The sequence below is a fragment of the Panthera tigris genome, chromosome C1 (assembly GCF_018350195.1).
Source record: "Panthera tigris isolate Pti1 chromosome C1, P.tigris_Pti1_mat1.1, whole genome shotgun sequence".
Classification (NCBI taxonomy): domain Eukaryota; kingdom Metazoa; phylum Chordata; class Mammalia; order Carnivora; family Felidae; genus Panthera; species Panthera tigris.
In genome coordinates, this window is record NC_056667.1 from 201650777 (window position 1) to 201926396 (window position 275620).

General features: G+C 53.6%; 11 protein-coding genes and 1 pseudogene across 28 annotated transcripts in view; 9 read left to right on the forward strand and 3 right to left on the reverse strand.

The window, feature by feature from the left end:
- The window catches only part of DES (desmin), a 7260-nt gene extending 2204 nt beyond the window's left edge, over positions 1-5056 (forward strand). The window contains exons 4-9 of the mRNA XM_007086222.2: positions 1-90; positions 262-387; positions 805-1025; positions 2565-2608; positions 4049-4131; positions 4347-5056. The exon at positions 1-90 is cut by the window's left edge and continues 72 nt beyond it. Of these exons, the coding sequence (XP_007086284.2) occupies positions 1-90; positions 262-387; positions 805-1025; positions 2565-2608; positions 4049-4131; positions 4347-4388 (606 nt within the window). The 3' untranslated portion in view covers positions 4389-5056. The remainder of the gene's footprint in view (positions 91-261; positions 388-804; positions 1026-2564; positions 2609-4048; positions 4132-4346) is intronic.
- Positions 5057-18589: 13533 nt separating this feature from the next.
- Positions 18590-68208, forward strand: SPEG (striated muscle enriched protein kinase). Of its 4 annotated transcripts, XM_042995388.1 has the most exons (43): positions 18590-18633; positions 19689-19731; positions 20643-20672; positions 21259-21348; positions 21432-21768; positions 24611-25914; positions 27743-27886; positions 28194-28376; positions 37619-37794; positions 38029-38117; positions 39014-39189; positions 41710-41970; positions 42998-43156; positions 43263-43452; positions 43556-43779; positions 46272-46391; positions 46611-46715; positions 47316-47522; positions 47925-48048; positions 48166-48341; positions 50668-50780; positions 51225-51393; positions 51644-51740; positions 51866-52066; positions 53600-53657; positions 54241-54318; positions 54425-54603; positions 55115-55141; positions 55832-55984; positions 56170-56212; positions 57160-57228; positions 57496-59470; positions 59755-59886; positions 62449-62565; positions 62706-62873; positions 62986-63108; positions 63264-63431; positions 63519-64134; positions 64592-64831; positions 64914-65137; positions 66203-66278; positions 66481-66630; positions 66961-68208. In XM_042995388.1, the coding sequence occupies exons 1-43, from the start codon at positions 18601-18603 to the stop codon at positions 67151-67153; spliced, it is 9540 nt and encodes a 3179-aa protein (XP_042851322.1). In that variant the 5' UTR covers positions 18590-18600; the 3' UTR covers positions 67154-68208. The 4 variants fall into 4 exon arrangements, with proteins under 4 accessions (XP_042851322.1, XP_042851323.1, XP_042851324.1 ...); XM_042995389.1 differs by lacking the exons at positions 42998-43156; positions 43263-43452; positions 43556-43779; ... (26 more) ...; positions 66481-66630; positions 66961-68208 and having other exon boundaries at positions 41754-41861; XM_042995390.1 differs by lacking the exons at positions 41710-41970; positions 42998-43156; positions 43263-43452; ... (27 more) ...; positions 66481-66630; positions 66961-68208 and adding an exon at positions 40551-41372.
- A 2285-nt stretch (positions 68209-70493) lies between these two features.
- On the forward strand, positions 70494-72558 carry SPEGNB (SPEG neighbor). The gene is made up of 4 exons (XM_007086181.3): positions 70494-70621; positions 70946-71253; positions 71816-71957; positions 72127-72558. Exons 1-4 carry the CDS (start codon positions 70494-70496, stop codon positions 72263-72265), a joined length of 717 nt encoding a protein of 238 aa, XP_007086243.1. The 3' UTR covers positions 72266-72558.
- Positions 72559-72954: 396 nt separating this feature from the next.
- GMPPA (GDP-mannose pyrophosphorylase A) lies at positions 72955-80333 on the forward strand. 6 transcript variants are annotated; one of them, XM_042995392.1, is made up of 13 exons: positions 72955-73040; positions 73928-73988; positions 74099-74196; positions 75120-75223; positions 75479-75665; positions 76017-76076; positions 77375-77505; positions 78593-78727; positions 78834-78931; positions 79099-79145; positions 79340-79432; positions 79554-79722; positions 80033-80333. In XM_042995392.1, the coding sequence occupies exons 2-13, from the start codon at positions 73949-73951 to the stop codon at positions 80131-80133; spliced, it is 1263 nt and encodes a 420-aa protein (XP_042851326.1). In that variant the 5' UTR covers positions 72955-73040; positions 73928-73948; the 3' UTR covers positions 80134-80333. The 6 variants fall into 6 exon arrangements, with proteins under 6 accessions (XP_042851326.1, XP_042851328.1, XP_042851331.1 ...); XM_042995394.1 differs by having other exon boundaries at positions 72989-73040; positions 73934-73988; XM_042995397.1 differs by having other exon boundaries at positions 72997-73003; positions 73934-73988.
- Positions 80334-88091: 7758 nt separating this feature from the next.
- Positions 88092-110141, forward strand: ASIC4 (acid sensing ion channel subunit family member 4). Of its 2 annotated transcripts, XM_042997657.1 has the most exons (10): positions 88107-88688; positions 104227-104371; positions 104467-104594; positions 104785-104947; positions 105480-105536; positions 107551-107704; positions 109059-109150; positions 109232-109311; positions 109638-109742; positions 109959-110141. In XM_042997657.1, exons 1-10 carry the CDS (start codon positions 88107-88109, stop codon positions 110070-110072), a joined length of 1620 nt encoding a protein of 539 aa, XP_042853591.1. In that variant the 3' UTR covers positions 110073-110141. The 2 variants fall into 2 exon arrangements, with proteins under 2 accessions (XP_042853590.1, XP_042853591.1); XM_042997656.1 differs by lacking the exon at positions 105480-105536 and having other exon boundaries at positions 88092-88688.
- A 1036-nt stretch (positions 110142-111177) lies between these two features.
- On the reverse strand, positions 111178-115624 carry CHPF (chondroitin polymerizing factor). The gene is made up of 4 exons (XM_015539292.2): positions 115300-115624; positions 113688-114261; positions 112994-113173; positions 111178-112675 (listed from the first exon to the last, which is right to left on the reverse strand). The coding sequence occupies exons 1-4, from the start codon at positions 115611-115613 to the stop codon at positions 111416-111418; spliced, it is 2328 nt and encodes a 775-aa protein (XP_015394778.2). The 5' UTR covers positions 115614-115624; the 3' UTR covers positions 111178-111415.
- A 216-nt stretch (positions 115625-115840) lies between these two features.
- Positions 115841-142581, reverse strand: OBSL1 (obscurin like cytoskeletal adaptor 1). Of its 4 annotated transcripts, none has more exons than XM_042995399.1 (21): positions 141547-142581; positions 139113-139382; positions 138777-139028; positions 138305-138607; positions 137831-138127; positions 136552-136824; positions 135103-135375; positions 134109-134381; positions 130966-131238; positions 129932-130207; positions 129571-129858; positions 129122-129397; positions 128256-128525; positions 127816-128088; positions 126551-126817; positions 125587-125699; positions 124881-125037; positions 124549-124710; positions 124130-124234; positions 123557-123826; positions 115841-115901 (listed from the first exon to the last, which is right to left on the reverse strand). In XM_042995399.1, the coding sequence occupies exons 1-21, from the start codon at positions 142556-142558 to the stop codon at positions 115858-115860; spliced, it is 5727 nt and encodes a 1908-aa protein (XP_042851333.1). In that variant the 5' UTR covers positions 142559-142581; the 3' UTR covers positions 115841-115857. The 4 variants fall into 4 exon arrangements, with proteins under 4 accessions (XP_042851333.1, XP_042851336.1, XP_042851334.1 ...); XM_042995402.1 differs by lacking the exon at positions 115841-115901 and adding an exon at positions 122711-122855; XM_042995400.1 differs by lacking the exon at positions 115841-115901 and adding an exon at positions 122711-122859.
- TMEM198 (transmembrane protein 198) lies at positions 116062-122065 on the forward strand. The gene is made up of 5 exons (XM_007086182.3): positions 116062-116432; positions 116739-116943; positions 119451-120026; positions 121102-121304; positions 121689-122065. The coding sequence occupies exons 2-5, from the start codon at positions 116778-116780 to the stop codon at positions 121824-121826; spliced, it is 1083 nt and encodes a 360-aa protein (XP_007086244.1). The 5' UTR covers positions 116062-116432; positions 116739-116777; the 3' UTR covers positions 121827-122065.
- Positions 142582-143613: 1032 nt separating the features above from the next.
- INHA (inhibin subunit alpha) lies at positions 143614-147394 on the forward strand. Its single transcript, XM_007086183.3, is given in 3 exon segments — positions 143614-143868; positions 143871-143948; positions 146384-147394. Coding segments are annotated over 3 exon segments (1104 nt in total). The 5' UTR covers positions 143614-143675; the 3' UTR covers positions 147217-147394.
- Positions 147395-156242: 8848 nt separating this feature from the next.
- Positions 156243-164645, reverse strand: LOC102959955 (annotated as a pseudogene).
- LOC102968973 (serine/threonine kinase 11 interacting protein) lies at positions 163561-180111 on the forward strand. Of its 4 annotated transcripts, none has more exons than XM_042995404.1 (25): positions 163561-163722; positions 164619-164704; positions 167187-167392; positions 167591-167665; positions 167962-168057; positions 168440-168547; positions 168665-168736; positions 169818-169944; positions 170178-170281; positions 170416-170511; positions 170747-170788; positions 170964-171104; positions 171303-171387; positions 171961-172299; positions 172705-172910; positions 173634-173750; positions 173852-174029; positions 175788-176018; positions 176132-176235; positions 177202-177299; positions 177393-177571; positions 177792-177873; positions 178088-178158; positions 178710-178957; positions 179705-180111. In XM_042995404.1, the coding sequence occupies exons 2-25, from the start codon at positions 164644-164646 to the stop codon at positions 179852-179854; spliced, it is 3216 nt and encodes a 1071-aa protein (XP_042851338.1). In that variant the 5' UTR covers positions 163561-163722; positions 164619-164643; the 3' UTR covers positions 179855-180111. The 4 variants fall into 4 exon arrangements, with proteins under 4 accessions (XP_042851338.1, XP_007086246.2, XP_007086247.2 ...); XM_007086184.3 differs by lacking the exon at positions 163561-163722 and adding an exon at positions 164032-164116; XM_007086185.3 differs by lacking the exon at positions 163561-163722 and adding an exon at positions 164391-164451.
- A 13831-nt stretch (positions 180112-193942) lies between these two features.
- On the forward strand, positions 193943-207739 carry SLC4A3 (solute carrier family 4 member 3). Of its 3 annotated transcripts, none has more exons than XM_042995406.1 (23): positions 193943-194022; positions 194187-194328; positions 194672-194837; positions 195423-195703; positions 195907-196022; positions 196402-196628; positions 198192-198340; positions 198480-198660; positions 199130-199265; positions 199873-200056; positions 200490-200589; positions 201054-201238; positions 201923-202148; positions 202326-202544; positions 202833-202981; positions 203162-203356; positions 203806-204024; positions 204373-204462; positions 204972-205138; positions 205630-205883; positions 206211-206380; positions 206578-206751; positions 207416-207739. In XM_042995406.1, exons 2-23 carry the CDS (start codon positions 194278-194280, stop codon positions 207491-207493), a joined length of 3717 nt encoding a protein of 1238 aa, XP_042851340.1. In that variant the 5' UTR covers positions 193943-194022; positions 194187-194277; the 3' UTR covers positions 207494-207739. The 3 variants fall into 3 exon arrangements, with proteins under 3 accessions (XP_042851340.1, XP_042851341.1, XP_042851342.1); XM_042995407.1 differs by having other exon boundaries at positions 196429-196628; XM_042995408.1 differs by lacking the exons at positions 193943-194022; positions 194187-194328; positions 194672-194837; ... (1 more) ...; positions 195907-196022; positions 196402-196628 and adding an exon at positions 197495-197711.
- The last annotated feature ends 67881 nt before the right edge of the window (positions 207740-275620 follow it).

Consider the following 275620-nt stretch of genomic DNA (forward strand, 5'->3'; position numbering starts at 1 on the left):
CTCACTGCTGCCCTCAGGGACATCCGGGCTCAGTATGAGACCATTGCAGCTAAGAACATCTCAGAAGCTGAGGAATGGTACAAGTCAAAGGTGGGTAACCTAGCCCAGGCGCCCTGGCTCTTCTGTCCCCCTCCATCCCTGTTTAGAGATGCTTCCTCTGCTCTATCCATGGGGAGGAGGGTGAGCCAGGTCTCCGTGCTCCCTTGTCCCTTGCCGTCCCTACCTGCATCCTCCTTTTCTCATGCCCCTCCCTACCCTTAGGTGTCCGACCTGACCCAGGCAGCCAACAAGAATAACGATGCGCTGCGCCAGGCCAAGCAGGAGATGATGGAGTACCGACACCAGATCCAGTCCTACACCTGCGAAATCGATGCCCTCAAGGGCACTGTGAGTCCCTGCCCACCTTGCCCAGCCCGATCCTTCAGGCCTACAGCTCACACTCTCCCTCTGTGACCTTGGTTCCTTCCCATCACATACCCTCTTTGGGCTTCTGTCTCCTTATATCTACCACAGGGATGAAAACAGATGGGTGGATTCTCAGTTGGACTCTCAGGAATTATGGGGCTCCTAGGTGGGGGTGGAGAGGGTGAACATTGATGCTTCCTTTTATCACTTCTGTTCTCTGGGTTTCTACATAAGACTTCACTTGAGTTCAGGGTCCCCTAGCTCAGAAGAGTTTTCCAGCTCCTGGACCTGACCATCTGGGGTTGCCTCCTAGCTCTGAGGCTGTGTCTCTCCCCATCCCGGGTCACTAGTGCCCACCCCTCCATGCCTGTTCTTGACCTGGGTGTCCCTCTCCTGCAGAACGATTCCCTAATGAGGCAGATGCGGGAGCTGGAAGACCGCTTTGCTAGTGAGGCCAGTGGCTACCAGGACAACATTGCACGTCTGGAAGAAGAGATCAGACACCTCAAGGATGAGATGGCCCGCCACCTGCGCGAGTACCAGGACCTGCTCAATGTCAAGATGGCCCTAGATGTGGAGATCGCCACCTACCGGAAGCTGCTGGAGGGCGAGGAAAGCCGGTGAGAGGCGAGGCCGGGGCTGGTGGTGGGGTTCTGGGGAGTGCTGAGGCGCCCATTCCTGCCCTGGGAGGGGGGCTCAGGATCACCTTAGCAAGATCTGGAAATAATTTTGTACACGAGGCCACCACACCACTAATTGTGGAGAATTAACTAAGGCCACCTGGGTAAAGGTGATTTAATTAATAGCTTTTATAAAAAGAGAAACATAAGTATTCCCTCATCCACCTTCAGAATTAAGAACCAGCAGCATAAAACCATGTTCAGCAACGAGTAATAAAATATTACTGCCAGTCAAGGGGGAGTTGAAAGCAGAGTAGGGGATGATGAGGAAGGTAAAGGAGGGGCCAATAGAGACAAGTAGAGAGCCTTGGACACAGGCTAAGGAGAGTGCAAGACTCGTGCACTGAGGGTGTACAAGTGCACACACACACACGCACACACACACATACACATGCTCGGAGGATAAGACAGCATGACATGCTCAGAGCAACTTAACCTCTAGATACCGAAAATGACATGTGACTAGAAGACAATGTGAGGGAAATTTCTGGGGTGATGGAAATGCCATACATCTTTTTTTAATGTTTGTTTATTTATTCATTTTTGAGAGAGAGAGAGAGAGGGGGAGAGAGGGCATACGTGGGAGAGGGGCAGAGAGGGCAGGAGAGAGAGAATCCCGAGTGGGCTCACAGAGCTCGATGTCATGAACCATGAGATCGTGACCTGAGCTGAAATGACGAGTTGGGTGCTTAACCGACTGAGCCACCCAGGCGCCCTAGAAATGCTGTATATCTTGATTTAGACTGGTAGTTACATGGATGTAGACATTGATCAAAACTTGCTGACTTGTATACTAAGCAACTGTGCATTTCCCTGCATGTAAACCTAACCTCAATTTAAAACAGGTCAATTGCTCAAAAAAAAAAAAAAAAAGACACCTATTGATACTCATAAGAATGATAATATCTAAGGTTTTAAAAAATCAGCAGACATGTTTAGATAGACTGCACATAGAGAGATTTCAGATTTCATAGAATTACATGTACATATAATGACCTTTTAAGGTGGCTCAAGTTGCATTCTCAATGTTGCATTCTCCCAGCACTAGGCATAAATGGGGATGGCATTTACGCTGGCACTTGCCCTCCCATGGGTGGGCTGGAGGTTCCCAGCCTGGCTGGAGGGTGGGCATACATGATGGATGTTGCCCACAGCTGCTATCGATACACCCTGCAGTGCCTGAAGAAGGAAATCCTGGTGAACTGGAAAGGGCAGAGGGGTTGGGAGTACTGATGTGAGGCCAGCAAGTCAGGGATGGAATGAGTGATCCTTCCAGAAGGAACAGTTCCTGGGATAGCTGCAGTTGACCTTTGACCCCATGCCCTTAGTGGCATGAAGGTGGGAGTGTTAAGGTCAATGGGACAGGGACAGCTGACAATGGTCTTTAGAGGGGGCCTGGGCAAGCTTTGGTGGGGGGGCGGGTCACAGGGAGAGATGGAGGGCCCTAACCCTTTGGGGGCTTGGTCTCTCCCCTTTCAGGATCAACATCCCCATCCAGACCTTCTCTGCTCTCAACTTCCGAGGTGAGTGCCTGTTGGTCAGTGGATGCTGGGTGGCAGGGGCAGGCGTCCGGCATGGGCACTGCCCGAGGCCAGCCAGGAAGGGAAGATGGAGCCGTGGGGACAGGGCTGAGGTCTGGGAAAGAGAAAGGGGGCTGCTGCAGGTGGGTGAGGGAAGTTAGGGAGAGGCACCGTCTGACAGCAAGATGTTCCCAATATACCCAAACTCTGAAGGTACCAGGGGTGTCCTTGGGGGTCTGGCAGCAGAAGCATCTAGAACCATACACCCTGGGCTACAAGGCACCCACCAGCCAGTGTCTGTTTGGCAAATTGCCAAGCATCCCCTACCACTCCCACTCCCACCCCCAGCTCCTTGTTGAACACCTCCAGTTTGCTGGAGCAAGATGTTGGATGCATGTTTTAAAAAAATGGAGCCAAACCTTAGCAAAGCCAAACAATTAAAAGAACGAGCTCCTAGGGCATTCTGCCATTCTGACATTAGTAATATGCAGATCGAGTGGCTTTCCAGCCCCAGAGAGCAGAAAAACACGCTATAATGATACATTAGGAAAGCAAGTCGGAGTCCTTGGCAGGATCGCCTTTCCTAGATCAAACCTTTTATATCTTCGACGTTCATTTCCATCGGGAAAAATACATGCCGTGCCCCACCGAGTTACAACGTTCATCACAGGCTGGTTGCTCGCTAAGGAGATTCATGAACACCAAAGTCAGAATACTCAGGACCTAAATTTGACCTGCCCTGTAAAACTCAGAACCTCTTTTTTCAGTTGGTAGTTTATGCAGACACCCGAGCGTAAGCCTTGCAACTGAAACTGCTTAATGCTTTTTCAAACCAATGGTTCTGTGGCCATGACAGTGCAAGTATCATTGTTCCTGTTTCACAGTGAAGACACTGGGGCGTAGAGGGGCAAGTGACTGGCCACCAGCACGATGAATCAGTAGCTGACTTCTCTGTCTGTCTGTCTTTCATTAAGACACAGTTTACTCATCTGGAGTCTGAAAGGGGGCTGGGTGCCATGAGGTCCTCCAAAAGAGTGTCTTGACGCTGGGGTTGGGGTTCTTTCCGGGTACAAATTCATGCAGGGCTGTGTTGGAGCCCAGTGGTAGAGAGGGAGCAAAGAGGTGTGTGAAGAATGGGAATGTTGAGTGGTCTGGGGCCTCAGGGGTCCCCCACCATTCTAAATCAGCCCATAGCTGGAGCACATCTGTTGGCTTCTGAGCCCTTCTCGGCCATGGGATTGGCCCCAGTGTCTGCAGAGCCCGCTGCTGGATGCTGGGCTCAAGGACAGGTTATGAAGTCTTGCTGAAGAAGTAACAGGCCCATCTTGAAGGGGGAGGAGACTTCTGGGCTCCATCCCATGGAACCAGGGATGAACTTCTAGTCCCTGGAGTGGCCCAGGCCTGGACTTGGTCAGGCTGATTATGTGGTTGGATCTATTACAGAAACAAGCCCTGAGCAAAGGGGTTCTGAGGTCCATACCAAGAAGACAGTGATGATCAAGACCATCGAGACCCGGGATGGGGAGGTGAGCCATCTGCCTGGTCCCCTTACCCTTGGAGGGGGGGCTATGGGGTGTGTCTGAGAGGCTGTCAGCCAGGTGCCTTCCACCAACTGTGCTGGTTCAAGCCTCTACCTGGAAGGAGAGGGGGTCCTGCTGCCCTGGAGTTGGGGGGCAACCCAGGATTGGGGCTCCATTCTCCTGCCAACACTGGTTTGCACTGGGCTTCTCTTCTCCCCCAGGTCGTCAGTGAGGCCACACAGCAGCAACATGAGGTGCTCTAAAGCCAGAGACCCCTCTGCCATCAGAGACCATCCTCGCCCCTGTCCTCACTGCCTCCTGAAGCCAGCCTCCTTCCATCCCAGGTCACCACACCCAGCCACAGTGCTCCCCTCACAGCCTCTGACCCCTGCTCACCGACCACTGCTCATGGCCCCTACAGGGGACATGGCTCACCCCTGCCCAGGCACAGGCAGCCCCAGCTGTGTGAGTCCTGGATGTTGGAGATGAGTGAGCCTGGTTCCTGGCTGCCCTCAGGGTGTGCTGGGCAGGGCCAGGATGGAGCCAAGGCAGAGCAGTGCCCCTGCCCCTCCTACCTCTGTGACCTCAGGCTCTAGCCTCTGGCTTTGGAGAGGGCTCCAGAGCAGGGTGTTGAGACCCCATGTGATCAGGATGGAACCTATGGACGTGCCTACTCCCTACTCCCTAGCCTGGGTCAGAGAGAAAGGGCAGCCTCCCCAACACGCCGGGCAGGTGACTGGGAGACTAGCCCCTGTGGGAATGGGGGCTTGAAACTGACCCCATGGCCCCTTCCTTTCCCACAGTGGGCTTAGAAAGCAGGGGCTGCAAGAGGGAACCCCCGAAGGTGCCAGATGTGGGAGCAGGAGATTCAGAAAGAGAGAGGGTGGGCGAGATGCTGGAGAGGAGAGGAGAGGAGAGAGGCAGAGAGCGGTCTCAGGCAGGGGGAGGGGTGCCCCCCTCCATGCCTGCCCCTCCCCTGCAGCAGGGGCTCTGAACAGAAACAATAAAAAGGAAGCACAAGCCTAGCATGTCCTGGCTGTGTTGACTGCCTGGTTGCCTCTGGGGGCCCCCAGGGCCCTGTCGCACGCCCCTTGAGATGGATTGTGCGCTGCCCTCCTGCCCAGTCAGACTGTCCCCCAGGGCCTGTCACCCCTACTGTTCCCAGAACTTCCCAGCCTTGCTGTGTGCATGTAGTGAGTGGTGGAGGGGGGTTGGGCAGGAGACTTTTTAAAGGGACCCTTGAATACCTCCTGTTAGGCGCCAATTCCTGAGCTGCTGCCTTTGGGCCCCCTACCCCACTTCGAGATGATCAGGGCCCCAGGGACACCACCAGCTGCTCTTTCTGAAGGACACAGACTGGCCCTGAAGTAGAACTCCCCTATTCCCTTCCCCAAAGAAGTTCACAGCCTCCTCCCATTAAACCTGCCTGAGCACCTCCGATGAACAAGGGCTGATTCAGGAACAAAAACAATGTTAAGAAAAATGGAAAGCTTTATCTTGTTCTTGGAGAAGAAGTCTCAACATTCTAAAGATGTCAATTCATCCTACATTAATCTATAATTTCAATGCAATGCGATCTCAGTGAAAATACCGAAGGGAAATTTGGGGACAATTTGGTAAGCATAGGAGAGGGGCGTGTAGGACATATGAAAAAGCATTAGGAAGTCCTAGAATAAAATATTAACACATGTGTTAAAGGTTTCTGTGGGAGAATATATAGGCTTAGGGGTCATTGGGCAGCCATTGGGGCAGGAGTGAAGCCTGTCTCTTTTTACTCCTTCCAAAAAATTCCAGATGGACCCAAGATTTAGGAAGCCTGATGGATCCGTATAGGCCTCAACCTTCAAGTTAGTCCTCACAGATTTAAGAGATTATTCTTTATAAGAGAGGAGAAGAGAGTAGAGATCACAAATGTGGTCAACTCAGGCACAGTCTGTAAGGAAAAAAAAAAAAAACTAATAGGGTTTTAGTCTTAAGGTCTCTAGGCTGACGCTCCTAACTGGCTTTTGCTAGAAACTTCCAGAGCCTTTCTGGTGTCTCTATCATTCTTCTTCTCCTTGGATGCCACCCTCCCTCATGAGTTGCCCCTTCCCTCTGGGTTGTGTAGCCCCTCCCTATAAGAAGGCTCCATTCTCTGTCTTTGCCCTGGGAGCACCGTGGGCACACCCAGGTCCCCACCCTCTGTCACTGGCAACTCATGGTCATTTCTTTCCCCCCAGTGATCTAGTGGGATGAACCCTGCGGGCCCCAGAACTACCCCAATCAACCCTTAGTGAAATTCCAAATGAAATCAGGAGTAGCGTTTACAGTGTCCCCTTCCTGGGATACAGGAGGAGGGACAGGTGAGGGGCTTCTCATCCCTGAGCCTGGTGGGGGCCCTGGAGTCTGAATTAGTTTCTCTGTGAGAGACATGCTTGGGTGAGGCTAGGCTCAGGTGGATAAGAGGTAGTGTGTGTATCTGTGAGTGATTTCAGGAGCCTCTCAGCAATTTCTTCTTTCCCCTAAATGAGTATGTTCACTCATCTACCCCACAAAGGCTAAAGGGACACGTAGGTCAGGGGAGGTCTTAGAGGCATCCCTACCCTCCAAAAAAAGGGTAGGTGTAGACTAGTCACTAAAGTGGAGAGAATCTAGGCATCTTCGACTCTCATAGTCAGACCCCAAGTCCCTGAGGCAGTGACTCCCACAATACAGGAGTCCCCTCCCCAGCCTCGCCCCAACACCTTGGTGAGCGGTCGTCAAGCTCTGCTTGAATATCTCTGGTGTCAGAGAACATACTACCTGCATGGTGACCCCTTCTAGCTGGGATAGCTCTGCAAGTCAGAAAGTCCTCCTCCTTGGCACACTTCTGTCTCCGGTAACTACTACCCACTTGTCCTCAGAGAAGAGAGAAGTCCAGACCCACCCTGTGTCCCCAGCGGGGAAGCATTCTCTGAGCAGAGCCTTCCTGGGCCTAGAAGTCCTCTGGTTCAGGGCGCCTGCCTGGCTCAGTCGGGAGATCGTCTGACTCTTGATCTTGGGGTTGTGAGTTCGAGTCTCACGTTGGGTGTAGAGATTACTTAAAAATAAAATCTTTAAAAACAGCAAAAAACCTAAATAGAAATCCTCTGGTTCTAAGTCCTCTGCTTTGCCTATCTCTTTGGGAGGTGGACAGTGATACAGGGACTCTAGGGCAGGGGACACGGATGTGGTGCTCCCAAAGAATGGACAAAATGAGCCAAAAAAAAAGATCTGGGTTCCATGTGGTCATATATATGCACCCCATCACCTCCATGGCAAAAACTCTCCCTTTTCCTTGGGACACTCTGGTATCTTCTCCTGTAAGACTCTGAACATCATGAAATAAGAGAGCCCATGGAGGGCTGACTAGCTTCACATTAGACCCAGGGGACCTGTTCTAGACCAACTCAGACGCCACCTGAGGGGTGAGGTAGGAAGGACTATAAAGACAAATATGTCCCTGGGCCAGGAACTGAGGGCTCAGCGGACACTGTCCTGCCCTCTCTGTCCATTCTGACTACCCTCCTCCTCCCCCTGCCCCTGAGACAGCACCTTCTACCCAATTACGCCTCCCTCTCCCTCCTCTCACCTGGTGGCCCAGGACACTTATGCAAATACATCAATGGCCTCCGGTCCAGCACCTGAATGTCAGCTAACCAAGGTTGGGGGGGTGGTTCATCATTTTACTCACCACTGTTCCCCTGGTGCCTGGGAGAGTGCTTGCTTGCTCCATAGAAGGTGTTCGTTAAATATTTAAGTACTTGTTGAATGAATACCCACCGAGCACTTTTATTTACGTTTCTCTAAATTAAATATTTACTGGGAAGGCTGATGGCCCCCACTTCGTTCAGTGATCCAACCAACATTTATTGACCTTTTTCTGTGTGCCAGGCACACGGTGCATCCTTATGTTCCAGAGGAAACTCCCCACGGCCCAGAGAGGTGGGGTGAACTGGCAAGGTCACACAGCATCTCCACGGCACAGGAGGACCAGGCTCCAGGCTCCTTGGCCTCCGGAGTCCAGATCTCTTTCCATGACACCATAGGCTTGTGATCGCAAGGCAGGGCAGACTGGCAGCACACACCCAGCCCGGCGCCAGGCCGCAGAGCACTATGGGGCCCATTCTGAGGGACAGATGAGCGCCTTGTAGCCAGCTGCCCCGGGTGGTGGGCCTGGCCAGAACCTGCTGGCTTCCGACCGGCACGGCTAGTACGGGCTCCTCCAGGAGAGGGCACCAGTGACTCACATGGGCCTGTGCCCTCCCTACAGGGCCCACACACCCCTGAGCACACATCAATGAATGGCCCCCCTTATGGACCTTCTGCCAGGAGATACACAAGCCATGTCCCAGGCCCTGCGCCAGGCCCTGTTAAATAGTTAATATTCATTTTAATATTTAATATAATAATTTAAAGCCATCACAACAACCTAAGTCAGATCATGTAATTCCTCAGCTCAAAATCCTCCGAAATGACTTCCCGTTTTCACTAAGAATAAAAGTGCCATGGCCTATGAGATGCTTGCTGTCTGGCCCCTGCTACCCAACTGACCTCATGTCCCTCTACCCTCCCTACCACTCCCTCCAGCCCCACTGGCCCCTGGCTCTGCTTGGAGCCTACCAGGCACGCTCCCCCCTCTGCCAGAAGCAGTCCTCTCCAGATATCCACACCTTTTGTTCCCTCACTCCTTTAAGATTGGCTCAATTATTCCCAGTGAGCCTCCAACCACCCTATTCGAAAGTTCAAGCCCCACCACGCTCCCATCTCCCTTGCCCTGCTCCATTTCCCCCGCAGGGCAGGAATCCTTGTCTTTTTTGTCCACTGCTATATCCCTACTGCCTAGGACAGTGCCAAGCACAGAATAGGAACTCAAGAATGTTTGTTGAATGAACGAATAAATCCTGAGTTGGGCTACCCCATTTTATAGATGAAGAAACTGAACCTCTATGACATTAAGTGACTTACTCAAGACCACACAGTTCATTTATTCAACCAACTGACCAACCAACCAACCACCCAGTCAACATTTACAGACCACCTAACTGCATGCTTTCTGAGCGAGTTGTTGAGGTCTAGTGGTAGGTGGCTTTGGATTACTGGGTTTTGTTCTTCTTTTTTTTTTTTTTTTTAATGTTTATTTTTGAGAGAGAGAGAGGGAGAGAGCACTCCAGATGGGGAGCAGCAGAGAGAGAGAGGGAGGCTCCAGGCTCTGAGCTGGCAGCACAGAGCCCGACGCAGGGCTCGAACTATGAACCGTGAGATCATGACCTGAGCCGAAGTGGGACGCTTAACCGACTGAGCCAGCCAGGCGCCCCTCTAGTTCTTTGTTCTTGATGTTCCATCTGCTTGTGAAGCCTCCTGCCCCGCCCCCCGCCACTTTTATCTTTTTAGAATTACATTCATGTTTAATACTTCATTATCAATGGCTTCCAGGGATCGGCAGAGGGGATGTGGTTGTGCACAAAAGGGATATTCAGGCAAATATTTAAGGTGATGTTCTGTATGGTCCTGAGGTAGAGGATGCACAATTCTGTGCTTTCGTCAAAACCCAAAGAACTGAACAGCACAAAGAGTAAGCTCTAATGCATGCAAACAACAAAGAAATTTCATTCGTCAAGGCTCTTAATCCCTGTGGACATAATTCAGTGCTTAAATTGTCTCTTCTGTACCCTCTGCATTCACATGCACAAGCACACTTTGACTTTGGTCTTCCCGAGTGAGGGTGGGGGGTGAGGTGACATTGAGAGTAACTTTCTGCATCTCAGAATGACTCAGGGCTCCTCCTCGGGCTCCTCTCTGCCCTCCCAGGCTTCACTCCTTGAGGCTCAAGTTCAGGCCTGGGTCTGTCACCTGAACTTTTGTTTAACTTTTTATTTGGAGATAACTGTAGATTCACATGAGATTCTAAGAAACAATACAGAAAGATACTTCACTTGGCGATCCCCAATGGCTCCGTGTTGCATAACTATAGTACAATGTCACAACCAGGAAATTGCCACCCACTTTCTTGACATTTTACCAGTGTTCCATGCACTCATTAGTGTGTGTGTGTGTGTGTATGTGTGTGTGCACGCAATTTTATCACATATGTAGATTCATGTGGCTACCACCAGTCAGCGTATGAACTGTTCTGTTGCATAAGTCTCACTCGAACTTTTAAGACCAGTAATGTCCCATCTTGATGTTTGTCAAAGTGCAACCCTTAGATGCATCTGAGTCACCTGGGCCACTTGTTAAATGTGCAGATTCCTGGACCCTCCCAGCACCCCCGATGCACCTTGGTCTCTGGGGGTGGGGACTGAGAGTCTGTACTTTCAACAGGTGCCATACTTTGAGAACCACGCTGTAACTGACCTCCAGCTCTCCCATCAACTCCGACTCACCCTGAGCACCATGGCTGCCAAGAGGGATGCTTCTAAAACACAGCTCTGACCATGTTATCCTGCTGTGTAACTCCCTGTAGCAGCGCCCCACTGCCATCAGGATACAGACCTTGCAAGCAAAACCTCCACTCACCCCACCCCACTGCAGTTCAATGTCTCCAAACTCCTCTGACTCTTAGAACATGTCATCTACTTTCAGCTTGCTCTGATTTAGGTCATGCTGTTCCCTCTGCCTGGAACGTCCTTCCACCCTTCTCTGCCTGTTGCAACCCCTATTCAACTACCCATTTTTAACAGATGAGGACTTGGGGGTTGAGAGAGCTTCAGTACCACCCCGCAAGTTAGGGCAGGACCAGCTGGGAGCCTGAATCCACTGACTCCCTGTTCCTGGGCTTACTGTTCACCAGGCTGGCATGGAGGCTGGGGGTGGCCACTGGTCCTTCTTCCTGGCTGTCTACTCACCTCCGCTGCGGCCTGCTTCCCCATCTGTCTCTTAGACATGTCATCCAGGACCTCCTCGCCCTCTCCCCCAGCTGGGAATCAGCAGCACCAGGGGAGGGTGGAAGGAAGGGCAATGTGATGAGCCCAGGGGTAATCTGACTCCAGACTCCTGAGTGGGCCGGGGGCGGTGCACCATGGGGGATGGGGCCTGGAACCAGTCCTCAGGGCCCCCATTTAAGCCGGTGTTGGAGATAGGGGCTCCTGGAGAGAGGGAAGGGGCAGTCTGGAGTCCAAGTCCCCTCCTCTGCTGCCCCCTCCCTCCACTGCTCCCTCGCAACCCGAGCCGGGGGGCCTAAAAATAGCCCCCGAGGCGCAACCGGCCGGCCGCCCTGGTGACCTTCTGGGTAACACAGGCCGAAGGCGGGCGGGCGGCAGGAAGGCAGGGCGCCGGCCCCCCAGGACTCGTCTCCCAGGGCACCATCCCCCGGGTGCCCCCCGTGGCCGTCCGGTTCCAGCGTTTCCCCCAGCCCAGCTCGCAGAGGCCATGCAGAAAGCCCGGGGCACGCGAGGCGGGGACGCGGGCATGAGGGCACCCCCCAGCCCCGGGGTGCCCCCGAAGCGAGCCAAGGTGGGGGCCGGCGGAGGGGCGGCGGCCGGGGCGCCGGTCTTCCTGCGGCCCCTGAAGGACGCGGCGGTGTTGGCGGGCAGCGACGTGCGGCTGCGGGTGGCGGTGAGCGGGACGCCCCAGCCCAGCCTCAGCTGGTTCCGGGACGGGCAGCCCCTGCCCCCACAGGCCCCTGAGCCCAGCTGCCTGTGGCTGCGGAGCTGCGGGGCGCAGGACGCCGGCGTGTACAGCTGCAGGGCCCAGAACGAGCGGGGCCAGGCCTCCTGTGAGGCTGTCCTCACGGTGCTGGAGGTCGGAGGTAATGGGGAGGCGGGGGTGCCCGGTGGGGAGGGGTGCTCGGAGCCGGACAAGGACTGCCAGGCCACGTGGGGAGGTCCCGGTGCATCCAGGTCTCTTCCCAGGTGCTCGGGCTTCTTAGCTGCGCTGACCCAGAAGTGCCCATAAGAGGAAAGTGTGTGCTGGGGGGAAAGGGGTGTCAGAGTAGAGAGGCTTCCCCCACAGGAAGGTCAGAGGTCAAGGGTCAGCATTTGGTAAGCAAAACCTGAGCCCCACTCAGGCCTCTCTGGGACTTCCATAGTGAAAGCCCTCCTAGTTTCCGGTAAAGAGAGTCCTCCTGGGGAAAAATCCTCTTCATCAGCTCAGATAACTTAGACTTGGGACCCCTGACAGGTGTGCACATGTCTGAAAGAGGGGCGGGCTCCCCAGGTCCCACTGCGATGTGAAGGGATGGGTCAGAGCTCCTCACAGTCCGTTGCTGGGGAGGGTTGGTGTAATGGGCACCAGGCTAGTTAGAAGAAGCTAGTGGGTAGACAATTATGAACAGAGTGCAGAGCATCAGAGAGTGAAGCTAGGTCTGGGGGCTCCCTGGTGTGCAGGGAGGAGGGTGCTTGAGAATCCACGTGCAAGGGTGTGCACGTGCATGTGCGTGTGTACCTATGCGGGCCGTGGAGGGGTCTGGTGGCACAAGCAGTTGAGGGATAGGGGTTTGTGGAATTGGGATGGAAAGACAATCGGCCATGTATGTCTACCTGAGGTTCAGAGGGCGTGGAAAGAGGATGCTCAGGCCTGTGCTTGGGCCCCTGCCCGTGTGGGGGTAGAGTGCCAGGCTCGTGTGTGAAGGGACAGATGTCGATCTGAGGCAGAAGGGAGGGGACCGAGATTGGGCCTGGTCCTCAGGGTCCTGCTGGGGCTGGTGTGGGGGCCCAGGCCAGGGCGGACTCTCCCGGGGTCAGTGTCTGGGTTTCCTTAACTTTCTCAGCCCCTAAGCCAGCCAGTTCTTCTCTGCAGACAGAACCAGAATCCTGGGGAAGTAGGCTGGAGTTGGGGAGATGGCAAAGAGCGTGGGGATCACTGATCACTGAGTGTGTCCCGGGCGTCTTCAACAGGGAATTCTCATTCCAGCTGGGTGGTGTTGTGTAGGGGTGCACCCTTGGGTAGACACAAGGAGGAGGCACAAGGATGGGGGACCTCGGTAGCTGACTCTGAGTTACAGCGTGTCGGAAGATGGAGCAGGGGCTCAACCTCCCTCTGTCAGCATCCCCCCTCTCTCCTGCGTGCCACCCTGCTCACCCCCACAGTCTTCAACAACTGGTTCCTCGGACTTCCTGTGGCCAAGCCTGGGACGGAGAGGGTCAAGGCTGGCTTCTCTTGATTAGCCTTGTACTTGGCCAGGCGCAGGAGTCGGGGAAGAAGACCCATCCTGGTAGTGCTCTGAACTGGGGGAGGATCGGAGTCCTTGGGGATCTGGTCCCCTTGGGGCAAAGGGGACCGAAAACAGAACATAAACCGAAGTGCATGATAGATAGGTTGGTGAGAATACAGTCTGGGGGAGAGAGATTTTAGGGAGGGGAAAGGAAGCACTGAGGGGTGCCATATTTGTTTCAAGTTGAAATGACCACAGAGAACAGTAGCTCCAAATACTTCCTTTTGTAGGCGAGGACACTGCAGTCCAGAGTGGAGAAAGATCTGCCAGAAAAATATTGCTAGTTATGGCCACCCCAGAATTAAGAGCCCATTCCTCCTGGTTTCCACCTTGGGGGCTTTTTACCACTCAAGGAGTTCTGGAGGTAGGAGAGAGAAAGAGAAAGGGAGGGAGGGCAGCTGTCCATTGTATGGGGAGTAGCCCAGACCTTCTCTTTCAGAGGAGAGCCTTCTAGCCTGCTCTGGTTCCTCAAAGTGGGGAGAATGACAGGGTGCTAGAGCCCTCCTGCAAGATGTGTTTCCTCAGTCCCTCTGTAAACTGGGTAGCATGGTTGGCAGGGCTGAATGCTGGCGGGGCGTATCTAGATAGAGGCCAGGAGGATGGTCTCCAGGCTGCGCTGGTGGAACAGAGGCGTGGGGTAGGAAAGGACCCTAGGTGCCCCGGGGACTGGACTTGGGGCCTTTTGGCAGTTATGTTAAAACAGAAAGAGGAGTGGGCTGCAGCAAGTCATAAGTCGCATTTGAGAGCTTTTTCCTACGGGCAAAATCTCTACCCCAAGACCAGTCTTATTATTTATTTATTTATTTATTTATTTGTTTGTTTGTTTGTTTATGAGAGAGAGGCAGAGGGAGAGAGAGAGAATCTTAAGCCGGCTCCCTGCTCAGCACGGAGCTCCATGCAGGGCTCGACCTCACAACCCTGAGATCGTGACCTGAGCCGAAATCAAGAGTCAGATCCTCAACCTACTGAGCCACCCAGGCGCCCCTACCCCAAGACCAGTCTTATAATTATTATCAGTAGGTAATAATTCTTGGTAGTAATCTGTAATGTTATGACGAGCTCCACAGTACTGCATGGCAGATGACACATTATCATATCTGTTGATATATAATTGAAGTCCCATAGCAATCCTGGGGGAGCTGGTGGAGAGGATTAAATGTCATGTCTTATACAGATAGAAGGTGGCTCAGCTGGATTTGGGGGGGGGGATCTGATTCGCCGCAAAGAACTAGGTGCTTAACTACTACGCCCCTTTCACATGATTTGGGGGAGGGCAGGGCTTTGCTTGGTGGTGGTGGGGGACTGACTGCATGAGTCTGGCTTCCTCCTCCTCCTATTGCCCAGTCCCCTCCACCCCACACCCGCCCCCCGCCCCCACTGCCAGTCCCTGCAGTTACAGGTCTTGGTCAGAGGCAGCTGGGCCAGCAGCTCAGCATTGCTCAGACTTACTCATGGAAAACTTTTCTTGGTGGGGATCGACAGCAGGAGGACTTCAGGGTTCTCGAGGAAGCCAAGCCAGGACCTGGCTGCAGAAGAAGGAGGCAGTTTCCTGGCTGGGATTGCTGTCTGGCTCCGGAAGACAGGGTGATGCTAAGGCTCCTGGCACTCCTCCTGAGATGTTAGCTCAAGGATGGAGGCATATTGGCATGGCTTGGGGAGACTGAGGCCTTAAGAAGACAAGTGGGCCACAGGCTGGAGAGTTTGGAGGATGGGACACAAGAGAGTGGGGTTTGGGGTGTAGAAATGAGGAAAGACTAGGAATAGTGAACATGGCAGACATGTAGGCTACCTGTAGAATCCTTAGCATGTGTACAGAACCCTCTATCATTCCATTATTTAATCTTCTAAGCCTAGATTACTGTTGTGATGGTTACACATACAAGAAAACTGGCGTTCCAAGAGGGAATTGACTCAAGGTCACATGCCTACAAGAGGTGTCAGAGCCAGATCTGAAAGCCAGGTCTTTGGGTTCAGGTCCACGTTGCCTGTCCTCAGGAAGAGAAGCATGGGAAGACTAAAGGCAAGGATCTATCATCATTAACCATCCTTCTCCCAACCATATCCCCAAAGCCATCTTCTGGCCCGTAGCTGGTCCAAGATAGGCGGGGGCATTCTCTTTCATGACTGGGTTGTGGAGCGATGTGCAAATCAAGTGACCAGAACAAGCACCACCCTCAAAGCTTGGGACATGTGTGGTTGGAGGTGGAGGCTTAAAGGGCAAGGGGTAAGGAGGACAAGGCACAGCCGAGAGAAGGGGCAAGCTGACAGTGCTTACCCTGTTAGTTGTGTGTTGTGTAGCTGGAGTCTGGAAGACTCTGGTTTCAATCAGAAGGGCCAAAGGTCAACAGAGAGGAGTGGGCCATGCTGGGGACTTGAGAGCATGGAGAGGAGAGGTTAGAGACAGGGAGAGAGGGCTTGTTCAGCAAGGAAAAGGTGGGAATACACCAGAACCTGTGTTGAGGAATATTCTGCAGTTCTCTTTTTCACCAGGAATTCGGAGTGTCTGGATGAAAAGCCAGGAGGAGACTAGTATGGAGTTGGGAATGGGTGGGGAGAGTGTCGCCATCCATTCATGCCCAGGCCTCATCAGGTAGGGGAGGAGGAGCCAGAGTGGCAGCAGTGAGGAGCCCTGGGATAAAAGAGAGACAGGAGCCGAGAAGCCCCAAAAGAGCCAAAGCCCATGCAGGAGAACTTTCCTGAAGCCAGGGAAGGCTCTCCTGGGAAGATCCTGAGTGGAACTTGAAATGACCATTTCTCCAGCTATTTCTTAGGAAAGGGTCTGGGTCTGGACAGAGGAGGGAGGAGGGCTCAGTGAATGAGCTGTTCCAGGAAGATTTACCATCCCTATCCCCGCCATCCCCAGCTCTGCCCTCCCCTCTCATTTTATCGAGTGTCTACTGTGGGCCAGGCACTGTTTCAGGTGCTTGGGCTACATGAGAGGAGGGGAAACCCCCAAGTTCCTGTCCTAGAGATTACATCCCAGTGAGGGGAGACAGACAATATGCAATCAACACAATAAATAAGTAAAAATATTATGGTATGTCCGAAATGCAGAGCAGGGTAAGCAAAAGGAGGGAAGGGGGAAACTGGACCTTCCAGGAAGGAAAGAGAAGAGGCAAGGAGGAGGGGAGTGGGTGCATCTGGCTCTGAGGAGGGTCCGTGTGAGAGATCGGGCATGGCATGATGAGTTGGGCTTTCTTTGGAAGGGGAAATGCTAGCAGTGTGGGAACTGGAAGTCTGGGTTTGGGGAAATGACAAAGGGGCACACCTGTCCAGCCATGGAGGGGAAAATGGGGCAATCTAGGGCCAGCTGGGGGTGGCCCACCCTGCAAGCCTATCGCAGGCCAGCCCTGTGGGGGTGAGCAGTGCAGACCCAGAACAGGAACACAGAATCCCACAGGCCTGTCCTCGGCCCAGCTGTCCCGTCACTCACGCCCGCTGCCCATTGGTTATTTTTGCTATGGAATGTGCCAGCCCCTCGGATTCTCCTGGGGAACAGGGGCTCAAGTTACCCCCTCTCCTCACTCAGCTTCCCCATCTGTGAGTGGGTGTGTTTGGGGGTGGGCAGGGAAAGCGCCTGTGGGTGTCCAGGGTCCTCTGACTGGAACCGATATGGACGCACACGTGTATGCTCTGAGTGTACATCCCCATGCACATACCTGTACATGCGACATTTGCCTTTGGGGTTCTGGGAAACAGGACCACCTGTGTGCACCCAGAATGTACAAGACATGACTTTAAACTTAGAAAAAGGTCCATAAATTCAAATAACTTCAGAAGCCCAGTAGAAATTGATAACAGAGAGGTATTGTCGTCAGGGGCTGAACTTGAAGGTCCATGCCCCACCTAAAATAGAGTGCAGGCTAAACAAAACTCATCAGTTGGCTGCGTATTTATCTTGGACCCCTGTTTTAAAGAAACAAAGTTAGGGAACATACTGACTTATTAGCATGTGAGGCTTTATTGCATAGTGGTCAATAACTCGGTCACAGTGCTTGGGTTAGAATCCTGGCTCCCCCAGTGATTGGCTGTGTGACCTTGGGCAGATAACCTCTCTCTGCCTCAGTCCTGCCTCTCATTGTAAAGCTTAAATGAATTGATTCATGTAAAAGTGCTTAGCACAATGCTCAGTACATACTAAGCATGCAGTAATTGTTAATGAAGATGACTTTGTAGTCACAGCTCAGAAACCAGGAATGGCACTACTTGTGTATGCTGGGGTGGGGATTTGGATCTAGAGGACAGGGTGACACAGAACCTGTATGGCTTTGGCTAAGTGATAGGACTTCTCTGAGCCTTAGTCACTTGTCAGTTAAATGGAGCCTGTTAAATGTCCATAAGGGGTTGTTGTCAATGAGGTAACATTTATAAAGTGCCTGGCACTTAGTAAATGCTTAAGAAACTTAGTTATAATGATTGCTGGGTGGGGGGAAGGAAGGGTTGAGTTTTGTGTAGGCAGAGTGTGTGTGGTTCTGAATGGGAGAGGGACAAAGGAAGTCTGGGAGTACACTCACCTATGAATGAGAAAATGGGTCCTATTTATGAATAATAGTATCTCTGGGCACCTTAGCTGGTGTGTGTGTGTGTGTGTGTGTGTGTGTATGCCCCACGGGGTAGGGACAGAGTACCTACCATCAAGAAACTCTAGGGCCCTCTCTGGCTCTCCTGAGGAGCCAGAGGGTTTTTAGTCTCGGTCCATGGCAGCACGGAGCCCCCACCCACCAGGACTTTTACCCCGTGTGTGACCTAGACGCCCCCGCCCGGCGCTGTGGCCCTGCGGCGTGTTCCCGCGGTGACGAGTTCGGTACTGCCTGGCACAGTGGAGTGTGCGCATGTTTGTGGAGTGAGCGAGTCGAGATGCGGCTGACCTTCCAGAGCGGCCCCGCGGGACTCGAGTGGGGGTGGCGTGGAGACCGCGTCGGGCTGCCAATGAGAGGGTGGCCCGAACTCTCATAGGGGCCACTGCACCCCATTCTGTGCCTCAGTTTCCCCATGTGCCCAGGGCCCGGGAGGCAGGTGCGGGGCGGGGGTGACCGGAGGCAGGTGAGCGCCGCCCCGGAGGTCGCAGGGGAGCAGGCCTGGGAAGGGGCGCCAGGTGGGGTGCAGGCTGGCGGGGGAGGGGCGGGCTCTGGACGCCGCCGCCGCCGCCGCGGCCGCCGCCGCCGCCTTCCCCCCGCCCGGGCTCCAGCGGCCCCGCGGCTCCTTCCGCCACCGGCGCCGGCTCCCGCCCGCTCCCCCGCTCGCCCCCGGCCCCGCCTCCGACTCCGCCCCGCCCCCGCCCGTCCCCTCCTCGCCCGGCCGCCGGCGCGGCCCCCTCCCCCGCCATGAAGAAGCTGTGGGTGAAGAAGCGTTTCCAGGTGAGGGCTCCGGGGGCGGGCGGCGCCGGGAGGGGGCGGGCAGGGCTGGGCGCCCCAAGGGAGGGCGGGTCACCGCGGCCGGGCCCCGGGGGAGGGGGCGCCGGGGCCGCGCCCGCCCCACCCAGCGGCCCAGGGCCGCGGCCGGGCGCGCTGTGGGGGGCTCCCCAGACTGCGTGCCGCGCGCGCCGTCCCCTCCCCGTGCCGAAGGGCAGACCCCCAGTTGCCCGCAATCCCCGCGACCCCCCGGGAAGGCCCCCGCCGCAGTTCGGCGTGGAGCACCCACTGGCTTCTTTGCCACCCCGTCCCCTCTCGCCTCGGTCCAACCCCGGCCCCCCGCCCCGGCTTTCCCCAGCCCCCCCACTCTGGAGCCTTCCATCTTCCCGAGCTCCTGGAAGCAACGCACAGGGATCCGCGCCGAGCCGAGCGCAATAAATTCCCTAAGCCCTGCCCTGTCCTCCGCGTACCCGGGCCTCCTTCCTGCATTCGTGAGGCTCCGGCCCTTGGGGGACCTTGCCTTCTGCTCCCCCATCACCCTCCCCGCCCGCTTGACACCTATTTCAGGTATCTGTCCTCACCCACCTACCCCCCCCCCCCCAAGCAGGAATCTGTGCCCTCGTCCCTCCATCTCCCAGTCATCCAAGCACCCCACCCCCCACCCCCCCTCTATTCCTTCACGTCAGTCAGCTTCCTATTTTATCCCCTAGCTTCTATCTCGGGGGGTGTCGCTCAGGTCTCCAGTCCTGTGAGCCTCTGTCAGAGTCCCAGCATTTGACCCACAGCTTTGCTGTCCTCTCTCTCCTTCCTCCTCTGCTCCTCCCCAGAGCCAAGCTGGGTAGCCAGCCTGGAGCTCCTGCTGGAAGGGCTGAAAGGCAGGGAAGAGTGGAAACATTCCCTACTGGGGAAGCTGGCTGCCCTACGTCTCTGTGCATTAACCCCCCCGCCCCACCCCAGCCCCTGGAACGAGTTTCTGTTTAATATAGAGGTTTCGATGGGAAGTAAGGGACATCAGGAGTGAGCCTTCCCCTCAACAATTCATTCTGGCTTTTCTCTTTCAGAAAACCGGCCACTCCCGCCGGGCCTTTGGCCGACTCACCCATGGTGCGTGGACCATGGGCTCCTTGCTCTAGCCCATGCCCACTCCTTTTCTTGGTCCATGTCCCTTCATGAGGCACCCAGGCCCGGAAGACAGCCCATGAGATGTGGGATCCCCCAGTATACATCCATACCTACTCAAGGAGGTGCCCCGTACCCTCTGAGAGAGAACCTAACAATGGCGGGGGAGGGGGGGACTCACTAGCACACCCCAACATGGGCCTGGGCTCAGGGTTCTCCATCTGTGGGGCCAAGTGGTGATGAGCTCACTGCCATGCTTTGACAACCAGCACGTGGCTGCTGCTTGTCATAGCACTCATAGAGAAACTGAGGCACAGAACCTGATAGAACCTGGGAAAGTTAAAAATATGCCCAGGAAACTGCTTCTCGCCTAACCACTGGGCATTGTTGAGGACCACTCAGAAGTAGAAGAGAGGGATCAGGAAGAGGGTAGCTGTCACATCATGATGCAGGACAGGTGGGGAGATTGGTTTGCAAGGAAGGGTCAAAGCACAGCGCAAGTATTTTAAGGAGGGTGGGCCTAACCCCTAATGGGGGGCCTGGGTCTGTGACTGGGCTCAACACAAGCAGATGTATGTGTGTACATGTGTGTGCGTGGCCAGTGGCAGCACAAGTGAGAGTGCCAAGGGTACAGACTTGCTGGGGTAGTTGGAATAACCAGTCTAAACAGGTGTGCTCCCCAGCTGGGCACAGTGGGAGCCTGTAGGCAGTCAGGATGAGAGATGCTTTGCCCATTCCAGGTGCCTCCCTCCCCCTCCCCCATCCCCACAGGGCATTTCTGGGCACTGGGTACCCTCATGCCCCCTCTGTCCTGCCTACCCACCACGCCCTGCACCACAAACGCTCTGATAACAGTCTGTCCATGTCTCTCTCCTGCTGCTCCTATGGAAGCGAAGTTTTCCGCTCCTGCAGAAAGCAAAGTTACGGTAGGAAACTGGCTCCTGCCCTAGCCCTCCACTCCCCTCTCCCTGCCCGGTCCTGGCCTCTCCTCACCCTGCCTCAGCTGCACCCTGATGTGTTCCGGCTGGCTTGGGGTGGAGGACAGGCTGGCCCTGCGGTTGGTCAAGTGCCCTGACAGTACGACTCTGAGGTGACTCCCCTTTGTTCCTGGAGTATTGGAACCCACACTTTAAAGCCTTGGAACCTAGGATCTTGTTATTTGGGGGCTGCACAGGAACCGAAGCTATCACTGACCAGGGAGGAGGGGGAGGGCTGAGACCCTGGTAATCTATTAAGTGGCTGGGAGGGGGGATGGTAGGTGGCTCTGAGAGCACTACCCGGGAGGCAGGGGTGAGTAGCCAGGGGCGCAGAGGTGAAGCCACGGGACTGGCCTGAGCAGCCCAGGAAGGGCAGGGGGACGTGGGGGAGCAAAAGAGGGGAGAAGATAGGTGTGGAAGCTGTGCTGGTGGTAAGATGGAGCCTGCTGGGTGGGGGGGAGGCGGGAGGAGACACAGGGAAGAGTTGGAGTCAGAGGGAGGAGGGCCCTGCCCACACAGACCCCTTCTTCTCCAGACTCGGAGACGGGCGAGGATGACATCAGCGATGTGCAGGGGACCCAGCGCCTGGAGCTTCGGGATGACGGGGACTTCAGCACCCCCACGGGTGAGCTATCTGGGCTGCTCTAAGAGCAGGCAGGCGGGCTTCCTACAAGAGGTGCCCGGGCTTCACCGTGCTCCTTTCTCTAGGGGGCTCCGACACCCTGGTGGGCACCTCCCTGGACACACCCCCGACCTCCGTGACAGGCACCTCAGAGGAGCAAGTGAGCTGGTGGGGCAGCGGGCAGACGGTCTTGGAGCAGGAAGCGGGCAGCAGGGGTGGCACCCGCCGCCTCCCGGGCAGCCCAAGGCAAGCACAGGCAACCGGGGCCGGGCCACGGCACCTGGGGGTGGAGCCGCTGGTACGGGCGTCTCGAGCTAATCTGGTGGGCGCAAGCTGGGGGTCAGAGGATAGCCTTTCGGTGGCCAGTGACCTGTATGGCAGCGCATTCAGTCTATACAGAGGACGGGCGCTCTCGATTCACGTGTAAGTAATGGCCTCACCCAGGCCTGCACTGTTCCACCTCACCATGCTGTCCTGCACTGCCCCTCACCACCCCGTCAGCCTTCATCCCCACCTCCCCTGCACCATCCATCCCTCTGTGCACTTCTCCACCGCCCCTGCTTCCACCCTGGCCCCAGCTACCTACTCTGTCCTCCCACACTTTCCGTCTCCCTCCTGTGCCGTCACCACCCACAGCCTCCTGTTCCCACCGGCCCTGGCTTCCCCCTGCCATCGCCATGGTCTCGTGGACCCCTCTGTCCCTTCCTCGTCCCCTCCAAGATCTCCACTTTCCCAGGGGCCCTCTCTCACCTCGCCCATTCAGGCTCCAGTTGTCCCCCAGATTCCCCCCCCCCCCAGGGCCCCCTCCGTGCCTGCTGTCTCAGCAGCTGCTGCCTTTTCTTCTCTCTGCACATTCCTGTTCCCATGTGGGCCTTTTTCTGGGAGGAACGGAACCTTTCCGCAAGGCAGCTCCCGAGAGAGCAGGAGAGCAAGGGAGCAAGAGCGCAGCCGGGAGAGAGAAGAGAGTGAGGTGGTCAGGGAGTAGATGGGGCCAGGGGCCCGGGAAGGCAGGAGGATGTGGGGTGTGTGGGAGGCAGGGGTGGGCAGGGAGGGATGGAGTCAGGGGGCTGGGGTGGAGGTAGAGGGCTGAGTGATGGAGGCTAGGAGCATGTGATGACCTGGTGGGAAATGCCTGTGGGGAGGGGGGGCGTGGGAGGGATGAAGGTTGTCGTGGCAGGGGGTGGCAAGGAGCGGAGGTGTTTGGAGTGAGGCATTGGAGCCATTTTTAGAGATTTGGGGGCTGGCAGATACAGGAGGGAGTGCTATAGTAGAAGAGGGGAGTGGCTGATGGCAGAGGTATTGGGGGACATTTGGGGAGCTGAGAGGGGCCTAACTTGTGATGGGTATGAGTGTGTGGGGGAGGGACCATCATGGAGGAGGATGAAGGAGTCTGGTGGAGGGAGGCTGTTTTGAAGGTGGTTGGAATGGCTAGCAGTAGGCAGGGGAGAGGTCTGGGGCAGGGGAGGCTCCCTTGCTTTATCTGGTTGGCATTAACCAGGCACTCCTGGGCCCTGGACTCGCTTTTTCCTTCCCTGCCTTCCTTTGCCAGGCCTCAGCCTAAGCCTGGAGTTGCTATGGCAACTTCAGAGGAACCCATTTCCTTAGCGGTGTCTGTGGTACAGAGGCTGGCCTGGAGCTCAGAACTGCCAGCAAGAGGCCTCCTCTGCTGTCCCCGTTTTCTTTCCAACGCCTTACCCAGTTCCCAGAGGCCATTCATCAGGGACTCTGCTCTCTGCTGTCCCTTCCCCATAGTAAACTCTGCCTCCCTGCAGGTGGCTGGCTGAGATTCTGTTCCCTCAGGACACTGTGGATTGCTCTTCCACCCATCATCCTCCCCTCCCCCCCCCCCACCTTGCAGTCGGAGGTGGGGTCTGCAGTGTGGGTGGCTGACCCAGGTAGGCTGAAACATCCGTACACTCAGGCACCTGCTAGAACTTCTGCTTGTGGCTGGTACCCTATTTCTCCTCCCTTCTGTGCCCTCAGAATCCTAGACATTTGCAGGGAATAAGGGCTCAGGAGTCAGACCACCTGGGTTTCAGTCCTGATACCAGCCATTTCCTAGCTGTGTGACCTTGGTAAGGCACTTTTCCTCTTTAAGCCTCAATTTGTTCATCTGTAAATGGAAGCAGTAACGCTTCCTATCTCGGAGGATTGTTGTAAGGATTAAGCGGCTCAGTGCACCTTAAGCATATTTAGTCCACGCTTTGGCACACAGTGAGTACTCAATGAGCCATTTTCTAAGTTTTTAGTAAGCTCTCTCCAGTGAGTCAGGTATGATGTTAATATCTCCGATTCCTTTCCTTGCCAATCCTTCTGTTTGATGTGTTCCCCAAGAATCCAGATAGGGGAAACTGAGGCCCAGCTCTTGGGCATCAAAAGCTCTGTGGGTGAGAGGGGTACTCTGAGCTGACCAGCTTATTCCCTCTTCCTCTTCTCCCACACCCCCCTCTTCAGGCCCACGCAGTAGTTATTTCTGAGCTGAGTTATTTCGGAGCATACCCCTTTGGGGAGCTTCTGTGCTGGGTGGGAGGAAGGTGGCGGAGGTGGGTGAGGGGGTTCAAAGGATTCAAGGTAATTTTCCCAGAGGCAGGAGGAAGTCAAAGGCCTGTAATGGGGGCAGATTGATCAAAGAGAGTGGGAACCTGGGTATTCTAGTCTCCCACCCCAGGGACTTCAGCTGCCACCTGCTGCGTTGTGTCAGCACTGGCAAGGGGCTTAGGTCTGAGTAGGTGCTAGGTAGTCCCTGGGATAGGGGTGTTGCCCCCCGAAGGCTAGTGCCTATTCTTCTAGAGGCCACTGTGAAAGGGGTATGTCCTGCTAAGGATGGGCAGGGCTGCGGGGGCCAGCTGGGGGCAGGAATGAGTGGGAGGCTGCATTCCTGAGAGGGCCCCTCCCCATCCAACCCTCCTGCCTTTCTTCACCATCCTTTGGGTCCTAAGCTCATTCTTTTCTCTCCCACCGCTCCGTTCTGTTTTTGCTGTTTCCCAGCTTCCGGGGCTGGGGGGAGGGGACTGGCCAGAGCCCGGGATGCTGAGTCTGTACTTGGGCCCAGCCACCAGACCAGTCTTCTGGTGCCAGGGCAGCCAGCCTCTCCCCAGCACCTGCTATGGCTGTGCCTTCCTCTTGGGGGGAGGGGGCAGAGGGTCTGACCCATGTCACCCCCAAGCCTTCCCAGCATGCCCCACCGTCCAATTCCTATGACGAGCTGAAGGTCTAGGAGGGGAGATCCCTAAATCTTCCACCCCTCTTCCTCTTGGTTCTGCAGCAGCGTCCCTCAGAGCGGATTGCACAGGGAGGAGCCTGATCTTCAGCCTCAGCCGGCCAGTGAGGCCCCGCGTCGCCCCGCCCTACCGCCTCCCTCCAAATCCGCGCTGCTGCCCCCACCGTCCCCTCGGGTGGGTAAGCGGCCCCCGCCGGGACCCAGCGCCCAGCCCCCCGCCACCCCCACATCGCCCCACCGGCGCACGCAGGAGCCTGTGCTGCCGGAGGACGCCACCGCAGAAGAGAAGCGAGGGAAAAAGTCCAAGTCGTCGGGGCCCTCGCTGGCGGGCACGGCAGAGTCCCGGCCCCAGACACCACTGAGCGAGGCCTCTGGCCGCCTGTCGGCGCTGGGCCGCTCGCCCAGGCTGGTACGTGCCGGCTCCCGCATCCTGGACAAGCTGCAGTTCTTCGAGGAGCGACGGCGCAGCCTGGAGCGCAGCGACTCGCCGCCGGCGCCCCTGCGGCCATGGGTACCCCTGCGCAAGGCCCGCTCGCTGGAGCAGCCCAAATCCGACGGCGGAGCGCCCTGGGGCACACCCGGGACCTCGCAGGAGGAGCTTCGGGCGCCGGGGGGCAGCGTGGCCGAGCGCCGCCGCCTGTTCCAGCAGAAGGCGGCCTCGCTGGACGAGCGCACGCGGCAGCGCAGCCCGGCCTGTGACCTTGAGCTGCGCTTTGCCCAGGAGCTGGGCCGCATCCGCCGCTCCACGTCGCGGGAGGAGCTGGTGCGCTCTCACGAGTCCCTGCGCGCCACGCTGCAGCGGGCCCCGTCCCCCCGAGAGCCTGGCGAGCCCCCGCTCTTCTCCCGGCCCTCCACTCCCAAGACCCCTCGGGCCGAGAGTCCCGCCACCGCCCAGCCACCCCCTCCGAGCGTCACGGGGAAGCTCGGGGACGAACAGGGGAGGCCCAGGAGCCGCGGGCCGGCGGGCAGGACAGAGCCGGGGGAAGGCCCGCAGCAGGAAGTCAGGCGCCGGGACCAGTTCCCGCTGACTCGGAGCAGAGCCATCCAGGAGTGCCGAAGTCCCGTGCCGCCCCCCGCCGCCACCGATCCCCCCGAAGCCAGGACGAGAGCGCCCCCGGGTCGGAAGCGGGAGCCCCCAACGCAAGCCGTGCGCTTCCTGCCCTGGGCCACGCCGGGCCAGGAGGGCACTGCTGTGCCCCAGACCTTGGAGAAGAACAGGGCGGGGCCTGAGGCCGAGAAGAGGCTCCGCAGAGGACCGGAGGAGGACGGTCCTTGGGGGCCCTGGGACCGCCGAGGGGCCCGCAGCCAGGGCAGAGGTCGCCGTGCCCGGCCCACCTCACCTGAGCTCGGTAAGGCCTCGGGGAGGGCTGAGAAGGTGCTGAGTGAGACCTGGGTGGGAGGACGTTTGGGGAGAGCGACGCTGCTGGGCAGTTGAGAGGGCGGGCTTCACAGGGAAAGCACCAGGTTCGAGTTTGAGTGAAGGTCTGTGAAGGTCCTTGTGCTGGAACCTGCCTGCTGGTGAGGCGGAGTGCGAGTGTGTTTTGGTGGAGGCTGGGGGAAGCCCGAAGAAAGAAGGGTGCCCAGATGCCTGCCACAGGTGCCCTGGGTCCAATGGCCAGCTGGGTCAAGGACCTAACCATGGTGGGAGGCATTGCTGGGAATCTAAGGAGCCCCTCCAAACCCCACTCCTCTGTGGGGGAAGAGATGGAAAGCCGTCTCAATAAATAATGTGTCAGGCCCCTGTTCCAGGCGAGCTTTGGGCCAGCCACCTCTCATCTGTGCCCTTTCATCCCAGCGCCATCCCCTGACCCACCTGTGGCCACTGAGATCTGACCCAGTCGATCACCTCGCTGCCTCTCTCCCATCCTTGAGTCCTTGTGTGGCTGTGCTGACCGTAGATACATGCCAGCCTGTGTGTTGTCTCCCAGTCGTCCTGTGGATGGTGTCCCTGCTCCTAATTCTGCTCACCCTGAACATCAACTCGGGGTCCACTCCTGGATGGAGGCCTAGGAAGCCATCCTTGACTCACTCGCACCCCCTGCTGCTTCCCCAGGCCAGATGCCTGTGTTCACTGCTCCCAGGACCCTCGTCAGAGTTGCTTTCGTTTCACTTACCACCTTGTATTTTTCTTCATCAAAGTTAATTTATTTTTAATTTAAGTATTACCATCTCAAAGTTTTAAAAAATAATTAGGTACCTGTCCATTTCCCTATTGGCCACATTATTGCGTACCGCAATACAGGTGTCGTATTAACTGGGAGCTTAGGGATGTTGCTTTATTTTAATTTGTATGTCAGCTGTGTAAGATGTTGAGTGTTACTAATCAGGTCCACCTTGCAGATAACAGAGCTGAGGCGCAGAGTGGTTATATCATTTGTCCAAGGTTATGGAGCTGGAAAACAGTGTGATTGGGAGTCTCGCTGCTCTCTTGGCTACCTACGCTGTGCTTTGTTTGCTTAAAGAATGTCAGAGTTGGGCCATTCTGGTAGAGGGATCCACTGCAGTGGGGTTGGAGGATATATTCGTGCGTACAAGCTTCCTGGAAGCAGGGAGTGCTTCTTCTTTCTTGTTGTATTCCTGGTACTCATACAGAGCTTAGTGCACTGTAGGTACAGTATTACTGTTTGGTGGATGGTCAGAATCAAAGCTGATTGTGAGGCGTCTCAGACGGCTGCTGGACCCACGTGCTGCTCCCTCTTGAATCCGGTGGCATCACTAATTTGGCAACTTACCACATGTTGTCCTGTGACAGCGGTATTACTGCTTAAGGCTTGGGTTGCTGTTAGCTTGTACTCGGTCTCCTTGGCAGCTGGGAACACCTTGTGCACTCAGAGCACTTCCTAAAACAGGGCCTGATCTACCACCCTTGATGACTGATTTGTGGAAAGACGTGCAAGACTTCTTCCAGAAACCACAGTCGCTGTGGCTGAAGTTGAGAAGTCAAGCTAATGTGGAGTCCTGGCTGCCCTGTCCTGTTTGAGAACCTCTCTTCTGTCTTTTCCTCCCTGTTTCAGGACATTCAGGAGTGAGAACCCTTGTTCCCCAAACCCCACCTTCCGGAAGCCCTTCTCTCTGGGTTTGGCTTTCTAAGATACAAGGCTGTCACGATCCCCTGTCCCCCTGAGTCACCCCCACAGGGACCATGTCCCCTTACCTCGTCACCCATGTCTCCGGCAGAGTCTTCAGATGACTCATATGTGTCCGCTGGAGAAGAGCCCCTGGAGGCCCCTGTGTTTGAGATCCCTCTGCAGAATGTGGTAGCGGCTCCAGGGGCAGATGTACTGCTCAAGTGTATCATCACTGCCAACCCCCCGCCCCAAGGTGAGCTCCAGGGCTGGGGCCAGGCTAAGGTTGAGACAGGGAGCGGGAGGTCCCCCGTCAGTCCTCGGAGGGAGGGGAAGGGGAGGAGGCACATCTGCCCCATGGGGCTGGCTGGACTCCTGTGTGTGTGTTAGGGGAGTTTTCCCAGAATCCCCTGGGAGGAGAGAGGGCAGGCCTGGGCTTCTGTGAGTGAGGGGGCAGTCCTCAGGATTCCCTAGGGTTTGGGCTCTGTGTGGGGTGAGGGGAGATTTGCTCCAGTGGACTACTGTGGGCCATGGCATCCAGTCACTCCGCTCCTTCCTCACAGTGTCCTGGCAGAAGGATGGGTCTGCGTTGCGCAGCGATGGCCGCCTTCTCATCCGGGCTGAAGGAGAGCGGCATACCTTGCTGCTCCGGGAGGCCCGGGCGGCCGATGCCGGGAGTTACACAGCCACCGCCACCAACGAGCTGGGTCAGGCCCGCTGTGCTGCCGCGCTGGCCGTGAGACCTGGTAGGGAGCCTGTGGGGCCCCGGGCGGGATGAGCCGTGACCCTTCCCACTCCCAGCCCAGAGCTCAGGTTCTCGACCAGCGTGCACAGTCTGTTCTTAGATGTCACCTGCTCTGGTGGAAGCATTCTAAGTGGCCCAGCCTCAGAGCGGGGGCCGCGTTCCCAAAGGCACACACCAGGCCGGCCAATTCATGAAGTCACTGAAATTTGTCTTTACGTATCCTCTAAAAGCCATCCTCCGGTGGCATTTCCCTGAAAATGGTCCTGTGGGGAAAGCAACTTATCCTTGAGTCTCAGAGAAGAAGAACCTCCCAGGTCAGAGGGCTTAAAAGCCATCAGGAGCCTTCTGAGGTCTGAAGTAAAAAGAGACCCTTCCCCACTCCCTCGCTCCTGTTGAACCCAAAGCCCTAAAGAGGGGGCAGCTGAGAGCACTGCTCTGGAGATGGCTGTGGCTCTGGCTGCTTTGTTTTCTATATTTACAAAAGCCCTCACTTGGTGTTGGACTACTTCCTTTGGGTGTAAGCCCGGTTTTTTTCAGGTTCGGGGCAGGGCCAGCCTGGCGTCAGTGTGTGTGGTTAGTTCTACTCATTCAGGTTGATGGGCCCAACAGTGTGCTGATCCTGGGCAGTGGGGGAGGGGTAGGTGAGGCTGGGTAGAAAGGAAAGACACAGACTCCATCCTCAAGGATGTTACCATTGGGTCACCAAGCTTGATCAGAGGACCTAGGTTGGAGGACACTGCAGGGCAGAGGAACCCAGGTCCTAGAACACGGAGCAGAGCAGTCAGTCAGTGTTATGGGATGCTGGATTGAGAGGCAGATTTACAGCGGCAGCGGGAGGGGCTGGGCATGCCTGGAGGGGGAACAGCACATGCTGTTCTGTCCCTTTCTTTCACTCAGCTCGACAGGAGACAGGATTACAGAGCCTGTCTTGCTGTGGTCCCGGGGCTCCCGCACTTTTCACCATAACGGTGATTTTGGTGGGATCTGCCCTGAACCCCAGTCCTGCATTAGATCCTTTTGTTTGCACCTGTCTGGCTTTGCAGACCAGCAGGTCTTCGTCTGCCTTAGCATACACACCCCTCCCAGGAGCCCGTGTTTAATCTCTCTCCTCACCCCTCCCACCACGCTGAATCATGCCCGGCCCTCCATGGCACGTTTCCGGCCTTCCATCACCTCTGGGATCTGGCTTCTGACTCAGCTCCCAACTCTCCTCAGGGGGCCTGGGGCTGGCTCCAGGACTCTGGTCAATACCTGGCTTGGGCTGGGATCTGGTAAGGGGGTGGGGGGTGCCCCGCTGCTGGCTTGTGGCCATTTGGGAGCCTTTTAAGGTTGGGAAAGAGGCTTGGGGCAAGGCAGCTGTCAGCACTTGACTGGGAGCTCTGTGTTTGTTGCACTGAACCTCCCTGTGCTTTGGTTTCCTCATTTGTAAACCAGAGATAATTATACCATCTTCACGAACAAAAGTAAATGTGTGAATGAGCTTTATGAACTGTAAAGCTGTAGACAAACATTAACTGTTAGCGTTATTAAGGGGTGCCGTTGTGCACAGGAGCTCAGGTCTCCACGAGCCTCCAGAAAGCTGCCTTTTCCTTTTCTGACCATTCTCCAGACTATCTGTGCCCTGGGGCCTCCTTCCCTGCTCTTGCCAGGCCCGCAGCCCCAGCCCCTCTATATTTCCCAGTGTTTGGGTCCTCAGCCTATGGTGGCATCTGTCTGCCCACCTCCCGCCATGGGGAGTCAGAAAAGCTTCATCTCATTAGTCAGCCACTAGTCAGTGTCTTTGTCCCCGGAGAGCAGCCCCCGTAAGTCATGCTGACTCGGCCCCAGGACTCCCTTGGCAGAAGCAGACTTTCTTCCCCTACAAGGCACTGTTTGGTCCAGAGTGGTTGGACAAGGGCCAGTGGACCTGGAGAGCAACAGAGTGGCTGGAACGATGGGGTGGCACGACGTTTGGCCAGGGCGGGGTCCCGGGCCTGGACTGTGTGCGGTGAGGGGGCGGGGCTAAGGAAGAGTGTCAGGCAGCGTGGCAGTGTGGCTGCCTGCAGGGCGGTGGGAGCCCGCCCAGGGAGGGGGTGCGTAGTGTCTGGTAGGAAGCGGCCTCCTGGAACCATCTCCCTTTCTCGTTCCTTAACCACCCACCCCAGGACCCTGGCAACCAGGGCTGACTGTGCAGTGCCCTCTTGGCATGCCCACCCCAAAAGGGCCTGTTTTGGAGAGCCCACAGATCTCAGTTCCCGGTTGGGAACCATGGGAATTAGGGAATGGGTAACTGGGCAATGTAGTTGCTCGAGTGCTGTGGTTTGAGGGGCAGGGTCTGGTTCTCTTCCACTCCGGCAGCCCCACCCCGGCCCCATGTCCCTTCCAGCCTGCCCCAGCCCACTGGGTACTGCTGAGACCACAGTCGTTCTCCCGGAGGGCGTGTGTGTATTGCAGCGGGTGGTTGGGGAGTGTGAGAAGTATGCTTACCTGAAGTGAAGCATTCTCAGCTGCCTGCATCTGTCACACAAGCATCTATTGAGTACCAGCTGGGTGCCAAGTTCTACATCTCTCTGAACAGTTTTTTGTGTGTTTGGAGAGTGTCCTTTCACATCTCCTCTCTTACTTGAGCTACACTGCACCGTATATACCCCTTGGAGAGGTACATGATAGGTGGCGATGTTCCCATTTGACAGATAGGAAGACAGAAACAAGGAGAACGAAGTGACGTAGAGCCAGCGCTAGGCCAGCAGCCTTTACTGAGTACCTGCAATCTACCTAGGAATGTTGTAAGCAATAGGTGATCTGGGGTGATGGAAATAAGCTTAGGTGGATAGCAAATGAAAAGAACAAGGAGTTAGCTTCTAGTCAGTGCTTCATATGTACCAGGGCCTGTGTTGATTGGCTTATCACATTTACTCTTGTCCCGGGAGGTAGGTTCTATTATTATGCCCACATTACACATGAGGAAGCTGAGACTTGGAAAACTTGAGCAAATTGCTCTGGAGAAATGCTGATCAATAGAACTTTCTGTGGTGATGGAAATGTTTTATATGTGCACCATCCAGTATGGTGGCCACTAGCCACATGTGGCTGTTGAGCCCTTGAAATGTGTCTAGTGTGACCAAGGAAGTGATTTTTCTTTTCATTTAAATTAATATACGTATAAGGAGTCTCAGGTGGCTAGTGCCCTCCCTGTTGGGGTGCTCAGCTCTAGGAGCAGATGGTCAGTTGGGGGCTGGTCATGCTTTGAAGCCCTGTCCCTGGATCTCCCAAGCCTACACTCCTTACCATCACCTTCCCTGCTACTCTGAACAGGTTCAAGGTGAAGGTAGAATTGTGCTCGTGAGCTCACACCGGGTTGGGGTGGGGTGGTCAGAGACTGCTGATGCCCTCTGTGGGTGGGTCAGATGGGGGGGTTCTCTCCTTCCTCTCTTGACTCCCCATCTCTGCTGTGGCTGTGGTCCAGCACCTCAGGCTCTGACAGGAGGCCCTTTGGGTGCTAGTCAGGACAAAAGGGGACATGGGGGCTCCATTCTGCTTCCTTCCGTCCTCCCTCAAGCACAGGTCTTGTGTATTTGAGCCCAAGGTTCTAGCATTTTCCAGCTGAGGCCTTGGCCTCTTCATGTTTCCTTGTCTGCCCACAGCTTCCTCATCTGTAAGGTGAGGGTCCTTATATCTACTGGGCTATTTACTTGGTAAGATTTATGAGGCTCTGTGGGGATGAGAATGTAGACAAGGACATTTGGGCCAGAGGATATGGCTTTTCAGGGCTCATTCTGGTCCTACCATATGATTGTCACTGTCGCAACAGAATAGAGTTTGGCTATAGCGGGTCATGAGGACAAAAGGAAAGGCAAGAGTGTCTGCTCCTGCCCCTTCTCCTGGCCAGGGCTGCTGCAGAGTTACGGCGTCTCCCCTGTGAAGGCAGAGGCTGCCGAAGGAGGGGATCTTGGAATGCCGTGTGACCCCATTGTCCATCTTTGAAGGGGGGTTGGATAGCATCTAAAAAAGCAGTGTGGTCCCTTGGCCAGACTCAGCCCTTCCTCCCCACTCCTGTCTACCAGGAGCAGGTTGGCCGTGATGGGTGTCTGCCCAAGGCTGCTTCCTCAGAGTGGGGGCTGTCACACTCAGCCCATGAGAAGAATGGGGACTTAGTCTAACATGAGTGCCAACCCTCTGTCTAACACAGAGCAACCCCAAATAGTCACATGTAGGGAATTAACTGTTTCTATGGTGAGGTCAGGCCGACCGTGTGAAATTCTCTCTGCCCCCCTTTTTTTTTAAAAAAAAATTTTTAACATTTATTTATTTTTGAGAGAGAGAAGAGCATGAGCGGGGAAGGGGTAGAGAGAAAGGGAGACACAGAATCCGAAGCAGGCTCCAGGCTCAGGGCTGTCAGCACAGAGCCTGACACGGAGCTCGAACTCACAAACTACAAGATCATGACGTGAGCCGAAGTCAGATGCTTAGCCAACTGAGCCACCCAGGCGCCCCAGTTCTCTCTGCTCCTTGTCCCTTGGAAACCAAAACAGAAACCTCAGTGCTGCTCTTCTGCTTTGGAAGGGGCGGTACCCATGACAGCACCTGTGCCTTCCCAGCCACAGGCTGGCCTGTATCCTCCTTTTCCCTCAGCCTCTCTGTCTTCCATGGTGGCCTGACCACAGCAGACATTTAAAGGCATCACCTCTGGAGGAGCCCACTGAGACAGTGCCCGTGGAGAACGGACTACGAATAATGGCTGGGCCATGTTTGAGTGTTTGTTAAGTCCCACATGTCATGCCCTCCCTCGGAAACCTCGAGGGAGCTGCCCTTTGCCTTGAGAGTGAAGGCCACTCCCCGGAAGCTGGCCTCCGCCATCTGGCCCCGAGGATGACCCCAAGGTGGCTGGAGGCCGCTGAGAGGCTGAGAGAGGCACCTACTCTAACGTGGTCAGGTCTCACTCCTTTCACTTTTACCCAGTTTTGTAAGCAAGTTGAGCTGCAGTGGTCTGCATGTCCTTTTTTTCTCCGAATATTTGCTCACACAGTTTCCTCCTCAGGAAAGACTTTCCCCCTTTTCCTTCTTCAACCAAAATTTTTTTTTAATGTTTATTTATTTTTGAGAAAGCGACTGAGGAAGGGGCAGAGAGAGAAGGACAGAGGATCCAAAACAGGCTCTGTGCCGACAGCAGAGTCCAATGCAGGGCTAGAACTCGTGAACCGTGAGATCGTGATCTGAGCCAAAGTCGGATGCTTAACTGACTGAGCCACCCCAGCACCCCTCAACCAAATTCATAATTCCAATAATACCCCTTCCCTCAGTTACCCTGTCTTCCCTGAGTCCAGAGTAATCTGCTCTCTGCACTCCCGTGGCTCTGATCTGCCCTTTTCTTGCCACCTTATTCGTGCTCACTAGACTAGTTGTGTATGTGTCTCAGTTGTCACCCTTATCAGGCAGAAGGCTCCTAAAATCATGACCATGCTTTGTCCACTTCTCAGCTATCGTAGCCACACCTGGAGGCCCTCCTGGCTAGTCTGGGGCTATGTGGACCGCAGGGATTGCATGTGAGGTAGCAGTGTGGGGGGAATCAAAATCCATGTGACTGTCTCAGTCCCTGGAACAGCCTGGGTGACACGCAGAGGCTGGGCGGGACATGCATCTGCAAAGGGTACTAACGAAGATCTGCCTAAGCATGGAGGTTGGGATGGCAGAAGAAACCATGGGGCAGCGGTCTTTACAGTGTGGTCCCCAGACCAGCAGCATCCGCATCACCCTGGGAATATGGTAGAGATGCACATTAACATACCCCCCCCCCTCAGAAACTCTGGGGGTGGGGCACCTGGGTGGCTCAGTCAGTTAAGCGTCAGACTCTTGATTTCAGCTCAGGTCACGATCTCACAGTGTGTGAGTTTGAGCCCCGCATCGAGCTCTGTGCTGACAGCAAAGAGCCTGCTTGGGATTTTCTCTCTCTCTCTCTGCTTTCCCTGGCTGGCATGCACATGCACATGCCATGCATGCTCTCTCTCTCCAAATAAATAAATAAACTTAAAAAAAAAAAAAGAAAAGAAACTCTGGGGGTGGGGCTCAGCTATCTGTGGTTTAAGCTCCATCCTGATGCACTGTGAACTTTGAGAACCACTGCTGTAGAGTCAGGAACCTTGCTCAAGGTGGGAGGCCAGGTGGTCCTGTGGGAAGCACTTGGGCTATTCAGATCCCTGCCCTGATAAGTGGCCAAGTAAGGTGAGCTCACCTCTCAGGGTTGTTCTTCCATGAAGATCACAGGGGTCCCTAAACTTTCATGTGCATAAGAATCACCTGGTGTGCTTTTTTTAAAATGTATTTTCCTGACCCCCATTTTAGGACATCTAATTCTTCAGAGTAAGACCCAGGAATTTATAGATTAAACAGGCTCCCAGGTGGTCCTGATGTGGGTGGCTGAAAAGCCCTGGTGTAGAAGGCCTTTCATGTAGGTGACTGTGACTATATTTATCCTTAGAACATCTCAAGGGATGTTGGGACCAGTATTGAGCTGGATGCACGGGTCTGGGGAGGCTCCCTCACAGTGGTATTTTCATCAAGTGAGTCTGACCTGGGAGCAGTGTTGAAAGGCCACACGTGTGCACAGAGTCGGCATGTTTTGGGGTGGTGGGGTGTGTAGGGGCAGCACTCATGTGGCAGCACCTAACCAATATGTGCATATTAGGTTATACCCACTTCCTGGCTGGTATAAGAATGTTTCCCACCGTGAGAGCCAGGCTTATGGGTGGAGCAGGACTGGCTACAAAGATGGTTTGGGTGGTGGGATCAGTAAGAAGTGGGGTGGCACCAGAGCCTGATGTGGAACCCCAGAGGTTCTGGGAGCTGGAGACAAATCCTTGCTCAGTGTCTCCGGGCAGCCTCAGGACCTTGATTCACCTGGTCGCTGGATGCCCTCAGGGTGCAGTTCCTCGAAGCCACCACCAGGGGTCTCTGAGGCTCCCTGCAAACCTTGCCAATCTGCTTTAAGGCTCTGCTCTCCCTTCCTGGGCCCCTGAGCGCCTGCAGCGCCATCCAATCTCGAGGTGACCTTGGAGGTCACCAGGCACCACAGAGAGGAGGGGGCTCCCGCTTTCAGGGCCCATGCCTGTGGTCTCAGCATCAGCTGGTGGCCAGGGCCCGGGCAGATGTTCTCCAAATGCCATTCCGACTTGCCTCCCCACCCCCACCTCAAGGCAGCCAACCTGAATGGTGGGCGCCCCTCCTCTGCCAGTCCCCTCCTCCTTCTTCACTGGCAGTGCTGGGAAACACAGGTCATGGCTTGGGAATGTGGCCCTGGGTTGTGGGGGGGGGGGGGGTGGTGATAGGAGGAAGGAAAAGGACATGTGACTTCTCCTCAACAGCTCCCCTGTTCTGCTGCTGATCTCCAAGCCCTTTCCCCAGCCCTGGTACAGAAGGATGCTAGTTGTGGGGCATTACGGGGAAGCAGCCCCTGCCTTGTGACTGTTGGTCCTGGTAGAGCTGACAGGGTGAGGGACAGTTGCCAACAGGTGCCCCTGATAGAGCCTGAAGGAGGAGGGGTGAGTGCAGGCCCGGTGCCCCTGGGTGGTACAGGGCCAAACCTGCCATGGCAATAGTGGGGAGGCAGAGGTGGTATTCTGGGCCCCCTCAGATTGAGGAGGGTATTTCTGGGAAGAGGCTGAAGGTCCTGACAGTTCCCTGATTCTCAGCACCAGAAAAAACAGGGTATGGCCTGGCTCCAGGATTTGAAGCTTGTCAGCACATTCCCACGTGGGGAACAAGGGGCATCATAGGGGCCATTTGCCATCGGCCCCTCATCTGGTGGGTATGTCAAAGTGAACGGGTCAGGGCAAGCATCTTAGGTGCTGCAGTGAAGATAGCACCCCCATCTTTCCCTGGGGACTGAGGCCCCCGCACTTTGAGTCAAGGTACCACCGAGGGGGCTTTGCTCTTGTCAGGGTCTAGAAACTGTAAAGAGAGAAAAGGCAGGTCCTGCTGCTTGGGAATGAGCAGGGTGGCTAAATCCAGCCTGGCTGCGCTCTGCCCCTCCCCTCTCCTCCCCCTCTACTCCAGGGCCTGCACTGCTTGTGGTCTTAGCAGGCACCACCTTCCCAGCCAGCTGCCTGCCTGCCACCGAGCCTGTCCCTGCCCTGCCAGCCCCCACCTCCTCCTTCCCCTCCTTGGGCTCCTTCCCCTCCCCCAGGCCCTCGGGTGTAGAGCCTCCGAGTGAGTGGGGCTGGGCAGGCTGGGATCTTGCTCCCTGGGGAGCTGGGTGGGGTGGGCAGTGGGCAGGCAGCAGGAGGGCCTGGTGCCAGGGCAGAGCCTTCAGGACAGGCACAGCCTGGGGTCTGTGTGCAGAGTCTCGGGTGAGTTGGGGTGCGGCCCTGTGGGGGGGCTGGGCCACAGGGGCTTGGGGTGGGGGAACCAGGAGGAGGGGCCAGGGGGCTGTGGTGGATTCATGTCTGTATTTGGTAGTCGGATAGGAGCCAGCTCAGTGAGGCTGGGCCCCTGGCCAGTTGCAGGAGAGGGCGTCAGGGCCCTGGGGACACCCCTCCCCCAAAGCAGACACTCGTGCCCCCCTCCTCTCCCAGTCTCAGCTGCCCTTCTCTGTGGATCACTCAAACTGCTTTTCCATCCCCTGAGAGTTTTGGGGTCCGTGCTCTAGGGCTGGGGCCAACAGGTGCCCCTGGGGTATTTGGGGCAGGAAGCTGAGAAGGGAGAGGGGGAAGGGCAGGCTGGACAGTGCCGCCTCATTGGCCCTGGCACTGTCCCGATGGGGCTTGTCTGAGGTGTGTGTTCCTCTGCACCAGGCCCAGCTCACCCAAGAAACGGGTCCCTGGCTGTACCACTCTGGGGACCATCTGCATTAGGAACCTGCAGTTCCATGCCAGGAATGTGGGTTCCCTGCTCCAGTGGAATTCTAAGCCTCCTTTCGGGCCCAGACGGCAGCCCCTCTGGTGCCTGAATGCCTTGTCCCAGGCCATTGCCTATGGTTCTCCCCTCCGGGAGGGTCAGCAGCGTCAGTGTTAGGAGAGTCTGTGGCAGAGCAGGATTCATGGGCTCAGGGACAGGAAACACCTGAGCAAGGTCATGCAGCAAGCAAGTAGGAACCCCATGAAGTGAAATCAGGGCAGGGCTGGCCTATGTCCTGGGCTTTGCGGGACATTCCAGGCCTTATCAGGCCCTTGATCTGGGGCTGATCTAGCCAGCTCTGTCATTCTCTCTGGCCCTTCTTCCCCCGCTGGTGTCTCTTTCTGTGCCACTGTCTCTCTTCTGTCTCTTTTCCAGGAGGGTCCACATCACCTTTCAGCAGCCCCATCACCTCTGATGAGGAATACCTGAGTCCCCCAGAGGAGTTTCCAGAGCCTGGGGAGACTTGGCCCCGAACCCCCACTATGAAGCTCAGTCCCAGCCAGAACCGCCGTTCCTCTGACACTGGCTCCAAGGCACCCCCCACTTTCAAGGTCAGACCGCTGAGGCCAGCCCCCGGGCAACCTCATTCCTTCATGTGTGCCTTTGTTCTTGGGGCCACACCAGGTTTTAGCAAGGCCTAGAGCTTGGCCCCATTAACCCTTCTTACCTGGAGCCAGCCTCTGTCAGCCTAGTGTGGAAGAGGTTTCTGTCCCAGAATCCTCTGGCCCCCAGGCCACATCTGGGTCCTGAATGTCTCCCCTGACACTTTGGGGTCCCCCCTTCAGGTCTCACTTATGGACCAGTCAGTAAGAGAAGGCCAAGATGTCACCATGAGCATCCGTGTCCAGGGGGAGCCCAAGCCGGTGGTTTCCTGGTGAGTAGCAGCCACTGGCCACCACGGGCCAGCTTCCCCCATTCCAGCCTTGGCCCTGGGAGGCCTGGCTTTGGGTTGAGGGGAGTGGACCCTTTGTGGACTTCCCTGTGATCTGCCCAGGGGTCTATCCCGGGTCCAGTGGTGCCACTCCCTTAACATGCCTTTGTTCAGGCTCATTCAGGGCTTCTTCTGGGGTAGGGTTTGGGTAACAAAAGGTCTCCTGTCTGTCCAGTTGGGGATGAATGGACAGGAGTCATCTCTTGGAGAAGGCTGCCCATGCTCACCCCTATCAGGTGACAGCGGGGTGATTTTCAAGGCCTGCTCTGTTCCCAGACCTGTGCTAGGCCTGGGCATAACAATTTGTATCTGAGCTGGCAGAGCCCAGGGTTAAATGTGGGCCTCAGCTGCACTGCTTCCTCCTGGGTGCATAGAACTTTGATTACTCAGGTCGCTTAGATTCTTATTATTTGGATTCTAGTTTTCATCTGTAATTGATTGTCTGGTCCCCTGTGATTTTTTAACATCGTAAGTTATTTCTTAGCCCTTTTGGGAAGTGAGAAAGCTATCCGTTGGTTATAAATAATAAAAAAAATAAGACACGAAGACATTTCAGAGCTACCAAGAACTGAAGAGTGTAGTTAGGTTCCAAGGAAGGTTAAGATTCAGGTGGGCAGAGGAGTTCTGGAAGTTCCTGGGGGTGGGGGAGGATCTCAGAGTCAGGGTGAAAACTTGGCCCTGTTAACCCAAGGGTGCTCATGGTCAGTGAGACAGATCTGACAAGTAGACCAAAGACGGGGTGGGGGGGGGGAGGAGCCTGCTTGGCTCTGCGGCCCCACTTCCTGGTGCAGGCAAGTCAGGACCTGGGCCCCTAGACTGAGTTCCTGTCCTTCTGACAGGCTGAGAAACCGGCAGCCGGTGCGCCCAGACCAGCGGCGCTTCGCGGAGGAGGCAGAGGGCGGGCTGTGCCGGCTGCGGATCCTGGCGGCTGAGCGGGCCGACGCTGGCTTCTACACTTGCAAAGCGGTTAATGAGTATGGAGCCCGGCAGTGTGAGGCCCGCCTGGAGGTCAGAGGTGAGTGCCTCACGCTCTCCATAAAACCCACCCTGCCCGCCGGCCCTGGCCCCCCCATCCCCAGCCTCTTCCCTGCTCAGATGCCAACTTTCACGCAACCTCAGTTAGAGGACGCCAGAACAGAAAGGGCCTTATAAAATCCTGTAATTTGTTGCTTATATTGCAGTTGAATAAACTGAGGCCCAGAGAGGGGAAGTGACTTGCTCAAGGCCACCTGGCAAGTTGTTCAGTGCTTAGTCTACTACGCAGTACTGCCTTCCCTATGCTTAGTCGCACCTGCTCCCTGATATTAGCCAGAGAGAGACCCTACTTCCTGCCACCAGCTGTCCTCTCCACACACTCTTCCAAGCTTTGGTCACCTTGCCCTTTCCAGGCCTCTCCCTCACAAACCCCCTCCCTGCCCCTTTGCCCTCCTACCCATCCCATTGCTGTGCAGAAGCTATTGTGGCTGGAGGTTGCAGTGGGGAGAGTCTGATAGCTGGACCCGTTCCGAGGGGCCCTTGGGGTGACTTGGGCTTGAAGCCTTGCCAGGGACCCCAGGGCTGTGAGGGTGAGCAGGGCCATGGAATGTGGAGAGGCCTGGGCCCCCGGAGTTGGGGCATGAGGGCAGGGGGCCTTTCAGGCAATGGGGATAGCAGGCAGGCCTTAGCCAGGCTGCCCTTGGGGGGCTGGTGGTGTTCCTCCCGAGGGCTGGCTGTCAACCTTGCCTTCTACTCACCTTTCTCTGTGGGCAGCTCTTGACTGGGAACCCTTCCTTAGTTCTGCACTCAGCCATCATCCCTCCCTTCCTGGTAGAGGCGAGCTTCTGGATACCACCAGCCCCTGCTGGAGCTTAGACCCTAACAGTCACGGTCACCTTCGCGGGGCTCTCCCTATCTCAGTTACCTGCCCTATGCCTCTTGTTCTTGGAGCTGCCACTCCTTGGTCTCTGAATTCTTCAGCTCTCCCTGCTCCCATTCCCTGGCCTGTTCCTTCCCCTCCAGGGTCTGGCTCTGCCTTGCTTCTCTGTCTTAACCCATGTCTCAGTGCTTCTCTCTCTTTGGGATTCCTCCTGACATCCCCTGGGCTTTGGGTACCCCTGATGCCTTTTCCCTAGTTGCCCACAGCTTCTGCCCACCCAGGAACCCCAGAGACCTCTGCGGTCTCTGCCCGGCCTCTGGCTGGCTGCCAGTCCCCCCATCCCAAGGCTGATCTTGGAGGGAACTGAAAGTGGCAGTGTGCCCTGGCAGTTTTAGAGGCAGGTCTCCACGTAGAGGGGCCCTAGCCAGGTCTGCGTGGTGTGCGTGCCCGTGCGTGCGTGCGTGTGTGCGTGTGCTGCACTAACCTGCCGCTTGCTGACTGAGGTTTTTGTCTGTACACAGGCGAGTGAGCTCAGGGGGCCGACTGCGCTCCCCCCGCTACCCTCCGAGCCGCGCCCCTGTCTCAGGCACCTCTCGGACCTCGCTGTGTTTCACTGCCTCCTGCCCACAGACCCTGCCGGCCCGCCGGCCTGGACCCTGTCCCAGCTTCCCATTCCCTCCCCTCTCCACCTTATGCAGCATCCTGGGATAGCCCATGGGCCCCTAGGGACCCTTCTTCCCCAAGTGGACATATGGCTGGGCAGCCCCCACATGGACTGAGTGCCAGGAAGGGGCAGCCATGAGGGGTATCAAGACACCCCCCCCCACCAACTTCTCCCTGCAGGGGAGCACCCAGCGAGCGCATGTGCTACCGCTGCTACAGGCCCTGTCTGTCTCTCTGTTTGTCTGTCTGTGTGTCTGTGACAGTCAGGGAAGGATGCCTCTGAGCTGGTGTGGGGTGAGGCAGAGCGGGACAGGCCAGGGCATAGCCTCTGCAGGATGGAGGGGCCTAGGAGGGCAGGAGGCTGTTGACAAGAGGCTCATGAAGTGGGGGGCAGTGCACTGACCATTCCAGAAGTGGGTTTCAAATGGCACAACACTTTCTATTTCACAAGAGACTAAAAGCCAGAGGCCTCAGGCCCTATGCTGATGAGGAGGCCTGACCAAGTCCTGCACTGGGCAGGTTTAGGGCTCATTTGGGGCTCCCCTTTTCACTGTCAGGGCCTGGGACGCTCTGTCTGGAAATGAGGGTGTTAGCCAGGCTTGGCCAAAGAGTGAGGGCCTGCTGTAATGGGTGTGGAGGTATTTGGAAAAAGTTGTTTCTTAGCTCAAATAAAGTCCAGTTTGTACCCAGCTGGTGTGCTGTGTTTTTTTTTTTTTTTTCCGCCGCCGTCTCTGCCCCTACGTGGCCCTCTCAGTTTCCCTGCCCTTGATTCCTTCCCGCTTCCCCTGAGTCCACCTTCCCTGGCCCAGCTTGCCATCCTGAAGGCAGGCCCTGGAGTTCCTTGCTGTCCTGGCCGGGTGGGCGGGCTTTCCCTGTCTCCAAAGGAACAAAATGCATCTCTCTCTCTGTATCTGTCTGTCTCTTTGTGTGTGCGTGTGTGTGTGTGTGTGTGTGTGTCTCCCTCACCCCGTGTGTCTCTATTCCTCGCGTGCCCCCCTGTGGCCGCTTTCCCCCCAGCACATCCTGAAAGCCGGTCCTTGGCCGTGCTGGCCCCCCTGCAGGACGTGGACGTGGGGGCCGGGGAGATGGCGCTGTTTGAGTGCCTGGTGGCAGGTCCTGCTGACGTGGAGGTAGACTGGCTCTGCCGAGGCCGCCTGCTGCAGCCCGCACTGCTCAAATGCAAGATGCATTTCGATGGCCGGAAATGCAAGCTGCTGCTCACGTCTGTGCACGAGGACGACAGTGGTGTCTACACCTGCAAGCTCAGCACGGCCAAAGGTAACTGCCCGCTCAGACCCGAGGGCTGCCATGGGCACCCCAGAGCTGGGGGGAGGGGACCGGAAGTGTAGGAGCTGGGCGCAAAGTAAGATAATGCGGTACACCTGCCTCAACACGCGGAGTAGCGCCTGGCACGGAGGGCCTTCTGTGTCAGTGTCAGCTGCTGTTCCCATAGAGAACCAGTCTGCTGAGGTGTAGCAGAACCCACCCGGACTTGGGTTCCAATTCTGGCCCTGCCACGCACTGCCACGTGACTTCAGACAAGTTACTACATCTCTCTGAGCTTTAGACTATCTGTAAAACGAGATCACGAGACTCGCTATCTTGTAGGGGAATTGGTCAGATTAATGAGATAACATGTGTAAAGAACAAAGTACAGCACAAGACTGGCAAAGGGTGGCACCTGATAAATGTCACCCATTATTATTATTAATGACATCTCTGACCTGGTCTCTGTCCTCATTGGAAGAGCAGAGATGACGCCTCACCAGCTTGTGGTAATGAGCCCCTTAGGTGACACTGGAAGTCTTTGTAAGCAGGAAAGGATCCGGTTGGCATAAGGGGCTGTTCTTTCCCCCAGAAGATTCCTTGTGGGCTAGCTTCACGGGGTCTGGGGTGGGTGGGAGGAGTGGAGGCACAGCCCAGGCCCAGAGGACAGTTCCGAGGGGAGGTGAAAGGTGTGGGGGAGGATCGGGGTTTGGCTTCCAGGCCCCTCTCCTGGAGCTGAGCGGAGCTTCGTCCTGAGTGGGCAGGGGCAGTGACGAGGGGCTCCTGCTGCTTCCCCAACCACCGTGGCAGCCTGCCGCCCACCGTCGCCAACCTCCACCCTCCTGAGAAGGCCAGGTCTTTGGGTCTTGCCTACTACCTCATTCTGGCGTCTGGGGACCTTGCTGGGCTCTGCCCAGGCTCCAGCTCCTGGCCCAGCTCCCCTCTCCTGCCTGGCATATGAGGGCAGGACCTGTGGGTTGGGGTTCCTGGGACTCCGTGGCCTTCGCTGCCCCAGTGCTGACCTCCCCCCGGCCACTAGATGAGCTGACCTGCAGTGCCCGGCTGACGGTGCGGCCCTCATTGGCGCCCCTGTTCACTCGGCTGCTGGAGGACGTGGAGGTGCTGGAGGGCCGGGCGGCCCGCTTCGACTGCAAGATCAGCGGCACTCCGCCCCCTGCCGTTACCTGGACTCATTTTGGTATGGCCCTCCACCCTGCAGATGTTGGGCGCCTCCTGAGGGCCAGAGGGCCGGCTGGGGGGCCCCCACTGAGCCTGCTCTGCATGCCCGCCCCTCCCTCCCCCAGGCCACCAGGTGGAGGAGAGCGAGAACTTGCGGCTGCGGCAGGAAGGAGGTCTGCACTCTCTGCACATCGCTCATGTGGGCAGTGAGGACGAGGGGCTGTACGCAGTCAGCGCTACCAACGCCCACGGCCAGGCCCAGTGCTCGGCCCAGCTCTACGTGGAGGAGCCTCGGACGGCTGCCACCGGCCCCAGGTACCGCGGCGCGCCCGGGGCTCCCAGGGCTGCCTCTGTGTGGCCTCGGCCGGTGGTGGGAGGGGCTGCTCTGGGCATCTGGGCAGCTATGTTGTTCTTACAGCTCAAAGCTGGAGAAGATGCCCTCTATCCCCGAGGAGCCAGAGCAGGGCGAGCTGGAGCGGCTGTCTATGCCCGACTTCCTGCGGCCACTGCAGGACCTGGAGGTGGGACTGGCCAAGGAGGCCATGCTGGAGTGCCAGGTGACCGGCCTGCCCTACCCCACCATCAGCTGGTTCCACAATGGCCACCGCATCCAGAGCAGTGATGACCGGCGCATGACACAGTGTATGTGTCTAGGGAGGGACCCTGGGGAGTGTCCCCTCTGGCACCCTCTGCACACACAGTACCTTCACCTTCTCCCTGCCCTTGAGCCTTCCCTTTCTAGCCTGCCCAGGGATGGGGCGCTGCCGGGGAGGGGAGTGCGCAGGCGCTAGGAGGTCATGGCCTCCTTCCTTGAGTTGCACGGCGCCACCTGCTGGATCACCGCTCTGAGCCTGGGGTGGCCCCCTTAACACTTGCTCGACAGGCCCTACAACTTGCTGCTGACCAGCTGCAGGACTGTGGGCAAGGTTACGGAACCTCTCTGTGCCTCAGTTTCCTTATCTATAAAAGCTTGTTATGAGCTTTAAATAAGTTAATACATATAAAGCACTCAGAGCGGGGCCTGGCAAATAGCCAGTGGTCAGTAAATGTTAAAAATATTATCATTGCTATTGTTTTTGTCATTGCCATTATTATCCTTGTTCATAAAGCAGTGTTGCTCACACATTCCTGGAGAAATTTCAGTGAAAAGGCCAGTGTGGGCAGCGTCTGGCTCCAAAAGGATGCTTGGCCAGGGTTGTTAACAATACCAAATAAAGAAAAGGAGCCAGGGGAGAAATACAGAGGAACGTATCTGGGACCGTGTCCTTTCCACCTCAGATATTTCTCTCGGCGGTATCTCATTTCCATCCTGGAAGGGATCTGAGTCTCATGGGAAAAGATTTATCTAACCCCATCAGACAGCCCATGCTGCGACCGTGATGGGTGCCTCTTACCGCTGCGACATGACAGAACTTATCTTTCTTGAGCACTCTGTGAGTCCCAGACCCTGAGTGCTGAAGGCCTGACATCATCAAGGGCCTATAAGGCAGGTACTATTATCCCGGTCTGCAGGCAGGGAAACTGAGGCTTACAGAAGGACAGGGACTTGCCCAAAGGCAGAAAAACACCATCTGACCCTGGCACCCACCTCCTAACCAGGATGCCCTCTGTCACCTGTGCCCCACTCCCCTACCCCACTGTCCAGTGCCATCACTGTGGCTGTGACTCTTCTCCTCACAGCCCCCTCCTCGGGCTGTCTGTTCAGCCCACGGGCTTCCTGTCTCTCATTCTGCTTGAGGCCCCCGGTGGGTGTCTCTTGGGATCTGAGCTGGCATCTCAGCCTCTGTCTGTATCTGGGGTCAGCGGCAGCCCTTGGTCTCTCTTCCTTTATAAATAGTGTCAGCAGAGATAAATGAATGGGTGAGTGTTTCACGTGGCGATAACCACTAAGAGAGGGGAGGGGTGTTTGGGGATGGCCTTGACGTGAAGGAGGACAGTGCAGGCCTCTTCCCTTTCACACCCCCGCCTGAGATGGCCTCCCTATCATCATTCAGGGATCACAGTGTAGAAAAGGAGGATCAGAATCAGAGGGAAGCAACTTCAAGCCATGGTTCCATCACTCATTAGCTGGGTCACCTTGGACAAGTCCATTAATGTCTCTGATCTCATTGGTAAAATGAGGATCATCTTGCAGGGTTGTTGAAAGGATTATGGAAGAAAGTACATGTCAAGTAGCTGGCATAGACTGGGCACAGAACAGACAACTCTTATTATAATTTATAATCTAACATCTTTGGCACTTACTATGTGTAAGGCGTCGGGTACTGGGCCTGACAGGACAAGTTAGCCCTGTCTTTAAGGAGCCACGACACATGTAAGTAAAGGGGAAGAATTACCCACAGCAGTGCGGGCCTGGTGCCGGGCACCCCGGGGAGGGAGTCAGGGGTGGGGGTACAGAGAAGGCTTCCCAGGCTGGCATTCACGTGATCTGTGTCTTGAAGGAGAAGGCGTTAAGTAAGGGAAGAGTATTCCAGAAGGGAGGAATTTCGTGAGCAAAAACCTGGAGATGGAACTCCTGGGGCTTGTTCAGGGACCTGATGGCTTGTCAGGGTTGGAGGAAGAGAGGGAGACGTGGCCGGGTGGGTGTTTGGGCTGAGGGCTTTGGATGCTAGTAGGTACGTCGAGTGCGGTAGGTGCCGTCAAGGTTTCCAGGTCGGGAGGTAGCATGCAATGCCATTGGCAGAGTGTGGACTGTGCCAGTGGAGGGCTTTTTTTGGGTGCCGTGCTGCAGACGGGACCAGCAGTGGCCATGCGGGATGAAGAGGGGACTGAGGGAGGGGCCTTAGGAATGAAACCTGTCAGCACTTTGATGCCCAGGTGTGACCGCCAGAGGTGCAGAAATGAGGGGTAGTTAGCGGGGTAGGAACTCACAGAGGGTGAATCAGTGTGGGAGAAAGATGAGAAGTCACTGGAGGGACAGCCAAGAGGGGCTAGGGCTGCAGGTGTAGGCTTGGCAGCCTGGACTTTGGGTTTGCTGCAGGGTGGACGTGCTTCTTGCTGTCCGCCCCCCTCTTGCCCCCTCGCTGCTCCCTCAGCGGGTGAGGGTAAAGGGCCAGGCCTGTGGTGGCATGGGTCCAGCCCTCCAAACCTCCTCACTCAGGCTCGGTGTCATTGTCTCCCTGCCCACCCCCCAGACAGGGATGTCCACCGCTTGGTGTTCCCTGCTGTGGGACCTCAACATGCCGGCGTCTACAAGAGTGTCATCGCCAACAAGCTGGGCAAAGCTGCGTGCTATGCCCACCTCTATGTCACAGGTAAGGCAGGCACTTTCTCGGTCAGCTGGCTTCTGCCTACACAGAGGCCTAGGTGAGGGAGAGGCCTCCCTTCCCCTTATGCCCTTTGGAGCCACTTGGCCTTGCCCTTGGCCCTGTGGCTGTGCCTCTGGTCTCCATCCCACTGTCCTGAGGCTTGGTGATCCTGCGGAGCCATTGGGCCCTAAAAGACCCAGCAGACCTCTGACCTCTGGCTTTCAGATGTGGTTCCAGGCCCCCCAGATGGCGCCCCGCAGGTGGTGGCTGTGACTGGGAAGATGATCACACTCACATGGAACCCCCCCAGGAGTCTGGACATGGCTATTGGTGGGTCAGGCTGCACAGGGCTGTGGGGTGGGGATGGAATGTGGGCAGGGACACCCAGGCAGGGGCACCCAGGGAGCCAGGATGGGGAGGCAGGACCCAGAGAGGTGTACCAGTGGAGGGTAGGACAGAGCAGGGGACTCGGAACATGGCCAGGAGCTGCTATGCCTGTCTCCTCTCCAAGGTGGATAAAGCCCTGGGTCCACATCAGGGGAGGCCACAAAGGGGCCTCCACGTTCCCTTTCTCAGAGGGACTGGGTGTTTGGGTCATGATCCTGGGAATACCCTCCCCTTCCCTGTGCATATGACTTCTCCCTGCTCTGTACCTCAGTTTCTCCATCTCAGGTTGTAGCAAGAAATTGGGATATGAGTTAAACTCCCTCCATGCCTACAACTGGACCCCATGCCTGGCACCTGGTTGGCCCTGAGCATGGCTGGCCAGGTTGGAAAGAGCAGATGGGAGGTAGGCAGAAGCAACAGGAGAAACTGAGGCAGGTCCTTAGAGCAGACTAATGATGAGTGTCTGGGTCCTGAGCCAGCTGAATGGGGGGGGACAGGGGGTGTCCCAGCAATGCCCACCTCTAGCAGCTACTTCCCCACTAGACCCAGACGCCCTGACCTACACCGTGCAGCACCAGGTTCTGGGCTCAGACCAGTGGACAGCGCTGGCCACGGGCCTGCGGGAGCCCGGGTGGGCAGCCCTGGGGCTGCGTAAGGGGGTCCAGCACATCTTCCGGGTCCTCAGCACCACCATCAAGAGCAGCAGCAAGCCCTCACCCCCCTCTGAGCCTGTGCAGCTGCTGGAGCACGGTGAGCCTGGGTTCTTCTATGGGGGTGGGGGTGGTTGGGGCTGCTGGGCCAGGGAACTGGGTCTTCGTGGTGGAGGCTCAAGGGCTGATCTAGACATTCTAGCTATGGGGGGAATAGCACGGCTGGGGGCAACCTTGACCAGTCCGAGCACGTTTTCCTCCTGAAAGCTGCATGCACAGTGGGCAAGGCTGAGGCTCTGGAGTCGGACAAGCTCGGGGCAAAGTCCCCGCTCTGCTACTTCCTGGCTATGCGCCCTAGACAGATAGCTGAACCTCTCTGAACCTCAGCTTCCTCATCTGTAAACACGGAGCTCCCATGGTGGTTGGCGGGTGGTTAAGAGCATACAGGACACTAACGACCTGGTATTAAGCCCAGCACCAGCTCGTGCTCTTCTCCATCCAGGCCCACCACTCGAGGAGGCGCCCGCTGTGTTGGACAAGCCGGACATCGTGTATGTGGTGGAGGGACAGCCCACCAGTGTCACGGTCACCTTCAACCACGTGGAGGCCCAGGTCGTCTGGAGAAGGTGGGTCCCTGCCTTGCATGCCTCATTCCCCACATGTGGCCGTCCAGCTCTGGCCGTCCTGGCCTGACCCCCACCCTGTGCCCGGATGCTGGGTGACCTCCCTGTCGTGTCTCTTAGCTGCCGAGGGGCTCTGCTAGAGGCACGGGCAGGTGTGTACGAGCTGAGCCAGCCGGATGATGACCAGTACTGTCTTCGCATCTGCCGGGTGAGCCGCCGAGACGTGGGGCCCCTCACCTGCACTGCCCGCAACCGCCACGGCACACAGGCCTGCTCAGTCACCCTGGAGCTGGCAGGTGGGTGGCAGGACGCTTCCTTCCCTCTCCTCCCTGTCAGGCCCACGGTCCTTGCCTTATCCCCCCGGGTGCATACACCCTCCTGTCAGGCCTGGCCATCTAATGGCTGTAATAATACGAATGCTAGCAGAAATAACAGTGATAGTGTGAATAAGATATTTATTGAGCACCTAGTATGTGCCAGGCTCAGTGCCAGATACCTTCCGTGTATCACCTCATGGAATATTTACGTTAGCCCTGTGATATGGGACTGGTTATTATCCTCATTTGACAGATGGGAAAACTGAGGCTTGGAGAGTATGCTAAGTAACAGGCCCAAGGTCACACAACTTGATAAGGACAGGAGCTGGGATTCAAGCCTGGATGCCCAACGCCAGGGCCAACTCCTGGCTCCTGTGTTAAACACAACAGGAAATAGCACCTCAAATGTAACAAGTGTAAGGGGACCAAGTTTAATTTCAAAAAGAAAAAAGCCCAAGCGAGCACATTTGATTAGCAGACTCTCAGCTCTGGGGACCCTGGCTGCCCTTTTGCACTGGTCTATTTGACAGACCCTGCCAGCCTTTGCAGTGAGGACCCTTTTTATAATTTCTCCTTTAAAGATGTAGGCTCTCAACCGGTGGCATGCGTTAAGTAGTAATTGTCTTGTTTTCCGGTTTGTTAATTAACTCTAGGCATATGTACCCGCCACTCAGAACTTCAGATCAGCATGAGCTAAACAGTGTTACCTGCTGAGTAGATACAATTCCAACCAAAGGCAAAGAAAGTGACATTTTAGTTAGCACAGGCAATCATATCTGGATAAATGTACATTTGCTGGTGCTTTTAAAAAATTGTTCAAGTTCACTTGAAACCTTCCAGTCCTTTGACCTTCACGGAGTAACCCCCCCACCACCTCTGGACGAGAAACCAGATTCCCCGAGGGGTGGGAAGGGATCTTTAGCGTGGAAGAGAAGTGGCCGTAGGGTGTGTGAGGAAGAGGTGAGGGAGCCCTGCTGGCCCTGATATGGATGGGGGGTGGGCACCGATCATCTGGGTCCCTGTCTCCCTTTTGTGTGTTTCCTCCCTTGCCCAGCTTCTCCACCCGTCCCCCACCCCCCGACACTTCCTACCCAGCTGCCACTTTGCTCCTCGTTTTTCTTCCCAGATAGAGGAAGAGCCTTAGGGTTTGGGAAGCCCTGGCCACTGAGAGCCCTGCAGCCCAGCCAGGCTGGGACAGTGACTGAGAGAGAGAGAGAGACACTGTGTTCCAGTTAGCCGGGACTAGAACAGGCCTGGGGCTTGGATCTTCATGCCCCTCCCACTGTGCCCACCACCCCCCAGCCCCCAGGCAGGGCAAGTGGAATTGCCTCCTTCCTCCATATCTGCCCCACGGTAGGGTCTTCTTCACTCCCAGGGAGCCCCCCTTTTATCTCTACAAAGTCAGACTGGGTGCCTGTGATGGGTGGTGGTCCCTGCCCTGTGCCCCTGTTCTTCCCTCAGGGCCTGCTCACTCCCATTCCTCTTAAAGCTGAGACCCTCAAACATGCTCAGGAGGTGGGGCACTGGGAAGTCACAGGTTCCTCTGTGAAGCACGCTAGAATAGGTATTTAATTCCATTCCGAGAATTAGAAGCCACTCTGCCAGGAAATAACATGACCGCATGATATGCGTAGAGAATGAAATCACTGTCACATGTGGGAGAGCAAAGCTGAGGATTGGTATCTGTTTGTTCATCTTGTCATCTCCCAGATGGCAAAAGGCGCCTTTAAACATTTAAACAAGATTCAGAGAGAAAACGTCAAGATACAGGCAATGCCATCCGCGAATTTAATTCAGGGTCACAGCCTGAGCTGCCTTCCGGGGCCCAGGACAGTAAAGCCCGAGGTAGGGCTGTGCAGAAGGGCGGTCACCCACAGGGGGCAGCATCAAGCCACTCTGCGCCAGCCCATTAATGCAGTGAGGGAAGAGGCTCACTCAGCATGGCCAATCCTGATTTTTTCAAGAGAGGCAGGAAATCCAGATTTCTTTTGTGTGTGAAAATCTCCTAGTTTCAGAGCTGGCAAATGAACACTGAGGGTCCAGCAAAGCAAGGCTGCACCCTCTGGCTTAGGTTTTCTGGGATTTGGAGAACATCACATATGGATTTACAGGCAAGGAACTCTGGTGTTCCCAGGGGCCGAGTTTGAGACCCCGGTGGTTGGGGTGCTGGGGTGTAGGGGCTTCTGGTGTTCTGCCTGAGCCTATTGCTGAGGGAGGGAGGGCTTGGAGAGGGACTGAAAAGGCACGCCCTCATGACCTCAGTGTTGTCACCTTCCCTTCCTCACCCCACCCCTGTGTATTTCAGAGGCCCCTCGATTTGAGTCCATCATGGAGGACGTGGAGGTCGGGGCTGGGGAAACCGCACGCTTTGCTGTAGTGGTGGAGGGGAAACCACTGCCAGACATCATGTGGTACAAGGTCAGAGGGTGACAAAGGCCTCAGGGAGTCCTAGCATGGGGCTGGCTGGGAGCCTGAGGGTAAGGGAGGAGGGATTTCTGGACAGGAGGGGTCTTGGCAACCTTAGGAGGAGGGGAGCCTGGACAGAGAAGAACAAAGGTGCTGCCAGAGGTGTGGCTAGGAGAAGAAAACGGGACCCAGGGTGCCGTGTGACACTCGTGGGTATTTCAGGAACCAGGGGACTAACTGGGTGGTGCAGGGCTATTACTGGGAAATAAAGTGGAGCCAGTTTCGGGTGCTGAAGGGAGCAAGGCCCCTGGGGCAGCGATAATATCGAGCCGTGGGGTAGGAGTGTTCCTGGCCCTTGAGGTAGGGCTGAGACTGGGTCTCAGTCATGGAGATAAAGGTGGGTCCCAGGTAGAGGTCAAGCCAGGCCTGGGCTGGAGGTGACGGCCAACTCTGCAGGACGAGGTGCTGCTGACCGAGAGTAGCCATGTGAGCTTCGTGTATGAAGAGAGCGAGTGCTCCCTGGTGGTGCTCAGCACAGGGACCCAGGATGGAGGCGTCTATACCTGCACTGCACGGAACCTGGCTGGCGAAGTCTCCTGCAAAGCAGAGTTGGCTGTGCGTTCAGGTGGGCTGGAATGCGAAGGGAGAAAGGCAGAATGCTTATTCTTGGGAATGCCATGTGAGCCCCCAGCCAGGAACCACTCACCAGGCCCTTCCCTCTTAAACCACCACTGTCTTCCAGCCCCGGCACCCCACGTCGGGCCCCCAACATTCCTGGTCCTCTTTTGTCTCCTTCATCTGCCTTGCCTGTCCCGGTCTCTGCCCTCGTTACTCTCTTGCCTTCCCCCACCTAACACCGGGCATCTCTTCCCCAGCCCAGACAGCCATGGAAGTAGAGGGGGCCGGGGAGGCCGAGGAACAGCGAGGAAGGAGACTCAGCGACTTCTATGACATCCATCAAGAGATTGGCAGGTGTGGGGCTGGGAGAGAGTGCCGAGCCTGGGAGCCAAGGGCGCCTGGGTCTGAGGCTAGGAGGCCTTGGAGAGCCAGGGCTACCTTGATGACGGAGCCCCTCACCTCCCTGTGTCGTCACCCAGGGGTGCCTTCTCCTACCTGCGGCGCGTGGTGGAGCGAAGCTCCGGCCTGGAGTTTGCAGCCAAGTTCATCCCCAGCCAGGCCAAGCCAAAGGCATCAGCATGGCGGGAAGCCCGGCTGCTGGCCCGGCTTCAGCACGACTGCGTCCTCTACTTCCATGAGGCCTTTGAGAGGCGTCGGGGACTGGTCATTGTCACCGAGCTGTATCCTGGGATAGGTTGGGCGGGTAGGGGACACGTGGCCAATTAGCAACATGTTTTATACTTCACAAAGTGGTCCCATTGACCTTTAGGAGGTACTGACCACCTATTAGGAAATGTTCCCATCGATGATTGGGAGTTCTGAAGACATCTTGTCAGAACTTTACAGAGTAGAGTCTGGAGACTTCTGCAAAAAACAACACTTTTTAGCTCCCCCCCACCCCTGTCTTTTAAATTTTTTTTTTTTAATGTTTATTCTTGAGAGAGAGAGACAGAGACAGAGACAGAGACAGAGGATGAGCGGGGGAGGGGCAGAGAGAGAGAGGGGCACAGAATCTGAAGTAGGCTCCAGGCTCTGAGCTATCAGCACACAGCCTGATGCGGGGCTTGAACTCTTGAACTGCGAGATCATGACCTGTGCTGAAGTCAGACTCTCAACCATCCAAGCCACCCAGGCACCCCTTTTAGCTTAAACTTACATAGCATTTAGTGGGTGCCCGGCAGTGCTCCTAAGTTTTGCCAATATTAACCTATTTAATCCTCGTATGTACCTATGTCATGGAATTTTTTTATCCCCATTTTACAGATGATAATACTGAAGTATAGAGAGATTAAGTAAGTCATCCAAGGTCACATGGCTAACAAAAGGCGTGTACACGAAATACAGTACAATATATTCAAACTTTCGAAGTGACCCCATTTCAGATGAGCATCAGGACTGGTTTTATTTGAAAGGTTGTTTTCATGAAGAATAGATTTTGCCCTTCCATGAGAGCTCTGTTTAAACAGAGGCACACTGTGATAAGGTGGTCAGCTTGTCTCTCCCACTAGCAGGGTGACCATATCCTTCACACCAGCCTTCCAGTCTGCACTATAAGAGCCCAAACCTCAGAAAAATGACCATTTGTTAAATGTCACGGGTCATTCTCAAAAAGAGGCAAGAAGTTCCATCCGTGGTCCACAAAATTCTGCTCTAACTTGGCCTTTTTAATTTTTTTTTTTTAACGTTTATTTATTTTTGAGACAGAGAGAGACACAGCATGAACGGGGGAGGGGCAGAAAGAGAGGGAGACACAGAATCGGAAGCAGGCTCCAGGCTCCGAGCCATCAGCCCAGAGCCCGACGCGGGGCTCGAACTCGCGGACCGCAAGATCATGACCTGAGCTGAAGTCGGACGCTTAACCGACTGAGCCACCCAGGCGCCCCTCTAACTTGGCCTTTTTAAATAGCTAACAGAGGGGTATGAGTGAAGATGTCATCCCCATTCTCCACCTGAGGGAACCTAGGCTCAGAGAGGTTGGGTGACTTGCCTGAGACCCCACAGCAAATGAGAGTTCAAGCAGGGTGGTCCCATCTATGCACCCAGATGATAGGGAAAGGGTGGAAACACAGAACTGGTATTACATATGCTTTAAGGGGAAAGAGAACTCTGCGCAGAGCCGGGATCTGACTTGAGCTCTAGGGGTAGAGGGCACTGCCCGGGGAGGGCCCAGGAGTTGGCCCTGCTGTCACTGTTCTCCTTGATCTGGGACATAGATGCACAGAGGAGCTGCTGGAGCGAATGGCCAGGAAACCCACCGTGTGTGAGTCTGAGGTGAGGGCAGTGGGTGGTAGGGGTCAGGTTGGGCACCCGTGGTTACCCACCTGAGCTCTGAGAATTGAGGGGTGGGTCCTGGGCATGCCGTCCATGCCCATGAATAGGCCAGGGGTGGTGGTGGAGAGGACTGTTAGGCAGGCAGGACCAGACTTCCCATGCTGGGACTTGCACAGTCCTCTGTAAATCTCAGTAGGCCCACTGGCCCCTACCTGTGTTGTTTCCCAGTCTTCCCCCCATAAACATGCCTCAGATATTTCCCTCGGGAGGCGCCCCACCTCGACTCCATTTAGTCTCACTGCTGTCCCGCCATGGAGGGCTGTACAAATTGTACACTGCACAGTTCTACTTATTATAATGTAAATGGCTCCCTCCTATATTTGTGCTGTGCCCAACCTATACAGTTGTACTTGGAGACCTCAGATCTCAGGAACCCCAAACCTATGTTTCAGCTACCTCCACCAGCCGGCCATCTGAAGGCCACTTCTCAGGCATGGCCTGATCTCTTGCCACAGCTCTGGTGGTGAGCAGACCTAATACCCCACCCTTGCCCCCGCGGACTTTGGGCCTCCTGTTTCCACAGATCCGGGCCTACATGCAACAAGTGCTCGAGGGAATATGCTACCTGCACCAGAACCATGTGCTGCACTTGGATGTCAAGGTGAGGTGCAGGCGGGGGTGGGGAGCAGGCAGCCCCCGTGGGAGGCAGGCAGTGGGGCATCCCCCCCTCTTCACTCAGCTCCCATGCCTTCCCTTGTGTTCTGCAGCCTGAGAACCTGATGGTGTGGGATGGCGCAGAGGGTGAGGAGCAGGTGAGGATCTGTGACTTTGGGAATGCCCAGGAGCTGACTCCGGGAGAGCCCCAGTACTGCCAATACGGCACACCTGAGTTCGTGGCACCTGAGATTGTCAATCAGACCCCCGTGTCTGGAGTCACTGACATCTGGTAATGCTGGCATACTGGGCCGCGGGTGGGCCAGGGCCTCTTCCCTCAGTGCCGTGCTGGGGCCTTGCTCGCTGGCAGAGAGGAGCCTCACTAAGCCCAGATTCCTCCTCTGACAGTAGGTCTATTGACCATGTTTCTACCTGCCCCTCATCAGTCAGAGTTGGCCCAGTCACTCAAGGCCTTAGCCCTCCCTGTCCGTCCTTGGCTCCTGATCTCCCCTAGGTGCGGCGACTTCCCCCTTTGTGGCCATCTTGCCTCCCCGCAGTGAGGGAGGCCAGCTCTTTGGCTCCCAGACTCCTCTGTGCTTCCTGGGCTGGCCCTGCCGTGACCCTTGACTCCTCCAGGGACCTTGAGACCTCTGGGTTGAGAGGCCTCCTGGAAGGAGGCATCCCTGTGCCCATTTGTCCCAGTGAGGACACTCCTCACTAGATTAGCGGTTGCAGAAAACCGCTCACTGCTAGTGGGAGGCGGGCTGTCCACTTACCCCTCGATTACTCTCTTTTCCCCACAGGCCTGTGGGCGTTGTTGCCTTCCTCTGGTAAGGACCCCTCTACACTACGGACCCCAGTTTCCAATGGTCTCCTAGCAGGCCCACCCCTAACATTTGCAGAGCCTGGGGCAGGAGAGCAGTTTAGGGCCTGCAGCTCACCCCTTCTCTTTCTCACCCCTGCACTGTCAGGGGCCTCACGTGCATGAACGTGGATGCCTCGGGCTGCGAGTCTAAGCTCTGTCTGCCACCACGCTCCTCCGTGAGGGGCGGTCATGCTAGCAGCATGCTTGGGAGGCTGGACAGAGAGAGGCCCGTGCAGGCTCAGTGCCATCTAGGCAGGGTATTATAAGGCCCTGAGTGTTCAGAACAGGCAGTAGAAGAAAGAGGCTCAGGCTCAGGGCGCATATCCCCTGGGCACAGACTCTTCACCTCAGGAACAGGCCGTGGCTGGAGGAGGGACAAAACAGGTCCTCTAAAGTATGGGTGCAGGGCCCACCTGGGTGCTCAGGTCTCAAAGCAGTACTGCCTCCTCACCTATTTGGCAGTGGGGGGTGGCGGCAGGACAGGCAAGAGTCTGAAAGACTGCCCTCTGTTCGGATTCACCCTGCCTCTGCCTTCCCCAGAGCCCCAGGGCCTCCACCTGTCCCCAGCCCCATGTCCCCACTGGCATCCCTCATAGTCTCTGCCTCAGCCCAGGGCCCCACCCACCTCTCATGCTGGCCCTCTCTGCCTCTGCAGTCTGACAGGAATCTCCCCATTTGTTGGGGAAAACGATCGGACGACATTGATGAACATTCGAAACTACAACGTGGCCTTCGAGGAGACCACATTTCTGAGCCTGAGCAGGGAGGCCCGGGGCTTCCTCATCAAAGTGCTGGTGCAGGACCGGCTGTGAGTACAGGGTCCTGAGGAGCCCCCCACCCCTCAGAGTCCCCTCATGCCTGTCCCCCACTCCTGACCCAGCCTCTGCCCTTAGATGTTCAGTCTCTCAACTCCTTACAGGCCCTGTTTGCCCATGTGTTGACTGGCTCTCTGAATGAGTGATGGAGCCCTTCTTAACCTTCATTCCTTTACAGGAGGCCTACCGCAGAGGAGACCCTAGAACATCCTTGGTTCAAAGTGAGTCTCTTGCAAAGTTGTGGTAGAAGAGGTGGGGGGAGAGAACATTATTAACAGCTCCATTTACTGAGTACCTACTGTGTGCAGTATAGTCTGCGAGAGGCAATTTATAACCATATGGTCTGTTAGCCTCACAATAGCTCTGCATGGAAAGACATTATTACTCCTGTTTTGCTAATAAGCAAAGTCATCAGGGTTTTCCCTGGCTCTCAAGACCAGCCCTGGTCCTCCTCACTCCTGTGTGTCTGCCTCTGTCCCGCCCTGCGGTTGGTGGGTGGCCCGGCTAGACCGGTCTCTTGGTTTTGAGCTCTGTGTGGCCAGAACTCTCACTCATTGATCTTCAAACCCCAGCACCACAGGGCAGAGGGGTGGAGTTCAGCATATGACCCAGAAAGAGTGACTGAATAAACCATCCATTGAGTGTTATGCTGGGTCAACTGAAGGTTGAGGTCATTCTGGTATCCGTCCTTGGATTATGAGCCTTGTCTCTCAGATCATAAATGAGCTCTTTTCAGACACCTGGGTGGGAGACTGAGGGAAATATCTGTCTCCGCCTGGCCCACCAAAGCTCCAGATGTCTGGGACGCCAGCTCTGCGTGAGACAGGTGGTGAGCTGGGGAGTGGAGCCCAGGCCAGGGGCCCAAGTGCAGGCTCCTGAGGGCAGCCAATGTGCCAAGACGGTGTAAGAGCCCTGGCGTAAGCCCCAAACCCACACGAAGAGCCACTGACTTTCTGCCCTTCCACTTAGGTTCAGGGATTTTGTCATACGTAGGCACCTTGGCTGTGGGAGCCGTGACAGATCTAAGGGGAAGGGACCCCTAGGAACCCAGACTCAATGCTGCCCAGTCCACTGTCCCCTGCTGTGGACTTTGCCTCTCTGTTGCCAAACCTTGAGGGTCTAGGTTGACAGAGGACTTTTCCTCAGGCCCTCTTTCCTGGGTTTGCAGACACAGGCCAAGGGCGCAGAGGTGAGCACGGATCACTTAAAGCTGTTCCTCTCCAGGCGGAGGTGGCAGGTGAGTTTGCCTGGGCCCTGCCTCTGTGCCTTCCACCTTTTCGCTCCGCAGTTTTTCTCCTGAACCCTGCCTTGTTTCTATCACGTGCCCTCGCTCCCCACTCGTCTGTCTTCATCTACTTTTTATTCTCTCAACCCCCAGTTTCACTCCTGTTCCCCAACCCTCCGCCTGCCTGGGGTCTTCTCCCCTGGGGCTGAGGTGGGCTTGAGTGGGTCAGTCTGGCCCCGGGGGCCCCTCTCAGGTCTGACTCTAGTACCTTGTCTCCAGCGCTCCCAGATCAGCTACAAGTGCCACCTGGTGCTGCGCCCCATCCCTGAGCTGCTGCGGGCACCCCCAGAGCGGGTGTGGGTAGCCATACCCAGAAGACCGCCCCCCAGTGGGGGGCTCTCGTCTTCCTCTGACTCTGAGGAGGAAGAGCTGGAGGAGCTGCCCTCAGTGCCCCGGCCACTGCAGCCTGAGTTCTCGGGTTCCCGGGTGTCCCTCACCGACATTCCCACTGAGGATGAGGCCCTGGGCGCCCCAGAGGCTGGCACGGCCACCCCCATGGACTGGCAGGAGGAGGGAAGGGCCCCCTCTCAGGACCAGGAGGCCCCCAGCCCTCAGGCCCTCCCCTCCCCAGGCCAGGAGCCCCAAGCTGGGTCCAGCCCCCAGCGGAAAGAGCTCCGGAGGGGCACCTCTGCCGAGAGTGCCCTGCCCCGGGCCGGGCCGAGGGAGCCGGGCCGGGGCCTGCACAAGGCAGCCTCTGTGGAGCTGCCACAGCGCCGAAGCCCCAGCCCGGGCGCCACCCGCCTGACCCGGGGAGGCCTGGGTGAGGGTGAGTATGCCCAGAGGCTGCAGGCCCTGCGCCAGCGGCTGTTGCGGGGAGGCCCTGAGGATGGCAAGGTCAGTGGCCTCAGGGGCCCCCTGCTAGAGAGCCTGGGGGACCGTGCCCGGGATCCCCGGCTGGCACGGGCTGCCTCCAGCGAGGCAGCCCCTCGACACCAGCCCCCACCTGAGACCCGGGGCCTGCAGAAGAGTAGCAGCTTCTCACAGGGAGAGGCGGAGCCCCGGGGCAGGCACCGCCGTGCTGGGGCGCCCCTCGAGATCCCCGTGGCCAGGCTTGGGGCCCGCAGGCTACAGGAGTCTCCCTCCTTGTCTGCCCTCAGTGAGGCCCAACCACCCAGCCCTGCGAGGCCCAGCGCCCCCAAATCCAGTGTCCCCAAGTCTTTGAAACCTCCTACCACCACACCCAGTGATGCCCCGCAGCCCTTGGCACCCCAGCCTGCCCAAGAGAAGGCCCCAGAGTCCACGCCGGAGCCGGTCCCAGCCCCCAAGCCCACACAGCCCTCTGTGACTCCGCAAACCCCAGTGGCCCCCCTCACACCTTATGCCCAGATCATGCAGTCGCTCCAGCTGTCAGGTCACACGACGGGCCCCCTGCAGAGCCCTGGGGCATCTCCATCAGAGCCCAGACCCCACCCTGCTGTGTTTGCCCGGGTGGCCTCCCCACCTCCGGGAGCCTCCGAGAAGCGCGTGCCTTCAGCCGGGGCGCCCCCAGTGCTAGCCGAGAAAGCCCGGGTGCCCACAGTGCCCCGCAGGCCAGGTAGCAGTCTCAGTAGCAGCATCGAGAACCTAGAGTCAGAGGCTGTATTCGAGGCCAAGTTCAAGCGCAGCCGTGAGTCGCCCTTGTCGCGGGGGCTGCGATTGCTGAGCCGCTCGCGCTCAGAGGAACGCGGCCCCTTTCGCGGGGCCCAGGAGGAGGACGGCATGTACCGGCCCAGCCCGGCAGGAACGCCACTGGAGCTGGTGCGACGGCCGGAGCGTTCCCGCTCCGTGCAAGACCTCAGGGCGGTCGGGGAGCCGGGCCTCGTCCGCCGCCTCTCGCTGTCGCTGTCCCAGCGTCTGCGGCGGACCCCGCCCGCGCAGCGCCACCCAGCCTGGGAGGCCCGCGGTGGGGACGGGGAGAGCTCGGAGGGCGGCAGCTCGGCGCGGGGCTCCCCGGTGCTGGCCGTGCGCAGGAGGCTCAGCTCCACGCTCGAGCGGCTGTCCAGCCGGTTGCAGCGCAGCGGCAGCAGCGAGGACTCAGGGGGCGCATCGGGTCGCAGCACGCCGCTGTTTGGACGGCTGCGCAGGGCCACGTCGGAGGGCGAGAGTCTGCGGCGCTTCGGCCTCGCACACAACCAGCTGGCGGCCCAGGCCGGCGCCAGCACGCCTTCCGCAGAGTCCCTGGGCTCCGAGGCCAGCGCTACGTCCGGCTCCTCGGGTGAGGGACAGGGGCAGAGTGGCCGGTAAATGTGTGAACACGTGCGGGTGGGGGGTGGGGTGGAGCTGTGATGACAGGTGCAGAGCCCGGAAGAGGGTGGGAGGGCTGGAGGGAGGCTCTGGGAGGAGGAGCTGGAGGTCCTGGAGAGGGGGCTGAGGCTGGTTTGGGAGCAGGCTGCGGTGGGGGCTAGAAGTTCTCTACTTCCCTGGGCTGAGGGCCTCAGGGAGGTGGGAGCTTTCTGGCACTGGTTGGGCCAGGGCTTACGGTGGCCTGGGTCTTCACAGCTCCTGGGGAAAGCCGGAGGCGGCTTCGCTGGGGCTTCTCTCGGCTGCGAAAGGACAAGGGGTTATCACAGCCAAACCTCTCTGCCAGTGCCCAGGAGGATTTGGGTCACCAGTATGTGCGCAGTGAGTCAGGTAATAGAGGCCTGCTGGGTGAGTAGCCCCCTCCCTGCCTCAGGAGCGGTCATAGCTGGGTGGAGCCCACCTTGAGGACGCTGGGCAGTAGTGGAAGGGACCCAGAGTCGGGAGAACAACAATAATAATAGCATTAACTGATCCTGTTGACTAGTAATGCTGAATGTCCTAGTAAGTGCTTTACAAGCGCTGCCTCATCTAACCTTCCCACGTTGTTTAGGAACTGTTCTTATCATCATCCCTATTTTATGGGTGAGGAAACAGGTTTAGCCATGCTAGCCGAGAGTTGGACTGCACGGTCCTCTGTAGCCAGAACCCAGAGGTGGCTTTGGGACACCGTACTTATGCCTCTCTTTGGCTAGCCTCCCCCTCCAAATGTGTGTATGTACAAAGACATTCTTTTTCTCCCAGCCCAGTGGCCCACAATCTGGACTGTGCCCCCAATTCTCTACTCCTCCAGAGCCCTGAACACCCTCGCTGCCCCTTCCTGTCCTCCCTGCCCCCACAGAAGGCACTTGTGTGGGGACAAGCAGTCTTCAGGGCTCTTTGCTGAGGGGTGGGGGACTTGGCATATGCCCTGGTCTGTTTCTCTGCCCAAGTATCCTGGGGCTGCAGGGAGAGAGGTATTTTCCACCTGGGGTCACCCCAGTTCCCCACCAGAAAAGGGCTCGTTCCTCAAGGACCCCAGACAAAGGCTTTTGGGGGGAGGGCAGCTTTTCCAGACCAGCACGCAGAAAAGAGCAGGCCCACCAAACCCTGCTGTGTGCGGGATCTGTATCAGTCACCGCTCCGATCTTCCCCAGTTTCCTGATAAAACTCCTCAGCACCGTTCCAGCCGTGCCTCCGCTGGGCGCAGGGTGACTGTGTCCATCTTTGGCCAGGGGAGCTGGGGTGTCTTTCTTAAGGCAGCAGGGCCTATAGTGAGCAAAGGGGAGGGAAGGAGGCCAGCCGGTGGGGGCAGGGGTGGAAGAGGCAGGGAAAGAGAGATAAGCCAGCACTGAGGCCCAGGGACAGCTGATTCCTTCCCACTGGGGCTTCTCTCCCAGCTGCATTTTGCTTGTGCAGCTGATTTTCTGCCGAGGCAGTGTCCCCTTACCTCATCCTCTGCCCCCTCCCTGCAGGAAGAAGGCTATCCCCCGTCCACTTTACCAACTAGGGCTGGCCTCTGCGGGAATGGAGGTGGGGCTGGCAGGGCTGAGCTGGGGTCACCTTTCACGTCTCCTCCTGGCCCCCCTCCCTCTCCCCTCTCCCCAGTACCCTCACTTGGCCTGGAGGTGGCCACTGATGAAACTATATTTACTTTGCATTGTTGGCGCCTCGGTGTGGGACCCCTCCTAGGGAATACTGGGGTATAGTGTGAAAGGAGGGGTCATGCTGGCTCTCCTGATATCCACTCTGGCTGATCATCCCTCCCCTACGCAGCTCATCCCCACCTCTGCTCCCTCCTGGTTCTTTAGACAGGCAGCAGCTGGGGCTCCCAGGGGTATCGACCCGTCAGCTCTCTTCCCACATGAAAAATGTGCCCCATACCCCACCCCGCATTGGTCTCGACCAGATTGGGATTTTTCTAAAGAGACTTTCCAGGGAGCAGGAATGCAAATCCTCAGGACACCAAGGAGCCACAGGCAGGCTGTACAGCGGCAAAGACCTTGACCCATCCACAGCCCAGGCTTGGACACACTCACCAGCCAGCTATGAAGCCAGCTTTGCTGAAACAGCCTATTTCTCTGGGGGTCTGGCCTTAGCTCCTCTACTGGGCATGTCAACGGGATAGTAATCCTGACAACAATAAAAACTAACATTTGTGAGCACTTATTACATGTTAGATACATGCTAAGCACTTTCCATACCTCTTTTAATTCTCACAGCCTAGGAGCTTTGTGTTAGGATTTTCCTCGATTTACAGACAAAACATGGTCCAAGGTCATACAGATACTGTCTCTTGTCCCTGAAGAAGCTCTCGCTACTTAGCTGACCCGAAGGAATATATACGAGGTCTGGGACCGTGTGCCCAGACCCCAGGTGGGGTAAGGGGCCGGGGAGGCTGACACACTTCCGGGGTTTGCCCCGTTTGCCTTGACTTTGGATCTTTCGAGATGATGCGTTTTGATTGAACGTAATGTTCAATCTCAGCAGTCTGTGCCCAAGTCACTGGCTCCTCTCACTTTACTGTGGTGCCCCACAGGAGTGGGTATTTCAAAATCTTAATCAGCATAGTGTTCCAATATTTGTTTTTCCTTTATTTAACAGATGCTTACAGAACACTTACTTAGTTCCAGGCCCCACTCCAAGCGCTTTACAAACATTATGAGGTAGCTCCCAAGCATCTTCAATAGTCAACGAAAGAAAAAGCTAGTTCTACACCCAGAGGAGGTGATACCCTAAAGAAAATTCTCAAAGGCATGGTGTTGGGGTTCTCCTTCCCACATCTGACTGGGAAGGGACAACTTTTCACTCTGCTTCCTGCTGGCAGCCCCCGCTCTCACACACATCTTCCCTTCCCTCCTTTGTAAGTGAGCTGGGGTTCCTGCAGACCCATGGCTGTCTTTGTCCTCCCTGCAGATTTCCCTCCGGTCTTCCACATCAAACTCAAGGACCAGGTGCTGCTGGAGGGAGAGGCAGCCACCCTGCTCTGTCTGCCAGCGGCCTGCCCTGCACCCCACATCTCCTGGATGAAAGGTAAGGAGAACACTCCTGTCACAGACAGCGGGCAGGCAAGTGGTCCCACAGCCAGGGGATGCTCAGGGGAGGTGGTAACTGGGGAGGGGGGCCTGGAGCCGTCTCACTCAGCAGCCCCCTCTGCTCTTCCCGGCCCGCAGACAAACAGTCCCTGCGATCAGAGCCCTCAGTGATCATCGTGTCCTGTAAAGATGGACGGCAGCTGCTAAGCATCCCCCGGGTGGGCAAGCGACATGCTGGGCTCTATGAGTGCTCGGCCACCAATGTCCTGGGCAGCATCACCAGCTCCTGTACCGTGGCTGTGGCCCGTGAGCTAGGGGCAGGGACTGAGGGGGGCAGCGATGGCACGTGGTGGGCTAGGGTTTGAGGGTCCCTAAGCTGGGGCACAGGGGCTCACTGGGGCTCCCTTCCTCTTGCCAGGCATCCCAGGAAAGTTAGCTCCTCCTGAGGTGCCCCAGACCTACCAGGACACGGCACTGGTGCTCTGGAAGCCAGGAGATAGCCGGGCACCTTGCACATACACGCTGGAGCGGCGGGTGGATGGTGAGGGACGGGGCAGGCTGGCGGAAGAGGGGGTGGGAGCTGGGAGGTGCACGGGTCCCGGGAGACAGTTGCCCTCCCTGGCTCCTCACAGATAGCCCTGGGAGCTTGGGCCACCCCTTCTGTGGCCTCAGCCCCTCCCCCATGCTGCCCTACAGGGGAGTCTGCCTGGCACCCTGTGAGCTCAGGCATCCCTGACTGTTACTACAACGTGACCCACCTGCCAATCGGTGTGACCGTGAGATTCCGTGTGGCCTGTGCCAACCGTGCTGGGCAAGGGCCTTTCAGCAACCCTTCCGAGAAGGTCATCGTCAGGGGCACACAAGGTCAGTGGGACAGGACGGGGGGTGGCCAGAGAACTATGGTTTTGCCCCAGGGGTACCATGGTGATGATTTTCTTTCTCTCCACTTAGATTCCTCAGTTCTGCCATCTGCTGCTCACCAAGACGCCCCTGTTACCTCAGGGCCAGCCAGGGCCCCGCCTCCTCACTCTCCTACCTCACTGGCCCCATCCCAGACTCCCACCCCAGCTCCTGCTCCCCCAGCCCCTCAGTCAGCCGCTCTCAGCCCCTCATGTCCCCCAACACCCCCCAGTCAGGCCTTGTCCTCCCTCAAGGCCGTGGGTCCACCACCCCAAACCCCCCCACGAAAGCACAGAGGCCTGCAGGCTGCCCAGCAAGCAGAGCCCGCCCCACCCAGTGCCCAGGCCACCCCAAGTGAGCCCAAGTCTTCCATCCCTGACACTGGGACCCCAACCCCAGCCTCCACCCCTCAAGGGGTTAAACCAGCGTCTTCCTCTACTCCCCTGTATATGGTAACCTCCTTTGTGTCTGCACCCCCAGCCCCTGAGCCCCCAGCCCCCGAGCCCCCTCCCGAGCCCACCAAGGTGACTGTGCGAAGCCTCAGCCCGGCCAAGGAGGTGGTCACCTCCCCTGTGGGTGGTCCCCCCAGCTCTCCTGGGCCAGAGGGCACCGCTCTTCGACAGGGGCCCCCTCAGAAACCCTACACCTTCCTAGAGGAGAAGGCCAGGCAAGTGGGTCTGGGGAAGGGACAGAGGACGGAGTGGGGAGTGGATGGGATGTAGGGAACAGCAATTCAGAGAGAAGATCAGGTTGCCCTGGGCAGGGTTGGGGAGGGACTGAGATCTGGGTGCCTGGCATATTAAATTCAGATTTTCTCTGCCAGGCACTGTGCTAAGCTCTTTAATCATATGATACCATTTGATCTTCACAACCCTGAGAGACAGACAGAGACTGCATTATTATCATCAGCCGTTTCACAGATAGGAAAACTGAGGTTGGACAGGTTATGGGATTTGCCTGAGGCACAGAGCCAGTAAGTGGCAGAGCTGAGACTCCCATCCAGGCTCCTAGGATTGAACTTGAGAGGCCACGCTCAGAACCATTGCATACTTGCTGCTGGGGGTCCCTGCTTCCCCGACCTCGTCTTCTCTGATCGTGTGGTGTCCCCCCGCATACACACGTAGGGGCCGCTTCGGTGTAGTGCGTGCATGCCGGGAGAACGCCACCGGGCGGACGTTCGTGGCCAAGATCGTGCCCTACGCGGCTGAGGGCAAGCGGCGCGTCCTGCAGGAGTACGAAGTGCTGCGGGCATTGCACCACGAACGGCTCATGTCCCTGCACGAGGCCTACATCACCCCGCGTTACCTCGTGCTCATCGCTGAGAGCTGCGGGAACCGGGAGCTCCTCTGTGGGCTCAGCGACAGGTAACCCGGCGACCCGGGGGAGCAGGGAGCAAGTGGGGGCAGCTGAGCTGGGATGTCACCTGCTCCGCCCGGGCCCCCCCAGGTTCCGGTATTCAGAGGACGATGTGGCCACCTATGTGGTGCAGCTGCTACAAGGCCTGGACTACCTCCACGGCCGCCACGTGCTGCACCTGGACATCAAGCCTGACAACCTGCTGCTGGCCCCTGACAACGCCCTCAAGATTGTGGACTTCGGCAGTGCCCAGCCCTACAACCCCCGGGCCCTGCGGCCCCTTGGCCACCGCACAGGCACGCTGGAGTTCATGGGTGAGGGCGTCATGCCAGCCGGGGGTTGGGGTGCTACCAGAGGGGTGGAAGCCGGGGCTCACTCTGCTTCACTCACGTATGTGCCATTTATTGAGTGCTTATTATATGCGAGCAACGAATTCGGTTCTTTCCATGCATTTTCTCTCCTCTCTTTTCTTAAGTTTATTTTTTCTGAGAGAGAGAGAGAACACGAGAGCATGGGTTGGGGAGGGGCAGAGAGAGGGGGAGAGAGAGAATCCCAAGCAAGCCCCACACTGTCAGCACAGAGCCTGATGCGGGGTTTGAACTCACGAATCATGAGATCATGACCTGAGTGAAATCAACAGTCAGCCGCTTAACTGACTGAGCCACCCAGACACCCGCCATGGATGATATTTTCAGTAGCCCTAGAGATTGGCATAACATTACCCCCATTTTACAGACGAAACAGAGGTGCAGTGAGGTTAAGTATTTGTCCAATATCAGACAGTTTATAAATGGTAGAGCCAGGATTTGATAAAATTGGACAGAGAGGAGATCAATCATTAATCTATATACATAAGGTAAACCAGCTACCGTTTAGCTACCTACTGAATACTTTATGCTCATCATCTCTATTCCTTGGAGTTATTCTACAAGCCACACTTTACAGATGAGGAAATGGAGAGCCAGACAAGTTTAGTACATTGCCAACATCCCACGGCTAGAAGGACAGGCCTGGGATTAGAGCCAGCCAGGCTGATTTCAAAGGCTCTTAACCTTGGTGTTGGCCACGCTTTTTGTGAATGGGTGCCCTACCTCAGGGCTGATCCGAGGGAGCTAATGGCCCTGGTTCCCAGTACCTCTGCAGTTCTGGGGACCCCACCATTCAGTACCTGGGCCAATTCCTCAGGCAGCCCACATCTCCGCTGGGGGCCACCCAACTCCCATTCGACCTGCTGGATCCAGGGCCTGTTGCTCTGGTTGCGCCCATGGTCTTGTGACCTGGGCACTGTCCTGCTCCCCCAGCCCCCAGGGGCCTCCCTTGTCTCTCCCGCTCCCCTGCCATCAGGAAGCTGGTTCAACTTGGCCTCTGTCTCCCGTCAGCTCCTGAGATGGTGAAGGGAGAGCCCATCGGTTCCGCCACGGACATCTGGGGAGCGGGTGTGCTCACTTACATCATGTGAGTGCCCCTAGGACCCACCTTCCGCCTACATCCCTCTCCCCGCTCACAGCCTCCCCAGCACACAATGCACACGCCCAGCTCAGGCTCAGTAGACTTATCTCTGAGCACTGTGCCCTTCTGAACCCCCACACTAACGTCCCCCTGGGGCTGTGAGCTGACCTTCGGTCCGCATGCATCAACTGAACCGTCTCCACAACAGGCTCAGTGGACGCTCCCCGTTCTATGAGCCAGACCCCCAGGAAACAGAGGCTCGGATTGTGGGGGGCCGCTTTGATGCCTTCCAGCTGTACCCTAACACCTCCCAAAGCGCCACACTCTTCTTGCGGAAGGTCCTCTCGGTACACCCCTGGTGAGTAGGCCCCACACTTGCCAACCCATCTGGCATTGCCTGCCCGCGGCCTCAGACCACCCTGGCCAAGCCTGAGCCGAAGCCCCCCCCCCCCACCCCAATTCCTCCCCGGCCACCACTAATACACCACTACTTTTAAATGGTTGTTCTCTCCACCACTGATGCCTTTAAGCCCCGTGAGGCGGGCAGAGTCACCGCCCCTGCTCCAGAGATGGGGAAACCGAGCCCCAGAGTTGGCTCGCTGAGGGAGGGATGTGAATCCAGGACCGGGACTTGGATCCGTGGGAGGGCGGAGCCTTCCAGGCTCACTGTCCCTGGCCGGCCTGGCAGGAGCCGGCCCTCCCTGCAGGACTGCCTGGCCCACCCCTGGCTGCAGGATGCCTACCTGATGAAGCTGCGTCGCCAGACGCTCACCTTCACCACCAACCGGCTCAAGGAGTTTCTGGGCGAGCAGCGGCGCCGCCGGGCTGAGGCTGCCACCCGTCACAAGGTGCTGCTCCGCTCCTACCCAGGCAGCCCCTAGCGGCTCGGACCACAGCCTGGCCTCGGGCTTCAACTCGGGGCTCCACTGAGGCCACGGGACATTCCAGGGCCCCTACTGAGCCGGGTGGGCCCAGGGCTTCGGACACCACCAGCAGCAACATCCAGCCGGGCTGTTACCTCATGGACCTGCAGGGACAGAGGCCCTGGGCTTTGCCGATGCCACCCCGGCCAGAGCCAGAGGGGGAGACCCATGGGCCAGGCTGGGTGGGGGTGGGGGCACGGGAGCAGGGAAGCAGGAAGAGGGGCAAGAAGCGAATGGGTAAGAGACAAGGAAAAGAAGCCACGGGATAGGGAGAGGAGACTCTAGGAAGGTTCTGGGGGGGAGAGACAATGTATCTGGGGGGAGACCAACTTAGCAGGGTATGAATAGCTGGAGAGGAGGAAGAGGAAGGAGCCCAGCGTGTCAGGGCCATGGGCTGGAAGTGAGTGTTGGTGGAGCGGGGACAGGACGTGGAGACAGCGCTAGGGAGCCAGAGCCAGCACGTGAGGGAGGGCAGCAAAGTGGGGGAGGGAGAGGAGAGGACTCAGGTGGGGTGGGGTGAGGTGGGCCAGCTGCCAGCATCCCAGAAGGAGAACCTGGAGCACTGGGGCCTGGAAGCAGTGATTACAGGAGCCAGTGCTCTCCTGTCCCAGTGGATGCAGCTGTGAGCACTCTGCTGGCCCAAGGATGTCCCCGCTGCCCCTCTGTGGCCTTCACCCTTCTTCCCATTCATGTTTATTTATTTATTGACTTTTATGAAATTTCCCTTCCATCCAGTTCCTATTGCCCGTGTTGTCCTGACCATCCCCCCAGCCATCCAGCTGTCTGTGCAGCTGTCTGTCTGTCTGTCACAAGGAAAATAAAAACGGCAAGCAGCAGGACCTATGTGTGGTCAATGGGGAGGGATGATGGGGGGGAGGAGAACAGGGTGCTGGGGGTGCTGGGACAGGGGCATTTCGGCCCGCTCTTGGCCAGTGAGAGCTGAGGTGTAACAGCTAGCATCTTAGGACCATGGCTCCTGACCCTGACCCTCCTGGCCCCTCACCTTTCCCTTATTCTGCCCCTCCTTCTGAAGTTTTCTGGAATCCTGGCAGGACCACTGACTCCTCACCACTACCATGTAACCAGACTCTGGTGGCCCCCATCTTGTCTCACATATTACCTCGTTGCAACTTGGAGGATACTGGGCTCTGGAACGTACCAGTCCACACCCCAAGGCTGGAGCGGCCAGCGTGTCTGCCCAGGAGACAGGCCAGCTCTGGTCCCGACCCCTGGAACAGAAGGGCTTTCATCATGATAATTGGCAAGATGGTGATGATGTCACGAAAGGGCCGCAGAGGAAACCAGGACACGTTCTCGCTCCATGCTTTTGTGTTAGAGCACCAATCAGGCACCTGGGGCGCCAGCTGCACAAGGCTGTGGCCGGCGTGTCGGCTGAGATGGGGCCACCGACGAGCATCTTCCTAGAGCTAAGGGGCACGCCAAGCTGGATCTTCTTGTCCCCATGGCACGCTAGGGAGTCTGATGGGTGCCGAGGCTCCTTGACTCTAGATGCTCCCTGCAGCACCACAGAATGGTCGCTGGGGTCCTAGAACTGAGCTGCCCTGCCCAGAGGTGAAGGGGAGGAGGGAGCCAGTTCTCCTTGTGTCCAGTGGGGGCTGTTTCCTACCTCCTCCTCACCTTGCAAACTCTGTTCTTGGCAAAGTGAGAGGAATTAAAGTCTCCTCCCACCATGAGCAGAGAGAGGTAGCACTGGTGTGTTGCCGATCGTGGTTGAGGGCCCCTTGGCTGTGCCCCCAAACAACCTTCGCCCAGCCTCACCCAGCCCAGCCTCCCTGGCTTCTCAGGAACCCCAGGGAAGAGGCAAGCCCCACCATCATAAAATAACAGGATGTTCAAGCCAGCTGGAAGGAACTACAGAGACGTCTTGCCCACCTGTCATTTTAGCGATGAAGATATACAGTTTGCCTGTGAGAATCTTTAATCCCCTACTCACTGCAAGTGTTTTCATATAAAAATGAGGTGCCTGAACTCATATCTTGATAAATGGTAAAATTCCTCTCCCGTCCCCACTCTGATCTTGAGCTCCCTTCCCATCTCCATTGAAAATGGCATGTGAACTGCTTGTTCCAAACCCGGAGGAGCAAAGGTAATTTATGTCAGCAGAGCTGTGTCAAAATTGCTCTGATCAAAAGGTGACAGTGCTCCACACCTGGGCGGGCAGTTACAAAGAGTGGAAGCCATGCTCTTCCTGGTGCCCTGGCCTGGGTAGGCTGGACTCCAGGCAAGTCCCAGCAGGGTTAACGGAACCCCTTCATCCAAGCTGTCTGGTGCCCCTATGCACTAGTTTACGACCCCAAAGGGGCTTGGGCAGACCTAGAATTGGGGAATTGGTAAATCCCCAAATCCCCAAATCTCCTGGGACAGTGCAGCCCAGCCAGACCCTACCATGTCACATGGAGGGAAGAGAGTGGGACTGGGGTGGTAGAAGGGGGTGCTGTTCTCAAAAATCTTTACCGTCCCCTCTAGGTTTATCTCAGTTGACCGCCAGGGGGCACAGTGCGGAAATGACAACCCTAGGCTTCCAGGGCCAGGGGAGTAACTGCTTCCAGATTGGTCCTGAGAGCCACACTGCCCTCTCATAATTGGCTGGATGGACAGCGAAGTACCCCGCTACTCTAGCGTCATTCAGGGACGCCCCCACAAACACTTGTGCCCCTTAATGGACAGTGTCCTGGGAAGCGCATGTTGTCTGACGGTCTGGGGACTGACCAGAGCGTAAAGCTGCCCCAGCTGGGAGCTGAATCTCTTGTCAGCCTGGGCCCTTGTCTGGTCCTCCCAGGAGTGGGATGGTTACCCCCTGCCCTGGGAGGGGGTGGGGCCGCATCCAGCTGCCCAGCTGTCCAGGTGCTGACATGAAGTGCACCCCAGAGCTGCTCGGGTTTCCTCCCCCGGGCCTGCCCCAGAGGCTGAGCCAGCATCCCAACACATCCTCAGGCTAAATAAGGAGCCCGCTTGGGTCAGTGGGCGGGGCTGGGGTCCCCGGGGGGCTTGGGGCAACCACGCCAAACAAGGCAAGGAGGGGAGTGATGTATAAAACTGGGGCCCTGGGCTGAGCACCTGCTCGTGCCCCTACTGTGCCTTCCAGGAGGGCTCTGTCCCACCTCCCACCCAGCTAGTCGACCCAAGTCCCGAAGTCGACCCGCCCGCGGTGAGTCCCCATCCTCAGACCAGCCCCAGACACTCCCATCCCCCAAGATGTTCTGAATTGACAGGGAAAAGGCTGAAAGTCAAAGTCTCTGTGTGAGCCTAGACCCCATGTTTGTTTTGCGCTCCCCAGATGTCCAAAGCAGCTCCCGCCAAAAAACCAGCGGCTGCGGCCCCGCCTCCGGGATGTACCCTGGATATCAACGACCCCCAGGTCCAGAAAGCAGCCATTCGCATCCAGGCCTCTTACCGGGGCCACAGGTGAGGGGGAGCCCGGAGCCCTCAGGAGGAGGGGAGCTGGAGCTGCAGAAAGCGCCCTGCTGCGTGGGGGGTGGAAGCTGAGCACAGTGTTATGGACCGCTGGGGTCCCTGCACTTAGGGGAAAGCCGTTAGTGAGGTGTGGCACAGTGGCCGACAAGAATAAATCATTTCATCAGGGTAACAATTCAAGAGCAGGCTCCCTCCGAACCCATCCCCACATTTAAAGTTCTAGTGGACCGAATGGGGGAGGGGGCGAGGAATTTGGTGCCGGCGGTCCAGAGCCGTGTCGTAGGACCTCCGGGCCCTGAGCCGGCTCTCTGATAGGTCCCGGAAGGAGCTTCGCGAGAAGGGGCCACCGCGAGTGCTGGAGCCCCTGAAGGACGTGGTGCTGATCGAGGGCAGCGCGGCCAAGCTGACTTGCCGCATTTCGGCTTTCCCGGACCCATTCATCCGCTGGAGCAAGGACGGCAAGGAGCTGCGTGACGGGCCCAAGTATCGTTACGTCTTCGAGGACCCTGACGTGGTCGCCCTGGTGGTGCGCGACGGCGAGCTGGCAGACCTGGGCCAGTACAGCATCAACGTAACCAACCCCTTCGGCCAGTGCTCTGACTCGGCGCGCATCCTGGTGGAAGGTACGCGCGCCCCGGGTGCCACCACGCAGAGCGGCACCACCTCCAGGTGCCGCAACTGGGTCCAGCCGCGCGCGATCCGCTGGGCCTAGCCGAGTCCCGATGGGGCTGGGGGCACCGCCTGCCTCAGGAGCCCTTCCCACCCAGACTGAGAAGTCCGCAGTGGGCTTCTATCACTCCACACCAGGGCCCCAAGGTCACATTGAACCAGAGGCATTACCAGCGTTAGGGCCCAGGTCTTCGGACTCCAACCCGGGGCAATTTCCACTACGTGGAGCTGTCTCCAGGGCACCGAGGTGTGTAAACATTCCCGGGCTTGCACTCGTAGTACCTCTTTTGATCCTCCGTCCCCCCCTCTCCCCCGTGGGAAGTTGGAACGGCAGCTGCTAGCCCGGCTTAACAGCTGAGGAGATGAAGCCACAGAGAGGCTACAGGCTTGCCCAGCGTCACACCGCGAGTTTAAATCCATCTCGTATTTAGCGCTGGGTATTATCTGGGGAGGTGATGCCCCTGCCCCGCCTCACCCCTAGGACCTTCACTAGGTCGCATGCCCTTTCTCTTCTAGTCCCTGCGAAGATTCAAAAGGGACCGGATAACACTAAGGCGCGCAAAGGCGCCACGGTGACGCTGACTGCGGAGATCATGGGCGAGCCTGCACCCGACGTGGGCTGGACCAAGGACGGGGAGGACATCGAGGAGGATGACAGGCGAGGGCGGGGACCTGCCGCTGGGGCGGAACGGGGCCCAGAAAACTGGCGGGAGTGGGCCGGGGGGCGGGGAACGGGAGGCGAGCACCAGAGCTGGCTAACCAGCCGGGCCCCGGGCGCCTGTAACCTGACCGCGGCCCGCCCTCCCCTCTCCCGCTCTCCCCGCCAGGGTGTTCTTCGAGATCGGCAGTACCACCACGACGCTGACCATCCGCCGGGCCACGCCCGAGGACAGCGGCAAGTACGAGGTGTACGTGGAGAACAGCCTGGGCATGGACCAGAGCTTCGCTCGAGTGGACGTGGCCTGAAAGGAACGCTCGGACCTTTCACCCTGGCTCCAAGCCCCGGGGTGGGTGGGACCGACAGCCCTCCTCCATCTTGCTTAATAAAGCTGCTCTCTCTGACCCTCCGCCTGTTCTGTTCTTTGGAGACGCCGTTTCTTTTCCCCTGCACTCCAATCCCACGCTTACTCCAGACCCACACACCACGGTCACAGAATGTTGGGATCAGAATGTTTGGAGACTGACTGGTCCGGTGCTTTATTTTACAGACTGTAAATCCGACACAAGGTTTCTCTCACCGACCGAAGCTCCTTCCCTTGCCAGCCGGACGGTCAGAGGATCTTATGACTCCGCCTTCTCTTTTTCTGAGTCCCTCAAGCCCCACCCACTCGCGGTAGGAGGCTCTCGCCACGCCCATCTCAAGACTAGCCACACCCCCTTTCGTCTCTAGCCCCGCCTCTCCGTGTCCCTGTTCTTTACTTTGACTGCTACTCCTGGGCCCGTTCCTGGACAGTTCGGGGTCCTAATTTTAGCTTCCAGCCTCGCCTCTTAGGCCCCACCCCTCTCTTTAGCCACTCCCCTCGATCCCTAGGCCGCGCCCCATTCTTCTCCGTTTAGTCCCACCTCCCTCCTCTTTTGTAGTTGGAAGGAGGGGTAGCGAGGAGGGCTACGGAAAACAAGAGCTTAAGAACTACTATTCCCGGCATACTCCGCGAAGGAGTTCTCGCGAGTCGCGAGAAGACACGTGCGCGGAAGGAGCAAGCGGTAGCTGGCCGCAGAGCTGGAATAAAGGGACCTAGTGGTAAACGGAGCCAAAGGAGGGGTGGCGAAAGGGGTAGGAGGGAGGGGACCGCCCCTAGACCGGTGGCTGCTCGGAGGTCTCGGCTGGCCCTTCGGAGGTCTGCTCTTGTGTTAGCCCCGCAACCTCTGTCTAAGCAAGGCTAGGGTTTGTTAGACGGAGTCAGTTGTAGGGTTCAGAGGGTCAGCAATCCATCCTCCGAATGCAGAGTTTTAGCACTCGTCGCCAGTATTGGGACTCAGGGGCTAGTAGATTCCGTGTTTGAGATGCCAAGGGAATCTGTCTTTTGATTCACGGTTCATCACTTAGAGGTTAGTTTTAGGATTCAAGTTCGGCATATAGAGGGTTTTTGCTCGGACTTGGGATTCATGAGATGCGGATCAGTGTTACCTTATTTCTAGAGATTCACTCTTAGGATGGTGGTTAAATATCTAGGGCATACTCAGGATTTGAGATTCAGTATTCAGGGTTCACTCTTGGGATTCGGGGCTTAACATCTACAGCATAAGAATGTAACAATTGGAAATCATTGGGTTTGGGGTTTTGGTTTTGAGGTTTGGGGTCTAAGAGGTCTATTACTGAGTTTTTGAGTTAGCTAGATTTGTTTATGGCCACAGGGAAGTCTGTTGGATAAAATTGCAAGGTGTGAATTTCAGGATTTAGGAGAAACCACTGTGGGGTTTAAGGTCAGTTGGAATCTGGGATGGGATTTCAGATGTGTGGGATTTGTGAGGTGTTGTGTCCAGGGAGGGACTACACTGAATTTTGGATTTACATCCTGTGAGAGGGCTAAGTGTTTCTATTTGGGGTTTGGGGTTTGCTTGGGATGTGAGGGGGGTTCTTGGATTGGGGTGTGAAATCTGAGCCTGATTTCTCTGTTGGGATTTGAGATTTAGGTCGCAATTGCCATCATGCTGAAAGCTGTGATCCTGATTGGAGGCCCTCAAAAGGGTGAGGAGCCCCGGGGAAAGGAGCAGGGAGGTTGGGCTGGAGCGGATGGTGGAGCGGAGGCAGAGGGAGGGAGGCAAGAAGCTGTAATGGGCTTCTCTCTCCTGTCTCAGGGACTCGCTTCAGGCCTTTGTCTTTTGAGGTGCCCAAACCCCTGTTTCCAGTGGCAGGGGTCCCTATGATCCAGCACCACATTGAGGCTTGTGCCCAGGTAACCCCGTAGGCTGCCCACTCCCACCTCACTTCCTGCTTATCTTCTTCATGCTGTACGTCCCCCTTTCCAACCGTGTCTTGTTCCCACCAGGCATAACTCCAAGGATTCCCATTTACAAATGACAGTGTGAATGGTGTCCCTTAGAGTTATGCAGTGCAACTGCCCTGCTGTCCTTACTAATCTGGTCTCTCATCTGGCCTCTTCTTGGTTAGATTTCACTCCTATTTTTAAAGCACGGAATGTGCGAGCAGGCAGGAATCTTAGAGACCATTTAAAGCTGTAGCATGAGGAACCTTAATGATAGCAAAGCACAGAACTCAAACCGTTGCTCACTATGGAGCTAATTTCTGTCTTGCTTTTATCATTGGGACAGGTAGAGTTTTATCTGAATCCAGTCTCTGCCTGCTATAAGGACTTGAGTACATTTCTCCCTGCTTTGTGAGCCTTAGTTTCCTTATTTGTCAAATGGGGTGATTAAACCTACTTTGTGGGCTGACAGAGCTTAGAGATGAGGTTGGTAAAGTGCCTAGTACAAAGTAGGCACTTGATAAATGGTACCCATATCTCGTGCTGATCTCAAGCTCAGATTGACAGATAATAAATATGGGGGGAAATGAAAGGATTATCTTTTCATGCAGCTTGGTGGGCAGAATCTTTCCTAGGGTGATCTTCAGATGTGGGGGATGGGGGGGGGGGTAGTAAAATAATAAAAGATTGAAAGACCAGGGACAGACTTCCTCTAACTTCCTTTTTGTCTGGAGGAGAAATCAGGCCAGAGTGGTAAAGTAAGTGCCCAGGGGCCCCACAGCTGAGACCAAAACTGTGGTCTCTGGACTCCTGGGACTGTTCCAGGGGTTCCCCGAACATTCCCTCCTATCAGATATTTTCTTTTTCCTCCCAACCTCTTCCCTTGTTCTCAGGTCCCTGGGATGCAGGAGATTCTGCTCATTGGCTTCTACCAACCTGACGAGCCCCTTACCCGGTTTCTAGAGGCTGCCCAGCAGGAGTTTAACCTTCCAGTCAGGTGTTTGTGCACACGTGCAGTATAGGGGTGTGGGACGGTGACCTAGGCCTCAGGGTTCTCGTGAGTGGGTTGAGTTGGTGCTTGCCAGACTTTACCCTTCTATACTGGGAGGATTCTTGTTTGGGCCTCTCTGAATCCCTGAGTATATTGGCCTTAGGCAGATGTACTCCTGGGAGCAGGAGGGGTCAGATGCCAGGCTCAGGATATCTGCCTCCTTTGATCTCACTGAGCTGGCTCTGGGGTCCCTGGGGACAGGTACCTGCAGGAATTTGCGCCCCTGGGCACAGGGGGTGGTCTCTACCATTTCCGGGACCAGATCCTGGCTGGGGGCCCTGAAGCCTTCTTCGTGCTCAACGCTGATGTCTGTTCTGACTTCCCCTTGAGTGCTATGTTGGATGCCTACAGACACCAGCCTCACCCTTTCTTGCTCCTTGGCACCACGGTGAGGGGGCTGGGAAGGCGGGAGGGTGTAAAGGGGGTGAGCCAGAGAAGTTCCTGGAATGCAGGGTGTCGGGGAGGCAGGGGCAGCCCAGGGAGCTGGAGTGGGAACCGACATCAAGAGGGAAATGTGCCAGAAATCCCAGCAGTAGCTGAGGTGGCGGTGGAGACCCTGAGCCCTGTGGCTGCTTGGAAAGAAGGGAGGGGGAGGGCAGCTGTCAGTTCTCCCCCTGCTGAAGGCCTGTCAGTGGCAGAAATACGTGTCAGGTGCTGCAGAGGAGAGAAAGAAAGCAAGAAAACAGACCTTGCTGCCCTGGAGCAGGCGGGTCATTGTTTTGGTGTGTCTGTCTTTCAGGCTAACAGGACACAATCCCTCAACTACGGCTGCATTGTAGAGAATCCACAGACACACGAGGTGAGAGCAGAGAGGGGGCTGGCTGGGTTCTTACTCTGTGTCATGATTCCCCCACCCCTCTGCTTCTAGAGAATGCTAGAATGCTGTTTTTTTTAAAGCACTTTAGTTATTTTGAGAGAGACAGAGAGAGTGCATGCATGCACACACGTGTGTGGAGGAGGGGCAGAGAGAGAGGGAGAGAGAGAAAGAATCCCAAGCAGGTTCCATGCTGTCAGTGCAGAGCCCGGTATGGGGCTCGATCCCTCAAACCGTGAGATCATGACCTGAGCTGAAATAAGAGTTGGATGTTCAACCGACTGAGCCGCCCAGGTGCCCTGAGAATGCTGGAATGCTACTGGGGGGGCCCCAGTGCTGTCAGACTGGTGGGGCATACCCTTGGTTGTTCATCTTCTATCCGTTCTAGAGAGATTGGCAAAAAGCAAAGGGGTAACAGTTAATTTCCATGGGTTCAGCGCCCCAATAGATGTATGCACAGGGTGCTATGGGAACACAAAAGGAGGCCCACCCCAGCCTTGCCTGGGTGGGGGCTGGGAGAGCTCCCTGGAAGAAGCAAGTTCTGAGCCCAGTTAAATTCACATAGAGGAAGGAGACTGGAAGGCATTGCAGGTAGGGGCCCTGCAGGGCAAAGCAGAGGTTCTCTGTCCTTGTTTGTGAAACTCCCGGCCCTTGAGCCTAATTGACTTTCACACCGACCTTTTATTTGCTCAAGCTTTCGTATTAAAAATACATCTAAACAGGCACACGCAGGTAGACATACACACATACACATAAATATGTGTGATTTCGGGTGTTTTTAAGTTTTATGCGAGGCACTAGCTAGATGTTAGAGAGACAGAGCCAAAGAAATACAATCCCTGCCTCTCAGGAACCCCCTGTCCGTGGGAAAGACAGGCAAAAATCAAACGTTGCAAATGACACAGGTGCCACAGTGGGGTGTGGCCAGAGGCCACGGGTGCCCAGACCTGAGAAGCCACCTGTGGGGCAGAACAGAGGCACTCACAGAGGCAGTGGCAGAGCCGACCGGGTTTTGAAAGCTGGGTTTTCCAGATGAAGAGCGGAGAAAGGGCATTCCAGGCACAGGCAGGCGCGACGGCATTGAATTGTGCTCCAGGGCTGCTGGGAGGTGGGGAGGATTGGGAGGGAAAAGGCGAGGAGTTGGGACTTCTCTTGAAGGTGAAGGGCAGTGACTGCAGTTAGGAAGACCACCCTGGCGGCGGGGAGTACCTGGAGATCAGAAGGTCTTAGGGGATGGTGGCAGCGGCCCCTCCTCTACCAGACTCAGCCTGCTGTGTCCCCAGGTCCTGCACTATGTGGAGAAACCCAGCACTTTTGTTAGTGACATCATCAACTGCGGCATCTACCTCTTTTCCCCCGAAGCCCTGAAGCCCCTTCGGGACGTCTTCCAGCGTAACCAGCAGGATGGGCAACTGTGAGGCGGTCCCCATGGCCCTGTAACCCAAGTACCACTCCGTCCCAGACCACCCGTAACCCCCCCCACCCCCCTCACCCCAGTCTCTGCAGGCTCCATCTCTACCCGCTCACCTTCCTCCTTCCTTTTCCTTTCCTCTTGTCATCCCCAGCTGAGCCTTCCCAGTCCCTCCCCTTCTAACCTCATTCTGTCCCTCTTCCTTATCCATCCCGGTTCCTCCTCTGTCACTGCCTGCCCACTCCCCTTCTGGTCCATTTCTCTCAAGCCCTAAGTGTCCCAGAGATGTCTTTCAGAACAGAAGGCAACACACACACTTGGGCGCACACACGCTTGGGTGTAGAGACATGCAGAGAGAGAGGGAGAGACACACACACACACACACACACACACACACACACACACTCTGTCAGGCTGACGCTCCCCTCAGAGCATAGTGCCCAGAGTCGTCCTGCTGAGCACAGTCCCCTCCCCAGGTCATCCTTGGAGGCCCCGGACGTGTTTCCCCCACCCCCGAGGGTCCTGCCCTTCACCCCCTCCTCCCCGCTGGCTCCCCATCTCGTGCCTCACTCTCTCACTCTCATCCATCTCTGCTTCTCTCTCCATCTCTCCTGGCCTCTGTCTGTTTCTGCTGAGCTGGCACCTCTACCATCTCTCTCTCCCCCTCTCTTTCTGTGAATGTCTCTGCCCTCACCAGCTGTCTTCCTCTGGGGTGAGTGTCTGTGTTTCCTTCCATCCTGTGAGAGGGAGGGTAGCCGGAGGTGGGATTGGGAGGAGTGGACGGGGAGGAGAATAGGAAAATGGGGGGAAGCTATGTCTGGGTCAGCTCCTCGGACAGGGGGCCGAGATGGGGTGTGGGTCCATGCCTGGGGATCCCCCGGGATAGCACCCTAGCTAGGGGTGGAGGGTGATGTGGGTAAGGGCAGTGGGAGAGTCTCCGGGGACAGAAGCCTCCCCTTGGAGAGGATCTGACCCGACCTGGAGAGGGGGTGGGATTCCCTCAGATTCCTATCCTCTGAGAGGCTGTGTGGGTCTCCCAGGCCAGCTCAGCCGGGGGGCACTGATGCCCACGTCTTCTCCTCTCTGCCAGGGAGGACTCTTCAGGCCTATGGCCAGGGGCAGGCACCATCCGCTTGGAACAGGATGTGTTCTCAGCCCTGGCTGGACAGGGCCAGATCTATGTACACCTCACTGATGGTATCTGGAGCCAGATCAAGTCTGCAGGGTACGTATGCCTCTGGGAGGTGAGCGGGGCACCTGGGGGTTGAGACTTTCGGGTGCTAGGCACCTGCTGGCCCCTGAACCCCTGTTCCACTTTGTGGCCCCTCCAGCTCAGCCCTCTATGCCTCCCGCCTCTACCTGGGCCAGTACCAGCTCACTCACCCAGAACGCCTGGCCAAGCACACCCCAGGGGGTCCACGAATCCGAGGTACCCGCCCTGCCCCCTTCCTAATTTTTGCCCCCCACCCCAGCCTCCTGTACCCTCTGAGCCATGACTCCCAACCTCAGATTCAGAGGTGAAGACTCAATCCCTGCCCTCCCTGAACCAGATATGGTTTAGGGTATTTGCTCCCAGGTCTTCTCTTCTGCTTCTAGGAAACGTTTACATCCACCCAACGGCCAAGGTGGCCCCGTCGGCTGTGGTAAGCAGTGGGCCAGGCTGTCCGGATGGGTGGGGCGGTGCAGATAACTCCTGAGCTCAGAGTGCTGGGCTCTGCGTTGTCAGCCCATTGTGTGGCCACAAGCAGATCCCTTCCCTTTATCTGTTCTATGAAGGGTTTGGATTTGGGTTTCTCCAAGGCCCTCCAGGGGTCATAGTATGTGTTCCTCTCCACAGCTGGGCCCCAATGTCTCCATTGGGGAGGGGGTGACCGTGGGCGAGGGTGTGCGGCTCCGAGAGAGCATTGTCCTCCATGGAGCCACGCTGCAGGTAGGTGCCCAGGCACATGCGGCAGGGCATGGGACCCCGAGGCTGCAGGGGAGGGGGGAACCCCGCGGGCTCTGCATCTGGCACCTTCTACTCCCTCACTTCACACTGTCGTGTTTGGCAGGAGCACACGTGTGTTCTGCACACCATTGTGGGCTGGGGGAGCACTGTGGGGCGCTGGGCCCGTGTGGAGGGTACCCCCAATGACCCCAATCCCAACGACCCGCGAGCGCACATGGACAGTGAGAGCCTCTTCAAGGATGGGAAGCTGCTGCCTGCCATCACCATCCTAGGTATGGCTTCCTAGGGGACAGACGGCTGTGGAAAACCTCCACAGGTGATGGCTTTGCCCTGTGGGGAGCATGCGTGCACGTGTTTGTGTGTGTGTGTTTGCGTGCACACATACACGTGCGTGTTTACTCCCTTAGCAAACATTTACCAAGTGCTTGCTGTGTGCCAGGCCCTGATTTGAGTCACTGGGGGCAAGAGGCCAGGGCACAGATGGGCAGGGAGGGATCCCTCCCGGATGGCAGTGGCCCCAGCTCCTGGCCTCTGGTCTCCCCTCCCCATGGCTTCCTCCTGGTGCCCTCGTCCCCCCTGCAGGCTGCCGCGTCCGGATCCCTGCTGAGGTGCTCATCCTGAACTCGATTGTTCTGCCACACAAGGAGCTGAGCCGCAGCTTTACCAACCAGATCATCCTCTGAGGGGGACTGCCAGAAGGCACCCCTCCAACTCCTGCCCACCCCCCTCAAGGCTGCTGCCTGCATGGCCAGCCTCTGTCCAAAAAGACCGGAGGAAGCCAGGCAGGATCTTCACATGTCGGGGAGCAACGTGGGTGGCCGGGTGGCTGGGGAGACTCCAGGCCTCCCTCTCCGCTCCCTAATAAACCCCCGTGAACCTTGGAGCCAGCACGGACTCCCGTTTGTGCCTGGGCTGGGGGTGGGGGTGGAAGGGGGGCAGCTGAGTCAGGCCCCCCCACATTAGCATTTAAATTGGAGTCATCGCTGCCGGCTCATGAATAATGAATCTGGAGCCCTGGTAAATCTCCCCCTCCCAGTGCCTTTAGCCTCTCTCGCTGCTAGGGAGGAAGGCCCCCAAGGCTCCCAGCCTGCCTGGCCCCTGCCTTCACCCCCACCCCAGCATGGCCAGCTTGCCAGCCTTCCTGTTCCTCTTCGTTGGTCCTGGCTCCGGCTCTGAGTGTAAGGATTCTGAAGGGAAGGGTGAAGGATTTCGGTTGGGCCGTGGGGTGCTGGCCGTGGGCTCACGGACTGAGAGCCACAGGCCTGAGATTGGATCAGCCGGTGGTTGCTTTCCTCAGTTCTGCCCGGCCCGGCCCCAGCCTGTTTTCCACTTTGCCAGCTCCATCTGTTCCTCGCCTGGCTTTTGGCGGGGTGGGGGTTTCTCCCCTCCCGAGGCCTGGTTGGTGTCTGTCTTCTACTCCCCTGGCAGGCGGGACAGACCTAACTAAGCTGGTACCTGCAGCATAGTGGGGGCCCCTGGTGCTGGGAGGGGAGGGGCCCTGGCCACCTCCCGCCACCAACTCTGCCCTTTGGGAGGTCTTAGTCCTCTCCACATTCCTGAAGCCCCAGAGAAACCCAACCATCTATCATGTTTGCCCGTGACCCCCGTGTGCCCCTCTTGGTGCCCCCCCCCCTTTCCCCAGCTGTGGGTGCGGAGCTTAGTTGCGAGATGAGCTGGTAATGATCGTAATCTGCTAATTGAGAGGAATCTAATTACCCAAAGAGAATGGGGGGGCAGGGTGTGGGTGGGAGGGAGGAGGGGGTCCTGGCAGCAAGCAGGGGTGGCAGGCGGCAGGGTGCCGGGGCCTTGTTATCGGCACCAGGGTCTGGGACAGAGCCCAGGATTTCAGAGCTGAGCAGCTAGGAAGATGTGCTTTCTCTGGAGCTGGGCTGAGGGTAATGTGGGAATTGGGCTAGATGTGACCTCCCAGCCCCCTCAGGCCCTGCAGGCTGTATGGGAGCGTGTGTGAAAGGAGCCGGGTTTTAGCAGTCCCGACCTACGACCTGCCTTGACTCAGCCTCTTTCCCATTTCCTGTCCCTGCCTCCAGCCCAGACCTTCCATTATCAGCATGGGGTTGGAGGGAACAGCAGATGCTTACTCTGGGCCTGGGGTCAACTCCCTGAGGAGGGAGCTGGGAGAGAGATGGGCTATGGGGCCAGAGACTGGGTCCCTTCCCTGCCCTCCCCCCAAGTCCTGACCCTTCTGTTCCAAGTGGTTGGCAGAGGCCATGGCAGCTCCATCATAAATATGATAATTTAATTATTTTCTCAGCAAAACACCGTGAAATCCAATAAGTCTGTGTCAGGCCCTGGCCCCCGGGACCCCCCTCCTAGGCCCAGTGGGGGTGGGGAGAGGCACTGGAAGGGGAAAGGGTCAGTGTTTGAAGTGGGGGGTGGCCAGTGTAGCGGAGATCCTTGTAACATGCCCCCTCCCACCAGGCTGCCCTAGTCACTGCTGCGTGTGTGCTCAGGCAGAGGTGGGGGTCTAGGAAGGAGCTGTGATGCCCTCCACTCCCCTCCAGCCCTTGTCCGCCCCAGGAGGGACTCAGCACCCAGTCTGCCTCTGAGGGCACAGCTCAGGGCCCAGGATGTGGGAGCCCCCTTCTCCACCACCTCTAGGTCTTCATTGGCCCTGTAGGAGTAGGAGGGTGCTGGCCCCCAAAGGGTTTGAGAAGGGAGAACGGAGGGAGCTGGGGTGGGAAGTGGGGGTGAGCGGAGGGAAGGGATGCGGGGGAGGGGTGCGCTCCTGCCATTAGTGCTTTTTTAGGTTTCCATAAAAAGATGATTCTGTAAAATCCACGAGGGGGAGCAAGCTGGGGGCTGGGGAGGGGGGCAGGTCCCTGGCACCGAGCTGGATGGGGCAATGGGAGGAGAGCTGGGGACCGACCGGGACCGAGCTTGGACGGAAATTTGGATGGGCTTCAGGAGCCAGCGAGGGGGAGAGGCCGAGCCAAGAACACTGACTGGGGGGAGGTTGGCCGGGGTGGGGTGGGGGCAGGGCCCTCATCTCCCTCCTGTCCCTTTGGCGGGGCTGACCGGGGCCCCAGTCCCACCCCCATCTCCATCCCCTCCCCCTGGCGCTGAGCAGCCATTATCGGGGGAGCAGATTGCAGCCCCCTCCCCCTCTCCGGGAAGCAGGCACAGCTGGGGCCCCGCCACATCTGCCGCATCAGCACGGAGCACAGCTGGGTGTGCCCAGAGCTGCGCTCCCCAAAACACAAAGGGGAGGGCGGGGGCCAAGGAGAGCCCAGACCCCTGAGACAGACACACTGACACTTCTGCCAACAGACACACACTCCTCGAGGCGAAGCTACACCCACCACCACACACGCTCCCTCCTGTGCAGACAGGAGAACTGACAAACACGCAATTACTCTGCCCCGCCTGCCACCCCCGCTCCCCTCCCCCCCGCCCCTTCTTCCTCCTCCCCTTCCTTCCCTCCAGGCTCCCCCTTCCGCCGCCTCGGCCACCTCGGCTCCTCTGGAGGGAGCAGGGGCCTCACCCTGCCTGAGCACACCTTTCTGGGAGGCACGGAGAACCGGAGGGCAGGAGGTGGTAAGGGGCCGCCCGGTCTGAGCAGGAGCCTGGGCAAGCCACGGCCCACCCTCCGGGCCCATACTCCTCCCTACAAAGAAGTGCCCCTTGAGACATTAGTTCTTGCCACCCTGGGCGTGATGGGGCTGGCGCTCCATCCCGGGGCGGGTGGGCTGAGCACCCTTGACTGTTGCTCCCCGTGGCAGAGTTCCATTGGTCACCTCAAGGAGGCGCTGCGTTGCCCTGGGTTCTCCAGCCAGGAGCTCAGAGGCTCCCAGGGCCGGCACCTGCCATTCCCACCCAATCTACCCTGCTCACCCCTGCTTAGCTCTGCCACCCTTGGTACTCGCGGGGTATGGGGCCTCGCCAATAGTGGCAGAGTCCCCATGCCCAGAAGAGATGATCAGGAACTCCTTCTTTCCTCTCTGCCAGGCAGTAGTCATCTCCTGGCCCCTGATTTAATCTTGCCCCCTTCACAGCCCTTGTTTCTCCTGCTCATCTCCTTGGCCCTGATGTCCTGCCCTCAGCCCTTTCCTTCCTACCCCTCACCCCACGCCACCCCCCCCCACCCCCATCCTGCGTCGCGCCCCCGCCCCTGCCCCTCAGAGCTTTAATCCCTCCTGCTGCTGTGCCGCCTTATCTGCTCCCAGCAGCTTTCGCTGCTGCAAAGCCCTCTCCCCCTCCTTCTCTGGATCTTCTCCCCCTCCTTCCCTGGCTCCCTCTTCTCTCTGACCAGCACCCCCACTCCCAGCCGGTCTGTCTCTCAGGCCTCCATGACGACTCCTGGCTGACCCCAAATTTGCCCTCCAGTGCCCCTTGCCCTCTCTCCAGCCTCAGTTCAGAGGTTGCCTGATGCCCACCCACTCCCACACTGGTCTCTTCCTACCCCGCCCCACCCCCTCAGGCCCCGCAGACTTGGTCAGTTTCTGACTAGCCAAGATTTTTCATCTTTCTTCTTCCCTGCTCTCCCTTTCCTGGTCCTCTCTTCAGTTCCTCCGGTTGCCTGCCCCTCGATCTTGGACCTGGTGTCCTTCGGCCCCGGTGATCCATTGCCTTGGCTTGGCCATCCTCAAAAGGGGATGGGGGTGCTGTTAGTGTGAGCCACAGGAGAGGGATCAGGCTGGGTTGGCCCTAGGACAGGGAAGGGGGTGCAGAATGCTGGCGGGCAGTGGGGGCAGGGCCTGGCGGTGGGACGCTAACCCTCTTCAGTCGCCTCAGATCACGTCCGGGCCTCCCCACCCCCCTTCACTGGAACTCTCATTAACCGCTTCTCCTGCCTCGTCCGCGGCATAAATAACCCAGATAAATCAGCCGCCGTCCGCCCCCCGCCCCTCGGCCCCCGCACAGCCCGTTTGTCACCGCTGCTCGCTCACCAGCCAGGCCTGGCCCAGTCCCGGCCTCCACCCCCCCATCCTTGTCCCTTCCCGCCCACGTCTGTCCCACACTAGCTGATCCCTTGGTCCGCACCAGAGCCAGGCCTGGGACAGGTGTCTGGGCTCGGAAGGATGGCAAGGTGTCCACTGGGAGGAGGGGGAGGCTGGGGACTCTCTCTAGGAGAGAGTTTGGGGGTCATGTCATTTATGTGTGGGCCACCCAGGAAGGGAGTCTGAGGCTGACACAAAGGTGAGAAGGGGCAGATGCAGCTCAGCATGGGGCGGGGGGGGTCCCTCTGCTGGGAAAAGAGGTGAAGCCCCAAAAGCCTGGGTATAGGAAGGACCTTGGAGGATCCCTTAGGAGCCCCCCAAGCTGGATCATGAGAGGTGTCTGGATCTGCCTTTGAGGCATTTTGCCCAAATAAAACCTGCACCTTCTCAGGTGCTCTGTAAGAACCTTCTGCCCTCCCTGTCATCTCCCTCACCCTCTGTCCCCCATTCCCATGCCCTGCCTTATCTGGCTGTACAGATGCCACTCTAATCTCTGCCTCTCAGTCTACCCACTGCCATCAGGAAACCTAGTTCACCCTCTGGGGGATGGAGATGGGTGGAGATTGGACTAGGAACAAATCTGGGAAATGGGGACAACTGGAGAGCAGAGGAAATCTGGCTCTGAAGCCCCCTTACCCCTGTGCCCCACACCTACTCGGGAACCAGGTCCCTGACAGACCCTCTCCCTCTGCTCACACCCAGCTCAGGTCCTGGCCAACCACACTTTGGCCCTGATGCTCACTGCAGGGGGCAGGTGGTCCCTGGGCAGTGGGTGGGGGAAGTCAGGAGGGGATGGGGGAGCTTGGGCGCAGGGCTGGGGGTGGGGGTGGGGAAGAAGCTGGGCCAGGCCCCAGGGACCAGCTGGGCAATGAGCCGGGGAAGCAGCCGGGAGGCTAAATGAGGGAGATTATCACCCAACTGCAGCCGGGCAGAGAGGGAGGCAAGCAGGGAAGCGGGGAGAGGGAAGTGGGGGGGGGGGGAGGACGGGGGCCAGAGGGGAAGGGGGTGTAGGGGGGGCAGGAGAGACGGAAGAGACTGGAGGGGAGGCACAGGATGGGCTGCAGGGATATGGAAGGGGGACTCTCGCCAAGCGTAACCAGATTCCTAGGGGTCTGGGAGACGGGGTGATGGGGACCTGGGGACAATTGGAGACAGCTGGCTGTGGGGCACTGGCGGGGAGTGAATGCAGTTCTACTTCCCCGTGGCCTGAACTCTCCTCTCCACCCACCCCCCAACTTTGTGCCCTCCAGAGGAGTGTGATTTGGGCTGATGATGACGGAGGCCAGTATGTTAAAAGAGTATGACCCCATGATCTCAGTGGATGGCAGGGCAATTTAGGCATTGAGTACAGGGTAGCAACGAGTGCTGGGGAGAGCTTGGGGAGTAGCTCCCTGATTTCTTGGCAGAGCCCCAGACTGAAGTAACCTTAAAAAAGCAATTAAATCACCTTAAAAAAAAAAAAAACCAGTAAAGAAAAATCAATACTAGGAGAAAGGGGAAGAGAGGCTGGGGGAGGAAGAGGTGGGGTGGAAGCACTAGAAGGGTCTAGGAGTCTAGCCGGGAGGGCAGAGCATGGCAGGGGGCTGCCTGGGTAGGGGGTAGAGAAAGGGGGACTGTCTGTGGTCACTTGGAGACTCGGAGTGCTAACTCGGCAGCTGCTTCCAGTGCCATCCCCACTTTCCCCTCTGGGAGGCCGCCAGACGCAGCCCTGACCCCAGGGGTCTCATCTTCCCAGCTTGGGGGAGCTGGCTTGTGGGGAAGCCCAGCCGCAGTCCCCCACCCTGCCCCCAGGAAGCTACTTTGATGAGAGGCTGGGGACAACACCGCAGGGTGCCAAGGGTGGCCAGGGCAGGGGGCTGGTGGGCTCTGTGCTGGGGCGACGGTGACTGATGGGGCCTGATTTGGTCTCACAGCCAGGGTGGCCCCCGTGGTTCCCTACCCCCACCCCCGGGGTAGCCGCCCGTGGGCCCCTCCTCTGGGCCCAGGCGGGGGCTGCGACTGGCAGGGCAGGCCTGACGCAGGGGAGGGGTGGCCTCTGGGCAGCGGGTGGACCTCGGGCTCTAATCCCCAGCAGCTGCCGTTTCCCTCAGATCGATTCCCTTCTCACTTTTTTTTCAGCTGCTGGTTCCGCGGCTCGGATCGATGGAGCCGCCTCCCCCGCCCCTCTGAGCTTCCTCTCCCTGCTGCTCATTAGTGCCCCGATTAATCAGCCCCCCCTTTCCTCTGGGGGACAAGTGCTTCCTCCCCCATGAGGGCTCACGTTCTCACGCGGGCCCCCCAGAACACAAGCTGCTCCCTGTGACCACCCCAGCCTGGGAGCACCAAGGCACCTGGGCTGCCCACTGGGGCCCCACCCCTGCCTGCCATACCAACCCACATGCCTGTTCCCCTCGGCAAGACAGCAGCCTCACCAGGGCGCCCCTGCCCTATTCTGCCGTCCACCCCCTGCTTCCGCTTCTGAGATAGTACTCCCCATCCAAGCCCGCACATTTCTCCTCCCTCCCAAATCCCCATTTGGGCTCTTCCTCTCCCTCCATTCCACACCCTCTCCTCCACCCATCACACCTCCTCCCTGCTCCTTGGCCCGTTCACCCAACACCCTCCCCCACCCACCAGACAGGTGTGGCAAGGGATTTGGGAAGCGTTTGGGGAAGAAAAATGTGGCCACGGATGTTCAAGTCAGCCAGGGTGCCCTCTGTCCCAGACACAGGAATGACTGAGTTTGGGGGCGGGGGAGGGGGCGGCCAGCATCCCAGGAGGGGGTGGGGGGGGATGGTGGATGTTGAGCCCAGGAGCAAAGGTCCAGGCCAGTCACGAATCTTGGTGGAGTCACCTATGTCCCCTTGTCTGCCTTGCCTGCCCTCCTCTGCCCTCCCCTCCCTCATTCAAACAAGTGGCTCTCCCAAGGAGTTTCTGGAAGCCGCTGTGAGTGGGGTAGTTGGGGGCAGGTGGTGGCCAGGTGCTGGGATCAGGAGTCAGGAGTCAAGAGTCAGGGAGGTGAGGGGGGGGGGTGGTGAAGTCGGCTGAGCCTGGGTGTGGTCCCCCAAAAGTGGCAGAATGAGCTGAGGACTCTGGGTGCAGATCTCTTCCCTGGGTGGCCTGGGAGTGGGGCCATCTGGGGACCCCGTGAGTGCCTAGGGTGTGACAAGAGTTTGGGCGGGGGGCAGCCCGACAAGGTTGTTGAAGGCGGGGGCCGGGGATCCCAGTCCTGGGCTGGGGGCTGCCCCCGCCCCTGGCCTGGCTCCTGCCGCCAGTGCCGCCGGTGAAGCGCTGTTGACATGTCCTGAATTATTAAGCACGGGGTGGGCTCCGGAGCACATGCTGAGCGGAGCGGCTGGGGCTGCGCGGCGTGGCGGAGCAGCGCTCACTCCCTCGCTCGCTCGCTCGCAGGGACACACGCAGGGGCTGACAGCTGTGCTGGTGCTGATAAGGGAAGCCACAAGGAGACGATCGAGGAGAGAGACAAGCAGCAGCAGAGGCAGCAGCAGCAGAGGCAGCACGAGGGCTGCGGAGCTGCTGGGAGTGGGAGTGACTCCCCCACCTCGGGCCCCCACCCTGTCCCTGTCCTCCTCCCGCTTGCCCTGAGTTGAGGAGAGCGGCCGCTGCCACCACCGCCACTCCGGAGGGCACCGGGGGGCTGCCGGCCAGGGAGGGACAGGGGCAGGGAGGCTCTGGCCAGTCCCAGCAGCCGGGGACAGATGCCGATCGAGATTGTGTGCAAAATCAAATTTGCAGAGGAGGATGCGAAACCCAAGGAGAAGGAGGCAGGGGATGAGCAAAGCCTCCTGGGGGCTGCACGGGGGGCAGCAGCCCCCCGGGACCTGGCCACCTTTGCGAGCACCAGCACTCTGCACGGGCTGGGCCGGGCCTGTGGCCCAGGCCCCCATGGACTGCGCAGAACCCTGTGGGCACTGGCCCTACTCACCTCGCTGGCTGCCTTCCTGTACCAGGCGGCTGGCCTGGCCCGGGGCTACCTGACCCGGCCTCACCTGGTGGCAATGGACCCTGCTGCCCCAGCCCCGGTGGCTGGCTTCCCGGCCGTCACCCTCTGCAACATCAACCGCTTCCGGCACTCGGCGCTCAGCGACGCCGACATCTTCCACCTGGCCAATCTGACGGGGCTGCCCCCCAAAGACCGGGACGGGCACCGAGCCGCCGGCCTGCGCTACCCGGAGCCCGACATGGTAGACATCCTCAACCGCACTGGCCACCAGCTTGCCGACATGCTCAAGAGCTGCAACTTCAGTGGGCACCACTGTTCCGCCAGCAACTTCTCTGTGGTGAGTCCTGCCAGCTGGCCTGCCCGGCCTGGGGTGGCCGGAGGCCGGTGGGGGGGTCGGGGGGGGGGAGGTGGCGCGCAGGGGCATCCTCAACAGGGCTCTACAGGGCTTCCCTTCCTTCCGCCACCAGAGGCTGGCCTCGTGTCTCCCCCAAGCCCGGTGTTTCCCTCTAGCTCCCCAGCCGCGGAGCAGGGGACACTCCTAGGGGCTCACCCTGGTGCTGCTGCGGCCGCTCCTCTTCTCGGCTCTGTTGCTGCTGCAGGGCCCAGGTCTGGGCCCGGGGGGCCCGGAGTGGGCCCGGGGTCCCCGAAGCCGGGCAGCTTGCAGGGAAGGAAGGGATGCACCGTGCCAAGGCCGGGCCGACTGACCCCCACTCATCTCTTGTTCCCTTTTTCCTCTGGATTCTTCTCCCCACTGAATGAGGGTGTTGGGGATGGGGTGTCTGGGGGGCTCCAGCAAGAGAGGGACTCAGGGCTGCCTCCTGGGGAGCTGGCCCGACCGGCAGGCTGGATACAGACGATCTTGATCTTCGTGTACACTGGGTGCCAGTGTCTCTTCTCTGTCTCTGTGTCTCTCATACACACCCCCTTTCACAGACTCCCTCACACATCCCTCTTTCATGCTGCCCCTCCAGCCTCTCTCCCTTTCCCTCCCTCCGTTTCCTGGTTCTTGCTGTTCCCTTGCCCGGCTCTGGCTCTTACACTGAGAATCACTTATTCACTCCTATGTGCATGGCTCACCCTCACTGCAACCCAGCAACACACACACACACACACACACACACACACACACACACCTACTGCTCAGGGACAGTTTTCTGCACTCCCTCTCTCATACTCAGTGTCCCTGTCACCACACTCACATGCACACCTGCACACCCACACACCGAGAGCTACCCATTTCTATGCCCAGATCCCAGCTCTTACTTAGCTGCTGAGGATGAGGACAGGGTCACACTGTGGATGCCATCCCCTTTGTGATGCCCCCCGCCCATCTATCTTGATCCCTGCGCCCCATGCGGGGACTGCTGGTGCCATCTCTTACATGTGTGTGGACACAGACACACACACACACACACACACTCTCTCATTGAGATCTGGAGTGTCGGCTTGGGCTGCCCTCCCATGCACACCTCCCACAGTCAGGTGTGAGCTCAGGGGGCGTGTCTTGTGTGCTGTCTGTCTGTCTGTCAGTCAGTGCTCCATTCACCCACACTCACAGGGTATCTATTATCCCTGGTGCTAGAGATCCCCGGTGCACGGTTGACTCCCAGCATTGTGTACATGTGTGTTTACATCCTTGTTACCACTGCCCAGTGCATATGCAAATACGTGGCGCCAACATGGTGCCCACTCCAGCCAGCCTCCAGTGGCCTGCCCCAGGGATGGGGAGGGCGCTTTCCTTCCTCTGGCCCAGGTTCCCATTCGCTCACTCACTGCCTCAGTACAGCAGGAAACGTGCCCCTACTAGGTTCCTCTCACCGCTACCCGTGCCTGCAGCCTCTGGGTCCTCCTGCCACTGGGTGTGGGGGCAGTTGTGTAGAAATGGAGGAAGGGGCAGGAAGGAGGGGTCGTCCTGGGTGGGGGGCACTGGGCTTTTGTGTGGCCACACACCCCTCTTCTAGGAAAAATCACTGCTCCCAAATCCGGGACTGCGAGAGTCCTCAAGAAGGAGGTGAGGTGTAGAGAGTGTGCATGTGGACTTCTGGGTCCATGGAGCCCCTCTGTCTGACATCCTCACCCCTCAGAGTTGGGGGGAGGGAGACACAGCCCAGTCCCAGCAGGTGTTGTTGGGGCAGAAATCAATGGGAGCTTTGTGTCCCTGTGCAGGGAATGGGGGGGGGGGGGTGTGGGTAGAAAGGAAAGGGGAAGTGTGTTGAAACCTCAGTGGGAAGGAGGGTGGCGGGGAGGGAGAGATGGGGAAGGGGGGAGTAAGGTGAGGGAAGCAGGGTGGTGAGGGAAGCAGGGTTTCCTGCCTCGCTCTAGGAAAAGGAGGTGCCCGGAGGATCTGGGAACAGGGAGTCTCTGGGAATCCTGAGGATGGCTAAAGGGGAGGATGGGTGTCCAGCGGGCCCTTTCATACCCTGGGGCTGCAGACAGGAGGGCGACAGAAGTTTGTGGGTCTCAGCTTTGGGGCTGCGGCAGGCCCAAGAAGGGTGGAGGGGCAAAGCAAGCACTGGGGGACAGGAATTCCCCGTTAGAGCCTGCGTTCCCTGTCTCCCACCCAGTCTAGACCCCATATCCTTCTGCCCATCCCCCATCTGCTGAGCGTAACTCTCCCTTGGACCTGGCCTTCGAGGGCTGAGTCTGCTGCAGATTCACCAGGGTCTGGGAGTGCGGGCTGGGATGGCGGTTCATGCCGCAGGGCCGTGGGGCAGATGAGGGTGTACCGCAGGGTGAGATCAGAGAAGGGGCAGGAGATGAACACAAGGGGTCTCTCAGGAGGACACGAGGTCCACAACAGACCCTGCGGTAAGAACACGGAGCTCCTGGTGGGATCGATGGTGGGGAGACGGGTACGGGGATCCGCTGGCAGGGGACCTGCCAGGGTGTGAGTGGTGAGATGGTCAGTGACAAAGACAGGCTTTGGGGAAGGGGCTGGGACGTGTGTTCTGTGGCTTTCCCTGTTTCCTCCTTCCCACTCCCCACTCTGCTGTGACCTTTCCTCCAGAATCCAAGTTAATAAATGTCACATTTTCCAGCCTATTTTTACTCCGGGTAATGTGCCCTCCCCCAGTCCCCTAAGCTGCTGTTCTTGCTTCTGTTACCACTGCAGTCGCTTTCACCCCCACGCTCCCTAATACCCCCTCACCGACTCCCAGTCACTCGCCCAATCAACAGGAGCTCTGAGTGCCTACTGTGTACCTGCTCGGTGGTGCGGGGGGAGAACAAAGAAGGGAAGCCCCAGTCCCCGGTCCCTGTCCTCAGGCAGCCTACACTCTCCTGCTGGAGCAGAGACAGGGACACTCAGAAGCTTAACCAACCATGCAAGAGTTAACCAGCCATGCAGGTGGGTGTCCTGAGCTGCCAGGATCAACTGCCAAAAGAGGCCCATGGGTAGTAAGAGCCCAGACAGAGAGGCCACTCTGGGCGGAAGAGGGCTGGGAAGGTTCACGGGGTGAGGCAGACCTGGGAGGTTTGGAGAGGAGGGGAGAGAGAGAGAGGAAAGAGCTCCTGGGCAGTGGGGGACACTCACCGCTCCACCCATGCGTCCTTCCACCTAGCTTACCCCGTCCGTTCTCCTCTTCCCTTCCGGCTCCTTACTCAGTCTCGTACCCACCCACCCACTCCCACCTCGCCTCCTGCTCTCACCACCTATATGTTCTCTCCCTTCCTCCGATTCCCACCACCATCTGCTCCCCCCACCCTGGTGCTCCGAGCCCCATCCATACTTTCCCCATTGCGGCTTGCTCTCAGCCTGCCCACTTACTCGAAGGCAGAAATCACTCTCTCTCCCTGGGCTTCATCTCTTTAGCTGTAAAATGCAAGGGTGGCTCTAAAATTCAGCTTCTCCTCTCAGCTGGGGAATGTATGGCGGAGCAGTCAAGTGTGTGGTTTCTGGAGCCGGACCGTCTGGATCTGAACCTCGGCTCTCCCCTCTAAGCTGTGTGGCCTTGGAGAAGTCAAAACGCTTCCGTGAGCTTTCGTTTGTTTCTACATCCAGTAAATGCAATATTAGAACCTTAACAAGGCGGGCAGTTGAGAGGATTAAAAAGATGGCCGAGAAGAACTCAGCACACTGCCTGGCGTGCACATAGTGTGTCCTCTGGAAGAGTCCACAATTGCAAGTGCCACTGCCCCAGCTTCCTGCTCTCTTACCTGTCGATTCCCAGCACCACCCGCGGTTGCCGACCCACATGCAGGCATCTTTGCTATTTGCCGTCTCCTGTCTTTCCCCCGGTCTTGATCCTCAGGCCCAGCCCCTCCCCTCCCCTGTTACAGCATTCCCGTGTTACCCACCCCTTCCAAATATTCACGCATGTGTGCGTGCGTGCATGCGTGTGCACAGACTCTCTCCAGATCGGTGCTCTCCCACAGAACATCTCTGGGATGATAGAAATGTATCCGTGCTGTCCAACATGGGAGTCACCAGCCATACTGGCCATTGAGCATCTGACATGTGATTCGTGTGACAGAGAAAATGAATTGTTCAATTCAGAGAGCCGCACGCGGGTAGTGGCAACCGTGGTGGACAGCACAGTTCTCAGTGGACCCAGGAACTAGGTTCAGACTGCAGGACTGGGCAGGGCTAGGAATTCCAGCCGGGGCCAGAGGATATGGGTGGCAGGTGTGGGCTCTGGTTGGAAGCTCTGGCGTCTACGATCTGGGCTGAGGTCCCAGGTTGAGCTGAGGATAGGGCCTGGGTCTGGAGACACGGAGGTGTCTGTTGACATCACATGAACCGATGCACCTTTCTTCCCAGGTGCAGGACATGACCTCAGTCTTTTCTCTTCCATTCTATTGTCTGGAAAATTGAGGCGTGGGGGAGGTGGAAAATCCTGGAGGAGGCAGGGGTAGGATGCAGCCCCTCTCTGTGGGTCGTCAGGGGTCCAGCCACTCCCTGGAGGGGCAGGTGACCAGGGACGTGTGGGCACTTCACTGTCCCCATTCCCTCTTGGCTCTCAGACCTCCCTCCCCCTCCCAACCCTCCTTCCCCACTCGCTGGTGACTGCCGTGACTATTAATCACTCGCCCTGTTCTCTTCCTCTCTACTAATCAGGCACAATTAGACAAGGCCTCTTCCAGCTGGGCAGTCCCCCTCCCTGCCCTCCTCCCTCCTCTCCCAGCCCCACCCCGGCTGCCAGCCAGGACAGCTCAGAGGCAGGGGGGCAGCATGCATTCGGCCCTCTAGCCCTCCCTGGCTCCCCCATGCCAGATCCTGGCAATCCCCTGCCTTCGATCCCAGCTTCCTCCGAAGCTCACGGCTTCCTCCTAAGCCCGTTCCCTTCCCTGGTGTGGTCAGGGCGGTACTGATCAGCTCTGCCCTGCCTCCTCGGTTGTGGGAAGGCTACCCCATGAGCGTGACAACTCCATACCTTGGCTACTGGCTCCTGAGGGCCTGAGGGTTGCCCCCTGCCCCCTCGACTCAGGAACGGACAGGCTTCCCTCTGAGGTTGGCGCAGGCCTCTTACCTACCAGACAAGCTTACCTCTTACCCTCACCCTCTGTCCAGCCCCTCTGCCCTGTCCTCTCTTAAGGCATGAATCTTGAGAACATTTAGTTCAACATCTAGTTCAGGGTTGTCCTGCCTTCAGGAGCCAGGCAGGTCAGGTAGGGGAGGGCACACGTTAGGGAAGGGTGGGGTCTGAGCAGAAGGGAAGATCACTTATCCCCAGGGGAGCCGCTGTCCCTCAGCCCCAGCTAACTCACGACCGGGTCGGGGATGCCCAGTGTTTGGGGGTGGGGGCAGGGTCTTCCAATTTGTCCAGGGAAGCCCAAGTCTTGATGATTTGAATAAAAATTTTCCTGACTTTAAGAAATATTTTGAGGGCTACCTACAAGTCACAGCTTGCAGAACCCAGTGTTTGCTCTCCCCACCGCCTGCCCCAGAGCTGGCTGCTGGCCCTCCTGGTGGTGGTGCCCTCAGTCTGGCTGCTTCCCATTGGCCACAAGTGGAATTGGTGGTGGGGGATTCAAATGGTGTGGCCAAGCACCCAAGGGCGGGGGCTGTTATTGTTGCAGAGGACTGGTCTTCCAGGGCAGCGGGGAGGGCCAGGAGGGACCTGCCCCACCCGGCCCCACTCAGCAGCCCTGTGGCCTCTTCATTAATCAGGAATCAGCCCCGAGCTGGGCTCATTATCAGCTCAGCTTCTTGTGGCACTGCCGGAAGATGCTGATTAGCATTTGAAGAAATGGCCCCAGTATCCCCCTCCTGTCCTCCCTCTGTCTCCCCTACCCATGCTCCTTGCAGGATTCCCACCCTTGCCCTTTGGATTCCAGGGAGAAATCTTCTCCCTCTTGTGGCTGGCGGCAGGGCTGCCCCTGCCAGTCCCAGGCTAGGGGGCAGAAAGGAACAGGAATGGGTGGCAGGGAGGCAGGGGCATCCCAGGGGGCACTAGGAGGGCTGAGTTTCAGCGCTGCTCAGGTTGAGGCCCCTGAGTCAGTGGGTTCCACTGGGCGGGAGTGAGTGCAGGGTGGAGACAGCGTGGTCAAGGAGAAATGGACAGTCACCCTGGAGAGGGGAGGAGGGCAGCCTCAGGCTGGTGGGTTATCAGCGTTGCCCTGTCCTTCCATGCTCTCGGCAATGCCACCTCTGTCTCGTGCCGGGAGGTCGGGGGGGGGGGGGTGGACAGCCAGAACCTTGGTCAGGAGACCTGAGGGTTAGGGTCTTGGAGCCATCCAGATGAATCCAGATGAATGGGGGTGGGAAGGTGGGAGGAGGACAGAGACAAGGAGGGTGGAGAGGAGAAGGTTCAGAGTGCTGTGTGTGTTTCCAGAAAGGGGTTGGTGGGGGGAGTGTTTGCACTTCTTCCCCTGGCTCCCAAGCTGGGGACCCGCAGCGTTGGAAATCCAACCCCGGGCCCCCTCTAACGTTCACCATGCCCTTGGGACACCCGTTTGGGGTTGGAGGGGGAGCAGTTCCAGAGAGACAGGCATGGGCTGCAGCAGCCGAGGCGGCAGCGAGAGTTCAGAGAGGAGCCACGGGATGATTAAGGGGAAATGGAGGACTGATTTAGGAGGAAAGATTAAAGGAGCTAAATCCGTGGCGCTTGGCTCAGCGGTGACTAAGCGTGGACAGGATAATAGCTTACAAATGTGTGAAAGGTGTAAATACCAAATGGGGGGAGGGGAGGCGGCTCGGCAGGCCAGGGGAGCGGGGACAGGCACTGGTCAGGCCCCACGGGGGGAACTGGGGACTCCTGGGAGACTGCCCGGTAGGGCTGGCCCCTCTCCAGTGGGGGTGCAGGGGAGGGAAACGGGGTTGGGGCTCCCCAGGTTCCAAGCGGGTTGTCGGGGCGCAGCTTCGCGGGCCCGGTGCTGACCTCCACGTTCCACTCCCGCAACACAGAGGACCTGAGGTTCAAATCCCATCGGAGTCCGTCTGCGCCCCTCGGCCCCAGGCCTTTCCCGCCGCTCCCGGGCCCTCCAGCTGCCCCCAGAGAACTGTTCCCCCGGGCCCCCGCCCTGCCGTCCGGGCTTGCGCCCCCTCGGCCCTCCCCGGCCGCGGCGGGCGGCGGGAGGCGGTGTCTCCCTCCGCGGTGGAAGCCTCTGGCTTCTGCTGTGTGCGGAGGTCACTTTGCCGAGGAGCCGGGAGCCGGGGGAATGCAAATGAGGCAAACCCAGGGAGGAGAGCCGAGGCGCCCGGAGGAGACGGGAGGGAGGGCGCTCGGGCGCGGTGATGGATGCTTGCCCCGCGGGAGGGAGGAGGGGGCGGCGGGGAGCGCGCGGCGGTGGGTGCGGCCCTCGGGGTGCGGGTGGGCCCGGCCCGGATGCCCGGGTGCGTGTGCTGGGGTGGGGGGCGCACACCCACACACCCACCGCCACCTGCTCAGTCTTGGCCCGGGAACTCCCGCCCGGCCGTGGGTGTGTGCCGCACTGTGTCAACAAAACTCTCTAACGAATAACTTTGCGTCCAGGGGCGGCAATGTCAGGCAAGGGCTTCGTTACAAATTAAAAATATTCTCGCCTGGAAAACTGCCTTTCTAGGGTTTAAGGCCTAAGTGGTAGCTACCTGGGAGCAGGTTTACGGGTTTACCTGCGTGCTGGACACCCTGCGCGCTCCTCTCCCGTGGAAACGCGGCGCACTCCTGGAGTCACCGCATTCTTCTACGGCCCCAAGCTCTCCTGGCTCCCAGAGCGACCTCGGCCTGGAGTCACGCGGCCTTGACCGCCCCCTACTTCTCTTCCACCGCAGCTCACACATTTACATTTGAACAAACACTGCTCCCATTTCCTCCCGGACCTGGGAGCGGGCGCGCTTCGACCCTGGGGAGGAGGTTGCTCTGAAAAGCACCTGGCTGGCTGTGGGGGTGTGGTAGGGGAGGAGGCCAGGCCTGCTTGGGGGTGGGGGGTGGGGGGGTGGGCATTCTCCGGTCTGGACCGTGTGGCGGGAACCCAAGCCCTTCCGGTGCGGGTGAGTGAGCTTGCTCCGGGAAGCTCTACCCTCCAACCCCAATCCCCCTGCCGGAGGACTTGTGGGATTCCCGTCACAGCAATAGTCCCAGGCAGTAATGATCTGCCTATACGTGTGATTGTTCTATTTTGTTCCCGGCTGCTGTGCACCTGCCTCATAGTGTAGGTGGCTCGATAAACACGTTTTGAATGAATGAATCCCTTTGCAGCCAGACAGCAAACGCCTTCAGGGCAGAGACTGTCTGTTTTGTTCTCTGAACAATCCCCGGCACCAAGCACAGTGCCTGACACAGTGCACAGCCTCAAAGAATAGTGACGGGCACATAAATGCTGTTTTAACACCTGCCATTTCTTGAGCACCTACTATTTGCCAGTGCTGTGACAGGTGTGTATCATCACACAGTGGATATGAGCACAGGCTTGGGCATCGGACTGCCTGGTACCCTGCTGTGCCATGATATGCGACCCTGGCAGGTTCCCTACCCTCTTTGGGCTTCTAGTATTTTGTCTCTACAATGGGGTTAAGAGACCTCTAGTGCAGGGTTTTTGTGGGAATTAAGGAGTGAATTTATATAAAGTGCCCAGGGCCATGCCTGACACAGAGTAAGCACTAAATAAATGTTAGATGTTGCTATGATTTATGTATATCATCTCTTACCTCATAACACAGATCCGAGAGGTTCAGTGACTGAATCCGAATCCCACAGACAATATAGGCAGGCCTCAGATGTGAACCAGGCTGGACTGCAGGCCTGTTCATTCAGTGCTGCTTCTCATCCGGTAGGAGAGCCGTATCCCTGTTCCCGGGGCGGGTGGTTCACTCTGACAGAGCCCCATCCCCTAAGAAACACAGTCTCTCCCAAATTGCTGGGAGAGCCTTTACCAAGGTGCACGGTGCCCTGAGAATGGGACCAGTGGGAATCCAAGATCAAAATGCTACACCAATGTCAAGTATACTTCAATGAGGAAGAAAGAAAGAAAGAAAGAAAGAAAGAGAAAGAAAGAAAGAAAGAAAAAGAAAGAAAGAAAGAGAAAAAGAAAGAGCTGCACCATTTGGCAAGAAGTCCCATTCACAAATCTATACCCCATACCATACCCCTTCCCTTATCTTTCTTGAACACCCTACCACACCCCACTCTGAATTTATCTCTAATCCTCATAACTAACTTCAGGAGAAGTTACCACTTCCCTTTCACAGATGCGCAATCCTAGGCTCAGAGAGATTAAATCATGCATCCTTACCCAAGGTTACTTGTCAACGGTTGGTGGCATAGCCAGGATTTGAACCCTGTTCTGTAGGATTCCAAAACACGTGCCCCTTTCCCCATGTTATGAAGCTATGATATGTGTATCCATTTCCAGCACCCCCTCCAGTGGTCGATCTCTGCCCCAGGTTTTATTGGTCTCTATGACACTCTTGTTACTAATATTGAGGACTCATGTATATTATTTCACTCTGCAGATGCCTCTTTCATACACTTACAACCGCCCTATGAAATAAGTCAGGCAAGAATTTCTATTTCCACTTGACCGATGAGGAAACTGAGGTCCAGAGAAGTCAATAAATCACTTTACTAGCCAAGGTTACACAAGGCTGTCAGTGGTAGAGCTAAAGCTGACACCAGGGTCTGCTGACCCCTCAGGGGGGGTTAGAGGACAGTGTTGGGGCCAGTGGAGGAGAGGGACTGGACTCTGAATTTGCCCCGTCTTCCTATGTGTCCTTGGATACGTACCTTGCCACCCCTCTGTTGTGGCCTTTGCACGATGATGCCCTCTTCCTTCCCCATCGAGGAGGATAGAGAGGCAGGAGCCTTTGAACTTGGACACTTGGGCCACCCCTGAGTGTTGTTTCAAGAGCTGTTCGGCCTGGGGTGTTACTCACAGTCCAGAACGGATGAAGATGCACCCCCTTCCACTGGCCACCCCCACGGACTCCAGGGCACCACAGGGTTAAAGGGAATTCATTCCAGAGGCCTGAGTGAGAGGCCCAGGCCTGGACCACATCAGGGGAGGGCTGACGGAATGTGGGGCAGGAGGAAGCTCTTATGGAAAAGTTGGGGGGGAGGCGCCAGGGCCTTAGCAGAGGCAGGGTGCCCAGAAGGCAGTGGAGATAAAAGCCTAGGCTGCAGATTAGCTCTGGGATTAGCCCAGCCTTGGCTGCTTGGCTTCTTATCTCCTGGAGGCCCCTGGCCCTCTCCCCCCACAGCTCTGAGCCCTGGCCCCGCTAATTGCCTGTTAACCCCGTGGGCTCCGTGACTGCAGGGAGGATGAGGGGTGGGGAGGGCTGGGGGTGCATGCAAGCCAGCCAAGGAGAGCTTTCCTGGGGGAAATGGGAGCTGTGGGTAGATGGAACCCAAGAGGCTGTGAGGAGCCAAGGCTCAGAGTAGGGAGCTCAGAGAGGACAGATCCCTCCCAACCTCTGATGTTGTCCGGGGCAGACCTGGAGGAGGGGGCAGGGAGAAGGAAAGGGGGGCATGCCCGGGGAAGGGTTCTTGGCTTGGCAGCAGCAGTCTCAGGCCCAGGGGAGAGTCTAGTAGGAAGATAAGAGATGGGGACTGGACACCTCGGCTAGGATAAACAGGCTGCAGATGCAGAGGGCAAAGGAAAGGAAAGGACAGGGCGCAGCCAGGCCAATGGGAGAGGAAGACAGAGGCCAGGGGGATGGGCTGGCTGACAGAGGGCAAGGGACCGAGAAACAGAGGCCAGATGGGATAATTTATCAGATGCTGAGGACAGGCAGGCCAGGAGAATAGAGAAGGGCCGTGAGACACAGAGATCAGAGGGACAGAGACTAGGGAGTCAGACTCAAGTCAGGGTCCAGGCCAAGAAAGGGTGGGCTGGTCTGAGAGGGACAGGCGGAGGGCTGGCCAAAAGGAAAAGAAAGGACCCTTGGAAGGGTCCAAGGGTCCACACGCAGCACAGACAGATTCCCGTCTAGAAGCTTATTCAGCCCGGGGCCAGAGGGATTCTGGGAGGCCATGTGCTCAGCCTAGGGTCAGGAGGGCGGACCCAGGAGCTAAGGCAGAAAGCGAGGCGGGGGGGGGGGGGGGGGGGGGCGGGTTGTGCAGACCAAAGGCAGAGGTAGGGGTCTGAGATGGGAGGGGTCTGAGATGGGAGATACAGAGGTAGGGGTCTGAGCCTCTAAGGCTGAGGGCTGGTAGTGGGTCATTTGGAGACAGACCCTCGGCCCACTCCGGCACATCCTAGCCTAGCACCTGCCCCTTTCCGCTGCGGGGCCCTGGACTCTCCTGTATGCATTCCCTCCTTCTGGGCCAGTCCATGGGGAAGAAAGCAGTGACCAGCCTGGGGGACCTTGAGGCAGAGCGGCCGTGCCGTCTCCATGGAAGAGGCTGTGGGCTGTGCCGCCACCAGGGTTCTGCCACTTAGGAGCTGGCAGTTCCACCCGCCGCTGCCTGCCTGGCCCGGGGACCGTCTCCGGGGCAACGCTCTGCTCTGCCCAGCGGTCGGGCCTGACCTGGGCTGTGCAAGTGGCCCGGCCCTGCCAGTCTGGCCTGTCCCTTCCCTGCAGAGTATCTCCATCAGACCCGGAGCACGTCCACCCACCGTCACCCCCACTCTGCACAACCCCCTCGAGGGCAGGGGTGCCAGGTAACCACCCCCCCTCCAAAGCCATTGTAGTCAAAGTCTTCCTGGTTACCCCTGCCCTACACAGGGCCGGGCTCAGTGTCATGCAGAATGGTCTGTGTGTACTTACTGGAGGTATTGAAAGGGAGGCTGCCCAAGGCCCGCCCAGGGTCAGGAGCCTACCAGAGTCATTTAGTCACCGGATACGCACCCGCCAGGTGTTTTATAAGCACTAATTCTGCTTTGGCACTGGGCTCAGTTCCGTTCGGATCTCTTGTCGTTTACTGGCTGTGTGCCTTTAGTCAACTCACTTTCCCTCCCTGGGCTTCCTCACCATTAAATGGGGGCAACGATACTTTCCTCATGTGGTTTTCCAGAAGGCAAAGGAGAGCCCTTCTCAAAGGAGAAAATAAATCAAAAGCACCATAGTGTAAGACCTTTGGTAGGGTTCACCTGGCACTCCTTCCCTCCACCTCACGCCTTCTACGAGTTGTACTGGGGTCTGCGCAGGCCGAAATGGGCTCTGAGCCTCTCAGCTGCGGGGAGTCCACAGTCCTTCGGGCTGGGTCAGGCTGAGCTGTGGAGAGGCCGCGACGGTTCCTGGTGATCAGGGGGAGCCACCGGGGCGGTGCTGCACAACGGGGGTGGGGGGTAGCTCACTAAACCTAAACGGGTCCCCCATACAGTCCACGCCTTGTTTGGCCTCTCAGCTGGAGCATTCACTCAAACCAGCGGCATCAGCAAGAGCTGATTCCAGCATCTTCTTGGCCCGAAGTAGGAAGAGGGCGGCCGCCTTGAGATTTGAGTCAAATACTTATGTATTCTTCCCATCTACCCTTCCCACCCCCCCTGGGGACCCAGGAATCTTGCACCAAGCCCCTCTCCGGGTTCCCCTCCTTCCAGTAACACGTTGTCAGAGCGCAGACCTAAAGTGGAGCTGTCCTACGGGACTCTCACCCGTTCATTTTGGGCCTTTCTACTTGAAGTACGGTCCACGTGCCAGCGGTTGTTAGAAATGCAGAATCTCCGTCTTGTCCGCCTCCCCTTGCCAACACACACGACTGAACCAGAAACTGCATTTTAACAAGGTCCCCAGGTGCTTTGTGTACAATACAGTTTGAGAAGCAATGATCTTGGAGACCTTGGTAAATCAACCCATCTCTCTGAGCCTCAATTTCCTCATCTGATAGAGGGGGATGTGAGGATTCCATTGGAAAGAGCACGTTAAGCATTTAGTCAGTGCCTGGGCACAGCGAATGCTCTGGGACTGTCAGCCATGCCTACTCTTGCCCCACAGATAGACGTGCAGCATGGAGTGGGCAAGGCTGATACAGACAGGGTCAAGGACTGGAACCCAGAAATTGGTCAGGGGGAGAAGCAGGAGGGAGGGACAATGAACTGAGGGGCAGCAGATCTGGGGAACAAAGAATGAGGAAGGTGTGGGGCGCCTGGGTGGCTCAGCCTCTTGATTTCAGCTCAGGTCATGATTTCATGGTTCGTGAGTTGGAGCCCCACCTTGGGCTCTGCACTTACAGTGCAGAGACTGCTTGGGATTCTCTGTCTCCCTCTGTCTCTGCCCCTGCTCATGCCCCACCCTTCACTCACTCAAAATAAATAAACGTTAAAAAAAAATGAAAGGCTTAGAAACAGGTACTCCCTGACCCCTTATCCCAAAAGAGAGGGTTAGCTTTCCAAAAAAAAAAAAAAAAAGCGCGAGGAAGATGTACGGAAGTGGAATGGAAGGGAAGGAGGAAGTGGTGGGGGAGGGGACAGACGGGTGTTAAATCACTCACCTCTCTCATTTCTCACCTGCCTCATTTCAGCTGGTGGGACTGAGAGGGAGCTGGGGTTTGGGATGGCAGGTGGCAGCTGTGGGTTGTGGGAACAGCTCAAGTCTTGCATCCAGATGAATTCCGCCTCTCCTACCGACTAGTTGACTGGTTGTGTGGCCTTGAGCAAGTCACATCACCTCTCTGAGCTGCAGTTTCCTGGTCTATAAAAGCCAAGTAATTTAAATCTATCCATATCGGAGTTGCTGAGTGCATGAAATGGGGGTGGGGGGGTGGGGGTGGATGTAGCCATGATTTGTAAATTGCAAGGTGCTTGTTAGACACGTGTTTGTTTGAGGATCTGCAGGCAGGATATTTGGGTGACAGAAGACTTGACCCTGCTCCCCAGACAACGGTGCCCCAGGCCCCCAGTTCTTAGAAATCATCCTTCCTGCTGCCCACAACCCAGCCCCTCTCCCTTCTACACCCTTTCTCTGAAGCTAGGCATTTAGGATATCTTTTCCCCAACACCGCCCAAGCCTTTTCTCCCAGCTTTTACCAGCTGGAAATGTTTCCAAGGAGAGGGGAGAGGGAGCACGAGAGTGATTGAGGGCACTGACCCCTTGCCCCCAGGGAAGGTGCTGCCTGTGATGGGTTTGACCCGGGGGCTCGTCTCTGTGGGGTGAGCCTGGCAGCGGGGCACCTGCCTCCGCCTCTCTCTTGACCCCCGCTCCCCAGCTGCTGCGCAACGACCCCATCGCAGCTCCTGGCCGGCGGGCCTTCGGCATCCATCTCCGGGACGCCAGCGCCATCTGGTGTCCATTCTTGGGAACCCTCCGTAGTGGAAAAGAGCTTCGTTTGGTGTGTCAGTAACTGCTTATAAGCTTTCCTCCTGCCGGCCGCTGGGCCAGTGCTGGGGACACCAAACCCACTGCTCCTGTGCAGCATAAACCTCAGTGGGGGAGATGTTGACACTGAACAAGGACAACCAGATAAACAAGATAATCTCAGGTCTTGGTATACAATGAGCAAACCGATGAACACCTGCGGAGGATCACCCTAAGTGTGTGTGTGGTATATGTGCGTGTGTCTGAAGACGGGACACTTGGGGCGCCTGGGTGGCTCAGTCGGTTAAGCGTCCGATCTCGTCTCAGGTCATGCTCTCACAGTTCGTGGGTTCGAGCCCCGCGTCCGCTCCGTGCTGAAAGCTCAGAGCCTGGAGCCTGTTTCAGATTCTATGTCTCCCTCTCTCTCCCTGCCCCTCCCCTGTTCACGCTCTGTCTCTGTCTCAAAAGTAAATAAACATTTAAAAAAAATGAAGAGGGGGGCACTTAAGCTGAGACTTAAAAGACAGCTAACCATGCCAAAGGTGGGGGGAGGTGGCATTCCAGGAGGGAGAAATAAATGAACAAAGACCAGAGGAAGGAAAGGTGCTCCATGGGTTTGAATTTGTCAGAGATCTGGGGGTAGAGTGGCAGGAGAGGTCATGACACATGGCGATTTTTCAGGCTAGGGAAGGAGTTTGGCTTTATCCTCTGGGGAACGTTGGGCTCCAAGCCAGCAAGGGACTCAATTGGATCCCTGTACTTTACAATGGGCACTCTGGCTGCTGTGTGTGGGGGGGTGCCAGGAGCGAGAGGCAAGGATGGCTGAAGGCAGACCAGTTAGGAGCCCGGAGCGAGGTGGGAGATGCTGGTGAAAGAGGGGACACAAGATGGAATGAAAGTGCTTGGATTCCAAATAGATTTCAGGAGTAGAGTTGCCCAGCTCATATTCTGGATTGAATGTAGGAGTGAAGGAGAGGGGGAAAAGTCAGAGATTCTGACTTGAGAAATGGGGTAGATGGTGGGGCCCTTAAATCAGAGGGACGGAGCACAGAAGATCGCAAGAGTTCTGCTATTGATACTCTAAGCTGGAGATGTCTTTTAATCAGCTAAGAGAGGATGTCAGTAGAAAATATAGAGCTTAGGGAAGAGGCTGGGCTGTAGAGTGGTTGCTGTTGGACAGCGATGTCCAGGCAGGTGGGCCCTCTCACAGGACAGGGAGCCTTGAGCTGCAGGAATTGTCTTAGCTTCACCTCCTCTCTTCCTCTCTCTCACCCCCCTGCCCCAGGTGTATACTCGCTATGGGAAGTGTTATACCTTTAACGCGGATCCACAGAGTTCACTGCCCAGTCGGGCTGGGGGCATGGGCAGTGGCCTGGAGATCATGTTGGACATCCAGCAGGAGGAATACCTGCCCATCTGGAGAGAGACAAGTATGCAGGGAAAGGGACAGGGACCGATTTGGGGGCTCCAGCCTGGGCCCTCTGCCTGGGAGGGGTTTCCAACGGTCCGCATCTCCACTGTGCAGATGAGACATCGTTTGAGGCCGGCATCCGAGTGCAGATCCATAGCCAAGAGGAGCCACCCTACATCCACCAGTTGGGCTTTGGCGTGTCCCCAGGCTTCCAAACCTTCGTGTCCTGCCAGGAACAGCGGGTGAGCACCTCCAGCTGGGCCCTGGATTGGACACTGGGCAGGGTCTTTGGGCCCAGAGGGGATGCTGACCAGACCTACCCTCCAGAAGCTCACAGGCCACCAGGCCACTCATGGACTTTGCTGAGGTTGTGGGCAATGGAGGGCCAGGTGGGCCTTTTGGGCATGACCCCATTATGCACCCCCTCTGCAGCTGACCTATCTGCCCCAGCCCTGGGGCAACTGCCGGGCAGAGAGCGGGCTCAGGGAGCCTGAGCTTCAGGGCTACTCAGCCTACAGTGTGTCTGCCTGCCGGCTGCGCTGTGAAAAGGAGGCCGTGCTTCAGCGCTGCCACTGCCGGATGGTGCACATGCCAGGTGGGCACCCTCCCCTCCCGCCAGCCCTCCGTGCCCCCCTGCCAGGCTCCAGAACCTCCAGGGGCAGAACACTGCTCATGTGCACGAGCAAGTGCATGTGTACAACAACATGTGTGCGTGTCTACACTCACGTGAGTGTATGCGTATGTGTTTGGGACTTTATAAATGTTTTCACGTGTGCGTATGGCAATGCACGCATGCATGTTTGTGGGCCTGTTGATGCGCACTTCTGCATACGTGGGCTTACGTACATTTGGGCTTGTGTATTTGAGGCGGTTGTGTGCATGTGCTGGTACACATGCGTACAGATGTGTGTGCATGTGTGCATGCAGGCAATGTGCATTCGTTTGATGCACATATGCATGTGTACATTTTCGGGCGTACATGCACGAGCATGTGTACGCTCATGCATGTACAGGGATGTGCAAACATGTACGTCTGTGCGCGCGCATGTGCGTGCCCGCATTTGGGAGCGTGGTGGGGGAGAGGGGGTGGAACCATAGACTCCAGGAATAATCTTCTCTCCTTTCAGGCAATGAGACCATCTGCCCGCCAAATATCTACATCGAGTGTGCCGACCACACACTGGGTCCGTGCTGCCTTCTCCCCTCCCCTGCCTCTCCATCGCCTCCCTCTTCACCCCCCCTGTCTGCTGTTCTCCTCATTGCCTTGGCCCCCTTCCTCCTATTCTCTCCCTGGACACTCCCTCCAGGGTTGAGCCTTATCCCATACCTCCAGGGGGTCTGAGGACTTTGCAGGTGTGGACACTTGGGTAAGTGGAGGCAGCAGGGTAGGGGTTGCAGAAAAACCAGGACTGGGAGTGAAGGGTTGGGTTTCTGTGGTGGCTCCACCAACGAGCTCACCCTCTCTGGGGAAGCGAAATGACTTCTCTCTTGGTCTGAGGAAACATGCGCTGCTATCAGTGTGGGTAAGGCAAACCCCATCTGGCCATAGGTCTCACCTGGGGTGCGATTCACTCATTCTTTCCTCCATCCATCCATCCATCCATCCATTCATTCCTCTGCAGATGGTGGCAGCCTGGGCTGGTGCTGGAGGTGAGAGTGGGAACGAGAGGCCGCCCTCGTGGAGCAGGGCTGTGAGCAGGCACCGTGCTGGCACAGGCACAGCCTTGGTCCTTGGATAGGGGGAAACACAGGGGTGCTACAAGGCCCCAGGGATGGGCGTGCAGCTCCACCTGGGAAGGCAGGACGATCCTTGGAGGAGGTGATAGATTGATTAGCTGAGATTTGAAGGGTGTGGAAGAGTCAGCCTGGTGAAAAGGGGGGGACATGTTCTACGCAGTGGGAACAGTTCAGTGCTAAACACCTGTAGCCGGAAAGAGAGTTGGGAGGGGAATCACGGAAAGGTCAGTGTGGCTCGAGGGCAGAGAACACAGGAGGTGGGGAGGGGGGAGGCAAGACTGGAAGAGGCTCTGGGAAGCCAACAATGGCTTAAGGCAAGGCAAGAATGCCATCTGATGTTATCAAGGTGACTCCGATTAGCTGTGGAGAAGGGATGGTGGAAGTTAAGACCAGAAGCAGAGCAACCAGTCAGGTGAACACTGCAGTAATCCAGATGATGGGGCCCCCAGGGAGGGAGAGACATGACAGGAAGTGGAACTGAGACCTTCTCTGTCCCGCATTCCAACTGCGTCGGCCAAAGGGGCAGTGGGAGAGTGTTTAATGAAGGGGCAGATGTGTGAGCAGGGACTTTAGTTGTCCAGAATTTTGGGGTGTACTGTTAGGCAATGGGGAGCCACTGAAAGTTCTAGAGAGGTATTGGGATGATAAGGAGTGAATGCCATTTGCTGCTTTACAGGGTAAAGGAAGGGAGCGCCTCTGGGGCCCAGGCAGAGACGTGTGGCTGTCCCAGAGGACGGGAACTCCGGCCACAAGAGGGGGAAGCAGTCTCAGCCAACCAATGGCCTGGTGGTGAGGAAGCTGGGGAAAGAAATATCCTGGCATCTCTCCCCTCCTTGCTCTCTGACCCTGCTGGGGTCTCCCACTGGCCAAACCCAACTCAAAGCCAGAAGACAAGGGAGTCTAGGTAATGCATTTGGCAGAGAGACCTGCCTCCTAGACACAGAGAAAAGTGGAGGAGAGTGAAGAGTGGATCTGAAGGGGGGAACAAAGAAAATCCAGCATATGAAACATAGCATCTGTCCTTCTGCCCATCTGTCCACCCATCCACCCACTCATCCATCTGCATATGTGAAAACATGCATATAATCCCATTCATCCGGCATCCTCTCCAAGCCCCGTGTGTGTCTGAGATCTCGTGTGAATGGCTCTGACGGATGGGCTGTGTCCTCCGTCTGCACCATGAGGACTCCTCAGCCCCAAAGGGCTAGGACACAGAAAGATAAGCCTGTAGGAGGGTGCTGGGGGGTTCTGCCCTCACCCACTTTCTTAGGTGGTCTGAAGCTGGTCCAGGAAGGAACTCCCAGCCAGTCCCCCTTAGGCAGTGCCAGGGTGGCCAGTAGAGGCCCTCAGTGAGGACCTGCCTGCCTCAGGACAGCCCCTATGCCTTCTCCCTGCAGCCAGTGGGCCTCTGGGCCACCTGCCCCCCCCCCCACCACTGCAGTTGGTACCTCTGTGTTGCAGACTCCTTGGGTGGGGGCACCGAGGGCCCGTGTTTCTGCCCTACTCCCTGCAACCTGACCCGCTACGGGAAAGAAATCTCCATGGTCAGGATCCCCAACAGGGGCTCAGCCCGGTACCTGGCAAGGAAGTACAACCGCAACGAAACCTACATACGGTATGTGTGTGTGTGTGTGTGTGTGTGTGTGTGTGTGTCTTTAGTAGAGGCCACCTGCAACAGGCCTGGTCCATGATGGAGACTGGGAGTGGGCGTATCTTTCTTACTAATGAGTCTTCTGCCAGGAATGCCTTTCATGATCCCTTTCTTCTAATTAATCCCTACCCATCCCCCAAGTCACATCCTGTGTCCCCACCTCCAGGGATGCCCTTCTTGATCCAAACACCTTTCTTCTGAGCCCCCACAGCACTCTGTACCTCTCTCGGTCATTGCACTTAATGGTTGTTTTACAGCCCTCTGCTTGTGTCTCCCCAACCCCCCCCCACCCAAGCAACCTGGGAGCCATTAAATGCACATTGAGAGAATGCTGTGCCAAGGGAGAGGGACAAGGTGGCCTTCAGAAGAGGCCTCATTGAGTCTTGGGTCTGGTCCCCTGCAGTCAATCTACAAAGGGAACATCCTGTGGGTGCCAGGGTACCAGGGTGTGGGTCCTGTGGGGACAGAGGTGATTACACCACAAAGCTCCTGCCACAATTTGTGGGTGAGGCCACGTTTGATAGTGAGGTGCTGATCGTCAGGCCTCCGCTGAGATTAATGGGCGGGGCAGGTGAAGCAGGGAAGGCATGTGTGGGGCCTCTGAGGACCCTGGGTGTGTGACAGGAGGAGACAGGGTGGGGGAGAGGCATCCCAACTAGAGAACTGTGGGATCATATACAGACCAGCCTGAGCAGTGGGGAGGCTGTGTGGAGAGAAGCAGATAAGAAAGAAGTCTGGATAAGAAGGTGCAGATCACAGGCAGTCTTGGAAGTCTGGAAAAAGAATTTTGGGGTGTACTGTTAGGCAAAGGGGAGCCACTGAAAGTTCTAGAGAGGTATTGGGATGATACAGAGTGAATGCCATTTGCTGCCTTACAGAAGGCAGGAGGGGCTCCTTCAGGCCCAGGAGGTTTCTGTTTGTTTGTTTTTATTTTTGTGTTCGTTGTTTTAATGTTTATTTTTGAGAGAGTGCACGAGAGGGGGAGGTGCAGAGAGGGGGTGGGGGCGGCGGATCCAAAGCGGTCTCCACACTGATAGCAGACAGCCCTATGTGGGGCTCAAACTCATGAACTGTGAGATCATGACCTGAGCTGAAGCCAGACACTCGACCGACTGAGCCACCCAGGTGCCCCCAGGCCCAGGAGTTTCGTTTTGCTCTCCCAGGCCCTTGGCTAACCCTCAAAATATGAAACAGACATGCATCTGGGACTGTCTTCCCTCACAGCCTTTGGGAGTCTGAGGGTGGTCACCAGCTTCTTGGTGCAGGGGACTCAGATCAGGATGGCCCCACAGGGACACCCTGCTTCCTGTCTCCACAGGGAGAACTTCTTGGTCCTTGATGTCTTTTTTGAAGCCCTGACCTCTGAGGCCATGGAGCAGCGAGCGGCCTACGGCCTGTCAGCCCTACTGGGTGAGACGAGGCCCTGACCCAGATTCCATGGGGGCAGATGAGCCCAGCCTGTGCCTCTGACCCTGCTCTTGTGCGCCCCAGGAGACCTCGGGGGACAGATGGGCCTATTCATCGGGGCCAGCATCCTCACCCTGCTGGAGATCCTGGACTATATCTATGAGGCAAGGGATGGGGGCCTGGTGGGGGCCACCCAGAGGGGGCGTGGAGGGTAGGAGGAGGGGCTGTGGGAAAAGCAGGGGGCAGTACAGTCTTCCTGGTGCAGCTGGCTTGGCTGCAAAGCCGGGGTTCTTGGCCAGGGTCTCCTGACTGGCTGGAAGGCTAGGGGGTGCTGAGGAGTCAGGAGAAGGGGATGGGTGGGGAGGATTGGGGAGTCCTAATGGGGGTTTACTGGGGAAGCAAGTCCTACAAGGTGGACCTGGTGAGGCCTGCCCTTCTCCTCTACCAAGTTTCCTGAGCCCGCTGCTGTCCCCTCACTCTGAACCCCAAGGTGTCCTGGGACCGACTGAAGCGGGTGTGGCGTCGTCCCAAGACCCCCCTGCGGACCTCCACTGGGGGCATCTCCACCCTGGGGCTGCAGGAGCTGAAGGAGCAGGTGAGGGCGAGCTCTGCAGAGTGCAGCCGGTGCCCTCTCCCGGGACTGAAGGCCTCGGCAACTTCCGAACTAGCCTGGCCAAGCTCTACCTGGGTTCCCTGGAAGCCCCTACCCTAGGGGGCGAGGAAAGGCTGGCTGCTGCGGGGTAGGGGGGGGCGGCGGGGCATGGGGGCAGGGCTTGCATTCTCCACGTCCCGCTCCCTCTTTACCTTGCAGAGTCCATGCCCAAGCCGGGGCTGTGCTGAGGGTGGGGGAGCCAGCGGCCTGCTCCCCAACCACCACCACCCTCCTGGTCCCCGAGGAGGCCTCTTTGAAGACTTTGCTTGCTAGGATGGTGCTGTGTCTAAAAAGACCCAGGTGTCTGGGACCCCTCCCAGGATCCCCAACAGTCTCCTCCTGATCCTGGGACACAAGGCCAGGGCGTGACCCAAGGGGAGGGGGAGAGGGCGGTGCTCACTGGGAGGGTGGGGACTCAGTTCACCAGCTCTGGTGCCAGCTACTTTGCACAAGGGTCCTTCTTGTCCACACCTCCCACCCCCAGGCTGGTGCCCAGGGAGGGCTGGAGGGGAGGGAAGGAAAGGAGAGAGGGAGATGGAAGAAGGGGCCCACCCAGCAGGGGTGGAACCCCCTGTACATTTGTATATATTTAGGGAGGACAGGGTGGGGGTGGGGATACAGAAGTAGAAGCAGGGTGGGGCTATGAGGGTGGGTGATTCAGGGACAGCCAGGGTCCCAGCCCTAGAATGTCAGCAGGAGAGGGAGAACCCCCAGGACTCAGGAGGGCTGGGCTGGTCCTACTTCCTGTCCCTCTCCAGGCCCAGCTCCCCTTTTTGCAGGGGGACTGGGTGGCCCAGCAGGCCTGGCCTAGCTCCCAATTTCCCCTGCCCCCACCCCACCTTCAGAGTCCCCTCCACAGGGAGCAGGCCGACCTATCAGACCTTGGCTGAGTTTGGGGGTGGGGAAGGGAGCCTTCCTGAATGGCCTCTCTGCCTCCAGTCTGGTTTTATAAGTGCTGACGAAACTGAGAATAAAGAGGCCTAAAGAACTTTCCGTGTGCACATATGACCAAGCTGTGAGCTGGGGCAGGGCTGGGCATCTCATGGCTTAGTCCCTGGGAAAGGAGACCGGGGCCCCAGCCAGGACAAGGGAGGCTCCATCCTTACCACCAGCCCTCCCAGTCCCTGTGCCACCTTGTGAAAACTCAGAATCACTAGTCCACACTCAGCCAGTTTATTAAAGGCAGGGAGCTTCATCCAGGTCCAGAAGGGAGAAGCCGGGGGACACCCCCCCTTCTTCTCTCAGCTCCCCGCTTCCCCAACCACTCATCTACAGCCCAGCCCCCAGGAGGGAGATGGGGCTGGCGTCAGGCAGACTGCACTGCATAAATACTCAGAGGCCACAGCCTGAATCAGCAGCGTCAAGGGCGGCTGGGGGGGGGGGGGGAGGGGAGGCAGGGAGACCAGGTTTGGGGCAAGAAGGGGTGGCTCCAAAGGCACCTCCCAGGGCTTGTCCTGAGCCCGAGGACCCACAAAGCTAGAGAGAGGGGGCCAGCGGGCTCTGCCCTGGGGTCTGAGACCACGGCCGGCCCTGTCCGGCGAGGCTGGCAGGTGACTCTGGGTTGTTGGGGAGGAGAGGGGTGCTGCCGTGCCAGGGCGCTGGGGCGCAGGGCGGGCTCAGGTGCTGTTGCCCTGCTCCTGCTCGAAGAGCAGCATGGCCAGCTGGGTGCGGGAGCCCAGGCCCTCCAGCTCGCCCTGGCGGCAGCGGTGGTACAGGTCCTCGCTGAGCCGGGCACTGCACGTCTGGGCCCGGTAGCGCTGCAGCAGCGCCGGCTCCACGGCCCGCAGAACGTGGAGGCCGGAGAAGCGCAGGAACAGCTCGTACACGTCCATGCTCTCCAGCAGCTCCTCCTCCTGCTCTGAGGCCGCCGCCAGCCGCCCTCGGGCCGCCACGTAGTCGGAGTTGTAGAAGCAGGCCTCGCCGGCTGCCTGGCGATCGAAGCGGCCCGTGTCTCGGCCCAGCTCCGGGGGCCCAGGGCCCTGGGGCGGGGCCACGGCAGGGTGGAAGGCCTGGAAGTGCATGGGAAAGAAGGCCTGCCAGCCAGAGATGGCGTGCATGCGGCAGCGGTTCAGGAAGTCAGGCGTGAGCACCGTGTCTGGCCCGGCCAGCAGGAACAGTGTGTCCAGCGGGTGCTTCTTGGAGAGCAGATCCATGAGGCGCAGCGGGGAGGGTGCGGCCGTCTGCACGCTGAGCCAGGGCACCCGGGCCCCGGGGAAACGCCGCTCCAGTTCCGCCACGTGGGCCTTGACGGGCGCAAAGACATCCGCGTGGGCCGCCCGTTGGGCCTGTCGTGGCTCGTACAGGAGCAGCAGGGTCAAGGCTGCTGCGGCATCGCCAGGTTCCAGCGCCGCAGTGGCGAAGGCTTCCAGGAAGCCAGGGGCCAGGTCCCGCTCGGCCGCAGCCAGAGGCAGTAACACGGTGAGACGCGAGGCTTCGGTGACGTAGGGCACAGGCAAGATCTCCACACGGCTCAGTGGCCGCAGCAGCTGCACCCGGCGGGTGAGGGGCCGGCGGCCACCCTGGGGGGTGAGCGCCTCCAGCTGCAAGTCCAGTGTGTACTCCATACCCCGGGCAGGATCAAAGCGTCGGTAGCCATTAACTAGCTGCTGCTTCTGGAGCCGCAGGGCTGGATGATAGCGACGGTTGAGCTCTTCCAGGGCCGCCCCCAGAACGTCAGCCACATCGGCCCGGTCAGCCCCTCGCAGCGGGCAGCGGGGCGAACCATCAGCGCAGGAGAAAGCATGCTGCTCCGTGAAATAGTCCCAGCGTAACACCTCAAAACGGGAGGCCGGGCGGGATGGTGCCGGAATGCCCACAGGCCAGGCGGCTGCGCGCTCCCCATCGGCTGCCAGATGGCTGGTGTTCTGGATCTCCCACTAGATGGGAAAAATAGACCAGGAGCAAGGTATAGACCGTGGGGGCCAGCGCAGAGCTGGAGGACTAAGCAGACGGCAGGGGCTACTTGGGATGGGTCCCTAGTCCCCAATTTCTACTATCCCAGGGCCTCCACCTATCCTTTCCCCAGATTGAGGCAACCTAAGAATTCAAAGGGAGGCTTCTGGAAGAGCTTCTCAGAAAAGGCAGGAACAAACAGGGACTGGGAAGCCAGTTTGTTCCGATTCTAGTTTTGACTTCCCTGGGATCTCAGATGTCTTAGGACCTGTCCCCTCTGTCCCCCAGGGCCCCGACCATACCTGCAACTCCTGGATCTCCTGGTATGTTCGTTCCAGCTCAGCTCGGGCAAAAGCTTTGTGCAGCTGGTACATGTGTACAGGGTCATGCACAGGGTGGGCTGTCAGGGCACTGCGGAAACGGGGGTCTCCTTCCTGCACATGCTCCCCAGGGCTCAGCTCCAGGTAGCTATAGTGTACCCCCTGGGGAGAGGAAGGGAAGGGGTCTATGATGGGAAGAGATGGGACGGCTCCCCATTCACCTCCCAGTGTGGATTTCATCTTCCCCTCCCATGACCTATGTGGACCTGGAGTCGGAATTACTGGGTTTAAGTACACCTTGACCAGTTGTTAGCTTGTGTGACTTTGGGCGAGCCTCTGCTAGCTCATGTGTGAAATGGGCGTATGCATCCTATCTCAGAGCTGTCCAGGGGCTCAAATAAAAATCATAGTAGCCAACACTGAACGCCTGCTATGTGCAAGGTTCCCTTATTTTTTCTAATCCTTAGAACACACCTGAACCATAGTTATTTTCATTGGTATGGATGAGGATACCAAAGTTCAGGAGATGCAGTCATTTACCCAAGGTTACAGGGATAGAAAGTGACAGAACTGGCATGGAAACCCAGGCCTATTATTTCCAACTACCCCTTTGCCTCCGAGGGGGAAGGGCACAAGCTCAGGCAGGAGGTGCCAACGGGGCGGCTTATCTTCCCACCTCGTGGTCGCCAGTGCAGCCCACCCCTGTGGCATCGAGGATGCAGCGTCCCAGCCACTCATCCGGTCGCGCACTGACGATGTCGTTGCGGCAGCCTTCCAGGTGGGGGCGCAGCTGCTGCAGCAGTGTGCGGGACAGCAGCACCCCAAAGCCGCCATGGCAGTAGCGGCCTGGGGCGGGCTCTCCACCGATGAAGTCCTGTGGCCGGCCCAGGTATAGGTGGGCAGCGGCCGCCAGGCTCAGACGGCCGGCTAGGCGAGCCAGTCCATGTGCCTCGGTGTAGGTGGCATCGGGCACTATGAAGAACCAGTCAAAGTCGTCACCGTGTTGCTCCAGTAGGTGGCGCAGTGCCAGGTGCAGGTGCCCTATGGGCCGCTCCTCACCCAGTGTCACCACTGCCATGCCTGGTGGTGCCCTGCGGCCGCGAGAGCCCGTCAGGAACACCACACGCTCTAGCCGGTGCCCCAGCGTGCGGTTCACGGCCACACCCAGTGTGGGCAACGTGGCTTGTGAGGTCAGCACCGCCACAAGCAGCCTCTGCCTGATGCCCAGCTCCGTGCTGATGTATCGGGTTCTGGGGGAGAAGAGGGCACAAGGTTATCAAGAAGACAACATAGGCTCTGGCAGGTCACATCCTCTCTGGCCTGTTTCTTCACCTACGAATAGGATAAGAATAACCAACTCCCCGGGGGTCATGGGGATTTACATGAAATATTTGCCTTACCTATATACTGCCTTGAGGAGGGGGGGATGGCAATGTGTGTGGAGATATGAGAGGTACATTGTGGATTTGATTCTCTGTTTCACGACTTAGTAGTTGTGTCCTTGAGCAAGTTATTTAACCTACCTGAGCCTCATTCAGTAGTCTGCTCTGCATAAAGGAGCTGATAGTATCTATTCAAAGCACTTAGGCAACTGCTCAGCACATAGATACTCCACACACCATGTATATACTTATTTCTATATAAATATGCCTTCATAGCACAAATACATCACATAAATGATGTAAAGGAATATAGGGCAGAGGGATGTACTGAGTGTGTTTGGGACAAGGGCAAACCGGGGCTCAGCAGTTCCGGTAACTTAGCTTCCATAATGCAGAAGGTAAGTCGCAAAGCTGAAATTTGAACTCAGTGTTGCTTAGAAGAAAAGTATTTCAACTCATGCGCAAAGGCATTAATGGGATGGGTACCTCACCCCTCCCCCACAAACCTCATCCCGAGGTGCCCCACCCAGGAACAAGAGATACAGGTAAATTCTGGTTTCTCTTTTTTCTTTCCCTCTCTCTATGCACCCACTCTATGTACCAGTCATTTCTCGAAACCCAACAGCCCAATCAGGGAGCTAATAGGATCTATGAGGGACCATGGGGTCGAGCCAGTTTAGGACAGAGGAGGGCAAGTTCCGCCCAGGCCTGGACGGGGCCCAGAAAGGGCCTCAGATGGGTTCCACAGCTCCCGGGGAAGCAGGGCAATCGGAAGTTATTGGGGCCAAAGACTTCCTGGCTGGCCAGCCCCTTCCTTCCGGAGCCTAACCCAGCCTCCGGCGGCCTCCCCGGCGCGCCCGACCCGACCGGTGCCCAGGGGGTGGGGCTGGCGGGGCTGATCCCTACCTGACGGCCTTTTTGGCGGCCTGGCCAGGCTGTGCAGGGTGGTAGGGCAAGACACGCGGCTCCCAATTCTCCCCGGCGCCTGCGCCGACCCCAGGCCTCTCGCGCTCCGCTCCCGGCTGCACCGAGTTGGGCCGGCGCGCCGCGTTCGTGTTGCCGCGCGGCGGCAGCTCAGACTCTCCTGGTTGGGGCGGCCCTGGGCCACACGGTTCCTCCACCCAGGTGACGCTGAGCAAGCTCAGAGTGAAGCCCAGGGAGATGCCCACGGCCACAGGCCCTGCGGGCCGCAGCACCGACAGCAGCATTGATGCCCGCATGGCGCCGGGACCACGGGCCCCGGGGCCCGGAGCAGCCCCACAGCAGCCCGAAGAGGCTCCGAGGGGGCGGGACCGGGGAGGGGGCGGATCCGAAGGGCCCGGGCCAAGCGGGCGGGCCCGCTCCCTCCCCGCCGACGCGGTCCTAGTCGAATCCCCTGCGCGGCGCTCCGATCCTCCTCCGTCCGGCGCAGGGTCCCAGCGCTCCGCGCAGGAGCCTCGACCACGGCCGCCGCTGTCCGACGTGTCACTGCGAGGTCCCCGCCCCCGGGGTGGGGTCTCGGGCTCCAGCTACCGGAGACGGAGGAGAAGGGGGAGGTTAAAGGGGAAGGACCCCCGGAAGTGCCCCCTCCTCAGTGCCGGTGAGGGAAACGCCGGAGGCGGAGTCCCCTGCCTCTCCCGGCGTGGTTGGTGCGTCCCTGGTGACGTCAGAAGCAGCCCGCCCCTGCCTGGATGGTGCGCCCTGAGTGACGTCAGGAGCAGAGGCCGGAGCTGTCCATCAGCACCAAAGGCCGCGGGCGGGCTCAGGGCATGGGGCCGCGGCTCTGGGGCAGCCCAAGCCCCTGCTCCTGCTCCTTTCCCTTCCCCAGACCCAGCCTGAGTACCCAGACTCCGCGGCACTGGAGTGCCAGCCGGTGTTGGAGGCGGAGCAGCGACGCCGCCGCACAGAGAACGGTCCCTCCGGCCCAGCAGCCCCCTTCCCGGCTCGGCGGACTTTTCCCGGACCCCAGTCAGCTGGGGCCTCTGGCGCTCTGCAACCCCGGACCCTCCGGCCCCTGCACAGCCTCTTTCGCTCAGAAGCTCAGGTCGCCTCCTGCCCAGGTAGATCTTGGACAATCCCAGATTTGGCCGCCCACAGAGGAGTCTCCTGGCTGCCTCTTTCTTATGGGCAGCACACTGTCCTCCTCTTCCCCCAACCAGGGTCCCTTTTAACTTCTACATCTCAGCCTCCTTTAGCCAGGCACTTTTGTTTCCCTTTGTCTTTTGCTCCACTTCAGAGATGCTTCCAGAGCTGGGCATCACTCCTTTGTCCACTGGTGTCCTTGCCTAGTTCTCCCATTCCCATTCTTGCCCCCATCCTGGTGGAGACCCAGCACTCCTCCTTGACCCCAACTTATTCTTTGTCAGGCTGACCTGGGAGGTTGACTCCCTTCCATTCCCAGCACTATGCCAGGCACTGTGGCGACACTGCGGTTCCAGCTACTGCCCCCCGAGCCAGATGATGCCTTCTGGGGTGCACCCTGTGAGCAGCCCCTGGAGCGCAGGTACCAGGCACTGCCGGCCCTCGTCTGCATCATGTGCTGTCTGTTCGGAGTCGTCTACTGCTTCTTCGGTGAGACCCCTACCTCATCCTTCACCTGGGCTCCCCACTGTTTCCCAAATTATTTTTTAGGCGCCTCAAATCTTCTCTAGAACATCATCACCACTACCACCATCACCACCACCACCATGAATAACTATCTTTCTTTTCTCTTTCTTTCATCCCACACATGTTCATGGATCATCTAGACTCTAGGTCCTAAAAAACACAGGCTTTTAAATTCAGCATGCTTGAATTTGAAACTGGCTCTGCACATTACTAATTGTGATACCTCGGCACATTAACCTGTCTGAGCCTCAGTTTTCCCATCTAAACTGTGCGAACAATGATAATTGTCTCATAGAGGGTTGTTGGGAAAATAGTAGATGCTCAATAAATAATAGCTATTATGGTGAAGATGGGTTTGGGTCACTGTGCCAGGTAGGCACAGAAAAGCATTTAGCAGGGTGGTTGAACATGGTCCCTTACCACATGGCATATTGTCTGATAGGGGAGAGACTTCTGGAACATTCACACCTGTAATACATGTTAGAGCGGGCTAGATGGTAGTCACATACATGGAGATAGCTATAGTAACCAGGCCTGCTATAAACAGTTGTTTAGGATGGGTACTGCACAAGAACTCCCACAAGGGAGTTCAATTGAATAGGCAACCGGGAGCTGAAATCCAGCCCATGGTCCATTTGCCAAACTCTAGGCCTTGGCACAAGGCTGCTTTACCTAGAGGAAGACATGACTTTTTCTAATTTGCACAAAGGTACCAGATGGGCTAGTGGAATAAGTGCCTGGTGACTACTGCAAGAGTTACAGAATTTCAGAGAGGGGAGTGAGCTCCATGGGCTGGGGGCCCAAGGGAAGCCTCTAGGAGAATCATTATAGGCAATTGGAAGAAGTACAAAGGAAGCATGGAGATCTGGATTCCAGGCTGGGCAGAGGTGCCATGAGACTAGTGTTCTGCAGCATTTATACCTCCCCCTAGAATGGCTGTGTAGTAGGTAAGGATGGGAGCCAGATGGTCCCTCCTGTTCCACCCCCAAACTCCAAGCTGAACAACTGCAGAATGAGCAAGAGGAAGTGCCCTTCTAAGGGTTTAGGACACATTCTGGGTCTCTAAGGAGTCTGTCACCTCATGCTCTCCACTACCCATACCCACTCTCTCTGCAGTTGCTCAAGCAGCCTGACATTCTCTCCCCTGGGCTTCTCTGCCACTTTACCCACCTTGGATGCCCTCATTCCCAGGCTCTTGGACTCTGAGCCCTTGTGTATGCCCTACTCCTCTATCTGACCCCAGAACCTCTTGGACTCTGATGCTTCCCTCATTCCTAAAACTGAATCTCCTCTTTTTTAAATTTATTTTTGAGAGAGAGAGAGAGAGAGAGAGGATATGCACAAGAGCAGGGAAGAGGTGCAAAGGGAGAGAGAGCATCCCACGCAGGCTCCATGCTCAGCACAGAGCCCAACATGGGGCTCAATCTCACGATCTCGAGATCACAGCCTGAGCCAAAATCAAGAGTCAGATGCTTAACTGACTGAGCCACCCAGGCACCTCCTGAATCTCTTTATGAACTTTCTCTTTGGCGTACCCTGACCCCTTGACCTCCATCTCTGACTTCCATCTTCCCAACTGTTCAGTATCTACAAGTCCCTCACTCTTCCAGTTACCCTTAATGGGTATAACTTCCATTTTTCTGAAACTCCATGACCACCGGTTCCCCTTATAATCCTCTTGAACACTCTATGACCCTAGTGACCCCCAGCCGCCTCCAGTTATCTCATTACCTTCCATCCCTCTGTCTCCCTCTGTTACTCCTGACACTTTGATCCCTATGATGCCATTGTCTGCCTACCCTCATGATCTCCCATTTCTCTGGCTTCAATATTACCCTCTCAGAAACCCTTTAACACTCTCAACGATTCCATGTCTGTTAATTCCCCTGCTTGCAATGACCTCATCTTCTGGAACCCCTCCCCAATAACCCTGCTTTTCCATTCTCTTTGTAATTTTCTACTAATGTTGTATCTCTGAAGCCCTGTTACCCCTTAAAGACATTATCTTTCTGAACCTGTGTGACCCTCATCTCTCAAGTTCTTTCTGACTTCTAAATACCTCGTATCTCTGAACAATCCCTCCTAAGGCCCCAGTGATTCTATTGCTGATCGCCTGTGACCCCAAATGACCTCTCTCTCTGACCCCTATGATTCCAAAGACCCTAATGACCCTATCACTGATTCACTCTTGACTCCAATGGTTTATCTGACCCTCAAAGACCCAACACTCATCTCAGTAACTCTTATCTCTCTGCTTTCCCAGTGAGTCCCAATGACCTATCTCTCTGACCTCCTTGGACCCCAATGGTCCCATCACTGATGCCCTCAGAACTCCAGTGGCCCCCAAGATTCTGACCTTAGTGTCCTGCTCCTGGTTCCTCTGTGATTCTCATGTCCAAAACCCCTCTGATCCCCTTTCTGGAGCCTGGTGACCTCATTTTGGCCCCTCACTAGCCCTTGTTCCCCTCCAGGTTACCGCTGCTTCAAGGCAGTACTCTTCCTCACTGGGTTGCTGTTTGGCTCGGTGGTCATCTTCCTGCTGTGCTACCGAGAGCGGGTGCTGGAGACACAGCTGAGTGCCGGGGCAAGTGCGGGCATCGCACTGGGCATTGGGCTGCTCTGCGGGCTGGTGGCCATGCTGGTGCGCAGTGTGGGCCTCTTCCTGGTGGGGCTGCTGTTGGGTCTGCTGCTCGCTGCTGCCGCCCTGCTGGGCTCCGCTCCCTACTACCAGCCAGGCTCTGTGTGGGGCCCACTGGGGCTGCTGCTGGGGGGCGGCCTACTCTGCGCCCTGCTCACACTGCGTTGGCCGCGACCACTCACCACCCTGGCCACCGCCGTGACAGGTGCTGCGCTCATCGCCACTGCCGCTGACTACTTTGCTGAGCTGCTGCTGCTGGGGCGCTACGCGGTGGAGCGACTGCGTGCCGCCCCAGTACCCCCCCTCTGCTGGCGGAGCTGGGCCCTGCTGGCACTCTGGCCCCTGCTCAGCCTGATGGGCGTTCTGGTGCAGTGGCGGGTGACGGCCGAGAGGGACTCCCACACGGAAGGTGAGAGGGTCCAGGCCAGGGTGGGTGAGAGAGAAATGAGTGGCCAAGGACGGGTGGGAGGACTGAGCAAATGGGGCACGGGGGAAGGAGCAGTACATACTAGTAACCAAAGGCCTCAATAGGGTTAGAGAGCTGACTGGCTCAGGGTCTGGGAAGACAGGACCGCAGCCCCACTATTCATTCTGCAACAAGGTATGGGGCAGTGGCTCTGTGGCAAGCCCGTTTCAGGCACAGGGGATCCAACAGAAAAGGACCCTGCGCTCATGGGGTTGCATTCAGGTGGAGGGAGACAGACAACAGAATGCATACAAACTAGATAATTCCAGCTCTGGAGTGATACGAAAGAAATATGCAGGGCAATGTAAACAAGTGACCTACAGAGGCTGTTACGGATACAGGGGTCAAGGAAGGCCGCTAGGAAGAGGTGACATTTGAGTAGAGTGCTCAAGGATAAGAGGCCACGCGCAAAGAGCTAGAAAAAGAGGGAACAGCAAGGGCAGGTCCCCAGAAAGAAAGATCTTGGCTTGTTGAGGAAGTGGGCTGCAGTGTGGTGGGTGAGGCATACCGACTGTGCGGGCCCTGTGGGCCATGATTAGGACTCTGGATTTTACCAGGAGGGCAATGTGATGCTATTGCAGGTTTAAAGCAGGGGGTGGATAGAATCTCATTTAGCGTTTGGGATGCTCGTTCTGATTGCTGAGTGTAAGAAACATTGTGGAAATGGGGGGCAAGCATGGAAGGCCCAACCAGTGAGAAGGAGGCTGTAGTTGTCCAATTGAGAGATGATGACGGCTGGTTTAGGTGAGTCACCTGGGGCTCAGGATTGGGAAAGGGATAATAGCTGGAGAGGGAGTACTTAGAAGTCTAGGAATCTTCCATATGACCTTTGGAAGAAAAGAACAACTGCAGGAAGTCCCATCTGGGGCGTGGGAGATGGGGAAAGGAAGGGGGAGCAGGAGGTTATGGACAAAGGGAATCTGGACACCTGGAGCCCTGAGGTAGGAAGGATCAGGGAGGCTTGGAGGACACGAGGCGTGTGAGCCTGTGAGTCCCTTCTCTGCCCACCCCTGCACAGTGGTCATCAGCCGGCAGCGACGACGCGTCCAGCTGATGCGGATTCGGCAGCAGGAAGAGCGCAAGGAGAAGCGGAGGAAGAAGAGACCCCCTCGAGCGCCCCCCAGAGGCCCCCGGGCTCCTCCAAGGCCCGGGCCTCCTGACCCCGCCTATCGGCGCAGGCCCGTGCCCATCAAACGCTTCAATGGAGATGTCCTCTCCCCGGTGAGCAACCTGGGCCCCTCCAGCCTGAATGGGGGGAGAAGGGAGTACTGTAGACTCTGTCCAACGGAACTGGGCCTTCCCCAGAGGCCGATCTCAATCTAGAAGGGCTAGCATTTGTCTGCCTATTGTAACCCCTGCACAAGGAGCCTGACGGGTTCCAGCTCTAGGACTGGGGGAAAGGTGTCCTGAGTAGGAATTTTAATGAGGTATAGTATGGGTAGGGTCTCGGGCTATGGACTATAGCCCGAGTGGGCTGTGGTGAGGCCCTGGGCCTGTGGCACTCTGGGGTGAGTCTGAGGCTGTGGCGTGCAAGGAGAGGATGTCCCTGGAGGTGGCTTCCGGGGCAGGATTTCCACGCTTACACCCGTGTTTACTTTCCCACAGAGCTACATCCAGAGCTTCCGGGACCGGCAGACGGGGAGCTCACTGAGCTCCTTCATGGCCTCGCCCACAGACGCGGACTATGAGTATGGGTCTCGGGGGCCACTGACGGCCTGCTCAGGGCCCCCCGTGCGGGTATAGCAGTACTGCTGCTCCTGCCCACCTAGACTCTGAGGTCACCAGCTCTGCCAGCTTGGGGAGGTCTGCTGGGCCTCTACCCAGCCTGCCTGGCCCTGTGGCCTCTGGCTGTCCCCCTCCCCACCCTGAAGAGGGCTGGCCCGGCTACTGGAAGAGAGAACCTGTCTCAGGCTGGGCCTGGCCTAAGGGGAAAGCCTCCTCCCGAGCTCCAGAGGGGCTCTTGAGGGATGCGGGGTGTGAGCCCCATTGGGGTGTGCTCAGGGTTGTGAGTGTGCCGCCTGTGTGTGTGTGTATATGTGTGTATGGAGGCGTGGGCTTGAGGGGACACTGGGACCCTTGCCTTAGATTTCTGATGGGTGGGGCTTCTCCAAGGTTCGCCCTGCCTCCACCCCCACTGCTGGGGTCCCACAGGCCACTCTCCTGCATGTCTAAGTGGAGGATGTCTGCCTTCCTCCCCCACTGTTCCACCTCCCAACCAGACTCATCTAAGGCTTCTTGTCCTTGTCCCTGGGGCAAATGGCAGCACCCCTAGCCCTGGTCCCCTGTCTTCTACAAAGCCACCAGCCTGAGGGCAGTGGCAGGGGAGGGGGGTGGGGGGTGCTGCTCTGGGCTGGGTTAGGGAAAGGGGCTGGGGGAGGGGGCTTAAATGCACGGTGCATGTCTGGTGTCTGTCATGCCACCCTGGACACCTCATGCTTCTGTCTCCCCTCACCCCACCCTGTTTTACATATTTTATAAATGTGCCAAACTGTGTGGCTTCTGCCAGGAGTGGTGGTGGTCTTCAGTGGCTGGCACTTTCACGGGCCAAATGGGAAGCCCCGCAGCCCTTGGTGTCCTGTGTCACTTACTACACAGAGGCTCCAGGCAAGTTCTGCCCTCCTACATCACACAGAGAGCCAGGGAAAAGGACTGCACCACTTTATTGTCCCCAACACCTGTGGTTCCCTTGCCTCCCCACCCCTGCCCAGGGTACGGGCACACGCCTTCCAAGCTGTCCGAGGGCACCTGCCTGGCCTGGTTCGGTCCTCCTAGCTACCTGCAGAGGAATGACTCGGCGTGGGGCTGGGGAGAGAGTGGGTACCACCGTCCTCTCCCCTGGCAGAGCCTGGGCACCCGCACAGGAAGAGCTGGCTCCTCACCCTCTGCCCCACCCTTTCTGGGCCTCTGTCAGGGATGTCTATGAGGGCAGGAAAATGGGAGTCAGCCCCCAGTTAGGGGTAGGAAATGCGGGAATTCAAGTGGAGGGGGCATCTCTGTGGAAGAGGAAGGAAATGGGACTAGAGGAGCCCTCTTCTCAGCCCGATGTGGAGCTGGCTGAGATGGGCAGAAGCCAGCTGGGCAGAGAGCAGGAGGGGGATGAGGGACAGGTAGGCACAGATCAGGGGCTAGTAGGTAGGAAGGAGAGGAATTAGGGTCCAAATGGGGCATTCAAGAGAGACAGACACAGTCCAGAGGCAGGAGAAAGTGAGAAGCCTGGACAGGAAAGGGCATAGAAAGGTGGAAACGGCTGACCTGAACCAGACGGTTCCAGTAGAGAACACAGGGCTCCCTCCTCTGCTCAGCCCTCAGCCCCTCCCCCACTCCCCACCTCCACACACCCCAGAACCAGTTGGCCATCCCAAGTCCTGGAAAACCTCTGGTAGGCGTGTCTCAGCCCACCAGCTCCCAGGCGACCCCTCCTGTCTGGCCAGCCAGCCTGCCCCTCTGACCTCTGCCCAGTCAGCTCCACTCACCCTCCACCAGCAACCGTGTGTGGGCGCTGTCCTGGCCGGCCTGGCAGCAGTAGGTGCCCTGGTCCTCAGGTCTCACGTCATGGATGACCAGGCTGTGGGTGGGGCCGTGGCTGCGCAGCTCATACTTGTCTCCCGGGCACAGCTCGACCCCCTCCCGCAACCAGCACACGTGGCCCCCCGAGCGGGACACAGTCACCTCCAGCACCGCCCTGCGGCCGACCAGAACCGTCTTCTCTCGAGGCGGGCGGCGGCACATCTGGAGAGGCAGTGCTGGGGGTGAGGACGAGGGCTTAAGTTAATAGGGACACGCAGGGCCCCCAGGAGGAGAGACGCATCTTCCCCCTCCCTGCAGCCTCCACTTCTCTTAGATATCTAAGGCACCAGCCCGATCCTCTGTACCCTTAACCCAAAGTCTCCTCCTCCCCAGGAAACGCACTGCCCTCTGTGACCCGCCCCAGAAGAGTCCCTCGAGGAAGGGAGGTGGGGAGGCAGTGTTCCCAGGACCAGCCGCCAGCCTGCCAGTCCCGAGGGGAGATGATGCCCTCTCCCAACCGTCCCTCCCCAGTTGCTTACCCTCCACCTCCAGCTGAGCCACGGACTGGGCGGGTCCCGCCTGGAAGCGGACCTCACCGGCGTCCTCCGGGCGCAGCTCGCTCAGCACCAGAACATGTTTCCTCCCTGGGGGTGAGAGAGGCGCTAGCGAGGCCGGAGCAGCCAAGGGGAGGGTTCGGGGATGAAGGTGGGCCGGAGTAGGTCCCCGGGTCGGTTTGGACGCGGCCAATGTGCGCCGGGGGCGGGACTGAGGGGAAAGAGGAGTGGTCCAGGACCGGTGGCTCAGAGCTGGGGACCGGAGAAATACCGGGAGAAGGTTCCTTGGGCTGTGGGGCGGGGCTCACTCGAGCCAGAGGCGGGGCTTATCCTAGTAGGGCGGGGTTTGCCTGAGCCGGGGGCGGGGCAGCAGGGGGCCAGAATAGGAAGAAAGTCCGCCAGACCTTCCTGTCGGATGCGGACGCGGCCTCCGGGTCTCAGCGGCCGGCCTCCGAGCTCCCAGCTCCCGGTGGTCTCCACCTCCGACACGGTGCACTCGAACGTGGCGCCGTCGCCTTCGCGGGCGCGCACCGCCCGGAGCTCGGAGAGCACTGACACCGTGCGCTCTGGGGCGGAGCCGGGGGCGTGAGGCGGGGGCGGGGCTGAGGGGGCGGTGCCCGCTCACGCCCACACTCCGCCCTACTCCCGGGAGGCACCGGAGTCTGTCCGGGGCTAGTCGGGTCCGCAGCCCCCGCGCCCGCAGCACTGCCCAGTCCGGGCAGCGCCCGGTACCCACCGCGCACTGCCAGGCGGACGGGGCCGGCGCGAGCCGTCCCCACTGCACAGCTGTAGGTCCCGGCGTCCAAGGGGCCGCAGCGCCGCAGCTGGAGAAGGCGTCGCGTGCCGAGGGCCTGGAGCCTGAGCCGAGGGCTGGGGGTGAGCGGGCGCCCGTCCTAGGGGCGAGATTTGCAGAGGGTCGGGGAGAATTCGGTTGGACACAGGCAGCCTCGGCCTTGGGAGAGGGCGGCGCCGTCTGTTGAAGTCCAGAGGTTTCGAGGAGCATTTATGCCTCTCTGTCCCCCCAGGCTGGGATCTGGCTGTCCTGAGCCTTTGAGGCCTCCCCAGGAGCCTCACTGGGAAGGTGTCATCCTTGGGGATGTTAGGACTGAAAAGGGGCGCCGTGGGCACTGGAAGCCAAAAGTCGTGTACCGATCACTCTGGACATGAGCATGGATTCTAGAATAAGGCAAATCTGGACTCAAATATGGCTCTACCCCTTTTGTCTGCCGCTGGGCGATACCACCCCACTGAGCTTCAGGCTCCTTAGAGATGACACAGAGATAGCAAAACCTACTCTATAGGGCTGTTGTAAGGATTAGAGGGTTTAATGTAAAGTAAATCTGAGCACAGTGCCAGACACATCTGTTCAGGGAGTATTAGTTGTTTCCATTTGGGCCATTATCATTATGTCCTTATGATGTCAAGGTGGGATGGGTTCTGACCTTCTCCCAAGTGACATCAGCCAAGGCCTGGGAAAGCTCGCACTCCAATGTAGCTGTGTCTCCCTCGGTCACCTCTAGGTCCTGTGGCCCCCTCACAATGGTCACTGGGGCCTCTGGGAGGGGGAGAAGGAAGACACACTTGGGCACAGGGGTCAGTGGTGGACGCATTTGGGGAAGGTGGTGGGTGGAGACCACTCGTCAGAGGGGGATGTGCCGGGACACAAGTGGTCCAAGTGGGATGCTAGTCAGTGGACGACACAACAGGGCCACAGGGGTCAATGGGACAGGAGTGGCCAGCTGGGGGTATCACACTTTAAGTTGGCCAGTGGGGGACATGCTGGAATTAGCGGGGCATGGGGGCGGGAACCAAAGCAGGGACGCCAGTGGAGTCACCTATAGACAGGTATGGTCAGTGGGGACCACACTTTACTGGAATGGACAGGTGACACTGGCCAGTGGGAGACATGATGTGTTCAGAGGAGCAATGGGGGGAACTCCAGAGCACGTGTTGTCAGTGGGGAATATGGGGCGTAGAAAAATGGGCGTCCCTGAACCAGAGTTGCTAGCAGAGTCATCCTTAGGCAGTTAGTGGGTCACTGGGACTTGAGTGGTCAGAAGGGCACACGCAGGCAGGCAGCAGGGGCCACGGCAGGCAGGTGTGGTCAGTGGGGCCACACTCAGAGTGGTCAGTGGGGCCCTGGTCAGGCAGCAAACAAGAGGGACCACACACAGTGGCATGGTCAGTGGTTCACAGGGACCAGAAGGTCAGTGGAGTCACGCTGGATCAGATCGGTCAGAGGAGCCACACTCAAGCAGGGCGGTCTTGGGGGCCACCCAAGGCCAAAGAGTCAGGGGAGGCACACTCTGACAGGCAGGGTCAGTGCAGGGGGCCACACAGGGAGGGGGATCGGTGGAATCACACTCAGGGCAGTCAGCAGGCAAGCAGCGGGCCCAGAATCCACACCTCTCACAGTGAGTCTGGCTGCGCAGCGCAGGGAATCCGCCGTGAAGGTGATGCAGCCCGAGTCAGCCAGGCCCAGGCCGCTGAGTACCAGACGGTGACTGTGGCTCTCTGCATGCATGTGGCACTTGGGCCCCGGCTGCAGCCGGACTCCACCTCGGCCCCACTCCCCGGTCACACCCTCCTGGGACAGCTCCAGCTGGAAGGTGGCACTGCCCCCCTCAGTGACGGTCACATCCTCCAGAGGCCGCAGCACCCTTAGCTGCCTCGCTGGTGGGGGGAGATGGGGAGAGAGGGAGGATGAGGGCTCCAGCTCTGGGCAGGGGTTTTGAGGGTTCACACAGCTCTTGGCCCCGCCTGTACCACCCCTAACACCCAATCTGAGCCCCTGTGGAAGGAAGCCCGGAACCAGGATCAGGGAGAAAGGAGCACAGGAGGCCAACTGGGCGGGGTGGGGAGGGGCTTAGGAGAGGGCACACGTGAAGGAGATGAGTTGTGGCTAGAGGGTCGAGGAGTCTGGGTGAGGGGTACTGTGACACTGGGAGGAGCACAGGAATCGGAGTCAGACAAGCTGGGATTAGGCCCTAGCTCTGCCACATGGTTTGTGTGCTGTGTGACCTTTGGCAAACTGCTCGACCTCTCTGGGCTTTAGTTTCTCCAACCGTACAAGGTGAACAGCATTGAGACATGGGTTTATTGCGATTAAATGAATGAAATAAATTAGAAGAGACTACATATCAGCAACAGCAACCATTTACCAAGCTCTGTGTGGGCATTTTTCATGTCATCTCAGCTATTGTTCCTGAAGACCCTTGAAGTACGGATCAGCCCCATTCTTGAGAAGACTTGGCTCAGAGAGAGTAAGTAACTTGCATGAGGTCTCGCAGTTAATAGAAAGCTCTGGCTTGGGGCAGATGGGGGAGTTGCTATTTGCCAAATGGGCCCGTGGACCCTGGGGCAGGTGACTGAGGGATAAACACGGCACGTGTTTCTGGAGTATAATATTTACGTTTACAGCAAAGCCAACTGGGACACGTGAAATGGAATGCAAAATCCACACGGACTTCTAGGGTAGATAGAAAACACTAGAAAACGAAAAGTTTTGCTTTGGGCAGGCTGCTTCAGGTCACACTTCTGGAGGCCAGCCAGGGCTGACTTGCCTCAGTGGCGAGGGGCACTTTGGTGGGGGGTCTGAGGGGCCCTGGGGCAGCCAGGAAAGGCTGCGCCACGGGGCAGTGTGATGGGTTAGGAGAAGACAGGGCACTCACGCCTCACGCTGAGCCTGGCCAGGGTGCGATCGTGGTGGCTCTCACAGCCGTAGGTGCCCTGGTCGGCCAGGACGACGCCGTGGATGAAGAGGCGGTAGACGTGGCCGTCCTGGGCCGTGGACACGCGCGAGTCACGGGGCAAGGGCTCCCCACCTCGCACCCAGCGCACGGCACCTGCTGCGCCCACTCGACCTGTCTCTACTTCGAGGCACACGTCCTGGCCTTCCTCTGCCCGCACATCCTGCAGCCGCCGCAGGAACAGCAGCTCCGTTTCTGGGGAGGAAGGGGGAGGGGGTCATGGAGCCTGGTGGGGCCTGGAGGCTGATGACCGACCCCCTGCTCACCGGCCGGTCCCTGGGCAGAGGCGCAAGGCTGCCAGGGCCAGGGCTGAGAGAACAGGCACAGGAGACAAGACCACTGCATCCCCATCAGGACCAAACCTCGAACGTGGAGCCGGGCACTTGTGGCTGTGCCCCCTGCTCGGGCAGTCACGGTCCCCGCATCGTCCAGCTGACAGCGTCGCACCGTCAGCGTGCGGCTGGAACCATTCTGGGCCATCTCTAACTGGGGCCCCGGAGTGACAACGGCCCCGTTGCGGAGCCAGGTGACATCGGCATCTGGCGGCAAGACTTCACACCGGAATGTGGCATCGTCACCCTCATGGACGGTGAGTGGCGTCAGCTCTGAGACCAGCTTTGCCAGTGGTGGTTCTGGGGGGATGGGGTCAGGCAGTGAGGTGGGGCTGTGTCTTTCCCTCTCCCTCCTTTCCATCCTCTCCTGGGTGCAGGTCCTCGTCTCTCAGTTATCCGAAAGATCTTTGCTGAGGACCACGGGGGGTATCTCAGAGGACAAGATGCCAGCTCCCTGCCGCTCCTAGCTACTTCCTTTCAATCCCAGCCTGGCTCCCTACTTCTCTGACTCCCTATTAGGTAATTTACCATGGACCCTATTTATCTCATTTAAGGGTCACAACAGCCCTACAAGACAAGCACCACCCCCCGCCCCGCCCTTCAGAGCCGGGGCCCAGAGAGGTGGAGCCACTTGCCAGAGTCTCACACTACTGACAAGTGGAACCCAGATTGGAACCTGGGTGGGTTGACCCCAAAGCCCCTGCTTTTAACCACTGGGTTATGGCTCCTCCTATACAGAGGGTTCCTGAAGCCTCATCCAAGTACCGGTTGTGCATGCACCAGTTAGAGCCCGAGGCAGCCAGGAGGGGGTCGGGGGCTGAAGGAGTCCCAGAAGGGTGCAGGGGTGTGGTCTTTGGGGTGACAGGGCCCACAGGGAGTGAGGGGTGCACTGTTACCTTCCACGCGGACGAGGAAGATGCGGCTGTCCTGGGGCGTGTCGCACAGGTACTCCCCAGCGTCCCAGCTCCGTGCCCCCCGCACCCGCAGCACCTGCCTCGCCCCGGCCTGCTCCAGCTGCACCCGCCCCTGGCTCGACAGTCGCTCCCCGTCCTTGTACCAGCGCACAGGGCCCCCGGGCCCGGAGAGGCGCACCACCAGCTCTAGGTCCCCGCCTGGGGTGCTGCGAACCCTTGTCTGGGCTGCCTCGGGGGCCACCACCCGCACGGGGGGCTCTGTGGGGTCAGAGCTGGGGGTCACTGGACGGGGAGAGGCCCGAGGGCTGTGGGGAGGGCAAGATACTGAGAGAGGTGGGTGAGGGATGGACAAAGCATGCTAGAGAGGCGGGGAAACTCACATGGGCTTGGGGGTGCAACGCTCTCAGGCTTTCTGCCCGGGCCATACTCACCAGCCACTTGGACGGTGAAGCTGAGGCTGGGGGCCCCCGGGGCTGTCCCGGACTGGCAGGTGTAGAGGCCTGCGTGGGCCAGGTCTGCGGCCCGGATACAGAGGATGCGGCGGGGGCCCTCAGCATGGAGCTCCAGGCCCTCGCCCTCCTGCACCGGCCTCCCATTGTGAGTCCAGAAGACCAGGGCACTAGCCCGGGACAGTTCGCAGCTCAGCACCACCGGCTCCCCAGGGGCCACACAGAGTGGGGCAGGGGCTGCCTCTGGAGCAAGGAACTGGACTGGGGGCTCTGGACAGAGAGAGGAACATGTCAGCTCCGGCTGACTGCCCCCTCCGCACCCGGGCTGGCAGGAAGCACCCACCGGCCAGGCTGACGTTGAAGGTGACGGCTTCATCCCGAGTCTCGCACACATACTCCCCGGCGTCCTCGGGCTGGGCGTGGGGCAGGGTCAGGGTGCGAGCGGGCCCCTCGGCTCCCAGCTGCAGTGCGTCCGATGCTTCCACCTCCAGCCCATCTTTGTACCAGCGCACCTGGGACCCGGCAGGGGCCACCTCACAGCGCAGCTCCACACGCCCTGGAGCCCTGAACTGCAGGTCCAGGGAGCGAGCTGCCGGGTGCACGATCCTCTCTGGTGGGGCTGGTGGACAGACAGAGGGAAAGGTGCTCAGGCTCAGCCAGCAGGCTCCCACCCACTCACACTGGCTTCCCAGCACTCTCTCTTTCCAGAGCAGTTCTCGGGACTTGTGTGGCTACCATCTGGGGGCATCTACTGTGTGCCCGGTGCTGTGCTAAGCACACGGCAGCTCTTCTCACAGCTACTCCTGACATTCCCGAGGGCGGCACCAATGTTGGTTTCACTTTACAGAGGAGGACTCGAAGCCTCTTTAGAGGAAAGTGATTTGTCTGAGGGCCCACAGATAGACAGAGGTAGACCCAGACCGATGTGACCCCAGTGCACGCCCCACCCTACCACGCCCCCACTCCATACCCCCTTTCCCCACTTTGCTTCTGATGTACTTATCACCGCCTACTGGTTGTCTGTGTATCCTCACTAGAACTCGAGCTCCACAAAGACCGGAGGTGTTCTCTTATTGGCTTGCTACTCTATCCCTCAGCATCCAGAACAGTGCCGAGCACATAGTAGTTGGTCAATAAATATTTGATGAATGAATGGATGAATGAATGCTCCTAACTGCTGGGCTCTCTGTAGTCACTGTCATGGCCTGATCTGGGCAAGCCAGGGCTCTCTGATGGCTGAGAATGAGGAGTCTGGGGGAGGGGCAGGCTGTGTGGGGCAGGTGGGGGGCCCCTAAGAAGCAGGAAGTGAGAAGGTTGGGTGTCTGTCCCTCAGCCTCCTGCCTCTCTAGCTCCCCACGGTGCCCAGAGAATGCCCACCTGTGATGGTGACAGTGAAGAAGGCTGAGTCATCTCCGGCATCACACACGAACTCGCCCCCCTGCTCGGGCTGGGCCGCAGGCAGAACCAGGCGGCGGCGTGGCCCGTCGCTCTCCAGCACCAGGGCCTCGCTCTCCTCCACCTCCAGCCCATCCTTGTACCAGCGCACAGGGGCGTCCTCCCGAGACAGCTCACACATCAGCACCACACACTCCAAGCTCACGGCGATCAAGGTCACCTCATCTCGGGGGTATATGATGCGCACCGGGGGCTCTGCAGAGTGGGGCAATCACAGGCTGTCACAAACTCAATCGCCAGCCGCCCTGGCAACACGGAGTTCCTGTCGCTCGCAACAAGAGTGATAAGGATAATGATAACAAGGAATAACAGGTCCACGATCTACCCTCCGAAAACCTGGGGCCAGAGATGTGAATCCAGAATGCTTCAGATCCCAGGAAAAAAAGGTGCATTTATTATATATCACATACCTGCCTCTCTTAGCCCCCACTGGAGCACCCCCCCCCCCGCGCCCCATCCCCCGCCGCAACCAACCACACTAACATTTCGGCAGTGTGACATATACATATACTCACTCTAAACAAGATACTTAAAGAGCAGAAATAGTTTCACAGGTTTTACTGAAATGACTCTGAAGACGAAACTTAGAAAAAGACTTTTGGTTTGGAGAGGTTTTTTGGATTTCAGAATTGTGAACAAGAGATTGTAGATCCGAAACAGCGAATACTTCTGTATGATTTCCTAAGGTTCCAGGAACAGTCCTAAGCACTTTACACACTGAACTCTCACAGCAATCCTAAGAGGTAGGTATCATTTTATCCCTGTTTTCCAGATGAAGAAATCGAGCCAAAGAGTGATTAACCAATCTCTTTAAGGTCACAGCTGGGTCCACGTACTCGAGGGCTGGAGGAAGAGCCACCATGTGTTAAAGGGAGGCTCAGACTCTGTGAGCAGTGGTAGGGATTGAAAGCCAAAGCTTGCAGAACTCAGTAATGATTTTTGCATCTGTGTCTACGAGTTGCCAGCACCTGAGTTCCCCAGGGATGCTAAACGCTGATTCTGGGAGTTCATCTCCAACTGCTCCAAAGGGGTCATTCCTCCACAGGAAAGGACCTCCTATGTCAACACTGGAGGTGACTGGTGCTCAAGCACTGAGTCCGAGCCTGCCCATGCTCCCATGCGCCCTGAACATCTCCCAGAATCTTCTAGTTTCCAAGACATTTTAGAGCCCCTTTACCATGCGGCCCCCTTGTGGCTAAGCTCAGGAACTGCTCGCTTCCCGGAAACACTTTTTTGCAGAGGTGCGCATGGGCAGACGTGCTCACCAGCACACAAGTCCTCTGCCTCCACAACCCACCTCCCTAACAGGGCTTGTTCTAAGAGTCCAAAGGACGCAGGCTGGTTCTCGGGGGTCCAGCAAGGCTGGTAGATTGCAAGGTGCGGCTGCCTGGGGAGCTAAGGAGGTGAAGGGAGCAGTGGGGTGAGGACAAGGTGCCATGACAGGATTGGAGTGTCCGCACAGCTGCGGGACCTCAGCTTGGCATCAGACTTGTTTATCCCTGGCCCAAAGCCGGGCTGGCTCTGTGTGAACTTCCCGGCCGCTTGTGTGAACTTCCCGGTGAGCAATCTGGTGTTTTGTGGGGAGGCCAGGTGTGAGCTGAAATGTGTGTCTGCCATTGTGTCTGGCCAGGGCGTGGGGCTGAAAAGCTTGAAGGGGTCACTACAGGACAAAACATGCACAGAGAGGCCTTTGGCTTTGTGGCTTGGGTGTTCCAGGCTGCACTCTCACGGGTTGGGGGTGGGGGCACCCAGGCAGCTCAGCCTGGATCGAGGCATCACTGCTGGGGCAGAGCGGAGGACAGGGCGACAAGACAGTGCAGTGCAGCCAGCACGTTTCTTCTGTGCCACCGAGCTGTCAGGCCCTGCGAGCGCCCCCCCACCCCCCCGAGCTGCATATCCACACCAGGTCTGGCGCTGAGGCCTGCGGCCCCACGCTTTCCAGCACCGAACCACCGTGACTTTCACAGTCGTCTTGTGCTTTTCCAGCTTTGAACATTCTCCCATCTACCTTCGGCCCAAACCTGACCCCACTCAGCTACCTCGGCCCCTGCCCCCAAGTATCTGCCTTGAAGGCACTTCCTGCCTGCCGACAAGGTTAGCAGCCCCCCAGCCTTGAGCTCCCTCTGTACCCCTGTCACGACACTAGACAGTCCACCTTTTGAGACCCTCTAAAGTGTCTGGCTTTCCTCCCAGGCTTCGTGCTCCCGGAGGGAAGTGAGCGGGTCTGTCTGCTTGCCACCAGGTGTCCAGAGTCCAGCCCAGGGGCGTGGCGGCTTTCTCCGCAGCCCTCTCTGACTCTCCTGTTCTCTCTCCAGCCCTCTGGTCCTTCACATCACTTGTCACGACGTGTCAACTGTGCATTTATTTGTGCATTTATTGGTTTAACACAGGGGTCGCAAACTCAAATGCCCACAGGGGCCAGGTAGGTGGTCAGGTGAGTGGCGGAAGGGGTCTGGGCAGAGGCAAAGAGGAATGGCAGAGGGGGAAGGGCAGAGGAATGTGGGCCCCATATTATGGGGGCAGCTGCTACTCAGCACCAGCTGTTCGTCTCCATGGGGGGAATCGGGACCAGAGCCGCCGGGTCTTCGGCTTTTTCAAGAGGACGCATAACTCCGGATTGTTATTTGAACTGTCCTGACTTTGGTAAGACTCTGCAGGCCAAACAAAACACATCTGTGGGCTGCATGGGGCCCTACGGACTGCCCGTTTGCGACCCCTGGTTAACAGCTGCCTCCCCAGCTAGACTGCAGCTCTGAGAGCAGAGACGGTGCATGTATATATCACACACCAGTTACCTGCAGCACCCGGCCCGGGGTCTGGTAGCACGTGGGAGGCACCCAGTAAATGAGCCAGGGGAGCACAGCTCTTCCTGGCCCTGGTGCTGGGGAGGAGCCTGCTTCCTTGAATAGGGGCCCTGGGGTCTTCCGGGCAGGGAGCCTCGGTACATGCACCCGCAGCCCCACCTCCCTCCTCCCCAGTATGCCGACTAGGGAGTAGGTGGCCAGCTCCCCCGAGGGCTCAGGACTGTCCTCTGGTGACCCCGGGCGGCTGGGGTGAACCCACACCTGTGACAGTGACGGTGAAGGAGGCCGACTCGTCATCGATTTCACACAAGTACTCGCCGGAGTCCTCCAGCTGGACGGCAGGCAACACGAGGCGGCGGACGGTGTCCTCCTTCTGCAAGAGCAATGCGGGGCTCTCCACCACCTCTTCACCGTCCTTGGTCCAGCGCACCTCGGCCCACGGCCGGCACAGCTCACAGGTCAGCACCACACGCTCCAAGCGCACGGCCGCTACATACACCTTGCCACTGGGGTACACGATCCACGAGGAGACATCTGCGGGACAGGGACAGTCATAGCTGGGACCGAGGCGCCCGGCTGCCCTCCCTGAGCCACGCCTGTTCCCTCCTCCTGCAAGTGGGCCACGTGTTGACGAAGAGAGCCTTCCCACCTTCCCACTTACATAGAACGCCCAGTGCTCATCACAACAAAAAAAAGAAAAAAAAGAAGAGAATCTTCCTTTGGATTAGGTCTCCTAGCTGCTGGGACAGCCACCCCCATCTGGAGACACAACCACAGTCACCAAAGCACGTCACAGGCACGGTGGCCCCATCGGGACCACAGTGTCAGCCTTTGCTGTAGAAATGGTCTACGCTCTCTGGGTTGGGGCAGGAACCGTACATAAGATGGGGCTGGGGAGAGGTGGGTTAGGTGCCCAGATGGAGCCAGGGTCTCCCATAGACTTTTGAGGTCTTCTGACCCCTCTAGGGTGGGGGCTTACCTGCCCTACACCCTGCCCCGCCGGAAAGCTCTGCCATTCCTGAAGGTTCTCCTTCTCCAGAGAATGGAAAGGGGCAGAGGTGCCCTGTGACTCGTGGAGCCCTGGCCAGCGTTTAGGACAACGTAGTTTTGGTGGGTGACTGAATCGTAGGATGCAGACCGAGGAGGGGCACGCAATCAGCTTGCGGGGAGGGAAGAGGGCCTGGGGAAGAGTGGCCCGGAGGGGATCGTGTGACAGCTGCTAGGCGGTGCCACACGGACCTGCCTGTCCCCCCACCTGTGATGGTGACGGTGAAGTAGGCACGCTCATCTCCAGCGACGCACTGAAACTCGCCCCCGTCGGGGGGCTGGGCGGCAGGCAGCACCAGCCGGTGGTGGGGCCCCTCCTTCTCCAGCACCACAAAGTCACTCTCCTCCACCTCCTGCCCATCCTTGTACCAGCGCACGGGTGCATCCTCTCGGTCCACCTCACAGGCCAGCATGACACACTCAGAGGTTATGGCATGCACAAACACGTGCTCCTGGGGGTCCAGGATATGCACTGGGGGGTCTGGTGGGAAGCAGACAAAACGAGGTCACGCAGACAGGAGACTCACAGGAGACAGTTTCCTCCCCAGGGGACACTAGGAGGGTTAAGGCCGTGCTGTGCAGGGTGGTCTGGAGCAATGACGTGGGGTACTGAGGGCATGGCAGGTGAGGCAACGCAAACCATGTGGCACCTTTGTGTTCTGGGCGTCCCCACGGGACGTGGGGGTGGCTGGGCGGGGACATGGGGGAGGGGGAGGCACAGATGACAGCCTTTGCCTAGGCTGAGAGGAGGTCATTAGCATGGGCCACACTGGGCCACGCTTGCTGCTGTTTTTACAAGGGATCCCCTGGAGCACCGGCCCTAGGATGGGCAGGAAGGGGGAATGACTTAGGTGCCACAGTGAGACAGCTGCTCGCTACAGGTAGTGAGTTCCCTGTCACTGGGTGCGTGTACAGCAGTTAGAGGGCCTCCTTGCAGTGGGGTTGAGACAGGATGTCCACTCGAAGCAAGAAGATGAGGCGAATCAGTGGTTCCCAAGCTGCCTTCCCGGAGTGATTCCCAGGTTCTACCCTGGATAGTCTGGAGCTGGAGAGCTGGGGGGCCTGGGTGTATGCATTTTATAACAAGCTTCCCAGGTGGTTCTGAAGCAGCCAGAACATGGCTTGAGAACCACTGGACCCCTGCACTTAAAGCTTCCCTTTGACCGTGGCTACCTGAGATAGTAGGATAAGCACAGACCTGGGTGTGAACCCAGCTATGGTGTTTGCTGGCTGTGTGATAATGGGCAAATCACATAACCTCTCTGAGCCTGTTTCTTCATCTGTGTTGTAGAGATCTACTGCTTCTCATCCAGATGTGAAGATTACGTGAAACCCTATGTATTTGAAACATTTGGTATTATGTTGGGTTCACGGCAGGGACCCAGTAAATGTTAGCACGTGCCTCTCCTTCCCTTCATTGAATTTCATTTCCCCACCCTCATTACCTAGCCAGGGGTATGTGGAAGGCAAGTATGCTGGAGGGTGTTGGTGCACGGGAGGATTAGGAAGCAAGTACAGGTAATTTGAAAACGTGTCCGCTGGCCCCCCTGGCTCTCCCTGGAAGGGACCCCCAAGCAGGCAGACCAGGGGGCAGGGCCTGCATGGCCCCCGGGAATCAGCCTCAGCTGCAGGAGCCCAGACCACCATCGTTGCTGACCTCGGACGGTGACACTGAAGAAGGCTGAGACGCCTTCTGTTCTGCACTCAAACTCGCCGCTGTCTCGGACTTCGGCGGCCGGCAGGATCAGGCGGTGTTTGCGCCCATCTATCTTCACCACCAGCGACTCGCCCTCCTCTACCTCCTGCCCGTCCTTGTACCAGCGCGCTGGGAAGTCCACCCGGGAGAGCTCACAGGTCAGCACCACCCGCTCCGAGGTCGTGAAGGTCAACGACTCCTTGTCCTGGGGGCTCAGGATGTGCACCGGGCTCTCTGTGTGGGGAGAAGCGTGGGCACAGGCAGCACCCTTGTCATGCTCCACCTGGGATAAACACCCGTCGCTGGTGCAGGCCGGAGTACATCAGGCCAGACAACCGCTGGCTCAACGCGTTTGTTGGAATGAAAAAGAAAATCGCTGGGCTCACACGCCAATTCTCAAGGGCAATGTTTGAGCGTACAGAATTCCTAGGGAGTCTACTGAAAATGCAACCTCTTAGGCCCCACACAGGCATGCAAGGGCCAGGGGATCTGCATTATCAACCAGCCCTCCAGGCAGTTCTGATGTCAGGGGTCCCAGGCTGCATTTTGAAAATGCCACTCTGGTTGTTGGTTCTTACTCTGCCCTCCTCCTAGGATGCCAGCAGCTGACCACCTGCCTGGCCCTGTGCTCGGTCACCGAGGAATTCCTTGATTGGCCGGACAAACTCCAGCAATGGTGAGATGGCAAATGCCATATGTCCCCTGCACTTTCAGATGCCCACCAAGAACCGTCCTCCTCAGGGACCCCTCATCCCCTTCCTTCCTGGTTTCCACAGGTGGCACAGTGGGATTCTGGCACCAGACTGCCTGGCTTCATAACCCAGCACTACCACTCATTAGCTCGGTGACTCTGGGCAAATCACTTAACCCCTCTGTGACTCAGTGTCTCCATGTGTAAAACGGACTCACCAAAGAATCTATCTTGTAGGGCTGTCGAGAGAACCATGTTAATTAACGCACATAAAACGATCAGGATTGTGCCTAACACCACAAGAAGTTGCTCTGATAATGTTATCGGTTACATGATAAGGCAGGAAGCAGTCAGGGACTAGGGCCCAGGGGCCATGCCTCTAAGATAGCAAACGTGATGGAATTCTATAAGCCACAAAGAGAATTTGGCTACGATGCTGAAGATAACGTACGTCGTACGTAGGTGGAAATTGGCCTTCTGGACCGCTGAGCCCTCCGTCTGAACCCACCAAGGACTTCTGTGTCCACCCAGGTCCCCACCAGCACCAACCTTGGATGGTGAGGGCGGCCGAGTCCTGCACACCGGGGCAGCTGAAGCCAACGAGTGCCCCGCTGTGCTGGTGCCTGACAGCCTGCAGGAGGAGTCTGTGTTGTGGGCCTTTCTGCTCTATCCGGTATCGCAAGGCCCCAGGCTCCACCTGGCCCTCTGGCTCATTACTCTCGAGCTCTTCCCCGTTAAGGAACCAGGTGCCCTGGATGATGGTGGAAAGATCCAGGGAGAAGACCGCATCTTCCCCGTCGTATACCTGTACGTCCTCCAGACCTGCCACCAGGCGGGCTGTGGGCACTGAGATGGGGACAGAGTGCCGCCATCAGAACCAGAGGGCTGGCAGAGGACAAGAGTTGGCAGGCAGAAGGCATATAACACGACGGGGACCGAAGGCTGGGGAAGGGAGGAGAGAGGGTGGGGAGGTGTGACTGGGGTACGGCCGCGGACAGGCTGGGTCCGGAAGGACTGACTCACCGAGGTGAGCAGACCCATGGAACACAACGTGGGGACTGCGGCCGTGCTCGCTGACTGTGCAGACGCGGAAGCGGTAGTCGCCCTCGGAGGGCACGCAGTCCCCTGGGACCTCCACGGCTCCGGCTTTCTCGATGCTGAAGCACTGGATCCAGTCTTCCGAGCCCACCTCCTGCCGCTCCAGCCGGTAGATGAAGGGGGTCTCAGGAGCCGGCTCGGGGGGCTTCCAGGTCAGCAGGACTGTGTTCTTATGGCCCTTGAACATCTCTGCCAATACCGGGGGTCCCGGGGGGCTGTGCTTGACGCCTGAGACAGAGGCAGGGTTTGCATTCCAGCCCTGCTCCAGCCTCCCACAGCCCTCCCAACTTGAGTCCGCTTTGCCAACCCAGGCTCTGGCATCTGGTCACCCTCCTGCCCTGGCCCTCCTGTCCGGCCCTCGAAGAGTCAGTCTGCCCACGGGCTTTCCTGCCCTCACATTTGACTCTGAGCAGAGTGGTGGTACGGGAGTTGCCCAGGCTAAAGGTGACCTCGCCGGCATCTTCTCGGGTGACCCCTGGAAGGACCAGGGCATGCATGTGGCCGGAGCTGCTCTGGCAGATGGTCGGCAGGTCCTCCCCATCGCGGCTCCAGCGCCCCTGGACCCCAGCTTCCTGTGTCTCCACCAGCAGCACCGCATTCTCTCCCTCCAGGACGTCGAGCTTCCGGGGCAGCCGCTTCAGAATGGGCCCTGAGAAAAGGACGGGAATCCCCCAGCCTGGGGCCTGGGCATCCGCCTGCCTCAGCCTCGGCCTCCTCCCACTGGCCAGCCCACCTTTGACTGTCACATTGGCCACCGTGCGCACCCGGCCCCGCATCTCGCACAGGTAGACACCGTCGTCGTCTGCCTTCAGCCTGTGGATGATGAGGCGCCGGACGGCGCCCTCCTCGATCTGCTCGTACTTGCGGCAGGGCAGCAGCCGCTGGTCCTCACGGAACCAGGCCGTGGGAATGCGGGAGTTGGGCACTTTACACTCCAGCACGGCAATGCCATGCTCCCGGCCCTCCACATCCTGCAGGGGCCTGGTGAAGCGCAGACGGGGCTCTGTGGGGAGGGGAGAGATAGAAGGCTCTGGAGAGGGCCAGACCAGGGGAAGGGCTCCGTGCATTACCAACTGCCTATACCCGCGTCAGCTCCTGCCATTTTCCTCCCAGGCCAGCAGGTATTCCAGGATCACAGAAAACCCAACAGGAGAGACGTCAGGTGGCCTGGATTCTCATCTGACCCTGACACTCCGGCCACATCACCCTGAGCAAGGCCGTTTCAGTGATCCTGGGCCTCAGTTTCCTGACCGTCAAGCGGGGAAAGGGATGGAAGGGTTTGGACCACAACGGTGATTTTCCAGCTGTTCCCTGGGGTCCCTCAGAGGCACTACACAAATTCTGCAAGGGGCTGAGCTGAATTTCATTTTTAAAGAACTTTAGTCGTTTTCACCTGGCTAGAGCTAGGGCATATAATGCTGAGTGAAATAAGTCAGTCAAAGAAAAATACTATATGACCTCACTCATATGTGAAATTTAAGAGACAAAGCAAATGAGTGAAAGAAAAAATAAAAAAAGAGGGAGACAAATCAAGAAACAGACTCGTAACTATAGGGAACAAACTGATGGTTAGCAGAGGGGAGGTGGGGCAGGAATAGGGGATGGGGATTAAAGGGGCACAATAATCATGATGAAAAAAATAAAATGATTTTTAAAAAGTGCAATTAAAATTTAAAGAAACAGGGGCGGCTGGGTGGCTCGGCAGGTTGAGCGTCTGACTCTTGACTTTGGCTCGGGTCATGGTCTCACGGTTCGTGAGTTTGAGCCCCGGGTCAGGCTCTGTGCTGACAGTGTGGAGCCTGCTTGGGACTGTCTCTCTTCCTCCTCCCCTCCTGGCACATGAGTGCATGCGCTCTCTCTCAAAATAAAGAAATAAATAAAACTTAAAAAAAAATTTTAAAGTAGTCATTTTCAGGGGGGGCAGGTGGCTCAGTGTGTTAAGCAGCCGACTTCGGCTCAGGTCATGACCTCACGGTTCTTGAGTTCAAGGTCCACATCGGGCTCTGTGCTGACAGCTCAGAGCCTGGAGCCTGCTTCAGATTGTGTCTCCCTCCTCTCTGCCCCTCCCCACTCGTACTCTGTCTGTCTGTCTCTCTCAAAAATAAACACTAAAAAAAAAAAATAAAATAAATTGTCGTTGTCAAAACTGCATTTTACAAAAAGAAAGCATGATGATGGAAATGGCCAGCGGGTTATCAGGCCGCTGGAGAAGCGTGTGTGTCCTGTGCCTCTGGGAAGTTCTGCCTTCGCACTGGGCTTTTCTTTCCTGATGGTGTTAGTGCAGTTTTGCGAGTTTGTGCACATCAGACCTCACCACAGAAGCACAGGTGCCACATGCTGCCCTCGCGCCAGGCAGGGCTCAGGAAATGTGCCCACTTTTCTTCCTCTGAGGGGACAAGTTGAGGAACAGCCAGTGAAAGTATAATCCCTGGAGTTGCAGGGAACTCCTATTCTGGAGAGCTTCACCTTCCAGTGGGAGTTTGGGATGTTTTTTTCCTCTGAGTTTTCTGTTTATGAGCAATGTATCTAATGTTATTAGATACTGCTGGTGACTCAACTTTGAAATGGAAATCTCTTCTCCTTCACCTTCTTCTTCTTTCAAACCTGGAGAGCAGTTTCATAAAAGTGCATTTTTTTTTTTTTTTTCCCTCCCTCAAGTCTACCTTTGGTGTGAATCAGGAGTTTCTCAATGTGTCGCTTGCAGCCAGACTTTCCCCCCCAGGACTCACAGACTAGACCCAGTTGTGAATGCAGCCTCCTCTTACCCTTGTTCTCATGGATAGTTATGAATCTGGACCCGGAAATGTACACCCATAAAATGTTCCTTATATCAGTCTCCACAAGGGATTTCCATTGAGGGAAGGGGAGTGAAACAAAAAGGCTGAAATCCCCTGGACTATAAGTGCTCCCTCTTGGTTTGTACATCAATCACTCCTTAAAGCGGTTTATCAAAGGCTGGTTTTCCACCCTCGGCCTCAGAATCACTTACGAAGTTTGCTAAGAAGTTCCTGGGTACCCTGGAGACCTACTAAATACGAATCCCTGGGGGGTGGGAGGCGGGCAGGAAACGGTATGCTATTAGTCCGTCTCCCCTCCCCCTACCGGCTCCCGGGCAGCGCTGGAGGCCCCTCCCCAGGGCCCGGGCAGCCCCAGGGGTGCCGCAGTACCTTTGACATGCAGCTGCACCGCGCTGAGAGTCTGGCCCGCCGAGTTGCGCGCTGCACACACGTAGAGCCCGCGGTCCTTGGCCTGGCAGTAGAGCACCTTGAGCACGAAGCCGCCGTCGCGGTCGCGGTACATGAGGCGGCGGCGGTCGGAGAGCAGCGGGCGGCCCTCCCAGTGCCATTCGATCTCGGGCTCGGGCTTGCCCATCACGTAGCAGCGGAACTTGGCGTGCTTGCCTTCGTTCACCCAGAAGGTCTTGGGCGCGCACTTGAGCGGCTCCACCACGGGCTTGGGAGCCTCATCGGGGTCCTCGGGCGGGCTCTCGGGGGGCTGATGCACCTGCAGCAGCGCGCCGGCCTGCGCGTGGCCGTGCGCGTTGCGGGCGTGGCACACGTAGACGCCCGAGTCCGGCAGCCGCGCCGCCAGGATGCGCAGCGCTAGGCTCACGCCGGGGCCGCCCTCGGCACGGCCGGGCTCGAGCACGAAGTGGCCGCTGTCCCACACTTCGTCCAGGGCCATCCCGTCCTTCTCCCAGTAGAGCGCGGGCGCGGGGAGGCCCCCCACCTGGCACGTCAGCACCACCTGCTCCCCCCGCAGCACCCACTGGGACCGGGGCCCCGCCAGGAACACCGGGGCGCCCTCCCCCGCCCCGGGAGGAGGCAGCGGGCGCTCGGCGGGCTGGGGCTCGGGCTCAGGGGCCAGCGGCTCCAGCACGGTGACGGCGGCCGCCGCGTAGGCCTCTCCGGCCGCGTTGCGGGCGCGGCACACGTAGACCCCCGCGTCGGTGGGCAGGGCGCCACTCAGCAGCAGGCCGTGCTCGGCGCCGTCCACCGGGAAGCTGAGGCGCTCGGAGGCCGCCAGCTGCTGGCCGCCCTTCTCCCACACGACAATGGGCGGCGGCTCCCCCAGGACCACGCACTTGAGCTCGGCCTCGGCGCCACTTACCACCCGCACGGGCCGCGGGAAGCGCAGGAAGCACGGGGGGCTCCCCTGATCCCCCGAGCCCGCCTTCATCGTGGCGGCCGGCCCGCAGCGGGGCGGGGGGGAAGGGCGGGCGGCGGGCGCGCGGAGGCCGGGGGCGGCGGCGGGAGCCCGCGAGGCGAGGCGCGGCGCGTCTGGGGCCGGGGGCGGCGGGGACCCGCGGGGCTCTCCCCCGGCCGCCCGCTCCCGGCTCGCCTCCTTACCCTCTGCCCGGAGCTGCGGCTCTGCGGCGGCGGAGATTCCCGGGCCCCGAGTCGAGAGCTCGAGGGGCAGTCCTTCCTGTTTGCCTTTGCAGCGAGGGGCCCCGCAGCCTCCCCTGCCCGCGGCCTGGCTTCCTGCTCCGGAGAGCCTCTCTTCCCAGCCCCCTCCCACAGCCTGGGCCTCTTTCCCCTCCTCCCTCCCACCTCCAGCCGCCAGGTCCCCAACCGCCCGCCAGGCTTGGGCCTGAGTGGCAGAGGCGCCTGCAGCTGCCAATCCCAAAAATATTCTCTGATGACACAGCTGGAGGACAAGAGCCCAGACTGGCTCCTCCAGGCTAAGTTTAGAGCAGGCGGGACCACCTGCCCCCGGCCCTAGCCCCAGTTCTAGCCCCGACCTCAGCCCTTCCCCCCCATGACCGGCCCAGCAGCTGCTTGGTTGAAAGCCACCACCACCCCCCCCCCCCCACTCCGCCCAAGGTCTGAGGGGCTGGCGCATTCTGTCTCCCCGACGACGGGTAACACTGTTAGGAGCTGGCTGACCCCAGCTCCCAGGCTCCTGTTGTACCTGATGTCACCTCTGTGCTGGGTGCTGGGATGTGGCTGTGTGTGTGTGTGTGTGTGTTTGAGAGAGAGAATAGGGGGAAAGGGTTGTATGTGTAGGTCAGGTCACTCTGGGTGAGAACTCTCACCAGCCCCCTCCCCCACATGCCTGGCAGGAGTGGGAGATAAGGCTCAGGGCCACAGACATCTGCGTCAGAGATAGGAGGTCTCAATGCCATGGGCAGGGGCAACTTGGACTGCAGGGCGTGGGAAGGACTGGGGAGACTGGGATGAGAGGGGTAGAAGAGGGCCAGTACTGGGATGGGAGGGCAGAGTGGGGAGGCGGGGGGTGGGGGGCAGACCCTGACAGAAAGGGCACCGGACACTGCTGGCCCTCCGCTGGGTGAGCCATGTTGCCCCAGCCTCCACTCCTGCTCCTCTTACTGCTGTCTCTGAAGAGTGGGCATGGCTGCCCCGGGCCAGAGCTGGACCGGGAACTTGTCCTGGCCAAGGTGAGGGCCCTGTTCTTGGATGCTTTGGGGCCTCCGGCAGTGACCGAGGAAAGTGGGGATCCTGGAGTCAGGCGTCTGCCTCGAAGACATGCCCAGGGGGCTTCGTGCACAGGGGCTCTCAGCCCAGGGAGGAGGAGGATGTCTCCCAGGCCATCCTTTTCCCAACTACAGGTAATGAGGGCAGGGAACTGGCAGGGTGACTTTGACTTTGAGAAGCAGTGTGGTACATAAGGCGTGGGCTTGGGAGCCAGACAGGTCTGGGTTTGAGTCCCATACACGCCGCTTAACTGGCTTTGCAACAGGGGACCAGTTACTAAACCTTCCTGAGCTTCCGTTTCCTCACTTTAAAACGGGCAGCAGGGGCGCCTGGGTGGCGCAGTCGGTTAAGCGTCCGACTTCAGCCAGGTCACGATCTCGAGGTCCGTGAGTTCGAGCCCCGCGTCGGGCTCTGGGCTGATGGCTCGGAGCCTGGAGCCTGTTTCCGGTTCTGTGTCTCCCTCTCTCTCTGCCCCTCCCCCATTCATGCTCTGTCTCTCTCTGTCCCAAAAATAAATAAAAAACGTTGAAAAAAAAAATTTTAAACGGGCAGTAATGCCTACCTCTTAGGATTAAGTGAAATGATGTAAGGCTGAGAGGAGGCATTTGGGAGATACTCATTGGGGAGACCTAGAGTCTCTAGCAACAGAGATATTTGGGTATCGGCCCCTTCCTTCCACGTTTCCTTCTTTCTCTGCCTCCACTCCCTGCTCGGAATCTTGTTTCTTTAGCCCCAATTAGCTGAGGCTTGAGAAGGTATCAGAGATGCAGGAGTGAGATTAGTTGAGACACTTTTCCAGGAAATTAGTCTACTTTCTCTTGACTTCTCATCTCCTTATGCACGTTCCCATGTTTCACTGACTGAACCAATAAAGTCCTCTTCCGGGTGGACTTTCTCGTAATCTGGCCCATCTTTCCCTCAGAGGGGACCCCCTGCCTCCCTGTGCTTTAGTCCTCGTGCAGCACTGTGAGTTGGTGTGGCTCTGGGATGGGGCAGAATCCCAGCCTGGCCACTTAGTAGTTCATTTTTGTAACCCTTTCTCCTTATCTGCAAAATAGATCACTTGTGAGATTTATAACAGAATCTGTGTCACACTATAGTCCTAACCCCAGTCTGTCAACTAGTCCAGATTGTTTAGTATAGCCTGCATACCTGTTGGGGAAGGATGCCAACCACCTTCCTTCTCTCTCTCTCTCTTTTTTTAACTTTAATTTTGTTTTTTTTTAATTTAAAAAAAATTTTTTTTAACGTTTATTTATTTTTGAGACAGAGAGAGACAGAGCATGAACAGGGGAGGGGCAGAGAGAGAGGGAGACACAGAATCAGAAGCAGGCTCCAGGCTCTGAGCCATCAGCCCAGAGCCCGACTCGGGGCTCGAACTCACAGACCGTGAGATCGTGACCTGAACTGAAGTCGGACGCTTAACCGACTGAGCCACCCAGGCGCCCCTTAATTTTGTTGTTTAAATTTACATCCAAATTAGTTAGCATATAGTGCAACAATGATTTCAAGAGTAGATTCCTTAATGCCCCTTACCCATTTAGCCCATGTCCCCTCCCACAACCCCTCCAGTAACCCTCTAGCCAATCACCTTTCTTAGAAAGCCCTGCCCTCTATCCTGGGCTGTTTACCTTCCCCTCCTGTCCCTCCTTTTTCTCTCTGGTATTAACCTTTTTTTTTTTTTTTAAGTGGAATTGTGTGTGTGTTTTTTAAACGTTTATTTATATATTTTGAGAGAGAGAGAGAGAGAGAGAGAGAGAGAGAGAGCGCGTGCATGAGTGGAGAGGGGCAGAGAGAGAGGGGGAGAGAGAATCCCAAGCAGACTTCTTGCTGTCAGCACTGACCCTGACACGGGGTCCAATCCCACGAACCTCAAGATCATGACCAAGAGTGGGAAGTTCAAATGACTGAGCCGCTTTTAAGCGGAATTGTTTTTTTTTTTTTAATGTTTATTTATTTTTGAGACAGAGAGACAGAGCATGAACGGGGGAGGGGCAGAGAGAGAGGAAGACACAGAATCCAAAGCAGGCTCCAGGCTCTGAGCACAGGCTCTGAGCCTCAGCACAGAGCCCGACGCGGGGCTTGAACTCACAGACCGTGAGATCATGACCTGAGCTGAAGTCGGACGCTTAACCCACTGAGCCATCCAGGTGCCCCAAGCGGAATTGTTTTAAAGAGTTTATCGTGCAACATTTCTGACTTGTAAAAAGATATATGAGGTACTAAAACAATTGCCTGTGTATCTAAAGTACTATCATCCATTTCACACTATCAGTGAGCAGAGATTCAGGCCTAACAGCTCCAAGTGAAAGTAGAGGGTGGGCAGGGCCTCGTATACGTTGCTGATAGGAATGTTAATAGGTAAAACCACTTCAGAGGGAAGTTGGCAGCGTCTTATATTTTCTGCGTCCTATAGAGATGAAATAACAAATGGAGAGCCTCTGTCAGTTCTCTCAAGACCGGAGAGGGGCCCCAAGTCTGACAGAGCACTCAGGAGAGTGGCTGAGGAGGAGGGGTCCCAGGATCTGCCAGTCCGGGCTGCCCTCTCCCTTCCCGCTATCTCCTGCAGGTGCCAGCTGTGGGGATGAGCCGGCTGCCAGAGAGCTGACCCAGGAGGCCGAGGAGAGCCTCTTCACGTATGTGTTCCAGCCATCCAAGCACACACGCAGCCGCCAGGTGACATCAGCCCACCTGTGGTTCCACACGGGACTGGACAGGCAGGACAGAGCAGCCTCCAACAGCTCTGGACCCCTGCTGAGCCTGCTGGCGCTGTCATCAGGGGTCCCCATGGCTGTGCCCATGTCGTTGGGCCAGGCCCCCTCTCGCTGGGCCGTGCTGCACCTGGCCACCTCTGCCCTCCCTCTGCTGACCCACCCCGTCCTGGTGCTACAGCTGCGTTGCCCTCTCTGCTCCTGCTCAGCCCGGCCCGAGGCCACACCCTTCCTGGTGGCCCACACGCGGGCCAGGCCGCCCAGCGGAGGGGAGAGAGCCCGCCGCTCCACTCCCCCACTGCCCTGGCCTTGGTCTCCCGCCGCGCTGCGCCTGCTCCAGAGGTCTCCAGAGGAACCCGCTGCCCATGTGGACTGTCACCGAGCGGCCCTCAATATCTCCTTCCAGGAGCTGGGCTGGGACCGGTGGATCGTGCACCCTCCCAGCTTCATCTTCCACTATTGTCACGGTGGCTGTGGGCTGACTGCCCCACCAGACCTGCCCCTGCTGGTCCCTGGGGCTCCTCCGACCCCTGCCCAGCCCCTTTCTTTAGTGCCAGGGGCCCGGCCCTGCTGTGCTGCCCTCCCTGGGACCATGAGGCCGCTACGTGTCCGCACCACTTCAGATGGTGGTTACTCTTTTAAGTATGAGACCGTGCCCAACCTTCTCACGCAACACTGTGCTTGCATCTGAGGGAGTCCCGCTGGTGGCCAAGCCCCCACCATCAACAGCTGGAAGGAAGAGCCGAGTTCAGAAAATAGATGGTTCTTACTTCTGCCTCCTTCCATCTCTCTCTGCCTGAGGGCCCCCCTCCCCCATATGACCCTGTCCCATGGGCAACATGTGACAATAAACAACATAGTGCATATGACTTGTCATGCGTTCTCTGGCTTCTCTGATATGGTGGGGAGCAGGTCTGGGCCCCAGGAGCATAGGATTGTAGGCTCTCAGGTCACACAGCCTCACTTGACCTAAAGATCTGGAGTTCAAGAGCTGTAATTGGACATGCATCTGGTGGGGAGCTGGTGTGGAGAAAACATAAAAGTGTTCTGAGCCCTCGACAGCCGCTCTGGAGACAGCTGACCCTCATGCCTCTCCCTTGCTATTCTCTACCTTAGCTGATGGACCCTAGTTCAAGATCAGCTGATTTGCAGACTGGCCAGAGATCACGGCTTTCAGGGCCCCACTGAGATAGATGTTCAGAGCAGCTCAGATCTTGGGTTCCTCAGGAACTTGGGTGGGAAAGTCAGGGAAAGACGGATGAATCGGCAGAGTCTGAAAGTAGACAGGGGCAGAGACGTGGAAGAACGAAGACCCAAGAATTTCAATTTGCTGAGGGTCCCAGGACTCCTTTGAATCTGTCACTGGCTCTTGATGTAGACTCCATGAGGCCTGGCCTCATGGGATTCAGGTTCTAGAAGCCTTTGCCTCCCTTAATGTGCCCGGTATATCTTTACATAAACCCCTAACTCAGTCCTTAACGTTGGAGGTGTGGAAAGGCAGAGCCTACCGTCGGAGAAACGCGCTCTTCCTGTCGTGTCTCCTGTCAGTCCATTCCTGCCTGCCTTGACTGGACCCTGCTTCCCTGGCCTTCCTTCCTGCTTTGTCCACTCTCCCCTTTCTCTCTCTGTCTTATTATCTTCCTGCCCTGCCCCGGGGTCCTGGCTCGAAGCCAGTAGCTTCCATCCAGTCTCCCTTTAAGGGGGATGTTCAGGTCCCTTAGACTGAAAGTTGGAGCACTTTCTGATATTGACCGCACAACCACAGCTTGGATTGTGACTCATCAAAGACTTGTTCCTGCGAACCCAGCTCCACGGGGTGGTGACTGCTTGCTCTAGGAAGGGAGTGTGGAGGGGCGAGACTCCCATCCCTTCCCCCGTGGGCTAACACCTTCCCCCACTCTGAGCTCAGCTGAATGAGCTGCTGTTCCTCATGACACAAGGGAATAGCCCGCATCCACACTCCTGAGCTAACCTGTCTCTGTTGATGGTGAATCCCCAGCTGGTTTGCTCGTGCTCCCGAGCAGGGGGACCTGCCTGTTCAGTCTCCTGTCTCTCCCAGCACCTTCATCTAGACCCAGCATTGCAACTAGTCTGTGCTCAGGGCTCCTGGGGGTCCCTACTCAGGCGGTGGACTTGGGGAGAGGGCTGGTTGGGCTAGGTCAATGCTGGGAATGGGAGATGTTCCTCAAGACTCTCTGAGCTCCACGCTCTCGCTGTCTGGCTTTCCTTGCCAGATCCTCCCTGCTTTGGGTGAGGCCTTCCCTGGGATCTGCAATCCTCCTATAGGCCTGGGACCCTGTGTTGTTCAGACTTTCCCTGTCCCAGGGATGTGGATGACATCTGATGGGTGGAAACTCTACCAAAGGGCACGGGTTCTCTACTAGGCCAGTTAGCGGGTTGCTGGTAAAAGGTTTTCACATACCTGAGACAGAGTGAGAAAAGTGAGTACAGTGTAGTGTCTTTCACAAAGCCAAAGATATTCATTTCACATTTTTTTTTGAGAGAGAGAGAGAGCAAGAGAGGGAGAGAGAGAGAGACAGCATGAGCCGGGGAGAGGGGCAGAGGGAGATAGAGAATCCCAAGCAGGCTCTGTGCTCAGCATGGAGCCCAGTGTGGGCTTGATCCCAGGACCCTGGGATCGTTACCTGAGTCGAAATCAAGAGTCGGATGCTCAACGGATTGAGCCAGCCAGGTGCCCCCCAAGGTATTCGTTTTAAAGAGATATCCTTTGGGGCGCCTGGGTGGCTCAGTCGGTTAAGCGGCCGACTTCAGCTCAGGTCATGATCTCGCAGCCCGTGAGTTTGAGACCTGCGTCGGGCTCTGTGCTGACAGCTCAGAGCCTGGAGACTGTTTCAGATTCTGTGTCTCCCTCTCTCTGACCCTCCCCCGTTCATGCTCTGTCTCTCTCTGTCTCAAAAATAAATAAACGTTAAAAAAAAATTAAAAAAAATTTAAGAGGTATCCTTTGCTTGAAAGTTTGTGTGTGTGTGTGTGTGTGTGTCTGTGTGAAGAGAGACAGAGAGTGTGTAAAAGTATCATTTTTCTGATATAATATTCTTTTATGGTTACTTAACAAATTAAAACTTAGCAATTCTAATTTGGACCCTAAGATTTGTCGTTATAATTTTGCTAGCTGAGATCTGCGAAATCCCAAAGTCAGGGAGTCACACATTGGTCTGGGCCACCCCTTCCAGAATCTCTAAAGCCTTAGATTCTTCTAACTTAGCAAATTGAAATGACACATCTATCCTCCCTAAGAGGGGCTGACAGTAGCTAAGGACATGTTTTTGTCCTCACTTCTTGCAAGAGACTAAGAGCGGTAGATTTCAGAGATGCTCCTCCTTCCAGTGCTAATTATTAGAAACACTCTGAAGACTTTTAATTCAGAGTCAGTTTGAACAGAAAACACAACTCAAACTGACTTAAACCAAGCTAAATTTAGTTTAAGTTCATTTAAAAGCCACTGGCTCATGGGGTGCCTGGGTGGCTCAGTTGGTTAAGTGTCTGACTTCGGCTCAGATCACGATCTCACAGTTCATGGGTTCGAGCCCCATGTCGGACTCTGTGCTGACAGCTCAGAACCTGGAGCCTGCTTGGGATTCTGTGCCCTGCTCTTTCTCTGTCCCTCCCCTGCTCGCGCTCTGTCTATCTGCCTGTCTATCTGTCTTTCTCCCTCTCTCTCAAAAATGAATAAGCATTAAAAAAATTACTGGCTCGTGAGACTTTTGTGACCACGTCTGGCTAAGGTTTGGCTTGTTTTGGGGCTCCAAAGATGCCTCCAGGATCCAGCTCTAGGCTCGACTTCCCTTGGGCCGACTTCATCCCAGGCACACGGCAGCCTGAGCAGTTCCAGGTTCTTGGCATCTCACACCTGGTGTCACGAGGGAGTTTGCTTCCAGACATCCCAGAACGTGTCTCGGTGGCCTGACTGTCCTGACTGGGGTCATGTGCTCCTCCGGGAAAGGTGGCCAAGGGAACAGAATGAGTTAATAACTTATATATCCTGTGTCCTATCCCCGGAGCCCCAAGCCTAAAGCACAAGGGCTAAAAGTGAAAAAAGGTGATTCCCCAAAGCAGGGTACAGTTAACACAAAAATGTGGAGTCGATGCCTAGAGGCAGGTACTGTTGCTGCCTCCTCCTAACTATCTCTAAAATCAAGCCCCTTTTCTCTCCCTGCATAGACGCTATTCTGTCACTTCCGGGAGAATTCTCGAAGAGCAGTGCAACAGCCTCCTGAACCAGTTCCTAAGCAATCATCCCCACCTCCCCAGCCACTTTCCACCTGGATGCCGAAGGATACTTCTTTTGTGATCATGTCCCTTGGGTGGCTTAAAAAGTTGTGTCCACAAAGTTCAACCTCCTCAGTGTGTACAGCAGGCCTTTATAACCCGTCCACACAGCCTGATCTCAGACCCGTCCCTCCCTTCCTCTCCCCACCCAACCACACACGCCAGAAATATAAATTCCCATCTTCCTCAATCCATCATTTCATTCTCAGGCAGCCCTGTCTTCAGCCAATCTCTTTTCCTCAGGCAACGCCTCCTTGAAGATCCAATTCTCATGTCATCTCTTCTGTGACTTCCCTTGACCCCCAGATGGCAGAGCCACTACTCTTCCTTGCTGTTTCCTGGGCACTTTGTTCTTTCACGTTGATTTTCAGTAAAAGTTGCTTGCTTGTTATTGCACAAAGAACACGCAGATATGTTCTCTCGGTCAGGTTGCAAATATGGAAAATAATGCTGAGGTTCTCCTTGGTCGTCCCCTCCATAGAGGTAAGTATCCTGCCAGACACATTTCTATGAATTTACATACAGACATATACCTTGTAGAGATAGCTTTTTCCTCCACAAATGATATCATGCCTTATGTTGAAACTTTACATTCTGGGGGCGCCTGGGTGGCTCGGTCGGTTAAGCGTCCGACTTCGGCCCAGGTCATGATCTCGCGGTCCGTGAGTTCGAGCCCCGCGTCGGGCTCTGTGCTGACAGCTCAGAGCCTGGAGCCTGTTTCAGATTCTGTGTCTCCCTCTCTCTCTGACCCTCCCCTGCTCATGCTCTGTCTCTCTCTGTCTCAAAAATAAATAAACGTTAAAAAAAATTAAAAAAAAAAAAAGAAACTTTACATTCTGAAACGTTATATTCTGAGGACTTTCATTGACTTTATTTCCAGTCCTGCCATTACCTTTTTTTTCCTTAGAAATCACACTCCACCCACCAAATAATCTTGTTTTATTAATTTTACTATTTATACAACAAAGAGCTATATAGAGCTTACTGTGTGCCAGGCACGTTACAAGTAAGAGCTCATCCAATCCTCATAACCATCCCATGAGGTGCGCACTGATATCACACCCATTGCACAGATGAGAAAATGGAGGTATGAGAGATTAATTAATTTATCCCGAGTCACATGTCTAAGTGGTGGAGCCAGGATTTGGACTCCAGAAGTCTGGTTCCAGAATCTGTGCACCCACCACTATGCTGCATTACCACATGGCCTTTCCTCTCCACTGTTCTCCAAATGTGCCTGCTGAGGATATGAAACTGTGCTCATTGGTAAGGAAGACATCCTAGTGCCAGGACACTTGTGAAGATGGCAATTTCTTTCTTCCTCCCTTCCTCCCTTCCTTCCTTTCTTTCTTCCTCTCTTCCTTCCTTCCTACTTTTCTTCCTTTCTTCCTCTCTTCTTTCCTTTCCTTTCCTTTCCTTTCCTTTCCTTTCCTTTCCTTTCCTTTCCCTTCTTCCTCTTCTCCTTCTTCTTCTTCCTCTTCCTCCTTTTCCTTTCCTCCTCCTCCTCCTCCTCCTCCACAATCACTTTTGATCTCACAAATGTCTTGTCCTTTTTTTTTTTTTCCACTGAAAATATTCTTCATTTTCGTTACCTATATCATGCAAAACAACTGACCTCACACAGGGCTGTCTAACTGCTCACTGTGACACCATCTTTCTTGAGACCATTATCCATTTTTAAAAGCTACAACGATTTGGGGCGCCTGGGTGGCTCAGTCAATTGGGCGTCCCACTTCGGCTCAGGTCATGATCTCGCGGTTTGTGGGTTCGAGCCCCACGTTGGGCTCTGTGCTGACAGCTCAGAGCCTGGGGCCTGTTTCAGATTCTGTGTCTCGTTTCTCTTTGCCCGTCTCTGTTTGCACTCGTATTGCTCTCTCTCAAAAATAAACACTAAAGAAATTAAAAAACAAATAAATAAAAGCTACAATGACTGCAGGGATTCAGTAAAAGGAATTCAGGAAAATGACTCAATGAAGCAGCATGCTGTGCACTTTCACAATGTGAAAGTATTGTTTGTCTACAGGCAGGAAACAAGCTGATGAAACTCCTCAGCTATAAACACGTGCCACCTCTCATGAAAAAGCAATGATTCTGATAAGGAGTCACAGGCTCAAAGGGTGAAGCCGGAAGCCACAGATTATTCCCAGGCCTTCAAACCTAATGAATGCAGTCTTCCTGGCTGGATTGCTACATTGCTTGGGACTGCTAGCTCCTTCGTTCATTCCATTTTCTGTTTTATGAATGGGAACATCTGTTACTATTACTCTATGACTGTCTTACCATTATATTTGGGAGCAAAGAACTGGTTTTGTTGGTTCACAGGTGCACAGATGGAGAGCAATTATGCCCCAGGAATCATACCCACATCCTCACCCATACTTTAGATAATTTAAATAATGAGATTTGGGACTTTCAAGTTGGTGAGATTCAGATAAAATTTTGGGCTTTGAGTTGATGCTGTAATGGGTTGAGACTTTTGAGAACCTTTGGATGGGGTGATTTTACTTGGGATGGATGTGAATCTGGGGGGCAAAGGTAGACTGTGGCAGGCAGAATAACGGCCCTCCAAAAATGTTCACGTCCTAACCCCCAAATCTGTGAATAGGTTACCGTGTATGATAAAAGGGATTTACCAATGTGATTAAGTCAAGAGTTTTGAGATGGGGAGATTATTCTGGGTCATCTAGGTAGCCTAAATGTAATCACAAGGATCTGTGTAAGGGGGAGGCAGGAGAATCAAAATTGTAAGGCCAGAAACAGAGATTGCAGTGATATGGCCATGATCCAAGGATGCCAGCAGCTTCTATAAATTGGAAAAGGCAAAGGACAGGTTTTCCCCTGGAGAGAAACTTTCCTTCCTACAGGAAGGAAACTGTAAAGTGTTAATTAACATGGCAAAGGCCACTTTGCAGGTGTGATTGAGGTTCCTACAGACTTTAAGATGGGGAGATAATCCTGGATTATCCACTGGGCCAATCTAATCACAGGAGTCCATAAACACAGGGAAACTCCCTAGCTGTTGCAGAGAGATGGGATTGTGGAAGAAGGGTCAGAAAGGTACAAAAAGGGGGCTACAATCTAAGAGATGCAGGAAGGCTCTAGAAGGTGGAAGAGTAAGGAGATGATCCTCCTCTAGAGCCTCCTGAAAAAAATGCAGCCTGGCTCTCACCTGGATTTTAGCCCAGCGAGACCCATGGTGGACTTCTATGGAATTGTAAGATGGAAAGTCTGTGTTATTTTAAGCCACTAAATTCGTAGAAATCTGTTGTGGCAGTAATAGGAAACTAATCAGGAGTAGTGACCAAAGAAGACATGGTATCTGGGAAGAAGAGAAAGCTTTTCTATCATTCCTGATGTAGCCCACCTCATTCAGGAAATGCTTGGGTTCCGCAGAAATGCAAACACTTACGGAGGTCATTCCTTAGATCCAGTGTGTCTGACAGAAGATACATTGCTGAGTCTCTAGACTGGTTTTGTCCTGGAGTAGAATATATTTTGAGTTGAGCAGTTCGAACAGTTTTCAGGATATACAGTGGGTCTCCTAGAAGACTGTGTTGAGTGAATGTGATCAGGACAGTCTCTGGGAGGGACTGTAATGACTCCATTTTAAAGTGCTCTTGGGGCTCCTGGCTGGGTCAGTCAGTGGAGCATGTGACTCTTGATCTCAGGGTTGTGAGTTCAAGCCCCGTGTTGGGTGTAGAGATTACTTAAAAATAAAACCTTGGGGCGCCTGGGTGGCTCAGTCAGTTAAGCGTCTGACTCTTGATTTCGGCTCAGGTCATGTTATTGATGTTCTTGAGATGGAGCCCCCATGTTGGGCTCTGCGCTGATGGCACGGAGCTTTCTTGGGATTCTCTCTCTCTCTCTCTGCCCCTTCCCTGCTTGTGCTTTCTCTGTCTCTCTCTCAAAAATAAACATTAAAAATTATTGATAAAATATTAACATTAAATTATCAAATTAAAATTAAATTATTAAAATTAAAAATTATTTTGGATGTTTATTTATTTTTGAGACAGAGACACAGCATGAGCAGGGGGAGGGGCAGAGAGAGAGAAGGAGACACAGAGCTGTCAGCACAGAGCCCGATGCAGGGCTCGAACTTATGAATCGTGAGATCATGACCTGAGCCCAAGTCAGATGCTTAACCGACTGAGCCAGCTAGTGCCCTAAAAAAAATATTAAAAAATAAATAAATAAAAAATAAAACCTTAAAAAAAATAATTAAAATTTATCACATCTTTTCAAGAACTGTTGACCTTTATTTCCTTTTATTTCTGGTTTATGATGGTCACAGCTCTACAAAATAGAACCAAACTGTACTTTTTGATACTATTAATGTAGTTAAATCAGTAAGTAAAAAGGAAGCATAAAATCTTGGGACACCTGGGTGGCTCAGTCAGTTAAGCATCCAACTTCATTCAGCTCAGGTCATGATCTCACAATTGTGAGTTCCAGCCCCGCATCAGGCTCTGTGTTAACAGCTTGGAGCCTGGAGCCTGCTTCAGATTCCGTGTCTCCCTCTGTCTCTCTGCCCCTCCCCAGCTTGCTCTCCGTCTCTCAACAAAATAAATAAAAAAAAAATAAAAAAGTTTTGAAAAAAGGAGGCATAAAATCTAAACAGGAGAAGTAATTATTATCTGATCAAACTATTTCAAAATAAGAATACAGATACTTTTTGGTATATATCACAGAAAACTTTCAACTTAATTTCCTAAAAAAATTTCTTAATGGCTGTTGGTCAATGCAGCATTAAGAAACTGTAGTGCAAATTCTACCAAATACATTTATCACAAAGGGGGTTTGTTCATTTTTCTGCAAATAAATGTTGTTACATTAACAGTGAACATGTAACAAATTGGGTTGCCTGGATGTTTAAAAGCTATCACCATGGGGTGTGTGGCTGGCCCAAGAGGTAGAACATGCAACTTGATCTGGGGCGGGAGGGGGTCCTGAGTTTGAGCCTCTGCTAGGTGTAGAGTTTACTTAAAAAACAAAAAAGCTATCCCCATAAGCCAGCCTTGCAACTAAAAACTCAAACATATTAATCTCAAGATCCATCCTTAGTCCAATATTATCTATACCAAGGCTGGAAGACCTTAATAATAAGAATAAAACCAAAATGTATTTATAGAAGCACTAAAGAGGCACCTGGGTGGTTCAGTCGGTGAAGCATCCAACTCTTGATTTCGGTTCGGGTCATGATCTCTTGATTTGTGAGTTCGAGCCCTGTGTCCAGCTCTGCACAGACAGTGAGGAGCCTGCCTGGGATTCTCTCTCTCCCTCTCTCTCTGCCCCTATCCCACTCATGCTCTCTCTCTCTCTGAAAATAAACTTTAAAAAAATAAATAAAAGTAATAAAAATCATTTGTTTTAATGTTGAAAGTATTTTCCTTACTAATATGGCACATACTCTTTCCTAGCCTTTAATCAGCTATTTGGAAATGAAGTCACGAGAATAAAGTGAAGACTTGGAAATTCAGGATGAGACTGTGCAATAAAGTCCCCAACATCCAGGAAACTGTCTGGTACACTATTGTATCTTCATATCAAATGACTGTCATCTGCTAACCCAGATTGAATTCTTTTTTTTTTTTTTTAATGTTTATTATTGAGAGACAGAGAGACACAGAGCATGAGCAGGGGAGGGGTAGAGAGAGGGGGAGACATAGAATCTGAAGCAGGCTCCAGGCTCCGAGCTGTCAGCACAGAGCCTGACGCGGGGCTCGAACTCATGAACTGTGAGATCATGACCTGAGCCGGAGCCGGTCGCTTAACCAACTGAGCCACCCAGCCGCCCCTGAATTTTTTTTTTTTTTTGAAGTAATCTCTAGGGGTGCCTGGGTGGCTAGTGGGTTAAGCGTCCAACACTTGATCTTGGCTCAGGTCATGATCTCATGGCTTGTGAGATGGAGCCCCGAGTGGTGCTGGCAGCTTGGAGTCTGCTTGGGATTCTCTGTCTATCTCTGTCTCTCTGTCTCTCTGCCCTTTCCCCACTCTCTCTCCCTGTCTCTCTCAAAATAAATAGATAAACTTTAAAAAATAATTCATAAAAAAATAAAAATAATCTGTATGCTCAATGTGGGTCTCAAACTCACGATCCTGAGATCAAGAGTCACATTGTCTACTGATGGAGCCAGCATGGCGCCCCTGGATTTGAATTGGGTTTTGTTGGCCCTGAATCATCAATAAGAACAACTGCATTAAGTATTGACTTCTCCTCCTCTTCTGGGGAAGAAGGTGTACTGACTATTTCAGGTGTAAGGCTTCCAAAGGTTTGCCTTTCTCCACGGAAAGCCTTGAACCTTATTCTAGGCTTTAGGTATTCTTGATCTTGACCATTCTCCATATCCAAATTCACTTGGTCACCATGAACCAGTCACTGAAGTTCCAGGGGAGTCTCTTTTGAAACCTTCTGCCAACAGTAATGTCACTTTAAAGGATTTCTAGTAGAAGTTGCTGAATTTCAAGCATACACGCAGAGTCACCCTTAACAGATTCCAGAAATTGAACATTCGTTGGATCATTGTACGGTTTCAACTCACCATCATCTAAACTGAAACTGTTATTGAAACTGTTTTAAGCAAAATCTGAACATCTTGTGGCTGATTTGGTCTATAGATGTATTCATTCCTTACAAAAGGAATGCCCCAACCTGTACCTTCTACATGCAAATGACTTTTGTTTGTCATCACTCAAGGCTCACGTGGCTTCTTTCAGAGGGACATCCAATGTTCCCTCGCCTCTTTGAAAAGTTCATTCACAACTTTTCCAGCTGAAAGTTGAATTACATGTGATCTTCTGTACTCATGTTCGTTTGCACAGCACCTTACAGAGAAGTGATGTGGTCAGCACCTTAACCAAGGGAACATATCTTCAATAGCAGGAAAACCTTTGATGTAGTCTTCATGGTCTTTTATTTATTTATTTAAAAAAAATTTTTTTTTAATGTTTATTTATTTTTGAGACAGAGAGAGACAGAACATGAATGGGGGAGGGTCAGAGAGAGGGAGACACAGAATCTGAAACAGGCTCCAGGCTCTGAGCTGTGAGCACAGGGCCTGACGCGGGGCTCGAACCCACAGACCACGAGATCATGACCTGAGCCGAAGTCGGCCGCTTAACCGACTGAGCCACCCAGGCGCCCCTTCATGGTCTTTTAAAGACTGTAACTTTAGGCCTATCAAATTTGGAAGATTTGTATTTCTGCCCAGGCCAATTTCTTTCTTCCTTCCTTCCTTCCTTCCTTCCTTCCTTCCTTCCTTCCTTCCTTCCTCCTTCCCTCTCTCTCTCTTTTTCTTTCTTTCCCTTTCTTTCTTTCTTTCTTTCTTTCTTTCTTTCTTTCTTTCTTTCTTTCTTTCTAAATGTTTATTTATTTGTTTTGAGAAAGAGAGAATACAAGCAGGAGAGGGGCAGAGAAAGATTGGGAGACACAGAATCAGAAGCCGACTCCAGACTCCGAGCTGTCAGCACAGCCATGCAATCACAAAGCCATGAGATCATGACCTGAGCTGGTGGTCGCTTAACCGACTGAGCCACCCAGGCGGTCCTGAGTCCAATTTATATCTTGATACATCATCACTTAGGTTGTTTTCAGGTTTCTTTATTTTATTTTAAAAATTTTTATTTATTTATTTTTATTTTAGAGAAAGAAAGCATGAGCGGGGGGAGAGGGGCGGAGGGAGAGAGAATCTCACGCAGGCTCCACGCTTGGCACAAAACGTGACACAGGGCTCAATCTCATGACCCTGGAATAATGAATGACCTGAGCGGAAGGCAAGAGTTGAACACCCAACTGACTGAGCCAGCCAGGCACCCCTGTTTTCAGGCTTCTTTGTAAGGTCTTCACATTCTTATTAAATTCTGCAAATCCTGGGGTACCTGGCTGGCTCCATCAGTAGAGCATATGACTCTTGATCTCAAGGTTGTGGGTTCAAGCCCTACATTGGGTATGGAGCCTACTTAAAAAAAAAAAAAATTGCAAATCCTGTGTGCTTGGGGGCCTTGGCCCTGTGACCTCCTCTCTTATCTACCCTGTGGGCTAGTCACTGCCCTTGCCCTCTCCAGCCAGCCCCCCCTGCTCTTATCCTTTATTGTTTTTTCTTCCTCCCTCCCTCCTTTGTATATGTGGGCCTATTTTGTCCTACATTTTAGTTTGAATGAATTTACTAAAGTCTTTGCTTACCATTGCTGTTTGCTCCCTCACTTCTTCCTCTTGAATTCATTTTTTTCTTAGTGCTGATCTATCCTCTTTTTTTTTTTTTTTAAGTTAATTTATTTATTTTGAGAGAGACAGAGACAGTGCGAGGGGGAAAGGAGCAGAGAGGGAGAGAGAGAGAATCCCAAGCAGGCTTTGTGCCGTGAGCATGGAGCCTGACATGGGGCTCAAACTCACGAACCGTGAGATTATAACCTGAACTGAAACCAAGAGTCAGATGCTTAACTGACCGAGCCACCAGGCACCCCACTTTTTTTTTTTAATATTTTATTTTTAACTAATCTCTACACCCAATGTGAAGCTTGAACTTACACCCTGAGATCAAGAGTCGTATACTCTACTGACTGGGCTAGCCAGGCGCTCCTACATTAATTTTTATATCCTTCGTATATTTTTATTTTTAACCATTAGGGATGAGAGCAAGAGGCTGCAGCCTGTATTCAGCTTGCAGTCTGGGACTGGAACCATCTCCCCAAAGCACTATCTCTACCATAACACGCATCATGAATATGGTAGGCAGAATAATGGCCTCCTCCCTTCCCTCAAGATGTCTGTGTCTTAATCCCTGGAACCTGTGCAAATAGCACGCTAGATAACAGGGGAGAATTAAGATTTCAGATGGAATTAAGGTTGCCAATTAGCTAACTTTACAATATGGAGAGTATCCTGGGTTATCTGGGCGGGCTCAGTGTAATCACCAGGGTCCTTAAATGTGGAAGAGGGAGCCAGAATAGCACCAGAAGGATGGATGTGAGAAAAGCCCAATTAGCCATTGCTGGCTGTGAAGACAGAAGGGGGCCAGGGAAGTGGGCAGCCTCTGTAAACTGGAAAAGACAAGAACGCATATTCGCCCCTGGAGGCTCCAGAAAAAAACGCAGCCCCACTGCCACCTTTATTTCAGCCCAGTGAGATACATTTTGGACTTCTGACCTTCAGAACAGTAAGGTAACAAACGGGTGCTGTTTGAAGCAACTAAGTTTGGTGTAATTTGTTACAGCAATAGGAAGTGAACACAATGTTGAAATGTGATTGTTGGTGTCTGTCCTTCCACCTCACTGCCAGCTTCTTTTAAAAAAAAAAAAATTTATGTTTTTATTTTATTTTTGAGAGAGAGAGACAGAGTGAGAGCCGGGGAGGGGCAGAGAGAGATGGAGACAGAATCTGAAGCAGGCTCCAGGCTCTGAGCCGTCAGCACAGAGCTCGACGTGGGGCTTGGACTCACAGACTGAAAGATCATAACCTGAGCTGAAGTTGGACGCCCAACTGGCTGAGCCACCCCTGCGGCCCTCACTGCCAGCTTCTTGAGGACAAGAGCCATACTGTTGTCTCCTTTATTTACACGGAATCCAGCACAGGATCTGGCATATAGTCAGGGCTCAGTAAATATTTGTGGAACCGGTGAAAGAATGAAGACCTGCTTTAACTTTTTGAGGTTCTACTCGGGCTCTGAGATTCCAAAGCGGCTACTGCCTTTCCCTTTCCCCAGGCCCTTGGAGACCCTCAGCCCTTTGATCTCACTTTTCTCTAGTTTCCTTGCCCCATTGATACAAGTTTCCCGTTGCACTACTCCACTTCCAGATTCCTCCCTTGTTGTGGACTCTTCTCTCCAGCTTTGTGTGCAGGAAGAATTGAGATGGAAGGCACGTGTCACATAACGCACCTGACTCTGCCATCAGGCTTATGCCTGAAACCGACGTTTTCTTCTTTTCCAAGATTCTGCTTGCTTTCCTGTCTTCTCCGTAGCTGCCTCCAATCCGGTTTCCTATCCAGCTTCTGATGAGGAATAGAGCTTTCATTTCATCTCTTCCTTTCTGTTTTCTGGATTAACCTCAAGGTTCCCATCTTTCTTCCAGCGCTTCTTAACCCCTCCCCATATGATTCTAGGGGTTTCCGGCAGAGACAACGTAAAGAATTAAGGCACTCTCAAGGACCTCAGGTTTATAAAGCCACTCAGGGACTCCCTCAGTTTATTTTATGCAGCACTGCAAAATCTGCTCAGGCTGGGCTCTTCTAGCTGCTGTTGGGTCACTGCGATATTGTTATTTTGTTACTTCCCTTTCAGTCAGCCATTCTCAGGCCCTGGCTTCTCTAATCTCACGCTGAGCTTGGCTTCTGCTTCTCTGGCTTTCCCTTCATGAGCCTTGTGTTCAGTCTCTCCTGGAACCAGGCTCTGATGGGCTCGCTTGGTCACCGTCTAAAGCAGTGTTCTCATGCCAGACCTCCTGTAATGCTGCTGATTTGTCCCATATGTCTGATTCTGGTAACCGGGCCAATTCCTGGGCAGTCTTTTGTGGCTAGGTCTGGTATCAGAGCCAAGAGAAACAATGTGTGGTAACTTATGTAGAAAGAGCTGCCTCTGACCACTCAATCCTGGGGCCATCGGTGCCAGGCACAGGGCCTCTCTAGCACAAACTCCTTTACCACAGCACTCTTTTTTTGCAGGTGATATTCACACCTCTTCATTCTCTTCCATTTGCCCCCCTTTCCCAGTCATGAAGAGGTTGGTGAAAGAAACAGATCATCCAATTTCACTCTCCCTACCCACAACCCAGTTTCAGGTGTGAAATTTTCATTTTGGAGGAAACCTTAGGTCTCAATCATCTCATCTGCTGTGGGAGGTTGTAGCACCACAGCAGTGAGGTCTATATCTAGGACAATGGTTCACGTCCTAACCAGGAATCATTACTCTGTTGCCCTGTGGGCTATAGTCTAGGGGCCTGCATGCTCCAAGGTACCAGATACAATCAGGCTTTGGACTAGGACTCTGACGTCTGTATTCTCTGGTAACTAACTTTGTCATCATTTTCTTCTTTTCTTAAAAAAAAATTTTTTTTAATGTTTATATTTGAGAGAGAGACAGAGGGTGAGCAAGGGAAGGGCAGAGAGGGAGACACAGAATCTGAAGCAGGCTCCAGGGTCTGAGCTGTCAGCACAGAGGCTCGAACCCACGAACTGTGAGACGGTGACCTGAGCCTAAGTCGGATGCTTAATCGACTGAGCCACCCAGACTTCAGTTTTTTAAAAAAAGGTTTTGCCTTGGGGCATCTAGGTGGCTTAGTCAGTTAAAGCATCTGAACCTTGATTTCGGTCCAGGTCAGGATCTCACAGTTGTGGAGTTCAAGCCCGCCTGGGGCTCTGCACTAAACGCAGAGCCTGCTTGGGATTCTTTCTCTCTCCGCCCCTCCCCCACTCGCGCTGTCTCTCTCTTAAAATAAACTTGAAGAATAAAATAAAAAAGCTTTTGTCTTCCTCAAGGTTCTTAATGGTAGCAATTTACAGAGACACACTCAGACTAATTTAGGCAAAAAAAAAAAAAAAAAAAAAATTGGGTAGGAATTCTTTGGAAGGTGGCCAAGGCCTCTCCCGCAGCCTGAGGGCAGAAAGGGGAGTGGGCCTCCCGCGGGGCCTGGAAACAAGAACTGCTTAGTCTTCCCTTGTTGCTTCTCTCAGGGGATGTTTTCCTTTCCCTCCATAGTTCAGTTTTCTTTGCTGCTCTCTGTTCCACTTTCACATTTCTGGGGGGCCAAGGGATGGAGAGCAAATCTGGCTACAGGGGTCTCTCCGTATTAATAGAGCAATTCTCAGAATCTGTGGGCTGGCAAGACACTCCTGAAAGATTTCAAAGCACTGTCAAGTCAGGAATTTCAAAACAATCTCTTTTTTTTTAATTTTTTTTTTTAACGTTTTATTTATTTTTGAGACAGGGAGAGACAGAGCATGAACAAGGGAGGGTCAGAGAGAGGGAGACACAGAATCTGAAACAGGCTCCAGGCTCTGAGCTGTCAGCACAGAGCCGGACGCGGGGCTTGAACTCATGGACCGAGAGATCATGACCTGAGCTGAAGTCGGCCGCTTAACTGACTGAGCCACCCAGGCGCCCCAAAACAATCTCTCTTCTTGCCTAAGAGGGTTACCGTTGGCAGTGACAGCTATGGGAGAACCCTCCCTTCCTAGTTCCAGGTGATGGATGAACAGAGACTGACAACCATCATGGCTCTGGGATTAACAATTCGACAAAAATATATTGAGACACTACTCTTCCTTTGTATACTGCTCTACCGTTCACTACGTGCTTCCACTTACTTCATTTGACTGCCTTTTAGGCTTTTGGCTCAGATCACACAGTATGTGATAAACGCTAAATTGTCTGGTTTAGAGGCAAAAATTGCCATTTCAAATATTATGTCTTTCGAAAAATAGATCCTCCAAATTTTGCAACTTGAGATAAAGGTAACTGTAGTCTCACCCTCAACTGGTAAAGGATGCATTTGATTTTCCTCTGTAGAAAAGGCACTTAATTAAGAAAGGCACTTAATTAAGGCACAACTCTCCCTGAAAAACAAATCGTTACATTTTTAATCTAGCTCAGTAGTTGATGTCTTTTTTTTTTTTTTAATGTTTATTTTGAGAAAGAGAGAAAACACAAGCGGGAGGGGGGCCAGAGAGAGGGAGAAAATCCCAAGCAGGCTCTTCCGTGGCGTCAGCGCAGAGCCCCACGCAGGGCTCCATCTCACGAACCTTGAGATCGTGACTTGAGCAGAGATCGAGTCCCAGGCTTAACCAATTGAGTCGCCCAGGCAACGGGAGGTCCTCTTTTGACCAGGAGCAAGGTGAAAGCTCTAATGGGAACTTGGAACCAGGAAAATTCGGCAGTCTTGACAAAATTGGTTACTAATTGAAAGACCTTTGCAGGTAACATAGCCTCTGTGAACCTGTTTTTTTTTTTTTTTTTTTCAAAGCTGGCCTAACAATTTTTATTCACGTGTTACGAGACGGAACGCGGTAAAAACAAGAGACCTGATACACGTGGAGCATTACCAATCTCACTATGAGAGTCTGACATTGCTGAAGGAAAAAAGGACAGAGTTTGGAGGGACGTTAAGGAAAAACCGTCAAAGGGGCACTCCAGAAGTGGCAACTTTGCCAGCTCCCGCTTTCGGCAGATACCAAAAAAACTCCTATGGCGGACTCGCTCTCCTTTAATTGGAAAACAAGTGTTCGCTTTGGCCGAGTCCTTTCCTCACTAAGAGAAAATTCCGTTTCCCAAAACTTTGCTTCCTCGCCCAGTCTGCAAACAACGAGTCAGGTTTGTTTTCCTCACAGGGGCCGCGGCAAGCCGAGTGGAAGTCCCTTGCCGAGCGGAGCCCACGAGTGGGGCGGGGGTGGCGGTGGAGGTGGCGGCTCCCCTTCGGGCGGGGGGGGGGCCGGGCCCAGCAGGTCGGAGGCCGAGGGACCGCCCCGTCCGCACCCAGACCCCACCGCCTCCAGCCGACACGTCTGCACGACTTAGGGCGTGGTTTCCGGCAGCGCAGGCAAGCTTTCCGGTTGTCCCGCTTCCCCCGCCTTCCTTCCGGGGCGGGACTTCCCGTCCATTATTGATAGGCGCCGGGCTGCAGAGTTGGTGGAAGGAGCACACAGGAGGTCAGTTTGGGTGGCTAGGTCTTATGCCCCTCGAAAGGGTACCCGGAAGGATACTCTTCCTCGCTCTCTCTCTTACTTTTTTTCCCTGCGAGGTCTCGGCTTGCTCGGACGTCCTAGGCTTTTGGTACTACCACCCACCTGAGGCTCTTCCGCTTCCTCTTTCTCAGGCTCCGCCCCCAGCGTCCCGTGGCCATGACGACCGCCCAGCGGGACGCCCTGGTGTGGAAGCTCGCCGGACTGCTGCGGGAGTCTGGTGAGTTGATCTGGGGGCTGGGGCAGGGTGGGGGTGCACCCTGCCTTACAGAGACACTCCCCCTAGGAGTCATAGAATTACAGCTGTTTAAGGTCACGAGGGTTCGAGCGTCAGTTCATTTTTTTTACTTCTCTGGGGTTTTTTTCTCTGGTGCCATTGCTTACAGTGTCCTTTGTCTTTGACAGTTCAAACCTTAGCCATCCTTCGAGGTCCAACTCCAGTACCACTTCCTCCATGCGTTCTCTGATACTCTCAGAGGAAGGTGATCATTACTTGGCTGTAAGTCTCTGGAGACCAGGGACTAGTATAATCATTGCTGTGTGGCAAGATCCTTAGTATAGTTAAAAGCACGAGGTTTGTTGGAGTCAGATTCACTTGGGTTGGAATCCCAACCCTCTTTCAAACGTGGCGAAGTTAAGTTTTCTGAGCTTCAGTTTTCCTCACCAGCAAAATGGCATAATGATTGTACTTAACTCAAAAAGTTGTCGAGGGGATTCATTTGAATTCATGTAAAGCACTTAGGACAGTGTTTGCATAATATGTAAGGGCTCAAAACTGGTAGCTGTTTTTACTAGAGTTTCTTCTTTCAGGACTTGGGCATGGTGGAGCCACACTGGTTGTTCAGTATGTGGTTGACATTAGTTGTGGTACAACAAGCCTTGGCTTTGAGATCAGACAGAAGTACCAACTTCCTACCACCTATATAATCTCAGTTGATATTCTTTTCTAAGCTCTCATTTTCATATCTGAAAGAGGTGGTCAGTAGTGCTTCTCTTTAGGAGATTTTAAAGAAGTTTAAATGAGGTAACAAAGTTGTCTGTCACATACTACCCAATTCATGTTAGCTGCCTTCTAGCACTCTGTACTCCCATTGATGGTATCTGTGGAATCTCTGTTTGTAGCAGTTTCAGTTTCTGGCTTGTTTTATTAACTGTGTATGTATTTTATCTCTTGTAGACTGGGGGGCTCTTTGAGGGTGGGAAGAGTCTTTGAACCCTGTCTGCATCTATCCTTAGTGTCAAGTACATAGACCATCTTTCAAGTAAGGTTACAGGATTTATTGGTTTGTTCAGACAAATCTGACCTGGTGCTCCAGGGGTTAGGCATGATGGTGTGTGTGTGTGTGTGTGTGTGTGTATGTATGTATTGCTATAAAGAGGTAGCTAGAGAGAGAGATTTATGGTGATGGAATAGTTTTGTATTTTCATGGTGATGTTGGTTATAGGAATCCACACCAATGACAGTGGCATAGAACTATACGGATGAACTATACGGATGTACATATATACATCATCAGTTTCTTGTCTTTGATCTCTTACCACATTTACATAAAATGTAACCATTGGTGGAAACTGGGTGAAGGTTATAGAGTACCTGTCTGTAAGATTTTTGCAACATCCTTTGACTCTGTCCTTGTTTTTATTTAAAATATTTGTTTATTTTTGAGAGAGAAAGAGGGAGAGCATTTGTGTGCAAATAGGGGAGGAACAGAGAGAGAGAGAGACAGAATCCCAAGCAGGCTTCACGCTGCCAGGGCAGAGCCTGACCCAGGGCTTGAACTCACGAACTGTGAGATCATGACCTGAGGCGAAATTAAGAGTTGGACACTTAACCGACTGAGCCACCTAGGCACCCCTATATTTTGGTTTTAAAAAAAAAAAGTAAAAAAAATATTTCTCTGTGCCTACCTCATAGCTATACTTTTTTAGGTGCAGTGACGGGTACCAAGGTGATCAAAAGATGCCCTCAAGGATGATAGTCTCGTTAGAGCAGTTTTAGCATAGAGATCAAGAATAGTACCAATGCTATAACGAGCGGTTATTCTTTTTATGACGTGCATTTTAGGATTGTTTGAAAGTTTCTGCAAGTGTGCCTATCTTTCAATCAGAAAAAGAAGTAAAGATGAAACCAACACCTGGGGCACCTGGCTGGTTCAGCAGTGGAGCATGTGACTCTTGATCTTGGGGTCATGGGCTTGAGCCCCATGTTGGATGTAGAATTTACTTAAAAAAAAAAAAAAAGATGAGACACATTACCAGCTTTTATGTAAAATGAATGATTATGGTCTAAAAGTACAGCAGTGTGACACAGTGAGAAAGAAGCCTGCCTGGAGGAGGTAGGTCTCAAGCTGAGCAGAGTGGAAGGGAATATCAGAAAACGAGGAAGCTGTGAACCACGCTGACTGTATTCCCAGCATTGTGAGTAGGCCAGACTCTCTTGAGCAGATGGTGAAAGAAAATTTGGAAAAGTCGGTTGGATGTAGTGACACGATTTCATATTTCAGGCTGAAGAGTTAGGACTTTTTGGGAAGATAGAGGGGAGCCATGGAAGACTTTTGGGCGGGGGAGGAGATAGTATGATCCTGGCAGTGGGAGATTACAGTGTGGATTGGACTGGGTGTATCCTGGGGTCGCAGAGTCTTAGGATAAAGGGAAAGACCCTTTTGTTATGCTCTCCTTCCTGTCCGCCCCTTTCCCTGCAGGTGATGTGGTCCTGTCTGGCCGTAGCACTCTGAGCCTGTTGACTGGCACCCTGCAGCAGCTGAGCCACGTGTTTGAGCTGCACCTGGGACCATGGGGCCCTGGCCAGACAGGCTTTGTGGCTCTGCCCTCTCATCCCGCCGACTCCCCTGTCATCCTCCAGCTTCAGTTCCTCTTCGATGTGCTGCAGAAAACTCTTTCACTCAAGGTCCTGGGGTGGGAATTGGGTAGGATGTACACAGGGCCCAAGAGCTGGGGGTGGGTACATGGGTGCAAGAAGTCTGCAGGGCCCAGATCGAGGAGATGTGAGAGCTGTGGGTGGCTGTGCCGAGGAGGAGAGGTTAAGGAAAGGGAGATGTGCTGGCCTCAGTGACATGAGTGGTTTTTTCGTTTTGTTTTGTTTTAGCTGGTACATGTCCCTGGTTCTGGCCTCCCAGGGCCCATCAAGATTTTTCCCTTCAAGTCCCTTCGGCATCTGGAGGTATGGAGTGTTGGATGCCGGCACACAAAACCCAGCTTGGGACAACCTTTTGGGAATGGAGAAAGAGAGACGGCCTCTTTTGCCGGGGGTGGGGGGGGGGTGGGGGCAGGGGGGCAGGCCTGAGTGTGCCCATTGCCCTGTGGCAGTGTGACATCTGTCTCGTGTAACGGTTCCCTGAGTCATAGTTGGCCTTGTCGACTTTTCCCTCCCTGTAAAAGGAGGGAAAGTGAGGTGAAGCATCTGCCTTTTGTGAAGTTTTGTCTCCCTCCTTCCCGCCCTCCTTTTCTCCACCGCAGCTCCGAGGTGTCCCCATCCATTGCCTTCGTGGCCTCTGTGGCATCTACTCCCAGCTAGAGACCCTGATTTGCAGCAGGAGCATCCAGGCATTAGAGGTAAGGAGAATGAAGGCTGGGCCCGGATGCCTTGTTCTGAGGGACATAGAGGACCAAGCTCTGACATTCCCTCTTTTTTGCAGCCTTCCCTGCCTCCTGCTTCCCTCTGGACAGTGTCCTTGCCCCCTTTGCTCTGCTCCCAGAGCACTATGTATCTGTTTATATGTTTATGGCCACACTTACCCTCTTGTATTCAATATTCCCATGTTTGTCTCCCCATTCTCCCCACAATGAACTCCTGGGGGCAGGGCCCTGGGCTTTCTTTCAGTCTGCCTCTGCAGACCGACTTTAGTATATAAAGAACGAATGAATGGCTGGGAGACAGCGTGGCCTTGCATTGGGGAGGAGGGGACAGTGGCGGTAATGGAGCACCCTGTCTCAGGAGCTCCTCTCAGCCTGCGGTGGTGACCTCTGCTCTGCCCTGCCTTGGCTGGCTCTACTCTCTGCCAACTTCAGCTACAACGCACTGACTTCTTTAGACAGCTCCCTGGTGAGTGCCTGAGAGGGAAGGGAATTTGGGGAAGGACAGGGACAGGCCCTTAGGGAGGAGGGCCAGCTGGTTGCATGGAGGTGTCTGATTCTCTGCTGCTTTTCCCATGCCCCCCAGCGTCTCTTGTCAGCTCTGCGCTTCCTGAATCTGAGCCACAATCAAGTGCAGGACTGTGAGGGCTTCCTGATGGTGAGTATGGGCAGGCTGGTTGGAGCTGGCACCACATGGGTCTCTGATTCTGCTCTGATCCTCTCTCCTGGACCTGCTTTTGCTCCCACCTTCGTCTTGTCCCCCGCCTTCCCCCAGGTGGGGCTGCATCCTGGAGGCAGTACTGTTTGAGAACTCAGGCTCTAGCATAAGACAGGCCAGCATTCAAATCTCAGCTCCTAATCCTTGTGTGATTTGGGACAAACTAACCTCTGAGTTTCTTCACCCATCAAGCAGAAGTCATAGGAGTACCTGCTTGTGTAGTATTACCGTGGGTGCGAAGGTTGTGGGATGTTGCTCAGCCTATGCCTAGCTCAGAAAAGATGGCTTCGGGAAGATGGTGAAGAGCCTTCTCCCACATCTCATAGTCAGGGGTAGCCAAAGTCAGACACTAGTTAATGTGGTGAGAACAGACTGTAATCCGTAACGCACCATTGGAGTAGTAATAAGCTATCGTGGAATGTAATCAGCGGTAAAACTATTTTAATTGGTAGTAAACTTCAGCGTGAACTGAATTCCAATTCAGTTTGTGCAGAGATTACTGGGACCTTTAAAGGGAGAGTGAGGGAATGGGGCCGGGGAAGACAGGGGCTTGAGCAGATTCTCTCCAGTTAGTTTCCTCAGGTCAAGAAAGTAGAAATGTACAGAAAGCAGGAAGGGGGCATTGGTCCATATGAAACCCATCTGGGTCTGGGTTTGCTAACCAGCGCTTGCTAGAGTTAGCTTCCTACCTTCCCACAGAGGCTGGGACACAGGGGCTGTATCTTCAGGCATTGGCTGCAACAAACTAAATTCTCCTGGCAGCCTGGAGTTTCTCTAGGACGGAACGGAAGGGGGTTGGAGTTGTCTTCCCAATGATGTGACCTTGAGCTATTAGGAACTATGCCAGTATTTGTTCAAGTCTGTTAACGTGGTGCGGGGAGGGGGGGTGGAGGACTGGATGAATCATTTGTGCTGAGAGTACGCAGTCTTTATAGGCCAAGGTTGAGGCCTGCTTGAAGGCTCAGAGGAGCCCGGCTAGAGTCTGGTCAAGGAGAGAATCTTTGTCACCAACCCCTCTCAGGACTTGTCTGAGCTCTGCCATCTGGACATCTCCTATAACCACCTGCATATGGTGCCAAGAATAGGACCCTCAGGGGCCGCTCTGGGGACCCTGATACTGCGAGGCAATGAGCTCCGGAGCCTGCAGGGTGAGTGGGAGTTTGGGGAGGGAAGTGGGGGGCCAGAGAGTAGGCGGGGGCACACAGGGTTTTAGGGGCAATGTGAGACCGAGAGTGGTCCGGGAACCGCATGCCTCCAGGGCCTCATGTAGACCTACGGGTAGGTCTGAGATGCCCAGGCTGGTCTTTCCGCTGCATGTCCCCCAGCACCCTGCCCCCTGAACTCACCCACCTGTCCTTCCTCCCTTCTCATCTCTACCCAGGCCTGGAGCGGCTGAGGAACCTGCGGCACCTGGATGTGGCGTACAACCTGCTAGAAGGACACAGGGAGCTGTCCCCGTTGTGGCTACTGGCTGAGCTCCGCAAGGTGAGTCTTGAGCATTTCCGGGACTTGGGAGCCAGCTGTGCGCCTCTCCCTCCCTCCTGGGCTGATTTGGTGAGTGCCCTTCCTCACTCAGGGAGGCCTGAGGCCCATCTCAGTCTCCCCTTCCTGCTCTTCAGCTCTACCTGGAGGGGAACCCTTTGTGGTTCCACCCTGCGCATCGGGTGGTCACTGCCCAGTACTTGTCACCCCGTGTCAGGGATGCTGCAGCCGGCGTGAGTAATCTTCTCACATCCGCTCTGCTGTCCCTTTCTTGCCTGGTCCTGCCCTCGCCCCCTTGTGCCTCTTTCTACCCCATCCTTGGGTGAGGGGCCATAGCCCTGGACTCCCTGCTTGTTACGCTGTTGCCCCTCGCTGAGCCTAGTGGTCCCTGGGCTGAAGGGTTTCCCTGCGTGGGCAGGCAGGAACTCTACCACCAACACGACCCCCTCTTCTTTTGTCTTTGCTCAGTTCCTTCTCGATGGGAAAGTCTTGTCACTGACTGACTTTCAGGTTAGTATGCTGGGAGCTCTGGGAATAGGATTGGTTTGGGAGGACATGAAAGGGGTCCCAGGGTAGGGGTCTTTCTGGGAAGCTGCAAAGTAGGGCCTGTCCTCTGGCTAGCCTGGCAGGGCAGAGGTGTACCTCTGGCTCCAACCTTTCTGTCCTTCCTGTTGTCACACCCCAGCTCTCCACATCCTCCAGCTCCATGGCTCCACCTGTGCTCTGGCCAGCAGGGAGTACTGTTGAAACCTCAGGTGGCCCTGACTTGAGCGACAGCATCTCCTCTGGGGGCGTTGTGGCCCAGCCCCCACATCGTAAGGTTAAGGTAAACGGTGTCCTAGGCTGCCTTGTGCTGGGGTTGAGTCCCTTTAATGGGTGCTCTGGTTTATCGATGGGCTGAAAATAGTAAGGCCTCGTCCTTGGTTGTGAGTGGGGCTTTCTGGGTAGGTTGGGTGGGTGGCCGTGGATGGCAGGGTGGGAATCCCTGGCTTTCATAGAGCATGGGCCCTCTGTCCACCTTCAGAGCCGAGTCCGTGTGAGGCGAGCAAGTATCTCAGAACCCAGTGATACAGACCCAGAGCCCCGTACTCTGGACCCCTCCCCGGCTGGTAAGTCCGCCATGCTCCCAGCTGCCCTTGCCCAGTCCTGTCTTCAGTGTCCTGTCCCAGTCTTCTCGGTAGAAGGATTCTGTCTGTGGTGGAGCACAGCATTATAGAGGGCCTCGTAGGCTTTCCTCTTTCTTTCTAATTTAGGGAAAGGAGAAGAGACCACTCCTGGGCAGCATTTTCCAAGGTGTTTTTCAAGGAACGTGAATTTTGTAGGCTGTCGAAAGGTCACTTGATGACTAGATTCCGTGGGAACTTCTGGGCTAACCAAAGTCAAATAGACGTCCTCCTTCTAGGACGTCTCAGGACCTCCAGGGTGCCCCCTTGTATCTCGAATCTCCCAAACAGTGGATGTTGTGTGGTTCCGAATTGCACACGACCACAGGTGTTCTACAGAACACGCTTCAGGACACGCTGCTGAGGGGAAGCCTTTAGTTTCCCCCCGATGCCCAGCCCCTATTAACATTACACACCCGTTTACTTCACTGTGAGGAAGAGTTGCAGAAGAGGTCGGGCTCGGCGCGGGTTGTGGTGGGGGCGTGGGCTCGCTCAGTGGTGCTCTCCCCACCGGCCCAGGGCAGTTTGTGCAGCAGCATCGGGAACTTGAACTCATGAACAGCTTCCGGGAACGGTTTGGCTGTGACTGGCTACAGTATAGGAATCACCTGGAGACCTCTGGGACCCCGGTTCTGGCTGCCTCCCAGACCCCTGCCCTCAGCACTCTGTGCCCAGACACCCTGAGCCCAGGGTCCGTGCCTGGGCCTCCCTGCCCAGAGAAGGAATCACCGCAGGAAATGGCAGAGGAGGTCAGGCTACGGCCGGAGCCCCGGGAAGAAGAGGTGGTGGAGGAGCTGGTGAAGGAGGAAGAAGGAAAGGAGGAAGACGAGGAGGAGCAGGAGCAGAATGAAGTGGAGGGTGAGTTGTGAGCGCTCAGTGCCCGTCAGGGAGACGGGGCCCGGTGCTGGTGGCGTATCTGGGAGAGTTAGGAAAACCCAGACTGGGGATAGCTCACCCCTGCAGTCTTTCTTCATGTTTATTTTTGAGAGAGAAACAGAGGGCGAATGGGAGCGGGGCAGAGAGAGAGGGAGACCCGGAATCAGAAGCAGGCTCCAGGCTCCAAGCTGTCAGCACAGAGCCCAATGTGGGGCTCGAACCCACGGACTGTGAGACCATGACCTGAGCCGAAGTCGGACGCTCAACCGACTGAGCCATCCAGGCGCCCCTGGCTTACCCCTCTTGGATGGAAGGCCACCCCTTGGGAGGGCAGAGTCAGGGATACCTCTCTCTTCTTATGGGGCTGCTCCCCTGATCTCTCCTCAGCGGAACTGTGTCGCCCCATGTTGGTGTGTCCCCTGGAGGGGCCTGAGGGCGTGCGGGGCAGGGAATGCTTTCTCCGGGTCACTTCTGGCCACCTGTTTGAGGTGGAACTCCAAGCGGCCCGGACCCTGGCACGGCTGGAGCTCCAGAGTCTAGAGGCGGCTGAGGTGGAGCCCGAGCCTCGGACCGGGAGAGAAGCGGTGCTCGAGGTGAGCGGTGGTGTTAGGGGTCCTGGAAGAGGGGCTGGGCTTTTTGCAGGAGCCGACTCGGACAGCATGGCTGTTGGGTGCCAAGCACCGGGACTGCGAGTTTCCCACAGTCTCTCGTTGGCTCTTGGAGCAGAAGAGGGAAGCTGCGGGGGCAAAGGCATGGCCCCAGATAGCCTGGGAGGCTGGGCTGCTGAGCTGGAGTGTGGATGCAGCAGGAGCATTTTCATGACATCCAGAGCTACTGTTGTCTGCCATGCTGTCAGTATAACCGGAATCCCTCTGGTCCACTCTCTGCTCTCTCTTCCTTTTTCTTTTCTTTTCTTTTCTTTTCTTTTCTTTTCTTTTCTTTTCTTTTCTTTTCTTTTCTTTCTTTTCTTTTCTTTTCTTTTCTTTTCTTTTCTCTTCTCTTTTCTTTTCTCTTTTCCTTCTTTCTTTTCTTTCTTTCTTTCTTTCTTTTCTTTCTTTCTTTCTTTTTTAACGTTTTTATTATTTGTTTTTGAAAGAGACAGAGACAGAGTGTGACTGGGGGAGGGGCAGAGAGAGGGAGACATGGAACCTGAAGCAGGCTCCAGGCTCTGAGCTGTCAGCACAGAACCTGCTGTAGGGCTCGAACCCACAAACCATGAAATCATGACCTAAGCCAAAGTCGGACGCTTAACCGACTGAGCCACCCAGGCGCCCCTTCTCTACTCTTTTCTACCCAGTCCCCCTCTTTGTGTGCAGGGCTCAGATCCGCTCCCCAGGGCCCCTGTCCTTGTTCTGCGTTTCTCCTATATTTGCCCTGACCGGCAGCTGCGTCGATATGTGGTGCTGGAGCCCGATGCCCATGCAGCTATCCAGGTAATGGGGCCCGGAGCGAGGCCCAGGAGGCTGGGGAAGGATTGGGAGGTCAAGGGCCAGGGTCCATTGCTCACAGCTGCTTCTGGCCAACCCTGTATCAGGAGCTGCTTGCCGTGTTGACCCAAGCAGCCACCGCGGCTCAGTGTCAGCTTGGGGAAGCAAGAGACCCGCTGAGGGGCAGACTCCAGTGTCTACGTTGTGGCCATGAGTTCAAGCCGGAGGAGCCCAGGTTGGGATTAGACAGTGAGGAAGGCTGGAGGCCTCTGTTCCAAGAGACAGGTACGGGCCCTGCCCTTGGCCTTCCTGCCCACACCTCTCCCACCATTTCAGAGACAGTGGCTTTGAGGGAGGGAGTGTGGAGGGGGAACCCCAGGGAAGGGAAGGAATTGGGACCAGCTTTTCTGCCTGGAGGAAAATAGATTCATCTGTCTGATACATTTATCAAAAAAAAAAAAAAAAAGAAAAGAAAAAGAAAGGAAGAAAGAAAAGGAGCAAAAAGAGAAATTATATTCTTTCTTTTTGAAAGTCAGGAAATACAATCTCTGAAACTATTTAAACGTACTCATTATTTTTTCATAACTTGAAGGCTCTTTCCACTTTTTCTGGCTAATATTTAGAAACTGCATAAAAGCTCCTGAGTTCTCACTGCAGTATTGGGTGTAGTGCTGTCCTCTGAGTGTGTTTGGCTGTTGAGTAAGATGCTGTGGGAGTTGGCTGAGATTGTCCTTCCTTGGAAGGACTGACCTTGGAAGCTACTTCATATCGAGTGGTGCCTCATGGCATCTTTTCACACTGTGTTCTTTAAAGGGAGAGATTTTTTCCACTGTAGATCAGTCAAAAAGCTATGTCTTTGAAGACATTAAAGAAGAAAGAAATATTCTTGATAACGTCTGTGTTGAAACGTATGACTTTTAGTAGTCTTCTTGGCAGCGGCTAGAGCAGAGGTTTAAAGTTTATTGAGAAAATAGACCCCTTTCCACCCCCCTCTCTAAACCTCCCTCCCCAGAGGCCCAGAAGTACAATGTATACAGTGGAAAGAGCCCCATCCCCTCTAAGACCTTTCTGTGCTCCACAGAGTCACGTGGCCCCTGGGGTCCCTTCAGTGGGTCATTATTATTGAACGTTCCTGTGTGTTACGTCTTCTTTTTATTTGAGCCTTGGTTACCTCATCTGAACAAAGAAGGGAGTGAACTTGTCCTCTGTACTGTTAGGAGATTTAAATGTGACAGAAAGACGCCAGGCACAGTGTCTTGCACAAAGCATAGGTCCCCGTAAATGGTAGCTACCACCGCTAGCCTCAGCTCCACGGTCTCAGTCCAGGCACGTTCAGTTATTAGATCGTTGCTTTCCTCATTTGCAAAATGGGGTCGGGAGAGTTTTGATTCTGTCGTCAAAAGTTCTAGCGTATGCCCAGCACGCTATAGCTGCTCAAGGAATGTTTTTTCTCTTGCTGCCGATCCCTGACCTGGGTTCTTTACCTGGTCCGTTCACCCATCCTGACAACTCTGTGAGATAGGCACTGTCATCACCCTCTGTTACCGAAGAGGAACCGGGCTCAGGGAGCTTAGGTGACTTGTCATAATTGCCTAGATGACAGCCGTTAAGTGACAGAGTCTGGAATTGGACCCATACCTGGCACCCTGCCTTCCTGATCTGTTGATTTGGAGCTTTCAGACGTGGCTGGTGGAGCATCAGAGCACATGACCGGCCTGAGGCTGTGGGAGGGGACCAGAGCAGGGCCTGGCTGAGTTTGGTCCTCTCTGAGAAGGCCTCAAATCAGAAGGTGGGGTCCATTTTGAGGAGGTTGCAGGCCATGGGTTTAGGTTTGCTGCTCCCTCACCGGGATGGAGGGTGGTTAACAGGCCTGCTGAGGGAGTGGGGAGAGGGGCGTTGGGAATGGTAGGAGTGTATGAAGCTGGAGATGTCGGCCAGGGGGAGTCCAAGAGGGGGTGGGGAACATTATGAGCGTGGTAGGGGATTGTGACACTGTGGGGCGGGGGGGTGGTTCACAGGGACTGTGCCCATCCTTCCTTCCAGAATCTCCTGCTGTATGTCCAAACTGTGGTAGCGATCATGTGGTTCTCCTGGCTCTGTCCCTGGGAACCACCAACAGGGAGCACAGGGAGGGAGAGCAATCGCCAGCTCCCTTGCAGTCCACCAGCACTGTCTGTGACCCTTCTGACCACAGTGACCACAGCGACAGGGCCCACCCGGCCCCATCTCAGGCACCAGGCTCCCGAGATCACCACAGTTGGAGCCTCAGTCCCCGTGAGTAGAGGTGAAACGAGACAGGGGTGGTGTTTGCGGGAGGCAGGAGGTCCTGCCGGGGAGGCGGGATGGCGCTGTGGCAGCCAAGGCTGACGGCCCACTGCTGCCCCCAGCCCCTGAGCGCCACGGCCTCCGCTCCGTGGACCACCGACTCCGGCTCTTCCTGGATGTTGAGGTGTTCACTGATGCCCAGGAGGAGTTCCAGTGCTGCACCAAGGTCTGCGCCAGCCCGGCACTGCCCCGCGCCTCTCACTGACCAGGGTGTCCACTCGCTGCCAGCGCAGCAGATCGTGTCAAGCCAGTGGTTCTGGAAGCACCGGGTCCGGTTCCCGGTTTCAACTCCAGTGGTCACGTGCAGCGTGGCTGTGATATCGGAGTCTCAGTTGTCACCGCTCTGCAATGGGGGTAGCAGGGCCTGCCTTACAGAGCGTGGTGGCATCAGTGAGGGCCCGCGTCACAGCTGCCTAGCACAGCACCTGGCGCCTGAGGGGGACCTCCCGTTGCTGTTGTAGATCTACGATGTCACTGGTTCCTCTGTGAGCATCTAGCATGTGCAGGACACTAAGGGTCTAGGGTGAATCGGTGTCGCCAGCCGTCTTACGTTGTGGTGTGAGAAACCCGATGGTCTGGAAAGGGCTGGGATCGGGCTGAGTGAGGGAGCCTCTCTTTGGGGAGCCGATCTAAGGTGTAATCCGGGTCTTGAAAAAGGAGTTACAGAGTAGGAGGTGAGGATCTGGGGGGAGGAAGCAGCACGTAGATGGGGGCCTGAGAGAGGAGCTAGTGCGTGGGGAAGACTGCTGTCGGGGCAGCAGGAGGAGGGGGCGGGAGGGGGCGGGTGTCCTGAGAGGAGTCTGAAGAGGGAGGCGGGGGTCAGCTGAGGGGCAGCCTCAAGTGCCCGCCAAGGGGATTGGACCCGATCCCAAGGGCCGCAGGAGCCCTGAGGCAGGGGAGTGGCAGTCTAGTTTGCTTTAGGACGGTCCGGCGGAGTGTGGAGGGTGGGCCAGAGGGGGCACGGTGCCAGGCAGGGAAACCCGCTGAGCCCAGCTGAGGGTCAGGGTGCAGGGGGGTGGGGCCAGGGTGCGTGAGCACCGGGGGGAGGGTTGAGCACAGCGAACCTGTTCTCAGCCTGGCAGCCTCCTCCCTGGTCCTCCCTTGCTTCTCATTAATTTTCCCTGCTCCTCAGGTGCCCGTCGTGTTGGCAGGCCACCCTGGGGAGTTTGTGTGTCTTGTGGTGGTGTCTGACCACAGGCTTTACGTGTTAAAAGTGACAGGGGAGATAAGGTGAGCGAGCGGGGCCGCCAGGGTCAGGGCGGGGCCCCCTTGGGTCTCACGCCACTCACTCTTCGCCACCGCTTTGGCCCTGCCTCTCCTCAGCGGGCCTCCGGCTAGCTGGCTACAGCCAACCCTGGCCGTCCCCCTGCACGACCTGAGTGGCCTCGAACTGGGGCTGGCAGGACAGAGTCTGCGGCTGGAGTGGGCTGCCGGGACAGGCAGCTGTGTCCTGCTGCCCCGCGATGCCAGACATTGCCGGGCCTTCCTAGACGAGCTCACCGGTGAGAGGGGGGGAGAGGGGGAAGGGAGGTGCAGGGAGGGCAGGTGGGGGCTGCCCGTGTCTGGCAGCCGCAGTGGAGACAGACGGGTACTGGGACCCGTCCCTTGTAGAGGTTTCTGAAATCTAGAGATCGTGAGAACGGAAGGTGTTGAGAGGCGGAGAGGGTGGGGTGGAAGAGGTGGGGTCGCTGAGGTTCCCTGTCCCTGGCCGGCTCGGTCCAGATGTCTTGCAGGCTCTGCCTCCTGCCTGGAGGAGCAGTGTCAGCGCCACAGAGGAGGAGGTAACCCCGGAGCACCGCCTCTGGTGAGTGGATAGGAGGCCGAGGCCGGGCTCGGTGGCCCATGCGGCCGCTCTTGGAGCACAGGCCCTCTCCACCAGCTCCGGCTGCGGTTAGGCCCTGAGCACCTGGGCCTGCCACCTGCCCTCACGCCTGCACCCCCCTGACCCAGCTCTGGTCCCTCCTCCCTGCCCCTCTCAGTATTTTCTGCCCCCCTCGCTGACCACACCTTCTCCCCAGGCCTTTGCTGGAGAGGGGCTCTTCCTCGGAGCCTCCCCTGTTCTTCTACCTTCGGGTGTTTCTGGTCGAAGGTAAGGCTTCGGTACCTCATCTTGTCCAGGCCGCTGGCTATGCAGGCTACGCGCACCCCCCCCCCCCCCCCCCATACCTCTCATGCCGTGGTAGCAATTTTCAGCTCCTGGAATCCGGACTTCCTCTTACTCACAGGCACACCCAAATGACAGCCTCAGTCTTCCCGGCCTCTCTGAGGGGGGCCAGGAGGTTTCCTGGGTCCTCAGTTGCTCAGAGACCTTTGCTTCCGGGTATGGGCTTTCTATGAAGTGGAGCCTATTGGCTGGGTCTGCTCCACCTCATCCTGTCAGAGGAGGCGAGTGGATCTTTCTTTCTGAGTGGGGTGGGTGGTGGGGCAGGTTCTCTTTGTCTTGGGCCTCAGGTTTTGGAAGCTAGAGATGCCTGGAGTTTGGAGAAGGGAGGGCCCTGGCCTCCAGGGGCACAGGCTGCCCTCTGACCGCCTCAGCAGGGTGTGGTTCAGTCCTCTCAAGCACACTGGGATGCTGCCCCAGGGATCTGGGCTCCTCTGCGGCTTTCCATCCTGGGCCTCGCCCTGTCTCTTTCCCTCTAGGCCCTGCAACCTGCCCTGTGTCCCTGTTGATGACTCTGTCTACCCTGTACCTGTTAGAGGAGGACGTTGCAGGGTCCCAGGCAGAGCCTCCTCTTCCAGCACCATCTGGTGAAGCTTCTGAGAAGTCCCTGCCCTTGGGGCTGGGCCCTTCTGTGCATGTCAGGGAGCAGTGGCCACTCAGCAGCCTGAGCTCAGTGCTGCTGTATCGCACGGCCCCGGGGGACCTGCGACTGGTCTTCTATGACGAGGTGTGTGTGTGTGTGTGTGTGTGTGTGTGTGTGTGTGTGTGTGTGTGAGAGAGAGAGAGAGAGAGAGAGAGAGAGAGAGAGAGAGAGAGAGATGAGGACAGGGGTGGTGGGCAGTGTGGGAAATGAGTCTAGGAGGGCTGGGCATTGGAGGCAGTGTGGATGTGATGGGCAGTCATGCTGGAGGGAGCATGGAGAAGTGGGGTGCAAGGAACTGGGAGGCTCGCTGGGTGTCTGGATCAGCAGCAGGTAGAGGCGGGGGAGACAGCCACGGAAACCCCATGGACCTGGAGCCTGGCTTTGTGTTGCCTGGGAAGCCTTTCATGACGCACCGGCTGCTGCTTGGAGTTCGTGTTCGATTGGGCCCCAGTGCCAGCCACCTGGTTTTCACAGCCTCTGTGGGAGGAGTACTCTCATTAGGCCTATTGCAGATGGAGAAACTGAGGCTTGGGGACATTAACTTACTTGCCTGGGTCACAAGTGGTAGATGCAGAAATTGAACTCCAGCCAATTCCTTGGAATTGACTCCAGAACTTATATTCTGAAAAACAGTGGATTAAAAGAACAAGATAGTAAATGTGAAAGCCTTCTGGGGGGCCTCCAGTAAGTGTTGATTGTGTTCTGTTTAAAAAGCTCATAGTCAGGGTCTCCTACAGGGAGTGACACAGGCTTGGGGAAGGAAAGACGCCTTTGAGTCGAGGGGCGGTGGGTCCTCTGTGAGCCTCACCTCACCGCTACTTTGTCTGCCAGGTGTCCCGGCTGGAGAGTTTTTGGGCACTTCGGGTTGTGTGTCCTGAGCAGCTGACGGCCCTGTTGGCCTGGATCCGGGAGCCCTGGGAGGAGTTGTTTTCCATCGGACTCCGGACTGTGACCCAGGAGGCTCTAGATCTTGACCGGTGAGGCTTCCTTGCCGACCCCGCTTTGGCCTTAGGAGCCACGGCTGCAGACTGTCTCTCCAGACTCTGGCTGTGGACTTCTCCAGCCTTTGGATGCTCAGAGAGGCCCCAGAATGACCCAGGAAAGGGTCATCTCACCCAAGGGAAGGGTGAGAGAAGTTGCCTGGCCTGGTCTGGCCCAAGGGGTCAAGCTAAGTGGTCAGTAGGAACGTGTCTCCTGCACAGTGTCTCAGGTATCAATAAATTGTTTCCATTCCAGAGGCCGTGGAGGTATTGACATGTGTCATTCATGCAGCCTGTCGCTCCGTTCTCTCTCCTAACAGAAACTACCCCACCCATAGCTCTCTCTCAGTGGACAGCGCAAGCAGCCTTGCTTTTTCTGTGAGACCCCATCTCCAACCCCACTCTGCCCTGGCTGATGGGAGCAAGTAGGACCCCTGACTCATGGGCCCCAGTCCTCAGCCAGTAGTGCCTGTTACGGGGCCTGATGTGGAAATCACTGCCTAACGAACAGTCGGGCCAGTTCGATTCTCACTGTCTCGGATTACCGTTGGGAACTAATGAAGCTCTCAGGTCATTGGCAGGAGGTGCCCGATATGAGACGGTGTCTGGGGCGAGGGTGTGTGGAGTTGGGCTGTGGAGGGAGTGGTTGGCATTCTGTGGGTTGCCGCTCCTACCTCTTCTCTGAGCACTTCCTCGCTCAGCCTGGTGGCCTGGCTGGGTTGACCCTGCTCCTTCACCTCTGTCTCTGTAGCCACAGCGATCAGTTCAGGGATGCTCATGTGACTTGGTCTGGTTGCCGGAACGCCCAGGAAAGAGGTACGTTTCCCCGGTGAGGGGTGCTGAGAGGAAGCCTGGAGCTGCTCGCTGTGAGGGGAGAGCTTTCCTGAGAGTGGAACTGCGCAGAGACAGGACAGGGCCGAGAGACGGGGCGGGCAGGACCAAGTCCTGGTGGTGTCTTTGGAGTTCCCGGGTCCAGTCATGCCTGGAAGCAGGTGCCCCTGGAACTTTGGGTTATGTGAACTAAAGGAAATCCCCTCCTTTTTTCTTCTCTTTGTCTCTCTTTCAGCTTAAGCTAATTTGAAGCAAGTAACAAGCCAGAGAAAGGGTCTTAATTGTGTAAATCCGCACCCTGACTTGAACCAGCCTGACTTGGGACCTGATTTTTGCACCCAGGAATGCGCACAGCGGGAGGAGTGGCACCCACATGTTTGTGCACAGAGGCCCTGGGAGGAGAGCTTGGGGAAGGAGTGTTGAGGGCTTAAGTCAAGCTTCCCTTAAACCCAGAAGCTGGGCCCTGGCTGAGTCTGTTGTGTGGTTTTGGGGTGGCTCTCATCTATGGAGCATTTATATGCCAGGCCCTGAGCCAAGTGCTTAGGGATGGTACCTCCTCACAGGAGTCCTGAAGTGGGTGGCATCTTGTTGAAGGAAATAGGCTTACAGGAGGTAAATGACTTCTTCAACGTCCTATCAGTAAAGGGCGGAGACCTGATGAGTCAGGACTCGTGGGACTTCAAAGCCTGGGCAGTCAGCAAACCACAGAGCCTCACTGCCTCCCATTCCCTGCCATGGATGGGCCTCTGTGCCCGGCCCCACTCACAGTTCACAGAGAGGGACCACTGCCCACCCTGCCCTGCATAATCCTAGATGCGTGCAGGACAGGTGAGCCAGATGGAGTGTATCTGAAGTTTCTCTTTCCTCCAGGGTGTAGCGAGATGTTAGGTGAAGTATTAATTCATGGGTGATTTTCACCCCTTCTAGCAGAACTGTAGAGAACAGAGATGACGATCCTTAGGTTTTAAGTCAAAGGGCTAAACAGTAAGAAGAGATTTGAGAGCGACCATAAAGGGACGAAGAGCTCTGCAGGGGAGAGAGGGGGGAGTGTTTACAGAAGGGCATTAGGAGCAGTGAAGGAACGATGCCCCGTACCGCTGGGGGCTCTCAGGGTGGAGGGGCCCTGTGCCTAGCTCCGTGTTTGGAACTAGGGAAGACAGTGACCAGTCAGATGTTCCCTGTGCCACGAGGACACACAGAGCTGGCCTTTTGGAAGGACGTGGCAGGATAGGGCTGGCGACAGTTGCCCAGATTTCTCTCGAATGGAAAGGGGAGGGGGCCCAGAGGATCCTGTGGATTCCCGGAAGTGCGGGAAAGTGCACGGAAAGCGTGCTAGAGAGCTTGGCCGGGTCCTTGCAGCAGCACAGCCGGAGGGTGGTGTAGGTCCAGCCCCCAGATGGGGATATGACCAAGTTAAATTTGAGTCGCTTGAATTTAAATCACTGATGAGGCTGACTTGACTTGAATGTTAACAGATTAACTTCTCCGTTGGTTGGAAATGGGGGCTCGTTACAAGGATAGGGTTGAGTTGTCAAGAAAACCACATTTTTGCATACCTGAATTTGGAAGACTGCCATGTTTTCTGGAATTTTCATCTGTTACAATTGGAAAAGTCAACATAGAAGGGTGTGGAAGGTGTGGACCTAGAGAGCAGGGGCGTATGGTTTCTTTGTTAGTGGTCTGGGGGTTACTCCTCTCCACTAGAAGGCCTTCGACTTAGGGTTCATGGGGGAGGGATGTGCTCTGGAAACTGGGTCAGGCATCACTGTAAAGCTGCTTTGGGGGAGTCCAAGGTGGGGCCTGGGGTTGGGGTGTGCTGTAGGCTAGAGAAGACTGTGCCCCAGTTCTACCCTTGACCCAGCCAGCCTCTGCAAACCCTGGGGCTCCAGAGGGTGGAGTCGTATGGGAAATAATCAATACCACTGGAGGCCTGTCACTCAGCCTCAAACCCTGCTCACGAGAGAGCAAAAGTATAAGAGAGAAGCCCCTAGTTTCTTTTTTTTTTAAATTTTTTTCCCGTCTAATTTATTTTAAAGACAGCAAGAGCATGAGTGGGGGGGAAGGGCACAGGGAGAGAGAGAGATTGAGGGCGAGAATCTCAAGCAGGCTCCGTGCTCAGCCCTGGAGTCTGACGCAGGGCTCTATCCTGTGACCCCGGGACCATGACCTGAGCTCAAATCAAGAGTTGGACGCTCAACCGAGCCACCCAGGCACCCTGAGAAGCCCCTGAGTTCTGAGGAGGTGAAGGAACTGTGGGGCCCTGGGAGGGAGAAGCCTTTGATCCTGGTTAAGACCCCCTCCTTAATTCTGCCTTTTCTGACCCTCATGTGGGTCAGCATTGTTCCTGTCCTGAAGCATATTTCTTCCTAAGTACACTGAAAGGATGAGTTTATTTATTCCTTCACTTGATTGGTTAATAGGACACAGGTCCTACCGCAGAGCCCATTAGAGCACACGTCAGGGCACGAGGGCTTCTCCAGCAGCGCATAAACTACCTCCAGGAAATCACCTACCTTCTCTGGGTCAGGACTGCTGAGAGGGGCTGGTGGTGCCAGTATGTAACGCTCCCTTGAGGATTTATAGAGGCACACCTCAAAATAATGAGGGAGGTAATAACCTAACAGCTATGGCTTAGTGAGCCCTTACTACGGTCCGTACGTCGTCTAAATTAGCTCATTTTCCCAGGTGTTTCCTACACCCTTTGATCATGAGATGTAGAGCCAATTCGCCTAAGAAAAGAGCCATCAGTATAATAGAAATGACCAAGACCTGGCAGACCTGAGCCGAGGCCCCAGAGAGGGGGTTTCTTCTGCACCTCAGAGCCAGATGGTTTCTGTCTCCTGCTTCCCCAGCTGGATCCTGGTCTGGTCTAGCTGGAGAGTGGAGAGGAAGCGGTGTGAATCTTGGAACTGACCAGTCGGGAAATGCTGGCTAGGGTGGAGGTCCCTCGGTGACAGGCCTGCGAAAGGACTGTGCAGAGGTTCAGAAAATAAGTTCACCTACTTCTGTTGGCTCAGAGCTGGCCTGAATTTTTAATTGAAGCAAATTAAAACTTCCCAAAAAGATTAGTCCACTTTCTTGGTGGTGTGCACACCCCCTTCCCCATCAGCACTTTTGGACCATCTGAGAACAAGCCGGTATTGGCCCCAAGAGAGACCTTCCCCAGCCGCTGGCCCAGAGCTACGGTTCAGAAAGGTCGGGCCCATTTATAAGGACTTCTCCAGAAGTCCCGTCAGATGGTCCCTATGGGGCAGACTAATGTTTAGTCATCGTAGTGTGATTTGCAAAGCGGTGTGAGGCTGGTGTAGTTCACGAGGAACTTCTTCCATTTCTTTGTGCCTAAAATCTCTATGGGCTTCTTTGTCTTCTTTAACAAGTCAGTGGAGTCCTCTGCGCCCTTTGTCCTGTGGTTGCTCTTTCTTTGGTGACCCAGAAGACAGGTGCTGGTATCAGCCACCGAAGAAGTGGACGATGGTGAGGCCATTACCATTACCACTCTCGGAAGCATCTGGCCTTTAGCGCCACGCCTCACCAGGTGCCAGGATGCACCTGCTTCTGACACTCTGCTGCCCTCTGAGCGGATGGGACCTGCTTTGCTACTGATGCTTGTGCACAGATGGCCGTCAGCAAACACTGGCCTCTCACGCCCTGGACTGGCCCCAGGGATTGACCTGTCCATCCAGTCTGGCCTTTCCCCTCTAACAAGTGCTCATTGATCATCTGTCTGGCCTTGGGCTTGCTGGCAGTGCAGGCCTGAAGCAGTGGAGAGAAAGGAGTCACTCCCTAAAAACGTCACTAACAGCACTGTGCCACATTTTCTGTAGAAATAAGGTAGGATGAGATGAAATGTATATATTCATATTTACTTCTGTTTGTGTAAGTGAATTCCAGAGGGACAAGTTGTGACGGGGATGAAGATGAGAACAAGGCAGAGGGGGTCAGGGATGGTATTGAGGCTCTTTTTATTTTAAAAATATTTTTAACTCCCCTAAAGGTATGATTCAAAAGTAATATTTATTTTATTTATTGATTTTTTAAAAATGTTTATTTTTTAGAGAGAGGGAGAGAGACAGAGCATGAGCAGGGAAGGGGCAGAGAGAGAGGGAGACACAGAGTCTGAAGCAGACTTCAGGCTCTGAGCTGTCAGCACAGAGCCCGACATGGGGCTGGAACCCACAAACTGCAAGATCATGACTTGAGCCAAAATTGGATGCTCAACCCACTGAGCCTCCCAAGCGCCCTCAAAAGTAACATTTAAAAACTTAGATGAGGCCCTAGGCGGTCAGTGGCCAAAACTTAAAAGTTTTCATTTATTTTTATTTTTTTATTATTTTTAAAATTTTATTTTATTTACTTTTTAAGTAAACTCCATTCCCAACATGGGGCTTGAACTCACGACCCTGAGATCAAGAGTCTCACGTTCCACTGACTGAGCCAGCCAGGTGCCCCCTAAACTGAGTGGTATAGACGACTCCTGAGACTTTGGAAGGTGGGGAGTAGGTCACCTCGAAGACTCTTTCTTTCTTTCTCAATGAGACAGGGTCCACCCTTGCTGATGGGTCACTTCACGTGGAATGAAGAGTCACATCCCTCCCCCTTTGCCAGGATGCCACGGTGGCTTCTGAGAAGACCCTCCCCGGATCGCTTAGGCGTGGTTGGAAGTTCAGCCACAGTGCTGGGCTGCGCGTTGCCTGTCTGCAGGTGCGTGCAGTATTTTGCATCTGTGTACTCACGAGTGCGTGTGGGGTGATGGTCATCCAGGGAAAGGCACGGTGGATTCGATCCAGAAGGTCCAGGCTTATGCCTTAGTTTTGTGGCTGACTATTCCACCACGGGCAGGTCACTTGTCCTTACCGATCTGTGGCACCTCGATCTACAGCGAGGATGAGACTCATCCATAACTTGCCAGTTCACCAAATCGTGGAGTGCAGTAATGCATGTGGAAGTGCTCTGTGAGCCAGAAAGCAGTAAATAAATGCTGGTTTAAACAAACTGCCTGCGAGTTACCACAGCCCGCTTTGTTGCCTAGAAATGCCCTTTGTAATCAGAAGAAACCTACATCTTGACCGCCCGCTTGTTCACGAGTGGCTGTTTCCCCAGGGTGCTTCGGAGGGGAGCTCGGACACTGCTGGGGATGCAAGCAGGCCATGGCATGTTTTTTTCTTGGCCCGTCCTCTGTCATTTGATCATCTTGGACGCGGGGACTTCTCTGTCCTCCGCAAAAACATTCCTCAGTTTATTAGTTACTATAATTACTCGCGCGCTTGTCTTCAATTCCACGACATTTATTGAGCTCTTAAAATGGGCCAGGCTCTCTGGAGAGAAGATGGGAGGGTGGAGAATAAAGACGAATCAGACGTGCTCCTGCTCTCAAGGAGCTTCCAGTCCGGCGAGCGAGTGGGACACGGCGCCTCGGAGCCGGCGCACGAAGGGTGGGTAAGACTACAACGGGGAAGTATAACCTCCATTTTGGAGCACCTGCTTTGCGCTGGTCTTTGCACTGATCATCTCAGTGACGCCGTTGCCCTCAGTACAGCCCTGAGGGAAAAGCATGATCTCTGTTTTACAGGTGAGGAAACGGAGGCTCAGGGCAAGGAAGGTTAAGATTCTCACCAAGGGGATGCCAGATCCCAGACAGGACCCCTCTTTTTCCTAAATGGTATTTCTTGCCTCTTAGACCTCTAGACTTCTAGACTAGGCTGTCTTCTAGACTTCTAGACTGTCCACCCTGGCTCACCCTCAGTCACTGTATTATTATTTTTGAAAAAGATCTTATTTTTTTTTAATTTTTTTAACATTTATTTATTTTTGAGACAGAGAGAGAGCATGAACAGGGGAGGGTCAGAGAAAGAGGGAGACACAGAATCTGAAACAGGCTCCAGGCTCTGAGCTGTCAGCACAGAGCCCAACGCGGGCCTCGAACCCACGGACTGTGAGATCATGACCTGAGCTGAAGTCAGACGCTCAACCAACTGAGCCACCCAGGCGCCCCAGATCTTATTTTTTTAAAGTAATCTCTGCACCCAACGTGAGGCTCAAACCCACAACTCTGAGATCGAGAATTTTATGCTTTACCGACTCAGCCAGCCAGGTGCCCCCACCCTCAGTCATTTTAAATCCGTCTCCTGGTGGCTCCAGGCTCCAGGGATACCACGTCCTGCCAGAAGAACACCATCCAGACCCTCCACACCCAAATATCCATGCCTTTTCTTTCCTGCCACCCGGCCTTCCCCAAGCTCTTCCTTCTGCCTGGAATGCTCTCATTTGCCCTGCTTCCCCCCATACCCTTCATGGCCTTTGCTCAATCGTCCCCTCTCTCCAGAGCGTATCCTTAGCTGTGCCACCTCAGTGGTCTCTGTAACTGGCACTTGCCATGTTTTGTAATACACTTATGTGTTGCTTGTCTGTTGACTATAAACAGCCCAAAGGCAGGGAGCATGGCTGATTTTTTCACAGAGGTACATCCAACACCTGATGTATAGAGTGAGTGTGTGGGTTTTGGTTTACACACTTGGGTATGCCTGAAACCCTGCTTTACAAAAACATTTTCTTCTTCTTTTTTTTTTTTCCATTAAAAAATTGTAAATGTTTATTTTTGAGAGAGAGAGAGACAGAGCATGAGCATGAGCAGGGGAGGAGCACAGAGAGAGAGGGAGAGACAGAATCTGAAGCAGGCTCCAGGCTCTGAGCTGTCAGCACAGAGCCTGACTCAGGGCTTGAACTCAAGAACTGTGAGATCATGACCTGAGCCGACGTCAGATGCTTAACCGACTGAGCCACCAAGAAGACGTCCCCATGAAAACATTTTCAAACTTTTATTTCAAGCCCCCATCCTATGAGGTTGGCGGAGCTCACTGACCTCACCCTCCCCATTCCCCACATCTTGGGGGAGCCTCCTCCTGCTTTGCTGACTGGGGGAGGCGAAGGGTCTGTGACAACCTCTGGACCCTCCACCCCTTTCTGGCCAAGACACTGCATGTCTCGCTAACCCCTTCTTTTTCCCCCTCTGCAAACCTCCCTCGGTTTCCTGAGACTTCGACTCTGAGTGCAGAAGACGGAAAGGCTTGCAGGCTTCTGTCCTACCCATTCTCAAAAGCCAAAATTCAAAGCAAGCTGTCTGCTCAGGCGGGTTGGGGGAGGAGAGCAAAAGGACCTAAGCTTCTGTGTCAAAATGTCAGTCTAGCCACAAAGAATCCGTATATCCAAAGCTGAAAGGTGGGCTCTGCAGGGGTGAAAAAACCTTCCGGGAGAGGCAGTGCCCTCAGATTGGATTTGTTTCAGATCTGAGTCCAGGTTTGCTGAGGGACACGGGTTATGGCGGAACCACTGCAAATAACAATAGTAAATAAGAATGACATTTGTCGAGCACCTGTTCTGTGCCAAGCATTGAACTGGTATTTTGTTTTATTTTTGTTTTAGCCCAACTCCAGAGTTGGGGCTCTTTCTCGAGCCATGGTATCTCTCTTGTAAAAATAAGGTCTTACTCATCACGAGGCTGGCCAGTCAACCACAAATGGCACTGGGTGTTCAGCTCGGGGGAACAGGGGTGAGGGACTCTTGCTTGGCCAGAGGGGATTCTAGGCCAGTTGAAATGGCGACTGGCTCCGTCGGTAGCACATAGGAACCCACACCCTCCCATCTTCTAGAAGCTCTCCAGTCTGCTGAGGGACGATTACCAGAGCAAAGTTTGGTTCACTGGCCAAGGAGTGTCAGAATCTATCCTAGTGGGGATAAAAGCTGTTCTGGAGCTCTCTGTCTTTGAAATCGCATGACTAGTACCCAGTTTGGCTGGAAGACTGACTTAACGGTCCTTTTAAGTGTAAGACCATTCCCGCTTACTTCGTGTGTGTACCTTTCGTCACTTTTCGTAGTTTAAGTTACCCGAGGTCTTTTCAATACCGTGTCTCTTAGATTTGTAATGGGATTGAAGCTAGCTAACATTTACTGAGCATTTACTATGTGCCTGGCACTGTTTTAAGTGCTTTACATGGATGAACTCATTTTATTCTTTCAACAACCCCATTATTATTGCCATTTTACGGATGGGGAATCTGAGGTCCGGTGAGGGTAAATAACCTGCTCAAGGTCATGTGATTGTCAGGTGGCAGAGCTGGGCTGTGAACTCAGGCTGCTTGGCTCTAGCCATCTCATGCTTAACCACTCCCCTCTGCAGCCTCTGGTAGCAAAGGTGCAATCTCCTTAAAAAATTCATCTGGAATTTCCGTTCTCATGGATGGCACAGTTTGTGCTCGTGACGCGGAAAGTTCAACAGTTGCAGGAGGACGTCAGGACATGGGGGTGGGGCTGGGGCCACTGTAATGCATGGGGATGAATATTGCACATGAAACCAGAAGCCCTCGGGTTGAATTCTTTTTTTTTTTTTTTAAGATTTTTTAAAAAGTAATTTCTACACCCAACATGGGGCTCAAACAACCCCAAGATTAAGAGTCGTATGCACTACCGACTGAACCAGCCAGGCTCCCCACCCCTGGGTTCAATTCTTGGCCATGCTGTCTCCAGAGCCCTGGACCATGGGCAAATCACTTCAACTTTCTGAGCCCTTTCTCTCTCTCTCATGTCAAATGGGATTAAGACACTCTACCTCAGAAGATTGTTGTGGACTAATGAGATTATGAATATTAAAGTGGTTTATAACCAGGATAGCACAACCAACATTTAAGGTAATGAGGTTATTATTGTGTATCATGAAGGTTAGGGAATGGAGGGCCGCCTGGGTGACTCAGTCAGAAGAGCGTGTGGCTCTTGATTTGGGGGGTCATGAGTTTGAACCTCACGTTGGGTGTAGAGATTACTAAAGAAAAATCAACTTTATTTTATTTTAATTTTGTTATTTATTTTTTTAAAACTCATTTTATTATTGATTTATTTATTAATATAATTGTCAAATCGGCTAACATACAGTGTATAAAGTGTGCCCTTGGTTTTGGGGGTAGATTCCCATGGTTCATCGTTTCCATACAACACCCAGTGCTCATCCCAACAGGTGCCCTCCTCAGTGCCCATCACCCATTTTCCCCTGTCCCCCACCCCCCATCAACCCTCAGTTTGTTCTTTGTTCTAAGAGTCTCTTACGGTTTGCCTCCCTTCCTTTCTGTTTGTAACTATTTTTTTCCCCTTCCCTTCCCTCATGGTCTTCCGTTAAGTTTCTCAAGATCCACATATGAGTGAAAACATATGATATCTGTCTTTCTCTGACTGATTTCACTCAGCATGATACCTTCCAGTTCCATTCACGTTGCTGCAAATGGCATGATTTCATTCTCTCTCATTGCCAAGTAGTATTCCATTGTGTATATAAACCACAATTTCTGTATCCATTCGTCAGTTGATGGACATTTAGGCTCTTTCCATAATTTGGCTATTATTGAAAGTGCTGCTATAAACATTGGGGTACAAGTGCCCCTATGCATCAGCACTCCTGTATTCCTTGGGTAGATTCCTAGCAGTGCTATTGCTGGGTTATAGGGGAGAACTATTTTTAATTTTTTGAGGAACCTCCACACTTTTCCAGAGCAGCTGCACCAGTCTTTATTTTTTATTTTTAAAAAGTTTATTTAAGTCATCCTCTAGAGGTTATTTAATCCTCTAATGTGGGGCTCAAACTCATCATCCCCCAAATCAAGAATTTCATGTTTTTCCAACTGAGCCAGCCAGGCACCCCAAATGAATAAACTTAAAAAAAAAACACAACACAACAGATTAAGGAGTAGAGTTGGTGAGGAGTGACATAGTAATAAGAGGACAGAGACTGCCCAGGTCTGCTAAGAAGATGGTCATCTCGGGGCACCTGGGTGGCTCAGTCAGTTGAATGCCTGGCTCTTGATTTCTGCTCAGGTCACAATCTCACAGTCATGAGATTGAACCCCATGTGGACCTCTGCGCTAGGCATGGAGCCTGCTTAAGATTCTCTCTCTCGGGGCACCTGGGTGGCTCAGCTGGTTAAGTGTCCAACTCTTGATTTCGGTTCAGGTCATGATCTCATGGTTCATGAATTCAAGCCCCGCGTTGGGTCTGTGCTGACAGTGTGGAGTGTGCTTGGGATTCTCTCTCTCCCTCTCTGCCCATCCCCCACCTCAAACAAACTTAAAAAAAAAAAAGACACTCTCCCTCTCTCAAAAAAAAAAAAAAAAAAAAAAAAAAAAAGGATTGTCATTCTCTCATGTGCCTGCCCCCAGCTCCCTGGTATTGGTCCTGCTAATGCCTGGTGCCTGCTTAGCCTGTGCCCTGGACTCAGAGCCATTTCCCCGATTCTATCAGTCAGAATGCTGAGCTGCTTCAAGCTGGAATTTGTTAAAGGAAATAATGAACGTTAGGTGGTATTTGGGGGAGGAATAGAGAGGAACCGGCCCCATCAGTACAGCTTCTCCAGCAAAAGCAGCACCGCTGCTCTCAGAGGACCCACCCACCTCCACTCCTGTGCTCACTTCTGATTTCAGGTCTTGCACAGGCAAGTCTGCTTGGTGGAACCCAGGTTGCGTCTGTACCCTAGCTGCAAGGGAGTCCGGCGAGGGGCACTCGGCTTTGACCTCGGAGGGACAGTACTCCTGGGCAACGACCAAAACTGTAGAGGGTCTGCAAAGGTTTGGGTGGCCGCAGAGGACAAATATCCACTACGTCAGGCTGGTTCCCAACGTGCTTGGTCACAAGACTGTGATTGCAGGGAATGGCTAGGGGAGGACCCACCCCGAGGGCTCCTGGTCCATTTGTGAGGAACCCTAGAGGACGATGTGCTCGTGTGTCTGCATCCGGGCGGCGTGGTGGCGTGGCTTCTGAGCTCTTGGACATACGGGACAGGCCTTGGTGGTGGTACATGTGTCAGACAAGTGTTCTGGGCCTCAACATGCAGGGTGCGGGCATTCAAGTCAGTCTGGGCTGAGGAGAAGGGTGCCAGTGGGGTACTCTGAGTTTCTGCGTTGGTCACCTTTCCTGTTTCCTTTGTCTCGCACACACAGTGGCCATTCTTTGAGTATGCAAGAAGCACGCTTGTCGCAGGATTAAAGACTCCACTGGGAACGTTGTGTTGGGGATTGACAATTACAGGTGCGGGAGAACACAACTGGAAAAGCCTCCAGGAGGCCAGGACATCTGAAGTGGGAGAAATGGAGCATTCCCTGATGTCTAATGGGATGAGTTGGCATGAAACAGCCGATGGCCATCAGCATTTCCCCCAAACTTGGATACCAAGTTTGTAGCCTAGAAGCCAGGGACGGGGCCATGAGGACGACCAAGGGGTCGGAGGTAGACTGAACAGAGCCCTTTGCAATGTTCCCCACTGGAAAAGGCACCAAGGCTCTTGAGTATCTCTAAGGAGGTGAGGGCCCTGTGCAAACATCCCTCAAGATAGAGTCTTGGGACCGAGTCACCTGGCTCAGAGTATAAAGGCTTGGGATGGCATGTCAGCGTGCTAGGGCTGCCGTAAGAAAGCACCGCAGACCGAGAGGCTTAAACAACAGAGATTTAGCTCAGAGGTCTGGTGACTGGAAGCCTGAGATCAAGATGTCAGCACAGCTATGTTCCCTCTTGAAAATGGTAGAGAAGGATCTGTTCCAGGCCTCTCTCCCAGCTTCTAGTAGCTCCTTGGCTTGTGGCATCCAACTCTGTCTTCACACGGTGTCCTCCCTGAGTGTGCGTCTGCATCCAAATCTCCCCCTTTTATGACAACACCAGTCCTTTTGGAAAAGGAGCCCACCCTACCCCAGTCTGACTAGGCTGTTTCCATATAAGGCCACCTTCAGAGGTGCCCAGGGTTAGAACTTCGACCTATAAATTTGGCGGGGACACAATTCAATCCATAACAGATGGGTGTCACTCCTGGAGTTCTGGGGCACAGTTCCACATGCTCCATTGGCACACAGCTGACTCACACTGGCGTCTTGTTTCATCCTCTCGATGACCGCCCGCCCTGCAAGACGGGGAGGCCGAGCACATTTCTTTCGATGTAAGAGGCTGGGGGCAGTTAAATGGCTGTGGTTCGGACAGTCACCCTGTACACACCCCCGAGACCTGCTCGGCAGCCTGCTTTCCCAGCTGTGACCATGGCAGGGTAATCAGCCTCCCTGCATCTCTGTTGTGGGAAGGCTGAAACGAGTTTGGAGAGGGTCTGGTGCGGTGCAAAGCCAAGTGGGTGTTCACAGGCCCTCGCTGCCCTCCCCTCTCCCCCTGTGTGGCTCTCGGTGTCGAAAATCTCTTGAATTGAGCCGAGAGCCAGATGAGGGCAGGGGTAGGAGAGCGTATATAACATGCACAAGGTCACAAGGTTAAACCTCTTTCCCACGCAGAGCACCATCCTGTCCAGCACCCTGTCCCCCATACCCCTTCTCTGCAGGTGTTTTTTTCCCCTCTCCTGGGCTGGCTCACCTTCCCCTGCCCTTTAGCTCCCTCCCGGTTCTGCCCCCACATCGTCTTCTGTCTTCCCAAAAGATTGGGGAAGTGGCTGCACTATGTCTTCAACACATTTTATTGAGGGGCTGTTATGGATGTAGCCTGGGGCTGGGTGCCCAATTTCAGCCAGACACCGGAGGATCAAATTGGGATCCAGCAGTTCCTTCCAAAGACCTTTGACCTTGGAAAAGGAGATATGACCTTGGAAAAGGAGAAGTGACCTCAGGGAGTGTAGGTGGGGAGGGGGGCTGTGGCAACTGGGCTACAGAATCTTAGAGCTGGATGGAACCCTGGAACACTCCTACTCCAGGCCACAGAGGGGCAAACCCGGGAGGGGAGGTGATGTGCCAAGGTCGAATGTTGGGTGGTGCCCGGTGGCAGAAGCCAGGCATCTGAGGCTATATTGGGACCAAAGGGGGACCTGGGGGCTGCCTTCCGGTGTCTGTGAGCCTAGTTCCCAAGGTTGGAGGGGCTTGTGTCGGTGCAGGGGTCGCCTCCAGGGCTCCTGAGGGGAGGGAGGGGAGGCTAAAAGCAAAGTGGGGGAGCGATCTGGGGATTGTGGGAATGTAGGGCCGTGCACCCGCCCCCGGCCATGCGTGGGGCGCCGGGAGAAGGGGCTGGCGGGCAGGGTGGGTCCTGCGGGGGCTCGCGCGTGGGGGCCGGGCCGGCCGGGGCGGAGTGAGTCACGGCCCGCCCGCTCCCATTGTGCGGCCCGGCGGCGGCGGCGGTGGCGGCGGCGGAGCTGCGGAGCCGAGCGCGAGGAGGTGGAGCCCCGGGCTGCGGGCTCCGGCGCCTGCGTCCGCCCGGCCGGCCCGGCTCGCCGCCGCCGCGGGCGCCCCCCGGCCGTCCGGCCCTGCGCGGCGCCAGGCCCCGGAGCGCGCGCGGGAGATGGGGCGCGGTGGCCGGCGTTGGCCCCGCACGCTCCGGAGCCCCGAGGTACCGCAGGGCGGGGCGCGGCGGGCCAGGACCAGGGCCGGGGCCCCGGAGTGTCCCGGGCGTGGCGGGGCCTCGGATGGGCGCGCGGGCGGGCGGGGGGATCGGGCTCGGCGAGGGGGAGAGGGCGGCCGCGCGAGGCTCCTGACCCCGCCCTCCTCCCCCAGGGCTCCTCACTAGGCCCCTGCAGCGCCCCCTTCTTCTCAACCGGGTCACGGGTCCCTCAGTGAGCAAGGCTCCCAAGTCGCCTCCCCGGCCATGGCCAACGGAGTGATCCCGCCGCCCGGGGGCGCCTCCCCCCTACCCCAGGTGACTGACGCGCGCGGGGGTGGAAGAAGACGGGAGGGACCCCAAAGAGGAGAGGGGAGTCCTCTGGCCGACCTTGGGACCCCCAGATCCAGGGATGGAGCTGGGTTGGAGGGTATGGGGCGGGGGGGGGGGCGCTTTGGTATTTTTCAGTTCTGTTGCCTCCTCCCCTCCCAAGCCCGGGGAGCCTGGGATGCTGACCCAAGCCTGGGGCACAGGGAGAGGGGGTTGTTGAAGGTGGAGCCCGCTGGTCTCCCCCGCCCACAGCCAGGGCTGGGAGTTGGGGGGGGGGATGTGGGGCGTTCTTGGGTCAAGGGTCCTTAGGAGAGGCTGTCTGAGCCTGCAGGTCCGGGTGCCCTTGGAGGAGCCCCCTCTGAGTCCAGACCTGGAGGAGGAGGACGATGACTTGGGCAAGACCTTGGCTGTGAGCAGGTTTGGGGACCTCATCAGCAAGCCCCCGGCCTGGGACCCTGAGAAGCCCAGCCGCAGCTACAGCGAGCGGGACTTTGAGTGTGGGTAGCCTGGGGACCCCTAGTGTGGCCGCCCTCACCACCATCACCTTCATTGCCACCATCACCGTGCTCACCACTGGCTTGGTCACCCAGTGCCATCTTGTGCTGGACGCTGTGCTGGACGCTGTGCTGGGCCACCATGCCATGTTAAGTCATCCTGCCTCACCCATCGCCTGTCCACCTTCCAGGGGACCGGGCCCCAGATGCAGGGGAGACACAGGGAGATGGGCCTGAGGCTTCCCTCCGTGACCTTCGTCTTCCCCAAGTCTCTGCCATACCTCTGGCCCTGCTCTCTTCTCTCTGCCTCCTCCCTCAGCTCTGACTCTGCCTTCCCCCCTTGCTGTATCGTGTCCTATTTCCCCGAGCCCCCCTTTCACGACCTTCTCCCTTAGGCCCATTCCCCCGCTCTGCCAGGCCTTACCAATGGCAGGACGTGGATACAGGTGTCGGGGGGAGCCTGGCTCTCGAGGAAGGACTAGGGTGCCCTTGTTTGAGGCCCTGAGCTAGAATAAGGTGTGTGCCCCTAGGGTGGTGAGGGGCCCCCTTCTGCTGTGGGAATCCCAACCGGCTCTCCTGCACCCCCAGTTCACCGGCACACATCCCACCACACCCACCACCCGCTCTCGGCGCGCCTGCCTCCACCCCACAAGCTGCGGCGACTGCCCCCCACCTCTGCCCGGCAGACCAGGAGGAAGAGGAAGAAGGAGAAGACCTCTGCTCCCCCCTCTGAGGGGACCCCTCCCATCCAGGAGGAGGGGGCAGCCGGAGTGGAGGAAGAGGAGGAGGAGGAGGAGGAGGAAGAGGAAGGGGAATCTGAGGCAGAACCTGTGGAGCCCCCGCCCTCAGGGTCCCCACAGAAAGCAAAGGTATGGGTCTGCCCCTGAAGGAGCACCGACTCCTCAGGGAGGGGTGCAGAGAGGAGAGGAAGGAAGACGACTCCTCAGGGAGGGGTGCAGAGAGGAGAGGAAGGAAGACGAAGCAGAGGGGGCTGGGGCTGCCTGGGGGAAGCAGAGTCGGGGGTTGGGGGCTGAGTCTGGGCAGGGACCCAGGCATTCTGCTTTGTCCACAGTTCTCCATTGGAAGTGACGAGGATGACAGTCCTGGCCTCTCCGGGAAGGCTGCCTTCACCAAGCCCCTGCCCTCGGTGGGCCCTTGCTCTGACAAGAGCCCCCAGCAGTCAGTCAGGTACTGGCACCCAGCCCAGAGCAGGTCCCAGGCTCCTTCCTGACCCTGGGGATTGTCCCCGGCTCTGACCCCGGGGAAGAGGGGAGGAGGGGAGAGGGGGCGGAGGAAGCGAGGAGGGGCACGCCTCCCTCTCTATCCACATGACTGACAAAGAGGAGAGAGAAGGTGTCACCAGAGAGGACAGGGCTAGAGGGGGAAGGACAGAGAGGAAGGGGGGGACTGGTGTGGTGGGGGCAGGGAGCTGGACGTGAGCTTCCTTCTCTGCCCAGAAGGAGTCTGTGTCTAGTGCCCAGGGGGCTATTCCAGGCCCCACCCCAAACTGGAGGAGGGCAAAGGAACCCCCTAACCTGGCCCATCTCCACCATGGTTCCCTGTCAAGTCCAAGGCTGCCATGGTGCCTCCTCAGCTCCCCGAGCCCCCGGGCCCGGGCCTCCCGAGTCGCTGGGGAGAAGAGCCGGCCCTGGAGCCCGTCGGCCAGCTATGACCTTCGGGAAAGGCTGTGCCCAGGCAGTGCCCTGGGTAGCCCAGGTGGCCCGGAGCAGCAGGTGCCCACTGACGAGGCGGAGGCCCAGATGCTGGGCTCCGCGGACCTGGACGACATGAAGAGTGAGTGACACCCTGTGGCAGCCCCCGTGGCCCACCCCCATGGGCGCCCCGCCTGTGAGGAACCTTGGGGAAGCTCTGTGCTCTCCCCAGACTAGCGCTGGGTCCCCTCTGCAGTATCCCTGTCTGCTGGAATGTGGCCAGGGGCGGGGAGCTCACTACCTCACCAAGCCACTTCTCTGGTTGCCAGAGCTGAGATTTCCCTTCGTGACACCTCTGTCCTTCTGTCCTGATTCTGTCCTCTGAGTCACCCCCTGAATAAGGCAACCTCTCTTCCCCATGGCATTTGGAGATTTTATATCTCCTCTTCCCCTAAGGCTCATCTTCTCATCTTCTTTTTGGCCCCTTCACACTGGCCCCCTGAGCGTGAGCCACTCTTCTGGGTCCTGCTTCTCCCTACATCAGGGGCCCCATACTTGTCACACCACCGTTGGCAGGGCCTGGCCGTGATCTCGGCACATTCCTTCCGTCTTATCAGTGCCCTGGTTTCTGTGCCACCTGTCATCACCCACGGGGCTCTGCGCCCGGGCCAGGGGCATCACTGACCCCACCTCCCTCCCCCTTGGAACCACAGTGTGTGGGCGCGGGTGGGAGGGAGGGCTTTGAGCTCAGTACGTCATGGAAAGTTGCCAGGGCCTGAGGACAGGGACAGGAACAATCCGATGGCAGCAGTGGTGTGGGGGTGGGGGTCAGGGGGAGGGCGTGTTTACAGACTCAGGGAGGGGGCTGGAAGCAGCAGGGAGCAGGCCCGGGGCTGCCAGGAGTCAGGAGGCTCTGGTTGGGTGAAGACCACTGGCCCAGGCTCCCACCTTTTAGGAAAGCCAGGGCTCTGGGAGGGAGCAGGGGCCGAGGGCTCTCCCCCCGGGGGAATGATGAGCCTGCTGGAGGAGGTCACAGAGCCCATCAGGGCACCAAGCCCTAGGCCTGAGGACTCTGAGAGCTGGGGCCCTGGAATGGCCCCAGCCCCCAGCACTCGAGACTCGCTGACCTCAGAGGACTTAGAGATGTTGGTGCTGGACCTTGATGACTGTGACCCATGGGAACCCACCCAGGGCCAGCTGAGCCCCATGACAGGGGGACCAGCTTGTGAGTAACTGGGCAGCTGGCCTTTCCGCAGCTGCTGGCCTGGAAGGGGCAGGCGGGGAGGAAGGGACAGAGCCCTCCTTGAGTCTGCCAGATGTGTGTATCAATGGGGGAGACCTGGGTGCTGAGAGAGGGCACAGGGAAAGTGTTGGGGGCCTGGTGAATTGGTACAGGTCATAGAGCTCCAGCATGAGAGGCAGCGGCCATGGGCAAGGGAAGGGAGCTGGGGCCGTGGACTGAGCTGGGGTCTGCCTTTTTACTGTGCTTTGGCCGGTGGTCCCCTGTGTTACTTTGGGCTAGTCCATCTCCCTGTCCGGGCTTCACTGTCCTTGTCTGTGGTGTGGAGGTGTGGACATGGCCCCTGGGCGACCGTGGCACCCGCCAGGTAGACTGGCTGGGCAGAGCAGGGGGCCGGAGGGGTTAACTGTGGCCGTGAGGCCCTGAGCTGGACCCCTGGGACCACGAAGCCTGCCTCGTCTGCAGGTCACCGGCTGGAGGACAACCCTGGCATGCGGCGTCACCTAGTGAAGAAGCCGTCGCGCACGCAGGGTGGGAGGGGCAGCCCCGGTGGCTTGGCCCCCATCCTGCGCAGGAAGAAGAAGAAGAAGACGTTGGATCGGAGGCCTCATGAGGTACCGGGCCTGCGGCTTCCTCTCCCCTCCTCCCCAGAGCCTCCTCTTCCCTCCTCCCTGCCTCGCCTGGGCGCCGTGTCTCCGAGACCGCCGGTCCCACCTGGCGGCCCCCAGACCCTCACCTTGGCGTCCGCCTCAGGTGTTTGTGGAGCTCAATGAGCTGACGCTGGACCGCAGCCAGGAGCCCCACTGGCGGGAGACGGCGCGCTGGATCAAGTTTGAGGAGGATGTGGAGGAAGAGACAGAGCGCTGGGGCAAGCCCCACGTGGCCTCGCTCTCCTTCCGCAGCCTTCTGGAGCTCCGGAGGACCATCGCCCACGGTAGGCGCCCCGCGGGCCTGGCCCTGGGGTGCAGTGCCCTCTTCAGAGACCCCGGAGGTTGGCCCGCAGCAGGCCGTCCAGCTCTTGGGGACTGCTCCCTGGAGTCCTGGGCCCAGGCGAGGTCCGGCTGCCACTCTGGAGATGTGGGGTCTGACTGCTTGCGTAGCCGTAAGCTCTGAGGGCCTGGGCTGTGCCTCTGGTGCCCGGCGCAGGACCTGGGCCGTAGTAGGCCGCAGTCCACGTGCGGGAAGCTCGCCCATGGCTCCCCTTCCCGGGTTTGGAGGGGCCGTCCCTTGCTCTCGCGTTCCCTTTGCACACCCCCCTCTCTGGCTCGGCGAGGCCACGTGGAACGGTGAGCCCCGGGCGCTTGGCTCGCGCCGCGTGTCTGCCTGCCCCGGGGGAGCGAGGCGGCCGGGGTGGTTGTTCCTATCTGACGGGGCCCTGCCCCCTTCCTCGACTGTGCCCCCAGGAGCTGCCCTCCTGGACCTGGAGCAGACCACTCTGCCGGGTATCGCACATCTCGTGGTGGAGACCATGATCGTGTCTGACCAGATCCGTCCGGAGGACAGGGCCAGTGTCCTTCGCACCCTCCTGCTGAAACACAGGTGCCAGGGTGGGGCGCCTGGGACGGGCCTTCTAGGTCAGCTGCTCTTCCAGGATCACAGACTCACCTGTGTGGCTTTCTAGCCTCTGCTTGCATAACCCAGGCGACAGGGAGTTTATTCCTCGTTCATCTTTGGACAGCACCAGCCGTTAGAAGGTTCTTTCTTACGCTGAGGTACAAGGGATGCAGACCCTTTTCTTTTTTCTCTTTTTTCTTTTCTTTTCTTTCTTTTCTTTTTCCTTTCCTTTTCTCTTTTCTCTTTTCTTTTTTCTTTTTTTTCCTTTGTTTTGCTTTTTTCTTTCATGTTTTTTAAATGTTTTTATTTATTTTTGAGAGAGAAAGAGAGAGAAAGAGGATGAGCAGGGGAGGGGCAGAGAGGGACACACAGAATCCGAATCAGGCTCTGAACTGTCAGCACAGAGCCCAACGCAGGGCTCAAACTCACGAACTGTGAGATCATGACCTGAGCCAAAGTCGGATGCTCAACCGACTGAGCCACCCAGGCGCACCCCCCCCTCCCCGACCCTTTATTTCTCATTTCTTCATGACCTCAGCCCACTAAGGGCATCTCCTCTTAACCTGCCTTGCTCCCTCTGCCCTCTTCACAGCCATCCCAATGATGACAAGGACACTGGCTTCTTTCCCCGAAACCCGTCCAGCTCCAGCGTGAACTCGGTCATGGGGAATCATCACCCAACCCCCAGCCATGGCCCTGACGGTGCAGTGCCTACCATGGCCGAGGACGCGGGGGAACCAGCCCCTCTCTGGCCTCATGACCCAGATGCCAAGGAGGTCAGTCGCCTTGCTCTGACCTGGGCTGGGGGACTGAGAGGGCTTCTGATTTCACACTGGAGGCCGCTGATGGCTTCGTTGAGCGGGTCAGGAAGTTTGGATGCCTGGTGCCTCACAAGGCATGTGGGGGATCCAGATACGCATGAGGGCCTCTGCCCTACAGAAATAGGAGGTTTAGATGAGATGATGCGGCAGACCCATGGGAGCTGTTTAAACGAGATAAGGCTGAGGCGGTCCTGAGCTGCTCGGAGGAGGGGTCCACAGCCCGAGTGGTCTGCTCCCGATGTGGGGCGCGTCACCCCGGGGAGGGACAAAACAGGGCCCAGGTCCAGGGGTTGGAGGGCAGAGTCCAGGGGGGCTGAAGCAAGGGAGGGGAGGGCCTGCCACGGCCTCCGGTCAGGGTCCCAGCCCTATTCCAGTTCTGCGTCCTTAGAAGCCCCTCCACATGCCTGGGGGAGACAGTCACCGGGGAAAAAGCCTGAAGCTACTGGAGAAGATCCCTGAAGATGCCGAGGCTACTGTTGTGCTCGTGGGTAAGGAGGGCGGGGGGCTGGGGTTACTGGGTGTGTGGGTTTCCTTCCACTGTGGTCTGCTGGTCTTATGCTCTGGCCTGCAGGCCACCTCTTCCATCCCTGGCCAGCCCCCCAACTTGTACCTGCTTTTCCTGACAGCCTGTCTTGCCCCCAGCTCTTTCTTTCTCAGTCCTCTGCCTGCCTCCCGTCCAGTTTTCTGCTGTTTGGGACTGCTGCTAGTCTGTACGGCACTTTTGTGGGAGTTAAAAAGAAGCACTCTTTCTTGAAGACTGTGAACGTTTCATCTATTGATGAATCATAATAAATATGTAAACGTATGAATGAATAGGGTTTCTTTAGATTGGGGTTTCTTCGTGCAGCACGCAACCTGCTCAACTGTACATGACAGCCCCAGATGTTTTCTTTAGGGCCAGCCTGGACTGATCCTCTTTGCCCAGTGCCCTGTGCCTTACTCTCCCCCACAGGCTGTGTGCCTTTCTTGGAGCAGCCGGCGGCAGCTTTTGTGCGACTGAATGAGGCTGTGCTCTTGGAGTCTGTGCTCGAGGTCCCGGTGCCCGTTCGCTTTCTCTTTGTGATGCTGGGTCCCAGCCACACCAGCACTGACTACCACGAGCTTGGGCGCTCCATTGCCACCCTCATGTCTGACAAGGTGGGTCCTGCAGGCCCCGGGCTGGGTGCTCTAGGCCTGTTCCCCTGAGCCCTACTTTTTCCCAGCCTCTCCCTGCCCCTCACCACCAGCCTACCTTGGCGCCTGTGGATGCAGGGGTGCTGGGGGCCCTTCTGGGTGGAGGCAGTGCTCTGGAGTGGTTGTGAAGGAGCTGTTGGCCAAGGGGAGAAGAGGGAGCCCTAGGCTGGGGCCGTTGGAAGGGGAGGTGGTTGAAGAGGGAGAAAGAGTTCTGGATGAGTCATGAGACTTGAAGGGGAGGGCTGGGTACGTCGGTCTTTGCTGTGGCTTCTCCTCGGCTTGGATAGGAAGGTCCTCTGGCCAGGGGTGATGTTGGAAATCCGTACTGACCAACCTGTAGGGTGTGGGTACTCTAGTCAGAATGGTTTCGGGGGCCCCTGCTATGCCAAGCGTTGCCCCTTTAGTTGTGGTGTTGTGGAAAAATCTCGAAGCTCCTAGGGGAACAGAAAGCATTCGGAGGTTCAGGGTTGTGGCCAGCCGATTCCTGGCCAGCAGGGACATGACTCCGTATTTTGACAATCGGATTGGACGTGTATACGTGGCCAGACATCCACCCTGCCTCTGGCTCTGTGAGGGCCCAACGCCTCCTCTCCGAAGCCCTCCCAGGGGCGCTCCGGGAGGCTCAGCCCTTGCCTCTCCTGCCCCCAGCTGTTTCATGAGGCTGCCTACCAGGCAGATGACCGGCAGGACCTCCTGAGTGCCATCAGCGAGTTCCTGGATGGCAGCATCGTGATCCCCCCATCGGAGGTAGAGGGCCGTGACCTGCTGCGCTCCGTGGCCGCCTTCCAGCGCGAGCTGCTGAGGAAGCGGAGGGAGCGTGAACAGACCAAAGTGGAGATGACTACCCAGGGAAGCTATGTGGCCCCTGGGAAAGGTCAGCCCCTTTGGGGCCCATCCCCTACCCGCCCTGGAGCTCCTAAGGTCGTGACCCAGCCTGCCCTGACTCCCTAGCTCCTGCATGCCCGCTCCCAGCCCCTGTCGGGGAGGACTGAGCCCAGGGCCCCGCCGCGGGAGGGGTGGTCTGTGCTCCAACAGCCCCTTGTTCCCCCAGAGCTGGCTGTGGAGTTGGGGGGCTCTGAGGCGACCCCCGAAGATGACCCCCTGCTGCGGACTGGCTCAGTGTTTGGGGGGCTCGTGCGGGATGTGAAGCGTCGGTACCCGCACTACCCCAGTGACCTGCGAGACGCCTTGCACTCCCAGTGCGTGGCGGCCGTGCTGTTCATCTACTTCGCTGCCCTCAGCCCTGCCATCACCTTCGGGGGCCTGCTAGGTGAGAGGGAGGGGAGGCAGGGCGAGGCGCCCAGCGTCACCCTCAAGGTCTGTGGTCGGGGGACCCCAGGGATCACTCTTGCAGGGGGTGGGAGGGGTGCAAGGGGCGAGGGAGGCTGTGGCCGCCCCAGGGGTGCTGGTGGTGAGGGGCCTGGGAGGGATGGGGCTGGGCTCTGGGGGGCTGCTCTGTCCTAGTTGGGTCCCCAGGTCAGGGTAAGCTAGATGAAGAGGAGGGCCCGGGTCCAAGGAGCCAGGCCAGGGCCCTCCTGCTGACCCTCGCCCTTGCCAGGGGAGAAGACGGAGGGCCTGATGGGCGTGTCCGAGCTGATTGTGTCCACCGCTGTGCTTGGCGTCCTCTTCTCCCTGCTGGGGGCCCAGCCGCTTCTTGTGGTCGGCTTCTCCGGGCCATTGCTGGTGTTCGAAGAAGCCTTCTTCAAGGTGACGGCACTACCCTGCCCCTCCCCAGGGATCAGCTTCTCATGCCCTGTCCCTTGGCCCAGGCCATGGGTCCCTGCAGTGTCTCCCCTCCTCCCCGTTTGGATCCCGTGACCTCTCCCCCCCCCCCCCCACAGGGTCTCTGACCTCTGTGGGTAACCACACCTCCCTCCTGTCCTCCAGTTCTGCCGAGCCCAGGACCTGGAGTACCTCACCGGCCGGGTGTGGGTTGGCCTCTGGCTGGTGGTTTTTGTCCTTGCCCTGGTGGCCGCCGAAGGCAGCTTCCTGGTCCGCTATATCTCACCTTTCACCCAGGAGATCTTCGCCTTTCTCATCTCGCTTATTTTCATCTATGAGACCTTCCACAAGCTCTACAAGGTGGAGGTCCAGAGAGGTCTTGCGGGGTGGGCGTAGGTGGGGGCTGGGAAGCACCCTGGGGAGGAGAGCACGGGGGTGGCGCATGGAGCCCTGGGAGCAGAGGGGGCAGGGAGGAGGGCTCCGTTGGGTGTGGGCGTGGGGGGTTGGGACACCCTGGGCTAGGTCAGCGCTGAAGGGCAGGGAGCCACAGCCAGAGGGTACAGGTTAGAACTCCAGTGGGGTCCAACCAGTATGTGATGGAGTGGGGCGCTGTCGGTGCTATGGGGCTCCTTTCGTAGAGGACTGTGTGTGTGTGTGTGTGTGCACGCGCGTGTGCGCGTGCATGGTGTAGCTGGGTGTCCCGTGACACTGTTGCCTGGTCAGGTATGTGAGGACCCAGGGCGAAATCAGGGTGATGAAATTAGGGTCACCTGCCCAGGTTGAGTGTCACAACCTTGTAACCCACACAGGTATTCACGGAGCACCCGCTGCTGCCATTCTACCCTCCTGAGGGGGCATTGGAGGCTGGGCTAGACCTGAATGGGAGCGCCCTGCCCCCCACTGAGGGGCCGCCGGGCCCGAGGAACCAGCCCAACACGGCTCTGCTGTCCCTCATTCTCATGCTTGGGACCTTCCTCATTGCCTTCTTCCTACGAAAGTTCAGGAACAGCCGCTTCTTGGGTGGCAAGGTGCGTGGCTGGGGAGTGGGGGGCCCCCGTGGGTCCCCCCCACCCCCAGTTCCTGCCGTCACTGCCAGTCTCCGCTCCAGAGAGGGGCTTCCCCCTTGTCCCGGTCAACCCATGGACCTAAACCAAATCTGTGCAGTCCCTTCCCCACCGGAAGCGTCAGAGAAATTGAATCGGGGGAGGAATGTCCTCTTGAGCTGCGCAGCACCTGTGGGACTTAGAGGGACGGGTCAGGGGATTTCTGGCTCCAGCTCAGACCCAAGGGAATCGGGAGTAATGAGCCCTCATGTCAGTGCCCCTGGACCTCATGTTCACCTTCTGCTCCTTTACCCCATTGGCTCCTCTCTCCAGGCTCGCCGCATCATTGGGGATTTTGGCATCCCCATTTCCATTCTGGTGATGGTCCTAGTGGATTACTCTATTACAGACACCTACACGCAGGTGAGCGAGCTCCCCCGCCCCCCAGCCCCGGCAGGGGATTCTCACCCCAGAGTCCTGAGAGGGAGGCCACGACTCGTTCCCATTGCTGCAGTGGCCACGATCAAGGGTGGGCCTCAGCTTTCCTAGTGACATGGTGACCTGCTGGGGCCGCGCTGGGGTGGGTGGGTGGGCTGGGGGCCGCTGAGGTGGCCAGCCGGGGGGGGGGGGTGTGTGTGAGGCTGTGTGACCCTGTGCCTAGACTCCTGGAGCAAGTAATGGGCTGGGGGCCAAACGACAGGTGTCCCTGGGCCTCAGGGAGAAAAGATGTCATTCTCTTTTACCAGACCCTTGTAGGGACAGTGACTTTGGAAGACGGAAAACTAATTTCCCCCAAACCTGTTCACATCCAGGTTTCCTGGAGTCCTGGGACAGGGAACACAGAACTTGGTGGTGGGGGCAGTGCCACCCTGTGGGGTTCTTAGCATGGGGAGGCCGTGTGCCTGAACCCTGTCTTCCTTCCTGCCATGCAGAAGCTGACGGTGCCCACAGGGCTCTCAGTGACATCCCCCCATAAGCGCACGTGGTTCATCCCACCCCTGGGCAGTGCCCGTCCCTTCCCGCCCTGGATGATGGTGGCGGCGGCTGTCCCTGCCCTCCTGGTCCTCATCTTGATCTTCATGGAGACACAGATCACTGCGTGAGGGGGCTGGAGGACCCTGGGTGGAGGAGGTTGGGGAGGAGCGGGAAGCGGTGGGAGTGGTGGCAAGGGGGGGGCACGTGGGCCTGGGCACAGTTTCCCTGCGGTGCTGTGACACGATACCCATCTGTCTGCATCACCATTTGCGAGGTGGCACTTGGCAGTCCTCACCACACTCTGGCAGTACGTTCTCTCGCCCAGTGATGCTCGCATGTGTCTCATTTTGGTTTTAAACCACAACGTGGTGAGATCTGGCATCTGGCTTTTGTGGTGCTTTAAATACCCACAGTATGAGATTTTAGCTCTGATTTGCTTAGCCGTGAGAACATCGCTTTGGGAACTTGAAAGAGGAAACTGGCAGGCCCCGGGGAGAGCTCTTCCCTGCATGTCGTTCCCCCCACGACGACGCTGTCCCTGCTGCGCGTGCCCGGCCTCGCGGCCGGCCTGCCCTCCTAGCCCCTCAGCCCTCGCTTCCCGTCCCGTCCCTGCAGGCTCATCGTCAGCCAGAAGGCACGGAGGCTGCTCAAGGGCTCTGGCTTCCACCTGGACCTGCTCCTGATCGGCTCGCTGGGGGGGCTCTGTGGGCTGTTTGGGTTGCCCTGGCTCACGGCTGCCACCGTCCGCTCAGTCACTCATGTGAATGCACTGACTGTTATGCGCACTGCCATCGCTCCTGGCGACAAGCCCCAGATCCAGGAGGTGCGGGAGCAGCGGGTCACTGGAGTGCTCATCGCCAGCCTCGTGGGTGAGAGCACCCACCTTGCAAGGCCCCCTGCCCCCACCCCACAGACTTGCCTTCTCGGACCCTGTGGCCTTAAATCCATTGTCTATCCCGGACTTGACCCAGGCGACTCCTGAGTCTCCGAAGGCATCACGTCTAGCACCCGCTGTGACCCCAACCTGCCTCTTAACACTCTGTGAACCTTTTTACCCCGAGCCTTTTCCTGGTTCTCTGTCCTGCTCCATCTTCTCTTGTTTGTAGCGACGAGGCCCAGATCCCCTCTCCACGGGGCCCGTCCATCTTCACGGGGGCCGTCCGAGGGGTCAGGTAGGTCTGTGTCACCTCCTCCAGGCCTGTCTATCGTCATGGGGGCTGTGCTGCGCCGGATCCCGTTGGCTGTGCTCTTTGGGATTTTCCTGTACATGGGGGTCACGTCACTGTCCGGCATCCAGCTGTCCCAGCGTCTGTTGCTTATCCTCATGCCGGCGAAACACCATCCTGAGCAACCCTATGTGACCAAGGTAGGGCCAGGAAGCATGGAGGTGGGGAGGAGGGGTGATGGGGAGGGGCCGCGAGGGATTCCCCGGGCTGGAGATGGACAGGATGACGGTGGAGGGTAAGTTGGGGCCTGGGGAGCTGAGTCCCCAGAGACTGGGGGGGGGGGGGGAGGAGCAGGCCGAGGGCTGCGCCGCCGTGAGACTTGAGGCCGGTTCCCCAGGTGAAGACGTGGCGGATGCACCTGTTCACCTGCATCCAGCTGGGCTGCATCGCGCTGCTCTGGGTCGTCAAGTCCACAGCGGCCTCACTCGCCTTTCCCTTCCTGCTGCTGCTCACGGTGCCTCTGAGGCGTTGCCTTCTGCCCCGGCTCTTCCAGGAAAGGGAGCTGCAGGCGGTAAGGGATGCCGCGCGGGGCGGTGTGAGGGCAGATGGGCCCTGGAATCGGGGGCTCCTGGGTCCCAGCCTCTGCTGTGCCACCTGCTAGTTGTGTGGCCAGAGGCAAGTTACCTAACCTCCTGGAATCTTACTTCCAGCTGTAGGAAGGGGCTGATAATGGAGTCTTCCTTATAGGAGTGTCGTGAGGGTTAAGCGCTAATCCAGGTAAAGCACCAAGTATGACGGTTTGGTGTGAAATCCGCACAGGACTACTGCAGATAGCTGTGCAGGTCGTGTCCTGGACAAAAGCACACAGCTCAGGGACAAGCGGGGGTGGAGTGGCACCGAAACCCACCCCGAGCTCTGGTTTGGTCAGCTGGAGGAAGGGACGTGGTTTTGAAGTCACCCACCCGAACGCGCTGTACAGGGGTGACACAGGAGCGAGGATTGGCCCCTTGGAAGTACTTGAGTGGCGGTAGCGGCTGTCACCGTTACTGTTATCGGGAGGTGTCACTGGGCCGGCGACCTGAGGGTTTTGGCCAGAGGGAAGTGTTTCAGGCTGGGGTCATGGTCCCCGTAGTCAGCGAGGCCCGGGAGGGTGTGGGCTGCTGGCCGGAGGCGTTGCCGGGGACTGGGAGGCGGGAGCCGCCTCCCTGCCTCTCCCAACCCTCTCCCTTCTGCAGCTGGACTCTGAAGATGCTGAACCAAACTTTGACGAGGACGGCCAGGATGAATACAACGAGCTGCACATGCCCGTGTGATCCTCCAACGTGGTGCCCCTCAGAGACCCCGATACCTTAGTGGTCGACACCTGGGCCCCAGTCGGAGCCCAGCCCCAGGGCCAGCGGGTTCCTCACAACCCAGAGACGTGCCTGGAACCACCACCGCCACGGCCAGAGCAGCCCGATGACTCTGCCCAGGGCACTGACCTTGGCTCACCCAGGCCCTTTCACAGACCAGACCGGCACAGGCTTTGAGCTCATTATAACCACACTCCTTGTCTTGTGTCTGCCTCACTTTCTTGGTTCCATCTCTGGTCTCTCAGGTCATACTTATCCAACTGGAATTGGAAGAATTCTATTTTCAGGGTCATCAAAGCCAGGGAGAGTTTGGAGGCAAGGACAGAATTCTTGGGGGAACGGGAGAGAATCAAGGCCACAGAAGGTCAGAGCTGGACCTTATCGTCACCCCCTTGGGCCCTCTCGAGTACAGCTGAGGAAGGAGCAGGAGGCTCAAGGTCTGGCTCAAGGTCACATACTGCTAATCTGGCCCCTGCTTAGAAGGGGGAGGGTGGGAAAGGGGAAGGGGAGGAGGTTGCTCCGCTTTAGCCACTAGAGAAATCAGAGTGTCTCCAGTGGCTTTGGGACTGTAGAGGGAAATGGAAAATGTTTATCTTCTTTTCCTGATCCCTGGCATTCCGAGGAGCAGGGACAGTAGCCCAATCCCCTAGACGCCAGGGTGGTGCTGGATTTGGGTCCCTGGACCGTTTTAGATTCTCACGGCTTAAAAGAGTGGCAGTTGGGGATTCCTGAGGCCACTCCTTGTGCAACAGTCTGTTATGCCAGAAATAACCTGTGAGGCCTTGAAGAGGGTGCAAACTGGGAGCCCATTGCGTCACAGTTGCTAGGCAACCGGTAGCGTTGTGAAGCAGGTTGGCCCTGTGTTGCCCCCTGGTGGCCATTCTCTCACACTGCAGGCTCCGTCCCCACCGGGCAGGAGTAGTGCTGCCACCTGGTGGACCCGCTGGATCTCGTGGTCAGAGATCCCAGGGAAGCACATTCTGTGCCTCCTTGGGAGACACGGAGAGGGGCCGGGAATGTTACGTGGAGTTCCACAGCCCCCTGGGTGGCTCTGCGCATCCCGATCCAGGCTTCCTCAGCCCCACCCTAGCTGGCCTTGCTTCTTCCTTAGCCTTTTCCTAGTTTCCTCCCTCGTGTTCAGGCCAACAGCTAGAGCCCTGAAGCTGGTCAGCACAGAGGGGACAGACCGCTGTGAGGCCGTTTGTCGTGTTCATCGGGAAGAGATGCGCCCTTCCAGACGTCCCAGATTGTCATTTGGGTTTAAGCATTTCAGTCCAGCCGGCCCCTTTGGTCTCCGGCGACACCATGGCCTCTAAGTTCATTTGGCCTTTGGCTCGCTTGGCCTAATGAAGACAAAACCCCTTTTCCCTGAGATTGGCCAAGTCCCGGTGGAATTTCAGAGGAACTGTGCCAGGAGCAAAGTGAATGAAGGTCAAACACAAAAACCCGGAAAGTAGATGAGAGCAGAGCAGATTGCGAACGAGATGGCAGAGGCAACAGATGGGCGTGGCTGAGAGGCGTTGTATGCAGGGGTGGGGGTGGGGGGTCCGTCAGGGTGTGGGTGGGTTTCCCCATTTGGTCTGGGGGATGCGGGGACCCCACAGGAAAGAACCTACTACTTTCTAAGCCCCTGAGGGCAAGTGCTAACTTGAGCCACGAAAGCTTGGCTCTTCATTGGACACGGGCTGTGTCAGTCATCTCTACTTGGCAAATAGCTGAGAGGTGGGGGTGTTCCTCAACCGGAAAATGAGAAACAAGATGGCGGGGGCTTTTCAAAAGGAATGCGTCTGGGTCCTAGCTGGTGGCCTTCAGTAAAATTAGGAGCCAGGGCCTCAGAGCAGTAGGTGAAAAGGTAGAACCAGATACAACTTCTGGCTAGTGAACATGTCGCTCAGTGTGGAAGGATTTGAATAAGACCTAAGAGCCTGGGACCCTGAAGACAAGCGCCACCCACCTTTTCCCGGCCCCCACCGAGGGAAGGCAGGTGCAGTTGAATCAGGTTTTGGAGGGCAGAGTTGGCCAACCCATACGCTGAACTGCCTGGTCAGAGGGATTCTTCCTCACCCAGGGTGGGGGCCTGTAGAGGCTCCGAGAGGCCCGAGGAGGTTGCAGCACCCCGAAAGTTTGCCAGGGATGGGTACCTTGAGGGTGGCAGAGGAAGGAGGCACAGTGGGGGCCAGGTTAGGCATGGAAGAAAGACAAGGGATGATGAAGCAGTGGCAAACCCATAGAATGGCAGCTGGCTTGGTTTGGGGCCTGGACAGTTAGACCTCATTTCATTTCATTTGGGTTTTCTCTGACTTTCTCTTCACTGACCCTCTCACCTCATCCTCCTGGGGCATTGGGCAGCTTGATTGAGGATGTCTTCTTCCGGGGAAAGGAGAGGGAACCAACAGAGAGGAGCCCCATCTGGTACCATCCGGTGGCCCAGCTCTGGGGGACTATGATGGGGTTAGAGGCCACGTATTTATTTTTTTATTATAATTTTTTTATTTTAGAGAGTGAGTGCACATGGGGGAGAGGGGCAGAGGGAGAGAGAGATAATCCCAACCAGACTTCACACTCAGCGCAGAGCCCAACAAGGGCGTTAGATCATGACCCAGGTCAAAAGTTGGATGCTCAATCGACTGAGCGACCCAGGTACCCTGAGGTCATGGTACTTAAAAATTTTTTTTGCTAATGTTTATTTATTTTTGAGAGACAGAGACAAAGCACGAGTGGGGCGGGGGAGCAGTGGACAGAGAGAAAGGGAGACACAGAATCCAAAGCAGGTTCTAGGCTCCGAGCTGTCAGCACAGACCCCGACGCAGGCTTGAACTCAAGAACTGTGAGATCACGACCTGGCCTGAAGTCGGATGCTTAACCAACTGAGCCACCCAGGCACCCCTTTGGTATTTTTGAATGACAGGCCCCACTGCTATCTGCTAGAGACTAGAAGCAGCTTGGCAAGCGGGCACAAGCAAAGTGGGACAGGACCCTTCTGATAAGGAGAATAGTAGACCCACTGCCATTTTACCCTCCCCTTGCAGCTTTCTGAGTGGAGTCATGGCCACATCCTGGGTGGCTGCCCAACACTTTCGTTCTCAGACAAGTCCAAGCCCACTTCAGGCCCAGGGAAGTGCTACCTCATTCTTTTACTTTGAGCAAAGAGGGCGGCTGGCGCCTTGTTCCGTGCTGAGGATTCAGCTCACTCAAGATGTCTGATGCCCTCGTGAAAGCTTCTGGCTGTCAGCGCTCATAGACCATCTGCTTGGATTGCCCTGAACCCCTCCTTCAGGGCACAGAACCTGGCAATAATGTGTCTCGTTTGGCAGCCTGTGTGACATCTCTTATTGTGTTAGGTGACTCAAATAATGATCATGCCTGTTGACACTTAGAGCTTCCGAAGGGAATTCTGAGTAGCAATGGAAAGGCGAAGCAGAAGTCAAGGACACTTGTGCCAACACCGCCCGTATAGCTGGTCATGAAGCCATTGCTGAAAATAGCAATAAAACAGGTTCTGTGGATCCAACTGTGGATTGAATCTAGTGTGGCAAATAGGAAACCCAGAGCGAGGGGTTTGGTTTCCAGATAAATAAATGATATAGCTCTCTGAGAGACAACTCGATTAGTTGTGTGACTGCCCACTTGTGCAAAGAGCAAACTCCAGGATTTGTAGGGTTTATGTTCTGGAAGGAAGATTTATTTGAGACCTCTGCTGGGATTATTTTTAATCTAGTTGAAAATGTTTCTTTTGCTTTTTTTTTTTTTTTTACATTTATTTATTTTTGATAGGCAGAGAGAGACAGAGCACAAGTGGGGGAGGGGCAGAGAGAGAAGGAGACACAGGATCCCAAGCAGGCTCCAGGCTCTGATCTGTCAGCACAGAGCCCGACGCCGGGCCCGAACTCACAAACCGGGAGATCATGACCTGAGCCGAAGTCGGACGCTCAACCGACTGAGCCACCCAGGCACCCTGGAAATGTTTCTTTTTATTGAACAAGTCTTTGTCAAGTGCTGGCCAAGCAGGCAGCTGTTGGGATGTTCTGTGGGGGTGGGTGAGCCCCACTTAGATCTGGGGGGCCTGGAGAAGCAGCAGAGGGCTCTTGGGTCAGGGCTGCCATGGTCATGGAGGTGACGGACAGAGAGGAGATGGGTCCAACTGGAGAGAGAGCAGGCCTGGGGGCTGCTGGATGACAGTGTTGAGGAGAAGGGGGCACTGAGGAATGCACACAATGAGACTTTCGTTTGAGGCTCCCTTAGCATGCTGGCCACGGCATGACTCCCATGGCACCTCCATGGCTCATATTCATCTGTCTCCCCTCTGGGCCATAAGATGGGCAGAGACCCAGCCTGAGCCTTTTTTTGTGCCCCTAACAACAACAACAGCAACGACAACAGCAGCCACAACAAAACAAGGCCTGGTCACAGGGGGGCATGGAGGGCAGAGTGGTGAGTAGGTGGCAGAGAAGGAAGGGTCAAGAGGTCAAGGACGCTGCCCTATTTAGGATCCCCTGAAAGCCAAGGGTGACACCAGTAGAACCGTTAAAAAATTCCGAAAGATGTTTTGGTTCTTGTGTTTGTTAGTTTCATTCACAGCTGTCACTTTCTTGGTGTCTGTTAGTGGTACTACCCTTAAGACCCAAACAGGCATTGTGGGTTTCTTTCTGAATTGGCCGGAAGGAGAGATGTTGTGATGCTGCATACTAGGCTGATGAGCAGACGGTGGCAGGTGGGAAAGAGAAAGTGCCATCAAGGGCCCCAGGAGCTGTAGGAGCCAAGATGGGGGATGAATGGGAAGCCCGAGAGATGGCCCTGGGGCTCCAGTCAGCAGAAAGCTTTAAGTTCCATCTTAGCTGTCCCATTCCTGCTTTATGGGTGGTTCTTCAAAATGTTAATGATGGAGGGACCACAGCCTCTCCTTCGTTCCGGTTTTGGAGGTCCCGTCGAATATAGTGCTTCTTTGTAAGAGCTCTCCCTAATGCCAGGATCTCTGGAGGCCATCCTCATACCCTGTTTGCTCTCTGAGGCCCAGCCCTCACCTCCATTCCCACTATAGCTGAAAGTCATTTCTTATCATTGCTTCTCCTTAGTGTGGACATACAAATACATGGTGCATTTATTTACTTTAGAAAGGGCAGGACCATGCCTATTTCTCTTCTGTTTCCCATGCAACCTGAAGGGCTGTATGTAGCATATTCTAATGTTTGGGCTGATTGGTTGGGGGCTGTGATCTGTGAGGTCCTTTCTGGCTCTGCTGGCTTTGCTGTTGTTGAGGGCGTTGTGTTTCAGTGGCCAGAGCATGAGGCTGGGAGTCAGGAGTCCTGGGTCCTAGCTTGGCTCAGGGGATTAGGTGATGACTTTGGTTATGTCCCCTCATCTTTCTGGGGTATTAGGGATTTGCTTCAGTGCCTCTTCTGTGGACCTGTTCTTCCAACGGACCTGGACTGCAGCAGTGCCTGCCCCAGGAAGGGTGGGGAACAAGAGGCTGCAATGCCATGGTAACCCCCAAACAATCTATGGGCAAAGTTGCTAAGCTTAAGAACATTTTCCTTAGCCTTGCCAGGAAAATAGATCTTGGGAGAGCTCACTTTTCTATTCCCAGGGGAATTAGAAACTCAGGGATCTCCAGGGGGTGAGGTAGGGTGAGGAGTGGGGCTGAGCGTTGATCTTGGAGGATGACTTTGGGAGTCATGACTGAATAATCAGACAAAGCTCTAAGAGATAACTAGAATTCAATTAGAGGAAAGTTTAATATCCATGAGAATTGTGCAGTCCTAAGGCATGAGAAGCACGTGAAAAGAATGGGGGATTCTTTATTTTTTTTAAGGATTTTATTTTTTTAAGGGGTGCCTGGGTGGCTCAGTGGGTTGAGCGTCTGACTTAGGCTCAGGTCATGATCTCACGGTTGGTGGGCTTGAGCCCCGCATCGGGCTCTGTGCTGACAGCTCAGAGCCTGGAGCCTGCTTCGGATTTTGTGTCTCCCTCTGTCTCTGCCCCTCCTCTGCCTACACTCTGTCTGTCTCTCTCTGTCTCAAAAAAAAAAAATATTAAAAAAAAAATTTAAAAATTAAAAAAAATATTTTATTTTTTTAAGTAATTCCTACACCGAACGTGGGGCTCAAACTCATGACCCTGAGATCAAGAGTTGCACGCTCCACCAGCTGAGACAGCCAGGTACCCCTAGGATTCTTTAGAGTTAGATGGAAACATATATATAGTTACATAACTTAAGGGTCAAATAAATGCAAAATCAAATGTGGGCCCTGGATAGGGGCTGTGGACTGGACTCTGGTTTGAACACTAGTAATCAATTACCAGTATTTAAGGGAGTGGTCTCCCACCAATGAGGATCCAGTCAGCATCTGCCCCAAAGTTTTCATTGATGAACAACCTTAGTTAAAAAGAAGGAAATCATCTCTATCATGGATAGACATTTTAGTAGTCCAGGGAAAACATGAAATTCAGCACACGAATGCTTAAGGGAATCAAAACTGTAGTTTTAATTTTTTCAAGTTAAAGGAATTTGTGTGTATATTATTGTCTTAGCTGTTTGGGCTGCTATAACAGAATACCATAGAGTAGGTGGCTTATAAACAACAGAAATTTATGACTCACAGTTCTGGAGGTGGGGAAGTCCAAGATCAAGTTGCTACAGAGTTGGGGTGTGTGAGAGCCTAGTTCCTGGTTCCTAGATATCTGCCTGTCTTCTCACTGTGTCCTCACACGGCAGAAAGGGCAAGAGAGTTCTCTGGGGTTACTTATAAGGGTACTAATCTCACTTATGGGGACTCCACCATCATGACCTGACCATGTCTCAAAGGCCCCTCCTAAATGCCTTCACACTGAGGGTTAGGATTTCAACATAGGAATTTGGGGGGGACACTAACATTCATTCAATAGTGAGGATATTTCATGTACGTGTGGTTTTAAGGAGAATTTGGCTATGACAATAATAGATCACTAACATTCCACTTTTATGTTTGTACTTGAATAATTGATTGAGATTTGAAGTTGAAATCTCTCTAAATTTACATATAGTTTGGAAATTTATGAGAACATAAGCTTGACTGCTTTTTGCATGCCGAATTTATTAACTTTTCTGAGAGTCACTTTAGTACTTGGGAAGGTGTGTCAGTCAGATGAAGTACTTAAAGAAGAATGGAATGTATTAAATTTATAAATGCTGCTTAAAATGTTAAAGAAGTTTAATTAACTAAGTGTATAAATGGGACCAAACATTAATCAAAAGCCCTCTTGAAGTGATTGTTAATATTTGCTAGACTTATAAATAGGACAATAAGCTTCGTAAGCCAATTTTAAAAGCTGAAGGAAGAGCAATACATTTCTGAATCTCTATTTTAAATAAATCAAATACTCATTTGAGTATTTGCGCAGACCCAAGTAGAGCTATGCGTGGTCTCTTCTGTGCCCCAAAGCCACCCTCAAGGAATTAAAAAAAAAAAAAGTTCCTCTAAGCAGTGAATGGGTGTTCAGTGATGCCGGAGGGAGCACAGTGAGTGGAAGGGGAGAAAGGGAAATAAAATTTCAGTGTCGTTGGGATTGTCTCTTTCCTAGGGTCAGTCTAGTTGGTTTATTCCACCCAATGCCAAATTGCTCATCTCACAGGGAAATTGCTCATCTCAGCAAGCCCTTCTAGATGCAGGTCCCCTGCTCTTCTACCTGTCAGTTATTCCTCAAACCATTTCCCCTGAGCAAGAATAAGGACGTTTGCAGGAGAGACCAAGATTTTGTTTTCCAGAAGGGTTTGCTGCTGAGGGCCAGTGGAATGTGCATCAGTCAGAATGCTTATTTGCACCTCATAGAAGCCAGCTGTAGCTAATTTAAGCAGAAACAGAGCTTAAAGAACCACATATAGAACCACTGGGAAGGTAGGAGAATTCAACTCAGAAGTGACGTTGGCCAGAACCACAGTCAAAGACACGCCATAGAAAAAGTTGGGTGAGAGGCGCTTGGTTGGCTCAGTCAGAAGAGCATGTGATTCTTGATCTCAGGGTTGTGAGTTCCGGTCCCAAGTTGAGTGTAGAGACTACTTAAAAAAAAAAAAAAAGCAACACACACAAAAACCCAGTTGCATGAGAATGCTGCAGCCACCACTGAGCCTACCATGACACAGCTTGAGCCCCTGGTGGTGGATGCCTTACCTGGTATTGCTGCCACAGGTGGTCCTAGAATGATATCCCGCCGTCCTGCCTCTTGGCATGGCCAGAGCCTGACCCAAGGTCTCAGGTGGATGCATCTGGTTCTCCAAGCGTATATCATATGCTTGTGTCCATACTGCAGGGAAGGCTGGGAATGAGAATCTGTGACATTTCTAGCTTCTGGGGTGGAAGATGGGCTCTGACTTCCTCTGAGATTCATGGCAGTGGTGTCTGGAAGCCAGTTTACAGGAATCAATTGTTAGAATTTCAGGGACTTGTGAGCTGGTTGTTAAACACAGCCACTATTAAAAAACAAATTACAGTAGCTGTAGTTTCCCCTATTTTTCCTGCAAATTACAACTAAAGCCCCTGGTCATTGTATATGAAAGAAACACCCTAAGGAGACCAGAAGGCAGACCAGCTAGGGACCTAGAGACCAAACACATCAGTGATTTCCTTGGGATTTCTTTTTGCCTCATCTTTCCCAAATATGGAGCTGTAAAAGAGCCGGCAACCCAGAAATTGCCCGCGGGTACAGACAAAAAAGCTCTAACAAAAGTCTGCTCTCTAACCAATGGTCAGGAAAGGAGCAACACAGCGAGATAGAAAACGTCTAAACAATAACTGCCAAACACCAGAGAAAACTGCAGCCCCATACCCACTCATGCCAACAAAGGTTAAGTGGGGAGCCTACATTTCCAACCTTGAGAGACCTCCACACCTTGCTGGGGTAGTGTCATAGAAGGCCAGCTAGGGGACCTATACTTCCATCTCTATCTACCAGTAAGGAGGCACATTCTCCCACATCCCCTGAGGTGGAGGCAGAGGAGGGCCCGGTGGAGAGTCAGAATCATTGCCCAGCAGTAGGAGACAGAGAAGATTATTATGTAATGATGATAAAAAGTCAATCCATTTAGAAAACTTCAACAACCAAGCTATGAAATATGCAAAGTAAAAGCTTATTGAACTGAAAGGAGAAACAGACAAATCACAATTATAGCTGGAGATGTTAATAATCCTCTCAACAGTTGATAGAACAATTGATAGAAAACTAGCAAGGATATAGAACTCAACAACACCATTGGCCAATAGGACCAAATTGACATTTATAGAACGGTAACCCAACAACATTAGAATATATACTCTTTTCTTTTTTTAAAAAGTTTATTTTGAGAGAGAAAGCAGGCACGTGGGGGAGGGGCAGAGAGAGAGAATCTCAAGTGGGGCTTGAACCCATGAACTGCGAGATCATGACCTAAGCTGGAATCTGACCTGAGTCAGATGCTTAATGGACTGAGCCATCTAGGTGCCCCTGTATTTGAAATTGAAATCATCAGTGTTTGTTCTCTGACCGTGGTGGAATTGAACTAGAAAATCAATAACAGGAAAATTTACAAATGCCTGGAAACTAAACAATACACTTAAGAAAGAAGTAAAAAATAACCCAAATACATGGAGGGACATACTATGTTCATGGACTGGAAGACTCAGCATTGCAAAGATGTCAACTGCCCCTAAATTGATATACAGTTTTAATGTAATTTCTATTTATTAAAATTTTTTAAATGTTTATTTATTTTTGAGAGAGAGAGAGAGAGACCGAGTGTGAGTGAGGGAGGGACAGAGAGAGAGAGAGGGAGAAGCAGGCTCCAGGCTCTGAGCTGTCAGCACAGAGCCTGGCATGAGGCTTGAACCCATGAACTGTGAGATCATGCATGACCTGAACCGAAGTTGGATGCCTAACCGAATGAGCCGCCCAGGTGCCCCTTTAATGAAATTTTTATTAAAATCGAAGCAATATGTTTTTTTGTAGATATATACAAGATTATGCTAAAATTTGCATAGAAAAGTGTATGAACTAATAGCTAAAACAATGTTGAAAAAGTGGAATAAAATGGGATGAATCAGTCTCTCTGATTTCAAGACTTATTATATTGCTACAGTAATCAAGACTGTGTGGTATTGGTGGAGGGATAGACACACAGATTAATGGAGCAGAATGGAGACGTTAGTTCTAGACCCACACAAATATGTACAAGTGATTTTTGACAAAAAATGCAAAAGCAATTCAACGGAGGAAAAATAGCCCTTCTAATAAATGGTGATGGAGGATTTGGACATCCAGAGGTGAAAATATGAACTCTGACATTAACTGCACACCTTTGATAAAACTTAACTCAAAATAAGCCACAGACTTAAATGTAAAAGTCAGAACTATAAAATTTTTAGGAAAAAAAAAAAAAACCAGGAGAAAATCTTTAGGATATAAGGCTAATCAGAGTTCTTAGACTTGGAAATAAAAGCATGACCAATAATAGGAATAATTGATAAACTGGACTTCATCAAAAACTTTCAATTTTACTCTGCAAAAGACCCCAAGAGGATGAAGAGATAAGTTACAGGGTAGGATAGAATATTTGCAAACCACATGTCTGACAAAGGACTAGTATCTAGAATAGATTAAGAATTTCTAAAACAACTGCAAAAAACCAAGTAATCCAATTTGAAACATAGGCAAAGCACATGAAGAAACACTTCACCGAAGAGGATATATAGATGGCAAATAAGCGCATGAAAGATGCTCAATCTGGGGCTGCTGGGTGGCTCAGGTGGATAAGCGTCTGACTTCAGCTCAGGTCATGATCTCACGGTTGGTGGGTATGAGCCCTGCATGGGGCTTTGTGTTGACAGCTCAGAGCCTGGAGCCTGCTTCCGATTCTGTGTCTCCCTCTCTCTCTGCCCTTCCCCCACCCATGCTCTGTATCTCTCTTTCAAAAATAAAATAAACATTAATAAGATGCTCAACCTTGGGGTGCCTGGGTGGCTCAGTCGGTTGAGTGTCTGACTTCAGCTCAGGTCATGATCTCGCCGTTCCTGAGTTCGAGCCCCACATTGGGCTCTGTGTTGACAGCTCAGAGCCTGGAGCCTGCTTCAGATTCTGTGTCTCCTTCTCTCTCTGCCCCTCCCCCACTCATGCTCTGTCTCTCTCTGTCTCAGAAATAAATAAGCATTAAAAAAATATTTAAAAAAATAAGATGCTCAAACTTATTAGCCTTATCAGGGAAATGCAAGTTAAACTTGCAATGAGATATCACTACACACTTATCAGAGTGGCTAAAATAAAAAATAGTGACAATTCTTTTTTTTTTTTTTAAATTAATGTTTATTTTTGAGAGAGAGAGACAGAGAGAGAGAGAGAGAGACAGAGTGTGAGCAGGGGAGGAGCAGAGAGAGAGGGAGACATATAATCTGAAGCAGGCTCCAGGCCCTGAGCTGTCAGCACAGAGCCCGACGCGGGGCTCGAACCCATGAACCGCGAGATCATGACCTGAGCTGAAGTCGGATGCCCAACCAACTGAGCCACCCAGGGGCCCCAAAATAGTGACAATTCTTTTTTTTTTTTTAATTTTTTTTTTCAACATTTTTTATTTATTTTTGGGACAGAGAGAGACAGAGCATGAACGGGGGAGGGGCAGAGAGAGAGGGAGACACAGAATCGGAGACAATTCTTAAATATAGAGAACAAACTGAAGGTTGATGGAGGGAGGTGGGTGGGGGATGGGCTAGATGGGTGATGGGTACCAAGGAGGGCACTTGCTGTGATGAACCCTGGGTATTGTATGTAAGGGATGAATCACTGAATTCTACTCCTGAAACCAATGTGGCACTGTATGTCAACTAACTAGCATTTAAATAAAAATTTGAAAAAGAGAAAAAATGACAACACCTAAGTTCAATGAAGATGTGGAGAAACTGCATCATTCACACATTGCAGGTGGAAGGGAAAATGTATAGTCACTCTGGAAAAACAGTTTGGCAGTTTTTCTCAAAAACCTAAACATGCAAGTACCACATAGCGTAGCATGTGCACTCCTGGGCATTTGTCTCAGGGAAATGAAACCTTATGTTCCTACCGAAACTTTTACACACGTATTTATGGCAGCTTTACTTGTAATAGCCAACCCAGATGTCCTTCAGCGAGTGAAAACAAGCTGGAATACTAGTCAGCAATGAAAAAAATGGGCTTTTGGTACACACAACAAACTGTCTATATCTCCGGAGAATAATGTTGAGTGAAAAAAGCCAATCCCCAAAGGTTATACACGGAATGATTCTATTTATATAATATCCTTTTTTTTTTTTTTTAAAGAAAGTGCTTTATTTTTTTTTAACATTTATTTATTTTTGAGACAGAGAGAGACAGAGCATGAACAGGGGAGGGGCAGAGAGAGAGGGAGACACAGAATCTGAAACAGGCTCCAGGCTCTGAGCCGTCAGCACAGAGCCCGACGCGGGGCTCGAACTCACGGACCGCGAGATCGTGACCTGAGCCGAAGTCGGCCGCTTAACCGACTGAGCCACCCAGGCGCCCCTATAGTATTCTTAAAGTGACACCATCATAGAAATAGTGAACAGGTTAGTGCCTTTTGGGGTTAAGGAGGGGATGTGGCTAAGAAGGAAGTGGGTGGCTACAAAAGCACAGCCTGAGTGGTCATTATTGCGATGGCAATGTCCTGTATTCTTGGCTGTGTCAATGTCAGTATCTGAATTGTGATATGACCTCAGAATAAAAAGCTTAATTTGAAAAAAGTAAATTATGTAAGCCTAATTAAATACATTATTAAGAGCAAAGGTATCAAATACTTGAAATTTGTCACTCTCTAATTATTTTTATTACTTTTACTATTATCTGTGTTCTTGAAGTTATTTATGCCTGCGGTATCTGCATGGGAGGAAAGATTTGTAACAATGTGCAGCTGTATCTTTCTCCCCAATTCTGCCTTCAGTGTCATCACCCTGATAGCTTCGTCAACCACAGTGGGAGTATCTCAAAGTGGCAGTGAGCAGACACGCAGACACTGCGGATTAGGTCTCTGCTCTCTTCATAACAGGTTGTTAAACTTATACCCGGACACCACTGCTTATAAGGTCATGGATTTCCGACCCCCCCCCCCCCACTCCCACAACGTATGTCCATCAAACAACGGATAATGACTCAGATCAGTTATGAGAAGAAGAAGCTGGGCTTCTTAAGGTTATTTTCCCTCCACTTTGTTGCTACCTCATTTTATATGAGGCAGTGGTGGACTGAGGGTGACGCAGATGCTGGGGGTGGGGTGGGGTGGGGAATGGAATCCTGGGTGTTGATAATCTTGTTTTTTGAATATTCAGCAGGATGGTAGAACTACAAAAAAAAAAAAAAAAGGAGCCTTATGAATGCTCAGATATCTTTGTACTTTTCTCCAGGCAGTCCTCTTTCCTCTCTCTCTCCATCAAATTCTTTAGCACCCTGACCTACGGACCGCGCAGCTATTGTTTTGCTCTGCCAGTAAAATTTTCCTTTTCATGCTTCTCCGTTTGGCCACCGGTGGTGACGGGAGTGGGGGGCGATGGGCCTGTGATAGGGATCTGATGAGCCACCCTATCCCATGTGGTGGGACGGCTGTGGTGACCGGTCCAAAAGGGGGGCATGCACAGACAAGGGGTGACATGGACACGGGGTATAAGAAGTTCTCTTCATCCACTGGGGTTGCTAAATTGGCACTGACAGAATCTATGCTCCTTGCCACCCAGAGACAGCCTCTCTGAAGCCAGAGAATGGCCAATACAGAACGAGGCAGAGATAAGAGACAGACAGACAGATGGAGTCCGATTTGGGCTGAGTCCCTGCGAGTTCCTGAGGCCCTGTCCCCGGAAGCTTGTTCTTCCTGGCTGAAGTCCATTCTTGGCTGAAGCAAATTCTAGTTGAGGTTTGTTTTTTTTTTTTTTTTGGCACGTGGAGCCAGAAAAATTCCAGATAGAGCCTCTCCTTATAGAGCCTCTCCCGGTCTCCGTGGCTTCTCTCCCTTCCTCTGGTTCTGGATCTCTCCTCTCCCCCGCCGTTTGGAATTTATATATGCTGCCCAAAAGGGCCAGCCTGAACCTGAAACCGTGGGAAACCCCTTTCCCCCAGATGTCTGTGAACTCACAATCCCCAGAGATCCCCTTAGCAGGCTGCTTTGCTCCTCTGAGTGTCTGGATACCGCATCCAGCCGTGGAGTCGGGTCAGAGGCAGGGTAACAGCACGATGCTGCCGCCTGCAAGAAACATTTGGGCCGGAATCCACTTTTTTTTTTTTTCCAATATAGAAGAAACCTCCAAAAATCAAGCCAAATGTTTTTGAGAAGCCTTTCGTGGTGGTAAACTGATTGGGTGCCGAGACACCTCCGTCGTCAGCCCCCGTATTCCCTGATTTATTCTGGCACGAGAACGTCTGTAGTGCCTCCATCTAGCCACATGTTCAGTTTTTGTCTACGCAAGGGTGTAGACCGCATATGGTTTGTTTCAATTAGCTTAATTGTTTTTGGTATTTAATAGCTAATTGTCTTAATGAGCTTCCAGAGCACAACAATGCCGACAACGGTAATGACTACATCTTAGCCATATGGTTACAGAAGACGGACGACTCGATTGCCCGTCCTCAGGCTGCGCGGGTCCCAGGAGAGGACCGAGCAGATGCGAGAGGAGGAAGATGGACGTCCTCCAGAGGACTGACCCGGCCTTGAATGCAAACCTGAATATTAAGAATAAATGAGGAGGTGATGGACAGGGGAATAAAACAGCAGAGTGAAGGATTTATGCAGGACTTGAGTCATCGATTTCCTTAATGTACATACCATGGAGTGATGCTGGGTGAATAATAACACCAAATTGCATGGTGCCAGCAGGCTCTATGGCTCTGATATGAAGAGGCAATGTTGGAAGACCAAATTGTAGGACACTGAAAGTGAGGAATGCCCCGAAGTGCAATCTGTCTCAGGAAAAGCTGGTCCCAGTCAAAACGTGGGTGACATTTCTTTGGCAAATCTGGCTCAGAAGAAGTTCATAGCTAGCGCCTGGCGTATATTCAAAGCTTAATGTATGTTTTAATCAGCACCTGTCAGGAAATCCTTTGGGCTCAATCTTCAAAATATATCTAGATCCTGCCGCTTAGCACATTCTTAACGGCCACAATCCCGCTCTGATCTGCCATCATCTTTGACCTGCCCGCCTCGCCCCGCCTCCCCACGCGTCTCCCAGCGTCTACCCTCAGCCTCTACAGTTAATTCTCAACACAGCAGCCAGAGGAATCTTTTGAAATATAAATCATATCGCTGCCCTTCTCAGAACTCTCTAATGGCTCCCACCTCACTCGGAATGAAAGCGGAGTCCTTGAGATGCCCAGCCAGGTATCTGATCTTGTCTTACCTTTCTGAGCTCATCTGTTCCCACTTTCCCCCGGTCCCTCCCCTGCACCTGCACTCGATGTCCTGCACGTTTTCACACTGCACAGGGCCCTTCCCACTAGCCACATGTCCCACACTGGACAGTGCACGGATAGAGCATTTCCATCGGCACAGAAAATTCTGCCGGACAGTGCGGCTTTAGGGGCTTTACAGCGGCCGGAAAGCTCTTTCCAAAGATGTCCATGTGGCACACTGCCTCGACCCCTGAGCCTTTGCTCAAATGTCACCTCTAAGAGGCCCAGCCTGACCACCCAGCTTAAAATCTCAATCCACAGCCCGGTTCCCCCACCAACCATTCCTGCTCCCCTCACTCTGTTTTTTTCTATAGCACCTAATGCCTTATTGCATATTATACAACTCAGTTATTTATTATTCTCATTGATTATTGTCAGCCTCCCGCCATGAAAATGAATAGGGGTTTTTGCTACTGCTGTCTCCCCAGCATCTAGAATGGTGCCTAGTACAGAGTAGATGCTCGTTAAATATTTGTTGAAGGAATTGGTTAATGGACCAACATATTTACTGAGCACCTGCTGTGTTCCAGGCTCTGTGGTAGGCACTGGGGATACATAGAGGAATAAAATAGACACTGTTCCTGCTGTCATAGTTTCTATTCTAGTGGGACAGACAAGTAAACAGATACTTGATACAAATTCTGAATGGTTCTATGAAAGAGACAAATAGCAGAAATAGAAGATAACGTGTGTGTGTGTGTGTGTGCGTGCGTGCATGTGTGTGTGTGTGTGTGTGTGTGTCAGGGTAGGGAGACTTTTTGGTGAGGACAAGCCAGCTTTGTAAAGAAGGGTGGAAGGGAGTGCTTGTAGGAAGGTGCTGAAGACCATTTCAGAGGAAAGAGGCCCTGATGCAGACAGGCATGCACGGAAGGGCGGGTCAATAGCAGGGGAGTTGACTATTAGTCATCAGAATTTGGGCACCAAGGGGGACAGCCTTTCCTGGTAGTGCTACTCAATGTGTGGTCTTGAACCAGAAACATCCACATTATCTGGGGTCTTGTTAGAACAGCAAATTCTGATGCTTCTGGGTGGCTCAGTCGGTTTAGCATCTGACTCTTGATTTTGGCACAGGTTATGATTTCACGGTTCGTGGGATCAAGCCCCATGTCAGGCTCTGTGCTGATGGTGTGGAGCCTGCTTGGGATTCTCTCTCTCTCTAGCTCTCCCCTGCTTGTGCTCCATATCTCTGTCTCTTGTGCGCTCTCACTCTCTCTCTCAAAATAAATAAATAAACTTAAAAAAAAAAAGAAATGCAGACTTCTAGGGCCTATCCCAGACTTGGGGATCTGTATTTTAACAAGCGTGCCAGGTGATCCTGACACTCTCCGTGCTAAAACACTGCCCCCCCTGGAGAACCCAAGCAGAGCCGGGCACCTGATGACCTTCGAATGAATGAATGAGTGAATGAGGGGATATGTGCAGTGCTTGTGTGAACAGTGCTTGTTCCCTTTTTATGCTCTCATTCTTTGGCAAAAGCTCAGAAAATAAGGCGGCCCAGAATACAAAGCGTTGTTTGCTTTGCTTATCGAGTCAGATGGCAATCATTAAGTGGAAGAATAAAAGAGAAGGGAAGACCCAAGCATCACAGGATTCGGGGGTATGGATTTGGAGGGGAAGGTGGAAGGCATTCCTGATGCAGAAATCAAAGGCTTGAGGCTGAGGGGAGCATGCCTTGGTCCTGGGAGAGAGCAGGGGGCCACCAGCTGGAAAGGGCACTGTGTATGTGAGGAGGGGAGTGTGCTGGAAAATGGACAGGTCTGTATTGCTGCTGTAGAAATTGGACCGCAGTAGGTACAGGGAGCTGGTCTGCGGGCAATTTTAGGAAGGTAATGTTGCCTTTGCGAGCTGATCGGAGTGACATTGTACAGTGGCCTTGGCATTACTTACAGAATACCTTAGCTATGAGTTTAGTATTTAAAACAGCAGGATGGTACCATCACCTTCTAGCATTTTCTATATGCCACACACCGTTATAAGCGTTTTACATGCATATGGTCATTCAATCCTCACAATCCAATGAGGCAACTACTCTTTTATTGGACCGATGAGGGACTGTGGCACAGAAAGGTCAAGGAACTTGCCTAAAATCACCCAGCTGCTAAGTGGTGGAGACATTTTGAGCCCAGTCTGGTTCCACTATACTCTGCTGCCTCTACTACACTCTGTGCCCAAAGGACCTTGGGAAGTAGTTTGCTCCCTTCTGCTCACCAGTCCCTTTGGAGGCCCTCTTGGGTGTGGTGGTAGTGGGTGCTTCAGAATTCCCCTCTTTTCTGGATCCTTCTTCCTCTCCTCTGACTCTGTCCTCTATCCTCTGGTGTTTGTGGTCAATGTGTCGGCCAATTTGCATGGGTGGATGGGACTGTGCAAGTAGAAGGAGGGGGCTGTGGACCTTGTCCTTCTGCATAGGGGGGAGTGGGATTTTTACAAAATGTTTATTTATTTATTTAGAGAGAGTGAGAGAGAGCACAAGCTGGGGAGGGGCAGAAAGAGAGAGGGAGAGAGAGAATACCAAGCAGGCTCTGCATTGTCAGCACGGAGCCCGATGCAGGACTCAAACCCACAAACCGTGAGATCATGACCTGAGCCGAAACCAAGAATTGGACACTTAATCGACTGAGCCACCCAGGTGCCCTGGGAATAGGATTTTATGGGGTGGGAAGTTTGCATTATGGTGGGAAGCTTCTTTAAGAAAAGGAATACAAAAGTGCCTGGCTTTTGCAAGTTAAAAAAATTTTTTTGTAATGTTTATTTTTGAGAGACAGAGATTGGGGTGGGGGGGCGGTGCACAGAGAGAGAGAGAGAATCCGAAGCAGGTCCTGAAAGAGCAGACCTAGGCCAGCCGACTAGTGACTATATCCCTGACATGGCTACAGAAAGAGGTTCCCGCTCAAACCTCAGACCACGCCTCCTCCCCTTGAGTAACTTATGTTTTCTAAGAAAGCAGGCTACTGATTGATGCATTCTTCCAAAGTCTAAGGTGGGAGGAAGGGGAGTGTGAGAGGCGTGGAAAGTGTGAGTAGAAGAGGGAGCCCTTCTCTCAGGTAGGGGCCAGAGGCAGGAGCCCTCAACCCTGTCCGGGCTTAGAATGACCGGGGAGCATTTTACCCCTCCCCAAACCAATTCATCAGAGTCTCTGGGGATGGTGTTTGGTGCTAGGTATTTATATAGCACAGCAAGGCTGACAGCCAATGGTTCATAGGTGACCAGTGAGAAACGTTCTGTATACACTGAGGCCAAACATGTTAGAGATCCTCAGACACAGTGGTTCTTGAACTTCAGGTGCATCAGAATCTCCTGGAAGACTTGTTCAAACACAGATTGCTGAGCCCCACTCCCGGAGTTTCTGATTCAGTAGGTCTGTGACCACCAGGCCCACCATTTGCATTTTTAACAAGTTCCAGGTGACGCTGATAATTGCTGATCTGGGACCACACCTTGGCAGCCATTGTTCTATCCTTCCCCAGCCAATCGGCTGAGGCCACGACCCTTCCCCAGCCAATCGGCTAAGACCATGATCCCTATAAAACCTTTGTGCTTTTGAAACTCTATCTCACCGCTGCGTGGGTGCAGGTAGGGGATTGAGCTCAAGCTAGCTCAAATACAGGCTCTTTGCTTTTGCATCGGACTTGGCTCCCTGGTGGTCTTTGGGGATCACGAATTCTGGGCATAACAGTCCCAGGTTCTGAGCTGTTAGCACAGAACCTGATGTGGGGCTCAAACCCACAAACTTTGAGGTCATGACCTGAGCCGAAGTCAGACACCTAACTGACTGAACCACCCAGGCGCCTCTGGCTTTTGCAAATTTTATAGAACCATTGACCTTGTGAGTTCTGCAAATACCCTCCCCACATCTGGGGCTTGGAAGGGGCCCCATTAGCTTTTGAGAAAAAAACTGCCTCTGGGTTTGGGCCCATTTTCTTTTCTTTTTGAATTTATTAATTTTTAGTAATCTCTATACCCAGCATGGGTCTTGGACTCACGACCCCGGAGATCAAGAGTCACATGCTCTACCAACTGAGCCAGCCAGGTGCCTCTGGGCTTGTTTTCTTCAGCTATGCCAGAGTGGAAGGTCTACAAGACAAGCATCTAGTTAATAGTGATCTCCTCTTAGAGTAAGTGCATTATGCTTCTGGAATCTCTTTTTCTCACCTCAGCAAATCCTTGGGGGTGACCCTGGTATCCTTCTAGCTTGGGAGAGCGCAAGAAAAGTCCACCCTGCCTCATTTAGGAGGATAGAGGTGTATTAAAGGGTAAGGCGGTACACAGAGGACCCCACTGTGAGCTGGGACACAAACTCCTCACCTCCAAAAAAGGAGCTGGCTTTCTCTTGGCTGGGCTCCTAGGGACAGCCTGTCATCTATTGTAGTAAATGACCCCCAAACCTTCCCCTTTGCTGGCTTTGTGTTTATTTCAGCCTGGTTCTGCACACGTTTTATAAATATGGTCAGGCCAGGGTATGGTCTGGCTGTATATAGAAGTAATTTAGCAGGTAGCAAAGCAAGAAAAGCAGCTTCTGTAGAAAAGTCTCTTCCCGGCACCCATTTGGGCTGACAGCTATGTCAGAAACTGGTTCTGGTCTGTCCTTAAAACAGGAACATGATCAAGGGTGGCTTTAGAGGCATAACTGAGAGGTGTGGGCAGGATTCTGGCCAGAGAGGCAGAGAGGAGCCAGGGGTGGGTGAGAGACAGGAGGGGTGAGCACTGAAGCAGGGGAGTTGAGTGGGGATGGAGGTCAACTTCATACATTTTCCTCCATCACAACCCATTAATTCTAATGAACTGATGTGCCACTCCAGAGCAGGTGACGTGTGCTCTCAGAGTGTGCTGTCAACTTCACTGTGGTTCTCCCAGGACTCACGCAGGCTATCGAAAGCGCTCACTTGATATTCAAATATTCCCTCTTTTCATTTTCTTCTCTCTCTCTCCCCCTCTCTCTGAGGAAATTGACTGTAAATGGCAACTTCATAGATGGTCCTAAGCTGCACATTAGAGCCAAGCCAGCAGTCCTGGGATTTACAATCATAACCTCTTGGAATTGAACTATTAACTAATCCAAACACTAGTATATTAAGTCACCAACCCTGGCCTCCAGCAATTACCAAGACACCTCATCCTCTGTAATTCTAAAATGGTTGGAATTGCCACTGCCTCTTTAATCAGGTCTCAAGCTCGGGGAGGCTGAGAGCCTCCTATTTTTCTGCCTCCCCCATGTTTTCCATGAAAGAATTGCAGGGGCCTTGCTGAAGGGTCTTTTTTTTTTCTTTATTTCCCCCCCATCCCTCCAGAAAACGTGTGATAAAGTTCAAAGCCTGAAGTTGGTAAAGCTAAAATTAAGTGCAAAATGTTAAAATGTCTTGGTATGTGCCTATTCCTTTTAAGAAGGATTATGTTACTTGAACAGGAAACCAAACAACAGGCAGAATCCGCCCAGAAACTGAAATGACCAGTGAGTTGTAAAAGAAACACTCGTTGAAGGCAGCACACTGACCTTGAGAACAGGATCTGTTTTTATCAAGGTCACTGTGCAGCGAATACAAGTCTTGACTCTAAATGAGTGAACCGGGGCTGGCATGTCTCTGTTCTGATTCAGGCTGCTTTTGATCACTGGTCGCTAAGGGGTGGGGATCTTAGCTGATGAATGCATAACATTAAGTAACATCATGAGAACTGGGTTCTGTTGAGAGTCACACTAGCTGGGCTGGAATCCTGGCTTCACCACTTACTGGATAAATGACCTTGGGCAAGCTACTTAATCTCTCCATGCCTCAGTTTCCACATTTCTTGAGGGCATAGAGTTGATACCTGCCTTTTTGGGGTTGTTTTGAGAACTATGCCTGGCACATAGGGCTATATACATGTTTAATGTTATGATGATGAATTTGCTTTTGATAATTCTGATTAAAGAGAAGGTCTCAATTTGGTGCTGATTGTCTCTAACAAGCTCTCTGTTCTTGCTAATCTCCCTTTAAGAGAGAGCACGCCTTAGTTACAGAGCTAGCTAGAATGTAATCATACTGTTTTCCATTATATTTATTTTTATGGTTACCTCGTATTTACATGGCAAGTGAAACTGGTTTTCTCTTTTTTTTTTAAACATTTTTTTTAACGTTTTATTTATTTTTGAGACAGGGAGAGACAGAGCATGAACAGGGGAGGGGCAGAGAGAGAGGGAGACACAGAATCTGAAACAGGCTCCAGGCTCTGAGTTGTCAGCACAGAGCCCGACGCGGGGCTCGAACTCACGGACCATGAGATCATGACCTGAGCTGAAGTCGGCCGCTTAACCGACTGAGCCACCAAGGTGCCCCTGGTTTTCTCTTTTTAACACTGACATAAAAATGTTTTAAATCTTTCTTTTTTTTAAACATTTTTATTTATTTTTGAGAGACAGAGAGCAAGTGGAGGAGGGGCAGAAAGAGGGAGAGACACAGAATCTGAAGCAGGATCCAGGCTCTGAGCTGTCAGCACAGAGCCAGATGTGGGGTTCGAACCCAACAACTGTGAGATCATGACCTGAGCTGAAGTTGGACGTTTAATCCACTGAACCACCCAGGCGTCACTCAGGAGTTATTTATTGAATTGATGTCAGGGCGCCCTATGACATAAAAAATTTTAAAGTTAACTTTATTTGAACAAAATGTCAGTTGACTTAAACAGAAAATATTAAGAAAATGGCAGATATAAGTGGAAAATGAACAGGCAAAATTATAAAAGTGGGGCATGACTGACAGAATAGTAGGTCAGGCAATCTTTGTCTAAAAGAACCTTCCAAATAAATAAATAAGTAAATAAATAAACCTTCCAGCACAAAAGTTTCAAGAAGGATGACACTTTGGGCATTAAAAAAATTTTTTTTAATGTTTATTTATCCTTGAGAGAGAGAAAGAGTGCGAGTGGGAGAGGGGCAGAGAGAGAAGGAGACACAGAATTGGAAGCAGGCTCCACTCTCTGAGCTGTCAGCACAGAGTGTGACGTGGGGCTCGAACTCAGACTGTGAGATCATGACCTGAGCTGAAGTTGGCCACTCAATTGACTGAGCCACCCAGGTGCCCCACTTTGGGCATTTTTATATTCATGTGAAGGTGTTTCAGCAGAAAGCTTTCTCTGGCTTCCTCTTGGCTTCCTTATGCCTTTCTGTGGGGGTAAGCTTAGGAATCCCCTGGGCTTACAGCAATGGGTTAACAAGGCATAAAGAATTACAAAGTCATAAAATGCTCACACCTGAGTTTGGGTAAACCAGATTGGCACCCCAAGAATAGGGGGGTGCAAAGGCACCTAGAGAATAGGGAGGCACAAAGGCACCAGGAGTAGGGAGGTGCAAAGGCACCCCCAAAATAGAGAGGGAGTGCAGAGCTCCCAGAATAGAGAGGGAGGGGCAAAGGCCCAAAATAAGAATGGCGCAAAGGTGCCCAAAACATAGGAATAGGAAATAAACAAGATTAAATATTCAGGGTGGAAGCACCCCCAATTTAGTACTATAGCAGAAAGCTGCTTTCATAGGAGATTAGGGCCAGGTTAGGTAAACTAGTGAATTGGACTGTGGACTGCTGCACTGCAGGCAAAGCAGCCCAGGGTGGAGATGGTTAACAAAAGAAAAAGGTGCCTTGTCAACCCTGAGGTTATTCCCCCTATCTATCTCATCCCCCAGGCTAACTAAGGTAAACAGAGGTGCTGCCTCGTGTCCGCTGTAAACAACCCTCTTCCCGACTGCCCAGTGCCCGGATTTTGTTTTGTATTAACCCAAATCCCTAACCCCCAAATCTTCAAGAGCCCCTTTCCCTCACAAGTTAATGTTCACAGTTTCTTTGTCCTTTTGTGCACACCCATCACGTTTGTAAGCCTTCTGATCTGAATAAATATGGGGCAAGGACCCTTATTCAGGCTCTTGTCTTATCCTGGACATTAGCCATCTCTCACTTTAATCCTGTGTCCGCTCTTTTGCTAGCCAAAAGAGAACTATAGACTTAGAGTCCACGACACCTTTCCATTTGTGGACAGCCAGAGAAGTGAGTCACTGGGTCAGTTGAGGAACTGCCCCATCCTATGCCCACACCCTCTCCATGATCCTGCCGCTCTGACAGCTGGGATGGAAGCTTCCAGAGAAATCAGGCAGACTGTGATCATCAGTGCAGGGGGCCAGGGAAGGGGGGAGGTCACGCTACACCAGACAGTGGGATTGTGAAAAACTGATAATTTTGATGAATTGTGAATAACTGATAGGGGTTGGCTAAGCCTGAATCCACAGCTTCCCTTTCCCGATACCAGATTCCTCACTCCTCCTAAATGAGAGAGAGCAGATGCTCCAAGTCTTAGGGAAGCAAAACAGATTAAGATCAGCTTTGTCCATAAAGGAAGGACTGGGCACAGCTGGATAGAGAAAGATATGAGGAATATATGTTTTTAGATAACCATGAACAAACAGATTAAAAAAGTTGGAAATGTGACATTCTGCGATTTAACTGAGTTATTAGAGGCAGATTTGGGGCCCATCTAAGGAAAATCTGGGTAACATAAACAATACATGAGTACATCATAGGGGTGGTTGAAATAAAGGCCTTTTATTATTATATTTTTAAGTGTTTAGTTTTGAGAGAGAGAGAGAGAGAGAGAGAGATGAGGGCAGGGGAGTGGAGAGAGAGGGTGACAGAGGATCCAATGCCAGGTTCTGTGCTGACAGTTGCACATGAGATGTGGAGCTCAGAGATTATGACCTGAGCTGAGGACAGAGACACTCAACTGACTGAGCCACCCACGTGCCCATAAAGGCCTTTTATGAAACACAACTGTGAGAATTTCTGTTTCTTTTTTTTAATGTTTATTTATTTTTGAGAGAGAGAGAGAGAGAGAGAGAGAGAGAGAGAGAGAGTGAGTGCAGGGGAGGGGCAGAGAGGGAGGGAGACACAGAATCTGAAGTAGGCTCCAGGCTCTGAGCTGTCAGAACAGAGCCTGATGTGGGGCTTGAACCCATGAACTTTGAGATATGACCTGAGCTGAAGTTGGACCCTAAACCAACTGAACCACCCAGGTGTCACTCAGAAGTTATTTATTGAGTTGATGTAAGGGTCTCTCAATCTTTTCTTTCCTGCTGGAGAAGTTTCTGTGGCTTGGTGGGGAGAGAAAAGCTCTCATGAGACCCTGGTCCAGTTTAAATCCCTAGGAACTTCCCTGAAACTGACACCCTTCTTGGAGTCGGGTCTGGGGATCCACCCCAGCCCTTCTTTGTCCTCCTAAAAAAATCCTAATCTGGGAGTATGAAAGGACAGCTTTAATTACTGGTGCCCAGATGGTCAAATAAATGAAGGTATGAATCTGCAGGCAGATAGGGGGGTAAAGCTGCAGGTGGATGTCGCTAGAGACTGCCTTAGGTCCTTGGTCTTTACATTGACACCCCCCACCCCGGCCCCCGTTTTCATTCTTTAATCGAACACTTTTCCATTGAGGGAACCTAAGCATTTTTATTACTAAAAAGTAACTGACAAACCATACAGAAATATTTATATATTCAAACTCAATCCCTGCGTGGAGAAACATCTTGTTGATGTAAGCAGGGTGCTTTATTGTAGATAGATAAATTTGTCCCTTGCTCATTGAATAAATAATCAGACTTTAAGGCAGGGGATGCACAGTGGAGTTAAGAGAAAGACAGCCCTTAACTTTCCATTGCACATTTTTTTTCCAGTAGAATTCCCTGGTGGCAAATGTTTTTTATTCCAGAATAATATGCCACAGTGTGTACAGAAAGATTTCTTATTCAGCAGAAAAACGGTTGTGTTATTTTGATTACATTCTTAGTCCTTGGTAATTGTCTCATTTTCCTTTTGTAAAAGGAATTCAGACGCCTAACACAATTGTACCCTGACACCAATTCAGGTTGTCATGAAGAATTTTACTGATAGAATTCAGTGAGTTGTGAATACCTTCTTTGCCCACATTTGGTTTCCTCAAATCATCTTTGATTCATAGGTAGCACAGATGTTCCCAGCTGCTGGAAAATGAAGCCTGAAGTTCAACCTGATAAGGAGAAAAATACCTAATTCAAATTCTAGGAATTATTTGACCTAAATCAATTTCAACTTGAGAAAATGGGGTCAACTCTCTGTACCCCAGAAGAGCCACCTTGATGATTAAAAAGTAAATCTTGAAGAATTAAATTATGTTGCTGTTCAGCTTTCATATGCACAGTTAGGAAAAAAAAAAAAAAAAAACCAGAGCATCAAAGGCTGTCGGAATAACTCAATTTAGTGACGGTGGCAAAGCATTGCTGAAGGAGGACTTTCCAGGCAGCGAGCTTTGCTCGGGGGAACTGTTACACACACTTCAATTGGTATCTGAGAAAAAAGGAGAAGTCTTTCAAATGAATAATTTTATGACTTTGAACCACACACATACTGCTTGAATATCAAATTATTTTAAATGAGAACTTCAAAAAGATCCACTTGTTAAATGAGTAAAAAGCCCTAAACAGCTGCCTACCAGAACAAAGAGATTTGGATTCAAATGCCAAACAGAGATGGGGCTAGGAAAGACTCTATTCCAGGATTACCCTCAATGGAAGGGGGGTATTGACTTCAGGATTTTATAGATAATCCAATCCAGCCCTCCTTGGTTTACAGATGAAAACACTGAGGCCAGAGCAAATGTGTCCTGCTAAACCCGGTCCCCACCCTATTCAGTGTCTAGTCCAGACATGTCCCCAGTTAGTGCTCTCTGAGTGGCATGGAGAATGGTTAGTGACGGATAAACCACTCTGGCCTGTAGGCTTAATGAAAGATGGTGGCTTATGTGTCAACTTACCTGGATATTTGCATTTTCAAGGAGAACTTTCAATACTTTTAACCCTTAGCTCCTTGCAGAAGCAGGGATTTTCAGGCATCCGAGTCACCCCTCCCCCACCCCCATCTTGTATATCAAACAAGTAGACAAGTGTTTATGAAGTTGTCCATTAAGTGTTGTAGAGGAAAAACTAACTGCCTTGGTGGTAGTTGGAAGATCCAAATTCTTGTCTTCCATCTGCCATCGAAGAGCCATGTGTCACCCTGAGTAGTTGGTTTATGAGCTTTAGAAAACTGCACATGGGCATTTGCCCTGGGTTTCTTTGCTCTCAGGGAAGTCGTAGAGAAGATACAGGCTCATGAAAGTGAAAATGCGCTGTGAACTGGGAGGATGTGATAGGAAGGTGTATTAATCATGTCTTTTTATTCTGTATTTTCAGTCCTTTGCTATCTTGGGGCCTTACTGACCCTAGAGACACTGCCCCTGCCTGGGTCAGCTAATTTCTAGAGATAGCAAACAACTTACCTGCAAACCAGCGCCCATACCCTCAACCAACCCCTTTATCAAACTCTTAGCCCTGGGCCACTGTTCTCCTGTCCTAGTCACCCCAGAGCCAGGTTCCAGACAACTAGGGACAGCCCCTGTCTTAGAGACTGCTGAAATTATTTAAACTAGCCTGCTTACCTTGCCTCACCTGTCTTTTCATGCATGAACCACAAGAAAGGCTCTTGTCTCAGTTTTCTCCTCACTCACTCTGCCTCCTGCTGGGCCTCGGGACTTCCCCGTGTGGCCCTCCATGAATTGGCATGCCTCTCTTCTCTTGGGATCTGTAAGTATAACAAACTATTTTAAAAATTGATTATTTTTTAAATTAAGATTTTATTTACTTTTTATTACCAATTTTTAAAAATATTCATTTTTGAGAGATAGAGAGAGACAGAGCATGAGTGGAGGAGGGGTAGAGAGAGAGGGAGACACAGAATCTGAAGCAGGCTCCAGGTTCTGAGCTGTCAGCACAGAGCCTGATGCAGGGCTCGAACCCGCAAACTGTGAGATCATGACCTGAGCTAAAGTTGGACACTTAACTGACTGAGCCACTCATGTGCCCCAAGATTTTATTTGAGGGGTGCCTGGGTGGCTCAGTCAGTTAAACATCTGACTTTGGCTCAGGTCATGATCTTGCGGTTCATGAGTTTGAGCCCCAAAATTCGGGTGAGTTTGAGCCCCACATTGGGTGAGCTCAAGCCCCACTCCCAGTGAGTCTCGCCTCTCTCTTTCTCCCTCTCTCTCTCTCTTTCTCCCCCTCCTTCTCTCTTTCTCCTTCTCTCTGTCCCTGCTTACTTGCACCCTCTGTCTCTCAAAAAAAAAAAAAAAAGATTTTATTTTTCAGAGCAACTTAAAAGTCCATAGCAAAACTGAGGGGAAGGTACATATGCTCCCCGGTCCCACACATTCATAGCCTCCTCACCATCCCCCACCACTGTGGTCCATTTGTTACAACTGATGAACCATCATAACCACTCAAAGTCCATAGTTCACCTCAGAATTCACTCTTGGTGTTGTACATTCTATGGTTCTGGACAAATGTACAATGACAGTTATCCACTATTATGGCATTGTATTGAGTATTTTCACAGCCCTAAAACTCCTCTGTGCTCCATCTAGTCATCCACCCCAACCTCTGGTAAATGCTGATCTTTTCATTGTCTCGGTAGTTTTGCCCTTTCCAGAATGTCACGTAGTTGAAATCGTGCAGTATATAGCCTTCTGAGATGCGTTTCTTTCACTTAGTGATATGCATGTAAGTTTCCTTCATGTCTTTTCATGGCGTGATAGTTCATTTCTTTTTTAGCATTGAATGATATCCCATCGTCTAGATGTACCACAGTTTATTTATTTATTTAAAAAAAGTTTTGGGGCGCCTGGGTGGCTCAGTCGGTTAAGCCTCCGACTTCGGCTCAGGTCACGATCTCGCAGTCCGTGAGTTCGAGCCCCGCGTCAGGCTCTGTGCTGACAGCTCAGAGCCTGGAGCCTGTTTCAGATTCTGTGTCTCCCTCTCTCTGCCCCTCCCCTGTTCATGCTCTGTCTCTCTCTGTCTCAAAAATAAATAAACGTTAAAAAATTTTTTATTTATTTGTTTTTGAGACAGAGAGAGACAGAACATGAGCAGGGGAGGGGCAGAGAGAGGGGGAGACAAAATCTGAAGTCGGCTCCAGGCTCTGAGTGGTCAGCACAGAGCCCAACGCGGGGCTCGAACTCACGGAGTATGAGATCATGAACTGAGCTGAAGTCGGACGCTCAACCGACTGAGCCACCCAGGCGCCCCTAGATGTACCACAGTTTATCCATTCACCTACTGAAAGGTATCTTGGTTGCTTTCAAGTTTTGGCAATTATGAATAAAGCTGCTATAGAAATCCGTGTGTAGGTTTTTGTGTGGGCGTAAGTTTTCAACTCCTTTGGAAATACCAAGGGGCACGATTACCACACAATAGTAGCAGTATGTTTAGGTTTGTAAGAAACCTCCAAAGTCTCTTCCAAAGTGGCAGTACCATTTTGCCTTCCCACCAGCAATGAATGAGCATTCCTGTTGCTCCAAATCCTCCCCAGCATTTGGTGTTGTCAGTGTTCTGGACTTTGGCCATTCTAATAGGTGTAGAGTGGTATCACGTTGTGGTTTTAGTTTGCATTTCCCTGATGACACGTGATGTGGAACTTATTTTCAAATGCTTACTTGCCACCTGTATATTTTCTTTAACAAGCTGTCTGTTAAGGTTTGGGCCCATTTTTAAGTCATGTTGCTTATTTTTTTTACTGTTGAGTTTTAAGAGTTCTTTGCACATTTTGGATACCAGTCCAATGTGTCCTTTGCAAATAATTTCTCCCAGCCTGTGGCTTGTCTTCTCATTCTTTTGATATTGTCTTTCACAGAGCAGAAGTCTTTAATTTTAATGAAGTCCAGCTTATCAATTATTTCTTTCATGGATCGTGCCTTTGCTGTTGTGTCTAAAAAGTTACAGCCATACCCAAGGTCATCCAGGTTTTCTCCTGTGTGATCATCTGGGAGTTTTAGAGTTTGTGTTTTACATTTAGGTCGGTGATATGATTCGAGTTAATTTTTGTGAAGTGTGTAAGGTCTGTGTCCAGATTCATTCTTTCGCATGTGATGTCCAATTGTTCTCACAGTTTTTTTTGTTTAACTTTTTATTTATTTTTGAGACAGAGAGAGACAGAGCATGAACGGGGGAGGGGCAGAGAGAGAGGGAGACACATAATCGGAAGCAGGCCCCAGGCTCTGCGCCATCAGCCCAGAGCCCGACGTGGGGCTCGAACCCACAGACCGTGAGATCGTGACCTGAGCCGAAGTTGGACGCTCAACCGACTGAGCCACCCAGGCGCCCCTCTCAGTTTTTTTAAAAGACAGAAATTATCTTTCCAATGGCAGTTGTCTCCTCATCTCTAGGCCTCCCTATATCTGGATAATAATAAAATCTGTATTTTGAAACAGAGGGTCTGATTTTCATTTAGCTAGGATGGGATGCCACTTCTACTCACAGCAATGCCTTTGCCGCCCAGTGTCCACCTTTGTTGGCCTACTCAGTCCCCTAAATCTTGGGGGCCTGGAGCGTAACATGTCCCCATGGAAGGAGTGGGCGGCTGAGAGATGAGTGGTGGGCACGCAGGTCAGTTCCTCCTCAGCTATGCCCAGAGCCACGGGCACCCCAGGAATGCACTTGCCTCTACACCCCCACTGGCCCATGAAGAATTCCAGGCTCTCTACCTTTTCACCTTTGCTTCCATCTTCTCTGTTATCTGTTCTCTCTGGTTTCTCTATCTGGCTCCATTTGTGTAGTCTCCCACTCTGTCTTATCATCTGTCCAGCTTTTAAAAATTTATGTAAGGCCCTCATTAGAATTTTAAAATTTGTCTTCATATAGGTTCTGCTCATTCCTTATTAGGTTTATCCTTAGCTTTTTGTTTGTTTTGTTTTGACTTTTTGACTTTTTGGGGGTGCTGCTTTTTAAATGGGATTTTTTTTTCATTATATTTTCAAATTAGTTGTGTGTATGTAGCAGGCTATTGATTTTCATATATAAATTTTTATAGCTAGTCACCTTATTGAATTCTCCTATCGATTTTAACAGTTCTCTCTTTTTTTCCTACTTGATTCTCTTTGGTTTCCAGGTATAGAGTTGACACCAGCCAAAAATAATAACAATTTTTTTCTCATTTATGTTTATGACTTTATTCTCTCATGGCAACATTAAGTTACAGCGGTGAGAGTGGGCATTTTTCTCTTGTTTGCTTGGCTTTTTGGTTTGGTTTCTCATGAGGATTCTGCCTCTTAGATTCCCCTTAGTATCCCGGATACTGAACCTGAGTTCTTAGCATCCTGGGCTCTCATTGCTTTGGGAAATGGGAGTCAGGAGTGTTATGGGGTCAGGGGGTCTCTGGGCTTGGAACTCACAAGGCTGATAGTTCACTTAACCTTCTGCACATCTGTAACACGTATCCTGGTCCACATCCCATCTTCTTCTTGGAACTCCCTCCGCCTTGACTTGTGTTTTCTGGAGCAAGTAATTTCAGGGGAAAGGAATGAAAAAAAGGAATAGTCATAATAAACTAACATTATTTCAATGGATTAATTATGTACTTAGGTAAACATATTATGGATGTATTTCTAAGGATATTTTGCCCATTTTTTCATTTCTTCTTAACCCCTTGAGCACTGTTCAGTTGCCAGTGATGGAAATCAAAATCAAACTAGCTTAAATTATAAAAGAATTTCTTCCTTTTTTAAAAAAAAATATTTTTTAGAGAGAGAGGGAGAGAAAGAGCAGGAGAGAGGGGTGGGGTGGGGGGCGGGAGAAAGAGAGAGAATCATAAGCAGACTCCCAGCTCAGCACAGAGCCCAACACAGGGTTTGATCCCACTGACGCTGGGATCGTGACCAGAGCCGAAATTACCAGTTGGACACTCAACTCACCGAGCCACCCAGGTACCCCACAAGAGAATTTCTTGATTCCTAGAATCAAACTGCAGGACGGCTGGGTTGCTCATTCCTGTCTCCATTGAGGGCTGAGTTACACTCAGCAAGTGCCTTGGTGCGGGCCAACTCTGGAGATGTTGTCTTTTTTTTTTATTACTATTATTAATAAAAATTTTTTTTAACGTTTATTTATTTTTGAGACAGAGAGAGACAGAGCATGAACAGGGGAGGGGCAGAGAGAGAGGGAGACACAGGATCAGAAGCAGGCTCCAGGCTCTGAGCCGTCAGCCCAGAGCCCCACGCGAGGCTCGAACTCACCCACCTCGAGATCGTGACCTGAGCTGAAGTCAGACGCTTAACCCACTGAGCCACCCAGGCGCCCCAAGATGTTGTCTTTAAAGTAGTAATGACCACCTACTGAGCTCTTAGTGTCAAGCACTACTTTTAAGTGAGACGCCTACAGTCTCAAGTAATCATCTGCACAACCCTGTGGCATGGGTGTGGTTATCCCCATTTTACAGATGAGCACGTGGAGAACTGGCCCAAGCTCCCAAAGCCAGTAAGAAGGCGAGCCTGGGACGAGGAGTTAGCCTGACCGAAGGGCTTGAACTCTTAAGCCCGGCAGACTCCGCTGCCTCTTTTCCCTGCAGCAGAGAGTAAGCAGCTCCCGGGGGGAACTCCAGCCAAAACATTCCTGAGGGCGGGCTCTGATTGGCTTGGCGGAGGTCATTTGCATATCCCTGGACCAATCGCTGATGTCAAAGGGCCCTATCACTAGTTTTAGCCCGGCGGAGGTCATCGGCCCATCTCAAGGGCTACAGAGAACCAGATGGGGGAGGAGCTGTTTCCCAAAGAAGGTGGGGGTGCTGTTTGGGGCAGATGAGATGATAAGTGTCCCCTACAACTCCCAAACCCAAACCCTCCACTTCACCTAGGCCAGCTGTCTTAATACCCTGGGAATAAGCATGGTGCATTCCTGCCCCCCCCTCCCCCCCCAATGTCTTGCATGCCATTCTCTCTCTGAAATGCCCCTTTTCTCCTACGTTTGGGGTAGTATGCCCCTTCTTTCTATGTGTAGTCTCTTTCTTCAGATAGCATCAAGCTTCCTCCCTTCCTGCTGATTTTGGGCATTGGTTCTACAGATTTCTCCAATCATTTGACTGAGGGTGGTAGAAGGCGGTTCTATTTTCTTGGGGGCGAGGAAAAGCTTCTTCCACTCACTCTTTCAGGATCTGGATCACCCCTTCGAACTTTCCAGCTGATTTAACTTTGCTGGGCAGCAAAGCAGTTCAAGGTGCCTGTGCCAAGATATTAGCATATACTGCCCCAGGCAAAGACACCACTGGAGTGCTCCATCTGCTTTGCCAAGTTCTGTTATGTAAGTGACAGCCGAAGGTATCTTTTAGGAGCCGTAGTGTTTGTGAATGATGTGTCTTAATAGAAGAACAATGAGACAGGCCAGCATGCAGAACTGGCTTTGTGGGAGCAGGTTTTTCGCCAGAGGGTGATTTGGAGGTTTAAGGATGTGTAGAAGGAATGGCAAATCAAGGTGGGGCGCTGGGTTTACCATGCTGAGAGGCTTCTTTTCATTTGTCAAGTGTCAGTGGCAGCTGAAACTCCTCTGGGGGTGCCTGTCTGGGGGCAGGGTGGACTCACTCTTGAAAGACAACCCTAGGGGTTTTGCTGGGGCCACCCACTATCCCCTCGTCTCCCACCCTGATGAGAGACCGCCTCATGTCTGGCCCACTTGTGTCTCTAGATATTATCTGTAAGCTCAAGAGCAGTAATGTTAGTTTGGTCAGTGTGATGGGTGTAAAATGTGACTCCAAAATTCTTTGGTACTCTTTCTGTCAAGGGGTGGGGTCTGTGCCCCTTGCTGTTGATTCCGGGTAGGTTGTGACAGCCTAAGCCGATAGAGTATGGCAGAAGGGCTAGAAAAGGCCCCGTGGCTTCCACTTGGTCCTCTGTCCAATGCTCACCCTCCAGAGACTCCCTCTGGGGAAGCCCCCTTTTGCCATGTTGTGAGAAACTCAAGCCACATGGAGAGGCTGTGTGTAGGTGCCATGCCCTGTCCTTCAGCCATTCTAGCCCAGGTGCCAGGCATGTGTGTGCAGAAGCCAACTTTGAAGCCCCAGACATCATGAAGAAGTTAAGAGCCACCCCCACTGTGCGTGAATTGCTGACCCACAGAATGTGTGAGCAGAAGAAAATGATGCTGGTTTTATGCTGTGGAGTCTTGGGTGTTTATTATAAAATAAAGATAACTGGAACAGAGGCTCTTCATACTAACTACAACCGAGGGCACCAGAACCCTCTTCAGCAACTTGGTGCCAGAGAGTATTTGTATGATGTTCTGTGCAGAGTTCTTTGCAAAAACTTGGATCCCAGGCTGTCTGGCATTATTTTATAAGCCCTCCAGTATGTACCAAAAGGATGCCATCTTGCTCAGGCATATTTTCCCAGCTCGGAGTCTGCTTTGGTTCCCAGGACATTTGGGCACTCTGCCCTACTCTGTCAGCCTTGCTGGAAAATTCCAGTGGACCTTTTGCTCCTACAGTTATATTTAGTTTCTAAGAATCAAGCTCTAGCACCCCATACCCAGGGTTTGCCAATTATATGGAAGGTTTGATCTCAGTATGCTTCTGTCTACTCTCATATTGTTCATCTCTTGGTCAGTGAATGTGATACTGGGTTTAGACCACTGAAGCTTGAAGGAGTTCTATCAGCCAGTCAATCAACAAACAGTGGTAGACTGACCACTGTTTGTAAGGGCCTGTGGAAAAAATTAAGAACATTATGACTCTCAAGAGCTAGCGGTTTATTTGGGGAAATAAGACACAAATGTGGAAAGTAAAATAGCCCAAAGATTGTAATATTTCCAGCATTTAAATAGCATGTTCACCCAAGAGAGTGGGTGGCACGCACTCTTCTCTGTGAGCCTTTGGAGCCCAGGGTCCCCTTTTATAGAACATAGGATTACCAAGGAAACCAAGCACATTGAAATATGGCCATCCGAACACTAAAAGCCAAAACCAATTTGTGAACGGAGTAGCAGCTAATCTTCTATATTCACCCATTAAGTAACAAGGGCTAACATTGGTCTTACAACCACCATAATTTTGAAGAAGTGATGAGTGTAAACTATATCCTTGGACCCAGGAGATACATACAATGACTATATTACGGTATAAAACATCTGTGATTTCTATGGGTGACAAAAATCCCGGGTACTATTAGTGCTTCTGTGGGAGGTGCCTACATTTAGAGTTGAGGGAAATGCTAAATTTTAGTTAGAGGTTATTGCAGACAAAAAGGGTACATGGTCTGTAGCAAATTTAAAAACAATAACAAAATCGAAGTTCGCCTTGCTTTTATTATCGCCATGCACCATTAATTTTAAACAATGTCAGTGATAAAGAACATCCCTCCAGGGGCCAAAGATTCCTATTGCTCCTGCCCTCAACCCCAGGATGCCACCAAATGCAGGTACAGTTTTTTCCCCAGCCAAGTTCATAGACCCCTGAATGCGATCCATGGATCCCTTGGTGGTCTCTGACTCCAGGTTACTCTTGCTGTGTGGTACATCTTGGTTCAGGCTTTGAGTTTTGTCTTTCTTTTTTTTTGGTCTTTGTTTTGTTTTGTTTTGAGAGAGAGAGAGAGAGAGGAGGGGCAGGGAGAACCTGCGTGTGGGAGAGGGACAGAGAGACTCCTAAGCAGGCTCCCACGCCTCCATCCCATGACCCTGGGATCATGACCTGAGCTGAAATCAAGAGTCAGATGCTTAACTGACTGAGCCACCCAGGTGCCCCAGGGGGTACGGGTTTTAGAATCAATGGGTCTCGGCTTGAGTCTACTGGGTTACTGATGGGTTGTATGACCTTGACAGAATTGCTTAGACTCTCTGAAGATCAGTTTCTTTCTCTGGAAAATAGGATATAATAATGGGCACTTTCCTGTCATCATTGGGTGGACTCATGGAGATCAGAAAGTGGGTGAAGTGGTCAATGGTTCGCCTGGCCTGTGGAGCAGGCTCCATCAGTGGTGGTGGAGCTGGTGGTCATTGTGATGGTTGATTTCCCAGTGGCTCTGGGAGAAAGGTACTGTTATCCTGGTTTATCAGGTAAGACTGGGGTCTTCTGCTGAGGGGCTTCTGATGGAGCAGGAGATGCCCTCTACCTTGCTATCACCCACCTGGCCAGGACTGTTAGCCTCTTTGATTCGGGGTCCCTCCCCACCGTCAGTGCCTTCCTGCCTGTGGTGGGTACTGGGTCACAGAATCTAGGATGAGCTATCGTCCCTGTTCGGGCTGGAACTGATATGGGATGGGGTGGATCCTCCTGTGCCCACTGGCACATACGGGGTTCTGCAGCCCGGTGAAGCTTGCTCAGATCCCTCCTCTTGCATGAAGCTGCTTGACCTTGGGCATCACTCCTTGTTAGAGCTTTTGAAGACTTCCTGGTCTGGACCATTCATTCATCTGGCACTGGAGATATATATGTGGCTGTTGTTTCTCTCATGCCAGCTGCTCTCCTCAGTTAGATCATAAATGATTGAGGGCAGGGAACTGTGAGAGAATTCCTCCGGATGGAAGGAATCTTTTATCTTCCTCCCTCTCCACTTAACAGCCTTGCACGTAATATATACTTATTTATTGAATGTTTACCGAGTGAATAGACTAATCAGTGGATGAAGTGACCAGCCACAGGATCCTGGCTCTTGGCACGCTTCTCAGGGCAGTTAGCTTTGGGCCTTGCTGCCCTAAGCCCAGATCTGTCTGTGTTGTCTTTTTTCATAGACACAGGGGCTCCTCTCTTCATGAGGTTGGCAGGTGCGTCGATCACGTCCTAAAATCAATAGCTAGTCAGGTGTTGTGCCAGAACGCGGGACTCTGGAGGTCAGACCACAGAAAGGTTCCTGTTCCACTACATCTGCAGCTGGGAGCTAAAATCCGGGATTTGAGCTGTCTGGCCCCAAACCCAGACATTCAGATCTAATTGATCTGGGCCGGGGTCCCTCAAGTTCCCACTGACCTTGGCTGAGAACCACAGCCCAACACTAACACAGAGGGGGCCCAAGTGGCATGGGGGCTTTTCCTGTGTCTGAGAGCGGGACCCCCCACCTGCCAGCTGTGGGGTCCTGGGTAAGTGACTTAACGTCTTTGAGCCTCCATTTCCTTCTCTGGAAAATGGGGGTAATGATAGTCCCTGCCACTAGGGGGTTCAAGAGGATCGAATGAGACCATGAATGTAATGTTCCTAGCATATCTTAAGCGCTCAATAAATGGTAATTGCCATTATTATTATTAATTATGATATTTATTTATTTTAATTTTGGAATTTATTTTTGAGAGAGAGAGTGGGGGAGGGGCAGAGAGAGAGAGAGGGGAACAGAGGATCCGAAGCGGGCTCCATGCTGACTGCAGAGAGCCCGATGCGGGGCTTGAACCCGTGAACCGTGAGATCATGACCTGAGCTGAAATGGGATGCTTAACCGACTGAGCCACCCAGGCGCCCCTGTTATTAATTATTTTAATGACACGTATGAGTGGAGGTGGAGGAGTGGATTCAGGCCATAAAGGTGTCCCTGTCGTGACTCACTCCTGGGCTGTGTTTCTGTGTAGAACTGGCTCCAATGACCCCCCATGCATGAATACCCTCGTGTTGTGCTGTGCTCAGGGAGAGGCAGCGTGGCCGCCCCAGCCCCTTTGTCGCGGCGGGGCCACAGAAGCTGGGAGCTGTACCACGCCATTTATTATCCAGGCAGGAGGAATGGAAAGGAAGAGGCTTCTGGACTTAAAGCACTTTTACTTTATTAAGTGTCTTTCTAATGTAAAAAATGCTCACACAGCCACTTTCCATGGCAGCTGCCTTACCATTATTTTCAACACTCTGAGGACAAAATGAGATTAGGTGTGGGGAAGGGGAGAGGCAGGGGGAGCATTCAAGGGCTAGATTTAAATCCAATTCTGCAGGTTGAGCCCGTGTTAATGCAATATTATAGGATTTGGAGGCGAGGGCCTCTGTGTCTTAATCCAAGGTTTCTTCAACATCTGGGTCATTGGCAATGTCACTGCTGCTTTTATTCTAACTATATCAAGGGGATAGTCAGAGAGAGCACTAATTCTTAATTCCCACAATTGCTTGCCTTTAAGGCACCAAATAGACACTCTTGCCAGGGAACCTTTTTTGATCATAGGAGACCTGAAATAGAAATGATTTAACCCATTCTGATGATTAGACAAGGCACAGGGACAAACCTACCCTGGTATCTTTCCACTTTGAATCTCAAACAGGATTGCTCAGAGATCAAAGAAGGATGCACGTTTAATTACCCCAGGGGAGCCACGCATCTGCTCTGCCTGCCAGGAGGTCCCAAGAGCTGGAGAAGGAGGCTGCACATGCATTCACCGAGCACGTATTTATCAAAGTGTTGTGTGCTGGGACCCATGGATGGTACAGTGACCGAGAACTCAGTCCCTTCCCAGAGGGGATTCAGGGTTTGGCATGTGACAAACTATAATGAAAGATACTACTGTGACTAGGGCCCTGAGATGCAACAGAGCCGATACTCTTCCCAGGCTGACCTAGCAGCCATTATTAACGTCTCTCTCCTTTCCCTCATCTACCCTAGAGACTGGGGGAATTATATTCTCATTTCCTCTCCTCTGTTGCCACCAGAAGGGGTTGGTGATGTAGTCTGGAGGCATGACTGGTCACATAGAAGTCTGCTGGTGGGTTTCAAGAAAGCTTTCATTCTCCTACTAAAAGAGGCAAAATAGCTGGAAAACAAATAATGATTTCCCTGGAAGCAAATATGATGTCTGGATGTTCAGCAGCCATCTTGCAAGCATGAGGCAATGAGTGTAAGACAAAGGCCACTGTAGAGAGGCTATCCCTGATATTGTAAGGCTTTCAGATCTAAGTTAGGAGTTGCCTTTCTTGAGATTCCTTTTTTTTTTTTTTTTAAGTTTATTTATTTGGAGGGTGGGAAGGGGTAGAGAGAGAGGTAGGGAGAGAATCTCAAGCAGGGTCCCTGCTGTCAGCACGGAGCCTGACATGAGGCTTGATCCCAAGATCCATGGGATCATGACCTGAGCTGAGACCAACAGTTGGTTGCTTAACCGATTGAGCCACCCAGGCGCCCCTTGAGACTCTTAATGTTGGTTTATTTTTGAGAGAGAGAGAGAGAGGGAGAAAGAGAGACAGAGCTTGAGTGGGGGAGGGGCAGAGAGAGGGAGACACAGAATCCGAAGCAGGCTTCAAGCTCTGAGCTGTCAGCACAGAGCCCGACACGGGGCTGGAACTCTCAAGTCGTGAGATCATGAGCCGAAGTCGGATGCTTAACTGACTGAACCACCCAGGCGTCCCAAGACTCTTAATATGCATATATCAGGCCTTGGCAGGAGCCCTTGCTTGGGCCATTCCTGACTGATCCAGCACAGAAGGGAACCTAAAATGAGGAACCTTTGCACAAGGACTGACTGAGCAGGGCCCCATCTGTGATGTCCTGCTCTATGTGATAGCCCCAAGTGGGCCACAGGGAATGAGGGGTGAGTTACCCAAGGAACCAGAAGATGGAGTGTAGACAAAACCCACAGTGACCACAGGCCTTACTAAGCGGTTTGTTTGGGTATGAGTAGATTGGGGAGCAGCCGGGCACAGATCTGTTCTTGAGCGTGTGTCTCAGGGTCACCTGATCTGAGGCCCCTGCCTTCCCCTGCTTGACTGAGATTGTGAAGAATTGCATGAAGGCAGGGCTTGCCACACTGCAGCCAGAAGCACCTCCAGGGGACGCCTCCGAGGCCAGCCCCTGCCAGAACTTCCTCTCACATTTGTCTTTTCTCCTTCCTTCATCTGCCTTCTGGTTGGCTGCATGACCATTTTCCTACTGTTCAAGACACGGCTTTCTCTCTCTCTCTCTCACTCTCTTTGTCTCATTGAAGCAGAAGTAGCAGGACAGCTGGGCAAAGTGGCAAATCCTGGGCTGGTTTCCTTATCTCTGGGCTGAACCAAATGTGGTTCGGGAAGCATGCTAGCCAGAGGCCCCTGTCATCTCTCATCTTCCTTGGGAGCCCTGGGGGACTCTGCCCTGGGGGCCTCGCCTCTGGAATTGCCTGTAGCCCCTCCCTGGACTAAGGCATCACCAGCAGAACCAAACTCTGTACTCTCTGAGCAGCTGGAGACCTTTCAGGGCAGAGACTTCCTGCCTGAGGTCGTTTGTAGGCAAAGACAGCTTGGTGCAGCTCAGGACAGACACTTGATTTGGATGCTCTAAACTTTTTGTCTTGGGGCGCCTGGGTGGCTCAGTCGGTTAAGTGTCCGGCTTAAGCGGCAGGTCACGATCTCACGGCTTGTGGGTTCGAATCCTGCCTCAGGCTCTGTGCTGACAGCTCAGAGCCTGGAGCCTGCTTCGGATTCTGTGTCTGCCTCCCTCTCTGCCCCTCCCTTGTTCCCACTCTCTCTCTTTCTCTCAAAAATAAATAAACATTAAAAAAAAAAATTAAAGTTCTGTTCTCTGTTCAGTTTCTGGAACCCCTTACTCCCACAGCAGTCCTTTGCCTTTAAACCAATCAAGAAATCTGTCTTCTTTCTGCACGTGGTGGGACATGGCAGGTGGGGTCCTGCCCAGGCAGAGCTTTTGGAGAAATGGCTCCTTTCACGTTCCCCATCTGTGCTGCATTGATCAGGAATGACCCAGGCAAGGCCCATGGTGATTTCCCTGAGGTCTGATATATGCGTGGTAAGAGTCCAAACCTCCCTTTCTGCGGAGGTTTCTAAGCTGGGAGAAGGGGACTCTGACCCTGCTGCCTGGTCACCTTGTCTGCTACTCAGGGAGAGCTCCCCAAGAACAAAGCCAGAGAGGAAAGGAGTTAAAAGGACAAGAGACACACGTCTGATGGTGTAATAATTTCTGTTCCTGGATCCAGACAGACCCGGAGGTAGTCAGATCTTGGGCTTCCCAATCACAGAAGCAAAACGTCGTCCTCTGTTGTTCAGTTGGGTTTGGGTTTGGCTTCTGAACTTGCAGAAACAGCATACTCTTCCCCACCATTTCCTGCTGCCGCTTCTGCCTCTGCTCCCACTGCAGCCTTCCCCACCCATCTCTCCCTATTGAACCTGAAAGGCTTTTAGGTCCCAACTCAAAGGCCACCACCTCCTACGTGAAGCCTTTCCTGACCCCCTCCTGTGCCAACGTATCCCTCCCACCTTGACAGGCTCTGATATGTCATCTGTGTTTTTCTGTGTCCATTAGGATGACATTCAGCTACAGGGAATAGAAAAGCGGACTTACAGCAGCTTAGGTAAACAGGGAGCTCTTTTTTCTTGCATAACAAATGCATTCATTCCACTACCATTTCCTGAGTCCTCGCAAGGTTCCAGGCATTTTTCTTGGTTCCGTTACTTGGCCAAGCAAAGACTCCCTCGGAACTTTTGGCCAGCAAGTGTGATAGGCATCCTGTATCCCTGCTTTGGAGGGACACTTTTGAGTTTGGTGCTCATCTTCTCCCTTCCTCCTGCCTTCTGACTCCAATCTTTTCCTTCTCTCCTTATTCCTGCTCTTTTCCTTTCCAGGACGTCTGGCTCCCCATCAGCCTTTGGGAAAAATGCCCATTGCTTATGTTTGTTTCTTCTTCTCCTCAATACACACACATCTCTTACTCTCAGTGTAGCTTGCCTTCTTCTTCTTTTTTTAAAAGTTTATTTTATTTATTTTGAGAGACACAGAGAGAGCTTGAGCAGGGGAGTGGCAGAGAGAGAATCCCACGCAGGTTCTGTGCTGTCAGCATTTGCCCCATGTGGGGCTCGATCTCACAAACCGTGAGATCATGACCTGAGCCAAAATCAAGAGTCAGATGCTTAACCGACTGAGCCACCCAGGCACCCCATAGCTTGACTTCTTATTCACCTCTTGGCTCTTGGAGAAATACTTGTCTTTGGTGGTAGCAAATGTACCAGAACGAACAGGCAATTCTGGAGTGAGAAGAGTTTCATGTTCAAGTCCTGGTGCCAGTACTGACTATCATGACCTTAGGCACGTTACTTAAGCTCTCTGAGCCTGTTTCTTTATTGGTACAATGGGTATGACATAAACACCTCTCCATAAGTCTTTTACGGGGATTAAATGAAATGACTTAAAAAAGCACGATGTGGACGTTTCTCGTTCATCAACTGTGCAGAAGGTCACCTTAGTGCTGATGGCAGCAAAGGGATGTTCATAAGCACATGGGGATCTGTCCTTCAAGCCCAGATCTCAAGATCTGGGAAGGCTCCTCATTTCCAGTGCTTCCAGCTCTCACCCCAGAGGCAGATGTTAGAAGCTGGGAGGTTTTCTGGCTTCATTCCCCCAAACATTCAGGGTTTTATGTTGCAGAGCATCTGAACAGGCTGGAACTTCAAACTCTCTCCTGCCACTCCCAGTCTTATTTTGGAAATGAATTTAAAGTCACATTTGGAGCTATTTGGAGGTTCCATTTGCTGCTGTTTATGACCCTGGGCTCTTGACCTGATTTTGCCATAGCTTGGAACTCACCGGAAGACCCCCGGGCTCTCCTTTCATGTCGTCTGGGTTCTCTGGCCTCTGGTTTCATGTGTCATGGTTTCTTGGTTTCTGATTTGGATTTGGCATCTCCCAGATTCGGTGGCTACCGACCCTGTACATCCTGTCCTATTTGTCCTCCCACCAGCCTGTCAGTGGCCACTTTGCCTTTTCGATGGTCCAAGCCCTTTCTGGAACTTTCTGGTGGGAAGGCTCTCATCTAGCTATTCTTCCCTTAACATTAAGCAGGACTGCTCTCCTTTAAAAAAAAAAAATTTAATGTTTATTTATTTTTGAGATGGAGACAGAGCATGAGTGGGGGAGGGGTAGACACACACACACACACACACACACACACAGAATCCGAATGAGTCTCCAGGCTCTGAGCTGTCAGCACAGAGCCTGCTGAGGGGCTTGAACTCACAGACCGTGAGATCATGACCTGAGCTGAAGTTGGACGCTTAACCGACTGAGCCACCCGGGTGCCCCAGGACTGCTCTCCTTCTTTTAATTTAAACCTATGATTTCCAACCAAATTCTCCGTGCTCCAGTGAGACTTCTTTGGCTGCACATAGGATACATTCTTCACTTTCTTCCAAAGTGCAATATTATCTATGCAATATATCACCTGATTATATTTTACGTAATGTATAGTGTTATACAATATATTATATATAATATATACAATATATAATATTATATGTACAAGCTTTCCTGAGAATCTGACACATTGGTTTTACGGCTACTTGGAAAGCTGGAAAAAAAAAAAAAAAAAAAAAAAGAGGTAAAATAGTGGGTCATGCTACCCCCTAGTGGCAGAGCATGGCAACACACATCTGAGCACAGGTGAAAGTTTTATACTCTCCTACCAAAACCGAAAAACCAGAGAATTTGGGTTATTTCCCTTATGTTATGGATTTACGTGTATTTTCACTGCAACTTGTATTCACAGATACCAAGATATTTCTTTTGAGCTCTGTGATTTTAGTCTTATTTTTAGGGATAATAGACTATCGCTGCATATCAAAAAATGTTTTCTTTTTTATGGAGTCACAATACTGAATGCTATATTCACCTGAATAAAATATTTTTCCCCTACAACATTTGTATTCTTTCCAAACAACTTTCTGTAAGATTGAGATGTGTCTCACACCCTGGGGCATTTCACATTTAAAAAAAAAGGTTATTTATTTATTTTGAGAGAGAGAGAGAGAGAGAGAGAGGGAGAGAGAGAGAGAGAGAGGGAGAGAGAGAGAGAGAGAGAGAGAGAGAGAGAGAGAGACTACCAAGCAGGCTCCACACTGGCAGCACAGAGCCCGATGCAGGGGCTTGAACCCATGAACCTTGAGATCATGACCTGAACAGAAACCAAGAGTTGGAAGGTTAACCGGCCGAGCCACCCAGGCGCCCCTCACATGCTGGCAAATAAGGTCTTCCACTGGAAGCGGCGCACAAACAGCTTTGCATGCTCACCAAATGCTGCTGTAAGGTCAAGGATTCTGAGCATCCGGTTCCAGCTTGTTGGGGGACTGCTATGGGAGTCCGGCAGGTGGTTGGGCAGCCCCAGTTGGGGTCTGCTGTGCTGTGTGGTCCTCTTTGCTGCTGCCTGAACTTCGCCCTTCATTCCTTTAAGAATCTCCACCTAATACTCCGCCCTGCCCCCAACCCCCCAACCACGGCGTGGGGGGGGGGGGGGGGGGAGTGGTCCGGGCCCGTGACTCTGGCAATAGACATAATTGCCCTCCAGCTGCAGACCAGACATTGCAGCACCTGACGGCCATCCAGAGCCTTAGCCACACTGGAAATATATAACACAACACACTGTGTAGAGCAGGGTGGCAGATTTTTTCCGAAAAGGGCCAGAAAGCGAATATTTTAGATCTGTGGGCCAGATGGTCTCTGTCATGACCCCTCACTTCTGCCGTTATCATGCCAAAGCAGCCACAGGCGATACAGAAATGAGTGGGCGTGGTTGTGCGCCAATTAAACTTCCGGCACACAAAAAAATCGAATTTCATATAATTTCCACGTGTCATGAAATTAAAAAAAATTTTTCCCAACCATTTTAAAATGTGAAAATCCTTCTAAGTCCAGGGTATGAAAACCGGAAGCAGGCTGGAACTGGCCTGTGGGCCATGGTTTGCTGACCCTTGCATTAGAGTAATCCTTCACCCCTTTCTAGCTGATGACAATTTTTCTGACAACCATAAACGACTGGATTCAGGACTCTATTCTATCCAGTTGTCTGGATAAAACTCAATTCATCAATGGTTAAAATTTTTTGTCAATTCCTAACAGGCACATATTTATGTAGGTGTTTTGAGCTGCTTGACCGCGTCGGCCTGTAATTTCCTCCAAAGAATTGGTTGATCCACTGAAAATTCTCTTTGAAAAGCAACCTCATGGATGTTTTCCAAAAGTCTAATTTAAAACCTTTGGGGGCCTCACGCCCTCACCTCCGGATCCTTTTCTCTTTCTATGTCTGCACTTCCGTTCCTCTCCTCCTTTCTTCTTCCTAATTAGCTGACTACATAATTAAATGTTTCCTCATTTAGAGGTTGGGAGCCCTCGCTGCTGTCTAATCATCCCGTGGCCCTCCTGTGTGCCTCTTCTATTTCCTTTTGAGATGAAGTGCCCAGAACTGAATGGCAGTCAAGGTCAAGCTGCCCGCATTTGTATTACATACTAGCACACCATTACCATGGTGTTCGCTCCTCCTTAATACAGACTAATAGCTCATTCTCCTTCGTGACCTCTAGTGAGCACCGAGCAGCCCTCTTCAGGACTCTCTTTGTGATAATTTCAAGATCTTTTCCTTAGGAAGTTATAACTAATTCAGGGCCCATCATCGATCATAAATAGCTTAAATTGCTCTTTCGAGTGTGAACTGCCTCCCATGGGCCATTTAATTTACCAGGTGTCCCCTGGCTGTGCTTGTCCCATGACCAGCCGCTGTCCCTGCCCTTTTACACTCAGTTTCCATGTCTTACTTTGGTCCAGTCAGGAGAGGCAGAACTTGCATTTGGGAATGAGCTGGAGCTCTGCTACCGACCTGCCTAGCAATGCGTTAATGATGGTCTTGATAGGATTTAAAGTGTTTCAAGCCCGAGAGGCTCTCTCTGGAGGATTTTCTGAGAGGCCAAACTGATCCCGGAATTGTGCTAACCGTCGTTTTCCTTCTGTTCGGAGAAAACTCAGGGATTTTACTTTACCTAAGACTTCCCCAGTTTTGGGGTCTTATTGGGCTTTCATAATTTGCTACTTTGGAGAACTGCCGAGACTTCTGCCTAGTTGACTAGACTTAAGTTTTTAGCTGCCCTCGTTTGCTAGTTGTTTAGGATGCTTAAATACACAAATCCAATTGGTGAGGTTTGAATATGGATTAATTAGATAATATGGTGATTAGCTAATAATATTGTATTAACGATACATTTCCTGAATTTGATAATTGCCACTGTGATTATGGAAGAGAATGTAGTTGGGAGTTGCATGTTGGGGGATATAGGGGTGGAGGGTCATGATGCTGGCACCTTTTTTCAAAGGGTTCAGAAAATATTTATATATATATTTACATTTGGGAATGTATATATATAATATACAATATATATTATGTCTATATTATAATTTACAATGTATATTATGTATATATATAATGTACATAATAGTGCATACATAAGCACACACATATATGTAAAAAAATAAAGAAGAAATGGCAGAATGGTAATGATGAATCAGGTGAATGGAAAATGACAAAGGACAGAGCTAGGGTGAAGAACATATGGGGGTTCGTGTGTAACATTTTTGCAACTTCTATGTTGGTCTGACGTTCTTTGTGAATGGTTTCATTAATTGAGATGGTGGATCAGTGGTAATAATGGCACCTGAGACCTTGATAGATGGCTGGCCTGGCCCCGCCTTCCCTCCAGTTCTCCTTGGTGCACTGTTCCTGCCCCTGCTCCTGCTCTTTCACTCACCGTCCCCACTGGTCTGCCCCATCTCAACTAAGAATCATCAAACGTGGGCTGAGCAACAGTACACGCCAGGTGCTGGCAGGGACGAGAGAATGGAGAGTAAGCAGACGTGTCCCCATCCTCAAAGAGCTCCAGTCTGGCAGGGAAGACAGAACCTAAACAGAGTCACAAAGGACGGTAGAGGGGATGTGCAGGTTGCTGAAGGAAACGTGTCAGAGGGTCGGGTCTAATCCATCTGGGGGCTCAGGGAAGCCCTCCTGGGGAAGTGGTATTTGAGCCCAGAACTATAGGAGGGTGGGGATTAGCTTGGCAAAGAGAGGGTGACAGAGCGACGAGTGCGTGTCGGGGGACTGGATGGGTGTGTTGCAGATGTTAAGAGAAGCCCAGCCTGGCTGGAAGAGAGAGCCGGGGCAGGGGCAGAGGAGGTGGGAGAGGCAGGCAGGGGCTGGTAGGCCACTTTGAGAACTTATTTTTCTTTATTCTGAGAGCCGCGAGAAGGGAGTGGGCAGTAATGTCATGATTAGCTTTGGATTTAAAAACACAAACAAACAAACAAACAAAATCCCTCTAGCTGCAGTGTAAAAGTGAGTTGGAAAAAAGTGAAGTAATTGTGGGGTGGGAAGCCAGGAGGCTGTTGTAGTAGTCTGGTAAGCAGGGATATCTTCCTGGACCAAACAGAGAGAGCTGCGTGGATATTGGATATACGTGGAAGGTGAACTTGGCGGGACTTGATGATCTATTGGACTGTCCCATTTGGATATCCCTTATTGACAACTTTCTGTTTTTCCTTTTGGTTTATAGATCTGGTTGGGAAGTGCTATGTTTTTTGTTTTTGTTTTTCTCTTCCGAAAGCATTTGCAAATATTCCCCCTTACATGGCATTGACTAATTGCCTTGCTTGTGTATGCCTGCCATGAATATTCCTTGCACAAAGACGAAGGTTTATCTCATTCATTAAGATCTTGCTAATTAGGAATTGGGATCTACCTCTCTCACACATTCTGGAAACTTAAGATGTAAGAGATAGAAATTAATGTAATTTAAAAATAATCTACCTCTCTCACACATTCTGGAAACTTAAGATGTAGGAGATAGAAATTAATGTAATTTAAAAATAATCTATTGCACTTAAGAAATTGCACACTAGACAATCGAGTTTATATCGGAAGATATGGATTTTGACCAGGAAGAGGCCCTCTGCATGATGTAATCACAATTCTGACAAATAAATGCCATTGTCCTTTTCCATGCCAAGAGTGATTTACAATTATAGAAATACACGGTTCTCTTTGATTTATGGCATTGTGTTAACCACAGAATTACTTAGCGAAATCAGCTTGGCTTGATGTAAGATATTTTCCTTGCCTAGGAAAAATTTTGGCCTGAAGAAAAGATGACATTAATTTAGGAATAGTGGAGTTATCATTGAGTTATCAAAATAAATCTGAGGACATAAATCAATTCTACTGCATGGAGAATGCTAAATCGATAAGTCCAGAAAGACTTTATTGATTCCATGGCCATCACTCAGGCCTTCTTCATTAGATTCCTCAGCCATATGTTTAATTGAAATGATAATGCAGATAGCTTTAGGTAAATCCACGAATCCTGACTTTGATATGGGGTTGTTCAAGGTAATGAAAACAGTTTGGCGAGGCTGGCTTTCTCCTTTAGATTCAGGGGATACACGTGGGAAGACTTAACATCTTCCTGTTTCCTGGAAGATGTCTGGGCAGATGATGGCTCAACAACTTTAAGTCGCTCCTTTTAAATTTAGTTTAAAAATTGTAATAGCAAACTGATCATAATATAAGAGGATATTTAAAAAAAATTACTCATGGGGCACCTGGGTGGCTCAGTCACTTAAGTGTCTGACTTTGGCTCAGGTCATGATCTCAAGGTTCATGGGATCAAGCACCACCTGGGGTTCTGAGCTGACAGCTCAGAGTCTGCTTGGGAATCTCTCTCTCCCTTTCTCTGCCCCTCCCCAGTGCACATGCTCTCTTTCTCTTTTTCTCAAAATAAATAAATAAACTTAAAAAATTACTCATGGTTAGTGCCACCCTAACATATCTACAATTATTATATTGCACTATAATATCTTTTTCTGTGACTTGTCTCTCTCAGTTAAAAAATGATGAGCCACTGGGGGCAAGAGTCTTTTTATCTTGTATCCCTACATCTGGTTTAAATGCGTGAATGCTTTTACATAGCTGTAATTAGAGCTTTATCAGTCAGCTTTTGTTGTATAACAAATAACCCCGGAATTTTGTCGATTGAAAAACCGAACATTTTATCCGCTCATGATGCTGTGGGTCAGACAGGTGGTTCTGTTTCTAGCGGGGACTGGATAGTCTAGGATGGCTTCATTCATGTCTCTGGCAGTTGCTATGACGGTGGGATGATGCTCTCCTGTCTCTTATGATCCAGTAGGCAGTTCACATGATGGCGGAAGAATTCCCATCAGCAGGAGGGGGAGTAATTCTCAAGAACTTGTGCAAGTACTTATTAAGGCTTTGCTTCTGTCACATTTGCTAATGGCGCCTTGACCAAAGCCAGTTCCTTGCCGAGTCTGTATTGAGAGGTGAAGAAATGGTCTCTGTCTTGATGAGAGGACCTACAAAATATTGTGACCATTTTTTCCAATATAGTGCAGAAATATAAGTAAAATTATATTTTATGCATTTTCCCCTTAACTGTAGATGCTTCTTACATTTTTAAAAAAGCTAATATATTGGATACTTAACTCTGTGCTAGTTACTTTAGATGAAAACATTCAATCTTCAGATAACCCTAATCGGTGGGTAAAATTGTTATTCCCGTGTTGCTAATGAGGAAATGGAGGCTCAGAGATATCAAGCAACTCACCCAAGGTCACACAGCTACTAAGTGGGAGAGCAGAGATTTTAACCTTGATCTCTCTGGCTCTAGGGCCTGAGCCTTAGCATGCTGTTCATGATAGGTACCACCTGCCTTGTGTTTAGACACTGATACTTTTCTGGAATGGTAGGACACATCCTCAGGAGGATTTTCTAAACTGTATGTGAGACTGGACCTCCTTACCTAAGGGTGACTTGGGCCTTATGAAAGAATCATACCATCTTCCAGGCCCACCAATAAGACCTCTTCGAACTTACAGTAGCTTTGATACTCACGTTTCTCGTAAACCATGGAAACGAGGCAGTGGTAGCTAGATTCTGTCAAACCCTAAATTAAGGGCCTGGGCACTATTCTGTGACCATAGGTTGATTATAGATACAAGAATTTGGCAAAAATCTATAACACATTGTGTGAGTCCATTGGCTATATGGAATTTATAATAAAGAATACCGTATAATTTTTATTGTTGATAATTGAGTGCTATACATCCTTTGTATCAGTAGAACATATGTTAACCTTATAAATGTGGGCTAGCCATATAGGCACACACTTTTTTCCCCACAGAGAAGTAAATACTTACCAGCACACCACTGGCGTATTCCTACCACTCTCTTACCTGTCACATGTAAGAAGTTGGGAGATTTTCCTCTTCAGTTTACATGCTTGAGAATACCTTTCCTCTTTTTAAAAAATGTTTTGAAAGGGGGGGGCAGAAAGAGAGAGAGGGGGAGAGAGGCACAGGGAGAGAGAGAGAGAATCCCAAGCAGGCTGCATGCTCAGTGTGGAGTCCGACACGGGGCTCGATTCCACGACCCTGGGGTCATGACCTGAGCAGAAATCAAGAGTCAGACGCTCAACCGAATGAGCCACCCAGGCGTCCCTGCCACCATTTCTTTTATCCTTGGCTTGCTCACTCACAGGAAGCCCTGGAAATCATCAAATTCAGCCAGCCGAGGAAGTCCAAAAGGCAAAAAACGCCGACTTTCCTACAATCTGAGGCCTTTCCTAGGAAGAACTCTAACAGCTGGAGGACAGAGTTAGCAGGTCTCTGGTCTCCTGCAAGTGGAGTGTCTTGTCCATCACATCCGAGCATTTTAGAATTTTTGCATTTACGTTTATCAGATAACAGTAACAACAAGCATTTATATGCCTTATCATTTACAAAGCATGTCTACATTTATTAGCTTCTTCCGTACTTCTAACCTTTTCTCTGTTTCCAACCACTCAGGTGCAGCTGGAGAGGGGGAATATTTATGACAGCTGTAGACACTAGCTAGCTCGTTTCTCTCCAGGAGAGACTCAGGCCTCTCGGACATGGTATTAAAGGTGTTTCCTTGCTATTTCCTACACTCTTTATTATACCCAATCTGCAGTGAATTCAGGGCAGGAAACAAAACCCCTTAAGGGATTATTAACGGTTCGAGTGGAGAGAGTAATCCCACTTGCCAAAGTAAGTATGATGTGGTTGTCTTTGAATCTGGTTCGCTCCCTGGGGTAGAGGGCACAGAAGGGTACCGGGAATGTGAAGGGAGCACGAGGGAAAACGTAGTTGTTTCAAGGATTATGGAGAGAGTTCCTGACCATTTTCTAAACACTGTACCCGTTTTAGCTTTCATTACGATAGAGGAAAACACCATCTGACCCAATTATTTTCTTTTGTTGTTGCGATCAACACCACAGTTTGTAAAGCTTGTTCTGGAAAATTCTGCATAGAGTGAGGTATGAATTAATCCAAAAGCACATGGCCGCTCGTTTGTAACAGTTCATGCCTGTTAACAACAATTAGACGAGGTCTCTGGACCACACAGGACATGGGGAGTGTGGCTATTATCCTGTTTACATGATTGATTTTCAGAGCTACATGGGATCTCTCAGACCTGAAAATGGGCATTTGGGACTAAAAGAACTGCTGTGGTCCTCTCTGATGATCGAAGTAAGTCAGGTTGTTATCAAATCTTAACTCTGCTTTATGTTGTGCGAGCTTTGTTTGTCTACAGTAGCGTCCTTGGCATGCTTGGGAATGAAGAAATTCAATTTCAAAAGTAAACACAGTTAGAGAACAAAAATAGTTCAGAGGACAGCTTATCCATAGAGCAAAGCCCAACTAATTAGGGTGAACAAATCCAACGGCAGTTTGCAGAACCGAAGCGCTATCTAATATAGCCAAAGATCGCCAAATATATTTCTTCACCAAGATTTGCTTTTTTCTCTTTAGCTATTGATTACCTTTGTGAAGGAGAGAATATTGACATGTGCAGAAAACCGTAACAAGTTGAAATAGTTTTAGATAGAGTATCTTTGGCAGGTCTTCATGTTCTGATTTAAGTGGGAACCACTGTGGGTTCTGAAATAGCTTCTATAACCAGTTTCATCACAGACCTAATCATCCCAAACATCATTCCCTGTAATTTGACTGAAAAGCAGTGAGACAGCAGAAGCTCCAAGTCTTGAAAAGGACTTGGCAGCCAGCCAGCTTATGCTTATTAGAGATTCTCTTACACCACCCCCTCTCGCCTCTCTCTCCTCTGGCGACCACTAAATAAATCCAGAGGTTTCCATCAAGTATGGAGGTGAGAGGGGCAAGGCAGATGACCAGAACCGACTCCTGCAGGGAGACTGTTTGGTTAAAAAAATATTAAACAAGGCTTTACTGTCCTATAGAACTTAGGTCAAAATATTGAGAACTTGAAAAGTGAGTCTTTTTTTTTTTTTTTCCGGAGGACAAGGAAGGACACACGGTCAGGCCAGATTATAGTGGAAAGAATCCAGTGCTTGATGGGTGGACACCTGGCTCCTAGAACCTCTTCTCCACTGTGTGACCTTTGACAGGACTCTTAACGTCTCTGAGCCTTGGTCCCTTTGTTGAGGCTGTGTTTGCTTTCAGTTCTTTCTACCATTTCCCACCCTCCCATCCCCAAAGTAAAGCTTTCCACTTTTAAGATTAAGGCCCTTTGAAAACTTTGCTCCAACATCAGGCTGTCTGAATTTTATGTTTTGGATTTTTAGCAAACATTATGGAATTTAGATGTTGGGGATATCTGGGAAGGCCAGATGTTTTTGGAATGTATAAACCAAAATGTGAGAAAAGTACCATCCTTTGGGTAACCAGCCCTCTTTTCAATTACATGCACTATAGCATTAAATTAAAAAAAAAATCCAGATACAAAATTAAGTGTATACATGTCACCCAAGTGCCTGCCTTCTCCTCCTGCATGAATTAGAAGTATATTAGATATGTGATAGAGGTTGCCTTCCTCAACACCTCCTTTTGTCTTCCTTGTTCTCTCTTCACCTTCATGCTATCTCCTGGGACTGCCTTCACCTCCCACTTTCTAGCTGAACCCTCTGCTGGAAACCACCCTTCATCCTTCATTCCTTTATGGATCAGTGGCAAAGGCGGGTGTAGAACATCTTCACTAAGTATCTGCAGGTATCAGGGGTGATTACGGTGAAGGGCAGGGGACAAGTTCAGTTCAGACATCACTGTTCTTAGAAATTTGTCACTCGTAAATTTACCCACTGTGGTGGGTAAGTGGTAATGGGGAGGAGGATGACTAAATAGAACATTTAACAGTAACCCTTTCTTCTCCTCCCCCTTGTCAGGCCTTGGAATGTTAGAACAGAGATGGAGAAGGGGCATTTCAGGATACGAAAAGGGGAAGGAAGGCGCTGCAGAGAGCGGGCTGCCTTATTTGCCTGGAGTTGTCTCTGTTAGCAATAACCCCCCAACTAGAAGAAGACCTTCAAAAATTCCTTTGGCTTCTAACATCTGGTTAAGTCAACTGCACAGCAGGACGAAATCTGCTTGATGAGGTTGGCCCGAGCCCTGCATTTTTCCCTGTTAGTTCTCCTCCTGGTCTGTCCGCGTGAAAGCTTTTTGGGGTGTTTAACCACCTGGTGACAGATGTGGAGATTTAACAACTTTCAGCCCCTGGATTTTCTTTAAAATTTTTTTTGTTTTTCAACGTTTATTTATTTTTGAGAGACAGAGCATAAGTGGGGGAGGGGGAGAGAGAGAGAGAGAGAGAGGGAGAGAGAGACACATACAGAATCCAAGGCAGGCTCCAGGTTCTAAGCTGTCAGCACAGAGCCTGATGCAGAACCCATGCTCAAACTCAGGAACTGTGAGATCGTGATCTGAGCCTATGCTTAACTGACTGGGCCACCCAGGCGCCCCTTAGGCCCCCTGATTTTCTTGATGACATAAAGAGACTCTTCTGGTGTCACTCATCTGATCCAGCTTGTCTTAAGATCATATAGAAATTCCTTTCTGTCACACTCCCCACTCCCCCCCCCCACCCCGATCATAATGCTGTGGTTGATTAGCCTTATTATCAAGGCCCATCAGCTCCATGCTCTTAGTTAAGTGATACCCACCATGAACCACAAAGCAGAGCTTTGCAGGGTTAGTTGAGTGTGTTATTACAATGATTTCATTTAATAAACCTCCGTCAGCGTCTTAATCCTTAGTCAAGAATAAGCATGAGAATCCTTGTTAGCCATGATTAGGTGACATCGATGGTTAACAACATTTTCTCATTCCACAGGATTCATTTTCATTAAAAGTCTAAATTGATTTGAAGAAATAAAAATCCAACAAAAGCACCTGATTGATGGTGACTTTATAAGCTTTCATGATGAAGGCCTGTTGTAAGGAAACTGTTTCAGTGGCTCTGATGATTTTACATTTGGGTTTATGCTGGGATCTCTTTCCTGTATGGTTTCTAATCCTTCAGCCTCCTCTTCTGCCTTACCTGTGCTTGGGTCCTGTCCATAAAACTTAGCTAGGTGTTCTCTGCATGTGTGCCCTCTCCTAATGGTGCAGAATATTCCCCAGAAGGCGTGATATCAGGAATGGTTTTCTGTCTTCCCTCTTGGTAGGCTCTGAGGTAGAGCCGTGTTGGGTTCTTGGCAGTGGCCAGGGTTCTGGTCAGACTGGTGGATTCAGATCTGACTTTGAGTGCCTTTCACCCACCTGCCCCCTGCTGGGAGCTCTGCCATTGTGTCCCCAACCCCAGACAGTGCCAGGTACAGAGTAAGCCCTCCATGGACGTCTGAGGAATGGAAGAATGAGGGACCGAGGGTCCCAGTTTCCAAATACACCACTGTTGTCTCTTCTTTCTTGAGAGTTGTGCTCATCTGGGTCCTGGGAGAAGCAGGAGCTGAGAAAGGATTAAACAGGTGAGGATTTCATTAAGGAAAATGTCTACATGTGGAGAAATGGGGAGAGAGTTGGACAGTCTGGGAAGGCTGTCAGACAGCGAAGCAAGGATCTCCTGAGTGAAGAAGTGGGAGAGAGAAAGGTGGGTGGTTACATCCTAGACTGTTGAGCAAGCAAAAAAAGTTTTGGCAAGGATGCTAGGGAGTCTTAGAGCCAAGCTGGCTGCCACCCTAGGAAGGACCTGCCTTGGCATCCTGGATACTCTCAGTCATTGGCAGGGAGCAGCCTGTGGGAAGTGTGGCCTTGGTGCAAAGGTGGCACTATATTTCTGAGCACAACAGCTGGGGCCCTTGGCAAATTCTACAACTTGGATTGGACGTCATGAGGGTCCCTCCCATGGTTGCCCAGAGCCAATGGGCAGAGCTAAGCCAAATGCCACTGACCAGTACCTGCCTCTGGGTCTGCCTTCTGTTTGGCTGTGGATGCTTCCTGTCTTGGTGATACTCATCTGTAGGCATCTGCGGTTCACTGCTAGGCCTTGTTGTCCATGAGGCCACTCATTGTACAGGACCTACTGCTGCTGTTGCCCCGGATCCTCCACACCTTCTTGTTGTTGACGGTGCCATGTTAATTCTCTGTGGGAGACATGAGTCATTCTGCCAGTGAGATCCAGGGGCAGGGAGAGGGCTGTGGTGTTGGAGCAGGATTGCAGAGGGCCTTGGGTGCTGTGCTGAGGAGGTCAGATGTCCTATGAAGGTAGTGGGAAGCCACTGAAGAGTTTTTAGCATGGAGAACGCTGTGGTCAGATTTATGAATAAGAAAAACAACTCTAGCAGGCAGGATGAATTGCTTGGGGAGGGAAGTTGCAGGGAGGAGAAGGAAGCAGAGTTGGGAAGATACTGCAATCATTTGGTTAAGCTGATGGGTGAAAAGGAGCACCTGTATCACCTCCTCTATCTGTAACTTCCTGCTACCCCACTGGGGCCTCATCCTTTTCCTCTCTGCCTAGGACATCACACCTAGGAGAGCCTTTCTGGATTGCCCCACCTAGGACTGGTCAGGACCCTGATAACTACGTTCTCTCTTTTCTTTCCCTGGCACCAGCTAAACTAGTTGGTATAATAGTTTTGTTCAAAATCAATTCTGTTCATCTGCGGTTATTTATACCCCCACTGTTGGGGGGAGAAAATCACCCCTGTAGCTCATGCTGTGGGAGGCAGACTCAGTCAACATATGTGCACATTCATGGCTCCTCACTGGTGGGGAGTTAGTGCTTCATGCCTTGCTTTGATCTTTATTTTCACTGTAGTTGTATTCCATTTGCTCTATTAACTCTTCCTTAATCTTTCTGCTTCCTTTCTTTCTGGAATTTCTTTGTGGAAGGTGAGATCTCACTTATTCTCAGTGGTTGTAGATGATCTCTTCTTGAGGAGGGAGTGTTTCACATGGCCACACAACCATTCTATTTCAAGAACCTAACCCCTGCTGTTCTTCCCCCCCCCAACCCCCCCAGCTTTCCCCCTTTGTCTTTTAATACATTCACACACAAGTTTATCAGAAGAGGGCACTCTCTATGGAAAGAGGAACTCCTGGACTTTCCAGTTCCAACTCTTGTCTCTGGAGGTTTGTCTTCTTGGGAGGCTGTTACTGCATCATCTCTCATGAGCCCCTGAGTTCTCTTCCCTGATTACCAAGAGAAGACACAGCTCTTTCCCTAAAGCACAACTGAGACCAGACTGGTATGTGATTTAGACATTATCACTCATTTGTTGGGTTATACACAGAGCTACCTATTGTGGGTGACCAGCTGTGGCTGGGGCTGGATCAACTCTATCTCTAGTGCCCATCTTTGTAGTCCCCAGCTGGTAACCCTATTTCCCCATCTCATATCCAGGAGCCCTGGAATCTCTACATTACTTAGAATCTAGCCTAAGAGAGCTACATAGGAAGGAAGCCCCTGCCTCTAATTTCAAACATATCTACCGAATTTTAAGGTCCTGTCCTAGGACCTGTGGCTTTATGAAGCATCCATCCTTTTTATGTATGTATGCATGCATTTATGTATGTATGTATGTATGTATGTATGTATGTATGTATTTTTGAGAGAGAGAGAGAGAGAGAGACAGAGACAGAGACAGAGACAGAGACAAGGAGACAGAGACAGAGAGACAAAGACAGAGAGACAGAGAGACAGAGGGCACGAGTGGGGGTGGGGCAGAGAGAGAGGGAGACACAGAATCAGAAGCAGGCTCCAGGCTCTGAGCTGTCAGCACAGAGCCTGATTCAGGGCTGGAACCCACAAACCATGAGATCATGACCTGAGCTGAAGTCGGATCCTTAACAACTGAGCCACCCAGATGCCCCATGAAGGGACTGTCCTTTAAAGACCCCACACTGCCACTCACAGCACTACGGTCTCACACTGTGGTCAGACAAGGGAATCTAAGCAGAACATGGTCACCCAACGACCTTCTGCAGAGACACTTGCTGGAGGCTGTTTAACCACAGCATCATGATCTCCTGTCCTGTACCTCATGGTGCTCACACTTCAGCCTGAGCCATTTGTTAAATGTGGATTTCTGGGTTTTGGCTCCAGAAATTCTGATTCAGTAGGTCTGAGATGTTCTAGTGATGAGCCTAATGCAGCTTAAGCTCACAATTTGGTTTCTCTAAGCTTGTGTGTCTGGCTCTGTGCTCGTATTTAGCAGGAATGGCTCAACTGTGCACTGGATTTAGCTTCCAAAGAGAAATTTAGAGGCCAAGATCAGGGGTGAAGAACAATTGAAAATTGGAAAATAAGAGTGTGGTGTTTGCATCTAAATCCAGGGAACTATGGGAAGATCTTGTGTTTACAGCTACTGCTTGGGTATTGTATTTCCCATTTGGAATCTCAATCTTAAAGTTGATAGCTTGTGAAAGAAGTTTTCAGTAGGGAGAAAAGGGAGATGTTGTGATTTGGGGAGTCAAATGTGATGTCTAGGTTTTAGGGTTTTGCACTAAATTTGATATTCACTGTACTGAAGAGAATCCCTGTTCTTGAATTAGAATGAATCTGTTTGGTGCAAACCCACATCCTATAAGTATCAGTATATTTGTGTTTTCAAATACCCTGAATAAAAGACTAACAATATCAGGAATAGCAGTGAACAGCTTTGTGAACTTCTTTTAAAAAAATGTTTATTTATTTATTTTAAGGGGGAAGGGGCAAAAGAGAGGGAGAGAGAAAATCCCAAGCAGGCTCCACAAGGTCAGTGAGGAGCCCGATGTGGGGTTGATCCCACGAACTGTGAGATCATGACCTGAGCCAAAATCAAGAGTTGGATGCTTAACTGACTGAGCTACCCAGGCACCCCAACCTTGTAAACTCTTTTTTTTTTTTAATTTTTTTTAACATTTATTTATTTTTGAGACAGAGAGAGACAGAGCATGAACGGGGGAGGGGCAGAGAGAGAGGGAGACACAGAATTGGAAGCAGGCTCCAGGCTCTGAGCCATCAGCCCAGAGCCTGACGTGGGGCTCGAACTCACGGACCGCGAGATTGTGACCTGAGCCGAAGTCGGACGCTCAACTGACTGAGCGACCCATGCGCCCCTGTAAACTCTTTAATGCAATTATTTAATTAATTAATTGCTAACAATCTAAATGAGACATGCATCTATAGCTGGTGTGAACATAAAGCTGCTGAAATACAAATTTACTGTTTTCAAATTGGCATTTTATAATGAAAAACAAATTGCTTTATGTAGAATGTTTACTTAATTGTATTTGCACTAATGGGATTTTATCTGTATTATCTGGCATGTGAAGGAAAGGAACTAGGTTCTAAGTTGAGAAAAAAGAATAATAGGGGGAGGCTCAGTCAGTTGAGCATCTGACTCTTCATTTTGGCTCAGGTCATGATCCCAGGGTGGTGCGATTGAGCCCTGTGTTGGGGTCTGTGATGAGCATGGATCCTGCTTAAGATTCTCTCCCTCTGCCCCTCTGCCCCCTCTCCCCAACTTGTGTGCTCTCTCTCTCTCAAAAAAAAAAAAAAAAAAAAAGAAGAAGAAGAATGGGGAGAGTTTCTACAATAAATTGCATGGAGAAGACTCATCAATTTTACTCTACATTCACTATATAGAAAATTTTAAAAAATACAGCCTATATATAGCAGTATGCTCTATTGGAGCATAAATACTTTAAATCTGTATTTTCTCTCTGTTTTAGCAAGAGACGGTTAGAAAGATACCTAAAGATACCTTGGTTGTCTTAAGGAGAATAAATCTTGTCTTTAAAAAAAAATTTTTTTTTAATGTTTTTATTTGTTTTTGAAGGAGAGAGAGAGAGACAGAGCATGAGCAGGGAGGAGCAGAGAGAGAGGGAGACACAGAATTCCAGGCTCTAAGCTGTCAGCACGGAGCCCGATGCGGGGCTCGAACTCACAAACTGCGAGATCATGACCTGAGCCGAAGCCGGACGCTTAGCCGACTGAGCCACCCAGGCACCCCAATAAATCTTGTCTTAAGGAGAATTGCTGACAATACCCCCTATCCCACCCTCATGAGATCTGGGACCCCTGTAGACAATTGAGAAAGGTGAAGGAGTAGTTCCATTTTCCAGACATTTTGGGGCCAGGGTCTGGGAGGAGAAACAAATAACATCATGGGAGGAGGCTTGAGGAAGAGAAGGTGCTCTGGGTCTATGAGACAGTGAAAGCTGAGCCCACCTGGTCTGGGTTCCAGGGCTGGCTTTCAGACCAGGAAGTGGGGGAGGATGGGAGCAGAAACAGAGTGCTGTGATAATGGGCATCCTGCCACCTGGCACTGTGTTCTTAGCTTCTCTCCCACCTGCTAGGGCTCTGCTCCCTGGGCTCTCAGGAGTCCTTGCAGGCAGTGATACGCACTAACTCGGCTGGGGAGGGGGGCTCAAGTGACCATACTTTGAAGACAAGATGAAGCATGAAAGTGCCCCCTGAAATGTGGCTGAATCAGAAAGGCTGGCCCTCTCCTTAACGTAAGCCTTCCTTGTGGCACAGGGAATGACCAATGTTAGTCATTAAGATAAAGACCAGTAGACTTTCCTAAGGGCCTTTGACATAGGAAAGTCTCATCTGTTTGGGGTGGATCTTGGGTGGTCCTGCCTGGTGGGGAATAGGGGGCAGGAGATAGGGGAGGAAGAGCAGTCAAGGATACCAAAATAAATTTACTTGTCACACTGGGATTACTGCTTACTCATCTGCTGAAATCTGGATGGGTCCCATCATTGTTCCTGCTTCTCCCGGTTTGCTAGAACTCCCCCAGGGCACATTTAAAAATACGGAAATCAGGTGCATTATCCTTTATGCTTGGTTTCATAAAAATTAATTATGGGAAAAATATATGCTGTGACGTGCTCTTTTTATCCCACTGAGAGAGGAATCTTTGTAGTACTTTCTCTTGTGAATAGAACTCAATAATTCTCCTTTGTGTAGTAAAATGGTATTATAGTCATGCTCGATCGTGGTATTGCATGTAATTACAAGCCTGTTGAGTTCTGCATTTAAGCCCAGTTTGGGGGGCTGTGGAGCTCAGCTTTTTTCAATCACACAGGATTAAACTTGGCATTCAAGTTTTTGTATAAAGCTGGTGCTAGCTGGTTAATGTGCATTTTGACCCCTGGTGTGAAGAAAAATTAATTCCATTCGGGGTACTCAGCCAGCATGCACTGGTGGTGGACTAGGGTTGTGGAAAAGATGGTGTCCTTTCTGATTCAGGACTCATGCCTGATTGGTTCGTATTCATGTCATACCAGCAATGGAATATTGCCTCTGAATTGTATCTCTACCTTTGTTCTCTGTAGTTTGGATTACTGAGATGTGAGCCAAGATATCTTGTCCAGCCTTGAAATTAAGTGCCAACTGACATGTCTAAAATTTATGGGCAACTGATGAAGGGCAATGGATTTATAAGAAGCTACCTCCGGGCTTCATCAGATGAAGCAACGGAATACTGTTGAAATAACTGTTTTATTTATAGCCCATTAAATTTTTAATGGGCAAACTTCCAAACTGGGGTTGGTAATACCTGGGACTATAGGTCAATAACATCCTGGGACTATAGTCAACTTGACTATAGATCAAATGTGACCATTTCTCCCTGAGGTCCAGGGTAGTACACATGTACACGTGCTCACTGGTCTAACCAGATCTTCCTCCTCCGTGACTCTGTGATGGGTCAATTCTTGAGGAGCTGGGCAGGTAAGATCTCCGTAAAGTTGATCTCTGGGTTTCCCTGAAGTTCTTAGTTCTGAGTGTTGTCCCCTATGCTGAGTTTCTGAGACATACTATTCTGCCCGGAAGGGCTGAGATTTGGGAAAAAGATGGGGAAGGGTAAGAATCTTTGGGATTTATGTAACAGTGGTGAAATTGGAGATTGCACTTCTCTTGTCCAATTTCCCCAGGGCCATTGTAAACCCTTCTTGCCTATGCAAAGTCAGCCAGGTGTTGTAGACCTGTCCTGACCTACCATTCCAAACATGTAATTATGACTTATGTTCATAATAATAAGTAGGATAAAAGCTGTCATGTAGTGAAGCAGTGGCCATGTGCCAACTCCAGGACTAGTGGTTTCACATATATTATTTCATTTAATTTTTAGAACAACAGCCCTGTAAGTAGTAATTACTTCCCACTTCTTATAGATAAATACCCTGAGGCTCTGAGAGATTTGGTACCTTGCCCCAGTTTACTCAGCCTACCTCTGTCCAGCACCAAAGCTCACAGTCTATCTTTGCCGCCATTTGACCTCCCAGAGAAACAAAATGGTCTCATTTGGCCACTGCATTTTCTAAAATGAGATCTGGGTAAGTGTTTCATGTGCTCCAACTTTGTATGCAAAGTTCATATTTCCTTTAAAATTCCTCTGCTCACTCTCTAGTCAAGGTTATCTTGGACGCAGAAATTTCTTCAAATATTCAGACCACCTGTCACCAATGGAATGTTCTGAACCTTGACAGTCTCTGCAGTGTCCTCCCCTTGCATGAAAATAGCTTTATCTGGCTTATAATTAGAAGTGAAATAATTTTAAATGGCTTCCACACTACTCAGCTTTCAAAGAGGTTCCAGTTACATATAACTTCACATAAACATAATCAGAGGTCAGAGCTGGAGAGCACAGTTCCTGCCTCCTAATTGGCATGAAGCAGGGACATCTGCTCTGCATGAAGCCTGGGTCAGGCTGCCCCTCTCATCTGTGACCTCCTGCGGTTGGGAGGGACAGACCCTGGCTTGCATAAAGATTTCACAGGAGCATTGAAAAATGGGATGGAATCAACTTGAACAGAAAATCACATGGGTTTGAATCCTTCCTTAACCATCAGTAATCATTTTGGGATTGATAGCCTATCTTATAAAATCAATGTTTGCCTTCCAGAGGTAGAATTTCTTACCTCAGTTGCAAGTCCAAACAATTTCGCTTATAAGGCTTTGGCAGAGATGACCCTGATATGATTCTAACTGCTTTTCTTATTTAAGATGAATTTTTCAAATTGGAGGATATGTAACATGACATTTATTCAGTACTTTTCATCTCACCCTACCCCTCCATCTCCTTGACACACACACACACACACACACACACACACACACAGAGCCTTTATTATTATCATTATTATTATTACTAAATTCCAAAACTGGATGGGGGTTTTGGAGGTGGGAAAATTGTGCAAGCTACAGGGCCTGGGGCTATGGTTTCTCTTGAAACCGTCATTGGTTTTCCAGAAGTCCAGTTATTCCAAATGTACCTAGAATGCAAAGGTCCTGAAATTGTTGAGTTTCTGAGTAAGGCTGCTTAGAGCTGAAAGTTCCTTTGCATGAGGTCTAGGGGCATGATATGTGCTCAGGAGAGAGGCAGACAGAGGATTCTTTTAGAACCTTCACCTAGGGTTCTAGAACCCCTGCTCACAGCATTTCTCTCTGTTCTTAGCAAGTCTAATTTTTTTTTTTAATTGGTAACAACAATACATCTTTGTTTCTAACTCAATTATGCTGGGTACACTGTGGTTCTGTTCTACATTCCAGAATATAAGCTGGAAAAACACCAGCTACCCATAATATAGGTGTCTCATGAAAAAAAAAAAAAAAGGGCAATAAGCAAGCTACAAAATGGCCTTTATACATCTGCATTTTCTGCATAAGCCTAGCATACATGCCTTTCTTTTCTTTTTAATTTTTAATTTTAATTTTTAAAATTTTTATTTTTTAAATTTATATTCAAGTTAGTTAGCATATAGTACAATAATGATTTCAGGAGTAGATTCCTTAGTGCCCCTTATCCATTTAGCCCATCCACCCCTCCCACAACCCCTCCACTAACCCTCTGTTTGTTAGTTTGTTTGTTCTCCATATTTAAGAGTCTCTTACGTTTTGTTCCTCTCCTTGTTTTTATATTATTTTTGCTTCCCTTTCCTTGTGTTCATCTGTTCTGTGTCTTAAAGTCCTCATATGAGTGAAGTCATATGATATGTGTCTTTCTCTGACTAATTTCACTTAGCATAATACCCTCTAGTTCCATCCACATAGTTGCAAATGGCAAAATTTCATTCTTTTTGATTGCTGAGTAGCACTCCATTGTGTGTGTGTGTGTGTGTGTGTGTGTGTGTGTGTGTGTATACCACATCTTCTTTATCCATTCATCTGTCAATGGACATTTGGGCTCTTTCCATACTTTGGCTATTGTTGATAGTGCTGCTATAAACATTGGGGTGCATGTGCCCCTTTGAAACAGCATACCTGTACCCCTTGGATAAATATCTAGTAGTGCAATTGCTGGGTTGTAGGGTAGTTCTATTTTTAGTTTTTTTGAGGAACTTCCATATCGTTTTCCAGAGTGGCTGCACCAGTTTGCCTTCCCACCAGCAGTGCAAAAGAGATCTTCTTTCTCCACATCCTTGCCAACATCTGTTGTTGCCTGAGTTGTTAATGTTAGCCATTCTGACAGGCATGAGGTGGTATCTCATTGTGGTTTTGATTTGTATTTCCCTGATGATGAGTGATGTTGAGCATTTTTTCATGTGTTGGTTGGCCACCTGGATGTCTTCTATGGAGAAGTGTCTATTCATGTCTTTTGCCCATTTCTTCACTGGATTATTTGTTTTTTGGGCGTTGAGTTTGATAGGTTCTTTATAGATTTTGGATACTAACCCTTTATCTGATATGTCATTTACAAATATCTTCTCCCATTCTTTCGATTGCCTTTTAGTTTTGCTGATTGTTTCCTTCACTGTGCAGAAGCTTTTTATTTTGATGAGGTCCTGATAGTTCATTTTTGCTTTTGTTTCCCTTGCCTCTGGAGACGTGTTGAGTAAGAAGTTGCTGCGGCCTGCTTTCTCCTTGAGGATTTTGATGGCTTCCTGTATTACATTTAGGTCTTTCATCCATTTTGAGTTTATTTTTGTGTATGGTGTAAGAAAGTGGTCCAGGTTCGTTCTTCTGCATGTCGCTGTCCAGTTTTCCCAGCACCACTTCTGAAGAGACTGTCTTTATTCCATTGGATATTCTTTCCTGCTTTGTCAAAGATTAGTTGGCCATATGTTTGTGGGTCCATTTCTGGGTTCTCTATTCTGTTCCACTGATCTGAGTGTCTGTTTTTGTGCCAGTACCATAGTCTTGATGATTACAGCTTTGTAATATAGATTGAAGTCCGGGATTGTGATGCCTCCAGGCTTGTTTTTTTTTTTTTTTTTTTTTTTTTTTTTTTTTTTTTCAAGATTGCTTTGGCTATTCGGGGTCTTTTCTGGTTCCATACAAATTTTAGGATTGTTTGTTCTAGCTGTGTGAAGAATGCTGGTGTTATTTTGATAGGTATTGCATTGAGTATGTATATTGCTTTGGGTAGTATTGACATTTTAACAATATTTGTTCTTCCTATCCAGGAGCATGGAATATTTTTCCATTTTTTTGTGTCTTCTTCAATTTCTTTCATAAGCTTTCTATAGTTTTCAGCGTATAGATTTTTCACCTCTTTGGTTAGATTTATTCCTAGGTATTTTATGGTTTTTGGTGCAATTGTAAATGGGATTGATTCCTTGATTTCTCTTTCTGTTGATTCATTGTCAGTGTATAGGAATGCAACTGATTTCTGTGCATTGATTTTATATCCTGCCACTTTGCTGAATTCATGAATCAGTTCTAGCAGTTTTTTGGTGGAATCTTTTGGGTTTTCTGTATAGAGTATTGTGTCATCTGTGAAGAGGGAAAGTTTGATCTCCTCCTGAGTGATTTGGATGCCTTTTATTTCTTTGTGTTGTCTGATTGCTGAGGCTTAGACTTCCAATACTATGTTAAATAACAGTGGAGAGAGTGGACATCCCTGTTTTGTTCCTGACCTTAGTGGGAAAGCTCTCTGTTTTTCCCCATTGAGGATGATATTCGCATTGGGTCTTTCATATATGGCTTCTTTGATCTTGAGGTACGATCCTTCTATCCCTACTTTCTTAAGGGTTTTTATCAAGAAAGGATGCTGTATTTTGTGAAATACTTTCTCTGTATCTATTGAGAGGATCATATGGCTCTTGTCCTTTCTTTTATTGATGTGATGAATCACATTGATTGTTTTGCAGATATTGAACCAGCCCTCCATCCCAGGTATAAATCCCACTTGGTCATGGTGAATACTTTTTTTTAATGTATTGTTGGATCTGTTTGGCTAATATCTTGTTGAGGAATATTGCATCCATGTTCATCAGGGAAATTGGTCTATAGTTCTCCTTTTTAGTGGGGTCTCTGTCTAGTTTTGGAATCAAGGTAATGCTGGCTTCATAGACAGAGTTTGGAAGTTTTCCTTCCATTTCTATTTTCTGGAATGGCTTCAAGAGAATAGGTGTTAACTCTTCCTTAAATGTTTGGTAGGATTCCCCTGGAAAGCATCTGGCCCTGGACTCTTGATTTTGGGAGATTTTTGATTACTAATTTGATTTTATTACTGGTTATGGGTCTGTTCAATTTTCCATTTCTTCCTGTTTCAGTTTTGGTAGTGTATCTGTTTCTAGGAATTTGTTCATCTCTTCCAGATTGCCCATTTTATTGGCATATAATTGCTCATAATATTCTCTTATTATTGTTTTTATTTCTGCTGTGTTGGTTGTGATCTCCCCTCTTTCATTCTTGATTTTATTTATTTGGGTCCTTTACTTTTTCTTTTGATCAAACTGAAGAGTGGTTTATGAATTCTGTTAATTATTTCAAAGAACCAGCTTCTGGTTTCACTGATCTGGTTTACTGTTTTTTTTTTTTTGGTTTTGATAGCATTAATTTCTGCTCTAATCTTTATTAGTTCCTGTCTTCTGCTGGTTTTGGGTTTTATTTGCTGCTCTTTTCCCAGTGATATAAGGTGTAAGTTTAGGTTGTATATGTGAGACCTTTCTTCCTTCTTTAAGGAAGGCCTGGATTACTATATACTTTCCTCTTATGACAGTCTTTGCTGCATCCCAGAGGTTTTGGGCTGTGGTGTTATCATTTTCATTGGCGTCTATGTACTTTTTAATTTTCTCTTTAACTTCTTGGTTAACCCATTCATTCTTTAGTAGGATGGTCTTTAGTCTCGAAGTATTTGTTACCTTTGAAATTTTTTCTTGTGGTTGATTTTGAGTTTCATAGCATTGTGGTCTGAAAATATGCATGGTATGATCTCAGTCTTTTCGTACTTGTTGAGGGCTGATTTGTGTCCGGTATGTAGTCTATTTTGGAAAACATTCCATGTGCACTGGAGAAGAATATATATTCCATGCTTTAGGATGAAATGTTCTGAATATATCTGTTAAGTCCCTCTGGTCCAATGTGTCATTCAAAGCCATTGTTTCCTTATTGATTTTTTGTTTAGATGATCTGTCCATTGCTGTCAGTGGGGTTTTGAATTCCTGTACTATTATGGTATTATTATCAATGAGTTTCTTTATGTTTGTCATTAATTGATTTATATTTTTGGGTGTTCCCACATTTGTTAGGGTCTTTTGGAATTGTTTACAATTGTTTACAATTGTTTAGGTCTTCATGGTGGATAGACCCCTTAATTATGATACAATGCCCTTCTTCATCTCTTGTTACAGTCTTGATTTTAAAGTCTAGATTGTATGATATAAGTATGGCTACTCCGGCTTTCTTTTGTTGACCATTAGCATGATAGATGGTTCTCCAACCCCTTACTTTCAATCTGAAAGTGACTTTAGGTCTAGAGTGGGTCTCTTGTAAACAGCATATAGATGGATCTTGTTTTCTTATCCATTCTGTTACCCTGCGTCTTTTGATTGGAGCATTTAGTCCATTGACATTTAGAGTACTGAAAGATATGAATTTATTGCCATATGTTGCCTGTAGAGTTGGAGTTTCTGGTGGTGTTCTCTGGTCCTTTATAATCTTCATTGCTTTTGATATTTATTTATTTATTTATTTTTCATCTTTTCTCCCCTCAGAGAGTCCCCCTTAAAATTTCTTGTGGGGCTGGTTTAGTGGTCATGAACTCCTTTAATTTTTGTTTGTATGGGAAACTTTTAATCTCTCCTTCTATTTTGAAGGACAGGCTTACTGGATAAAGAATTCTTGATTACATATTTTTCTGATTCAGTACATTGAATATATACTGCCACTCCTTTCTGGTCTGCCAAGTTTCTGTGGATAGGTCTGCTGCAAACCTGATCTGTCTTCCCTTGTAGGTTAAGGACTTTTTTTTCCCTTGCTGCTTTCATGATTCTTTCCTTGCCTGAGTATTTTGTGAATTTGACTATGATATGCCTTATTGATGGTCAGTTTTTGTTGAATCTGATGGGAGTTCTATGTGATTCCTGGATTTTGATGTCTGTGTCTTTCCCCAGGTTGGGAAAGTTTTCTGCTATGATTTGCTCACATAACCCTTCTATGCTTTTTCTCTCTCTTCATCTTCTGGGACCCCCTGTGATTCTTATGTTGTTCCTTTTTAATGAGTCACTGATTTCTCTAATTCTTAAATTGTGATCTTTTGCCTTAGTCCCCCTCTTTTTTTTCTGCTTCTTTATTTTCCAGAAGTTTGTCCTCTATATTGCTGATTCTCTGTTCTGCCTTATCTATCCTTGCCTCCTTGGCATCCATTTGAGATTGCAGCTCAGTTATAGCATTTTAAAAAAATGTTTATTTATTTTTGAGAGAGAGAGAGAGAGAGAGAGAAAGAGCATGAGTGGGGGAGAGGCAGAGAGAGAGGGAGACACAGAATCTAAAGCAGGCTCCAGGATCCAAGCTATCAGCACAGAGCGCGACGTGGGGCTCGAACTCATGGACCGTGAGATCATGACCTGAGCCGAACTCAGATGCTTAACCGACCGAACTACCCAGGTACCCAGCATTTTTTATTTCATCCTGACTAGCTTTTACCTCTTTTATCTCAACAGAAAGGGATTCTAATCTATTTTCAACTTCAGCTATATTCTTATTATCATGATTCTAAATGATTCTAAATTCTGGTTCAGCCATCTTGCTTTTATCTGTGTTGGTTAAGTCCTGGCTGTTGTTTCTTCCTGCTCTTTCTTTTGGGGTGAATTCCTTCATTTCATCATTTTGACAGGAGAAAAGGAATTAATGAGGTAAAAAAAATTAAAATTAAAAAATTAAAATAAAAAAACTAAAAACAATACACACACACACACACACACACAAATCAAATAAACGATGCTAGATCCTAGGTGTGTTTTGGTCTTGGTGTCTAAAGGGGCTTGATAGATTAGAGAAAAAAGGGGAAAGAAAAAAAAAAAGGAAATCGTTTGACAATTGGAAAAACTGAATACACTGAAATAGAATAAAATGAAATGATGGAAGTAAAATAGAATTTGAAAAAATTTACACAAAAGTAAAATATATAGTAGAAAAAAACTAAAGAAAAATATTTTTAATAAAAATTGAAAATAAAAATCAATTTTTTTCTCTTTCTGTATTTAAGAAAAATAAAAGAAACGAAAAGAGAGGGAAAAAAAAAGAAAATTGAATAGATGGACCAGTGAACAGACTGAAATACGATTGAAATTACTTCGTTTTCCCCTACAGGTCAAGCCATGAAGTGCCGTATAGTCCGTAAACCAAGCAGGCAGAGCAGTTTGTGTTCTTGAAGAGCGAGGTTGGCCCACTTCGGTGAGGCTTAGTGTAATGGCTCCGTTCTCCACTAGATGGCGCTGCTTAGCTTACTGGGGTGGAGTGTTTTGGCACGTGTAGGTGCCTATGTGCATGCGCAGGAGCGGCAAAAATGGCGTCACCCAGGTATCCAGTCTCTAGCGTGGGAACTCTGTTCTTCCTGGTCAGCAATCTTGCACCTGTCCTTTGTCTTCGGCTTCCACTCACTCCCGGCTTTTACACGGTCTGTGACCAAGCCCCAGGCGGCACCTCCC

What these genes read in the sequence shown, in the direction of transcription:
- SPEG (XM_042995388.1), top strand. Translation starts at nt 18,601, where the DNA reads ATGAAGAAGCTGTGGGTGAAGAAGCGTTTCCAG. An exon ending in CGGGCGCTCTCGATTCACGT is followed by an intron (nt 21,769 to 24,610) that starts GTAAGTAATGGC and finishes TTGGTTCTGCAG; the next exon opens with CAGCGTCCCTCAGAGCGGAT. An exon ending in GTCCTCTCGGTACACCCCTG is followed by an intron (nt 66,631 to 66,960) that starts GTGAGTAGGCCC and finishes CCGGCCTGGCAG; the next exon opens with GAGCCGGCCCTCCCTGCAGG.
- SPEGNB (XM_007086181.3), top strand. Translation starts at nt 70,494, where the DNA reads ATGTCCAAAGCAGCTCCCGCCAAAAAACCAGCGGCTGCGGCCCCGCCT. An exon ending in GCCTCTTACCGGGGCCACAG is followed by an intron (nt 70,622 to 70,945) that starts GTGAGGGGGAGC and finishes GCTCTCTGATAG; the next exon opens with GTCCCGGAAGGAGCTTCGCG. An exon ending in GGCGCGCATCCTGGTGGAAG is followed by an intron (nt 71,254 to 71,815) that starts GTACGCGCGCCC and finishes TTTCTCTTCTAG; the next exon opens with TCCCTGCGAAGATTCAAAAG.
- GMPPA (XM_042995392.1), top strand. Translation starts at nt 73,949, where the DNA reads ATGCTGAAAGCTGTGATCCTGATTGGAGGCCCTCAAAAGG. An exon ending in AGAATCCACAGACACACGAG is followed by an intron (nt 76,077 to 77,374) that starts GTGAGAGCAGAG and finishes CTGTGTCCCCAG; the next exon opens with GTCCTGCACTATGTGGAGAA. An exon ending in AGGTGGCCCCGTCGGCTGTG is followed by an intron (nt 79,146 to 79,339) that starts GTAAGCAGTGGG and finishes TCCTCTCCACAG; the next exon opens with CTGGGCCCCAATGTCTCCAT.
- ASIC4 (XM_042997657.1), top strand. Translation starts at nt 88,107, where the DNA reads ATGCCGATCGAGATTGTGTGCAAAATCAAATTTGCAGAGGAGGATGCG. An exon ending in CCGGATGGTGCACATGCCAG is followed by an intron (nt 104,948 to 105,479) that starts GTGGGCACCCTC and finishes CTCTCCTTTCAG; the next exon opens with GCAATGAGACCATCTGCCCG. An exon ending in GTGTGCCGACCACACACTGG is followed by an intron (nt 105,537 to 107,550) that starts GTCCGTGCTGCC and finishes TCTGTGTTGCAG; the next exon opens with ACTCCTTGGGTGGGGGCACC.
- CHPF (XM_015539292.2), bottom strand. Translation starts at nt 115,613, where the DNA reads ATGCGGGCATCAATGCTGCTGTCGGTGCTGCGGCCCGCAGGGCCTGTG. An exon ending in GCTGCACTGGCGACCACGAG is followed by an intron (nt 113,174 to 113,687) that starts GTGGGAAGATAA and finishes TCCTCTCCCCAG; the next exon opens with GGGGTACACTATAGCTACCT. An exon ending in AGGAGATCCAGGAGTTGCAG is followed by an intron (nt 112,676 to 112,993) that starts GTATGGTCGGGG and finishes TTTCCCATCTAG; the next exon opens with TGGGAGATCCAGAACACCAG.
- TMEM198 (XM_007086182.3), top strand. Translation starts at nt 116,778, where the DNA reads ATGCCAGGCACTGTGGCGACACTGCGGTTCCAGCTACTGCCCCCCGAG. An exon ending in AGTCGTCTACTGCTTCTTCG is followed by an intron (nt 116,944 to 119,450) that starts GTGAGACCCCTA and finishes GTTCCCCTCCAG; the next exon opens with GTTACCGCTGCTTCAAGGCA. An exon ending in GAGGGACTCCCACACGGAAG is followed by an intron (nt 120,027 to 121,101) that starts GTGAGAGGGTCC and finishes ACCCCTGCACAG; the next exon opens with TGGTCATCAGCCGGCAGCGA.
- OBSL1 (XM_042995402.1), bottom strand. Translation starts at nt 142,558, where the DNA reads ATGAAGGCGGGCTCGGGGGATCAGGGGAGCCCCCCGTGCTTCCTGCGC. An exon ending in CTTCCTCGTCCGCGTGGAAG is followed by an intron (nt 128,526 to 129,121) that starts GTAACAGTGCAC and finishes CCATCCCCCCAG; the next exon opens with AACCACCACTGGCAAAGCTG. An exon ending in CTGATGTCACTTGGGAGAAG is followed by an intron (nt 125,038 to 125,586) that starts GTCAGAACCCAT and finishes TCTCGCCCCTAG; the next exon opens with GACGGGCGCCCGCTCACCCC.
- LOC102968973 (XM_042995404.1), top strand. Translation starts at nt 164,644, where the DNA reads ATGACGACCGCCCAGCGGGACGCCCTGGTGTGGAAGCTCGCCGGACTG. An exon ending in CGGACTGCTGCGGGAGTCTG is followed by an intron (nt 164,705 to 167,186) that starts GTGAGTTGATCT and finishes CTTTCCCTGCAG; the next exon opens with GTGATGTGGTCCTGTCTGGC. An exon ending in CTTCTTTAGACAGCTCCCTG is followed by an intron (nt 168,548 to 168,664) that starts GTGAGTGCCTGA and finishes CATGCCCCCCAG; the next exon opens with CGTCTCTTGTCAGCTCTGCG.
- SLC4A3 (XM_042995406.1), top strand. Translation starts at nt 194,278, where the DNA reads ATGGCCAACGGAGTGATCCCGCCGCCCGGGGGCGCCTCCCCCCTACCC. An exon ending in GCGCCTCCCCCCTACCCCAG is followed by an intron (nt 194,329 to 194,671) that starts GTGACTGACGCG and finishes CTGAGCCTGCAG; the next exon opens with GTCCGGGTGCCCTTGGAGGA. An exon ending in AGGAAAGGGAGCTGCAGGCG is followed by an intron (nt 206,752 to 207,415) that starts GTAAGGGATGCC and finishes TCCCTTCTGCAG; the next exon opens with CTGGACTCTGAAGATGCTGA.